Here is a 288,358-nt window from a genome sequence, read left to right on the forward strand (position 1 = left end):
GCAGAAGAAACACTTATTCATGCTCCTCACGGTCTGAAAAGCACAAAAACGCCTTCAAGTTTCAAGAACGAGCTTTCTCTGAGGAGTTAGACCAAAGTGCATCACAGAATTGGCAGTAGGGCTCATTTCAGCCAGAACACGTAACTTTTGACACAGAACTCAGATTTGCAGAAGAAACACATATTCATGCTCCTCACAGTCTGAAAAGAACAAAAACGCCTTCAATTTTCAAGTACGAACTATCCCTTAGAAGTTAGAGCAAAGTGCATCTCAGAATTGGCAGTAGGGCTCATTTCAGCCAGAACACGTAACTTTTGAGACAGAGCTCAGATTTGCAGAAGAAACACATATTCATGCTCGTCACAGTCTGAAAAGAACAAAAACACCTTCAAGTTTCAAGTACGAGCTTTCTCTGAGGAGTTAGACCAAAGTGCATCACAGAATTGGCAGTAGGGCTCATTTCAGCCAGAACACGTAACTTTTGACACAGAACTCAGATTTGCAGAAGAAACACATATTCATGCTCCTCAAAGTCTGAAAAGAACAAAAACGCCTTCAATTTTCAAGTACGAACTATCCCTTAGAAGTTAGAGCAAAGTGCATCTCAGAATTGGCAGTAGGGCTCATTTCAGCCAGAAAACGTAACTTTTGTCACAGAGGTCAGATTTGCAGAAGAAACACATATTCATGCTCCTCACGGTCTGAAAAGGACAAAAACGACTTCAATTTTCAAGTACGAACTATCCCTTAGAAGTTAGAGCAAAGTGCATCTCAGAATTGGCAGTAGGGCTCATTTCAGCCAGAACACGTAACTTTTGAGACAGAGCTCAGATTTGCAGAAGAAACACATATTCATGCTCGTCACAGTCTGAAAAGCACAAAAACACCTTCAAGTTTCAAGAATTAGCTTTCCCTCAGGAGTTAGACCAAAGTGCATCTCAGAATTGGCAGTAGGGCTCATTTCAGCCAGAACACGTAACTTTTTACAGAGAGATCTTATTTGCAGAAGAAACACATATTCATGCTCCTCACAGTCTAAAAAGCACAAAAACGCCTTCAATTTTCAAGTACGAGTTTTCCCTGACGAATTAGACCAAAGTGCATCTCAGAATTGGCAGTAGGGCTCATTTCAGCCAGAACACGTAACTTTTGACACAGAACTCAGATTTGCAGAAGAAACAAATATTCATGCTCCTCACAGTCTGAAAAGAACAAAAACGCCTTCAATTTTCAAGTACTAGCTTTCCCTGGGGAGTTAGATCAAAGTGCATCTCAGAATTGGCAGTAGAGCTCATTTCAGCCAGAACATGTAACTTTTTACAGAGAGATCATATTTGCAGAAGAAACACATATTCATGCTCCTCACGGTCTAAAAAGCACAAAAACGCCTTCAATTTTCAAGTACGAGCTTTCCCTGACGAATTAGACCAAAGTGCATCTCAGAATTGGCAGTAGGGCTCATTTCAGCCAGAACACGTAACTTTTGACACAGAACTCAGATTTGCAGAAGAAACACATATTCATGCTCCTCACAGTCTGAAAAGAACAAAAACGCCTTCAATTTTCAAGTACTAGCTTTCCCTGGGGAGTTAGACCAAAGTGCATCACAGAATTGGCAGTAGGGCTCATTTCAGCCAGAAAACGTAACTTTTGTCACAGAGGTCAGATTTGCAGAAGAAACACATATTCATGCTCCTCACGGTCTGAAAAGGACAAAAACGACTTCAATTTTCAAGTACGAACTATCCCTTAGAAGTTAGAGCAAAGTGCATCTCAGAATTGGCAGTAGGGCTCATTTCAGCCAGAACACGTAACTTTTGAGACAGAGCTCAGATTTGCAGAAGAAACACATATTCATGCTCGTCACAGTCTGAAAAGCACAAAAACACCTTCAAGTTTCAAGAACGAGCTTTCCCTCAGGAGTTAGACCAAAGTGCACCTCAGAATTGGCAGTAGGGCTCATTTCAGCCAGAACACGTAACTTTTTACAGAGAGATCATATTTGCAGAAGAAACACATATTCATGCTCCTCACAGTCTAAAAAGCACAAAAACGCCTTCAATTTTCAAGTACGAGTTTTCCCTGACGAATTAGACCAAAGTGCATCTCAGAATTGGCAGTAGGGCTCATTTCAGCCAGAACACGTAACTTTTGACACAGAACTCAGATTTGCAGAAGAAACACATATTCATGCTCGTCACAGTCTGAAAAGAACAAAAACGCCTTCAATTTTCAAGTACTAGCTTTCCCTGGGGAGTTAGATCAAAGTGCATCTCAGAATTGGCAGTAGGGCTCATTTCAGTCAGAACACGTAACTTTTGACAAAGAGCTCAGATTTGCAGAAGAAACACATATTCATGCTCGTCACAGTCTGAAAAGCACAAAAACGCCTTCAATTTTCAAGTACGAGCTTTCCCTGGGGAGTTAGACCAAAGTGCATCACAGAATTGGCAGTAGGGCTCATTTCAGCCAGAAAACGTAACTTTTGTCACAGAGGTCAGATTTGCAGAAGAAACACATATTCATGCTCGTCACAGTCTGAAAAGCACAAAAACGCCTTCAATTTTCAAGTACGAGCTTTCCCTGGGGAGTTAGACCAAAGTGCATCTCAGAATTGGCAGTAGGGCTCATTTCAGCCAGAACACGTAACTTTTGAGACAGAGCTCAGATTTGCAGAAGAAACAAATATTCATGCTCGTCACAGTCTGAAAAGCACAAAAACGCCTTCAAGTTTCAAGTACGAGCTTTCCCTCAGGAGTTAGACCAAAGTCCATCTCAGAATTGGCAGTAGAGCTCATTTCAGCCAGAACATGTAACTTTTTACAGAGAGATCATATTTGCAGAAGAAACACATATTCATGCTCGTCACAGTCTAAAAAGCACAAAAACGCCTTCAATTTTCAAGTACGAGTTTTCCCTGAGGAATTAGACCAAAGTGCATCTCAGAATTGGCAGTAGGGCTCATTTCAGCCAGAACACGTAACTTTTGACACAGAACTCAGATTTGCAGAAAAAACACATATTCATGCTCCTCACAGTCTGAAAAGAACAAAAACGCCTTCAATTTTCAAGTACTAGCTTTCCCTGGGGAGTTAGATCAAAGTGCATCTTAGAATTGGCAGTAGGGCTCATTTCAGCCAGAAAACGTAACTTTTGTCACAGAGGTCAGATTTGCAGAAGAAACACATATTCATGCTCCTCACGGTCTGAAAAGCACAAAAACGCCTTCAAGGTTCAAGAGCGAGCTTTCTCTGAGGAGTTAGACCAAAGTGCATCTCAGAATTGGCAGTAGGGCTCATTTCAGCCAGAACACGTAACTTTTGACAAAGAGCTCAGATTTGCAGAAGAAACACATATTCATGCTCGTCACAGTCTGAAAAGCACAAAAACGCCTTCAATTTTCAAGTACGAGCTTTCCCTGGGGAGTTAGACCAAAGTGCATCACAGAATTGGCAGTAGGGCTCATTTCAGCCAGAAAACGTAACTTTTGTCACAGAGGTCAGATTTGCAGAAGAAACACATATTCATGCTCCTCACGGTCTGAAAAGGACAAAAACGCCTTCAATTTTCAAGTACGAACTATCCCTTAGAAGTTAGAGCAAAGTGCATCTCAGAATTGGCAGTAGGGCTCATTTCAGCCAGAACACGTAACTTTTGAGACAGAGCTCAGATTTGCAGAAGAAACACATATTCATGCTCGTCACAGTCTGAAAAGCACAAAAACGCCTTCAAGTTTCAAGTACGAGCTTTCCCTCAGGAGTTAGACCAAAGTGCATCTCAGAATTGGCAGTAGAGCTCATTTCAGCCAGAACATGTAACTTTTTACAGAGAGATCATATTTGCAGAAGAAACACATATTCATGCTCCTCACGGTCTAAAAAGCACAAAAACGCCTTCAATTTTCAAGTACGAGTTTTCCCTGACGAATTAGACCAAAGTGCATCTCAGAATTGGCAGTAGGGCTCATTTCAGCCAGAACACGTAACTTTTGACACAGAACTCAGATTTGCAGAAGAAACACATATTCATGCTCCTCACAGTCTGAAAAGAACAAAAACGCCTTCAATTTTCAAGTACTAGCTTTCCCTGGGGAGTTAGATCAAAGTGCATCTTAGAATTGGCAGTAGGGCTCATTTCAGCCAGAAAACGTAACTTTTGTCACAGAGGTCAGATTTGCAGAAGAAACACATATTCATGCTCCTCACGGTCTGAAAAGCACAAAAACGCCTTCAAGTTTCAAGAACGAGCTTTCTCTGAGGAGTTAGACCAAAGTGCATCTCAGAATTGGCAGTAGGGCTCATTTCAGCCAGAACACGTAACTTTTGACACAGAGCTCAGATTTGCAGAAGAAACACATATTCATGCTCGTCACTGTCTGAAAAGCACAAAAACGCCTTCAAGTTTCAAGTACGAGCTTTCCCTGAGGAGTTAGATCAAAGTGCATCTCAGAATTGGCAGTAGGGCTCATTTCAGCCAGAACACGTAACTTTTGACACAGAACTCAGATTTGCAGAAGAAACACATATTCATGCTCCTCACAGTCTGAAAAGAACAAAAACGCCTTCAATTTTCAAGGACTAGCTTTCCCTGGGGAGTTAGATCAAAGTGCATCTTAGAATTGGCAGTAGGGCTCATTTCAACCAGAAAACGTAACTTTTGTCACAGAGGTCAGATTTGCAGAAGAAACACATATTCATGCTCCTCACGGTCTGAAAAGCACAAAAACGCCTTCAAGTTTCAAGTACGAGCTTTCCCTCAGGAGTTAGACCAAAGTGCATCTCAGAATTGGCAGTAGGGCTCATTTCAGCCAGAACATGTACCTTTTTACAGAGAGATCATATTTGCAGAAGAAACACATATTCATCCTCCTCACAGTCTAAAAAGCACAAAAACGCCTTCAATTTTCAAGTACGAGTTTTCCCTGAGGAATTAGACCAAAGTGCATCTCAGAATTGGCAGTAGGGCTCATTTCAGCCAGAACACGTAACTTTTGACACAGAACTCAGATTTGCAGAAGAAACACATATTCATGCTCCTCACAGTCTGAAAAGAACAAAAACGCCTTCAATTTTCAAGTACTAGCTTTCCCTGGGGAGTTAGATCAAAGTGCATCTTAGAATTGGCAGTAGGGCTCAATTCATCCAGAGAACGTAACTTTTGACACAGAACTCAGATTTGCAGAAGAAACACTTATTCATGCTCCTCACGGTCTGAAAAGCACAAAAACGCCTTCAAGTTTCAAGAACGAGCTTTCTCTGAGGAGTTAGACCAAAGTGCATCACAGAATTGGCAGTAGGGCTCATTTCAGCCAGAAAACGTAACTTTTGTCACAGAGGTCAGATTTGCAGAAGAAACACATATTCATGCTCCTCACGGTCTGAAAAGGACAAAAACGACTTCAATTTTCAAGTACGAACTATCCCTTAGAAGTTAGAGCAAAGTGCATCTCAGAAATGGCAGTAGGGCTCATTTCAGCCAGAACACGTAACTTTTGAGACAGAGCTCAGATTTGCAGAAGAAACACATATTCATGCTCGTCACAGTCTGAAAAGCACAAAAACACCTTCAAGTTTCAAGAACGAGCTTTCCCTCAGGAGTTAGACCAAAGTGCATCTCAGAATTGGCAGTAGGGCTCATTTCAGCCAGAACACGTAACTTTTTACAGAGAGATCATATTTGCAGAAGAAACACATATTCATCCTCCTCACAGTCTAAAAAGCACAAAAACGCCTTCAATTTTCAAGTACGAGTTTTCCCTGACGAATTAGACCAAAGTGCATCTCAGAATTGGCAGTAGGGCTCATTTCAGTCAGAACACGTAACTTTTGACAAAGAGCTCAGATTTGCAGAAGAAACACATATTCATGCTCGTCACAGTCTGAAAAGCACAAAAACGCCTTCAATTTTCAAGTACGAGCTTTCCCTGGGGAGTTAGACCAAAGTGCATCACAGAATTGGCAGTAGGGCTCATTTCAGCCAGAAAACGTAACTTTTGTCACAGAGGTCAGATTTGCAGAGGAAACACATATTCATGCTCCTCACGGTCTGAAAAGGACAAAAACGACTTCAATTTTCAAGTACGAACTATCCCTTAGAAGTTAGAGCAAAGTGCATCTCAGAATTGGCAGTAGGGCTCATTTCAGCCAGAACACGTAACTTTTGAGACAGAGCTCAGATTTGCAGAAGAAACACATATTCATGCTCGTCACAGTCTGAAAAGCACAAAAACGCCTTCAAGTTTCAAGTACGAGCTTTCCCTCAGGAGTTAGACCAAAGTGCATCTCAGAATTGGCAGTAGAGCTCATTTCAGCCAGAACATGTAACTTTTTACAGAGAGATCATATTTGCAGAAGAAGACTTCCGGTTGGCGAGCTGCAGCGACATGGTGCTGAGTGAGTGACTGTCACCCCTCAACACCTTTTGTCACCGCGTTTTGGGGATCCCTTCGGGGGCGCGGGTCCTGGAGAGCCCCGCGGACAATAGAGAGAGTCGGGTGAGCGAGAAAGTGAAGCGCACACACTTCTCGCTAAACCGGGCGGCTCTGTCAAGCCAACGCGTGTGAAGTCAGCCTCTCAACGGCTGACCCGAAGCTGTGGTAGCTGACAACCAGACGGGAAGCAAGGAAGATCGGAGGCTGCAGTGTCGAGATCGAACCGTGTCCTCCCTGCCTACGCGTGAGTGAACATCAGGAAGGGGCCGGCGGAGTCGGGCGAGAAGGGCTTAAACAGAAAAAGAGCGGCGACGGAGAGTGGAGAATAGACGGAAAGATCACGGAGCTCGACAAGCCGGCGCAGAGAATAAGAAATCGAGGTTGCTAAATTACCTGCGCGAGAAGGGGATCGGTGGGTAAAAGGAGTAAGGAAGCTAAAAGAATCCAGAAGAACTTCTCTTTTCTTTATTTGCTGGTTAAAGCAGAAAGATGAACTAAGTTGGAGATTGGACCCTATCTAATTGTGCCAGAGAACAGGAAGTGCAGCCATTGAAGAAGTCTGACAGAGCAAACTGAAAAGGACAGGCACGGAGACGATCTAGCTTCGAGGCTTACCATAGAGTTTTGACAGTTTTGACAGTGACAAAGTAAACGTGAGAAGAAGTTAGGACTGGATGAGACTGGCGGCTGAGTGAGAAAGAAAGAATATTGTCCCTTTGCTTTTGGGAAAATATTGCTTGCCCCCAACTAAAAACTTGGAGATTTTCCCCCCCTTTTTCCTCTTTCTTCTGAAAAATCTTTTTTTCAATATTTTGATCCTCTGCATATTAACATTGTTATCAACAAGAAACGTAGATCTCTATATTAATTAATTGCTTATATACAAGATATATTCCTATAGAGCTTATTAGATTTATATCTATTTATTCAACCATTTAATTATATTTAATTATATTTATTTACATTTATATATATATCTGTATAAATAATATTTTCATATATTGCTACATTGTTATATTAGAATTATAATTCCTAAACATACTAACTTATTGATAATTAGAAGTATAGAAATTTGAATTAAAAATTTTTTTTTCTTTTAAGCAGTAATTTAAACATAAGAATTGCAGTTATAGAGCATAGATTTATCTAGGAGTATTGATAATGGGTTATTGATTAGAATTACCAGGTCTTGAATTAATTACGAATAAGTAGAAATAAGCCCCTATTAATCAATTACTATTTAATACACCAATTAATTATTATTTATTTAAGACATTGATGGAAAGTAATGTAGATTGAGGAATAGATATTGATGGTTAAGTTTATTTAAGATACATGTGACATAAGTGATAAATAGATATCGATCGAGAAAAAAAAAAAAAAAAATCTCCCCCCTACACCTTGAAGAAGTATATATATATATATATATATATATATATATATATATATATATATATATAAAAGGTGACAGCTAGTGTATGAAAATTTGGAGAAATATCGAGAAAATAATTAGAGAACAAAAAATAATTTTGAAAGAAATGACGAGCATATCATCAACGATCCTGAAAACAGGGAAGAAGACCCCCTCAAATCCAACCATATCCATGACCTCCCCGGCTACCCAAAAATCAACGGAAGGACTACAAAAAACAGACAAGGCCATAGCAACACCAACATTATTAACAGTTCAGTCAACATTGACATTAATCCAAGAAACGATGATGGCCATGCAGGAAAAAATGTCCAATAACCACACTGAACTAAAAACAGATATCCACCAACTGGACCAGAAGATGAATGAGATTCAAGTCTCAATCTCGAACAACGAACAAAGGATCCAGAAGGCGGAGCAAAAAATAGAACAAAATGAGAAGAAACTGGACATGGTAGATCAGACGTTGACGATGCAAAATAAGGAATTAGAAGATTCATTAACACAATTAGAGATGGACAGGGCGTCGTTCTACTTGCGCTTTCAAAATGTGGAAGAAGAAAAAGACGAGGATTTGGGAGAGAAGATGGCGGAACTAATTGCAGAAGTACTCCAACAAGACAAACGCGAGATCATTAGAGAACTGGACGACGTCTATAGAGTCCAAACAAATTATGCGAGGAGGAACAGGCTCCCCAGAGAAGTCCACATTAGATTCGCAAGAAAAAAAGTAAAAGATACTTTATACAGTATGGCGAGGGATGGACAAATAACATACAGAGGAAAAGAAGTGATAATACTAAAACAGATCCCGAGAAGAGTGAGGGAGGTGAGAAAAGGATACAGATTTTTGGCTGTGCAATTGAATAAAAGAAATATATTATTCAGATGGCTCCTGCCAGAGGGGATGCTAATCACCTGGCAGGGGAAAAAAATAAAAATAGACAGCTTGAGCACAGCACAAGACTTTCTCGACCAGTTAAGAGGCGCAGAAGAAGAACAAAGTAGTAAGGAGGAAATAGAGGCGACAAATCTAGAAGAGGAAGAAACCGCGGAGGAGAAGAAGACCGAAGAAGAAGCTAAGGAGAAAAAAATAAGACCAGTAAGAGCCGTAAGACTAAATAAGAACTAAAGCCGAGCAAGGAAAACAGGAATGAAGGATTTGAAATTAATTTCAGTAAATGTCAATGGTTTAAACGACAGTAAAAAAAGGAAATTAACACTTACAAAGCTAGCAAAACAAAATATGGACATAATTTGCTTACAGGAGGTCCATATAAAAAAGGATGAGGGCAAATGTCTGGAGTATAAAAAATATGGTAAACTATTTACCTCATTAGCAGAAAAAAGAAAGAGAGGGGTAGCAATTTATGTTAAAAAAGGAATTGAAGCAGAATTGAAATATAATGATACAAAGGGCAGAATACTTATGGTTGAAGTTACGATAGAAAACTCTAAAATGTTACTAGTGGGCATTTATGCTCCAAACAAAAAACAAGGAGAATTTTTTCAAAAGTTACGTGAACAATTAGGGAATATGGAACATAATGAAATCTGCATGATAGGTGATTTCAATGGAATTGTAGACCCAGATAACGACCATAAAAGCAATAAAATGAATAAAAACAAAAGAGTGACTTTACCAAAAACCTTTTTCGATCTGGTGGAGGAAATGAATTTAATCGACATATGGCGAACTTTGCATCCAAGCGAAAGACAATTTACATTCTATTCCAACTCGCAACAGTCATGGTCGAGATTAGATATGGCTTGGGTTACCAGGACGCTGGGGTTAGAAATAGAGATGGCAGAAATTAGCCCAAACATTTGGGCAGACCACAATCCCCTGGAAATAAAATGGAGAAATGTAAAGAGAAAGAAACAACAGAGATGGAGGTTCAATACAAAACTATTATGTGACAAAGAGTGCGTAGAAAAACTGAGAGGAGAAATAAAGACTTTTTTTGGAGAAAACGAGAATCAAGGGACACCCCGTGAAATAGTTTGGGACACAATGAAGGCCTACTTGAGGGGGGTAATAATATCCTATACCGCATATAAAAACAAACTAAAAAGAAAATCTAGGGAAGATCTCATTAAACAGCTAGACGAAGCAGAAAAGAAACTCCAGAAAATGCCTGGAGATACTGTAGTAAAAGAAAATTGGATGGTATGGAGACATAAATTAAATATTCTAGATCAAGAAGAGCTAGCCCAAAAAATAAAAAGAACAAAACAGCACTATTTTGAGAATGCAAATAAATCGGGCAGGTGGCTGGCCTATAAATTAAAAAAGGAAAATGAAAAAGGGACAATTCAGATATTAGAAGATGCTGAGGGAAATCTCTTAAATAAAGAAGAAGATAAACTAGAAAGAGCGAGAGAGTACTATGAATCCTTATACAAAGAAGAGGAGACCTCGGAGGAAAAAATAGACCAATACTTGGCAAAGGCGGAGCTCCCGCAAATAACGGAGGAAGAGAAGGAGATGCTAAACGCTAAGATAACAACTGAAGAATTTAAAAAAGCCCTTTCCAAACTCAAAAATAACAAATCACCTGGCCCAGACGGATTTCCAGGAGAAATATATAAAAAATTGGAAGAAATCTTACAACCCAAATTAATGGAAATTTTTAATGAGGTTTTGACGGGCTCAAAAATTCCTGATTCGTGGAGGGAAGCTCATGTCACACTACTGCCGAAAGAAGGTGCTGACCCCAAAAAAATTCAAAATTATAGACCGATCTCACTTCTAAACACTGATTACAAACTATTCATGTGTATAATGGCAGAAAGAACCAAAAAAATATTAAATAATTGGATTCATAAAGACCAAAATGGATTTCTCCCGGGACGACAAATTAGGGACAACTTGAGAACTGTATTAGATACTCTAGAGTACTACGAAGAACATCCAGAAAAGCAGCTGGCCTTAGTTTTTTTGGATGCCCAAAAGGCATTCGATAATCTAAACTGGAATTTTATGACTAAGCAAATTAAAACATATTTGCAGAAGAAACACATATTCATGCTCCTCACAGTCTAAAAAGCACAAAAACGGCTTCAATTTTCAAGTACGAGTTTTCCCTGACGAATTAGACCAAAGTGCATCTCAGAATTGGCAGTAGGGCTCATTTCAGCCAGAACACGTAACTTTTGACACAGAACTCAGATTTGCAGAAGAAACACATATTCATGCTCCTCACGGTCTGAAAAGCACAAAAACGCCTTCAAGTTTCAAGTACGAGCTTTCCCTCAGGAGTTAGACCAAAGTGCATCTCAGAATTGGCAGTAGGGCTCATTTCAGCCAGAACACGTAACTTTTTACAGAGAGATCATATTTGCAGAAGAAACACATATTCATCCTCCTCACAGTCTAAAAAGCACAAAAACGCCTACAATTTTCAAGTACGAGTTTTCCCTGAAGAATTAGACCAAAGTGCATCTCAGAATTGGCAGTAGGGCTCATTTCAGCCAGAACACGTAACTTTTGACACAGAACTCCGATTTGCAGAAGAAACACATATTCATGCTCCTCACAGTCTGAAAAGAACAAAAACGCCTTCAATTTTCAAGTACTAGCTTTCCCTGGGGAGTTAGATCAAAGTGCATCTTAGAATTGGCAGTAGGGCTCAATTCATCCAGAGAACGTAACTTTTGACACAGAACTCAGATTTGCAGAAGAAACACTTATTCATGCTCCTCACGGTCTGAAAAGCACAAAAACGCCTTCAAGTTTCAAGAACGAGCTTTCTCTGAGGAGTTAGACCAAAGTGCATCTCAGAATTGGCAGTAGGGCTCATTTCAGCCAGAACACGTAACTTTTGACACAGAGCTCAGATTTGCAGAAGAAACACATATTCATGCTCGTCACTGTCTGAAAAGCACAAAAACGCCTTCAATTTTCAAGTACGAGCTTTCCCTGAGGAGTTAGATCAAAGTGCATCTTAGAATTGGCAGTAGGGCTCAATTCATTCAGAGAACGTAACTTTTGACAAAGAGCTCAGATTTGCAGAAGAAACACTTATTCATGCTCCTCACGGTCTGAAAAGCACAAAAACGCCTTCAAGTTTCAAGAACGAGCTTTCTCTGAGGAGTTAGACCAAAGTGCATCACAGAATTGGCAGTAGGGCTCAATTCATCCAGAACACGTAACTTTTTACAGAGAGATCATATTTGCAGAAGAAACACATATTCATGCTCCTCACAGTCTAAAAAGCACAAAAACGCCTTCAACTTTCAAGCACGAGCTTTCCCTGAGGAGTTAGACAAAAGTGCATCACAGAATTGGCAGTAGGGCTCATTTCAGCCAGAAAACGTAACTTTTGTCACAGAGGTCAGATTTGCAGAAGAAACACATATTCATGCTCCTCACGGTCTGAAAAGCACAAAAACGACTTCAATTTTCAAGTACGAACTTTCCCTTAGAAGTTAGAGCAAAGTGCATCTCAGAATTGGCAGTAGGGCTCATTTCAGCCAGAACACGTAACTTTTGACACAGAGCTCAGATTTGCAGAAGAAACACATATTCATGCTCTTCACAGTCTGAAAAGCACAAAAACGCCTTCAATTTTCAAGTACTAGCTTTCCCTGGGGAGTTAGATCAAAGTGCATCTTAGAATTGGCAGTAGGGCTCAATTCATCCAGAGAACGTAACTTTTGACACAGAACTCAGATTTGCAGAAGAAACACTTATCCATGCTCCTCAGGGTCTGAAAAGCACAAAAACGCCTTCAAGTTTCAAGAACGAGCTTTCTCTGAGGAGTTAGACCAAAGTGCATCACAGAATTGGCAGTAGGGCTCATTTCAGCCAGAACACGTAACTTTTGACACAGAACTCAGATTTGCAGAAGAAACACATATTCATGCTCCTCAAAGTCTGAAAAGAAAAAAAACGCCTTCAATTTTCAAGTACGAACTATCCCTTAGAAGTTAGAGCAAAGTGCATCTCAGAATTGGCAGTAGGCCTCATTTCAGCCAGAACACGTAACTTTTGACACAGAACTCAGATTTGCAGAAGAAACACATATTCATGCTCCTCACAGTCTGAAAAGAACAAAAACGCCTTCAATTTTCAAGTACTAGCTTTCCCTGGGGAGTTACATCAAAGTGCATCTCAGAATTGGCAGTAGGGCTCATTACAGCCAGAAAACGTAACTTTTGACAAAGAGCTCAGATTTGCAGAAGAAACACATATTCATGCTCGTCACAGTCTGAAAAGCACAAAAACGCCTTCAATTTTCAAGTACGAGCTTTCCCTGGGGAGTTAGACCAAAGTGCATCACAGAATTGGCAGTAGGGCTCATTTCAGCCAGAAAACGTAACTTTTGAGACAGAGCTCAGATTTGCAGAAGAAACACATATTCATGCTCGTCACAGTCTGAAAAGCACAAAAACGCCTTCAAGTTTCAAGTACGAGCTTTCCCTCAGGAGTTAGACCAAAGTGCATCTCAGAATTGGCAGTAGAGCTCATTTCAGCCAGAACATGTAACTTTTTACAGAGAGATCATATTTGAAGAAGAAACACATATTCATGCTCCTCACAGTCTAAAAAGCACAAAAACGGCTTCAATTTTCAAGTACGAGTTTTCCGTGACGAATTAGACCAAAGTGCATCTCAGAATTGGCAGTAGGGCTCATTTCAGCCAGAACACGTAACTTTTGACACAGAACTCAGATTTGCAGAAGAAACACATATATATGCTCCTCACGGTCTGAAAAGCACAAAAACGCCTTCAAGTTTCAAGTACGAGCTTTCCCTCAGGAGTTAGACCAAAGTGCATCTCAGAATTGGCAGTAGGGCTCATTTCAGCCAGAACACGTAACTTTTTACAGAGAGATCATATTTGCAGAAGAAACACATATTCATCCTCCTCACAGTCTAAAAAGCACAAAAACGCCTTCAATTTTCAAGTACGAGTTTTCCCTGAGGAATTAGACCAAAGTGCATCTCAGAATTGGCAGTAGGGCTCATTTCAGCCAGAACACGTAACTTTTGACACAGAACTCAGATTTGCAGAAGAAACACTTATTCATGCTCCTCACGGTCTGAAAAGCACAAAAACGCCTTCAAGTTTCAAGAACGAGCTTTCTCTGAGGAGTTAGACCAAAGTGCATCACAGAATTGGCAGTAGGGCTCATTTCAGCCAGAAAACGTAACTTTTGTCACAGAGGTCAGATTTGCAGAAGAAACACATATTCATGCTCCTCACGGTCTGAAAAGCACAAAAACGACTTCAATTTTCAAGTACGAACTTTCCCTTAGAAGTTAGAGCAAAGTGCATCTCAGAATTGGCAGTAGGGCTCATTTCAGCCAGAACACGTAACTTTTGACACAGAGCTCAGATTTGCAGAAGAAACACATATTCATGCTCTTCACAGTCTGAAAAGCACAAAAACGCCTTCAATTTTCAAGTACTAGCTTTCCCTGGGGAGTTAGATCAAAGTGCATCTTAGAATTGGCAGTAGGGCTCAATTCATCCAGAGAACGTAACTTTTGACACAGAACTCAGATTTGCAGAAGAAACACTTATTCATGCTCCTCACGGTCTGAAAAGCACAAAAACGCCTTCAAGTTTCAAGAACGAGCTTTCTCTGAGGAGTTAGACCAAAGTGCATCACAGAATTGGCAGTAGGGCTCATTTCAGCCAGAACACGTAACTTTTGACACAGAACTCAGATTTGCAGAAGAAACACATATTCATGCTCCTCACAGTCTGAAAAGAACAAAAACGCCTTCAATTTTCAAGTACGAACTATCCCTTAGAAGTTAGAGCAAAGTGCATCTCAGAATTGGCAGTAGGGCTCATTTCAGCCAGAACACGTAACTTTTGAGACAGAGCTCAGATTTGCAGAAGAAACACATATTCATGCTCGTCACAGTCTGAAAAGAACAAAAACACCTTCAAGTTTCAAGTACGAGCTTTCTCTGAGGAGTTAGACCAAAGTGCATCACAGAATTGGCAGTAGGGCTCATTTCAGCCAGAACACGTAACTTTTGACACAGAACTCAGATTTGCAGAAGAAACACATATTCATGCTCCTCAAAGTCTGAAAAGAAGAAAAACGCCTTCAATTTTCAAGTACGAACTATCCCTTAGAAGTTAGAGCAAAGTGCATCTCAGAATTGGCAGTAGGGCTCATTTCAGCCAGAACACGTAACTTTTGACACAGAACTCAGATTTGCAGAAGAAACACATATTCATGCTCCTCACAGTCTGAAAAGAACAAAAACGCCTTCAATTTTCAAGTACTAGCTTTCCCTGGGGAGTTACATCAAAGTGCATCTCAGAATTGGCAGTAGGGCTCATTTCAGCCACAAAACGTAACTTTTGACAAAGAGCTCAGATTTGCAGAAGAAACACATATTCATGCTCGTCACAGTCTGAAAAGCACAAAAACGCCATCAATTTTCAAGTACGAGCTTTCCCTGGGGAGTTAGACCAAAGTGCATCACAGAATTGGCAGTAGGGCTCATTTCAGCCAGAAAACGTAACTTTTGAGACAGAGCTCAGATTTGCAGAAGAAACACATATTCATGCTCGTCACAGTCTGAAAAGCACAAAAACACCTTCAAGTTTCAAGAACGAGCTTTCCCTCAGGAGTTAGACCAAAGTGCATCTCAGAATTGGCAGTAGGGCTCATTTCAGCCAGAACACGTAACTTTTTACAGAGAGATCATATTTGCAGAAGAAACACATATTCATCCTCCTCACAGTCTAAAAAGCACAAAAACGCCTTCAATTTTCAAGTACGAGTTTTCCCTGACGAATTAGACCAAAGTGCATCTCAGAATTGGCAGTAGGGCTCATTTCAGTCAGAACACGTAACTTTTGACAAAGAGCTCAGATTTGCAGAAGAAACACATATTCATGCTCGTCACAGTCTGAAAAGCACAAAAACGCCTTCAATTTTCAAGTACGAGCTTTCCCTGGGGAGTTAGACCAAAGTGCATCACAGAATTGGCAGTAGGGCTCATTTCAGCCAGAAAACGTAACTTTTGTCACAGAGGTCAGATTTGCAGAAGAAACACATATTCATGCTCCTCACGGTCTGAAAAGGACAAAAACGACTTCAATTTTCAAGTACGAACTATCCCTTAGAAGTTAGAGCAAAGTGCATCTCAGAATTGGCAGTAGGGCTCATTTCAGCCAGAACACGTAACTTTTGAGACAGAGCTCAGATTTGCAGAAGAAACACATATTCATGCTCGTCACAGTCTGAAAAGAACAAAAACACCTTCAAGTTTCAAGTACGAGCTTTCCCTGAGGAGTTAGATCAAAGTGCATCTTAGAATTGGCAGTAGGGCTCAATTCATCCAGAGAACGTAACTTTTGACACAGAACTCAGATTTGCAGAAGAAACACTTATTCATGCTCCTCACGGTCTGAAAAGCACAAAAACGCCTTCAAGTTTCAAGAACGAGCTTTCTCTGAGGAGTTAGACCAAAGTGCATCACAGAATTGGCAGTAGGGCTCATTTCAGCCAGAAAACGTAACTTTTGTCACAGAGGTCAGATTTGCAGAAGAAACACATATTCATGCTCCTCACGGTCTGAAAAGGACAAAAACGACTTCAATTTTCAAGTACGAACTATCCCTTAGAAGTTAGAGCAAAGTGCATCTCAGAATTGGCAGTAGGGCTCATTTCAGCCAGAACACGTAACTTTTGAGAGAGAGCTCAGATTTGCAGAAGAAACACATATTCATGCTCGTCACAGTCTGAAAAGCACAAAAACGCCTTCAAGTTTCAAGTACGAGCTTTCCCTCAGGAGTTAGACCAAAGTGCATCTCAGAATTGGCAGTAGAGCTCATTTCAGCCAGAACATGTAACTTTTTACAGAGAGATCATATTTGCAGAAGAAACACATATTCATGCTCCTCACAGTCTAAAAAGCACAAAAACGGCTTCAATTTTCAAGTACGAGTTTTCCCTGACGAATTAGACCAAAGTGCATCTCAGAATTGGCAGTAGGGCTCATTTCAGCCAGAACACGTAACTTTTGACACAGAACTCAGATTTGCAGAAGAAACACATATTCATGCTCCTCACGGTCTGAAAAGCACAAAAACGCCTTCAAGTTTCAAGTACGAGCTTTCCCTCAGGAGTTAGACCAAAGTGCATCTCAGAATTGGCAGTAGGGCTCATTTCAGCCAGAACACGTAACTTTTTACAGAGAGATCATATTTGTAGAAGAAACACTTATTCATGCTCCTCACGGTCTGAAAAGCACAAAAACGCCTTCAAGTTTCAAGAACGAGCTTTCTCTGAGGAGTTAGACCAAAGTGCATCTCAGAATTGGCAGTAGGGCTCATTTCAGCCAGAACACGTAACTTTTGACACAGAGCTCAGATTTGCAGAAGAAACACATATTCATGCTCGTCACTGTCTGAAAAGCACAAAAACGCCTTCAATTTTCAAGTACGAGCTTTCCCTGAGGAGTTAGATCAAAGTGCATCTTAGAATTGGCAGTAGGGCTCAATTCATTCAGAGAACGTAACTTTTGACAAAGAGCTCAGATTTGCAGAAGAAACACATATTCATGCTCCTCACAGTCTGAAAAGAACAAAAACGCCTTCAATTTTCAAGTACGAACTATCCCTTAGAAGTTAGAGCAAAGTGCATCTCAGAATTGGCAGTAGGGCTCATTTCAGCCAGAACACGTAACTTTTGAGACAGAGCTCAGATTTGCAGAAGAAACACATATTCATGCTCGTCACAGTCTGAAAAGAACAAAAACACCTTCAAGTTTCAAGTACGAGCTTTCTCTGAGGAGTTAGACCAAAGTGCATCACAGAATTGGCAGTAGGGCTCATTTCAGCCAGAACACGTAACTTTTGACACAGAACTCAGATTTGCAGAAGAAACACATATTCATGCTCCTCAAAGTCTGAAAAGAAAAAAAACGCCTTCAATTTTCAAGTACGAACTATCCCTTAGAAGTTAGAGCAAAGTGCATCTCAGAATTGGCAGTAGGGCTCATTTCAGCCAGAACACGTAACTTTTGACACAGAACTCAGATTTGCAGAAGAAACACATATTCATGCTCCTCACAGTCTGAAAAGAACAAAAACGCCTTCAATTTTCAAGTACTAGCTTTCCCTGGGGAGTTACATCAAAGTGCATCTCAGAATTGGCAGTAGGGCTCATTTCAGCCAGAAAACGTAACTTTTGACAAAGAGCTCAGATTTGCAGAAGAAACACATATTCATGCTCGTCACAGTCTGAAAAGCACAAAAACGCCTTCAATTTTCAAGTACGAGCTTTCCCTGGGGAGTTAGACCAAAGTGCATCACAGAATTGGCAGTAGGGCTCATTTCAGCCAGAAAACGTAACTTTTGAGACAGAGCTCAGATTTGCAGAAGAAACACATATTCATGCTCGTCACAGTCTGAAAAGCACAAAAACGCCTTCAAGTTTCAAGTACGAGCTTTCCCTCAGGAGTTAGACCAAAGTGCATCTCAGAATTGGCAGTAGAGCTCATTTCAGCCAGAACATGTAACTTTTTACAGAGAGATCATATTTGCAGAAGAAACACATATTCATGCTCCTCACAGTCTAAAAAGCACAAAAACGGCTTCAATTTTCAAGTACGAGTTTTCCGTGACGAATTAGACCAAAGTGCATCTCAGAATTGGCAGTAGGACTCATTTCAGCCAGAACACGTAACTTTTGACACAGAACTCAGATTTGCAGAAGAAACACATATTCATGCTCCTCACGGTCTGAAAAGCACAAAAACGCCTTCAAGTTTCAAGTACGAGCTTTCCCTCAGGAGTTAGACCAAAGTGCATCTCAGAATTGGCAGTAGGGCTCATTTCAGCCAGAAAACGTAACTTTTGTCACAGAGGTCAGATTTGCAGAAGAAACACATATTCATGCTCCTCACGGTCTGAAAAGGACAAAAACGACTTCAATTTTCAAGTACGAACTATCCCTTAGAAGTTAGAGCAAAGTGCATCTCAGAATTGGCAGTAGGGCTCATTTCAGCCAGAACACGTAACTTTTGAGACAGAGCTCAGATTTGCAGAAGAAAGACATATTCATGCTCGTCACAGTCTGAAAAGCACAAAAACGCCTTCAACTTTCAAGCACGAGCTTTCCCTGAGGAGTTAGATCAAAGTGCATCTTAGAATTGGCAGTAGGGCTCAATTCATCCAGAGAACGTAACTTTTGACACAGAACTCAGATTTGCAGAAGAAACACTTATTCATGCTCCTCACGGTCTGAAAAGCACAAAAACGCCTTCAAGTTTCAAGAACGAGCTTTCTCTGAGGAGTTAGACCAAAGTGCATCACAGAATTGGCAGTAGGGCTCATTTCAGCCAGAAAACGTAACTTTTGTCACAGAGGTCAGATTTGCAGAAGAAACACATATTCATACTCCTCACGGTCTGAAAAGGACAAAAACGACTTCAATTTTCAAGTACGAACTATCCCTTAGAAGTTAGAGCAAAGTGCATCTCAGAATTGGCAGTAGGGCTCATTTCAGCCAGAACACGTAACTTTTGAGAGAGAGCTCAGATTTGCAGAAGAAACACATATTCATGCTCGTCACAGTCTGAAAAGCACAAAAACGCCTTCAAGTTTCAAGTACGAGCTTTCCCTCAGGAGTTAGACCAAAGTGCATCTCAGAATTGGCAGTAGAGCTCATTTCAGCCAGAACATGTAACTTTTTACAGAGAGATCATATTTGCAGAAGAAACACATATTCATGCTCCTCACAGTCTAAAAAGCACAAAAACGGCTTCAATTTTCAAGTACGAGTTTTCCCTGACGAATTAGACCAAAGTGCATCTCAGAATTGGCAGTAGGGCTCATTTCAGCCAGAACACGTAACTTTTGACACAGAACTCAGATTTGCAGAAGAAACACATATTCATGCTCCTCACGGTCTGAAAAGCACAAAAACGCCTTCAAGTTTCAAGTACGAGCTTTCCCTCAGGAGTTAGACCAAAGTGCATCTCAGAATTGGCAGTAGGGCTCATTTCAGCCAGAACACGTAACTTTTTACAGAGAGATCATATTTGCAGAAGAAACACATATTCATCCTCCTCACAGTCTAAAAAGCACAAAAACGCCTACAATTTTCAAGTACGAGTTTTCCCTGAAGAATTAGACCAAAGTGCATCTCAGAATTGGCAGTAGGGCTCATTTCAGCCAGAACACGTAACTTTTGACACAGAACTCAGATTTGCAGAAGAAACACATATTCATGCTCCTCACAGTCTGAAAAGAACAAAAACGCCTTCAATTTTCAAGTACTAGCTTTCCCTGGGGAGTTAGATCAAAGTGCATCTTAGAATTGGCAGTAGGGCTCAATTCATCCAGAGAACGTAACTTTTGACACAGAACTCAGATTTGCAGAAGAAACACTTATTCATGCTCCTCACGGTCTGAAAAGCACAAAAACGCCTTCAAGTTTCAAGAACGAGCTTTCTCTGAGGAGTTAGACCAAAGTGCATCTCAGAATTGGCAGTAGGGCTCATTTCAGCCAGAACACGTAACTTTTGACACAGAGCTCAGATTTGCAGAAGAAACACATATTCATGCTCGTCACTGTCTGAAAAGCACAAAAACGCCTTCAATTTTCAAGAACGAGCTTTCCCTGAGGAGTTAGATCAAAGTGCATCTTAGAATTGGCAGTAGGGCTCAATTCATTCAGAGAACGTAACTTTTGACAAAGAGCTCAGATTTGCAGAAGAAACACTTATTCATGCTCCTCACGGTCTGAAAAGCACAAAAACGCCTTCAAGTTTCAAGAACGAGCTTTCTCTGAGGAGTTAGACCAAAGGGCATCACAGAATTGGCAGTAGGGCTCAATTCATCCAGAACACGTAACTTTTTACAGAGAGATCATATTTGCAGAAGAAACACATATTCATGCTCCTCACAGTCTAAAAAGCACAAAAACGCCTTCAACTTTCCAGCACGAGCTTTCCCTGAGGAGTTAGACAAAAGTGCATCACAGAATTGGCAGTAGGGCTCATTTCAGCCAGAAAACGTAACTTTTGTCACAGAGGTCAGATTTGCAGAAGAAACACATATTCATGCTCCTCACGGTCTGAAAAGCACAAAAACGACTTCAATTTTCAAGTACGAACTTTCCCTTAGAAGTTAGAGCAAAGTGCATCTCAGAATTGGCAGTAGGGCTCATTTCAGCCAGAACACGTAACTTTTGACACAGAGCTCAGATTTGCAGAAGAAACACATATTCATGCTCTTCACAGTCTGAAAAGCACAAAAACGCCTTCAATTTTCAAGTACTAGCTTTCCCTGGGGAGTTAGATCAAAGTGCATCTTAGAATTGGCAGTAGGGCTCAATTCATCCAGAGAACGTAACTTTTGACACAGAACTCAGATTTGCAGAAGAAACACTTATTCATGCTCCTCAGGGTCTGAAAAGCACAAAAACGCCTTCAAGTTTCAAGAACGAGCTTTCTCTGAGGAGTTAGACCAAAGTGCATCACAGAATTGGCAGTAGGGCTCATTTCAGCCAGAACACGTAACTTTTGACACAGAACTCAGATTTGCAGAAGAAACACATATTCATGCTCCTCACAGTCTGAAAAGAACAAAAACGCCTTCAATTTTCAAGTACGAACTATCCCTTAGAAGTTAGAGCAAAGTGCATCTCAGAATTGGCAGTAGGGCTCATTTCAGCCAGAACACGTAACTTTTGAGACAGAGCTCAGATTTGCAGAAGAAACACATATTCATGCTCCTCACGGTCTGAAAAGCACAAAAACGCCTTCAAGTTTCAAGTACGAGCTTTCCCTCAGGAGTTACACCAAAGTGCATCTCAGAATTGGCAGTAGGGCTCATTTCAGCCAGAACACGTAACTTTTGACACAGAACTCAGATTTGCAGAAGAAACACATATTCATGCTCCTCAAAGTCTGAAAAGAAAAAAAACGCCTTCAATTTTCAAGTACGAACTATCCCTTAGAAGTTAGAGCAAAGTGCATCTCAGAATTGGCAGTAGGGCTCATTTCAGCCAGAACACGTAACTTTTGACACAGAACTCAGATTTGCAGAAGAAACACATATTCATGCTCCTCACAGTCTGAAAAGAACAAAAACGCCTTCAATTTTCAAGTACTAGCTTTCCCTGGGGAGTTACATCAAAGTGCATCTCAGAATTGGCAGTAGGGCTCATTTCAGCCAGAAAACGTAACTTTTGACAAAGAGCTCAGATTTGCAGAAGAAACACATATTCATGCTCGTCACAGTCTGAAAAGCACAAAAACGCCTTCAATTTTCAAGTACGAGCTTTCCCTGGGGAGTTAGACCAAAGTGCATCACAGAATTGGCAGTAGGGCTCATTTCAGCCAGAAAACGTAACTTTTGAGACAGAGCTCAGATTTGCAGAAGAAACACATATTCATGCTCGTCACAGTCTGAAAAGCACAAAAACGCCTTCAAGTTTCAAGTACGAGCTTTCCCTCAGGAGTTAGACCAAAGTGCATCTCAGAATTGGCAGTAGAGCTCATTTCAGCCAGAACACGTAACTTTTGACACAGAGCTCAGATTTGCAGAAGAAACACATATTCATGCTCGTCACTGTCTGAAAAGCACAAAAACGCCTTCAATTTTCAAGTACGAGCTTTCCCTGAGGAGTTAGATCAAAGTGCATCTTAGAATTGGCAGTAGGGCTCAATTCATTCAGAGAACGTAACTTTTGACAAAGAGCTCAGATTTGCAGAAGAAACACTTATTCATGCTCCTCACGGTCTGAAAAGCACAAAAACGCCTTCAAGTTTCAAGAACGAGCTTTCTCTGAGGAGTTAGACCAAAGGGCATCACAGAATTGGCAGTAGGGCTCAATTCATCCAGAACACGTAACTTTTTACAGAGAGATCATATTTGCAGAAGAAACACATATTCATGCTCCTCACAGTCTAAAAAGCACAAAAACGCCTTCAACTTTCCAGCACGAGCTTTCCCTGAGGAGTTAGACAAAAGTGCATCACAGAATTGGCAGTAGGGCTCATTTCAGCCAGAAAACGTAACTTTTGTCACAGAGGTCAGATTTGCAGAAGAAACACATATTCATGCTCCTCACGGTCTGAAAAGCACAAAAACGACTTCAATTTTCAAGTACGAACTTTCCCTTAGAAGTTAGAGCAAAGTGCATCTCAGAATTGGCAGTAGGGCTCATTTCAGCCAGAACACGTAACTTTTGACACAGAGCTCAGATTTGCAGAAGAAACACATATTCATGCTCTTCACAGTCTGAAAAGCACAAAAACGCCTTCAATTTTCAAGTACTAGCTTTCCCTGGGGAGTTAGATCAAAGTGCATCTTAGAATTGGCAGTAGGGCTCAATTCATCCAGAGAACGTAACTTTTGACACAGAACTCAGATTTGCAGAAGAAACACTTATTCATGCTCCTCAGGGTCTGAAAAGCACAAAAACGCCTTCAAGTTTCAAGAACGAGCTTTCTCTGAGGAGTTAGACCAAAGTGCATCACAGAATTGGCAGTAGGGCTCATTTCAGCCAGAACACGTAACTTTTGACACAGAACTCAGATTTGCAGAAGAAACACATATTCATGCTCCTCACAGTCTGAAAAGAACAAAAACGCCTTCAATTTTCAAGTACGAACTATCCCTTAGAAGTTAGAGCAAAGTGCATCTCAGAATTGGCAGTAGGGCTCATTTCAGCCAGAACACGTAACTTTTGAGACAGAGCTCAGATTTGCAGAAGAAACACATATTCATGCTCCTCACGGTCTGAAAAGCACAAAAACGCCTTCAAGTTTCAAGTACGAGCTTTCCCTCAGGAGTTACACCAAAGTGCATCTCAGAATTGGCAGTAGGGCTCATTTCAGCCAGAACACGTAACTTTTGACACAGAACTCAGATTTGCAGAAGAAACACATATTCATGCTCCTCAAAGTCTGAAAAGCACAAAAACGCCTTCAATTTTCAAGTACGAGCTTTCCCTGGGGAGTTAGACCAAAGTGCATCACAGAATTGGCAGTAGGGCTCATTTCAGCCAGAAAACGTAACTTTTGAGAAAGAGCTCAGATTTGCAGAAGAAACACATATTCATGCTCGTCACAGTCTGAAAAGCACAAAAACGCCTTCAAGTTTCAAGTACGAGCTTTCCCTCAGGAGTTAGACCAAAGTGCATCTCAGAATTGGCAGTAGAGCTCATTTCAGCCAGAACATGTAACTTTTTACAGAGAGATCATATTTGAAGAAGAAACACATATTCATGCTCCTCACAGTCTAAAAAGCACAAAAACGGCTTCAATTTTCAAGTACGAGTTTTCCGTGACGAATTAGACCAAAGTGCATCTCAGAATTGGCAGTAGGGCTCATTTCAGCCAGAACACGTAACTTTTGACACAGAACTCAGATTTGCAGAAGAAACACTTATTCATGCTCCTCACGGTCTGAAAAGCACAAAAACGCCTTCAAGTTTCAAGAACGAGCTTTCTCTGAGGAGTTAGACCAAAGTGCATCACAGAATTGGCAGTAGGGCTCATTTCAGCCAGAAAACGTAACTTTTGTCACAGAGGTCAGATTTGCAGAAGAAACACATATTCATGCTCCTCACGGTCTGAAAAGCACAAAAACGACTTCAATTTTCAAGTACGAACTTTCCCTTAGAAGTTAGAGCAAAGTGCATCTCAGAATTGGCAGTAGGGCTCATTTCAGCCAGAACACGTAACTTTTGACACAGAGCTCAGATTTGCAGAAGAAACACATATTCATGCTCTTCACAGTCTGAAAAGCACAAAAACGCCTTCAATTTTCAAGTACTAGCTTTCCCTGGGGAGTTAGATCAAAGTGCATCTTAGAATTGGCAGTAGGGCTCAATTCATCCAGAGAACGTAACTTTTGACACAGAACTCAGATTTGCAGAAGAAACACTTATTCATGCTCCTCACGGTCTGAAAAGCACAAAAACGCCTTCAAGTTTCAAGAACGAGCTTTCTCTGAGGAGTTAGACCAAAGTGCATCACAGAATTGGCAGTAGGGCTCATTTCAGCCAGAACACGTAACTTTTGACACAGAACTCAGATTTGCAGAAGAAACACATATTCATGCTCCTCACAGTCTGAAAAGAACAAAAACGCCTTCAATTTTCAAGTACGAACTATCCCTTAGAAGTTAGAGCAAAGTGCATCTCAGAATTGGCAGTAGGGCTCATTTCAGCCAGAACACGTAACTTTTGAGACAGAGCTCAGATTTGCAGAAGAAACACATATTCATGCTCGTCACAGTCTGAAAAGAACAAAAACACCTTCAAGTTTCAAGTACGAGCTTTCTCTGAGGAGTTAGACCAAAGTGCATCACAGAATTGGCAGTAGGGCTCATTTCAGCCAGAACACGTAACTTTTGACACAGAACTCAGATTTGCAGAAGAAACACATATTCATGCTCCTCAAAGTCTGAAAAGAAGAAAAACGCCTTCAATTTTCAAGTACGAACTATCCCTTAGAAGTTAGAGCAAAGTGCATCTCAGAATTGGCAGTAGGGCTCATTTCAGCCAGAACACGTAACTTTTGACACAGAACTCAGATTTGCAGAAGAAACACATATTCATGCTCCTCACAGTCTGAAAAGAACAAAAACGCCTTCAATTTTCAAGTACTAGCTTTCCCTGGGGAGTTACATCAAAGTGCATCTCAGAATTGGCAGTAGGGCTCATTTCAGCCACAAAACGTAACTTTTGACAAAGAGCTCAGATTTGCAGAAGAAACACATATTCATGCTCGTCACAGTCTGAAAAGCACAAAAACGCCATCAATTTTCAAGTACGAGCTTTCCCTGGGGAGTTAGACCAAAGTGCATCACAGAATTGGCAGTAGGGCTCATTTCAGCCAGAAAACGTAACTTTTGAGACAGAGCTCAGATTTGCAGAAGAAACACATATTCATGCTCGTCACAGTCTGAAAAGCACAAAAACACCTTCAAGTTTCAAGAACGAGCTTTCCCTCAGGAGTTAGACCAAAGTGCATCTCAGAATTGGCAGTAGGGCTCATTTCAGCCAGAACACGTAACTTTTTACAGAGAGATCATATTTGCAGAAGAAACACATATTCATCCTCCTCACAGTCTAAAAAGCACAAAAACGCCTTCAATTTTCAAGTACGAGTTTTCCCTGACGAATTAGACCAAAGTGCATCTCAGAATTGGCAGTAGGGCTCATTTCAGTCAGAACACGTAACTTTTGACAAAGAGCTCAGATTTGCAGAAGAAACACATATTCATGCTCGTCACAGTCTGAAAAGCACAAAAACGCCTTCAATTTTCAAGTACGAGCTTTCCCTGGGGAGTTAGACCAAAGTGCATCACAGAATTGGCAGTAGGGCTCATTTCAGCCAGAAAACGTAACTTTTGTCACAGAGGTCAGATTTGCAGAAGAAACACATATTCATGCTCCTCACGGTCTGAAAAGGACAAAAACGACTTCAATTTTCAAGTACGAACTATCCCTTAGAAGTTAGAGCAAAGTGCATCTCAGAATTGGCAGTAGGGCTCATTTCAGCCAGAACACGTAACTTTTGAGACAGAGCTCAGATTTGCAGAAGAAACACATATTCATGCTCGTCACAGTCTGAAAAGCACAAAAACGCCTTCAACTTTCAAGCACGAGCTTTCCCTGAGGAGTTAGATCAAAGTGCATCTTAGAATTGGCAGTAGGGCTCAATTCATCCAGAGAACGTAACTTTTGACACAGAACTCAGATTTGCAGAAGAAACACTTATTCATGCTCCTCACGGTCTGAAAAGCACAAAAACGCCTTCAAGTTTCAAGAACGAGCTTTCTCTGAGGAGTTAGACCAAAGTGCATCACAGAATTGGCAGTAGGGCTCATTTCAGCCAGAAAACGTAACTTTTGTCACAGAGGTCAGATTTGCAGAAGAAACACATATTCATGCTCCTCACGGTCTGAAAAGGACAAAAACGACTTCAATTTTCAAGTACGAACTATCCCTTAGAAGTTAGAGCAAAGTGCATCTCAGAATTGGCAGTAGGGCTCATTTCAGCCAGAACACGTAACTTTTGAGAGAGAGCTCAGATTTGCAGAAGAAACACATATTCATGCTCGTCACAGTCTGAAAAGCACAAAAACGCCTTCAAGTTTCAAGTACGAGCTTTCCCTCAGGAGTTAGACCAAAGTGCATCTCAGAATTGGCAGTAGAGCTCATTTCAGCCAGAACATGTAACTTTTTACAGAGAGATCATATTTGCAGAAGAAACACATATTCATGCTCCTCACAGTCTAAAAAGCACAAAAACGGCTTCAATTTTCAAGTACGAGTTTTCCCTGACGAATTAGACCAAAGTGCATCTCAGAATTGGCAGTAGGGCTCATTTCAGCCAGAACACGTAACTTTTGACACAGAACTCAGATTTGCAGAAGAAACACATATTCATGCTCCTCACGGTCTGAAAAGCACAAAAACGCCTTCAAGTTTCAAGTACGAGCTTTCCCTCAGGAGTTAGACCAAAGTGCATCTCAGAATTGGCAGTAGGGCTCATTTCAGCCAGAACACGTAACTTTTTACAGAGAGATCATATTTGTAGAAGAAACACTTATTCATGCTCCTCACGGTCTGAAAAGCACAAAAACGCCTTCAAGTTTCAAGAACGAGCTTTCTCTGAGGAGTTAGACCAAAGTGCATCTCAGAATTGGCAGTAGGGCTCATTTCAGCCAGAACACGTAACTTTTGACACAGAGCTCAGATTTGCAGAAGAAACACATATTCATGCTCGTCACTGTCTGAAAAGCACAAAAACGCCTTCAATTTTCAAGTACGAGCTTTCCCTGAGGAGTTAGATCAAAGTGCATCTTAGAATTGGCAGTAGGGCTCAATTCATTCAGAGAACGTAACTTTTGACAAAGAGCTCAGATTTGCAGAAGAAACACATATTCATGCTCCTCACAGTCTGAAAAGAACAAAAACGCCTTCAATTTTCAAGTACGAACTATCCCTTAGAAGTTAGAGCAAAGTGCATCTCAGAATTGGCAGTAGGGCTCATTTCAGCCAGAACACGTAACTTTTGAGACAGAGCTCAGATTTGCAGAAGAAACACATATTCATGCTCGTCACAGTCTGAAAAGAACAAAAACACCTTCAAGTTTCAAGTACGAGCTTTCTCTGAGGAGTTAGACCAAAGTGCATCACAGAATTGGCAGTAGGGCTCATTTCAGCCAGAACACGTAACTTTTGACACAGAACTCAGATTTGCAGAAGAAACACATATTCATGCTCCTCAAAGTCTGAAAAGAAAAAAAACGCCTTCAATTTTCAAGTACGAACTATCCCTTAGAAGTTAGAGCAAAGTGCATCTCAGAATTGGCAGTAGGGCTCATTTCAGCCAGAACACGTAACTTTTGACACAGAACTCAGATTTGCAGAAGAAACACATATTCATGCTCCTCACAGTCTGAAAAGAACAAAAACGCCTTCAATTTTCAAGTACTAGCTTTCCCTGGGGAGTTACATCAAAGTGCATCTCAGAATTGGCAGTAGGGCTCATTTCAGCCAGAAAACGTAACTTTTGACAAAGAGCTCAGATTTGCAGAAGAAACACATATTCATGCTCGTCACAGTCTGAAAAGCACAAAAACGCCTTCAATTTTCAAGTACGAGCTTTCCCTGGGGAGTTAGACCAAAGTGCATCACAGAATTGGCAGTAGGGCTCATTTCAGCCAGAAAACGTAACTTTTGAGACAGAGCTCAGATTTGCAGAAGAAACACATATTCATGCTCGTCACAGTCTGAAAAGCACAAAAACGCCTTCAAGTTTCAAGTACGAGCTTTCCCTCAGGAGTTAGACCAAAGTGCATCTCAGAATTGGCAGTAGAGCTCATTTCAGCCAGAACATGTAACTTTTTACAGAGAGATCATATTTGCAGAAGAAACACATATTCATGCTCCTCACAGTCTAAAAAGCACAAAAACGGCTTCAATTTTCAAGTACGAGTTTTCCGTGACGAATTAGACCAAAGTGCATCTCAGAATTGGCAGTAGGACTCATTTCAGCCAGAACACGTAACTTTTGACACAGAACTCAGATTTGCAGAAGAAACACATATTCATGCTCCTCACGGTCTGAAAAGCACAAAAACGCCTTCAAGTTTCAAGTACGAGCTTTCCCTCAGGAGTTAGACCAAAGTGCATCTCAGAATTGGCAGTAGGGCTCATTTCAGCCAGAAAACGTAACTTTTGTCACAGAGGTCAGATTTGCAGAAGAAACACATATTCATGCTCCTCACGGTCTGAAAAGGACAAAAACGACTTCAATTTTCAAGTACGAACTATCCCTTAGAAGTTAGAGCAAAGTGCATCTCAGAATTGGCAGTAGGGCTCATTTCAGCCAGAACACGTAACTTTTGAGACAGAGCTCAGATTTGCAGAAGAAAGACATATTCATGCTCGTCACAGTCTGAAAAGCACAAAAACGCCTTCAACTTTCAAGCACGAGCTTTCCCTGAGGAGTTAGATCAAAGTGCATCTTAGAATTGGCAGTAGGGCTCAATTCATCCAGAGAACGTAACTTTTGACACAGAACTCAGATTTGCAGAAGAAACACTTATTCATGCTCCTCACGGTCTGAAAAGCACAAAAACGCCTTCAAGTTTCAAGAACGAGCTTTCTCTGAGGAGTTAGACCAAAGTGCATCACAGAATTGGCAGTAGGGCTCATTTCAGCCAGAAAACGTAACTTTTGTCACAGAGGTCAGATTTGCAGAAGAAACACATATTCATACTCCTCACGGTCTGAAAAGGACAAAAACGACTTCAATTTTCAAGTACGAACTATCCCTTAGAAGTTAGAGCAAAGTGCATCTCAGAATTGGCAGTAGGGCTCATTTCAGCCAGAACACGTAACTTTTGAGAGAGAGCTCAGATTTGCAGAAGAAACACATATTCATGCTCGTCACAGTCTGAAAAGCACAAAAACGCCTTCAAGTTTCAAGTACGAGCTTTCCCTCAGGAGTTAGACCAAAGTGCATCTCAGAATTGGCAGTAGAGCTCATTTCAGCCAGAACATGTAACTTTTTACAGAGAGATCATATTTGCAGAAGAAACACATATTCATGCTCCTCACAGTCTAAAAAGCACAAAAACGGCTTCAATTTTCAAGTACGAGTTTTCCCTGACGAATTAGACCAAAGTGCATCTCAGAATTGGCAGTAGGGCTCATTTCAGCCAGAACACGTAACTTTTGACACAGAACTCAGATTTGCAGAAGAAACACATATTCATGCTCCTCACGGTCTGAAAAGCACAAAAACGCCTTCAAGTTTCAAGTACGAGCTTTCCCTCAGGAGTTAGACCAAAGTGCATCTCAGAATTGGCAGTAGGGCTCATTTCAGCCAGAACACGTAACTTTTTACAGAGAGATCATATTTGCAGAAGAAACACATATTCATCCTCCTCACAGTCTAAAAAGCACAAAAACGCCTACAATTTTCAAGTACGAGTTTTCCCTGAAGAATTAGACCAAAGTGCATCTCAGAATTGGCAGTAGGGCTCATTTCAGCCAGAACACGTAACTTTTGACACAGAACTCAGATTTGCAGAAGAAACACATATTCATGCTCCTCACAGTCTGAAAAGAACAAAAACGCCTTCAATTTTCAAGTACTAGCTTTCCCTGGGGAGTTAGATCAAAGTGCATCTTAGAATTGGCAGTAGGGCTCAATTCATCCAGAGAACGTAACTTTTGACACAGAACTCAGATTTGCAGAAGAAACACTTATTCATGCTCCTCACGGTCTGAAAAGCACAAAAACGCCTTCAAGTTTCAAGAACGAGCTTTCTCTGAGGAGTTAGACCAAAGTGCATCTCAGAATTGGCAGTAGGGCTCATTTCAGCCAGAACACGTAACTTTTGACACAGAGCTCAGATTTGCAGAAGAAACACATATTCATGCTCGTCACTGTCTGAAAAGCACAAAAACGCCTTCAATTTTCAAGAACGAGCTTTCCCTGAGGAGTTAGATCAAAGTGCATCTTAGAATTGGCAGTAGGGCTCAATTCATTCAGAGAACGTAACTTTTGACAAAGAGCTCAGATTTGCAGAAGAAACACTTATTCATGCTCCTCACGGTCTGAAAAGCACAAAAACGCCTTCAAGTTTCAAGAACGAGCTTTCTCTGAGGAGTTAGACCAAAGGGCATCACAGAATTGGCAGTAGGGCTCAATTCATCCAGAACACGTAACTTTTTACAGAGAGATCATATTTGCAGAAGAAACACATATTCATGCTCCTCACAGTCTAAAAAGCACAAAAACGCCTTCAACTTTCCAGCACGAGCTTTCCCTGAGGAGTTAGACAAAAGTGCATCACAGAATTGGCAGTAGGGCTCATTTCAGCCAGAAAACGTAACTTTTGTCACAGAGGTCAGATTTGCAGAAGAAACACATATTCATACTCCTCACGGTCTGAAAAGGACAAAAACGACTTCAATTTTCAAGTACGAACTATCCCTTAGAAGTTAGAGCAAAGTGCATCTCAGAATTGGCAGTAGGGCTCATTTCAGCCAGAACACGTAACTTTTGAGAGAGAGCTCAGATTTGCAGAAGAAACACATATTCATGCTCGTCACAGTCTGAAAAGCACAAAAACGCCTTCAAGTTTCAAGTACGAGCTTTCCCTCAGGAGTTAGACCAAAGTGCATCTCAGAATTGGCAGTAGAGCTCATTTCAGCCAGAACATGTAACTTTTTACAGAGAGATCATATTTGCAGAAGAAACACATATTCATGCTCCTCACAGTCTAAAAAGCACAAAAACGGCTTCAATTTTCAAGTACGAGTTTTCCCTGACGAATTAGACCAAAGTGCATCTCAGAATTGGCAGTAGGGCTCATTTCAGCCAGAACACGTAACTTTTGACACAGAACTCAGATTTGCAGAAGAAACACATATTCATGCTCCTCACGGTCTGAAAAGCACAAAAACGCCTTCAAGTTTCAAGTACGAGCTTTCCCTCAGGAGTTAGACCAAAGTGCATCTCAGAATTGGCAGTAGGGCTCATTTCAGCCAGAACACGTAACTTTTTACAGAGAGATCATATTTGCAGAAGAAACACATATTCATCCTCCTCACAGTCTAAAAAGCACAAAAACGCCTACAATTTTCAAGTACGAGTTTTCCCTGAAGAATTAGACCAAAGTGCATCTCAGAATTGGCAGTAGGGCTCATTTCAGCCAGAACACGTAACTTTTGACACAGAACTCAGATTTGCAGAAGAAACACATATTCATGCTCCTCACAGTCTGAAAAGAACAAAAACGCCTTCAATTTTCAAGTACTAGCTTTCCCTGGGGAGTTAGATCAAAGTGCATCTTAGAATTGGCAGTAGGGCTCAATTCATCCAGAGAACGTAACTTTTGACACAGAACTCAGATTTGCAGAAGAAACACTTATTCATGCTCCTCACGGTCTGAAAAGCACAAAAACGCCTTCAAGTTTCAAGAACGAGCTTTCTCTGAGGAGTTAGACCAAAGTGCATCTCAGAATTGGCAGTAGGGCTCATTTCAGCCAGAACACGTAACTTTTGACACAGAGCTCAGATTTGCAGAAGAAACACATATTCATGCTCGTCACTGTCTGAAAAGCACAAAAACGCCTTCAATTTTCAAGAACGAGCTTTCCCTGAGGAGTTAGATCAAAGTGCATCTTAGAATTGGCAGTAGGGCTCAATTCATTCAGAGAACGTAACTTTTGACAAAGAGCTCAGATTTGCAGAAGAAACACTTATTCATGCTCCTCACGGTCTGAAAAGCACAAAAACGCCTTCAAGTTTCAAGAACGAGCTTTCTCTGAGGAGTTAGACCAAAGGGCATCACAGAATTGGCAGTAGGGCTCAATTCATCCAGAACACGTAACTTTTTACAGAGAGATCATATTTGCAGAAGAAACACATATTCATGCTCCTCACAGTCTAAAAAGCACAAAAACGCCTTCAACTTTCCAGCACGAGCTTTCCCTGAGGAGTTAGACAAAAGTGCATCACAGAATTGGCAGTAGGGCTCATTTCAGCCAGAAAACGTAACTTTTGTCACAGAGGTCAGATTTGCAGAAGAAACACATATTCATGCTCCTCACGGTCTGAAAAGCACAAAAACGACTTCAATTTTCAAGTACGAACTTTCCCTTAGAAGTTAGAGCAAAGTGCATCTCAGAATTGGCAGTAGGGCTCATTTCAGCCAGAACACGTAACTTTTGACACAGAGCTCAGATTTGCAGAAGAAACACATATTCATGCTCTTCACAGTCTGAAAAGCACAAAAACGCCTTCAATTTTCAAGTACTAGCTTTCCCTGGGGAGTTAGATCAAAGTGCATCTTAGAATTGGCAGTAGGGCTCAATTCATCCAGAGAACGTAACTTTTGACACAGAACTCAGATTTGCAGAAGAAACACTTATTCATGCTCCTCAGGGTCTGAAAAGCACAAAAACGCCTTCAAGTTTCAAGAACGAGCTTTCTCTGAGGAGTTAGACCAAAGTGCATCACAGAATTGGCAGTAGGGCTCATTTCAGCCAGAACACGTAACTTTTGACACAGAACTCAGATTTGCAGAAGAAACACATATTCATGCTCCTCACAGTCTGAAAAGAACAAAAACGCCTTCAATTTTCAAGTACGAACTATCCCTTAGAAGTTAGAGCAAAGTGCATCTCAGAATTGGCAGTAGGGCTCATTTCAGCCAGAACACGTAACTTTTGAGACAGAGCTCAGATTTGCAGAAGAAACACATATTCATGCTCCTCACGGTCTGAAAAGCACAAAAACGCCTTCAAGTTTCAAGTACGAGCTTTCCCTCAGGAGTTACACCAAAGTGCATCTCAGAATTGGCAGTAGGGCTCATTTCAGCCAGAACACGTAACTTTTGACACAGAACTCAGATTTGCAGAAGAAACACATATTCATGCTCCTCAAAGTCTGAAAAGAAAAAAAACGCCTTCAATTTTCAAGTACGAACTATCCCTTAGAAGTTAGAGCAAAGTGCATCTCAGAATTGGCAGTAGGGCTCATTTCAGCCAGAACACGTAACTTTTGACACAGAACTCAGATTTGCAGAAGAAACACATATTCATGCTCCTCACAGTCTGAAAAGAACAAAAACGCCTTCAATTTTCAAGTACTAGCTTTCCCTGGGGAGTTACATCAAAGTGCATCTCAGAATTGGCAGTAGGGCTCATTTCAGCCAGAAAACGTAACTTTTGACAAAGAGCTCAGATTTGCAGAAGAAACACATATTCATGCTCGTCACAGTCTGAAAAGCACAAAAACGCCTTCAATTTTCAAGTACGAGCTTTCCCTGGGGAGTTAGACCAAAGTGCATCACAGAATTGGCAGTAGGGCTCATTTCAGCCAGAAAACGTAACTTTTGAGACAGAGCTCAGATTTGCAGAAGAAACACATATTCATGCTCGTCACAGTCTGAAAAGCACAAAAACGCCTTCAAGTTTCAAGTACGAGCTTTCCCTCAGGAGTTAGACCAAAGTGCATCTCAGAATTGGCAGTAGAGCTCATTTCAGCCAGAACACGTAACTTTTGACACAGAGCTCAGATTTGCAGAAGAAACACATATTCATGCTCGTCACTGTCTGAAAAGCACAAAAACGCCTTCAATTTTCAAGTACGAGCTTTCCCTGAGGAGTTAGATCAAAGTGCATCTTAGAATTGGCAGTAGGGCTCAATTCATTCAGAGAACGTAACTTTTGACAAAGAGCTCAGATTTGCAGAAGAAACACTTATTCATGCTCCTCACGGTCTGAAAAGCACAAAAACGCCTTCAAGTTTCAAGAACGAGCTTTCTCTGAGGAGTTAGACCAAAGGGCATCACAGAATTGGCAGTAGGGCTCAATTCATCCAGAACACGTAACTTTTTACAGAGAGATCATATTTGCAGAAGAAACACATATTCATGCTCCTCACAGTCTAAAAAGCACAAAAACGCCTTCAACTTTCCAGCACGAGCTTTCCCTGAGGAGTTAGACAAAAGTGCATCACAGAATTGGCAGTAGGGCTCATTTCAGCCAGAAAACGTAACTTTTGTCACAGAGGTCAGATTTGCAGAAGAAACACATATTCATGCTCCTCACGGTCTGAAAAGCACAAAAACGACTTCAATTTTCAAGTACGAACTTTCCCTTAGAAGTTAGAGCAAAGTGCATCTCAGAATTGGCAGTAGGGCTCATTTCAGCCAGAACACGTAACTTTTGACACAGAGCTCAGATTTGCAGAAGAAACACATATTCATGCTCTTCACAGTCTGAAAAGCACAAAAACGCCTTCAATTTTCAAGTACTAGCTTTCCCTGGGGAGTTAGATCAAAGTGCATCTTAGAATTGGCAGTAGGGCTCAATTCATCCAGAGAACGTAACTTTTGACACAGAACTCAGATTTGCAGAAGAAACACTTATTCATGCTCCTCAGGGTCTGAAAAGCACAAAAACGCCTTCAAGTTTCAAGAACGAGCTTTCTCTGAGGAGTTAGACCAAAGTGCATCACAGAATTGGCAGTAGGGCTCATTTCAGCCAGAACACGTAACTTTTGACACAGAACTCAGATTTGCAGAAGAAACACATATTCATGCTCCTCACAGTCTGAAAAGAACAAAAACGCCTTCAATTTTCAAGTACGAACTATCCCTTAGAAGTTAGAGCAAAGTGCATCTCAGAATTGGCAGTAGGGCTCATTTCAGCCAGAACACGTAACTTTTGAGACAGAGCTCAGATTTGCAGAAGAAACACATATTCATGCTCCTCACGGTCTGAAAAGCACAAAAACGCCTTCAAGTTTCAAGTACGAGCTTTCCCTCAGGAGTTACACCAAAGTGCATCTCAGAATTGGCAGTAGGGCTCATTTCAGCCAGAACACGTAACTTTTGACACAGAACTCAGATTTGCAGAAGAAACACATATTCATGCTCCTCAAAGTCTGAAAAGAAAAAAAACGCCTTCAATTTTCAAGTACGAACTATCCCTTAGAAGTTAGAGCAAAGTGCATCTCAGAATTGGCAGTAGGGCTCATTTCAGCCAGAACACGTAACTTTTGACACAGAACTCAGATTTGCAGAAGAAACACATATTCATGCTCCTCACAGTCTGAAAAGAACAAAAACGCCTTCAATTTTCAAGTACTAGCTTTCCCTGGGGAGTTACATCAAAGTGCATCTCAGAATTGGCAGTAGGGCTCATTTCAGCCAGAAAACGTAACTTTTGACAAAGAGCTCAGATTTGCAGAAGAAACACATATTCATGCTCGTCACAGTCTGAAAAGCACAAAAACGCCTTCAATTTTCAAGTACGAGCTTTCCCTGGGGAGTTAGACCAAAGTGCATCACAGAATTGGCAGTAGGGCTCATTTCAGCCAGAAAACGTAACTTTTGAGACAGAGCTCAGATTTGCAGAAGAAACACATATTCATGCTCGTCACAGTCTGAAAAGCACAAAAACGCCTTCAAGTTTCAAGTACGAGCTTTCCCTCAGGAGTTAGACCAAAGTGCATCTCAGAATTGGCAGTAGAGCTCATTTCAGCCAGAACATGTAACTTTTTACAGAGAGATCATATTTGCAGAAGAAACACATATTCATCCTCCTCACAGTCTAAAAAGCACAAAAACGCCTTCAATTTTCAAGTACGAGTTTTCCCTGAGGAATTAGACCAAAGTGCATCTCAGAATTGGCAGTAGGGCTCATTTCAGCCAGAACACGTAACTTTTGACACAGAACTCAGATTTGCAGAAGAAACACATATTCATGCTCCTCACAGTCTGAAAAGAACAAAAACGCCTTCAATTTTCAAGTACTAGCTTTCCCTGGGGAGTTAGATCAAAGTGCATCTTAGAATTGGCAGTAGGGCTCAATTCATCCAGAGAACGTAACTTTTGACACAGAACTCAGATTTGCAGAAGAAACACTTATTCATGCTCCTCACGGTCTGAAAAGCACAAAAACGCCTTCAAGTTTCAAGAACGAGCTTTCTCTGAGGAGTTAGACCAAAGTGCATCACAGAATTGGCAGTAGGGCTCATTTCAGCCAGAAAACGTAACTTTTGTCACAGAGGTCAGATTTGCAGAAGAAACACATATTCATGCTCCTCACGGTCTGAAAAGCACAAAAACGACTTCAATTTTCAAGTACGAACTTTCCCTTAGAAGTTAGAGCAAAGTGCATCTCAGAATTGGCAGTAGGGCTCATTTCAGCCAGAACACGTAACTTTTGACACAGAGCTCAGATTTGCAGAAGAAACACATATTCATGCTCTTCACAGTCTGAAAAGCACAAAAACGCCTTCAATTTTCAAGTACTAGCTTTCCCTGGGGAGTTAGATCAAAGTGCATCTTAGAATTGGCAGTAGGGCTCAATTCATCCAGAGAACGTAACTTTTGACACAGAACTCAGATTTGCAGAAGAAACACTTATTCATGCTCCTCACGGTCTGAAAAGCACAAAAACGCCTTCAATTTTCAAGTACGAACTATCCCTTAGAAGTTAGAGCAAAGTGCATCTCAGAATTGGCAGTAGGGCTCATTTCAGCCAGAACACGTAACTTTTGACACAGAACTCAGATTTGCAGAAGAAACACATATTCATGCTCCTCACAGTCTGAAAAGAACAAAAACGCCTTCAATTTTCAAGTACTAGCTTTCCCTGGGGAGTTACATCAAAGTGCATCTCAGAATTGGCAGTAGGGCTCATTTCAGCCACAAAACGTAACTTTTGACAAAGAGCTCAGATTTGCAGAAGAAACACATATTCATGCTCGTCACAGTCTGAAAAGCACAAAAACGCCATCAATTTTCAAGTACGAGCTTTCCCTCAGGAGTTAGACCAAAGTGCATCTCAGAATTGGCAGTAGGGCTCATTTCAGCCAGAACATGTAACTTTTTACAGAGAGATCATATTTGCAGAAGAAACACATATTCATGCTCCTCACAGTCTAAAAAGCACAAAAACGGCTTCAATTTTCAAGTACGAGTTTTCCGTGACGAATTAGACCAAAGTGCATCTCAGAATTGGCAGTAGGGCTCATTTCAGCCAGAACACGTAACTTTTGACACAGAACTCAGATTTGCAGAAGAAACACATATTCATGCTCCTCACGGTCTGAAAAGCACAAAAACGCCTTCAAGTTTCAAGTACGAGCTTTCCCTCAGGAGTTAGACCAAAGTGCATCTCAGAATTGGCAGTAGGGCTCATTTCAGCCAGAACACGTAACTTTTTACAGAGAGATCATATTTGCAGAAGAAACACATATTCATCCTCCTCACAGTCTAAAAAGCACAAAAACGCCTTCAATTTTCAAGTACGAGTTTTCCCTGAGGAATTAGACCAAAGTGCATCTCAGAATTGGCAGTAGGGCTCATTTCAGCCAGAACACGTAACTTTTGACACAGAACTCAGATTTGCAGAAGAAACACATATTCATGCTCCTCACAGTCTGAAAAGAACAAAAACGCCTTCAATTTTCAAGTACTAGCTTTCCCTGGGGAGTTAGATCAAAGTGCATCTTAGAATTGGCAGTAGGGCTCAATTCATCCAGAGAACGTAACTTTTGACACAGAACTCAGATTTGCAGAAGAAACACTTATTCATGCTCCTCACGGTCTGAAAAGCACAAAAACGCCTTCAAGTTTCAAGAACGAGCTTTCTCTGAGGAGTTAGACCAAAGTGCATCACAGAATTGGCAGTAGGGCTCATTTCAGCCAGAAAACGTAACTTTTGTCACAGAGGTCAGATTTGCAGAAGAAACACATATTCATGCTCCTCACGGTCTGAAAAGCACAAAAACGACTTCAATTTTCAAGTACGAACTTTCCCTTAGAAGTTAGAGCAAAGTGCATCTCAGAATTGGCAGTAGGGCTCATTTCAGCCAGAACACGTAACTTTTGACACAGAGCTCAGATTTGCAGAAGAAACACATATTCATGCTCTTCACAGTCTGAAAAGCACAAAAACGCCTTCAATTTTCAAGTACTAGCTTTCCCTGGGGAGTTAGATCAAAGTGCATCTTAGAATTGGCAGTAGGGCTCAATTCATCCAGAGAACGTAACTTTTGACACAGAACTCAGATTTGCAGAAGAAACACTTATTCATGCTCCTCACGGTCTGAAAAGCACAAAAACGCCTTCAATTTTCAAGTACGAACTATCCCTTAGAAGTTAGAGCAAAGTGCATCTCAGAATTGGCAGTAGGGCTCATTTCAGCCAGAACACGTAACTTTTGACACAGAACTCAGATTTGCAGAAGAAACACATATTCATGCTCCTCACAGTCTGAAAAGAACAAAAACGCCTTCAATTTTCAAGTACTAGCTTTCCCTGGGGAGTTACATCAAAGTGCATCTCAGAATTGGCAGTAGGGCTCATTTCAGCCACAAAACGTAACTTTTGACAAAGAGCTCAGATTTGCAGAAGAAACACATATTCATGCTCGTCACAGTCTGAAAAGCACAAAAACGCCATCAATTTTCAAGTACGAGCTTTCCCTCAGGAGTTAGACCAAAGTGCATCTCAGAATTGGCAGTAGGGCTCATTTCAGCCAGAACATGTAACTTTTTACGGAGAGATCATATTTGCAGAAGAAACACATATTCATGCTCCTCACAGTCTAAAAAGCACAAAAACGGCTTCAATTTTCAAGTACGAGTTTTCCGTGACGAATTAGACCAAAGTGCATCTCAGAATTGGCAGTAGGGCTCATTTCAGCCAGAACACGTAACTTTTGACACAGAACTCAGATTTGCAGAAGAAACACATATTCATGCTCCTCACGGTCTGAAAAGCACAAAAACGCCTTCAAGTTTCAAGTACGAGCTTTCCCTCAGGAGTTAGACCAAAGTGCATCTCAGAATTGGCAGTAGGGCTCATTTCAGCCAGAACACGTAACTTTTTACAGAGAGATCATATTTGCAGAAGAAACACATATTCATCCTCCTCACAGTCTAAAAAGCACAAAAACGCCTTCAATTTTCAAGTACGAGTTTTCCCTGAGGAATTAGACCAAAGTGCATCTCAGAATTGGCAGTAGGGCTCATTTCAGCCAGAACACGTAACTTTTGACACAGAACTCAGATTTGCAGAAGAAACACATATTCATGCTCCTCACAGTCTGAAAAGAACAAAAAAGCCTTCAATTTTCAAGTACTAGCTTTCCCTGGGGAGTTAGATCAAAGTGCATCTTAGAATTGGCAGTAGGGCTCAATTCATCCAGAGAACGTAACTTTTGACACAGAACTCAGATTTGCAGAAGAAACACTTATTCATGCTCCTCACGGTCTGAAAAGCAAAAAAACGCCTTCAAGTTTCAAGAACGAGCTTTCTCTGAGGAGTTAGACCAAAGTGCATCACAGAATTGGCAGTAGGGCTCATTTCAGCCAGAAAACGTAACTTTTGTCACAGAGGTCAGATTTGCAGAAGAAACACATATTCATGCTCCTCACGGTCTGAAAAGGACAAAAACGACTTCAATTTTCAAGTACGAACTATCCCTTAGAAGTTAGAGCAAAGTGCATCTCAGAATTGGCAGTAGGGCTCATTTCAGCCAGAACACGTAACTTTTGAGACAGAGCTCAGATTTGCAGAAGAAACACATATTCATGCTCGTCACAGTCTGAAAAGCACAAAAACACCTTCAAGTTTCAAGAACGAGCTTTCCCTCAGGAGTTAGACCAAAGTGCATCTCAGAATTGGCAGTAGGGCTCATTTCAGCCAGAACACGTAACTTTTTACAGAGAGATCATATTTGCAGAAGAAACACATTTTCATGCTCCTCACAGTCTAAAAAGCACAAAAACGCCTTCAATTTTCAAGTACGAGTTTTCCCTGACGAATTAGACCAAAGTGCATCTCAGAATTGGCAGTAGGGCTCATTTCAGCCAGAACACGTAACTTTTGACACAGAACTCAGATTTGCAGAAGAAACACATATTCATGCTCCTCACAGTCTGAAAAGAACAAAAACGCCTTCAATTTTCAAGTACTAGCTTTCCCTGGGGAGTTAGATCAAAGTGCATCTCAGAATTGGCAGTAGAGCTCATTTCAGCCAGAACATGTAACTTTTTACAGAGAGATCATATTTGCAGAAGAAACACATATTCATGCTCCTCACGGTCTAAAAAGCACAAAAACGCCTTCAATTTTCAAGTACGAGTTTTCCCTGACGCATTAGACCAAAGTGCATCTCAGAATTGGCAGTAGGGCTCATTTCAGCCAGAACACGTAACTTTTGACACAGAACTCAGATTTGCAGAAGAAACACATATTCATGCTCCTCACAGTCTGAAAAGAACAAAAACGCCTTCAATTTTCAAGTACTAGCTTTCCCTGGGGAGTTAGACCAAAGTGCATCACAGAATTGGCAGTAGGGCTCATTTCAGCCAGAACACGTAACTTTTGAGACAGAGCTCAGATTTGCAGAAGAAACACATATTCATGCTCGTCACAGTCTGAAAAGCACAAAAACACCTTCAAGTTTCAAGAACGAGCTTTCCCTCAGGAGTTAGACCAAAGTGCATCTCAGAATTGGCAGTAGGGCTCATTTCAGCCAGAACACGTAACTTTTTACAGAGAGATCATATTTGCAGAAGAAACACATATTCATGCTCCTCACAGTCTAAAAAGCACAAAAACGCCTTCAATTTTCAAGTACGAGTTTTCCCTGACGAATTAGACCAAAGTGCATCTCAGAATTGGCAGTAGGGCTCATTTCAGCCAGAACACGTAACTTTTGACACAGAACTCAGATTTGCAGAAGAAACACATATTCATGCTCGTCACAGTCTGAAAAGAACAAAAACGCCTTCAATTTTCAAGTACTAGCTTTCCCTGGGGAGTTAGATCAAAGTGCATCTCAGAATTGGCAGTAGGGCTCATTTCAGTCAGAACACGTAACTTTTGACAAAGAGCTCAGATTTGCAGAAGAAACACATATTCATGCTCGTCACAGTCTGAAACGCACAAAAACGCCTTCAATTTTCAAGTACGAGCTTTCCCTGGGGAGTTAGACCAAAGTGCATCACAGAATTGGCAGTAGGGCTCATTTCAGCCAGAAAACGTAACTTTTGTCACAGAGGTCAGATTTGCAGAAGAAACACATATTCATGCTCCTCACAGTCTGAAAAGGACAAAAACGACTTCAATTTTCAAGTACGAACTATCCCTTAGAAGTTAGAGCAAAGTGCATCTCAGAATTGGCAGTAGGGCTCATTTCAGCCAGAACACCTAACTTTTGAGACAGAGCTCAGATTTGCAGAAGAAACACATATTCATGCTCGTCACAGTCTGAAAAGCACAAAAACGCCTTCAAGTTTCAAGTACGAGCTTTCCCTCAGGAGTTAGACCAAAGTGCATCTCAGAATTGGCAGTAGAGCTCATTTCAGTCAGAACATGTAACTTTTTACAGAGAGATCATATTTGCAGAAGAAACACATATTCATGCTCCTCACGGTCTAAAAAGCACAAAAACGCCTTCAATTTTCAAGTACGAGTTTTCCCTGACGAATTAGACCAAAGTGCATCTCAGAATTGGCAGTAGGGCTCATTTCAGCCAGAACACGTAACTTTTGACACAGAACTCAGATTTGCAGAAGAAACACATATTCATGCTCCTCACAGTCTGAAAAGAACAAAAACGCCTTCAATTTTCAAGTACTAGCTTTCCCTGGGGAGTTAGACCAAAGTGCATCACAGAATTGGCAGTAGGGCTCATTTCAGCCAGAACACGTAACTTTTGACACAGAACTCAGATTTGCAGAAGAAACACATATTCATGCTCCTCACAGTCTGAAAAGAACAAAAACGCCTTCAATTTTCAAGTACTAGCTTTCCCTGGGGAGTTAGACCAAAGTGCATCACAGAATTGACAGTAGGGCTCATTTCAGCCAGAAAACGTAACTTTTGTCACAGAGGTCAGATTTGCAGAAGAAACACATATTCATGCTCCTCACGGTCTGAAAAGGACAAAAACGACTTCAATTTTCAAGTACGAACTATCCCTTAGAAGTTAGAGCAAAGTGCATCTCAGAATTGGCAGTAGGGCTCATTTCAGCCAGAACACGTAACTTTTGAGACAGAGCTCAGATTTGCAGAAGAAACACATATTCATGCTCGTCACAGTCTGAAAAGCACAAAAACGCCTTCAAGTTTCAAGTACGAGCTTTCCCTCAGGAGTTAGACCAAAGTGCATCTCAGAAATGGCAGTAGAGCTCATTTCAGCCAGAACATGTAACTTTTTACAGAGAGATCATATTTGCAGAAGAAACACATATTCATGCTCGTCACAGTCTAAAAAGCACAAAAACGCCTTCAATTTTCAAGTACGAGTTTTCCCTGAGGAATTAGACCAAAGTGCATCTCAGAATTGGCAGTAGGGCTCATTTCAGCCAGAACACGTAACTTTTGACACAGAACTCAGATTTGCAGAAGAAACACATATTCATGCTCCTCACAGTCTGAAAAGAACAAAAACGCCTTCAATTTTCAAGTACTAGCTTTCCCTGGGGAGTTAGATCAAAGTGCATCTTAGAATTGGCAGTAGGGCTCATTTCAGCCAGAAAACGTAACTTTTGTCACAGAGGTCAGATTTGCAGAAGAAACACATATTCATGCTCCTCACGGTCTGAAAAGCACAAAAACGCCTTCAAGTTTCAAGAGCGAGCTTTCTCTGAGGAGTTAGACCAAAGTGCATCTCAGAATTGGCAGTAGGGCTCATTTCAACCAGAACACGTAACTTTTGACACAGAGCTCAGATTTGCAGAAGAAACACATATTCATGCTCGTCACTGTCTGAAAAGCACAAAAACGCCTTCAAGTTTCAAGTACGAGCTTTCCCTCAGGAGTTAGACCAAAGTGCATCTCAGAATTGGCAGTAGGGCTCATTTCAGCCAGAACACGTAACTTTTTACAGAGAGATCATATTTGCAGAAGAAACACATATTCATCCTCCTCACAGTCTAAAAAGCACAAAAACGCCTTCAATTTTCAAGTACGAGTTTTCCCTGAGGAATTAGACCAAAGTGCATCTCAGAATTGGCAGTAGGGCTCATTTCAGCCAGAACACGTAACTTTTGACACAGAACTCAGATTTGAAGAAGAAACACATATTCATGCTCCTCACAGTCTGAAAAGAACAAAAACGCCTTCAATTTTCAAGTACTAGCTTTCCCTGGGGAGTTAGATCAAAGTGCATCTTAGAATTGGCAGTAGGGCTCATTTCAGCCAGAAAACGTAACTTTTGTCACAGAGGTCAGATTTGCAGAAGAAACACATATTCATGCTCCTCACGGTCTGAAAAGCACAAAAACGCCTTCAAGTTTCAAGTACGAGCTTTCCCTCAGGAGTTAGACCAAAGTGCATCTCAGAATTGGCAGTAGGGCTCATTTCAGCCAGAACACGTAACTTTTGTCACAGAGGTCAGATTTGCAGAAGAAACACATATTCATGCTCCTCACGGTCTGAAAAGGACAAAAACGACTTCAATTTTCAAGTACGAACTATCCCTTAGAAGTTAGAGCAAAGTGCATCTCAGAATTGGCAGTAGGGCTCATTTCAGCCAGAACACGTAACTTTTGAGACAGAGCTCAGATTTGCAGAAGAAACACATATTCATGCTCGTCACAGTCTGAAAAGCACAAAAACACCTTCAAGTTTCAAGAACGAGCTTTCCCTCAGGAGTTAGACCAAAGTGCATCTCAGAATTGGCAGTAGGGCTCATTTCAGCCAGAACACGTAACTTTTTACAGAGAGATCATATTTGCAGAAGAAACACATATTCATGCTCCTCACAGTCTAAAAAGCACAAAAACGCCTTCAATTTTCAAGTACGAGTTTTCCCTGACGAATTAGACCAAAGTGCATCTCAGAATTGGCAGTAGGGCTCATTTCAGCCAGAACACGTAACTTTTGACACAGAACTCAGATTTGAAGAAGAAACACATATTCATGCTCCTCACAGTCTGAAAAGAACAAAAACGCCTTCAATTTTCAAGTACTAGCTTTCCCTGGGGAGTTAGATCAAAGTGCATCTCAGAATTGGCAGTAGGGCTCATTTCAGTCAGAACACGTAACTTTTGACAAAGAGCTCAGATTTGCAGAAGAAACACATATTCATGCTCGTCACAGTCTGAAAAGCACAAAAACGCCTTCAATTTTCAAGTACGAGCTTTCCCTGGGGAGTTAGACCAAAGTGCATCACAGAATTGGCAGTAGGGCTCATTTCAGCCAGAAAACGTAACTTTTGTCACAGAGGTCAGATTTGCAGAAGAAACACATATTCATGCTCCTCACGGTCTGAAAAGGACAAAAACGACTTCAATTTTCAAGTACGAACTATCCCTTAGAAGTTAGAGCAAAGTGCATCTCAGAATTGGCAGTAGGGCTCATTTCAGCCAGAACACCTAACTTTTGAGACAGAGCTCAGATTTGCAGAAGAAACACATATTCATGCTCGTCACAGTCTGAAAAGCACAAAAACACCTTCAAGTTTCAAGAACGAGCTTTCCCTCAGGAGTTAGACCAAAGTGCATCTCAGAATTGGCAGTAGGGCTCATTTCAGCCAGAACACGTAACTTTTTACAGAGAGATCATATTTGCAGAAGAAACACATATTCATGCTCCTCACAGTCTAAAAAGCACAAAAACGGCTTCAATTTTCAAGTACGAGTTTTCCCTGATGAATTAGACCAAAGTGCATCTCAGAATTGGCATTAGGGCTCATTTCAGCCAGAAAACGTAACTTTTGTCACAGAGGTCAGATTTGCAGAAGAAAAACATATTCATGTTCCTCACGGTCTGAAAAGCACAAAAACGACTTCAATTTTCAAGTACGAACTTTCCCTTAGAAGTTAGAGCAAAGTGCATCTCAGAATTGGCAGTAGGGCTCATTTCAGCCAGAACACGTAACTTTTGTCACAGAGGTCAGATTTGCAGAAGAAACACATATTCATGCTCGTCACAGTCTGAAAAGCACAAAAACGCCTTCAATTTTCAAGTACGAGCTTTCCCTGGGGAGTTAGACCAAAGTGCATCACAGAATTGGCAGTAGGGCTCATTTCAGCCAGAAAACGTAACTTTTGTCACAGAGGTCAGATTTGCAGAAGAAACACATATTCATGCTCCTCACGGTCTGAAAAGCACAAAAACGACTTCAATTTTCAAGTACGAACTATCCCTTAGAAGTTAGAGCAAAGTGCATCTCAGAATTGGCAGTAGGGCTCATTTCAGCCAGAACACGTAACTTTTGAGAGAGAGCTCAGATTTGCAGAAGAAACACATATTCATGTTCGTCACAGTCTGAAAAGCAGAAAAACGCCTTCAAGTTTCAAGTACGAGTTTTCCCTGAGGAATTAGACCAAAGTGCATCTCAGAATTGGCAGTAGGGCTCATTTCAGCCAGAACACGTAACTTTTGACACAGAACTCAGATTTGCAGAAGAAACACTTATTCATGCTCCTCACGGTCTGAAAAGCACAAAAACGCCTTCAATTTTCAACTACGAGCTTTCCCTGGGGAGTTAGACCAAAGTGCATCTCAGAATTGGCAGTAGGGCTCATTTCAGCCAGAACACGTAACTTTTGACACAGAACTCAGATTTGCAGAAGAAACACATATTCATGCTCCTCACAGTCTGAAAAGAACAAAAACGCCTTCAATTTTCAAGTACTAGCTTTCCCTGGGGAGTTAGATCAAAGTGCATCTTAGAATTGGCAGTAGGGCTCATTTCAGCCAGAAAACGTAACTTTTGTCACAGAGGTCAGATTTGCAGAAGAAACACATATTCATGCTCCTCACGGTCTGAAAAGCACAAAAACGCCTTCAAGTTTCAAGAACGAGCTTTCTCTGAGGAGTTAGACCAAAGTGCATCTCAGAATTGGCAGTAGGGCTCATTTCAGCCAGAACACGTAACTTTTGACACAGAGCTCAGATTTGCAGAAGAAACACATATTCATGCTCACTGTCTGAAAAGCACAAAAACGCCTTCAATTTTCAAGTACGAGCTTTCCCTGAGGAGTTAGATCAAAGTGCATCTCAGAATTGGCAATAGGGCTCATTTCAGCCAGAACACGTAACTTTTGACACAGAACTCAGATTTGCAGAAGAAACACATATTCATGCTACTCACGGTCTGAAAAGCACAAAAACGCCTTCAATTTTCAAGTACGAACTTTCCCTGGGGAGTTAGATCAAAGTGCATCTCAGAATTGGCAGTAGGGCTCATTTCAGCCAGAACACGTAACTTTTGACACAGAGCTCAGATTTGCAGAAGAAACACATATTCATGCTCCTCACGGTCTAAAAAGCACAAAAACGCCTTCAATTTTCAAGTACGAACTATCCCTTAGAAGTTAGAGCAAAGTGCATCTCAGAATTGGCAGTAGGGCTCATTTCAGCCAGAACACCTAACTTTTGAGACAGAGCTCAGATTTGCAGAAGAAACACATATTCATGCTCGTCACGGTCTGAAAAGCACAAAAACACCTTCAAGTTTCAAGAACGAGCTTTCCCTCAGGAGTTAGACCAAAGTGCATCTCAGAATTGGCAGTAGGGCTCATTTCAGCCAGAACACGTAACTTTTTACAGAGAGATCAGATTTGCAGAAGAAACACATATTCATGCTCGTCACAGTCTGAAAAGCACAAAAACGCCTTCAATTTTCAAGTACGAGCTTTCCCTGGGGAGTTAGACCAAAGTGCATCACAGAATTGGCAGTAGGGCTCATTTCAGCCAGAAAACGTAACTTTTGTCACAGAGGTCAGATTTGCAGAAGAAACACATATTCATGCTCCTCACAGTCTGAAAAGGACAAAAACGACTTCAATTTTCAAGTACGAACTATCCCTTAGAAGTTAGAGCAAAGTGCATCTCAGAATTGGCAGTAGGGCTCATTTCAGCCAGAACACCTAACTTTTGAGACAGAGCTCAGATTTGCAGAAGAAACACATATTCATGCTCGTCACAGTCTGAAAAGCACAAAAACGCCTTCAAGTTTCAAGTACGAGCTTTCCCTCAGGAGTTAGACCAAAGTGCATCTCAGAATTGGCAGTAGAGCTCATTTCAGCCAGAACATGTAACTTTTTACAGAGAGATCATATTTGCAGAAGAAACACATATTCATGCTCCTCACGGTCTAAAAAGCACAAAAACGCCTTCAATTTTCAAGTACGAGTTTTCCCTGACGAATTAGACCAAAGTGCATCTCAGAATTGGCAGTAGGGCTCATTTCAGCCAGAACACGTAACTTTTGTCACAGAGGTCAGATTTGCAGAAGAAACACATATTCATGCTCCTCACGGTCTGAAAAGGACAAAAACGACTTCAATTTTCAAGTACGAACTATCCCTTAGAAGTTAGAGCAAAGTGCATCTCAGAATTGGCAGTAGGGCTCATTTCAGCCAGAACACGTAACTTTTGAGACAGAGCTGAGATTTGCAGAAGAAACACATATTCATGCTCGTCACAGTCTGAAAAGCACAAAAACGCCTTCAAGTTTCAAGTACGAGCTTTCCCTCAGGAGTTAGACCAAAGTGCATCTCAGAATTGGCAGTAGAGCTCATTTCAGCCAGAACATGTAACTTTTTACAGAGAGATCATATTTGCAGAAGAAACACATATTCATGCTCGTCACAGTCTAAAAAGCACAAAAACGCCTTCAATTTTCAAGTACGAGTTTTCCCTGAGGAATTAGACCAAAGTGCATCTCAGAATTGGCAGTAGGGCTCATTTCAGCCAGAACACGTAACTTTTGACACAGAACTCAGATTTGCAGAAGAAACACATATTCATGCTCCTCACGGTCTGAAAAGAACAAAAACGCCTTCAATTTTCAAGTACTAGCTTTCCCTGGGGAGTTAGATCAAAGTGCATCTTAGAATTGGCAGTAGGGCTCATTTCAGCCAGAACACGTAACTTTTGACACAGAACTCAGATTTGCAGAAGAAACACATATTCATGCTCCTCACGGTCTGAAAAGCACAAAAACGCCTTCAAGTTTCAAGTACGAGCTTTCCCTCAGGAGTTAGACCAAAGTGCATCTCAGAATTGGCAGTAGGGCTCATTTCAGCCAGAACACGTAACTTTTGACACAGAACTCAGATTTGCAGAAGAAACACTTATTCATGCTCCTCACGGTCTGAAAAGCACAAAAACGCCTTCAATTTTCAACTACGAGCTTTCCCTGGGGAGTTAGACCAAAGTGCATCTCAGAATTGGCAGTAGGGCTCATTTCAGCCAGAACACGTAACTTTTGACACAGAACTCAGATTTGCAGAAGAAACACATATTCATGCTCCTCACAGTCTGAAAAGAACAAAAACGCCTTCAATTTTCAAGTACTAGCTTTCCCTGGGGAGTTAGATCAAAGTGCATCTTAGAATTGGCAGTAGGGCTCATTTCAGCCAGAAAACGTAACTTTTGTCACAGAGGTCAGATTTGCAGAAGAAACACATATTCATGCTCCTCACGGTCTGAAAAGCACAAAAACGCCTTCAAGTTTCAAGAACGAGCTTTCTCTGAGGAGTTAGACCAAAGTGCATCTCAGAATTGGCAGTAGGGCTCATTTCAGCCAGAACACGTAACTTTTGACACAGAGCTCAGATTTGCAGAAGAAACACATATTCATGGTCGTCACTGTCTGAAAAGCACAAAAACGCCTTCAATTTTCAAGTACGAGCTTTCCCTGAGGAGTTAGATCAAAGTGCATCTCAGAATTGGCAGTAGGGCTCATTTCAGCCAGAACACGTAACTTTTGATACAGAACTCAGATTTGCAGATGAAACACATATTCATGCTACTCACAGTCTGAAAAGCACAAAAACGCCTTCAATTTTCAAGTACGAACTTTCCCTGAGGAATTAGACCAAAGTGCATCTCAGAATTGGCAGTAGGGCTCATTTCAGCCAGAACACGTAACTTTTGACACAGAACTCAGATTTGCAGAAGAAACACATATTCATGCTCCTCACAGTCTGAAAAGAACAAAAACGCCTTCAATTTTCAAGTACTAGCTTTCCCTGGGGAGTTAGATCAAAGTGCATCTTAGAATTGGCAGTAGGGCTCATTTCAGCCAGAAAACGTAACTTTTGTCACAGAGGTCAGATTTGCAGAAGAAACACATATTCATGCTCCTCACGGTCTGAAAAGCACAAAAACGCCTTCAAGTTTCAAGAACGAGCTTTCTCTGAGGAGTTAGACCAAAGTGCATCTCAGAATTGGCAGTAGGGCTCATTTCAGCCAGAACACGTAACTTTTGACACAGAGCTCAGATTTGCAGAAGAAACACATATTCATGCTCGTCACTGTCTGAAAAGCACAAAAACGCCTTCAATTTTCAAGTACGAGCTTTCCCTGAGGAGTTAGATCAAAGTGCATCTCAGAATTGGCAGTAGGGCTCATTTCAGCCAGAACACGTAACTTTTGACACAGAACTCAGATTTGCAGAAGAAACACATATTCATGCTACTCACAGTCTGAAAAGCACAAAAACGCCTTCAATTTTCAAGTACGAACTTTCCCTGGGGAGTTAGACCAAAGTGCATCTCAGAATTGGCAGTAGGGCTCATTTCAGCCAGAACACGTAACTTTTGACACAGAGATCAGATTTGCAGAAGAAACACTTATTCATGCTCCTCACGGTCTGAAAAGCACAAAAACGCCTTCAATTTTCAAGTACGAGTTTTCCCTGACGAATTAGACCAAAGTGCATCTCAGAATTGGCAGTAGGGCTCATTTCAGCCAGAACACGTAACTTTTGACACAGAACTCAGATTTGCAGAAGAAACACATATTCATGCTCCTCACGGTCTGAAAAGGACAAAAACGACTTCAATTTTCAAGTACGAACTATCCCTTAGAAGTTAGAGCAAAGTGCATCTCAGAATTGGCAGTAGGGCTCATTTCAGCCAGAACACGTAACTTTTGAGACAGAGCTCAGATTTGCAGAAGAAACACATATTCATGCTCGTCACAGTCTGAAAAGCACAAAAACACCTTCAAGTTTCAAGAACGAGCTTTCCCTCAGGAGTTAGACCAAAGTGCATCTCAGAATTGGCAGTAGGGCTCATTTCAGCCAGAACACGTAACTTTTTACAGAGAGATCATATTTGCAGAAGAAACACATATTCATGCTCCTCACAGTCTAAAAAGCACAAAAACGCCTTCAATTTTCAAGTACGAGTTTTCCCTGATGAATTAGACCAAAGTGCATCTCAGAATTGGCAGTAGGGCTCATTTCAGCCAGAACACGTAACTTTTGACACAGAACTCAGATTTGCAGAAGAAACACATATTCATGCTCCTCACAGTCTGAAAAGAACAAAAACGCCTTCAATTTTCAAGTACTAGCTTTCCCTGGGGAGTTAGATCAAAGTGCATCTCAGAATTGGCAGTAGGGCTCATTTCAGTCAGAACACGTAACTTTTGACAAAGAGCTCAGATTTGCAGAAGAAACACATATTCATGCTCGTCACAGTCTGAAAAGCACAAAAACGCCTTCAATTTTCAAGTACGAGCTTTCCCTGGGGAGTTAGACCAAAGTGCATCACAGAATTGGCAGTAGGGCTCATTTCAGCCAGAAAACGTAACTTTTGTCACAGAGGTCAGATTTGCAGAAGAAACACATATTCATGCTCCTCACAGTCTGAAAAGGACAAAAACGACTTCAATTTTCAAGTACGAACTATCCCTTAGAAGTTAGAGCAAAGTGCATCTCAGAATTGGCAGTAGGGCTCATTTCAGCCAGAACACCTAACTTTTGAGACAGAGCTCAGATTTGCAGAAGAAACACATATTCATGCTCGTCACAGTCTGAAAAGCACAAAAACGCCTTCAAGTTTCAAGTACGAGCTTTCCCTCAGGAGTTAGACCAAAGTGCATCTCAGAATTGGCAGTAGAGCTCATTTCAGCCAGAACATGTAACTTTTTACAGAGAGATCATATTTGCAGAAGAAACACATATTCATGCTCGTCACAGTCTAAAAAGCACAAAAACGCCTTCAATTTTCAAGTACGAGTTTTCCCTGAGGAATTAGACCAAAGTGCATCTCAGAATTGGCAGTAGGGCTCATTTCAGCCAGAACACGTAACTTTTGACACAGAACTCAGATTTGCAGAAGAAACACATATTCATGCTCCTCACAGTCTGAAAAGAACAAAAACGCCTTCAATTTTCAAGTACTAGCTTTCCCTGGGGAGTTAGATCAAAGTGCATCTTAGAATTGGCAGTAGGGCTCATTTCAGCCAGAAAACGTAACTTTTGACACAGAGCTCAGATTTGCAGAAGAAACACTTATTCATGCTCCTCACGGTCTGAAAAGCACAAAACGCCTTCAAGTTTCAAGTACGAGCTTTCCCTCAGGAGTTAGACCAAAGTGCATCTCAGAATTGGCAGTAGAGCTCATTTCAGCCAGAACATGTAACTTTTTACAGAGAGATCATATTTGCAGAAGAAACACATATTCATGCTCCTCACAGTCTAAAAAGCACAAAAACGGCTTCAATTTCAAAGTACGAGTTTTCCCTGACGAATTACACCAAAGTGTATCTCAGAATTGGCAGTAGGGCTCATTTCAGCCAGAACACGTAACTTTTGACACAGAACTCAGATTTGCAGAAGAAACACATATTCATGCTCCTCACAGTCTGAAAAGCACAAAAACGCCTTCAAGTTTCAAGTACGAGCTTTCCGTCAGGAGTTAGACCAAAGTGCATCTCAGAATTGGCAGTAGGGCTCATTTCAGCCAGAACACGTAACTTTTTACAGAGAGATCATATTTGCAGAAGAAACACATATTCATCCTCCTCACAGTCTAAAAAGCACAAAAACGCCTTCAATTTTCAAGTACGAGTTTTCCCTGAGGAATTAGACCAAAGTGCATCTCAGAATTGGCAGTAGGGCTCATTTCAGCCAGAACACGTAACTTTTGACACAGAACTCAGATTTGCAGAAGAAACACATATTCATGCTCCTCACAGTCTGAAAAGAACAAAAACGCCTTCAATTTTCAAGTACTAGCTTTCCCTGGGGAGTTAGATCAAAGTGCATCTTAGAATTGGCAGTAGGGCTCAATTCATCCAGAGAACGTAACTTTTGACACAGAACTCAGATTTGCAGAAGAAACACTTATTCATGCTCCTCACGGTCTGAAAAGCACAAAAACGCCTTCAAGTTTCAAGAACGAGCTTTCTCTGAGGAGTTAGACCAAAGTGCATCTCAGAATTGGCAGTAGGGCTCATTTCAGCCAGAACACGTAACTTTTGACACAGAGCTCAGATTTGCAGAAGAAACACATATTCATGCTCGTCACTGTCTGAAAAGCACAAAAACGCCTTCAACTTTCAAGCACGAGCTTTCCCTGAGGAGTTAGACAAAAGTGCATCACAGAATTGGCAGTAGGGCTCATTTCAGCCAGAAAACGTAACTTTTGTCACAGAGGTCAGATTTGCAGAAGAAACACATATTCATGCTCCTCACGGTCTGAAAAGCACAAAAACGACTTCAATTTTCAAGTACGAACTTTCCCTTAGAAGTTAGAGCAAAGTGCATCTCAGAATTGGCAGTAGGGCTCATTTCAGCCAGAACACGTAACTTTTGACACAGAGCTCAGATTTGCAGAAGAAACACATATTCATGCTCGTCACAGTCTGAAAAGCACAAAAACACCTTCAAGTTTCAAGTACGAGCTTTCTCTGAGGAGTTAGACCAAAGTGCATCACAGAATTGGCAGTAGGGCTCATTTCAGTCAGAACACGTAACTTTTGACACAGAACTCAGATTTGCAGAAGAAACACATATTCATGCTCCTCAAAGTCTGAAAAGAACAAAAACGCCTTCAATTTTCAAGTACGAACTATCCCTTAGAAGTTAGAGCAAAGTGCATCTCAGAATTGGCAGTAGGGCTCATTTCAGCCAGAACACGTAACTTTTGACACAGAACTCAGATTTGCAGAAGAAACACATATTCATGCTCCTCACAGTCTGAAAAGAACAAAAACGCCTTCAATTTTCAAGTACTAGCTTTCCCTGGGGAGTTAGATCAAAGTGCATCTCAGAATTGGCAGTAGGGCTCATTTCAGTCAGAACACGTAACTTTTGACAAAGAGCTCAGATTTGCAGAAGAAACACATATTCATGCTCCTCACGGTCTGAAAAGCACAAAAACGCCTTCAATTTTCAAGTACGATCTTTCCCTGAGGAGTTAGACCAAAGTGCATCTCAGAATTGGCAGTAGGGCTCATTTCAGCCAGAACACGTAACTTTTGACACAGAGCTCAGATTTGCAGAAGAAACACATATTCATGCTCGTCACTGTCTGAAAAGCACAAAAACGCCTTCAATTTTCAAGTACGAGCTTTCCCTGAGGAGTTAGATCAAAGTGCATCTTAGAATTGGCAGTAGGGCTCAATTCATTCAGAGAACGTAACTTTTGACAAAGAGCTCAGATTTGCAGAAGAAACACTTATTCATGCTCCTCACGGTCTGAAAAGCAAAAAACGCCTTCAAGTTTCAAGAACGAGCTTTCTCTGAGGAGTTAGACCAAAGTGCATCACAGAATTGGCAGTAGGGCTCAATTCATCCAGAACACGTAACTTTTGTCACAGAGGTCATATTTGCAGAAGAAACACATATTCATGCTCCTCACAGTCTAAAAAGCACAAAAACGCCTTCAACTTTCAAGCACGAGCTTTCCCTGAGGAGTTAGACCAAAGTGCATCTCAGAATTGGCAGTAGGGCTCATTTCAGCCAGAACACGTAACTTTTGACACAGAACTCAGATTTGCAGAAGAAACACATATTCATGCTCCTCACAGTCTGAAAAGAACAAAAACGCCTTCAATTTTCAAGTACTAGCTTTCCCTGGGGAGTTAGATCAAAGTGCATCTTAGAATTGGCAGTAGGGCTCAATTCATCCAGAGAACGTAACTTTTGACACAGAACTCAGATTTGCAGAAGAAACACTTATTCATGCTCCTCACGGTCTGAAAAGCACAAAAACGCCTTCAAGTTTCAAGAACGAGCTTTCTCTGAGGAGTTAGACCAAAGTGCATCTCAGAATTGGCAGTAGGGCTCATTTCAGCCAGAACACGTAACTTTTGACACAGAGCTCAGATTTGCAGAAGAAACACATATTCATGCTCGTCACTGTCTGAAAAGCACAAAAACGCCTTCAATTTTCAAGTACGAGCTTTCCCTGAGGAGTTAGATCAAAGTGCATCTTAGAATTGGCAGTAGGGCTCAATTCATTCAGAGAACGTAACTTTTGACAAAGAGCTCAGATTTGCAGAAGAAACACTTATTCATGCTCCTCACGGTCTGAAAAGCAAAAAACGCCTTCAAGTTTCAAGAACGAGCTTTCTCTGAGGAGTTAGACCAAAGTGCATCACAGAATTGGCAGTAGGGCTCATTTCAGCCAGAAAACGTAACTTTTGTCAGAGAGGTCAGATTTGCAGAAGAAACACATATTCATGCTCCTCACGGTCTGAAAAGCACAAAAACGACTTCAATTTTCAAGTACGAACTTTCCCTTAGAAGTTAGAGCAAAGTGCATCTCAGAATTGGCAGTAGGGCTCATTTCAGCCAGAACACGTAACTTTTGACACAGAACTCAGATTTGCAGAAGAAACACATATTCATGCTCCTCACAGTCTGAAAAGAACAAAAACGCCTTCAATTTTCAAGTACTAGCTTTCCCTGGGGAGTTAGATCAAAGTGCATCTTAGAATTGGCAGTAGGGCTCATTTCAGCCAGAAAACGTAACTTTTGTCACAGAGGTCAGATTTGCAGAAGAAACACATATTCATGCTCCTCACGGTCTGAAAAGCACAAAAACGCCTTCAAGTTTCAAGAGCGAGCTTTCTCTGAGGAGTTAGACCAAAGTGCATCTCAGAATTGGCAGTAGGGCTCATTTCAACCAGAACACGTAACTTTTGACACAGAGCTCAGATTTGCAGAAGAAACACATATTCATGCTCGTCACTGTCTGAAAAGCACAAAAACGCCTTCAATTTTCAAGTACGAGCTTTCCCTGAGGAGTTAGATCAAAGTGCATCTCAGAATTGGCAGTAGGGCTCATTTCAGCCAGAACACGTAACTTTTGACACAGAACTCAGATTTGCAGAAGAAACACATATTCATGCTACTCACAGTCTGAAAAGAACAAAAACGCCTTCAATTTTCAAGTACTAGCTTTCCCTGGGGAGTTAGATCAAAGTGCATCTTAGAATTGGCAGTAGGGCTCATTTCAGCCAGAAAACGTAACTTTTGTCACAGAGGTCAGATTTGCAGAAGAAACACATATTCATGCTCCTCACGGTCTGAAAAGCACAAAAACGCCTTCAAGTTTCAAGTACGAGCTTTCCCTCAGGAGTTAGACCAAAGTGCATCTCAGAATTGGCAGTAGGGCTCATTTCAGCCAGAACACGTAACTTTTTACAGAGAGATCATATTTGCAGAAGAAACACATATTCATCCTCCTCACAGTCTAAAAAGCACAAAAACGCCTTCAATTTTCAAGTACGAGTTTTCCCTGAGGAATTAGACCAAAGTGCATCTCAGAATTGGCAGTAGGGCTCATTTCAGCCAGAACACGTAACTTTTGACACAGAACTCAGATTTGAAGAAGAAACACATATTCATGCTCCTCACAGTCTGAAAAGAACAAAAACGCCTTCAATTTTCAAGTACTAGCTTTCCCTGGGGAGTTAGATCAAAGTGCATCTTAGAATTGGCAGTAGGGCTCATTTCAGCCAGAAAACGTAACTTTTGTCACAGAGGTCAGATTTGCAGAAGAAACACATATTCATGCTCCTCACGGTCTGAAAAGCACAAAAACGCCTTCAAGTTTCAAGTACGAGCTTTCCCTCAGGAGTTAGACCAAAGTGCATCTCAGAATTGGCAGTAGGGCTCATTTCAGCCAGAACACGTAACTTTTGTCACAGAGGTCAGATTTGCAGAAGAAACACATATTCATGCTCCTCACGGTCTGAAAAGGACAAAAACGATTTCAATTTTCAAGTACGAACTATCCCTTAGAAGTTAGAGCAAAGTGCATCTCAGAATTGGCAGTAGGGCTCATTTCAGCCAGAACACGTAACTTTTGAGACAGAGCTCAGATTTGCAGAAGAAACACATATTCATGCTCGTCACAGTCTGAAAAGCACAAAAACACCTTCAAGTTTCAAGAACGAGCTTTCCCTCAGGAGTTAGACCAAAGTGCATCTCAGAATTGGCAGTAGGGCTCATTTCAGCCAGAACACGTAACTTTTTACAGAGAGATCATATTTGCAGAAGAAACACATATTCATGCTCCTCACAGTCTAAAAAGCACAAAAACGCCTTCAATTTTCAAGTACGAGTTTTCCCTGACGAATTAGACCAAAGTGCATCTCAGAATTGGCAGTAGGGCTCATTTCAGCCAGAACACGTAACTTTTGACACAGAACTCAGATTTGAAGAAGAAACACATATTCATGCTCCTCACGGTCTGAAAAGAACAAAAACGCCTTCAATTTTCAAGTACTAGCTTTCCCTGGGGAGTTAGATCAAAGTGCATCTCAGAATTGGGAGTAGGGCTCATTTCAGTCAGAACACGTAACTTTTGACAAAGAGCTCAGATTTGCAGAAGAAACACATATTCATGCTCGTCACAGTCTGAAAAGCACAAAAACGCCTTCAATTTTCAAGTACGAGCTTTCCCTGGGGAGTTAGACCAAAGTGCATCACAGAATTGGCAGTAGGGCTCATTTCAGCCAGAAAACGTAACTTTTGTCACAGAGGTCAGATTTGCAGAAGAAACACATATTCATGCTCCTCACGGTCAGAAAAGGACAAAAACGACTTCAATTTTCAAGTACGAACTATCCCTTAGAAGTTAGAGCAAAGTGCATCTCAGAATTGGCAGTAGGGCTCATTTCAGCCAGAACACCTAACTTTTGAGACAGAGCTCAGATTTGCAGAAGAAACACATATTCATGCTCGTCACAGTCTGAAAAGCACAAAAACACCTTCAAGTTTCAAGAACGAGCTTTCCCTCAGGAGTTAGACCAAAGTGCATCTCAGAATTGGCAGTAGGGCTCATTTCAGCCAGAACACGTAACTTTTTACAGAGAGATCATATTTGCAGAAGAAACACATATTCATGCTCCTCACAGTCTAAAAAGCACAAAAACGGCTTCAATTTTCAAGTACGAGTTTTCCCTGATGAATTAGACCAAAGTGCATCTCAGAATTGGCATTAGGGCTCATTTCAGCCAGAAAACGTAACTTTTGTCACAGAGGTCAGATTTGCAGAAGAAACACATATTCATGCTCCTCACGGTCTGAAAAGCACAAAAACGCCTTCAACCTTCAAGAGCGAGCTTTCCCTGAGGAGTTAGACCAAAGTGCATCACAGAATTGGCAGTAGGGCTCATTTCAGCCAGAAAACATAACTTTTGTCACAGAGGTCAGATTTGCAGAAGAAACACATATTCATGTTCCTCACGGTCTGAAAAGCACAAAAACGACTTCAATTTTCAAGTACGAACTTTCCCTTAGAAGTTAGAGCAAAGTGCATCTCAGAATTGGCAGTAGGGCTCATTTCAGCCAGAACACGTAACTTTTGTCACAGAGGTCAGATTTGCAGAAGAAACACATATTCATGCTCGTCACAGTCTGAAAAGCACAAAAACGCCTTCAATTTTCAAGTACGAGCTTTCCCTGGGGAGTTAGACCAAAGTGCATCACAGAATTGGCAGTAGGGCTCATTTCAGCCAGAAAACGTAACTTTTGTCACAGAGGTCAGATTTGCAGAAGAAACACATATTCATGCTCCTCACGGTCTGAAAAGCACAAAAACGACTTCAATTTTCAAGTACGAACTATCCCTTAGAAGTTAGAGCAAAGTGCATCTCAGAATTGGCAGTAGGGCTCATTTCAGCCAGAACACGTAACTTTTGAGAGAGAGCTCAGATTTGCAGAAGAAACACATATTCATGTTCGTCACAGTCTGAAAAGCAGAAAAACGCCTTCAAGTTTCAAGTACGAGTTTTCCCTGAGGAATTAGACCAAAGTGCATCTCAGAATTGGCAGTAGGGCTCATTTCAGCCAGAACACGTAACTTTTGACACAGAACTCAGATTTGCAGAAGAAACACTTATTCATGCTCCTCACGGTCTGAAAAGCACAAAAACGCCTTCAATTTTCAACTACGAGCTTTCCCTGGGGAGTTAGACCAAAGTGCATCTCAGAATTGGCAGTAGGGCTCATTTCAGCCAGAACACGTAACTTTTGACACAGAACTCAGATTTGCAGAAGAAACACATATTCATGCTCCTCACAGTCTGAAAAGAACAAAAACGCCTTCAATTTTCAAGTACGAGCTTTCCCTGGGGAGTTAGACCAAAGTGCATCACAGAATTGGCAGTAGGGCTCATTTCAGCCAGAAAACGTAACTTTTGTCACAGAGGTCAGATTTGCAGAAGAAACACATATTCATGCTCCTCACGGTCAGAAAAGGACAAAAACGACTTCAATTTTCAAGTACGAACTATCCCTTAGAAGTTAGAGCAAAGTGCATCTCAGAATTGGCAGTAGGGCTCATTTCAGCCAGAACACCTAACTTTTGAGACAGAGCTCAGATTTGCAGAAGAAACACATATTCATGCTCGTCACAGTCTGAAAAGCACAAAAACACCTTCAAGTTTCAAGAACGAGCTTTCCCTCAGGAGTTAGACCAAAGTGCATCTCAGAATTGGCAGTAGGGCTCATTTCAGCCAGAACACGTAACTTTTTACAGAGAGATCATATTTGCAGAAGAAACACATATTCATGCTCCTCACAGTCTAAAAAGCACAAAAACGGCTTCAATTTTCAAGTACGAGTTTTCCCTGATGAATTAGACCAAAGTGCATCTCAGAATTGGCATTAGGGCTCATTTCAGCCAGAAAACGTAACTTTTGTCACAGAGGTCAGATTTGCAGAAGAAACACATATTCATGCTCCTCACGGTCTGAAAAGCACAAAAACGCCTTCAACCTTCAAGAGCGAGCTTTCCCTGAGGAGTTAGACCAAAGTGCATCACAGAATTGGCAGTAGGGCTCATTTCAGCCAGAAAACATAACTTTTGTCACAGAGGTCAGATTTGCAGAAGAAACACATATTCATGTTCCTCACGGTCTGAAAAGCACAAAAACGACTTCAATTTTCAAGTACGAACTTTCCCTTAGAAGTTAGAGCAAAGTGCATCTCAGAATTGGCAGTAGGGCTCATTTCAGCCAGAACACGTAACTTTTGTCACAGAGGTCAGATTTGCAGAAGAAACACATATTCATGCTCGTCACAGTCTGAAAAGCACAAAAACGCCTTCAATTTTCAAGTACGAGCTTTCCCTGGGGAGTTAGACCAAAGTGCATCACAGAATTGGCAGTAGGGCTCATTTCAGCCAGAAAACGTAACTTTTGTCACAGAGGTCAGATTTGCAGAAGAAACACATATTCATGCTCCTCACGGTCTGAAAAGCACAAAAACGACTTCAATTTTCAAGTACGAACTATCCCTTAGAAGTTAGAGCAAAGTGCATCTCAGAATTGGCAGTAGGGCTCATTTCAGCCAGAACACGTAACTTTTGAGAGAGAGCTCAGATTTGCAGAAGAAACACATATTCATGTTCGTCACAGTCTGAAAAGCAGAAAAACGCCTTCAAGTTTCAAGTACGAGTTTTCCCTGAGGAATTAGACCAAAGTGCATCTCAGAATTGGCAGTAGGGCTCATTTCAGCCAGAACACGTAACTTTTGACACAGAACTCAGATTTGCAGAAGAAACACTTATTCATGCTCCTCACGGTCTGAAAAGCACAAAAACGCCTTCAATTTTCAACTACGAGCTTTCCCTGGGGAGTTAGACCAAAGTGCATCTCAGAATTGGCAGTAGGGCTCATTTCAGCCAGAACACGTAACTTTTGACACAGAACTCAGATTTGCAGAAGAAACACATATTCATGCTCCTCACAGTCTGAAAAGAACAAAAACGCCTTCAATTTTCAAGTACTAGCTTTCCCTGGGGAGTTAGATCAAAGTGCATCTTAGAATTGGCAGTAGGGCTCATTTCAGCCAGAAAACGTAACTTTTGTCACAGAGGTCAGATTTGCAGAAGAAACACATATTCATGCTCCTCACGGTCTGAAAAGCACAAAAACGCCTTCAAGTTTCAAGAACGAGCTTTCTCTGAGGAGTTAGACCAAAGTGCATCTCAGAATTGGCAGTAGGGCTCATTTCAGCCAGAACACGTAACTTTTGACACAGAGCTCAGATTTGCAGAAGAAACACATATTCATGCTCGTCACTGTCTGAAAAGCACAAAAACGCCTTCAATTTTCAAGTACGAGCTTTCCCTGAGGAGTTAGATCAAAGTGCATCTCAGAATTGGCAGTAGGGCTCATTTCAGCCAGAACACGTAACTTTTGACACAGAACTCAGATTTGCAGAAGAAACACATATTCATGCTCCTCACGGTCTAAAAAGCACAAAAACGCCTTCAATTTTCAAGTACGAACTATCCCTTAGAAGTTAGAGCAAAGTGCATCTCAGAATTGGCAGTAGGGCTCATTTCAGCCAGAACACCTAACTTTTGAGACAGAGCTCAGATTTGCAGAAGAAACACATATTCATGCTCGTCACGGTCTGAAAAGCACAAAAACACCTTCAAGTTTCAAGAACGAGCTTTCCCTCAGGAGTTAGACCAAAGTGCATCTCAGAATTGGCAGTAGGGCTCATTTCAGCCAGAACACGTAACTTTTTACAGAGAGATCAGATTTGCAGAAGAAACACATATTCATGCTCGTCACAGTCTGAAAAGCACAAAAACGCCTTCAATTTTCAAGTACGAGCTTTCCCTGGGGAGTTAGACCAAAGTGCATCACAGAATTGGCAGTAGGGCTCATTTCAGCCAGAAAACGTAACTTTTGTCACAGAGGTCAGATTTGCAGAAGAAACACATATTCATGCTCCTCACAGTCTGAAAAGGACAAAAACGACTTCAATTTTCAAGTACGAACTATCCCTTAGAAGTTAGAGCAAAGTGCATCTCAGAATTGGCAGTAGGGCTCATTTCAGCCAGAACACCTAACTTTTGAGACAGAGCTCAGATTTGCAGAAGAAACACATATTCATGCTCGTCACAGTCTGAAAAGCACAAAAACGCCTTCAAGTTTCAAGTACGAGCTTTCCCTCAGGAGTTAGACCAAAGTGCATCTCAGAATTGGCAGTAGAGCTCATTTCAGCCAGAACATGTAACTTTTTACAGAGAGATCATATTTGCAGAAGAAACACATATTCATGCTCCTCACGGTCTAAAAAGCACAAAAACGCCTTCAATTTTCAAGTACGAGTTTTCCCTGACGAATTAGACCAAAGTGCATCTCAGAATTGGCAGTAGGGCTCATTTCAGCCAGAACACGTAACTTTTGACACAGAACTCAGATTTGCAGAAGAAACACATATTCATGCTCCTCACAGTCTGAAAAGAACAAAAACGCCTTCAATTTTCAAGTACTAGCTTTCCCTGGGGAGTTAGACCAAAGTGCATCACAGAATTGGCAGTAGGGCTCATTTCAGCCAGAAAACGTAACTTTTGTCACAGAGGTCAGATTTGCAGAAGAAACACATATTCATGCTCCTCACGGTCTGAAAAGGACAAAAACGACTTCAATTTTCAAGTACGAACTATCCCTTAGAAGTTAGAGCAAAGTGCATCTCAGAATTGGCAGTAGGGCTCATTTCAGCCAGAACACGTAACTTTTGAGACAGAGCTGAGATTTGCAGAAGAAACACATATTCATGCTCGTCACAGTCTGAAAAGCACAAAAACGCCTTCAAGTTTCAAGTACGAGCTTTCCCTCAGGAGTTAGACCAAAGTGCATCTCAGAATTGGCAGTAGAGCTCATTTCAGCCAGAACATGTAACTTTTTACAGAGAGATCATATTTGCAGAAGAAACACATATTCATGCTCGTCACAGTCTAAAAAGCACAAAAACGCCTTCAATTTTCAAGTACGAGTTTTCCCTGAGGAATTAGACCAAAGTGCATCTCAGAATTGGCAGTAGGGCTCATTTCAGCCAGAACACGTAACTTTTGACACAGAACTCAGATTTGCAGAAGAAACACATATTCATGCTCCTCACGGTCTGAAAAGAACAAAAACGCCTTCAATTTTCAAGTACTAGCTTTCCCTGGGGAGTTAGATCAAAGTGCATCTTAGAATTGGCAGTAGGGCTCATTTCAGCCAGAACACGTAACTTTTGACACAGAACTCAGATTTGCAGAAGAAACACATATTCATGCTCCTCACGGTCTGAAAAGCACAAAAACGCCTTCAAGTTTCAAGTACGAGCTTTCCCTCAGGAGTTAGACCAAAGTGCATCTCAGAATTGGCAGTAGGGCTCATTTCAGCCAGAACACGTAACTTTTTACAGAGAGATCATATTTGCAGAAGAAACACATATTCATCCTCCTCACAGTCTAAAAAGCACAAAAACGCCTTCAATTTTCAAGTACGAGTTTTCCCTGAGGAATTAGACCAAAGTGCATCTCAGAATTGGCAGTAGGGCTCATTTCAGCCAGAACACGTAACTTTTGACACAGAACTCAGATTTGCAGAAGAAACACTTATTCATGCTCCTCACGGTCTGAAAAGCACAAAAACGCCTTCAATTTTCAACTACGAGCTTTCCCTGGGGAGTTAGACCAAAGTGCATCTCAGAATTGGCAGTAGGGCTCATTTCAGCCAGAACACGTAACTTTTGACACAGAACTCAGATTTGCAGAAGAAACACATATTCATGCTCCTCACAGTCTGAAAAGAACAAAAACGCCTTCAATTTTCAAGTACTAGCTTTCCCTGGGGAGTTAGATCAAAGTGCATCTTAGAATTGGCAGTAGGGCTCATTTCAGCCAGAAAACGTAACTTTTGTCACAGAGGTCAGATTTGCAGAAGAAACACATATTCATGCTCCTCACGGTCTGAAAAGCACAAAAACGCCTTCAAGTTTCAAGAACGAGCTTTCTCTGAGGAGTTAGACCAAAGTGCATCTCAGAATTGGCAGTAGGGCTCATTTCAGCCAGAACACGTAACTTTTGACACAGAGCTCAGATTTGCAGAAGAAACACATATTCATGCTCGTCACTGTCTGAAAAGCACAAAAACGCCTTCAATTTTCAAGTACGAGCTTTCCCTGAGGAGTTAGATCAAAGTGCATCTCAGAATTGGCAGTAGGGCTCATTTCAGCCGGAACACGTAACTTTTGACACAGAACTCAGATTTGCAGATGAAACACATATTCATGCTACTCACAGTCTAAAAAGCACAAAAACGCCTTCAATTTTCAAGTACGAGTTTTCCCTGAGGAATTAGACCAAAGTGCATCTCAGAATTGGCAGTAGGGCTCATTTCAGCCAGAACACGTAACTTTTGACACAGAACTCAGATTTGCAGAAGAAACACATATTCATGCTCCTCACGGTCTGAAAAGAACAAAAACGCCTTCAATTTTCAAGTACTAGCTTTCCCTGGGGAGTTAGATCAAAGTGCATCTTAGAATTGGCAGTAGGGCTCATTTCAGCCAGAACACGTAACTTTTGACACAGAACTCAGATTTGCAGAAGAAACACATATTCATGCTCCTCACGGTCTGAAAAGCACAAAAACGCCTTCAAGTTTCAAGTACGAGCTTTCCCTCAGGAGTTAGACCAAAGTGCATCTCAGAATTGGCAGTAGGGCTCATTTCAGCCAGAACACGTAACTTTTTACAGAGAGATCATATTTGCAGAAGAAACACATATTCATCCTCCTCACAGTCTAAAAAGCACAAAAACGCCTTCAATTTTCAAGTACGAGTTTTCCCTGAGGAATTAGACCAAAGTGCATCTCAGAATTGGCAGTAGGGCTCATTTCAGCCAGAACACGTAACTTTTGACACAGAACTCAGATTTGCAGAAGAAACACTTATTCATGCTCCTCACGGTCTGAAAAGCACAAAAACGCCTTCAATTTTCAACTACGAGCTTTCCCTGGGGAGTTAGACCAAAGTGCATCTCAGAATTGGCAGTAGGGCTCATTTCAGCCAGAACACGTAACTTTTGACACAGAACTCAGATTTGCAGAAGAAACACATATTCATGCTCCTCACAGTCTGAAAAGAACAAAAACGCCTTCAATTTTCAAGTACTAGCTTTCCCTGGGGAGTTAGATCAAAGTGCATCTTAGAATTGGCAGTAGGGCTCATTTCAGCCAGAAAACGTAACTTTTGTCACAGAGGTCAGATTTGCAGAAGAAACACATATTCATGCTCCTCACGGTCTGAAAAGCACAAAAACGCCTTCAAGTTTCAAGAACGAGCTTTCTCTGAGGAGTTAGACCAAAGTGCATCTCAGAATTGGCAGTAGGGCTCATTTCAGCCAGAACACGTAACTTTTGACACAGAGCTCAGATTTGCAGAAGAAACACATATTCATGCTCGTCACTGTCTGAAAAGCACAAAAACGCCTTCAATTTTCAAGTACGAGCTTTCCCTGAGGAGTTAGATCAAAGTGCATCTCAGAATTGGCAGTAGGGCTCATTTCAGCCGGAACACGTAACTTTTGACACAGAACTCAGATTTGCAGATGAAACACATATTCATGCTACTCACAGTCTGAAAAGCACAAAAACGCCTTCAATTTTCAAGTACGAACTTTCCCTGGGGAGTTAGATCAAAGTGCATCTCAGAATTGGCAGTAGGGCTCATTTCAGCCAGAACACGTAACTTTTGACACAGAGCTCAGATTTGCAGAAGAAACACATATTCATGCTCCTCACGGTCTGAAAAGCACAAAAACGCCTTCAAGTTTCAAGTACGAGCTTTCCCTCAGGAGTTACACCAAAGTGCATCTCAGAATTGGCAGTAGGGCTCATTTCAGCCAGAACACGTAACTTTTTACAGAGAGATCATATTTGCAGAAGAAACACATATTCATCCTCCTCACAGTCTAAAAAGCACAAAAACGCCTTAAATTTTCAAGTACGAGTTTTCCCTGAGGAATTAGACCAAAGTGCATCTCAGAATTGGCAGTAGGGCTCATTTCAGCCAGAACACGTAACTTTTGACACAGAACTCAGATTTGCAGAAGAAACACATATTCATGCTCCTCACAGTCTGAAAAGAACAAAAACGCCTTCAATTTTCAAGTACTAGCTTTCCCTGGGGAGTTAGATCAAAGTGCATCTTAGAATTGGCAGTAGGGCTCATTTCAGCCAGAAAACGTAACTTTTGACACAGAACTCAGATTTGCAGAAGAAACACATATTCATGCTCCTCACGGTCTGAAAAGCACAAAAACGCCTTCAAGTTTCAAGTACGAGCTTTCCCTCAGGAGTTAGACCAAAGTGCATCTCAGAATTGGCAGTAGGGCTCATTTCAGCCAGAACACGTAACTTTTTACAGAGAGATCATATTTGCAGAAGAAACACATATTCATCCTCCTCACAGTCTAAAAAGCACAAAAACGCCTTCAATTTTCAAGTACGAGTTTTCCCTGAGGAATTAGACCAAAGTGCATCTCAGAATTGGCAGTAGGGCTCATTTCAGCCAGAACACGTAACTTTTGACACAGAACTCAGATTTGCAGAAGAAACACTTATTCATGCTCCTCACGGTCTGAAAAGCACAAAAACGCCTTCAATTTTCAACTACGAGCTTTCCCTGGGGAGTTAGACCAAAGTGCATCTCAGAATTGGCAGTAGGGCTCATTTCAGCCAGAACACGTAACTTTTGACACAGAACTCAGATTTGCAGAAGAAACACATATTCATGCTCCTCACAGTCTGAAAAGAACAAAAACGCCTTCAATTTTCAAGTACTAGCTTTCCCTGGGGAGTTAGATCAAAGTGCATCTTAGAATTGGCAGTAGGGCTCATTTCAGCCAGAAAACGTAACTTTTGTCACAGAGGTCAGATTTGCAGAAGAAACACATATTCATGCTCCTCACGGTCTGAAAAGCACAAAAACGCCTTCAAGTTTCAAGAACGAGCTTTCTCTGAGGAGTTAGACCAAAGTGCATCTCAGAATTGGCAGTAGGGCTCATTTCAGCCAGAACACGTAACTTTTGACACAGAGCTCAGATTTGCAGAAGAAACACATATTCATGCTCGTCACTGTCTGAAAAGCACAAAAACGCCTTCAATTTTCAAGTACGAGCTTTCCCTGAGGAGTTAGATCAAAGTGCATCTCAGAATTGGCAGTAGGGCTCATTTCAGCCGGAACACGTAACTTTTGACACAGAACTCAGATTTGCAGATGAAACACATATTCATGCTACTCACAGTCTGAAAAGCACAAAAACGCCTTCAATTTTCAAGTACGAACTTTCCCTGGGGAGTTAGATCAAAGTGCATCTCAGAATTGGCAGTAGGGCTCATTTCAGCCAGAACACGTAACTTTTGACACAGAGCTCAGATTTGCAGAAGAAACACATATTCATGCTCCTCACGGTCTGAAAAGCACAAAAACGCCTTCAAGTTTCAAGTACGAGCTTTCCCTCAGGAGTTACACCAAAGTGCATCTCAGAATTGGCAGTAGGGCTCATTTCAGCCAGAACACGTAACTTTTTACAGAGAGATCATATTTGCAGAAGAAACACATATTCATCCTCCTCACAGTCTAAAAAGCACAAAAACGCCTTAAATTTTCAAGTACGAGTTTTCCCTGAGGAATTAGACCAAAGTGCATCTCAGAATTGGCAGTAGGGCTCATTTCAGCCAGAACACGTAACTTTTGACACAGAACTCAGATTTGCAGAAGAAACACATATTCATGCTCCTCACAGTCTGAAAAGAACAAAAACGCCTTCAATTTTCAAGTACTAGCTTTCCCTGGGGAGTTAGATCAAAGTGCATCTTAGAATTGGCAGTAGGGCTCATTTCAGCCAGAAAACGTAACTTTTGTCACAGAGGTCAGATTTGCAGAAGAAACACATATTCATGCTCCTCACAGTCTGAAAAGAACAAAAACGCCTTCAATTTTCAAGTACGAACTATCCCTTAGAAGTTAGAGCAAAGTGCATCTCAGAATTGGCAGTAGGGCTCATTTCAGCCAGAACACGTAACTTTTGACACAGAACTCAGATTTGCAGAAGAAACACATATTCATGCTACTCACGGTCTGAAAAGCACAAAAACGCCTTCAATTTTCAAGTACGAGCTTTCCCTGAGGAGTTAGATCAAAGTGCATCTCAGAATTGGCAGTAGGGCTCATTTCAGCCAGAACACGTAACTTTTGACACAGAACTCAGATTTGCAGAAGAAACACATATTCATGCTCCTCACGGTCTAAAAAGCACAAAAACGCCTTCAATTTTCAAGTACGAACTATCCCTTAGAAGTTAGAGCAAAGTGCATCTCAGAATTGGCAGTAGGGCTCATTTCAGCCAGAACACCTAACTTTTGAGACAGAGCTCAGATTTGCAGAAGAAACACATATTCATGCTCGTCACGGTCTGAAAAGCACAAAAACACCTTCAAGTTTCAAGAACGAGCTTTCCCTCAGGAGTTAGACCAAAGTGCATCTCAGAATTGGCAGTAGGGCTCATTTCAGCCAGAACACGTAACTTTTTACAGAGAGATCAGATTTGCAGAAGAAACACATATTCATGCTCGTCACAGTCTGAAAAGCACAAAAACGCCTTCAATTTTCAAGTACGAGCTTTCCCTGGGGAGTTAGACCAAAGTGCATCACAGAATTGGCAGTAGGGCTCATTTCAGCCAGAAAACGTAACTTTTGTCACAGAGGTCAGATTTGCAGAAGAAACACATATTCATGCTCCTCACAGTCTGAAAAGGACAAAAACGACTTCAATTTTCAAGTACGAACTATCCCTTAGAAGTTAGAGCAAAGTGCATCTCAGAATTGGCAGTAGGGCTCATTTCAGCCAGAACACCTAACTTTTGAGACAGAGCTCAGATTTGCAGAAGAAACACATATTCATGCTCCTCACGGTCTAAAAAGCACAAAAACGCCTTCAATTTTCAAGTACGAGTTTTCCCTGACGAATTAGACCAAAGTGCATCTCAGAATTGGCAGTAGGGCTCATTTCAGCCAGAACACGTAACTTTTGACACAGAACTCAGATTTGCAGAAGAAACACATATTCATGCTCCTCACAGTCTGAAAAGAACAAAAACGCCTTCAATTTTCAAGTACTAGCTTTCCCTGGGGAGTTAGACCAAAGTGCATCACAGAATTGGCAGTAGGGCTCATTTCAGCCAGAAAACGTAACTTTTGTCACAGAGGTCAGATTTGCAGAAGAAACACATATTCATGCTCCTCACGGTCTGAAAAGGACAAAAACGACTTCAATTTTCAAGTACGAACTATCCCTTAGAAGTTAGAGCAAAGTGCATCTCAGAATTGGCAGTAGGGCTCATTTCAGCCAGAACACCTAACTTTTGAGACAGAGCTCAGATTTGCAGAAGAAACACATATTCATGCTCGTCACGGTCTGAAAAGCACAAAAACACCTTCAAGTTTCAAGAACGAGCTTTCCCTCAGGAGTTAGACCAAAGTGCATCTCAGAATTGGCAGTAGGGCTCATTTCAGCCAGAACACGTAACTTTTTACAGAGAGATCAGATTTGCAGAAGAAACACATATTCATGCTCGTCACAGTCTGAAAAGCACAAAAACGCCTTCAATTTTCAAGTACGAGCTTTCCCTGGGGAGTTAGACCAAAGTGCATCACAGAATTGGCAGTAGGGCTCATTTCAGCCAGAAAACGTAACTTTTGTCACAGAGGTCAGATTTGCAGAAGAAACACATATTCATGCTCCTCACATTCTGAAAAGGACAAAAACGACTTCAATTTTCAAGTACGAACTATCCCTTAGAAGTTAGAGCAAAGTGCATCTCAGAATTGGCAGTAGGGCTCATTTCAGCCAGAACACCTAACTTTTGAGACAGAGCTCAGATTTGCAGAAGAAACACATATTCATGCTCGTCACAGTCTGAAAAGCACAAAAACGCCTTCAAGTTTCAAGTACGAGCTTTCCCTCAGGAGTTAGACCAAAGTGCATCTCAGAATTGGCAGTAGAGCTCATTTCAGCCAGAACATGTAACTTTTTACAGAGAGATCATATTTGCAGAAGAAACACATATTCATGCTCCTCACGGTCTAAAAAGCACAAAAACGCCTTCAATTTTCAAGTACGAGTTTTCCCTGACGAATTAGACCAAAGTGCATCTCAGAATTGGCAGTAGGGCTCATTTCAGCCAGAACACGTAACTTTTGACACAGAACTCAGATTTGCAGAAGAAACACATATTCATGCTCCTCACAGTCTGAAAAGAACAAAAACGCCTTCAATTTTCAAGTACTAGCTTTCCCTGGGGAGTTAGACCAAAGTGCATCACAGAATTGGCAGTAGGGCTCATTTCAGCCAGAAAACGTAACTTTTGTCACAGAGGTCAGATTTGCAGAAGAAACACATATTCATGCTCCTCACGGTCTGAAAAGGACAAAAACGACTTCAATTTTCAAGTACGAGCTTTCCCTCAGGAGTTAGACCAAAGTGCATCTCAGAATTGGCAGTAGAGCTCATTTCAGCCAGAACATGTAACTTTTTACAGAGAGATCATATTTGCAGAAGAAACACATATTCATGCTCGTCACAGTCTAAAAAGCACAAAAACGCCTTCAATTTTCAAGTACGAGTTTTCCCTGAGGAATTAGACCAAAGTGCATCTCAGAATTGGCAGTAGGGCTCATTTCAGCCAGAACACGTAACTTTTGACACAGAACTCAGATTTGCAGAAGAAACACATATTCATGCTCCTCACGGTCTGAAAAGAACAAAAACGCCTTCAATTTTCAAGTACTAGCTTTCCCTGGGGAGTTAGATCAAAGTGCATCTTAGAATTGGCAGTAGGGCTCATTTCAGCCAGAACACGTAACTTTTGACACAGAACTCAGATTTGCAGAAGAAACACATATTCATGCTCCTCACGGTCTGAAAAGCACAAAAACGCCTTCAAGTTTCAAGTACGAGCTTTCCCTCAGGAGTTAGACCAAAGTGCATCTCAGAATTGGCAGTAGGGCTCATTTCAGCCAGAACACGTAACTTTTTACAGAGAGATCATATTTGCAGAAGAAACACATATTCATCCTCCTCACAGTCTAAAAAGCACAAAAACGCCTTCAATTTTCAAGTACGAGTTTTCCCTGAGGAATTAGACCAAAGTGCATCTCAGAATTGGCAGTAGGGCTCATTTCAGCCAGAACACGTAACTTTTGACACAGAACTCAGATTTGCAGAAGAAACACTTATTCATGCTCCTCACGGTCTGAAAAGCACAAAAACGCCTTCAATTTTCAACTACGAGCTTTCCCTGGGGAGTTAGATCAAAGTGCATCTCAGAATTGGCAGTAGGGCTCATTTCAGCCAGAACACGTAACTTTTGACACAGAACTCAGATTTGCAGAAGAAACACATATTCATGCTCCTCACAGTCTGAAAAGAACAAAAACGCCTTCAATTTTCAAGTACTAGCTTTCCCTGGGGAGTTAGATCAAAGTGCATCTTAGAATTGGCAGTAGGGCTCATTTCAGCCAGAAAACGTAACTTTTGTCACAGAGGTCAGATTTGCAGAAGAAACACATATTCATGCTCCTCACGGTCTGAAAAGCACAAAAACGCCTTCAAGTTTCAAGAACGAGCTTTCTCTGAGGAGTTAGACCAAAGTGCATCTCAGAATTGGCAGTAGGGCTCATTTCAGCCAGAACACGTAACTTTTGACACAGAGCTCAGATTTGCAGAAGAAACACATATTCATGCTCGTCACTGTCTGAAAAGCACAAAAACGCCTTAAATTTTCAAGTACGAGTTTTCCCTGAGGAATTAGACCAAAGTGCATCTCAGAATTGGCAGTAGGGCTCATTTCAGCCAGAACACGTAACTTTTGACACAGAACTCAGATTTGCAGAAGAAACACATATTCATGCTCCTCACAGTCTGAAAAGAACAAAAACGCCTTCAATTTTCAAGTACTAGCTTTCCCTGGGGAGTTAGATCAAAGTGCATCTTAGAATTGGCAGTAGGGCTCATTTCAGCCAGAAAACGTAACTTTTGTCACAGAGGTCAGATTTGCAGAAGAAACACATATTCATGCTCCTCACGGTCTGAAAAGCACAAAAACGCCTTCAAGTTTCAAGAACGAGCTTTCTCTGAGGAGTTAGACCAAAGTGCATCTCAGAATTGGCAGTAGGGCTCATTTCAGCCAGAACACGTAACTTTTGACACAGAGCTCAGATTTGCAGAAGAAACACATATTCATGCTCGTCACTGTCTGAAAAGCACAAAAACGCCTTCAATTTTCAAGTACGAGCTTTCCCTGAGGAGTTAGATCAAAGTGCATCTCAGAATTGGCAGTAGGGCTCATTTCAGCCAGAACACGTAACTTTTGACACAGAACTCAGATTTGCAGAAGAAACACATATTCATGCTACTCACAGTCTGAAAAGCACAAAAACGCCTTCAATTTTCAAGTACGAACTTTCCCTGGGGAGTTAGATCAAAGTGCATCTCAGAATTGGCAGTAGGGCTCATTTCAGCCAGAACACGTAACTTTTGACACAGAGCTCAGATTTGCAGAAGAAACACTTATTCATGCTCCTCACGGTCTGAAAAGCACAAAAACGCCTTCAATTTTCAAGTACGAGTTTTCCCTGACGAATTAGACCAAAGTGCATCTCAGAATTGGCAGTAGGGCTCATTTCAGCCAGAACACGTAACTTTTGACACAGAACTCAGATTTGCAGAAGAAACACATATTCATGCTCCTCACGGTCTGAAAAGGACAAAAACGACTTCAATTTTCAAGTACGAACTATCCCTTAGAAGTTAGAGCAAAGTGCATCTCAGAATTGGCAGTAGGGCTCATTTCAGCCAGAACACGTAACTTTTGAGACAGAGCTCAGATTTGCAGAAGAAACACATATTCATGCTCGTCACAGTCTGAAAAGCACAAAAACACCTTCAAGTTTCAAGAACGAGCTTTCCCTCAGGAGTTAGACCAAAGTGCATCTCAGAATTGGCAGTAGGGCTCATTTCAGCCAGAACACGTAACTTTTTACAGAGAGATCATATTTGCAGAAGAAACACATATTCATGCTCCTCACAGTCTAAAAAGCACAAAAACGCCTTCAATTTTCAAGTACGAGTTTTCCCTGATGAATTAGACCAAAGTGCATCTCAGAATTGGCAGTAGGGCTCATTTCAGCCAGAACACGTAACTTTTGACACAGAACTCAGATTTGCAGAAGAAACACATATTCATGCTCCTCACAGTCTGAAAAGAACAAAAACGCCTTCAATTTTCAAGTACTAGCTTTCCCTGGGGAGTTAGATCAAAGTGCATCTCAGAATTGGCAGTAGGGCTCATTTCAGTCAGAACACGTAACTTTTGACAAAGAGCTCAGATTTGCAGAAGAAACACATATTCATGCTCGTCACAGTCTGAAAAGCACAAAAACGCCTTCAATTTTCAAGTACGAGCTTTCCCTGGGGAGTTAGACCAAAGTGCATCACAGAATTGGCAGTAGGGCTCATTTCAGCCAGAAAACGTAACTTTTGTCACAGAGGTCAGATTTGCAGAAGAAACACATATTCATGCTCCTCACAGTCTGAAAAGGACAAAAACGACTTCAATTTTCAAGTACGAACTATCCCTTAGAAGTTAGAGCAAAGTGCATCTCAGAATTGGCAGTAGGGCTCATTTCAGCCAGAACACCTAACTTTTGAGACAGAGCTCAGATTTGCAGAAGAAACACATATTCATGCTCGTCACAGTCTGAAAAGCACAAAAACGCCTTCAAGTTTCAAGTACGAGCTTTCCCTCAGGAGTTAGACCAAAGTGCATCTCAGAATTGGCAGTAGAGCTCATTTCAGCCAGAACATGTAACTTTTTACAGAGAGATCATATTTGCAGAAGAAACACATATTCATGCTCGTCACAGTCTAAAAAGCACAAAAACGCCTTCAATTTTCAAGTACGAGTTTTCCCTGAGGAATTAGACCAAAGTGCATCTCAGAATTGGCAGTAGGGCTCATTTCAGCCAGAACACGTAACTTTTGACACAGAACTCAGATTTGCAGAAGAAACACATATTCATGCTCCTCACAGTCTGAAAAGAACAAAAACGCCTTCAATTTTCAAGTACTAGCTTTCCCTGGGGAGTTAGATCAAAGTGCATCTTAGAATTGGCAGTAGGGCTCATTTCAGCCAGAAAACGTAACTTTTGACACAGAGCTCAGATTTGCAGAAGAAACACTTATTCATGCTCCTCACGGTCTGAAAAGCACAAAACGCCTTCAAGTTTCAAGTACGAGCTTTCCCTCAGGAGTTAGACCAAAGTGCATCTCAGAATTGGCAGTAGAGCTCATTTCAGCCAGAACATGTAACTTTTTACAGAGAGATCATATTTGCAGAAGAAACACATATTCATGCTCCTCACAGTCTGAAAAGCACAAAAACGCCTTCAATTTTCAAGTACGAGCTTTCCCTGGGGAGTTAGACCAAAGTGCATCACAGAATTGGCAGTAGGGCTCATTTCAGCCAGAAAACGTAACTTTTGTCACAGAGGTCAGATTTGCAGAAGAAACACATATTCATGCTCCTCACAGTCTGAAAAGGACAAAAACGACTTCAATTTTCAAGTACGAACTATCCCTTAGAAGTTAGAGCAAAGTGCATCTCAGAATTGGCAGTAGGGCTCATTTCAGCCAGAACACGTAACTTTTGAGACAGAGCTCAGATTTGCAGAAGAAACACATATTCATGCTCGTCACAGTCTGAAAAGCACAAAAACACCTTCAAGTTTCAAGAACGAGCTTTCCCTCAGGAGTTAGACCAAAGTGCATCTCAGAATTGGCAGTAGGGCTCATTTCAGCCAGAACACGTAACTTTTTACAGAGAGATCATATTTGCAGAAGAAACACATATTCATGCTCCTCACAGTCTAAAAAGCACAAAAACGCCTTCAATTTTCAAGTACGAGTTTTCCCTGATGAATTAGACCAAAGTGCATCTCAGAATTGGCAGTAGGGCTCATTTCAGCCAGAACACGTAACTTTTGACACAGAACTCAGATTTGCAGAAGAAACACATATTCATGCTCCTCACAGTCTGAAAAGAACAAAAACGCCTTCAATTTTCAAGTACTAGCTTTCCCTGGGGAGTTAGATCAAAGTGCATCTCAGAATTGGCAGTAGGGCTCATTTCAGTCAGAACACGTAACTTTTGACAAAGAGCTCAGATTTGCAGAAGAAACACATATTCATGCTCGTCACAGTCTGAAAAGCACAAAAACGCCTTCAATTTTCAAGTACGAGCTTTCCCTGGGGAGTTAGACCAAAGTGCATCACAGAATTGGCAGTAGGGCTCATTTCAGCCAGAAAACGTAACTTTTGTCACAGAGGTCAGATTTGCAGAAGAAACACATATTCATGCTCCTCACAGTCTGAAAAGGACAAAAACGACTTCAATTTTCAAGTACGAACTATCCCTTAGAAGTTAGAGCAAAGTGCATCTCAGAATTGGCAGTAGGGCTCATTTCAGCCAGAACACCTAACTTTTGAGACAGAGCTCAGATTTGCAGAAGAAACACATATTCATGCTCGTCACAGTCTGAAAAGCACAAAAACGCCTTCAAGTTTCAAGTACGAGCTTTCCCTCAGGAGTTAGACCAAAGTGCATCTCAGAATTGGCAGTAGAGCTCATTTCAGCCAGAACATGTAACTTTTTACAGAGAGATCATATTTGCAGAAGAAACACATATTCATGCTCGTCACAGTCTAAAAAGCACAAAAACGCCTTCAATTTTCAAGTACGAGTTTTCCCTGAGGAATTAGACCAAAGTGCATCTCAGAATTGGCAGTAGGGCTCATTTCAGCCAGAACACGTAACTTTTGACACAGAACTCAGATTTGCAGAAGAAACACATATTCATGCTCCTCACAGTCTGAAAAGAACAAAAACGCCTTCAATTTTCAAGTACTAGCTTTCCCTGGGGAGTTAGATCAAAGTGCATCTTAGAATTGGCAGTAGGGCTCATTTCAGCCAGAAAACGTAACTTTTGACACAGAGCTCAGATTTGCAGAAGAAACACTTATTCATGCTCCTCACGGTCTGAAAAGCACAAAACGCCTTCAAGTTTCAAGTACGAGCTTTCCCTCAGGAGTTAGACCAAAGTGCATCTCAGAATTGGCAGTAGAGCTCATTTCAGCCAGAACATGTAACTTTTTACAGAGAGATCATATTTGCAGAAGAAACACATATTCATGCTCCTCACAGTCTGAAAAGCACAAAAACGCCTTCAATTTTCAAGTACGAGCTTTCCCTGGGGAGTTAGACCAAAGTGCATCACAGAATTGGCAGTAGGGCTCATTTCAGCCAGAAAACGTAACTTTTGTCACAGAGGTCAGATTTGCAGAAGAAACACATATTCATGCTCCTCACAGTCTGAAAAGGACAAAAACGACTTCAATTTTCAAGTACGAACTATCCCTTAGAAGTTAGAGCAAAGTGCATCTCAGAATTGGCAGTAGGGCTCATTTCAGCCAGAACACCTAACTTTTGAGACAGAGCTCAGATTTGCAGAAGAAACACATATTCATGCTCGTCACAGTCTGAAAAGCACAAAAACGCCTTCAAGTTTCAAGTACGAGCTTTCCCTCAGGAGTTAGACCAAAGTGCATCTCAGAATTGGCAGTAGAGCTCATTTCAGCCAGAACATGTAACTTTTTACAGAGAGATCATATTTGCAGAAGAAACACATATTCATGCTCGTCACAGTCTAAAAAGCACAAAAACGCCTTCAATTTTCAAGTACGAGTTTTCCCTGAGGAATTAGACCAAAGTGCATCTCAGAATTGGCAGTAGGGCTCATTTCAGCCAGAACACGTAACTTTTGACACAGAACTCAGATTTGCAGAAGAAACACATATTCATGCTCCTCACAGTCTGAAAAGAACAAAAACGCCTTCAATTTTCAAGTACTAGCTTTCCCTGGGGAGTTAGATCAAAGTGCATCTTAGAATTGGCAGTAGGGCTCATTTCAGCCAGAAAACGTAACTTTTGACACAGAGCTCAGATTTGCAGAAGAAACACTTATTCATGCTCCTCACGGTCTGAAAAGCACAAAACGCCTTCAAGTTTCAAGTACGAGCTTTCCCTCAGGAGTTAGACCAAAGTGCATCTCAGAATTGGCAGTAGAGCTCATTTCAGCCAGAACATGTAACTTTTTACAGAGAGATCATATTTGCAGAAGAAACACATATTCATGCTCCTCACAGTCTAAAAAGCACAAAAACGGCTTCAATTTCAAAGTACGAGTTTTCCCTGACGAATTACACCAAAGTGTATCTCAGAATTGGCAGTAGGGCTCATTTCAGCCAGAACACGTAACTTTTGACACAGAACTCAGATTTGCAGAAGAAACACATATTCATGCTCCTCACAGTCTGAAAAGCACAAAAACGCCTTCAAGTTTCAAGTACGAGCTTTCCCTCAGGAGTTAGACCAAAGTGCATCTCAGAATTGGCAGTAGGGCTCATTTCAGCCAGAACACGTAACTTTTTACAGAGAGATCATATTTGCAGAAGAAACACATATTCATCCTCCTCACAGTCTAAAAAGCACAAAAACGCCTTCAATTTTCAAGTACGAGTTTTCCCTGAGGAATTAGACCAAAGTGCATCTCAGAATTGGCAGTAGGGCTCATTTCAGCCAGAACACGTAACTTTTGACACAGAACTCAGATTTGCAGAAGAAACACATATTCATGCTCCTCACAGTCTGAAAAGAACAAAAACGCCTTCAATTTTCAAGTACTAGCTTTCCCTGGGGAGTTAGATCAAAGTGCATCTTAGAATTGGCAGTAGGGCTCAATTCATCCAGAGAACGTAACTTTTGACACAGAACTCAGATTTGCAGAAGAAACACTTATTCATGCTCCTCACGGTCTGAAAAGCACAAAAACGCCTTCAAGTTTCAAGAACGAGCTTTCTCTGAGGAGTTAGACCAAAGTGCATCTCAGAATTGGCAGTAGGGCTCATTTCAGCCAGAACACGTAACTTTTGACACAGAGCTCAGATTTGCAGAAGAAACACATATTCATGCTCGTCACTGTCTGAAAAGCACAAAAACGCCTTCAATTTTCAAGTACGAGCTTTCCCTGAGGAGTTAGATCAAAGTGCATCTTAGAATTGGCAGTAGGGCTCAATTCATTCAGAGAACGTAACTTTTGACAAAGAGCTCAGATTTGCAGAAGAAACACTTATTCATGCTCCTCACGGTCTGAAAAGCAAAAAACGCCTTCAAGTTTCAAGAACGAGCTTTCTCTGAGGAGTTAGACCAAAGTGCATCACAGAATTGGCAGTAGGGCTCAATTCATCCAGAACACGTAACTTTTTACAGAGAGATCATATTTGCAGAAGAAACACATATTCATGCTCCTCACAGTCTAAAAAGCACAAAAACGCCTTCAACTTTCAAGCACGAGCTTTCCCTGAGGAGTTAGACAAAAGTGCATCACAGAATTGGCAGTAGGGCTCATTTCAGCCAGAAAACGTAACTTTTGTCACAGAGGTCAGATTTGCAGAAGAAACACATATTCATGCTCCTCACGGTCTGAAAAGAACAAAAACGCCTTCAATTTTCAAGTACGAACTATCCCTTAGAAGTTAGAGCAAAGTGCATCTCAGAATTGGCAGTAGGGCTCATTTCAGCCAGAACACGTAACTTTTGACACAGAACTCAGATTTGCAGAAGAAACACATATTCATGCTCCTCACAGTCTGAAAAGAACAAAAACGCCTTCAATTTTCAAGTACTAGCTTTCCCTGGGGAGTTAGATCAAAGTGCATCTCAGAATTGGCAGTAGGGCTCATTTCAGTCAGAACACGTAACTTTTGACAAAGAGCTCAGATTTGCAGAAGAAACACATATTCATGCTCCTCACGGTCTGAAAAGCACAAAAACGCCTTCAATTTTCAAGTACGATCTTTCCCTGAGGAGTTAGACCAAAGTGCATCTCAGAATTGGCAGTAGGGCTCATTTCAGCCAGAACACGTAACTTTTGACACAGAGCTCAGATTTGCAGAAGAAACACATATTCATGCTCGTCACTGTCTGAAAAGCACAAAAACGCCTTCAATTTTCAAGTACGAGCTTTCCCTGAGGAGTTAGATCAAAGTGCATCTTAGAATTGGCAGTAGGGCTCAATTCATTCAGAGAACGTAACTTTTGACAAAGAGCTCAGATTTGCAGAAGAAACACTTATTCATGCTCCTCACGGTCTGAAAAGCAAAAAACGCCTTCAAGTTTCAAGAACGAGCTTTCTCTGAGGAGTTAGACCAAAGTGCATCACAGAATTGGCAGTAGGGCTCAATTCATCCAGAACACGTAACTTTTTACAGAGAGATCATATTGCAGAAGAAACACATATTCATGCTCCTCACAGTCTAAAAAGCACAAAAACGCCTTCAACTTTCAAGCACGAGCTTTCCCTGAGGAGTTAGACAAAAGTGCATCACAGAATTGGCAGTAGGGCTCATTTCAGCCAGAAAACGTAACTTTTGTCACAGAGGTCAGATTTGCAGAAGAAACACATATTCATCCTCCTCACAGTCTAAAAAGCACAAAAACGCCTTCAATTTTCAAGTACGAGTTTTCCCTGAGGAATTAGACCAAAGTGCATCTCAGAATTGGCAGTAGGGCTCATTTCAGCCAGAACACGTAACTTTTGACACAGAACTCAGATTTGCAGAAGAAACACATATTCATGCTCCTCACAGTCTGAAAAGAACAAAAACGCCTTCAATTTTCAAGTACTAGCTTTCCCTGGGGAGTTAGATCAAAGTGCATCTTAGAATTGGCAGTAGGGCTCAATTCATCCAGAGAACGTAACTTTTGACACAGAACTCAGATTTGCAGAAGAAACACTTATTCATGCTCCTCACGGTCTGAAAAGCACAAAAACGCCTTCAAGTTTCAAGAACGAGCTTTCTCTGAGGAGTTAGACCAAAGTGCATCTCAGAATTGGCAGTAGGGCTCATTTCAGCCAGAACACGTAACTTTTGACACAGAGCTCAGATTTGCAGAAGAAACACATATTCATGCTCGTCACTGTCTGAAAAGCACAAAAACGCCTTCAATTTTCAAGTACGAGCTTTCCCTGAGGAGTTAGATCAAAGTGCATCTTAGAATTGGCAGTAGGGCTCAATTCATTCAGAGAACGTAACTTTTGACAAAGAGCTCAGATTTGCAGAAGAAACACTTATTCATGCTCCTCACGGTCTGAAAAGCAAAAAACGCCTTCAAGTTTCAAGAACGAGCTTTCTCTGAGGAGTTAGACCAAAGTGCATCACAGAATTGGCAGTAGGGCTCATTTCAGCCAGAAAACGTAACTTTTGTCAGAGAGGTCAGATTTGCAGAAGAAACACATATTCATGCTCCTCACGGTCTGAAAAGCACAAAAACGACTTCAATTTTCAAGTACGAACTTTCCCTTAGAAGTTAGAGCAAAGTGCATCTCAGAATTGGCAGTAGGGCTCATTTCAGCCAGAACACGTAACTTTTGACACAGAGCTCAGATTTGCAGAAGAAACACTTATTCATGCTCCTCACGGTCTGAAAAGCACAAAAACGCCTTCAAGTTTCAAGAACGAGCTTTCTCTGAGGAGTTAGACCAAAGTGCATCTCAGAATTGGCAGTAGGGCTCATTTCAGCCAGAACACGTAACTTTTGACACAGAGCTCAGATTTGCAGAAGAAACACATATTCATGCTCGTCACTGTCTGAAAAGCACAAAAACGCCTTCAATTTTCAAGTACGAGCTTTCCCTGAGGAGTTAGATCAAAGTGCATCTTAGAATTGGCAGTAGGGCTCAATTCATTCAGAGAACGTAACTTTTGACAAAGAGCTCAGATTTGCAGAAGAAACACTTATTCATGCTCCTCACGGTCTGAAAAGCAAAAAACGCCTTCAAGTTTCAAGAACGAGCTTTCTCTGAGGAGTTAGACCAAAGTGCATCACAGAATTGGCAGTAGGGCTCATTTCAGCCAGAACACGTAACTTTTTACAGAGAGATCATATTTGCAGAAGAAACACATATTCATGCTCGTCACAGTCTAAAAAGCACAAAAACGCCTTCAATTTTCAAGTACGAGTTTTCCCTGAGGAATTAGACCAAAGTGCATCTCAGAATTGGCAGTAGGGCTCATTTCAGCCAGAACACGTAACTTTTGACACAGAACTCAGATTTGCAGAAGAAACACATATTCATGCTCCTCACAGTCTGAAAAGAACAAAAACGCCTTCAATTTTCAAGTACTAGCTTTCCCTGGGGAGTTAGATCAAAGTGCATCTTAGAATTGGCAGTAGGGCTCATTTCAGCCAGAAAACGTAACTTTTGACACAGAGCTCAGATTTGCAGAAGAAACACTTATTCATGCTCCTCACGGTCTGAAAAGCACAAAACGCCTTCAAGTTTCAAGTACGAGCTTTCCCTCAGGAGTTAGACCAAAGTGCATCTCAGAATTGGCAGTAGAGCTCATTTCAGCCAGAACATGTAACTTTTTACAGAGAGATCATATTTGCAGAAGAAACACATATTCATGCTCCTCACAGTCTAAAAAGCACAAAAACGGCTTCAATTTCAAAGTACGAGTTTTCCCTGACGAATTACACCAAAGTGTATCTCAGAATTGGCAGTAGGGCTCATTTCAGCCAGAACACGTAACTTTTGACACAGAACTCAGATTTGCAGAAGAAACACATATTCATGCTCCTCACAGTCTGAAAAGCACAAAAACGCCTTCAAGTTTCAAGTACGAGCTTTCCCTCAGGAGTTAGACCAAAGTGCATCTCAGAATTGGCAGTAGGGCTCATTTCAGCCAGAACACGTAACTTTTTACAGAGAGATCATATTTGCAGAAGAAACACATATTCATCCTCCTCACAGTCTAAAAAGCACAAAAACGCCTTCAATTTTCAAGTACGAGTTTTCCCTGAGGAATTAGACCAAAGTGCATCTCAGAATTGGCAGTAGGGCTCATTTCAGCCAGAACACGTAACTTTTGACACAGAACTCAGATTTGCAGAAGAAACACATATTCATGCTCCTCACAGTCTGAAAAGAACAAAAACGCCTTCAATTTTCAAGTACTAGCTTTCCCTGGGGAGTTAGATCAAAGTGCATCTTAGAATTGGCAGTAGGGCTCAATTCATCCAGAGAACGTAACTTTTGACACAGAACTCAGATTTGCAGAAGAAACACTTATTCATGCTCCTCACGGTCTGAAAAGCACAAAAACGCCTTCAAGTTTCAAGAACGAGCTTTCTCTGAGGAGTTAGACCAAAGTGCATCTCAGAATTGGCAGTAGGGCTCATTTCAGCCAGAACACGTAACTTTTGACACAGAGCTCAGATTTGCAGAAGAAACACATATTCATGCTCGTCACTGTCTGAAAAGCACAAAAACGCCTTCAATTTTCAAGTACGAGCTTTCCCTGAGGAGTTAGATCAAAGTGCATCTTAGAATTGGCAGTAGGGCTCAATTCATTCAGAGAACGTAACTTTTGACAAAGAGCTCAGATTTGCAGAAGAAACACTTATTCATGCTCCTCACGGTCTGAAAAGCAAAAAACGCCTTCAAGTTTCAGGAACGAGCTTTCTCTGAGGAGTTAGACCAAAGTGCATCACAGAATTGGCAGTAGGGCTCAATTCATCCAGAACACGTAACTTTTTACAGAGAGATCATATTTGCAGAAGAAACACATATTCATGCTCCTCACAGTCTAAAAAGCACAAAAACGCCTTCAACTTTCAAGCACGAGCTTTCCCTGAGGAGTTAGACAAAAGTGCATCACAGAATTGGCAGTAGGGCTCATTTCAGCCAGAAAACGTAACTTTTGTCACAGAGGTCAGATTTGCAGAAGAAACACATATTCATGCTCCTCACGGTCTGAAAAGCACAAAAACGACTTCAATTTTCAAGTACGAACTTTCCCTTAGAAGTTAGAGCAAAGTGCATCTCAGAATTGGCAGTAGGGCTCATTTCAGCCAGAACACGTAACTTTTGACACAGAGCTCAGATTTGCAGAAGAAACACATATTCATGCTCGTCACAGTCTGAAAAGCACAAAAACACCTTCAAGTTTCAAGTACGAGCTTTCTCTGAGGAGTTAGACCAAAGTGCATCACAGAATTGGCAGTAGGGCTCATTTCAGTCAGAACACGTAACTTTTGACACAGAACTCAGATTTGCAGAAGAAACACATATTCATGCTCCTCAAAGTCTGAAAAGAACAAAAACGCCTTCAATTTTCAAGTACGAACTATCCCTTAGAAGTTAGAGCAAAGTGCATCTCAGAATTGGCAGTAGGGCTCATTTCAGCCAGAACACGTAACTTTTGACACAGAACTCAGATTTGCAGAAGAAACACATATTCATGCTCCTCACAGTCTGAAAAGAACAAAAACGCCTTCAATTTTCAAGTACTAGCTTTCCCTGGGGAGTTAGATCAAAGTGCATCTCAGAATTGGCAGTAGGGCTCATTTCAGTCAGAACACGTAACTTTTGACAAAGAGCTCAGATTTGCAGAAGAAACACATATTCATGCTCCTCACGGTCTGAAAAGCACAAAAACGCCTTCAATTTTCAAGTACGATCTTTCCCTGAGGAGTTAGACCAAAGTGCATCTCAGAATTGGCAGTAGGGCTCATTTCAGCCAGAACACGTAACTTTTGACACAGAGCTCAGATTTGCAGAAGAAACACATATTCATGCTCGTCACTGTCTGAAAAGCACAAAAACGCCTTCAATTTTCAAGTACGAGCTTTCCCTGAGGAGTTAGATCAAAGTGCATCTTAGAATTGGCAGTAGGGCTCAATTCATTCAGAGAACGTAACTTTTGACAAAGAGCTCAGATTTGCAGAAGAAACACTTATTCATGCTCCTCACGGTCTGAAAAGCAAAAAACGCCTTCAAGTTTCAAGAACGAGCTTTCTCTGAGGAGTTAGACCAAAGTGCATCACAGAATTGGCAGTAGGGCTCAATTCATCCAGAACACGTAACTTTTTACAGAGAGATCATATTGCAGAAGAAACACATATTCATGCTCCTCACAGTCTAAAAAGCACAAAAACGCCTTCAACTTTCAAGCACGAGCTTTCCCTGAGGAGTTAGACAAAAGTGCATCACAGAATTGGCAGTAGGGCTCATTTCAGCCAGAAAACGTAACTTTTGTCACAGAGGTCAGATTTGCAGAAGAAACACATATTCATCCTCCTCACAGTCTAAAAAGCACAAAAACGCCTTCAATTTTCAAGTACGAGTTTTCCCTGAGGAATTAGACCAAAGTGCATCTCAGAATTGGCAGTAGGGCTCATTTCAGCCAGAACACGTAACTTTTGACACAGAACTCAGATTTGCAGAAGAAACACATATTCATGCTCCTCACAGTCTGAAAAGAACAAAAACGCCTTCAATTTTCAAGTACTAGCTTTCCCTGGGGAGTTAGATCAAAGTGCATCTTAGAATTGGCAGTAGGGCTCAATTCATCCAGAGAACGTAACTTTTGACACAGAACTCAGATTTGCAGAAGAAACACTTATTCATGCTCCTCACGGTCTGAAAAGCACAAAAACGCCTTCAAGTTTCAAGAACGAGCTTTCTCTGAGGAGTTAGACCAAAGTGCATCTCAGAATTGGCAGTAGGGCTCATTTCAGCCAGAACACGTAACTTTTGACACAGAGCTCAGATTTGCAGAAGAAACACATATTCATGCTCGTCACTGTCTGAAAAGCACAAAAACGCCTTCAATTTTCAAGTACGAGCTTTCCCTGAGGAGTTAGATCAAAGTGCATCTTAGAATTGGCAGTAGGGCTCAATTCATTCAGAGAACGTAACTTTTGACAAAGAGCTCAGATTTGCAGAAGAAACACTTATTCATGCTCCTCACGGTCTGAAAAGCAAAAAACGCCTTCAAGTTTCAAGAACGAGCTTTCTCTGAGGAGTTAGACCAAAGTGCATCACAGAATTGGCAGTAGGGCTCATTTCAGCCAGAAAACGTAACTTTTGTCAGAGAGGTCAGATTTGCAGAAGAAACACATATTCATGCTCCTCACGGTCTGAAAAGCACAAAAACGACTTCAATTTTCAAGTACGAACTTTCCCTTAGAAGTTAGAGCAAAGTGCATCTCAGAATTGGCAGTAGGGCTCATTTCAGCCAGAACACGTAACTTTTGACACAGAGCTCAGATTTGCAGAAGAAACACTTATTCATGCTCCTCACGGTCTGAAAAGCACAAAAACGCCTTCAAGTTTCAAGAACGAGCTTTCTCTGAGGAGTTAGACCAAAGTGCATCTCAGAATTGGCAGTAGGGCTCATTTCAGCCAGAACACGTAACTTTTGACACAGAACTCAGATTTGCAGAAGAAACACATATTCATGCTCCTCAAAGTCTGAAAAGAACAAAAACGCCTTCAATTTTCAAGTACGAACTATCCCTTAGAAGTTAGAGCAAAGTGCATCTCAGAATTGGCAGTAGGGCTCATTTCAGCCAGAACACGTAACTTTTGACACAGAACTCAGATTTGCAGAAGAAACACATATTCATGCTCCTCACAGTCTGAAAAGAACAAAAACGCCTTCAATTTTCAAGTACTAGCTTTCCCTGGGGAGTTAGATCAAAGTGCATCTCAGAATTGGCAGTAGGGCTCATTTCAGTCAGAACACGTAACTTTTGTCACAGAGGTCAGATTTGCAGAAGAAACACATATTCATCCTCCTCACAGTCTAAAAAGCACAAAAACGCCTTCAATTTTCAAGTACGAGTTTTCCCTGAGGAATTAGACCAAAGTGCATCTCAGAATTGGCAGTAGGGCTCATTTCAGCCAGAACACGTAACTTTTGACACAGAACTCAGATTTGCAGAAGAAACACATATTCATGCTCCTCACAGTCTGAAAAGAACAAAAACGCCTTCAATTTTCAAGTACTAGCTTTCCCTGGGGAGTTAGATCAAAGTGCATCTTAGAATTGGCAGTAGGGCTCAATTCATCCAGAGAACGTAACTTTTGACACAGAACTCAGATTTGCAGAAGAAACACTTATTCATGCTCCTCACGGTCTGAAAAGCACAAAAACGCCTTCAAGTTTCAAGAACGAGCTTTCTCTGAGGAGTTAGACCAAAGTGCATCTCAGAATTGGCAGTAGGGCTCATTTCAGCCAGAACAAGTAACTTTTGACACAGAGCTCAGATTTGCAGAAGAAACACATATTCATGCTCGTCACTGTCTGAAAAGCACAAAAACGCCTTCAATTTTCAAGTACGAGCTTTCCCTGAGGAGTTAGATCAAAGTGCATCTTAGAATTGGCAGTAGGGCTCAATTCATTCAGAGAACGTAACTTTTGACAAAGAGCTCAGATTTGCAGAAGAAACACTTATTCATGCTCCTCACGGTCTGAAAAGCAAAAAACGCCTTCAAGTTTCAAGAACGAGCTTTCTCTGAGGAGTTAGACCAAAGTGCATCACAGAATTGGCAGTAGGGCTCATTTCAGCCAGAAAACGTAACTTTTGTCAGAGAGGTCAGATTTGCAGAAGAAACACATATTCATGCTCCTCACGGTCTGAAAAGCACAAAAACGACTTCAATTTTCAAGTACGAACTTTCCCTTAGAAGTTAGAGCAAAGTGCATCTCAGAATTGGCAGTAGGGCTCATTTCAGCCAGAACACGTAACTTTTGACACAGAGCTCAGATTTGCAGAAGAAACACTTATTCATGCTCCTCACGGTCTGAAAAGCACAAAAACGCCTTCAAGTTTCAAGAACGAGCTTTCTCTGAGGAGTTAGACCAAAGTGCATCTCAGAATTGGCAGTAGGGCTCATTTCAGCCAGAACACGTAACTTTTGACACAGAACTCAGATTTGCAGAAGAAACACATATTCATGCTCCTCAAAGTCTGAAAAGAACAAAAACGCCTTCAATTTTCAAGTACGAACTATCCCTTAGAAGTTAGAGCAAAGTGCATCTCAGAATTGGCAGTAGGGCTCATTTCAGCCAGAACACGTAACTTTTGACACAGAACTCAGATTTGCAGAAGAAACACATATTCATGCTCCTCACAGTCTGAAAAGAACAAAAACGCCTTCAATTTTCAAGTACTAGCTTTCCCTGGGGAGTTAGATCAAAGTGCATCTCAGAATTGGCAGTAGGGCTCATTTCAGTCAGAACACGTAACTTTTGACAAAGAGCTCAGATTTGCAGAAGAAACACATATTCATGCTCCTCACGGTCTGAAAAGCACAAAAACGCCTTCAATTTTCAAGTACGATCTTTCCCTGAGGAGTTAGACCAAAGTGCATCTCAGAATTGGCAGTAGGGCTCATTTCAGCCAGAACACGTAACTTTTGACACAGAGCTCAGATTTGCAGAAGAAACACATATTCATGCTCGTCACTGTCTGAAAAGCACAAAAACGCCTTCAATTTTCAAGTACGAGCTTTCCCTGAGGAGTTAGATCAAAGTGCATCTTAGAATTGGCAGTAGGGCTCAATTCATTCAGAGAACGTAACTTTTGACAAAGAGCTCAGATTTGCAGAAGAAACACTTATTCATGCTCCTCACGGTCTGAAAAGCAAAAAACGCCTTCAAGTTTCAAGAACGAGCTTTCTCTGAGGAGTTAGACCAAAGTGCATCACAGAATTGGCAGTAGGGCTCAATTCATCCAGAACACGTAACTTTTTACAGAGAGATCATATTGCAGAAGAAACACATATTCATGCTCCTCACAGTCTAAAAAGCACAAAAACGCCTTCAACTTTCAAGCACGAGCTTTCCCTGAGGAGTTAGACAAAAGTGCATCACAGAATTGGCAGTAGGGCTCATTTCAGCCAGAAAACGTAACTTTTGTCACAGAGGTCAGATTTGCAGAAGAAACACATATTCATCCTCCTCACAGTCTAAAAAGCACAAAAACGCCTTCAATTTTCAAGTACGAGTTTTCCCTGAGGAATTAGACCAAAGTGCATCTCAGAATTGGCAGTAGGGCTCATTTCAGCCAGAACACGTAACTTTTGACACAGAACTCAGATTTGCAGAAGAAACACATATTCATGCTCGTCACTGTCTGAAAAGCACAAAAACGCCTTCAATTTTCAAGTACGAGCTTTCCCTGAGGAGTTAGATCAAAGTGCATCTTAGAATTGGCAGTAGGGCTCAATTCATCCAGAGAACGTAACTTTTGACACAGAACTCAGATTTGCAGAAGAAACACTTATTCATGCTCCTCACGGTCTGAAAAGCACAAAAACGCCTTCAAGTTTCAAGAACGAGCTTTCTCTGAGGAGTTAGACCAAAGTGCATCTCAGAATTGGCAGTAGGGCTCATTTCAGCCAGAACACGTAACTTTTGACACAGAGCTCAGATTTGCAGAAGAAACACATATTCATGCTCGTCACTGTCTGAAAAGCACAAAAACGCCTTCAATTTTCAAGTACGAGCTTTCCCTGAGGAGTTAGATCAAAGTGCATCTTAGAATTGGCAGTAGGGCTCAATTCATTCAGAGAACGTAACTTTTGACAAAGAGCTCAGATTTGCAGAAGAAACACTTATTCATGCTCCTCACGGTCTGAAAAGCAAAAAACGCCTTCAAGTTTCAAGAACGAGCTTTCTCTGAGGAGTTAGACCAAAGTGCATCACAGAATTGGCAGTAGGGCTCATTTCAGCCAGAAAACGTAACTTTTGTCAGAGAGGTCAGATTTGCAGAAGAAACACATATTCATGCTCCTCACGGTCTGAAAAGCACAAAAACGACTTCAATTTTCAAGTACGAACTTTCCCTTAGAAGTTAGAGCAAAGTGCATCTCAGAATTGGCAGTAGGGCTCATTTCAGCCAGAACACGTAACTTTTGACACAGAGCTCAGATTTGCAGAAGAAACACTTATTCATGCTCCTCACGGTCTGAAAAGCACAAAAACGCCTTCAAGTTTCAAGAACGAGCTTTCTCTGAGGAGTTAGACCAAAGTGCATCTCAGAATTGGCAGTAGGGCTCATTTCAGCCAGAACACGTAACTTTTGACACAGAGCTCAGATTTGCAGAAGAAACACATATTCATGCTCGTCACTGTCTGAAAAGCACAAAAACGCCTTCAATTTTCAAGTACGAGCTTTCCCTGAGGAGTTAGATCAAAGTGCATCTTAGAATTGGCAGTAGGGCTCAATTCATTCAGAGAACGTAACTTTTGACAAAGAGCTCAGATTTGCAGAAGAAACACTTATTCATGCTCCTCACGGTCTGAAAAGCAAAAAACGCCTTCAAGTTTCAAGAACGAGCTTTCTCTGAGGAGTTAGACCAAAGTGCATCACAGAATTGGCAGTAGGGCTCATTTCAGCCAGAAAACGTAACTTTTGTCAGAGAGGTCAGATTTGCAGAAGAAACACATATTCATGCTCCTCACAGTCTGAAAAGAACAAAAACGCCTTCAATTTTCAAGTACTAGCTTTCCCTGGGGAGTTAGATCAAAGTGCATCTTAGAATTGGCAGTAGGGCTCAATTCATCCAGAGAACGTAACTTTTGACACAGAACTCAGATTTGCAGAAGAAACACTTATTCATGCTCCTCACGGTCTGAAAAGCACAAAAACGCCTTCAAGTTTCAAGAACGAGCTTTCTCTGAGGAGTTAGACCAAAGTGCATCTCAGAATTGGCAGTAGGGCTCATTTCAGCCAGAACACGTAACTTTTGACACAGAGCTCAGATTTGCAGAAGAAACACATATTCATGCTCGTCACTGTCTGAAAAGCACAAAAACGCCTTCAATTTTCAAGTACGAGCTTTCCCTGAGGAGTTAGATCAAAGTGCATCTTAGAATTGGCAGTAGGGCTCAATTCATTCAGAGAACGTAACTTTTGACAAAGAGCTCAGATTTGCAGAAGAAACACTTATTCATGCTCCTCACGGTCTGAAAAGCAAAAAACGCCTTCAAGTTTCAAGAACGAGCTTTCTCTGAGGAGTTAGACCAAAGTGCATCACAGAATTGGCAGTAGGGCTCATTTCAGCCAGAAAACGTAACTTTTGTCAGAGAGGTCAGATTTGCAGAAGAAACACATATTCATGCTCCTCACGGTCTGAAAAGCACAAAAACGACTTCAATTTTCAAGTACGAACTTTCCCTTAGAAGTTAGAGCAAAGTGCATCTCAGAATTGGCAGTAGGGCTCATTTCAGCCAGAACACGTAACTTTTGACACAGAGCTCAGATTTGCAGAAGAAACACATATTCATGCTCGTCACAGTCTGAAAAGCACAAAAACACCTTCAAGTTTCAAGTACGAGCTTTCTCTGAGGAGTTAGACCAAAGTGCATCACAGAATTGGCAGTAGGGCTCATTTCAGTCAGAACACGTAACTTTTGACACAGAACTCAGATTTGCAGAAGAAACACATATTCATGCTCCTCAAAGTCTGAAAAGAACAAAAACGCCTTCAATTTTCAAGTACTAGCTTTCCCTGGGGAGTTAGATCAAAGTGCATCTCAGAATTGGCAGTAGGGCTCATTTCAGTCAGAACACGTAACTTTTGACAAAGAGCTCAGATTTGCAGAAGAAACACATATTCATGCTCCTCACGGTCTGAAAAGCACAAAAACGCCTTCAATTTTCAAGTACGATCTTTCCCTGAGGAGTTAGACCAAAGTGCATCTCAGAATTGGCAGTAGGGCTCATTTCAGTCAGAACACGTAACTTTTGACAAAGAGCTCAGATTTGCAGAAGAAACACATATTCATGCTCCTCACGGTCTGAAAAGCACAAAAACGCCTTCAATTTTCAAGTACGATCTTTCCCTGAGGAGTTAGACCAAAGTGCATCTCAGAATTGGCAGTAGGGCTCATTTCAGCCAGAACACGTAACTTTTGACACAGAGCTCAGATTTGCAGAAGAAACACATATTCATGCTCGTCACAGTCTGAAAAGCACAAAAACGCCTTCAATTTTCAAGTACGAGCTTTCCCTGGGGAATTAGACCAAAGTGCATCACAGAATTGGCAGTAGGGCTCATTTCAGCCAGAAAACGTAACTTTTGTCACAGAGGTCAGATTTGCAGAAGAAACACATATTCATGCTCCTCACGGTCTGAAAAGGACAAAAACGACTTCAATTTTCAAGTACGAACTATCCCTTAGAAGTTAGAGCAAAGTGCATCTCAGAATTGGCAGTAGGGCTCATTTCAGCCAGAACACGTAACTTTTGAGACAGAGCTCAGATTTGCAGAAGAAACACATATTCATGCTCGTCACAGTCTGAAAAGCACAAAAACGCCTTCAAGTTTCAAGTACGAGCTTTCCCTCAGGAGTTAGACCAAAGTGCATCTCAGAATTGGCAGTAGAGCTCATTTCAGCCAGAACATGTAACTTTTTACAGAGAGATCATATTTGCAGAAGAAACACATATTCATGCTCCTCACAGTCTAAAAAGCACAAAAACGGCTTCAATTTTCAAGTACGAGTTTTCCCTGACGAATTAGACCAAAGTGCATCTCAGAATTGGCAGTAAGGCTCATTTCAGCCAGAACACGTAACTTTTGACACAGAACTCAGATTTGCAGAAGAAACACATATTCATGCTCCTCACGGTCTGAAAAGCACAAAAACGCCTTCAAGTTTCAAGTACGAGCTTTCCCTCAGGAGTTACACCAAAGTGCATCTCAGAATTGGCAGTAGGGCTCATTTCAGCCAGAACACGTAACTTTTTACAGAGAGATCATATTTGCAGAAGAAACACATATTCATCCTCCTCACAGTCTAAAAAGCACAAAAACGCCTTCAATTTTCAAGTACGAGTTTTCCCTGAGGAATTAGACCAAAGTGCATCTCAGAATTGGCAGTAGGGCTCATTTCAGCCAGAACACGTAACTTTTGACACAGAACTCAGATTTGCAGAAGAAACACATATTCATGCTCCTCACAGTCTGAAAAGAACAAAAACGCCTTCAATTTTCAAGTACTAGCTTTCCCTGGGGAGTTAGATCAAAGTGCATCTTAGAATTGGCAGTAGGGCTCATTTCAGCCAGAAAACGTAACTTTTGTCACAGAGGTCAGATTTGCAGAAGAAACACATATTCATGCTCCTCACGGTCTGAAAAGCACAAAAACGCCTTCAAGTTTCAAGAACGAGCTTTCTCTGAGGAGTTAGACCAAAGTGCATCTCAGAATTGGCAGTAGGGCTCATTTCAGCCAGAACACGTAACTTTTGACACAGAGCTCAGATTTGCAGAAGAAACACATATTCATGCTCGTCACTGTCTGAAAAGCACAAAAACGCCTTCAATTTTCAAGTACGAGCTTTCCCTGAGGAGTTAGATCAAAGTGCATCTCAGAATTGGCAGTAGGGCTCATTTCAGCCAGAACACGTAACTTTTGACACAGAACTCAGATTTGCAGAAGAAACACATATTCATGCTACTCACAGTCTGAAAAGCACAAAAACGCCTTCAATTTTCAAGTACGAACTTTCCCTGGGGAGTTAGATCAAAGTGCATCTCAGAATTGGCAGTAGGGCTCATTTCAGCCAGAACACGTAACTTTTGACACAGAGCTCAGATTTGCAGAAGAAACACATATTCATGCTCCTCACGGTCTGAAAAGCACAAAAACGCCTTCAAGTTTCAAGTACGAGCTTTCCCTCAGGAGTTACACCAAAGTGCATCTCAGAATTGGCAGTAGGGCTCATTTCAGCCAGAACACGTAACTTTTTACAGAGAGATCATATTTGCAGAAGAAACACATATTCATCCTCCTCACAGTCTAAAAAGCACAAAAACGCCTTCAATTTTCAAGTACGAGTTTTCCCTGAGGAATTAGACCAAAGTGCATCTCAGAATTGGCAGTAGGGCTCATTTCAGCCAGAACACGTAACTTTTGACACAGAACTCAGATTTGCAGAAGAAACACATATTCATGCTCCTCACAGTCTGAAAAGAACAAAAACGCCTTCAATTTTCAAGTACTAGCTTTCCCTGGGGAGTTAGATCAAAGTGCATCTTAGAATTGGCAGTAGGGCTCATTTCAGCCAGAAAACGTAACTTTTGTCACAGAGGTCAGATTTGCAGAAGAAACACATATTCATGCTCCTCACGGTCTGAAAAGCACAAAAACGCCTTCAAGTTTCAAGAACGAGCTTTCTCTGAGGAGTTAGACCAAAGTGCATCTCAGAATTGGCAGTAGGGCTCATTTCAGCCAGAACACGTAACTTTTGACACAGAGCTCAGATTTGCAGAAGAAACACATATTCATGCTCGTCACTGTCTGAAAAGCACAAAAACGCCTTCAATTTTCAAGTACGAGCTTTCCCTGAGGAGTTAGATCAAAGTGCATCTCAGAATTGGCAGTAGGGCTCATTTCAGCCAGAACACGTAACTTTTGACACAGAACTCAGATTTGCAGAAGAAACACATATTCATGCTACTCACAGTCTGAAAAGCACAAAAACGCCTTCAATTTTCAAGTACGAACTTTCCCTGGGGAGTTAGATCAAAGTGCATCTCAGAATTGGCAGTAGGGCTCATTTCAGCCAGAACACGTAACTTTTGACACAGAGCTCAGATTTGCAGAAGAAACACTTATTCATGCTCCTCACGGTCTGAAAAGCACAAAAACGCCTTCAAGTTTCAAGAACGAGCTTTCCCTGAGGAGTTAGACCAAAGTGCATCTCAGAATTGGCAGTAGGGCTCATTTCAGCCAGAACACGTAACTTTTGACACAGAGCTCAGATTTGCAGAAGAAACACTTATTCATGCTCCTCACGGTCTAAAAAGCACAAAAACGCCTTCAATTTTCAAGTACGAGTTTTCCCTGACGAATTAGACCAAAGTGCATCTCAGAATTGGCAGTAGGGCTCATTTCAGCCAGAACACGTAACTTTTGACACAGAACTCAGATTTGCAGAAGAAACACATATTCATGCTCCTCACAGTCTGAAAAGAACAAAAACGCCTTCAATTTTCAAGTACTAGCTTTCCCTGGGGAGTTAGACCAAAGTGCATCACAGAATTGGCAGTAGGGCTCATTTCAGCCAGAAAACGTAACTTTTGTCACAGAGGTCAGATTTGCAGAAGAAACACATATTCATGCTCCTCACGGTCTGAAAAGGACAAAAACGACTTCAATTTTCAAGTACGAACTATCCCTTAGAAGTTAGAGCAAAGTGCATCTCAGAATTGGCAGTAGGGCTCATTTCAGCCAGAACACGTAACTTTTGAGACAGAGCTCAGATTTGCAGAAGAAACACATATTCATGCTCGTCACAGTCTGAAAAGCACAAAAACACCTTCAAGTTTCAAGAACGAGCTTTCCCTCAGGAGTTAGACCAAAGTGCATCTCAGAATTGGCAGTAGGGCTCATTTCAGCCAGAACACGTAACTTTTTACAGAGAGATCATATTTGCAGAAGAAACACATATTCATGCTCGTCACAGTCTAAAAAGCACAAAAACGCCTTCAATTTTCAAGTACGAGTTTTCCCTGATGAATTAGACCAAAGTGCATCTCAGAATTGGCAGTAGGGCTCATTTCAGCCAGAACACGTAACTTTTGACACAGAACTCAGATTTGCAGAAGAAACACATATTCATGCTCCTCACAGACTGAAAAGCACAAAAACGCCTTCAATTTTCAAGTACGAGCTTTCCCTGGGGAGTTAGACCAAAGTGCATCACAGAATTGGCAGTAGGGCTCATTTCAGCCAGAAAACGTAACTTTTGTCACAGAGGTCAGATTTGCAGAAGAAACACATATTCATGCTCCTCACAGTCTGAAAAGGACAAAAACGACTTCAATTTTCAAGTACGAGCTTTCCCTGAGGAGTTAGATCAAAGTGCATCTCAGAATTGGCAGTAGGGCTCATTTCAGCCAGAACACGTAACTTTTGACACAGAACTCAGATTTGCAGAAGAAACACATATTCATGCTACTCACAGTCTGAAAAGCACAAAAACGCCTTCAATTTTCAAGTACGAGCTTTCCCTGAGGAGTTAGATCAAAGTGCATCTCAGAATTGGCAGTAGGGGTCATTTCAGCCAGAACACGTAACTTTTGACACAGAACTCAGATTTGCAGAAGAAACACATATTCATGCTACTCACAGTCTGAAAAGCACAAAAACGCCTTCAATTTTCAAGTACGAACTTTCCCTGGGGAGTTAGATCAAAGTGCATCTCAGAATTGGCAGTAGGGCTCATTTCAGCCAGAACACGTAACTTTTGACACAGAGCTCAGATTTGCAGAAGAAACACATATTCATGCTCCTCACGGTCTGAAAAGCACAAAAACGCCTTCAAGTTTCAAGTACGAGCTTTCCCTCAGGAGTTACACCAAAGTGCATCTCAGAATAGGCAGTAGGGCTCATTTCAGCCAGAACACGTAACTTTTTACAGAGAGATCATATTTGCAGAAGAAACACATATTCATCCTCCTCACAGTCTAAAAAGCACAAAAACGCCTTCAATTTTCAAGTACGAGTTTTCCCTGAGGAATTAGACCAAAGTGCATCTCAGAATTGGCAGTAGGGCTCATTTCAGCCAGAACACGTAACTTTTGACACAGAACTCAGATTTGCAGAAGAAACACATATTCATGCTCCTCACAGTCTGAAAAGAACAAAAACGCCTTCAATTTTCAAGTACTAGCTTTCCCTGGGGAGTTAGATCAAAGTGCATCTTAGAATTGGCAGTAGGGCTCATTTCAGCCAGAAAACGTAACTTTTGTCACAGAGGTCAGATTTGCAGAAGAAACACATATTCATGCTCCTCACGGTCTGAAAAGCACAAAAACGCCTTCAAGTTTCAAGAACGAGCTTTCTCTGAGGAGTTAGACCAAAGTGCATCTCAGAATTGGCAGTAGGGCTCATTTCAGCCAGAACACGTAACTTTTGACACAGAGCTCAGATTTGCAGAAGAAACACATATTCATGCTCGTCACTGTCTGAAAAGCACAAAAACGCCTTCAATTTTCAAGTACGAGCTTTCCCTGAGGAGTTAGATCAAAGTGCATCTCAGAATTGGCAGTAGGGCTCATTTCAGCCAGAACACGTAACTTTTGACACAGAACTCAGATTTGCAGAAGAAACACATATTCATGCTACTCACAGTCTGAAAAGCACAAAAACGCCTTCAATTTTCAAGTACGAACTTTCCCTGGGGAGTTAGATCAAAGTGCATCTCAGAATTGGCAGTAGGGCTCATTTCAGCCAGAACACGTAACTTTTGACACAGAGCTCAGATTTGCAGAAGAAACACTTATTCATGCTCCTCACGGTCTGAAAAGAACAAAAACGCCTTCAATTTTCAAGTACTAGCTTTCCCTGGGGAGTTAGACCAAAGTGCATCACAGAATTGGCAGTAGGGCTCATTTCAGCCAGAAAACGTAACTTTTGTCACAGAGGTCAGATTTGCAGAAGAAACACATATTCATGCTCCTCACGGTCTGAAAAGGACAAAAACGACTTCAATTTTCAAGTACGAACTATCCCTTAGAAGTTAGAGCAAAGTGCATCTCAGAATTGGCAGTAGGGCTCATTTCAGCCAGAACACGTAACTTTTGAGACAGAGCTCAGATTTGCAGAAGAAACACATATTCATGCTCGTCACAGTCTGAAAAGCACAAAAACACCTTCAAGTTTCAAGAACGAGCTTTCCCTCAGGAGTTAGACCAAAGTGCATCTCAGAATTGGCAGTAGGGCTCATTTCAGCCAGAACACGTAACTTTTTACAGAGAGATCATATTTGCAGAAGAAACACATATTCATGCTCGTCACAGTCTAAAAAGCACAAAAACGCCTTCAATTTTCAAGTACGAGTTTTCCCTGATGAATTAGACCAAAGTGCATCTCAGAATTGGCAGTAGGGCTCATTTCAGCCAGAACACGTAACTTTTGACACAGAACTCAGATTTGCAGAAGAAACACATATTCATGCTCCTCACAGTCTGAAAAGAACAAAAACGCCTTCAATTTTCAAGTACTAGCTTTCCCTGGGGAGTTAGATCAAAGTGCATCTCAGAATTGGCAGTAGGCCTCATTTCAGTCAGAACACGTAACTTTTGACAAAGAGCTCAGATTTGCAGAAGAAACACATATTCATGCTCGTCACAGTCTGAAAAGCACAAAAACGCCTTCAATTTTCAAGTACGAGCTTTCCCTGGGGAGTTAGACCAAAGTGCATCACAGAATTGGCAGTAGGGCTCATTTCAGCCAGAAAACGTAACTTTTGTCACAGAGGTCAGATTTGCAGAAGAAACACATATTCATGCTCCTCACAGTCTGAAAAGGACAAAAACGACTTCAATTTTCAAGTACGAACTATCCCTTAGAAGTTAGAGCAAAGTGCATCTCAGAATTGGCAGTAGGGCTCATTTCAGCCAGAACACCTAACTTTTGAGACAGAGCTCAGATTTGCAGAAGAAACACATATTCATGCTCGTCACAGTCTGAAAAGCACAAAAACGCCTTCAAGTTTCAAGTACGAGCTTTCCCTCAGGAGTTAGACCAAAGTGCATCTCAGAATTGGCAGTAGAGCTCATTTCAGCCAGAACATGTAACTTTTTACAGAGAGATCATATTTGCAGAAGAAACACATATTCATGCTCCTCACGGTCTAAAAAGCACAAAAACGCCTTCAATTTTCAAGTACGAGTTTTCCCTGACGAATTAGACCAAAGTGCATCTCAGAATTGGCAGTAGGGCTCATTTCAGCCAGAACACGTAACTTTTGACACAGAACTCAGATTTGCAGAAGAAACACATATTCATGCTCCTCACAGTCTGAAAAGAACAAAAACGCCTTCAATTTTCAAGTACTAGCTTTCCCTGGGGAGTTAGACCAAAGTGCATCACAGAATTGGCAGTAGGGCTCATTTCAGCCAGAAAACGTAACTTTTGTCACAGAGGTCAGATTTGCAGAAGAAACACATATTCATGCTCCTCACGGTCTGAAAAGGACAAAAACGACTTCAATTTTCAAGTACGAACTATCCCTTAGAAGTTAGAGCAAAGTGCATCTCAGAATTGGCAGTAGGGCTCATTTCAGCCAGAACACGTAACTTTTGAGACAGAGCTCAGATTTGCAGAAGAAACACATATTCATGCTCGTCACAGTCTGAAAAGCACAAAAACGCCTTCAAGTTTCAAGTACGAGCTTTCCCTCAGGAGTTAGACCAAAGTGCATCTCAGAATTGGCAGTAGAGCTCATTTCAGCCAGAACATGTAACTTTTTACAGAGAGATAATATTTGCAGAAGAAACACATATTCATGCTCGTCACAGTCTAAAAAGCACAAAAACGCCTTCAATTTTCAAGTACGAGTTTTCCCTGAGGAATTAGACCAAAGTGCATCTCAGAATTGGCAGTAGGGCTCATTTCAGCCAGAACACGTAACTTTTGACACAGAACTCAGATTTGCAGAAGAAACACATATTCATGCTCCTCACAGTCTGAAAAGAACAAAAACGCCTTCAATTTTCAAGTACTAGCTTTCCCTGGGGAGTTAGATCAAAGTGCATCTTAGAATTGGCAGTAGGGCTCATTTCAGCCAGAAAACGTAACTTTTTACAGAGAGATCATATTTGCAGAAGAAACACATATTCATGCTCCTCACAGTCTAAAAAGCACAAAAACGGCTTCAATTTCAAAGTCCGAGTTTTCCCTGACGAATTACACCAAAGTGCATCTCAGAATTGGCAGTAGGGCTCATTTCAGCCAGAACACGTAACTTTTGACACAGAACTCAGATTTACAGAAGAAACACATATTCATGCTCCTCACAGTCTGAAAAGCACAAAAACGCCTTCAAGTTTCAAGTACGAGCTTTCCCTCAGGAGTTAGACCAAAGTGCATCTCAGAATTGGCAGTAGGGCTCATTTCAGCCAGAACACGTAACTTTTTACAGAGAGATCATATTTGCAGAAGAAACACATATTCATCCTCCTCACAGTCTAAAAAGCACAAAAACGCCTTCAATTTTCAAGTACGAGTTTTCCCTGAGGAATTAGACCAAAGTGCATCTCAGAATTGGCAGTAGGGCTCATTTCAGCCAGAACACGTAACTTTTGACACAGAACTCAGATTTGCAGAAGAAACACATATTCATGCTCCTCACAGTCTGAAAAGAACAAAAACGCCTTCAATTTTCAAGTACTAGCTTTCCCTGGGGAGTTAGATCAAAGTGCATCTTAGAATTGGCAGTAGGGCTCAATTCATCCAGAGAACGTAACTTTTGACACAGAACTCAGATTTGCAGAAGAAACACTTATTCATGCTCCTCACGGTCTGAAAAGCACAAAAACGCCTTCAAGTTTCAAGAACGAGCTTTCTCTGAGGAGTTAGACCAAAGTGCATCTCAGAATTGGCAGTAGGGCTCATTTCAGCCAGAACACGTAACTTTTGACACAGAGCTCAGATTTGCAGAAGAAACACATATTCATGCTCGTCACTGTCTGAAAAGCACAAAAACGCCTTCAATTTTCAAGTACGAGCTTTCCCTGAGGAGTTAGATCAAAGTGCATCTTAGAATTGGCAGTAGGGCTCAATTCATTCAGAGAACGTAACTTTTGACAAAGAGCTCAGATTTGCAGAAGAAACACTTATTCATGCTCCTCACGGTCTGAAAAGCAAAAAACGCCTTCAAGTTTCAAGAACGAGCTTTCTCTGAGGAGTTAGACCAAAGTGCATCACAGAATTGGCAGTAGGGCTCAATTCATCCAGAACACGTAACTTTTTACAGAGAGATCATATTTGCAGAAGAAACACATATTCATGCTCCTCACAGTCTAAAAAGCACAAAAACGCCTTCAACTTTCAAGCACGAGCTTTCCCTGAGGAGTTAGACCAAAGTGCATCTCAGAATTGGCAGTAGGGCTCATTTCAGCCAGAACACGTAACTTTTGACACAGAGCTCAGATTTGCAGAAGAAACACATATTCATGCTCGTCACTGTCTGAAAAGCACAAAAACGCCTTCAATTTTCAAGTACGAGCTTTCCCTGAGGAGTTAGATCAAAGTGCATCTCAGAATTGGCAGTAGGGCTCATTTCAGCCAGAACACGTAACTTTTGACACAGAACTCAGATTTGCAGAAGAAACACATATTCATGCTACTCACAGTCTGAAAAGCACAAAAACGCCTTCAATTTTCAAGTACGAACTTTCCCTGGGGAGTTAGATCAAAGTGCATCTCAGAATTGGCAGTAGGGCTCATTTCAGCCAGAACACGTAACTTTTGACACAGAGCTCAGATTTGCAGAAGAAACACTTATTCATGCTCCTCACGGTCTGAAAAGAACAAAAACGCCTTCAATTTTCAAGTACTAGCTTTCCCTGGGGAGTTAGACCAAAGTGCATCACAGAATTGGCAGTAGGGCTCATTTCAGCCAGAAAACGTAACTTTTGTCACAGAGGTCAGATTTGCAGAAGAAACACATATTCATGCTCCTCACGGTCTGAAAAGGACAAAAACGACTTCAATTTTCAAGTACGAACTATCCCTTAGAAGTTAGAGCAAAGTGCATCTCAGAATTGGCAGTAGGGCTCATTTCAGCCAGAACACGTAACTTTTGAGACAGAGCTCAGATTTGCAGAAGAAACACATATTCATGCTCGTCACAGTCTGAAAAGCACAAAAACACCTTCAAGTTTCAAGAACGAGCTTTCCCTCAGGAGTTAGACCAAAGTGCATCTCAGAATTGGCAGTAGGGCTCATTTCAGCCAGAACACGTAACTTTTTACAGAGAGATCATATTTGCAGAAGAAACACATATTCATGCTCGTCACAGTCTAAAAAGCACAAAAACGCCTTCAATTTTCAAGTACGAGTTTTCCCTGATGAATTAGACCAAAGTGCATCTCAGAATTGGCAGTAGGGCTCATTTCAGCCAGAACACGTAACTTTTGACACAGAACTCAGATTTGCAGAAGAAACACATATTCATGCTCCTCACAGTCTGAAAAGAACAAAAACGCCTTCAATTTTCAAGTACTAGCTTTCCCTGGGGAGTTAGATCAAAGTGCATCTCAGAATTGGCAGTAGGGCTCATTTCAGTCAGAACACGTAACTTTTGACAAAGAGCTCAGATTTGCAGAAGAAACACATATTCATGCTCGTCACAGTCTGAAAAGCACAAAAACGCCTTCAATTTTCAAGTACGAGCTTTCCCTGGGGAGTTAGACCAAAGTGCATCACAGAATTGGCAGTAGGGCTCATTTCAGCCAGAAAACGTAACTTTTGTCACAGAGGTCAGATTTGCAGAAGAAACACATATTCATGCTCCTCACAGTCTGAAAAGCACAAAAACGCCTTCAATTTTCAAGTACGAGCTTTCCCTGAGGAGTTAGATCAAAGTGCATCTTAGAATTGGCAGTAGGGCTCAATTCATTCAGAGAACGTAACTTTTGACAAAGAGCTCAGATTTGCAGAAGAAACACTTATTCATGCTCCTCACGGTCTGAAAAGCAAAAAACGCCTTCAAGTTTCAAGAACGAGCTTTCTCTGAGGAGTTAGACCAAAGTGCATCACAGAATTGGCAGTAGGGCTCAATTCATCCAGAACACGTAACTTTTTACAGAGAGATCATATTTGCAGAAGAAACACATATTCATGCTCCTCACAGTCTAAAAAGCACAAAAACGCCTTCAACTTTCAAGCACGAGCTTTCCCTGAGGAGTTAGACCAAAGTGCATCTCAGAATTGGCAGTAGGGCTCATTTCAGCCAGAACACGTAACTTTTGACACAGAGCTCAGATTTGCAGAAGAAACACATATTCATGCTCGTCACTGTCTGAAAAGCACAAAAACGCCTTCAATTTTCAAGTACGAGCTTTCCCTGAGGAGTTAGATCAAAGTGCATCTCAGAATTGGCAGTAGGGCTCATTTCAGCCAGAACACGTAACTTTTGACACAGAACTCAGATTTGCAGAAGAAACACATATTCATGCTACTCACAGTCTGAAAAGCACAAAAACGCCTTCAATTTTCAAGTACGAACTTTCCCTGGGGAGTTAGATCAAAGTGCATCTCAGAATTGGCAGTAGGGCTCATTTCAGCCAGAACACGTAACTTTTGACACAGAGCTCAGATTTGCAGAAGAAACACATATTCATGCTCGTCACTGTCTGAAAAGCACAAAAACGCCTTCAATTTTCAAGTACGAGCTTTCCCTGAGGAGTTAGATCAAAGTGCATCTCAGAATTGGCAGTAGGGCTCATTTCAGCCAGAACACGTAACTTTTGACACAGAACTCAGATTTGCAGAAGAAACACATATTCATGCTACTCACAGTCTGAAAAGCACAAAAACGCCTTCAATTTTCAAGTACGAACTTTCCCTGGGGAGTTAGATCAAAGTGCATCTCAGAATTGGCAGTAGGGCTCATTTCAGCCAGAACACGTAACTTTTGACACAGAGCTCAGATTTGCAGAAGAAACACTTATTCATGCTCCTCACGGTCTGAAAAGAACAAAAACGCCTTCAATTTTCAAGTACTAGCTTTCCCTGGGGAGTTAGACCAAAGTGCATCACAGAATTGGCAGTAGGGCTCATTTCAGCCAGAAAACGTAACTTTTGTCACAGAGGTCAGATTTGCAGAAGAAACACATATTCATGCTCCTCACGGTCTGAAAAGGACAAAAACGACTTCAATTTTCAAGTACGAACTATCCCTTAGAAGTTAGAGCAAAGTGCATCTCAGAATTGGCAGTAGGGCTCATTTCAGCCAGAACACGTAACTTTTGAGACAGAGCTCAGATTTGCAGAAGAAACACATATTCATGCTCGTCACAGTCTGAAAAGCACAAAAACACCTTCAAGTTTCAAGAACGAGCTTTCCCTCAGGAGTTAGACCAAAGTGCATCTCAGAATTGGCAGTAGGGCTCATTTCAGCCAGAACACGTAACTTTTTACAGAGAGATCATATTTGCAGAAGAAACACATATTCATGCTCGTCACAGTCTAAAAAGCACAAAAACGCCTTCAATTTTCAAGTACGAGTTTTCCCTGATGAATTAGACCAAAGTGCATCTCAGAATTGGCAGTAGGGCTCATTTCAGCCAGAACACGTAACTTTTGACACAGAACTCAGATTTGCAGAAGAAACACATATTCATGCTCCTCACAGTCTGAAAAGAACAAAAACGCCTTCAATTTTCAAGTACTAGCTTTCCCTGGGGAGTTAGATCAAAGTGCATCTCAGAATTGGCAGTAGGGCTCATTTCAGTCAGAACACGTAACTTTTGACAAAGAGCTCAGATTTGCAGAAGAAACACATATTCATGCTCGTCACAGTCTGAAAAGCACAAAAACGCCTTCAATTTTCAAGTACGAGCTTTCCCTGGGGAGTTAGACCAAAGTGCATCACAGAATTGGCAGTAGGGCTCATTTCAGCCAGAAAACGTAACTTTTGTCACAGAGGTCAGATTTGCAGAAGAAACACATATTCATGCTCCTCACAGTCTGAAAAGCACAAAAACGCCTTCAATTTTCAAGTACGAGCTTTCCCTGAGGAGTTAGATCAAAGTGCATCTTAGAATTGGCAGTAGGGCTCAATTCATTCAGAGAACGTAACTTTTGACAAAGAGCTCAGATTTGCAGAAGAAACACTTATTCATGCTCCTCACGGTCTGAAAAGCAAAAAACGCCTTCAAGTTTCAAGAACGAGCTTTCTCTGAGGAGTTAGACCAAAGTGCATCACAGAATTGGCAGTAGGGCTCAATTCATCCAGAACACGTAACTTTTGACACAGAGCTCAGATTTGCAGAAGAAACACATATTCATGCTCGTCACTGTCTGAAAAGCACAAAAACGCCTTCAATTTTCAAGTACGAGCTTTCCCTGAGGAGTTAGATCAAAGTGCATCTCAGAATTGGCAGTAGGGCTCATTTCAGCCAGAACACGTAACTTTTGACACAGAACTCAGATTTGCAGAAGAAACACATATTCATGCTACTCACAGTCTGAAAAGCACAAAAACGCCTTCAATTTTCAAGTACGAACTTTCCCTGGGGAGTTAGATCAAAGTGCATCTCAGAATTGGCAGTAGGGCTCATTTCAGCCAGAACACGTAACTTTTGACACAGAGCTCAGATTTGCAGAAGAAACACTTATTCATGCTCCTCACGGTCTGAAAAGAACAAAAACGCCTTCAATTTTCAAGTACTAGCTTTCCCTGGGGAGTTAGACCAAAGTGCATCACAGAATTGGCAGTAGGGCTCATTTCAGCCAGAAAACGTAACTTTTGTCACAGAGGTCAGATTTGCAGAAGAAACACATATTCATGCTCCTCACGGTCTGAAAAGGACAAAAACGACTTCAATTTTCAAGTACGAACTATCCCTTAGAAGTTAGAGCAAAGTGCATCTCAGAATTGGCAGTAGGGCTCATTTCAGCCAGAACACGTAACTTTTGAGACAGAGCTCAGATTTGCAGAAGAAACACATATTCATGCTCGTCACAGTCTGAAAAGCACAAAAACACCTTCAAGTTTCAAGAACGAGCTTTCCCTCAGGAGTTAGACCAAAGTGCATCTCAGAATTGGCAGTAGGGCTCATTTCAGCCAGAACACGTAACTTTTTACAGAGAGATCATATTTGCAGAAGAAACACATATTCATGCTCGTCACAGTCTAAAAAGCACAAAAACGCCTTCAATTTTCAAGTACGAGTTTTCCCTGATGAATTAGACCAAAGTGCATCTCAGAATTGGCAGTAGGGCTCATTTCAGCCAGAACACGTAACTTTTGACACAGAACTCAGATTTGCAGAAGAAACACATATTCATGCTCCTCACAGTCTGAAAAGAACAAAAACGCCTTCAATTTTCAAGTACTAGCTTTCCCTGGGGAGTTAGATCAAAGTGCATCTCAGAATTGGCAGTAGGGCTCATTTCAGTCAGAACACGTAACTTTTGACAAAGAGCTCAGATTTGCAGAAGAAACACATATTCATGCTCGTCACAGTCTGAAAAGCACAAAAACGCCTTCAATTTTCAAGTACGAGCTTTCCCTGGGGAGTTAGACCAAAGTGCATCACAGAATTGGCAGTAGGGCTCATTTCAGCCAGAAAACGTAACTTTTGTCACAGAGGTCAGATTTGCAGAAGAAACACATATTCATGCTCCTCACAGTCTGAAAAGGACAAAAACGACTTCAATTTTCAAGTACGAACTATCCCTTAGAAGTTAGAGCAAAGTGCATCTCAGAATTGGCAGTAGGGCTCATTTCAGCCAGAACACCTAACTTTTGAGACAGAGCTCAGATTTGCAGAAGAAACACATATTCATGCTCGTCACAGTCTGAAAAGCACAAAAACGCCTTCAAGTTTCAAGTACGAGCTTTCCCTCAGGAGTTAGACCAAAGTGCATCTCAGAATTGGCAGTAGAGCTCATTTCAGCCAGAACATGTAACTTTTTACAGAGAGATCATATTTGCAGAAGAAACACATATTCATGCTCCTCACGGTCTAAAAAGCACAAAAACGCCTTCAATTTTCAAGTACGAGTTTTCCCTGACGAATTAGACCAAAGTGCATCTCAGAATTGGCAGTAGGGCTCATTTCAGCCAGAAAACGTAACTTTTGTCACAGAGGTCAGATTTGCAGAAGAAACACATATTCATGCTCCTCACGGTCTGAAAAGGACAAAAACGACTTCAATTTTCAAGTACGAACTATCCCTTAGAAGTTAGAGCAAAGTGCATCTCAGAATTGGCAGTAGGGCTCATTTCAGCCAGAACACGTAACTTTTGAGACAGAGCTCAGATTTGCAGAAGAAACACATATTCATGCTCGTCACAGTCTGAAAAGCACAAAAACGCCTTCAAGTTTCAAGTACGAGCTTTCCCTCAGGAGTTAGACCAAAGTGCATCTCAGAATTGGCAGTAGAGCTCATTTCAGCCAGAACATGTAACTTTTTACAGAGAGATCATATTTGCAGAAGAAACACATATTCATGCTCGTCACAGTCTAAAAAGCACAAAAACGCCTTCAATTTTCAAGTACGAGTTTTCCCTGAGGAATTAGACCAAAGTGCATCTCAGAATTGGCAGTAGGGCTCATTTCAGCCAGAACACGTAACTTTTGACACAGAACTCAGATTTGCAGAAGAAACACATATTCATGCTCCTCACAGTCTGAAAAGAACAAAAACGCCTTCAATTTTCAAGTACTAGCTTTCCCTGGGGAGTTAGATCAAAGTGCATCTTAGAATTGGCAGTAGGGCTCATTTCAGCCAGAAAACGTAACTTTTGACACAGAGCTCAGATTTGCAGAAGAAACACTTATTCATGCTCCTCACGGTCTGAAAAGCACAAAACGCCTTCAAGTTTCAAGTACGAGCTTTCCCTCAGGAGTTAGACCAAAGTGCATCTCAGAATTGGCAGTAGGGCTCATTTCAGCCAGAAAACGTAACTTTTGACACAGAGCTCAGATTTGCAGAAGAAACACTTATTCATGCTCCTCACGGTCTGAAAAGCACAAAAACGCCTTCAAGTTTCAAGTACGAGCTTTCCCTCAGGAGTTAGACCAAAGTGCATCTCAGAATTGGCAGTAGGGCTCATTTCAGCCAGAACACGTAACTTTTTACAGAGAGATCATATTTGCAGAAGAAACACATATTCATCCTCCTCACAGTCTAAAAAGCACAAAAACGCCTTCAATTTTCAAGTACGAGTTTTCCCTGAGGAATTAGACCAAAGTGCATCTCAGAATTGGCAGTAGGGCTCATTTCAGCCAGAACACGTAACTTTTGACACAGAACTCAGATTTGAAGAAGAAACACATATTCATGCTCCTCACAGTCTGAAAAGAACAAAAACGCCTTCAATTTTCAAGTACTAGCTTTCCCTGGGGAGTTAGATCAAAGTGCATCTTAGAATTGGCAGTAGGGCTCATTTCAGCCAGAAAACGTAACTTTTGTCACAGAGGTCAGATTTGCAGAAGAAACACATATTCATGCTCCTCACGGTCTGAAAAGCACAAAAACGCCTTCAAGTTTCAAGTACGAGCTTTCCCTCAGGAGTTAGACCAAAGTGCATCTCAGAATTGGCAGTAGGGCTCATTTCAGCCAGAACACGTAACTTTTGTCACAGAGGTCAGATTTGCAGAAGAAACACATATTCATGCTCCTCACGGTCTGAAAAGGACAAAAACGACTTCAATTTTCAAGTACGAACTATCCCTTAGAAGTTAGAGCAAAGTGCATCTCAGAATTGGCAGTAGGGCTCATTTCAGCCAGAACACGTAACTTTTGAGACAGAGCTCAGATTTGCAGAAGAAACACATATTCATGCTCGTCACAGTCTGAAAAGCACAAAAACACCTTCAAGTTTCAAGAACGAGCTTTCCCTCAGGAGTTAGACCAAAGTGCATCTCAGAATTGGCAGTAGGGCTCATTTCAGCCAGAACACGTAACTTTTTACAGAGAGATCATATTTGCAGAAGAAACACATATTCATGCTCGTCACAGTCTAAAAAGCACAAAAACGCCTTCAATTTTCAAGTACGAGTTTTCCCTGAGGAATTAGACCAAAGTGCATCTCAGAATTGGCAGTAGGGCTCATTTCAGCCAGAACACGTAACTTTTGACACAGAACTCAGATTTGAAGAAGAAACACATATTCATGCTCCTCACAGTCTGAAAAGAACAAAAACGCCTTCAATTTTCAAGTACTAGCTTTCCCTGGGGAGTTAGATCAAAGTGCATCTCAGAATTGGCAGTAGGGCTCATTTCAGTCAGAACACGTAACTTTTGACAAAGAGCTCAGATTTGCAGAAGAAACACATATTCATGCTCGTCACAGTCTGAAAAGCACAAAAACGCCTTCAATTTTCAAGTACGAGCTTTCCCTGGGGAGTTAGACCAAAGTGCATCACAGAATTGGCAGTAGGGCTCATTTCAGCCAGAAAACGTAACTTTTGTCACAGAGGTCAGATTTGCAGAAGAAACACATATTCATGCTCCTCACGGTCTGAAAAGGACAAAAACGACTTCAATTTTCAAGTACGAACTATCCCTTAGAAGTTAGAGCAAAGTGCATCTCAGAATTGGCAGTAGGGCTCATTTCAGCCAGAACACGTAACTTTTGACACAGAACTCAGATTTGAAGAAGAAACACATATTCATGCTCCTCACAGTCTGAAAAGAAAAAAAACGCCTTCAATTTTCAAGTACTAGCTTTCCCTGGGGAGTTAGATCAAAGTGCATCTTAGAATTGGCAGTAGGGCTCATTTCAGCCAGAAAACGTAACTTTTGTCACAGAGGTCAGATTTGCAGAAGAAACACATATTCATGCTCGTCACAGTCTGAAAAGCACAAAAACGCCTTCAATTTTCAAGTACGAGCTTTCCCTGGGGAGTTAGACCAAAGTGCATCACAGAATTGGCAGTAGGGCTCATTTCAGCCAGAAAACGTAACTTTTGTCACAGAGGTCAGATTTGCAGAAGAAACACATATTCATGCTCCTCACGGTCTGAAAAGGACAAAAACGACTTCAATTTTCAAGTACGAACTATCCCTTAGAAGTTAGAGCAAAGTGCATCTCAGAATTGGCAGTAGGGCTCATTTCAGCCAGAACACGTAACTTTTGACACAGAACTCAGATTTGAAGAAGAAACACATATTCATGCTCCTCACAGTCTGAAAAGAAAAAAAACGCCTTCAATTTTCAAGTACTAGCTTTCCCTGGGGAGTTAGATCAAAGTGCATCTTAGAATTGGCAGTAGGGCTCATTTCAGCCAGAAAACGTAACTTTTGTCACAGAGGTCAGATTTGCAGAAGAAACACATATTCATGCTCCTCACGGTCTGAAAAGCACAAAAACGCCTTCAAGTTTCAAGTACGAGCTTTCCCTCAGGAGTTAGACCAAAGTGCATCTCAGAATTGGCAGTAGGGCTCATTTCAGCCAGAACACGTAACTTTTGTCACAGAGGTCAGATTTGCAGAAGAAACACATATTCATGCTCCTCACGGTCTGAAAAGGACAAAAACGACTTCAATTTTCAAGTACGAACTATCCCTTAGAAGTTAGAGCAAAGTGCATCTCAGAATTGGCAGTAGGGCTCATTTCAGCCAGAACACGTAACTTTTGAGACAGAGCTCAGATTTGCAGAAGAAACACATATTCATGCTCGTCACAGTCTGAAAAGCACAAAAACACCTTCAAGTTTCAAGAACGAGCTTTCCCTCAGGAGTTAGACCAAAGTGCATCTCAGAATTGGCAGTAGGGCTCATTTCAGCCAGAACACGTAACTTTTTACAGAGAGATCATATTTGCAGAAGAAACACATATTCATGCTCGTCACAGTCTAAAAAGCACAAAAACGCCTTCAATTTTCAAGTACGAGTTTTCCCTGAGGAATTAGACCAAAGTGCATCTCAGAATTGGCAGTAGGGCTCATTTCAGCCAGAACACGTAACTTTTGACACAGAACTCAGATTTGAAGAAGAAACACATATTCATGCTCCTCACAGTCTGAAAAGAACAAAAACGCCTTCAATTTTCAAGTACTAGCTTTCCCTGGGGAGTTAGATCAAAGTGCATCTCAGAATTGGCAGTAGGGCTCATTTCAGTCAGAACACGTAACTTTTGACAAAGAGCTCAGATTTGCAGAAGAAACACATATTCATGCTCGTCACAGTCTGAAAAGCACAAAAACGCCTTCAATTTTCAAGTACGAGCTTTCCCTGGGGAGTTAGACCAAAGTGCATCACAGAATTGGCAGTAGGGCTCATTTCAGCCAGAAAACGTAACTTTTGTCACAGAGGTCAGATTTGCAGAAGAAACACATATTCATGCTCCTCACGGTCTGAAAAGGACAAAAACGACTTCAATTTTCAAGTACGAACTATCCCTTAGAAGTTAGAGCAAAGTGCATCTCAGAATTGGCAGTAGGGCTCATTTCAGCCAGAACACCTAACTTTTGAGACAGAGCTCAGATTTGCAGAAGAAACACATATTCATGCTCGCCACAGTCTGAAAAGCACAAAAACACCTTCAAGTTTCAAGAACGAGCTTTCCCTCAGGAGTTAGACCAAAGTGCATCTCAGAATTGGCAGTAGGGCTCATTTCAGCCAGAACACGTAACTTTTTACAGAGAGATCATATTTGCAGAAGAAACACATATTCATGCTCCTCACAGTCTAAAAAGCACAAAAACGGCTTCAATTTTCAAGTACGAGTTTTCCCTGATGAATTAGACCAAAGTGCATCTCAGAATTGGCATTAGGGCTCATTTCAGCCAGAAAACGTAACTTTTGTCACAGAGGTCAGATTTGCAGAAGAAACACATATTCATGCTCCTCACGGTCTGAAAAGCACAAAAACGCCTTCAACCTTCAAGAGCGAGCTTTCCCTGAGGAGTTAGACCAAAGTGCATCACAGAATTGGCAGTAGGGCTCATTTCAGCCAGAAAACATAACTTTTGTCACAGAGGTCAGATTTGCAGAAGAAACACATATTCATGTTCCTCACGGTCTGAAAAGCACAAAAACGACTTCAATTTTCAAGTACGAACTTTCCCTTAGAAGTTAGAGCAAAGTGCATCTCAGAATTGGCAGTAGGGCTCATTTCAGCCAGAACACGTAACTTTTGTCACAGAGGTCAGATTTGCAGAAGAAACACATATTCATGCTCGTCACAGTCTGAAAAGCACAAAAACGCCTTCAATTTTCAAGTACGAGCTTTCCCTGGGGAGTTAGACCAAAGTGCATCACAGAATTGGCAGTAGGGCTCATTTCAGCCAGAAAACGTAACTTTTGTCACAGAGGTCAGATTTGCAGAAGAAACACATATTCATGCTCCTCACGGTCTGAAAAGCACAAAAACGACTTCAATTTTCAAGTACGAACTATCCCTTAGAAGTTAGAGCAAAGTGCATCTCAGAATTGGCAGTAGGGCTCATTTCAGCCAGAACACGTAACTTTTGAGAGAGAGCTCAGATTTGCAGAAGAAACACATATTCATGTTCGTCACAGTCTGAAAAGCAGAAAAACGCCTTCAAGTTTCAAGTACGAGTTTTCCCTGAGGAATTAGACCAAAGTGCATCTCAGAATTGGCAGTAGGGCTCATTTCAGCCAGAACACGTAACTTTTGACACAGAACTCAGATTTGCAGAAGAAACACTTATTCATGCTCCTCACGGTCTGAAAAGCACAAAAACGCCTTCAATTTTCAAGTACGAGTTTTCCCTGACGAATTAGACCAAAGTGCATCTCAGAATTGGCAGTAGGGCTCATTTCAGCCAGAACACGTAACTTTTGACACAGAACTCAGATTTGCAGAAGAAACACATATTCATGCTCCTCACAGTCTGAAAAGAACAAAAACGCCTTCAATTTTCAAGTACTAGCTTTCCCTGGGGAGTTAGACCAAAGTGCATCACAGAATTGGCAGTAGGGCTCATTTCAGCCAGAAAACGTAACTTTTGTCACAGAGGTCAGATTTGCAGAAGAAACACATATTCATGCTCCTCACGGTCTGAAAAGGACAAAAACGACTTCAATTTTCAAGTACGAACTATCCCTTAGAAGTTAGAGCAAAGTGCATCTCAGAATTGGCAGTAGGGCTCATTTCAGCCAGAACACGTAACTTTTGACACAGAGCTCAGATTTGCAGAAGAAACACATATTCATGCTCGTCACTGTCTGAAAAGCACAAAAACGCCTTCAATTTTCAAGTACGAGCTTTCCCTGAGGAGTTAGATCAAAGTGCATCTCAGAATTGGCAGTAGGGCTCATTTCAGCCAGAACACGTAACTTTTGACACAGAACTCAGATTTGCAGAAGAAACACATATTCATGCTACTCACGGTCTGAAAAGCACAAAAACGCCTTCAATTTTCAAGTACGAGCTTTCCCTGAGGAGTTAGATCAAAGTGCATCTCAGAATTGGCAGTAGGGCTCATTTCAGCCAGAACACGTAACTTTTGACACAGAACTCAGATTTGCAGAAGAAACACATATTCATGCTCCTCACGGTCTAAAAAGGACAAAAACGCCTTCAATTTTCAAGTACGAACTATCCCTTAGAAGTTAGAGCAAAGTGCATCTCAGAATTGGCAGTAGGGCTCATTTCAGCCAGAACACCTAACTTTTGAGACAGAGCTCAGATTTGCAGAAGAAACACATATTCATGCTCCTCACGGTCTGAAAAGCACAAAAACACCTTCAAGTTTCAAGAACGAGCTTTCCCTCAGGAGTTAGACCAAAGTGCATCTCAGAATTGGCAGTAGGGCTCATTTCAGCCAGAACACGTAACTTTTTACAGAGAGATCAGATTTGCAGAAGAAACACATATTCATGCTCGTCACAGTCTGAAAAGCACAAAAACGCCTTCAATTTTCAAGTACGAGCTTTCCCTGGGGAGTTAGACCAAAGTGCATCACAGAATTGGCAGTAGGGCTCATTTCAGCCAGAACACGTAACTTTTGACACAGAACTCAGATTTGCAGAAGAAACACATATTCATGCTCCTCACAGTCTGAAAAGAACAAAAACGCCTTCAATTTTCAAGTACTAGCTTTCCCTGGGGAGTTAGATCAAAGTGCATCTTAGAATTGGCAGTAGGGCTCAATTCATCCAGAGAACGTAACTTTTGACACAGAACTCAGATTTGCAGAAGAAACACTTATTCATGCTCCTCACGGTCTGAAAAGCACAAAAACGCCTTCAAGTTTCAAGAACGAGCTTTCTCTGAGGAGTTAGACCAAAGTGCATCTCAGAATTGGCAGTAGGGCTCATTTCAGCCAGAACACGTAACTTTTGACACAGAGCTCAGATTTGCAGAAGAAACACATATTCATGCTCGTCACTGTCTGAAAAGCACAAAAACGCCTTCAATTTTCAAGTACGAGCTTTCCCTGAGGAGTTAGATCAAAGTGCATCTTAGAATTGGCAGTAGGGCTCAATTCATTCAGAGAACGTAACTTTTGACAAAGAGCTCAGATTTGCAGAAGAAACACTTATTCATGCTCCTCACGGTCTGAAAAGCAAAAAACGCCTTCAAGTTTCAAGAACGAGCTTTCTCTGAGGAGTTAGACCAAAGTGCATCACAGAATTGGCAGTAGGGCTCAATTCATCCAGAACACGTAACTTTTTACAGAGAGATCATATTTGCAGAAGAAACACATATTCATGCTCCTCACAGTCTAAAAAGCACAAAAACGCCTTCAACTTTCAAGCACGAGCTTTCCCTGAGGAGTTAGACAAAAGTGCATCACAGAATTGGCAGTAGGGCTCATTTCAGCCAGAAAACGTAACTTTTGTCACAGAGGTCAGATTTGCAGAAGAAACACATATTCATGCTCCTCACGGTCTGAAAAGCACAAAAACGACTTCAATTTTCAAGTACGAACTTTCCCTTAGAAGTTAGAGCAAAGTGCATCTCAGAATTGGCAGTAGGGCTCATTTCAGCCAGAACACGTAACTTTTGACACAGAGCTCAGATTTGCAGAAGAAACACATATTCATGCTCGTCACAGTCTGAAAAGCACAAAAACACCTTCAAGTTTCAAGTACGAGCTTTCTCTGAGGAGTTAGACCAAAGTGCATCACAGAATTGGCAGTAGGGCTCATTTCAGTCAGAACACGTAACTTTTGACACAGAACTCAGATTTGCAGAAGAAACACATATTCATGCTCCTCAAAGTCTGAAAAGAACAAAAACGCCTTCAATTTTCAAGTACGAACTATCCCTTAGAAGTTAGAGCAAAGTGCATCTCAGAATTGGCAGTAGGGCTCATTTCAGCCAGAACACGTAACTTTTGACACAGAACTCAGATTTGCAGAAGAAACACATATTCATGCTCCTCACAGTCTGAAAAGAACAAAAACGCCTTCAATTTTCAAGTACTAGCTTTCCCTGGGGAGTTAGATCAAAGTGCATCTCAGAATTGGCAGTAGGGCTCATTTCAGTCAGAACACGTAACTTTTGACAAAGAGCTCAGATTTGCAGAAGAAACACATATTCATGCTCCTCACGGTCTGAAAAGCACAAAAACGCCTTCAATTTTCAAGTACGATCTTTCCCTGAGGAGTTAGACCAAAGTGCATCTCAGAATTGGCAGTAGGGCTCATTTCAGCCAGAACACGTAACTTTTGACACAGAGCTCAGATTTGCAGAAGAAACACATATTCATGCTCGTCACTGTCTGAAAAGCACAAAAACGCCTTCAATTTTCAAGTACGAGCTTTCCCTGAGGAGTTAGATCAAAGTGCATCTTAGAATTGGCAGTAGGGCTCAATTCATTCAGAGAACGTAACTTTTGACAAAGAGCTCAGATTTGCAGAAGAAACACTTATTCATGCTCCTCACGGTCTGAAAAGCAAAAAACGCCTTCAAGTTTCAAGAACGAGCTTTCTCTGAGGAGTTAGACCAAAGTGCATCACAGAATTGGCAGTAGGGCTCATTTCAGCCAGAAAACGTAACTTTTGTCAGAGAGGTCAGATTTGCAGAAGAAACACATATTCATGCTCCTCACGGTCTGAAAAGCACAAAAACGACTTCAATTTTCAAGTACGAACTTTCCCTTAGAAGTTAGAGCAAAGTGCATCTCAGAATTGGCAGTAGGGCTCATTTCAGCCAGAACACGTAACTTTTGACACAGAGCTCAGATTTGCAGAAGAAACACATATTCATGCTCGTCACAGTCTGAAAAGCACAAAAACACCTTCAAGTTTCAAGTACGAGCTTTCTCTGAGGAGTTAGACCAAAGTGCATCACAGAATTGGCAGTAGGGCTCATTTCAGTCAGAACACGTAACTTTTGACACAGAACTCAGATTTGCAGAAGAAACACATATTCATGCTCCTCAAAGTCTGAAAAGAACAAAAACGCCTTCAATTTTCAAGTACGAACTATCCCTTAGAAGTTAGAGCAAAGTGCATCTCAGAATTGGCAGTAGGGCTCATTTCAGCCAGAACACGTAACTTTTGACACAGAACTCAGATTTGCAGAAGAAACACATATTCATGCTCCTCACAGTCTGAAAAGAACAAAAACGCCTTCAATTTTCAAGTACTAGCTTTCCCTGGGGAGTTAGATCAAAGTGCATCTCAGAATTGGCAGTAGGGCTCATTTCAGTCAGAACACGTAACTTTTGACAAAGAGCTCAGATTTGCAGAAGAAACACATATTCATGCTCCTTACGGTCTGAAAAGCACAAAAACGCCTTCAATTTTCAAGTACGATCTTTCCCTGAGGAGTTAGACCAAAGTGCATCTCAGAATTGGCAGTAGGGCTCATTTCAGTCAGAACACGTAACTTTTGACAAAGAGCTCAGATTTGCAGAAGAAACACATATTCATGCTCCTCACGGTCTGAAAAGCACAAAAACGCCTTCAATTTTCAAGTACGATCTTTCCCTGAGGAGTTAGACCAAAGTGCATCTCAGAATTGGCAGTAGGGCTCATTTCAGCCAGAACACGTAACTTTTGACACAGAGCTCAGATTTGCAGAAGAAACACATATTCATGCTCGTCACAGTCTGAAAAGCACAAAAACGCCTTCAATTTTCAAGTACGAGCTTTCCCTGGGGAATTAGACCAAAGTGCATCACAGAATTGGCAGTAGGGCTCATTTCAGCCAGAAAACGTAACTTTTGTCACAGAGGTCAGATTTGCAGAAGAAACACATATTCATGCTCCTCACGGTCTGAAAAGGACAAAAACGACTTCAATTTTCAAGTACGAACTATCCCTTAGAAGTTAGAGCAAAGTGCATCTCAGAATTGGCAGTAGGGCTCATTTCAGCCAGAACACGTAACTTTTGAGACAGAGCTCAGATTTGCAGAAGAAACACATATTCATGCTCGTCACAGTCTGAAAAGCACAAAAACGCCTTCAAGTTTCAAGTACGAGCTTTCCCTCAGGAGTTAGACCAAAGTGCATCTCAGAATTGGCAGTAGAGCTCATTTCAGCCAGAACATGTAACTTTTTACAGAGAGATCATATTTGCAGAAGAAACACATATTCATGCTCCTCACAGTCTAAAAAGCACAAAAACGGCTTCAATTTTCAAGTACGAGTTTTCCCTGACGAATTAGACCAAAGTGCATCTCAGAATTGGCAGTAAGGCTCATTTCAGCCAGAACACGTAACTTTTGACACAGAACTCAGATTTGCAGAAGAAACACATATTCATGCTCCTCACGGTCTGAAAAGCACAAAAACGCCTTCAAGTTTCAAGTACGAGCTTTCCCTCAGGAGTTACACCAAAGTGCATCTCAGAATTGGCAGTAGGGCTCATTTCAGCCAGAACACGTAACTTTTTACAGAGAGATCATATTTGCAGAAGAAACACATATTCATCCTCCTCACAGTCTAAAAAGCACAAAAACGCCTTCAATTTTCAAGTACGAGTTTTCCCTGAGGAATTAGACCAAAGTGCATCTCAGAATTGGCAGTAGGGCTCATTTCAGCCAGAACACGTAACTTTTGACACAGAACTCAGATTTGCAGAAGAAACACATATTCATGCTCCTCACAGTCTGAAAAGAACAAAAACGCCTTCAATTTTCAAGTACTAGCTTTCCCTGGGGAGTTAGATCAAAGTGCATCTTAGAATTGGCAGTAGGGCTCATTTCAGCCAGAAAACGTAACTTTTGTCACAGAGGTCAGATTTGCAGAAGAAACACATATTCATGCTCCTCACGGTCTGAAAAGCACAAAAACGCCTTCAAGTTTCAAGAACGAGCTTTCTCTGAGGAGTTAGACCAAAGTGCATCTCAGAATTGGCAGTAGGGCTCATTTCAGCCAGAACACGTAACTTTTGACACAGAGCTCAGATTTGCAGAAGAAACACATATTCATGCTCGTCACTGTCTGAAAAGCACAAAAACGCCTTCAATTTTCAAGTACGAGCTTTCCCTGAGGAGTTAGATCAAAGTGCATCTCAGAATTGGCAGTAGGGCTCATTTCAGCCAGAACACGTAACTTTTGTCAGAGAGGTCAGATTTGCAGAAGAAACACATATTCATGCTCCTCACAGTCTGAAAAGAACAAAAACGCCTTCAATTTTCAAGTACTAGCTTTCCCTGGGGAGTTAGATCAAAGTGCATCTTAGAATTGGCAGTAGGGCTCAATTCATCCAGAGAACGTAACTTTTGACACAGAACTCAGATTTGCAGAAGAAACACTTATTCATGCTCCTCACGGTCTGAAAAGCACAAAAACGCCTTCAAGTTTCAAGAACGAGGTTTCTCTGAGGAGTTAGACCAAAGTGCATCTCAGAATTGGCAGTAGGGCTCATTTCAGCCAGAACACGTAACTTTTGACACAGAGCTCAGATTTGCAGAAGAAACACATATTCATGCTCGTCACTGTCTGAAAAGCACAAAAACGCCTTCAATTTTCAAGTACGAGCTTTCCCTGAGGAGTTAGATCAAAGTGCATCTTAGAATTGGCAGTAGGGCTCAATTCATTCAGAGAACGTAACTTTTGACAAAGAGCTCAGATTTGCAGAAGAAACACTTATTCATGCTCCTCACGGTCTGAAAAGCAAAAAACGCCTTCAAGTTTCAAGAACGAGCTTTCTCTGAGGAGTTAGACCAAAGTGCATCACAGAATTGGCAGTAGGGCTCATTTCAGCCAGAAAACGTAACTTTTGTCAGAGAGGTCAGATTTGCAGAAGAAACACATATTCATGCTCCTCACGGTCTGAAAAGCACAAAAACGACTTCAATTTTCAAGTACGAACTTTCCCTTAGAAGTTAGAGCAAAGTGCATCTCAGAATTGGCAGTAGGGCTCATTTCAGCCAGAACACGTAACTTTTGACACAGAGCTCAGATTTGCAGAAGAAACACATATTCATGCTCGTCACAGTCTGAAAAGCACAAAAACACCTTCAAGTTTCAAGTACGAGCTTTCTCTGAGGAGTTAGACCAAAGTGCATCACAGAATTGGCAGTAGGGCTCATTTCAGTCAGAACACGTAACTTTTGACACAGAACTCAGATTTGCAGAAGAAACACATATTCATGCTCCTCAAAGTCTGAAAAGAACAAAAACGCCTTCAATTTTCAAGTACGAACTATCCCTTAGAAGTTAGAGCAAAGTGCATCTCAGAATTGGCAGTAGGGCTCATTTCAGCCAGAACACGTAACTTTTGACACAGAACTCAGATTTGCAGAAGAAACACATATTCATGCTCCTCACAGTCTGAAAAGAACAAAAACGCCTTCAATTTTCAAGTACTAGCTTTCCCTGGGGAGTTAGATCAAAGTGCATCTCAGAATTGGCAGTAGGGCTCATTTCAGTCAGAACACGTAACTTTTGACAAAGAGCTCAGATTTGCAGAAGAAACACATATTCATGCTCCTCACGGTCTGAAAAGCACAAAAACGCCTTCAATTTTCAAGTACGATCTTTCCCTGAGGAGTTAGACCAAAGTGCATCTCAGAATTGGCAGTAGGGCTCATTTCAGTCAGAACACGTAACTTTTGACAAAGAGGTCAGATTTGCAGAAGAAACACATATTCATGCTCCTCACGGTCTGAAAAGCACAAAAACGCCTTCAAGTTTCAAGAACGAGCTTTCTCTGAGGAGTTAGACCAAAGTGCATCTCAGAATTGGCAGTAGGGCTCATTTCAGCCAGAACACGTAACTTTTGACACAGAGCTCAGATTTGCAGAAGAAACACATATTCATGCTCGTCACTGTCTGAAAAGCACAAAAACGCCTTCAATTTTCAAGTACGAGCTTTCCCTGAGGAGTTAGATCAAAGTGCATCTCAGAATTGGCAGTAGGGCTCATTTCAGCCAGAACACGTAACTTTTGACACAGAGCTCAGATTTGCAGAAGAAACACATATTCATGCTCGTCACTGTCTGAAAAGCACAAAAACGCCTTCAATTTTCAAGTACGAGCTTTCCCTGAGGAGTTAGATCAAAGTGCATCTCAGAATTGGCAGTAGGGCTCATTTCAGCCAGAACACGTAACTTTTGACACAGAGCTCAGATTTGCAGAAGAAACACTTATTCATGCTCCTCACGGTCTGAAAAGCACAAAAACGCCTTCAAGTTTCAAGAACGAGCTTTCCCTGAGGAGTTAGACCAAAGTGCATCTCAGAATTGGCAGTAGGGCTCATTTCAGCCAGAACACGTAACTTTTGACACAGAGCTCAGATTTGCAGAAGAAACACTTATTCATGCTCCTCACGGTCTAAAAAGCACAAAAACGCCTTCAATTTTCAAGTACGAGTTTTCCCTGACGAATTAGACCAAAGTGCATCTCAGAATTGGCAGTAGGGCTCATTTCAGCCAGAACACGTAACTTTTGACACAGAACTCAGATTTGCAGAAGAAACACATATTCATGCTCCTCACAGTCTGAAAAGAACAAAAACGCCTTCAATTTTCAAGTACTAGCTTTCCCTGGGGAGTTAGACCAAAGTGCATCACAGAATTGGCATTAGGGCTCATTTCAGCCAGAAAACGTAACTTTTGTCACAGAGGTCAGATTTGCAGAAGAAACACATATTCATGCTCCTCACGGTCTGAAAAGGACAAAAACGACTTCAATTTTCAAGTACGAACTATCCCTTAGAAGTTAGAGCAAAGTGCATCTCAGAATTGGCAGTAGGGCTCATTTCAGCCAGAACACGTAACTTTTGAGACAGAGCTCAGATTTGCAGAAGAAACACATATTCATGCTCGTCACAGTCTGAAAAGCACAAAAACACCTTCAAGTTTCAAGAACGAGCTTTCCCTCAGGAGTTAGACCAAAGTGCATCTCAGAATTGGCAGTAGGGCTCATTTCAGCCAGAACACGTAACTTTTTACAGAGAGATCATATTTGCAGAAGAAACACATATTCATGCTCGTCACAGTCTAAAAAGCACAAAAACGCCTTCAATTTTCAAGTACGAGTTTTCCCTGATGAATTAGACCAAAGTGCATCTCAGAATTGGCAGTAGGGCTCATTTCAGCCAGAACACGTAACTTTTGACACAGAACTCAGATTTGCAGAAGAAACACATATTCATCCTCCTCACAGTCTAAAAAGCACAAAAACGCCTTCAATTTTCAAGTACGAGTTTTCCCTGAGGAATTAGACCAAAGTGCATCTCAGAATTGGCAGTAGGGCTCATTTCAGCCAGAACACGTAACTTTTGACACAGAACTCAGATTTGCAGAAGAAACACATATTCATGCTCCTCACAGTCTGAAAAGAACAAAAACGCCTTCAATTTTCAAGTACGAGCTTTCCCTGAGGAGTTAGATCAAAGTGCATCTCAGAATTGGCAGTAGGGCTCATTTCAGCCAGAACACGTAACTTTTGACACAGAACTCAGATTTGCAGAAGAAACACATATTCATGCTACTCACAGTCTGAAAAGCACAAAAACGCCTTCAATTTTCAAGTACGAACTTTCCCTGGGGAGTTAGATCAAAGTGCATCTCAGAATTGGCAGTAGGGCTCATTTCAGCCAGAACACGTAACTTTTGACACAGAGGTCAGATTTGCAGAAGAAACACATATTCATGCTCCTCACGGTCTGAAAAGCACAAAAACGCCTTCAAGTTTCAAGAACGAGCTTTCTCTGAGGAGTTAGACCAAAGTGCATCTCAGAATTGGCAGTAGGGCTCATTTCAGCCAGAACACGTAACTTTTGACACAGAGCTCAGATTTGCAGAAGAAACACATATTCATGCTCGTCACTGTCTGAAAAGCACAAAAACGCCTTCAATTTTCAAGTACGAGCTTTCCCTGAGGAGTTAGATCAAAGTGCATCTCAGAATTGGCAGTAGGGCTCATTTCAGCCAGAACACGTAACTTTTGACACAGAACTCAGATTTGCAGAAGAAACACATATTCATGCTACTCACAGTCTGAAAAGCACAAAAACGCCTTCAATTTTCAAGTACGAACTTTCCCTGGGGAGTTAGATCAAAGTGCATCTCAGAATTGGCAGTAGGGCTCATTTCAGCCAGAACACGTAACTTTTGACACAGAGCTCAGATTTGCAGAAGAAACACATATTCATGCTCCTCACGGTCTGAAAAGCACAAAAACGCCTTCAAGTTTCAAGTACGAGCTTTCCCTCAGGAGTTACACCAAAGTGCATCTCAGAATTGGCAGTAGGGCTCATTTCAGCCAGAACACGTAACTTTTTACAGAGAGATCATATTTGCAGAAGAAACACATATTCATCCTCCTCACAGTCTAAAAAGCACAAAAACGCCTTCAATTTTCAAGTACGAGTTTTCCCTGAGGAATTAGACCAAAGTGCATCTCAGAATTGGCAGTAGGGCTCATTTCAGCCAGAACACGTAACTTTTGACACAGAACTCAGATTTGCAGAAGAAACACATATTCATGCTCCTCACAGTCTGAAAAGAACAAAAACGCCTTCAATTTTCAAGTACTAGCTTTCCCTGGGGAGTTAGATCAAAGTGCATCTTAGAATTGGCAGTAGGGCTCATTTCAGCCAGAAAACGTAACTTTTGTCACAGAGGTCAGATTTGCAGAAGAAACACATATTCATGCTCCTCACGGTCTGAAAAGCACAAAAACGCCTTCAAGTTTCAAGAACGAGCTTTCTCTGAGGAGTTAGACCAAAGTGCATCTCAGAATTGGCAGTAGGGCTCATTTCAGCCAGAACACGTAACTTTTGACACAGAGCTCAGATTTTCAGAAGAAACACATATTCATGCTCGTCACTGTCTGAAAAGCACAAAAACGCCTTCAATTTTCAAGTACGAGCTTTCCCTGAGGAGTTAGATCAAAGTGCATCTCAGAATTGGCAGTAGGGCTCATTTCAGCCAGAACACGTAACTTTTGACACAGAACTCAGATTTGCAGAAGAAACACATATTCATGCTACTCACAGTCTGAAAAGCACAAAAACGCCTTCAATTTTCAAGTACGAACTTTCCCTGGGGAGTTAGATCAAAGTGCATCTCAGAATTGGCAGTAGGGCTCATTTCAGCCAGAACACGTAACTTTTGACACAGAGCTCAGATTTGCAGAAGAAACACTTATTCATGCTCCTCACGGTCTGAAAAGCACAAAAACGCCTTCAAGTTTCAAGAACGAGCTTTCCCTGAGGAGTTAGACCAAAGTGCATCTCAGAATTGGCAGTAGGGCTCATTTCAGCCAGAACACGTAACTTTTGACACAGAGCTCAGATTTGCAGAAGAAACACTTATTCATGCTCCTCACGGTCTAAAAAGCACAAAAACGCCTTCAATTTTCAAGTACGAGTTTTCCCTGACGAATTAGACCAAAGTGCATCTCAGAATTGGCAGTAGGGCTCATTTCAGCCAGAACACGTAACTTTTGACACAGAACTCAGATTTGCAGAAGAAACACATATTCATGCTCCTCACAGTCTGAAAAGAACAAAAACGCCTTCAATTTTCAAGTACTAGCTTTCCCTGGGGAGTTAGACCAAAGTGCATCACAGAATTGGCAGTAGGGCTCATTTCAGCCAGAAAACGTAACTTTTGTCACAGAGGTCAGATTTGCAGAAGAAACACATATTCATGCTCCTCACGGTCTGAAAAGGACAAAAACGACTTCAATTTTCAAGTACGAACTATCCCTTAGAAGTTAGAGCAAAGTGCATCTCAGAATTGGCAGTAGGGCTCATTTCAGCCAGAACACGTAACTTTTGAGACAGAGCTCAGATTTGCAGAAGAAACACATATTCATGCTCGTCACAGTCTGAAAAGCACAAAAACACCTTCAAGTTTCAAGAACGAGCTTTCCCTCAGGAGTTAGACCAAAGTGCATCTCAGAATTGGCAGTAGGGCTCATTTCAGCCAGAACACGTAACTTTTTACAGAGAGATCATATTTGCAGAAGAAACACATATTCATGCTCGTCACAGTCTAAAAAGCACAAAAACGCCTTCAATTTTCAAGTACGAGTTTTCCCTGATGAATTAGACCAAAGTGCATCTCAGAATTGGCAGTAGGGCTCATTTCAGCCAGAACACGTAACTTTTGACACAGAACTCAGATTTGCAGAAGAAACACATATTCATGCTCCTCACAGTCTGAAAAGAACAAAAACGCCTTCAATTTTCAAGTACTAGCTTTCCCTGGGGAGTTAGATCAAAGTGCATCTCAGAATTGGCAGTAGGGCTCATTTCAGTCAGAACACGTAACTTTTGACAAAGAGCTCAGATTTGCAGAAGAAACACATATTCATGCTCGTCACAGACTGAAAAGCACAAAAACGCCTTCAATTTTCAAGTACGAGCTTTCCCTGGGGAGTTAGACCAAAGTGCATCACAGAATTGGCAGTAGGGCTCATTTCAGCCAGAAAACGTAACTTTTGTCACAGAGGTCAGATTTGCAGAAGAAACACATATTCATGCTCCTCACAGTCTGAAAAGGACAAAAAAGACTTCAATTTTCAAGTACGAGCTTTCCCTGAGGAGTTAGATCAAAGTGCATCTCAGAATTGGCAGTAGGGCTCATTTCAGCCAGAACACGTAACTTTTGACACAGAACTCAGATTTGCAGAAGAAACACATATTCATGCTACTCACAGTCTGAAAAGCACAAAAACGCCTTCAATTTTCAAGTACGAGCTTTCCCTGAGGAGTTAGATCAAAGTGCATCTCAGAATTGGCAGTAGGGCTCATTTCAGCCAGAACACGTAACTTTTGACACAGAACTCAGATTTGCAGAAGAAACACATATTCATGCTACTCACAGTCTGAAAAGCACAAAAACGCCTTCAATTTTCAAGTACGAACTTTCCCTGGGGAGTTAGATCAAAGTGCATCTCAGAATTGGCAGTAGGGCTCATTTCAGCCAGAACACGTAACTTTTGACACAGAGCTCAGATTTGCAGAAGAAACACATATTCATGCTCCTCACGGTCTGAAAAGCACAAAAACGCCTTCAAGTTTCAAGTACGAGCTTTCCCTCAGGAGTTACACCAAAGTGCATCTCAGAATTGGCAGTAGGGCTCATTTCAGCCAGAACACGTAACTTTTTACAGAGAGATCATATTTGCAGAAGAAACACATATTCATCCTCCTCACAGTCTAAAAAGCACAAAAACGCCTTCAATTTTCAAGTACGAGTTTTCCCTGAGGAATTAGACCAAAGTGCATCTCAGAATTGGCAGTAGGGCTCATTTCAGCCAGAACACGTAACTTTTGACACAGAACTCAGATTTGCAGAAGAAACACATATTCATGCTCCTCACAGTCTGAAAAGAACAAAAACGCCTTCAATTTTCAAGTACTAGCTTTCCCTGGGGAGTTAGATCAAAGTGCATCTTAGAATTGGCAGTAGGGCTCATTTCAGCCAGAAAACGTAACTTTTGTCACAGAGGTCAGATTTGCAGAAGAAACACATATTCATGCTCCTCACGGTCTGAAAAGCACAAAAACGCCTTCAAGTTTCAAGAACGAGCTTTCTCTGAGGAGTTAGACCAAAGTGCATCTCAGAATTGGCAGTAGGGCTCATTTCAGCCAGAACACGTAACTTTTGACACAGAGCTCAGATTTGCAGAAGAAACACATATTCATGCTCGTCACTGTCTGAAAAGCACAAAAACGCCTTCAATTTTCAAGTACGAGCTTTCCCTGAGGAGTTAGATCAAAGTGCATCTCAGAATTGGCAGTAGGGCTCATTTCAGCCAGAACACGTAACTTTTGACACAGAACTCAGATTTGCAGAAGAAACACATATTCATGCTACTCACAGTCTGAAAAGCACAAAAACGCCTTCAATTTTCAAGTACGAACTTTCCCTGGGGAGTTAGATCAAAGTGCATCTCAGAATTGGCAGTAGGGCTCATTTCAGCCAGAACACGTAACTTTTGACACAGAGCTCAGATTTGCAGAAGAAACACTTATTCATGCTCCTCACGGTCTGAAAAGAACAAAAACGCCTTCAATTTTCAAGTACTAGCTTTCCCTGGGGAGTTAGACCAAAGTGCATCACAGAATTGGCAGTAGGGCTCATTTCAGCCAGAAAACGTAACTTTTGTCACAGAGGTCAGATTTGCAGAAGAAACACATATTCATGCTCCTCACGGTCTGAAAAGGACAAAAACGACTTCAATTTTCAAGTACGAACTATCCCTTAGAAGTTAGAGCAAAGTGCATCTCAGAATTGGCAGTAGGGCTCATTTCAGCCAGAACACGTAACTTTTGAGACAGAGCTCAGATTTGCAGAAGAAACACATATTCATGCTCGTCACAGTCTGAAAAGCACAAAAACACCTTCAAGTTTCAAGAACGAGCTTTCCCTCAGGAGTTAGACCAAAGTGCATCTCAGAATTGGCAGTAGGGCTCATTTCAGCCAGAACACGTAACTTTTTACAGAGAGATCATATTTGCAGAAGAAACACATATTCATGCTCGTCACAGTCTAAAAAGCACAAAAACGCCTTCAATTTTCAAGTACGAGTTTTCCCTGATGAATTAGACCAAAGTGCATCTCAGAATTGGCAGTAGGGCTCATTTCAGCCAGAACACGTAACTTTTGACACAGAACTCAGATTTGCAGAAGAAACACATATTCATGCTCCTCACAGTCTGAAAAGAACAAAAACGCCTTCAATTTTCAAGTACTAGCTTTCCCTGGGGAGTTAGATCAAAGTGCATCTCAGAATTGGCAGTAGGGCTCATTTCAGTCAGAACACGTAACTTTTGACAAAGAGCTCAGATTTGCAGAAGAAACACATATTCATGCTCGTCACAGTCTGAAAAGCACAAAAACGCCTTCAATTTTCAAGTACGAGCTTTCCCTGGGGAGTTAGACCAAAGTGCATCACAGAATTGGCAGTAGGGCTCATTTCAGCCAGAAAACGTAACTTTTGTCACAGAGGTCAGATTTGCAGAAGAAACACATATTCATGCTCCTCACAGTCTGAAAAGGACAAAAACGACTTCAATTTTCAAGTACGAACTATCCCTTAGAAGTTAGAGCAAAGTGCATCTCAGAATTGGCAGTAGGGCTCATTTCAGCCAGAACACCTAACTTTTGAGACAGAGCTCAGATTTGCAGAAGAAACACATATTCATGCTCGTCACAGTCTGAAAAGCACAAAAACGCCTTCAAGTTTCAAGTACGAGCTTTCCCTCAGGAGTTAGACCAAAGTGCATCTCAGAATTGGCAGTAGAGCTCATTTCAGCCAGAACATGTAACTTTTTACAGAGAGATCATATTTGCAGAAGAAACACATATTCATGCTCCTCACGGTCTAAAAAGCACAAAAACGCCTTCAATTTTCAAGTACGAGTTTTCCCTGACGAATTAGACCAAAGTGCATCTCAGAATTGGCAGTAGGGCTCATTTCAGCCAGAACACGTAACTTTTGACACAGAACTCAGATTTGCAGAAGAAACACATATTCATGCTCCTCACAGTCTGAAAAGAACAAAAACGCCTTCAATTTTCAAGTACTAGCTTTCCCTGGGGAGTTAGACCAAAGTGCATCACAGAATTGGCAGTAGGGCTCATTTCAGCCAGAAAACGTAACTTTTGTCACAGAGGTCAGATTTGCAGAAGAAACACATATTCATGCTCCTCACGGTCTGAAAAGGACAAAAACGACTTCAATTTTCAAGTACGAACTATCCCTTAGAAGTTAGAGCAAAGTGCATCTCAGAATTGGCAGTAGGGCTCATTTCAGCCAGAACACGTAACTTTTGAGACAGAGCTCAGATTTGCAGAAGAAACACATATTCATGCTCGTCACAGTCTGAAAAGCACAAAAACGCCTTCAAGTTTCAAGTACGAGCTTACCCTCAGGAGTTAGACCAAAGTGCATCTCAGAATTGGCAGTAGAGCTCATTTCAGCCAGAACATGTAACTTTTTACAGAGAGATAATATTTGCAGAAGAAACACATATTCATGCTCGTCACAGTCTAAAAAGCACAAAAACGCCTTCAATTTTCAAGTACGAATTTTCCCTGAGGAATTAGACCAAAGTGCATCTCAGAATTGGCAGTAGGGCTCATTTCAGCCAGAACACGTAACTTTTGACACAGAACTCAGATTTGCAGAAGAAACACATATTCATGCTCCTCACAGTCTGAAAAGAACAAAAACGCCTTCAATTTTCAAGTACTAGCTTTCCCTGGGGAGTTAGATCAAAGTGCATCTTAGAATTGGCAGTAGGGCTCATTTCAGCCAGAAAACGTAACTTTTGACACAGAGCTCAGATTTGCAGAAGAAACACTTATTCATGCTCCTCACGGTCTGAAAAGCACAAAAACGCCTTCAAGTTTCAAGTACGAGCTTTCCCTCAGGAGTTAGACCAAAGTGCATCTCAGAATTGGCAGTAGAGCTCATTTCAGCCAGAAAATGTAACTTTTTACAGAGAGATCATATTTGCAGAAGAAACACATATTCATGCTCCTCACAGTCTAAAAAGCACAAAAACGGCTTCAATTTCAAAGTCCGAGTTTTCCCTGACGAATTACACCAAAGTGCATCTCAGAATTGGCAGTAGGGCTCATTTCAGCCAGAACACGTAACTTTTGACACAGAACTCAGATTTACAGAAGAAACACATATTCATGCTCCTCACAGTCTGAAAAGCACAAAAACACCTTCAAGTTTCAAGTACGAGCTTTCTCTGAGGAGTTAGAGCAAAGTGCATCACAGAATTGGCAGTAGGGCTCATTTCAGTCAGAACACGTAACTTTTGACACAGAACTCAGATTTGCAGAAGAAACACATATTCATGCTCCTCACAGTCTGAAAAGCACAAAAACGCCTTCAATTTTCAAGTACTAGCTTTCCCTGGGGAGTTAGATCAAAGTGCATCTCAGAATTGGCAGTAGGGCTCATTTCAGTCAGAACACGTAACTTTTGACAAAGAGCTCAGATTTGCAGAAGAAACACATATTCATGCTCCTCACGGTCTGAAAAGCACAAAAACGCCTTCAATTTTCAAGTACGATCTTTCCCTGAGGAGTTAGACCAAAGTGCATCTCAGAATTGGCAGTAGGGCTCATTTCAGCCAGAACACGTAACTTTTGACACAGAGCTTAGATTTGCAGAAGAAACACATATTCATGCTCGTCACTGTCTGAAAAGCACAAAAACGCCTTCAATTTTCAAGTACGAGCTTTCCCTGAGGAGTTAGATCAAAGTGCATCTTAGAATTGGCAGTAGGGCTCAATTCATTCAGAGAACGTAACTTTTGACAAAGAGCTCAGATTTGCAGAAGAAACACTTATTCATGCTCCTCACGGTCTGAAAAGCAAAAAACGCCTTCAAGTTTCAAGAACGAGCTTTCTCTGAGGAGTTAGACCAAAGTGCATCACAGAATTGGCAGTAGGGCTCAATTCATCCAGAACACGTAACTTTTTACAGAGAGATCATATTTGCAGAAGAAACACATATTCATGCTCCTCACAGTCTAAAAAGCACAAAAACGCCTTCAACTTTCAAGCACGAGCTTTCCCTGAGGAGTTAGACAAAAGTGCATCACAGAATTGGCAGTAGGGCTCATTTCAGCCAGAAAACGTAACTTTTGTCACAGAGGTCAGATTTGCAGAAGAAACACATATTCATGCTCCTCACGGTCTGAAAAGCACAAAAACGACTTCAATTTTCAAGTACGAACTTTCCCTTAGAAGTTAGAGCAAAGTGCATCTCAGAATTGGCAGTAGGGCTCATTTCAGCCAGAACACGTAACTTTTGACACAGAGCTCAGATTTGCAGAAGAAACACATATTCATGCTCCTCACAGTCTGAAAAGCACAAAAACGCCTTCAAGTTTCAAGTACGAGCTTTCCCTCAGGAGTTAGACCAAAGTGCATCTCAGAATTGGCAGTAGGGCTCATTTCAGCCAGAACACGTAACTTTTTACAGAGAGATCATATTTGCAGAAGAAACACATATTCATCCTCCTCACAGTCTAAAAAGCACAAAAACGCCTTCAATTTTCAAGTACGAGTTTTCCCTGAGGAATTAGACCAAAGTGCATCTCAGAATTGGCAGTAGGGCTCATTTCAGCCAGAACACGTAACTTTTGACACAGAACTCAGATTTGCAGAAGAAACACATATTCATGCTCCTCACAGTCTGAAAAGAACAAAAACGCCTTCAATTTTCAAGTACTAGCTTTCCCTGGGGAGTTAGATCAAAGTGCATCTTAGAATTGGCAGTAGGGCTCAATTCATCCAGAGAACGTAACTTTTGACACAGAACTCAGATTTGCAGAAGAAACACTTATTCATGCTCCTCACGGTCTGAAAAGCACAAAAACGCCTTCAAGTTTCAAGAACGAGCTTTCTCTGAGGAGTTAGACCAAAGTGCATCTCAGAATTGGCAGTAGGGCTCATTTCAGCCAGAACACGTAACTTTTGACACAGAGCTCAGATTTGCAGAAGAAACACATATTCATGCTCGTCACTGTCTGAAAAGCACAAAAACGCCTTCAATTTTCAAGTACGAGCTTTCCCTGAGGAGTTAGATCAAAGTGCATCTTAGAATTGGCAGTAGGGCTCAATTCATTCAGAGAACGTAACTTTTGACAAAGAGCTCAGATTTGCAGAAGAAACACTTATTCATGCTCCTCACGGTCTGAAAAGCAAAAAACGCCTTCAAGTTTCAAGAACGAGCTTTCTCTGAGGAGTTAGACCAAAGTGCATCACAGAATTGGCAGTAGGGCTCAATTCATCCAGAACACGTAACTTTTTACAGAGAGATCATATTTGCAGAAGAAACACATATTCATGCTCCTCACAGTCTAAAAAGCACAAAAACGCCTTCAACTTTCAAGCACGAGCTTTCCCTGAGGAGTTAGACAAAAGTGCATCACAGAATTGGCAGTAGGGCTCATTTCAGCCAGAAAACGTAACTTTTGTCACAGAGGTCAGATTTGCAGAAGAAACACATATTCATGCTCCTCACGGTCTGAAAAGCACAAAAACGACTTCAATTTTCAAGTACGAACTTTCCCTTAGAAGTTAGAGCAAAGTGCATCTCAGAATTGGCAGTAGGGCTCATTTCAGCCAGAACACGTAACTTTTGACACAGAGCTCAGATTTGCAGAAGAAACACATATTCATGCTCGTCACAGTCTGAAAAGCACAAAAACACCTTCAAGTTTCAAGTACGAGCTTTCTCTGAGGAGTTAGAGCAAAGTGCATCACAGAATTGGCAGTAGGGCTCATTTCAGTCAGAACACGTAACTTTTGACACAGAACTCAGATTTGCAGAAGAAACACATATTCATGCTCCTCACAGTCTGAAAAGCACAAAAACGCCTTCCATTTTCAAGTACTAGCTTTCCCTGGGGAGTTAGATCAAAGTGCATCTCAGAATTGGCAGTAGGGCTCATTTCAGTCAGAACACGTAACTTTTGACAAAGAGCTCAGATTTGCAGAAGAAACACATATTCATGCTCCTCACGGTCTGAAAAGCACAAAAACGCCTTCAATTTTCAAGTACGATCTTTCCCTGAGGAGTTAGACCAAAGTGCATCTCAGAATTGGCAGTAGGGCTCATTTCAGCCAGAACACGTAACTTTTGACACAGAGCTCAGATTTGCAGAAGAAACACATATTCATGCTCGTCACTGTCTGAAAAGCACAAAAACGCCTTCAATTTTCAAGTACGAGCTTTCCCTGAGGAGTTAGATCAAAGTGCATCTTAGAATTGGCAGTAGGGCTCAATTCATTCAGAGAACGTAACTTTTGACAAAGAGCTCAGATTTGCAGAAGAAACACTTATTCATGCTCCTCACGGTCTGAAAAGCAAAAAACGCCTTCAAGTTTCAAGAACGAGCTTTCTCTGAGGAGTTAGACCAAAGTGCATCACAGAATTGGCAGTAGGGCTCAATTCATCCAGAACACGTAACTTTTTACAGAGAGATCATATTTGCAGAAGAAACACATATTCATGCTCCTCACAGTCTAAAAAGCACAAAAACGCCTTCAACTTTCAAGCACGAGCTTTCCCTGAGGAGTTAGACAAAAGTGCATCACAGAATTGGCAGTAGGGCTCATTTCAGCCAGAAAACGTAACTTTTGTCACAGAGGTCAGATTTGCAGAAGAAACACATATTCATGCTCCTCACGGTCTGAAAAGCACAAAAACGACTTCAATTTTCAAGTACGAACTTTCCCTTAGAAGTTAGAGCAAAGTGCATCTCAGAATTGGCAGTAGGGCTCATTTCAGCCAGAACACGTAACTTTTGACACAGAGCTCAGATTTGCAGAAGAAACACATATTCCTGCTCGTCACAGTCTGAAAAGCACAAAAACACCTTCAAGTTTCAAGTACGAGCTTTCTCTGAGGAGTTAGACCAAAGTGCATCACAGAATTGGCAGTAGGGCTCATTTCAGTCAGAACACGTAACTTTTGACACAGAACTCAGATTTGCAGAAGAAACACATATTCATGCTCCTCAAAGTCTGAAAAGAACAAAAACGCCTTCAATTTTCAAGTACGAACTATCCCTTAGAAGTTAGAGCAAAGTGCATCTCAGAATTGGCAGTAGGGCTCATTTCAGCCAGAACACGTAACTTTTGACACAGAACTCAGATTTGCAGAAGAAACACATATTCATGCTCCTCACAGTCTGAAAAGAACAAAAACGCCTTCAATTTTCAAGTACTAGCTTTCCCTGGGGAGTTAGATCAAAGTGCATCTCAGAATTGGCAGTAGGGCTCATTTCAGTCAGAACACGTAACTTTTGACAAAGAGCTCAGATTTGCAGAAGAAACACATATTCATGCTCCTCACGGTCTGAAAAGCACAAAAACGCCTTCAAGTTTCAAGAGCGAGCTTTCTCTGAGGAGTTAGACCAAAGTGCATCTCAGAATTGGCAGTAGGGCTCATTTCAGCCAGAAAACGTAACTTTTGACAAAGAGCTCAGATTTGCAGAAGAAACACATATTCATGCTCGTCACAGTCTGAAAAGCACAAAAACGCCTTCAAGTTTCAATTACGAGCTTTCCCTCAGGAGTTAGACCAAAGTGCATCTCAGAATTGGCAGTAGAGCTCATTTCAGCCAGAACATGTAACTTTTTACAGAGAGATCATATTTGCAGAAGAAACACATATTCACGCTCCTCACAGTCTGAAAAGAACAAAAACGCCTTCAATTTTCAAGTACTTGCTTTCCCTGGGGAGTTAGATCAAAGTGCATCTCAGAATTGGCAGTAGGGCTCAATTCATTCAGAGAACGTAACTTTTGACAAAGAGCTCAGATTTGCAGAAGAAACACTTATTCATGCTCCTCACGGTCTGAAAAGCAAAAAACGCCTTCAAGTTTCAAGAACGAGCTTTGTCTGAGGAGTTAGACCAAAGTGCATCACAGAATTGGCAGTAGGGCTCAATTCATCCAGAACACGTAACTTTTTACAGAGAGATCATATTTGCAGAAGAAACACATATTCATGCTCCTCACAGTCTAAAAAGCACAAAAACGCCTTCAACTTTCAAGCACGAGCTTTCCCTGAGGAGTTAGACAAAAGTGCATCACAGAATTGGCAGTAGGGCTCATTTCAGCCAGAAAACGTAACTTTTGTCACAGAGGTCAGATTTGCAGAAGAAACACATATTCATGCTCCTCACGGTCTGAAAAGCACAAAAACGACTTCAATTTTCAAGTACGAACTTTCCCTTAGAAGTTAGAGCAAAGTGCATCTCAGAATTGGCAGTAGGGCTCATTTCAGCCAGAACACGTAACTTTTGACACAGAGCTCAGATTTGCAGAAGAAACACATATTCATGCTCGTCACAGTCTGAAAAGCACAAAAACACCTTCAATTTTCAAGTACGAGCTTTCTCTGAGGAGTTAGACCAAAGTGCATCACAGAATTGGCAGTAGGGCTCATTTCAGTCAGAACACGTAACTTTTGACAAAGAGCTCAGATTTGCAGAAGAAACACATATTCATGCTCCTCACGGTCTGAAAAGCACAAAAACGCCTTCAAGTTTCAAGAGCGAGCTTTCTCTGAGGAGTTAGACCAAAGTGCATCTCAGAATTGGCAGTAGGGCTCATTTCAGCCAGAAAACGTAACTTTTGTCACAGAGGTCAGATTTGCAGAAGAAACACATATTCATGCTCGTCACAGTCTGAAAAGCACAAAAACGCCTTCAAGTTTCAAGTACGAGCTTTCCCTCAGGAGTTAGACCAAAGTGCATCTCAGAATTGGCAGTAGAGCTCATTTCAGCCAGAACATGTAACTTTTTACAGAGAGATCATATTTGCAGAAGAAACACATATTCACGCTCCTCACAGTCTGAAAAGAACAAAAACGCCTTCAATTTTCAAGTACTAGCTTTCCCTGGGGAGTTAGATCAAAGTGCATCTCAGAATTGGCAGTAGGGCTCATTTCAGCCAGAACACGTAACTTTTGACACAGAACTCAGATTTGCAGAAGAAACACATATTCATGCTCCTCACAGTCTGAAAAGAACAAAAACGCCTTCAATTTTCAAGTCCTAGCTTTCCATGGGGAGTTAGATCAAAGTGCATCTCAGAATTGGCAGTAGGGCTCATTTCAGTCAGAACACGTAACTTTTGACAAAGAGCTCAGATTTGCAGAAGAAACACATATTCATGCTCGTCACAGTCTGAAAAGCACAAAAACGCCTTCAATTTTCAAGTACGAGCTTTCCCTGGGGAATTAGACCAAAGTGCATCACAGAATTGGCAGTAGGGCTCATTTCAGCCAGAAAACGTAACTTTTGTCACAGAGGTCAGATTTGCAGAAGAAACACATATTCATGCTCCTCACGGTCTGAAAAGGACAAAAACGACTTCAATTTTCAAGTACGAACTATCCCTTAGAAGTTAGAGCAAAGTGCATCTCAGAATTGGCAGTAGGGCTCATTTCAGCCAGAACACGTAACTTTTGAGACAGAGCTCAGATTTGCAGAAGAAACACATATTCATGCTCGTCACAGTCTGAAAAGCACAAAAACGCCTTCAAGTTTCAAGTACGAGCTTTCCCTCAGGAGTTAGACCAAAGTGCATCTCAGAATTGGCAGTAGAGCTCATTTCAGCCAGAACATGTAACTTTTTACAGAGAGATCATATTTGCAGAAGAAACACATATTCATGCTCCTCACAGTCTAAAAAGCACAAAAACGGCTTCAATTTTCAAGTACGAGTTTTCCCTGACGAATTAGACCAAAGTGCATCTCAGAATTGGCAGTAAGGCTCATTTCAGCCAGAACACGTAACTTTTGACACAGAACTCAGATTTGCAGAAGAAACACATATTCATGCTCCTCACGGTCTGAAAAGCACAAAAACGCCTTCAAGTTTCAAGTACGAGCTTTCCCTCAGGAGTTACACCAAAGTGCATCTCAGAATTGGCAGTAGGGCTCATTTCAGTCAGAACACGTAACTTTTTACAGAGAGATCATATTTGCAGAAGAAACACATATTCATCCTCCTCACAGTCTAAAAAGCACAAAAACGCCTTCAATTTTCAAGTACGAGTTTTCCCTGAGGAATTAGACCAAAGTGCATCTCAGAATTGGCAGTAGGGCTCATTTCAGCCAGAACACGTAACTTTTGACACAGAACTCAGATTTGCAGAAGAAACACATATTCATGCTCCTCACAGTCTGAAAAGAACAAAAACGCCTTCAATTTTCAAGTACTAGCTTTCCCTGGGGAGTTAGATCAAAGTGCATCTTAGAATTGGCAGTAGGGCTCATTTCAGCCAGAAAACGTAACTTTTGTCACAGAGGTCAGATTTGCAGAAGAAACACATATTCATGCTCCTCACGGTCTGAAAAGCACAAAAACGCCTTCAAGTTTCAAGAACGAGCTTTCTCTGAGGAGTTAGACCAAAGTCCATCTCAGAATTGGCAGTAGGGCTCATTTCAGCCAGAACACGTAACTTTTGACACAGAGCTCAGATTTGCAGAAGAAACACATATTCATGCTCGTCACTGTCTGAAAAGCACAAAAACGCCTTCAATTTTCAAGTACGAGCTTTCCCTGAGGAGTTAGATCAAAGTGCATCTCAGAATTGGCAGTAGGGCTCATTTCAGCCAGAACACGTAACTTTTGACACAGAACTCAGATTTGCAGAAGAAACACATATTCATGCTACTCACAGTCTGAAAAGCACAAAAACGCCTTCAATTTTCAAGTACGAACTTTCCCTGGGGAGTTAGATCAAAGTGCATCTCAGAATTGGCAGTAGGGCTCATTTCAGCCAGAACACGTAACTTTTGACACAGAACTCAGATTTGCAGAAGAAACACATATTCATGCTCCTCACAGTCTGAAAAGAACAAAAACGCCTTCAATTTTCAAGTACTAGCTTTCCCTGGGGAGTTAGATCAAAGTGCATCTTAGAATTGGCAGTAGGGCTCATTTCAGCCAGAAAACGTAACTTTTGTCACAGAGGTCAGATTTGCAGAAGAAACACATATTCATGCTCCTCACGGTCTGAAAAGCACAAAAACGCCTTCAAGTTTCAAGAACGAGCTTTCTCTGAGGAGTTAGACCAAAGTCCATCTCAGAATTGGCAGTAGGGCTCATTTCAGCCAGAACACGTAACTTTTGACACAGAGCTCAGATTTGCAGAAGAAACACATATTCATGCTCGTCACTGTCTGAAAAGCACAAAAACGCCTTCAATTTTCAAGTACGAGCTTTCCCTGAGGAGTTAGATCAAAGTGCATCTCAGAATTGGCAGTAGGGCTCATTTCAGCCAGAACACGTAACTTTTGACACAGAACTCAGATTTGCAGAAGAAACACATATTCATGCTACTCACAGTCTGAAAAGCACAAAAACGCCTTCAATTTTCAAGTACGAACTTTCCCTGGGGAGTTAGATCAAAGTGCATCTCAGAATTGGCAGTAGGGCTCATTTCAGCCAGAACACGTAACTTTTGACACAGAGCTCAGATTTGCAGAAGAAACACTTATTCATGCTCCTCACGGTCTGAAAAGCACAAAAACGCCTTCAAGTTTCAAGAACGAGCTTTCCCTGAGGAGTTAGACCAAAGTGCATCACAGAATTGGCAGTAGGGCTCATTTCAGCCAGAAAACGTAACTTTTGTCACAGAGGTCAGATTTGCAGAAGAAACACATATTCATGCTCCTCACAGTCTGAAAAGGACAAAAACGACTTCAATTTTCAAGTACGAACTATCCCTTAGAAGTTAGAGCAAAGTGCATCTCAGAATTGGCAGTAGGGCTCATTTCAGCCAGAACACCTAACTTTTGAGACAGAGCTCAGATTTGCAGAAGAAACACATATTCATGCTCGTCACAGTCTGAAAAGCACAAAAACGCCTTCAAGTTTCAAGTACGAGCTTTCCCTCAGGAGTTAGACCAAAGTGCATCTCAGAATTGGCAGTAGAGCTCATTTCAGCCAGAACATGTAACTTTTTACAGAGAGATCATATTTGCAGAAGAAACACTTATTCATGCTCCTCACGGTCTAAAAAGCACAAAAACGCCTTCAATTTTCAAGTACGAGTTTTCCCTGACGAATTAGACCAAAGTGCATCTCAGAATTGGCAGTAGGGCTCATTTCAGCCAGAACACGTAACTTTTGACACAGAACTCAGATTTGCAGAAGAAACACATATTCATGCTCCTCACAGTCTGAAAAGAACAAAAACGCCTTCAATTTTCAAGTACTAGCTTTCCCTGGGGAGTTAGACCAAAGTGCATCACAGAATTGGCAGTAGGGCTCATTTCAGCCAGAAAACGTAACTTTTGTCACAGAGGTCAGATTTGCAGAAGAAACATATATTCATGCTCCTCACGGTCTGAAAAGGACAAAAACGACTTCAATTTTCAAGTACGAACTATCCCTTAGAAGTTAGAGCAAAGTGCATCTCAGAATTGGCAGTAGGGCTCATTTCAGCCAGAACACGTAACTTTTGAGACAGAGCTCAGATTTGCAGAAGAAACACATATTCATGCTCGTCACAGTCTGAAAAGCACAAAAACACCTTCAAGTTTCAAGAACGAGCTTTCCCTCAGGAGTTAGACCAAAGTGCATCTCAGAATTGGCAGTAGGGCTCATTTCAGCCAGAACACGTAACTTTTTACAGAGAGATCATATTTGCAGAAGAAACACATATTCATGCTCCTCACAGTCTAAAAAGCACAAAAACGCCTTCAATTTTCAAGTACGAGTTTTCCCTGACGAATTAGACCAAAGTGCATCTCAGAATTGGCAGTAGGGCTCATTTCAGCCAGAACACGTAACTTTTGACACAGAACTCAGATTTGCAGAAGAAACACATATTCATGCTCCTCACAGTCTGAAAAGAACAAAAACGCCTTCAATTTTCAAGTACTAGCTTTCCCTGGGGAGTTAGATCAAAGTGCATCTCAGAATTGGCAGTAGGGCTCATTTCAGTCAGAACACGTAACTTTTGACAAAGAGCTCAGATTTGCAGAAGAAACACATATTCATGCTCGTCACAGTCTGAAAAGCACAAAAACGCCTTCAATTTTCAAGTACGAGCTTTCCCTGGGGAGTTAGACCAAAGTGCATCACAGAATTGGCAGTAGGGCTCATTTCAGCCAGAAAACGTAACTTTTGTCACAGAGGTCAGATTTGCAGAAGAAACACATATTCATGCTCCTCACAGTCTGAAAAGGACAAAAACGACTTCAATTTTCAAGTACGAACTATCCCTTAGAAGTTAGAGCAAAGTGCATCTCAGAATTGGCAGTAGGGCTCATTTCAGCCAGAACACCTAACTTTTGAGACAGAGCTCAGATTTGCAGAAGAAACACATATTCATGCTCGTCACAGTCTGAAAAGCACAAAAACGCCTTCAAGTTTCAAGTACGAGCTTTCCCTCAGGAGTTAGACCAAAGTGCATCTCAGAATTGGCAGTAGAGCTCATTTCAGCCAGAACATGTAACTTTTTACAGAGAGATCATATTTGCAGAAGAAACACATATTCATGCTCGTCACAGTCTAAAAAGCACAAAAACGCCTTCAATTTTCAAGTACGAGTTTTCCCTGAGGAATTAGACCAAAGTGCATCTCAGAATTGGCAGTAGGGCTCATTTCAGCCAGAACACGTAACTTTTGACACAGAACTCAGATTTGCAGAAGAAACACATATTCATGCTCCTCACAGTCTGAAAAGAACAAAAACGCCTTCAATTTTCAAGTACTAGCTTTCCCTGGGGAGTTAGATCAAAGTGCATCTTAGAATTGGCAGTAGGGCTCATTTCAGCCAGAAAACGTAACTTTTGTCACAGAGGTCAGATTTGCAGAAGAAACACATATTCATGCTCCTCACGGTCTGAAAAGCACAAAAACGCCTTCAAGTTTCAAGAGCGAGCTTTCTCTGAGGAGTTAGACCAAAGTGCATCTCAGAATTGGCAGTAGGGCTCATTTCAGCCAGAACACGTAACTTTTGAGACAGAGCTCAGATTTGCAGAAGAAACACATATTCATGCTCGTCACTGTCTGAAAAGCACAAAAACGCCTTCAATTTTCAAGTACGAGCTTTCCCTGAGGAGTTAGATCAAAGTGCATCTTAGAATTGGCAGTAGGGCTCAATTCATTCAGAGAACGTAACTTTTGACAAAGAGCTCAGATTTGCAGAAGAAACACTTATTCATGCTCCTCACGGTCTGAAAAGCAAAAAACGCCTTCAAGTTTCAAGAACGAGCTTTCTCTGAGGAGTTAGACCAAAGTGCATCACAGAATTGGCAGTAGGGCTCAATTCATCCAGAACACGTAACTTTTTACAGAGAGATCATATTTGCAGAAGAAACACATATTCATGCTCCTCACAGTCTAAAAAGCACAAAAACGCCTTCAACTTTCAAGCACGAGCTTTCCCTGAGGAGTTAGACAAAAGTGCATCACAGAATTGGCAGTAGGGCTCATTTCAGTCAGAACACGTAACTTTTTACAGAGAGATCATATTTGCAGAAGAAACACATATTCATCCTCCTCACAGTCTAAAAAGCACAAAAACGCCTTCAATTTTCAAGTACGAGTTTTCCCTGAGGAATTAGACCAAAGTGCATCTCAGAATTGGCAGTAGGGCTCATTTCAGCCAGAACACGTAACTTTTGACACAGAACTCAGATTTGCAGAAGAAACACATATTCATGCTCCTCACAGTCTGAAAAGAACAAAAACGCCTTCAATTTTCAAGTACTAGCTTTCCCTGGGGAGTTAGATCAAAGTGCATCTTAGAATTGGCAGTAGGGCTCATTTCAGCCAGAAAACGTAACTTTTGTCACAGAGGTCAGATTTGCAGAAGAAACACATGTTCATGCTCCTCACGGTCTGAAAAGCACAAAAACGCCTTCAAGTTTCAAGAACGAGCTTTCTCTGAGGAGTTAGACCAAAGTCCATCTCAGAATTGGCAGTAGGGCTCATTTCAGCCAGAACACGTAACTTTTGACACAGAGCTCAGATTTGCAGAAGAAACACATATTCATGCTCGTCACTATCTGAAAAGCACAAAAACGCCTTCAATTTTCAAGTACGAGCTTTCCCTGAGGAGTTAGATCAAAGTGCATCTCAGAATTGGCAGTAGGGCTCATTTCAGCCAGAACACGTAACTTTTGACACAGAACTCAGATTTGCAGAAGAAACACATATTCATGCTACTCACAGTCTGAAAAGCACAAAAACGCCTTCAATTTTCAAGTACGAACTTTCCCTGGGGAGTTAGATCAAAGTGCATCTCAGAATTGGCAGTAGGGCTCATTTCAGCCAGAACACGTAACTTTTGACACAGAGCTCAGATTTGCAGAAGAAACACTTATTCATGCTCCTCACGGTCTGAAAAGCACAAAAACGCCTTCAAGTTTCAAGAACGAGCTTTCCCTGAGGAGTTAGACCAAAGTGCATCACAGAATTGGCAGTAGGGCTCATTTCAGCCAGAAAACGTAACTTTTGTCACAGAGGTCAGATTTGCAGAAGAAACACATATTCATGCTCCTCACAGTCTGAAAAGGACAAAAACGACTTCAATTTTCAAGTACGAACTATCCCTTAGAAGTTAGAGCAAAGTGCATCTCAGAATTGGCAGTAGGGCTCATTTCAGCCAGAACACGTAACTTTTGAGACAGAGCTCAGATTTGCAGAAGAAACACATATTCATGCTCGTCACAGTCTGAAAAGCACAAAAACGCCTTCAAGTTTCAAGTACGAGCTTTCCCTCAGGAGTTAGACCAAAGTGCATCTCAGAATTGGCAGTAGAGCTCATTTCAGCCAGAACATGTAACTTTTTACAGAGAGATCATATTTGCAGAAGAAACACATATTCATGCTCGTCACAGTCTAAAAAGCACAAAAACGCCTTCAATTTTCAAGTACGAGTTTTCCCTGAGGAATTAGACCAAAGTGCATCTCAGAATTGGCAGTAGGGCTCATTTCAGCCAGAACACGTAACTTTTGACACAGAACTCAGATTTGCAGAAGAAACACATATTCATGCTCCTCACAGTCTGAAAAGAACAAAAACGCCTTCAATTTTCAAGTACTAGCTTTCCCTGGGGAGTTAGATCAAAGTGCATCTTAGAATTGGCAGTAGGGCTCATTTCAGCCAGAAAACGTAACTTTTGTCACAGAGGTCAGATTTGCAGAAGAAACACATATTCATGCTCCTCACGGTCTGAAAAGCACAAAAACGCCTTCAAGTTTCAAGAGCGAGCTTTCTCTGAGGAGTTAGACCAAAGTGCATCTCAGAATTGGCAGTAGGGCTCATTTCAGCCAGAACACGTAACTTTTGAGACAGAGCTCAGATTTGCAGAAGAAACACATATTCATGCTCGTCACTGTCTGAAAAGCACAAAAACGCCTTCAATTTTCAAGTACGAGCTTTCCCTGAGGAGTTAGATCAAAGTGCATCTTAGAATTGGCAGTAGGGCTCAATTCATTCAGAGAACGTAACTTTTGACAAAGAGCTCAGATTTGCAGAAGAAACACTTATTCATGCTCCTCACGGTCTGAAAAGCAAAAAACGCCTTCAAGTTTCAAGAACGAGCTTTCTCTGAGGAGTTAGACCAAAGTGCATCACAGAATTGGCAGTAGGGCTCAATTCATCCAGAACACGTAACTTTTTACAGAGAGATCATATTTGCAGAAGAAACACATATTCATGCTCCTCACAGTCTAAAAAGCACAAAAACGCCTTCAACTTTCAAGCACGAGCTTTCCCTGAGGAGTTAGACAAAAGTGCATCACAGAATTGGCAGTAGGGCTCATTTCAGTCAGAACACGTAACTTTTTACAGAGAGATCATATTTGCAGAAGAAACACATATTCATCCTCCTCACAGTCTAAAAAGCACAAAAACGCCTTCAATTTTCAAGTACGAGTTTTCCCTGAGGAATTAGACCAAAGTGCATCTCAGAATTGGCAGTAGGGCTCATTTCAGCCAGAACACGTAACTTTTGACACAGAACTCAGATTTGCAGAAGAAACACATATTCATGCTCCTCACAGTCTGAAAAGAACAAAAACGCCTTCAATTTTCAAGTACTAGCTTTCCCTGGGGAGTTAGATCAAAGTGCATCTTAGAATTGGCAGTAGGGCTCATTTCAGCCAGAAAACGTAACTTTTGTCACAGAGGTCAGATTTGCAGAAGAAACACATGTTCATGCTCCTCACGGTCTGAAAAGCACAAAAACGCCTTCAAGTTTCAAGAACGAGCTTTCTCTGAGGAGTTAGACCAAAGTCCATCTCAGAATTGGCAGTAGGGCTCATTTCAGCCAGAACACGTAACTTTTGACACAGAGCTCAGATTTGCAGAAGAAACACATATTCATGCTCGTCACTGTCTGAAAAGCACAAAAACGCCTTCAATTTTCAAGTACGAACTTTCCCTGAGGAGTTAGATCAAAGTGCATCTCAGAATTGGCAGTAGGGCTCATTTCAGCCAGAACACGTAACTTTTGACACAGAACTCAGATTTGCAGAAGAAACACATATTCATGCTACTCACAGTCTGAAAAGCACAAAAACGCCTTCAATTTTCAAGTACGAACTTTCCCTGGGGAGTTAGATCAAAGTGCATCTCAGAATTGGCAGTAGGGCTCATTTCAGCCAGAACACGTAACTTTTGACACAGAGCTCAGATTTGCAGAAGAAACACTTATTCATGCTCCTCACGGTCTGAAAAGCACAAAAACGCCTTCAAGTTTCAAGAACGAGCTTTCCCTGAGGAGTTAGACCAAAGTGCATCACAGAATTGGCAGTAGGGCTCATTTCAGCCAGAAAACGTAACTTTTGTCACAGAGGTCAGATTTGCAGAAGAAACACATATTCATGCTCGTCACAGTCTGAAAAGCACAAAAACGCCTTCAAGTTTCAAGTACGAGCTTTCCCTCAGGAGTTAGACCAAAGTGCATCTCAGAATTGGCAGTAGAGCTCATTTCAGCCAGAACATGTAACTTTTTACAGAGAGATCATATTTGCAGAAGAAACACTTATTCATGCTCCTCACGGTCTAAAAAGCACAAAAACGCCTTCAATTTTCAAGTACGAGTTTTCCCTGACGAATTAGACCAAAGTGCATCTCAGAATTGGCAGTAGGGCTCATTTCAGCCAGAACACGTAACTTTTGACACAGAACTCAGATTTGCAGAAGAAACACATATTCATGCTCCTCACAGTCTGAAAAGAACAAAAACGCCTTCAAGTTTCAAGAACGAGCTTTCCCTGAGGAGTTAGACCAAAGTGCATCACAGAATTGGCAGTAGGGCTCATTTCAGCCAGAAAACGTAACTTTTGTCACAGAGGTCAGATTTGCAGAAGAAACACATATTCATGCTCCTCACAGTCTGAAAAGGACAAAAACGACTTCAATTTTCAAGTACGAACTATCCCTTAGAAGTTAGAGCAAAGTGCATCTCAGAATTGGCAGTAGGGCTCATTTCAGCCAGAACACCTAACTTTTGAGACAGAGCTCAGATTTGCAGAAGAAACACATATTCATGCTCGTCACAGTCTGAAAAGCACAAAAACGCCTTCAAGTTTCAAGTACGAGCTTTCCCTCAGGAGTTAGACCAAAGTGCATCTCAGAATTGGCAGTAGAGCTCATTTCAGCCAGAACATGTAACTTTTTACAGAGAGATCATATTTGCAGAAGAAACACTTATTCATGCTCCTCACGGTCTAAAAAGCACAAAAACGCCTTCAATTTTCAAGTACGAGTTTTCCCTGACGAATTAGACCAAAGTGCATCTCAGAATTGGCAGTAGGGCTCATTTCAGCCAGAACACGTAACTTTTGACACAGAACTCAGATTTGCAGAAGAAACACATATTCATGCTCCTCACAGTCTGAAAAGAACAAAAACGCCTTCAATTTTCAAGTACTAGCTTTCCCTGGGGAGTTAGACCAAAGTGCATCACAGAATTGGCAGTAGGGCTCATTTCAGCCAGAAAACGTAACTTTTGTCACAGAGGTCAGATTTGCAGAAGAAACACATATTCATGCTCCTCACGGTCTGAAAAGGACAAAAACGACTTCAATTTTCAAGTACGAACTATCCCTTAGAAGTTAGAGCAAAGTGCATCTCAGAATTGGCAGTAGGGCTCATTTCAGCCAGAACACGTAACTTTTGAGACAGAGCTCAGATTTGCAGAAGAAACACATATTCATGCTCGTCACAGTCTGAAAAGCACAAAAACACCTTCAAGTTTCAAGAACGAGCTTTCCCTCAGGAGTTAGACCAAAGTGCATCTCAGAATTGGCAGTAGGGCTCATTTCAGCCAGAACACGTAACTTTTGACACAGAACTCAGATTTGCAGAAGAAACACATATTCATGCTCCTCACAGTCTAAAAAGCACAAAAACGCCTTCAATTTTCAAGTACGAGTTTTCCCTGACGAATTAGACCAAAGTGCATCTCAGAATTGGCAGTAGGGCTCATTTCAGCCAGAACACGTAACTTTTGACACAGAACTCAGATTTGCAGAAGAAACACATATTCATGCTCCTCACAGTCTGAAAAGAACAAAAACGCCTTCAATTTTCAAGTACTAGCTTTCCCTGGGGAGTTAGATCAAAGTGCATCTCAGAATTGGCAGTAGGGCTCATTTCAGTCAGAACACGTAACTTTTGACAAAGAGCTCAGATTTGCAGAAGAAACACATATTCATGCTCGTCACAGTCTGAAAAGCACAAAAACGCCTTCAATTTTCAAGTACGAGCTTTCCCTGGGGAGTTAGACCAAAGTGCATCACAGAATTGGCAGTAGGGCTCATTTCAGCCAGAAAACGTAACTTTTGTCACAGAGGTCAGATTTGCAGAAGAAACACATATTCATGCTCCTCACAGTCTGAAAAGGACAAAAACGACTTCAATTTTCAAGTACGAACTATCCCTTAGAAGTTAGAGCAAAGTGCATCTCAGAATTGGCAGTAGGGCTCATTTCAGCCAGAACACCTAACTTTTGAGACAGAGCTCAGATTTGCAGAAGAAACACATATTCATGCTCGTCACAGTCTGAAAAGCACAAAAACGCCTTCAAGTTTCAAGTACGAGCTTTCCCTCAGGAGTTAGACCAAAGTGCATCTCAGAATTGGCAGTAGAGCTCATTTCAGCCAGAACATGTAACTTTTTACAGAGAGATCATATTTGCAGAAGAAACACATATTCATGCTCCTCACGGTCTAAAAAGCACAAAAACGCCTTCAATTTTCAAGTACGAGTTTTCCCTGACGAATTAGACCAAAGTGCATCTCAGAATTGGCAGTAGGGCTCATTTCAGCCAGAACACGTAACTTTTGACACAGAACTCAGATTTGCAGAAGAAACACATATTCATGCTCCTCACAGTCTGAAAAGAACAAAAACGCCTTCAATTTTCAAGTACTAGCTTTCCCTGGGGAGTTAGACCAAAGTGCATCACAGAATTGGCAGTAGGGCTCATTTCAGCCAGAAAACGTAACTTTTGTCACAGAGGTCAGATTTGCAGAAGAAACACATATTCATGCTCCTCACGGTCTGAAAAGGACAAAAACGACTTCAATTTTCAAGTACGAACTATCCCTTAGAAGTTAGAGCAAAGTGCATCTCAGAATTGGCAGTAGGGCTCATTTCAGCCAGAACACGTAACTTTTGAGACAGACCTTAGATTTGCAGAAGAAACACATATTCATGCTCGTCACAGTCTGAAAAGCACAAAAACGCCTTCAAGTTTCAAGTACGAGCTTTCCCTCAGGAGTTAGACCAAAGTGCATCTCAGAATTGGCAGTAGAGCTCATTTCAGCCAGAACATGTAACTTTTTACAGAGAGATCATATTTGCAGAAGAAACACATATTCATGCTCGTCACAGTCTAAAAAGCACAAAAACGCCTTCAATTTTCAAGTACGAGTTTTCCCTGAGGAATTAGACCAAAGTGCATCTCAGAATTGGCAGTAGGGCTCATTTCAGCCAGAACACGTAACTTTTGACACAGAACTCAGATTTGCAGAAGAAACACATATTCATGCTCCTCACAGTCTGAAAAGAACAAAAACGCCTTCAATTTTCAAGTACTAGCTTTCCCTGGGGAGTTAGATCAAAGTGCATCTTAGAATTGGCAGTAGGGCTCATTTCAGCCAGAAAACGTAACTTTTGTCACAGAGGTCAGATTTGCAGAAGAAACACATATTCATGCTCCTCACGGTCTGAAAAGCACAAAAACGCCTTCAAGTTTCAAGAGCGAGCTTTCTCTGAGGAGTTAGACCAAAGTGCATCTCAGAATTGGCAGTAGGGCTCATTTCAGCCAGAACACGTAACTTTTGAGACAGAGCTCAGATTTGCAGAAGAAACACATATTCATGCTCGTCACTGTCTGAAAAGCACAAAAACGCCTTCAATTTTCAAGTACGAGCTTTCCCTGAGGAGTTAGATCAAAGTGCATCTTAGAATTGGCAGTAGGGCTCAATTCATTCAGAGAACGTAACTTTTGACAAAGAGCTCAGATTTGCAGAAGAAACACTTATTCATGCTCCTCACGGTCTGAAAAGCAAAAAACGCCTTCAAGTTTCAAGAACGAGCTTTCTCTGAGGAGTTAGACCAAAGTGCATCACAGAATTGGCAGTAGGGCTCAATTCATCCAGAACACGTAACTTTTTACAGAGAGATCATATTTGCAGAAGAAACACATATTCATGCTCCTCACAGTCTAAAAAGCACAAAAACGCCTTCAACTTTCAAGCACGAGCTTTCCCTGAGGAGTTAGACAAAAGTGCATCACAGAATTGGCAGTAGGGCTCATTTCAGCCAGAAAACGTAACTTTTGTCACAGAGGTCAGATTTGCAGAAGAAACACATATTCATGCTCCTCACGGTCTGAAAAGCACAAAAACGACTTCAATTTTCAAGTACGAACTTTCCCTTAGAAGTTAGAGCAAAGTGCATCTCAGAATTGGCAGTAGGGCTCATTTCAGCCAGAACACGTAACTTTTGACACAGAGCTCAGATTTGCAGAAGAAACACATATTCATGCTCGTCACAGTCTGAAAAGCACAAAAACACCTTCAAGTTTCAAGTACGAGCTTTCTCTGAGGAGTTAGACCAAAGTGCATCACAGAATTGGCAGTAGGGCTCATTTCAGTCAGAACACGTAACTTTTGACACAGAACTCAGATTTGCAGAAGAAACACATATTCATGCTCCTCAAAGTCTGAAAAGAACAAAAACGCCTTCAATTTTCAAGTACGAACTATCCCTTAGAAGTTAGAGCAAAGTGCATCTCAGAATTGGCAGTAGGGCTCATTTCAGCCAGAACACGTAACTTTTGACACAGAACTCAGATTTGCAGAAGAAACACATATTCATGCTCCTCACAGTCTGAAAAGAACAAAAACGCCTTCAATTTTCAAGTACTAGCTTTCCCTGGGGAGTTAGATCAAAGTGCATCTCAGAATTGGCAGTAGGGCTCATTTCAGTCAGAACACGTAACTTTTGACAAAGAGCTCAGATTTGCAGAAGAAACACATATTCATGCTCCTCACGGTCTGAAAAGCACAAAAACGGCTTCAATTTCAAAGTACGAGTTTTCCCTGACGAATTACACCAAACTGCATCTCAGAATTGGCAGTAGGGCTCATTTCAGCCAGAACACGTAACTTTTGACACAGAACTCAGATTTACAGAAGAAACACATATTCATGCTCCTCACAGTCTGAAAAGCACAAAAACGCCTTCAAGTTTCAAGTACGAGCTTTCCCTCAGGAGTTAGACCAAAGTGCATCTCAGAATTGGCAGTAGGGCTCATTTCAGCCAGAACACGTAACTTTTTACAGAGAGATCATATTTGCAGAAGAAACACATATTCATCCTCCTCACAGTCTCAAAAGCAGAAAAACGCCTTCAATTTTCAAGTACGAGTTTTCCCTGAGGAATTAGACCAAAGTGCATCTCAGAATTGGCAGTAGGGCTCATTTCAGCCAGAACACGTAACTTTTGACACAGAACTCAGATTTGCAGAAGAAACACATATTCATGCTCCTCACAGTCTGAAAAGAACAAAAACGCCTTCAATTTTCAAGTACTAGCTTTCCCTGGGGAGTTAGATCAAAGTGCATCTTAGAATTGGCAGTAGGGCTCAATTCATCCAGAGAACGTAACTTTTGACACAGAACTCAGATTTGCAGAAGAAACACTTATTCATGCTCCTCACGGTCTGAAAAGCACAAAAACGCCTTCAAGTTTCAAGAACGAGCTTTCTCTGAGGAGTTAGACCAAAGTGCATCTCAGAATTGGCAGTAGGGCTCATTTCAGCCAGAACACGTAACTTTTGACACAGAGCTCAGATTTGCAGAAGAAACACATATTCATGCTCGTCACTGTCTGAAAAGCACAAAAACGCCTTCAATTTTCAAGTACGAGCTTTCCCTGAGGAGTTAGATCAAAGTGCATCTTAGAATTGGCAGTAGGGCTCAATTCATTCAGAGAACGTAACTTTTGACAAAGAGCTCAGATTTGCAGAAGAAACACTTATTCATGCTCCTCACGGTCTAAAAAGCAAAAAACGCCTTCAAGTTTCAAGAACGAGCTTTCTCTGAGGAGTTAGACCAAAGTGCATCACAGAATTGGCAGTAGGGCTCAATTCATCCAGAACACGTAACTTTTTACAGAGAGATCATATTTGCAGAAGAAACACATATTCATGCTCCTCACAGTCTAAAAAGCACAAAAACGCCTTCAACTTTCAAGCACGAGCTTTCCCTGAGGAGTTAGACAAAAGTGCATCACAGAATTGGCAGTAGGGCTCATTTCAGCCAGAAAACGTAACTTTTGTCACAGAGGTCAGATTTGCAGAAGAAACACATATTCATGCTCCTCACGGTCTGAAAAGCACAAAAACGACTTCAATTTTCAAGTACGAACTTTCCCTTAGAAGTTAGAGCAAAGTGCATCTCAGAATTGGCAGTAGGGCTCATTTCAGCCAGAACACGTAACTTTTGACACAGAGCTCAGATTTGCAGAAGAAACACATATTCATGCTCGTCACAGTCTGAAAAGCACAAAAACACCTTCAAGTTTCAAGTACGAGCTTTCTCTGAGGAGTTAGACCAAAGTGCATCACAGAATTGGCAGTAGGGCTCATTTCAGTCAGAACACGTAACTTTTGACACAGAACTCAGATTTGCAGAAGAAACACATATTCATGCTCCTCAAAGTCTGAAAAGAACAAAAACGCCTTCAATTTTCAAGTACGAACTATCCCTTAGAAGTTAGAGCAAAGTGCATCTCAGAATTGGCAGTAGGGCTCATTTCAGCCAGAACACGTAACTTTTGACACAGAACTCAGATTTGCAGAAGAAACACATATTCATGCTCCTCACAGTCTGAAAAGAACAAAAACGCCTTCAATTTTCAAGTACTAGCTTTCCCTGGGGAGTTAGATCAAAGTGCATCTCAGAATTGGCAGTAGGGCTCATTTCAGTCAGAACACGTAACTTTTGACAAAGAGCTCAGATTTGCAGAAGAAACACATATTCATGCTCCTCACGGTCTGAAAAGCACAAAAACGCCTTCAATTTTCAAGTACGATCTTTCCCTGAGGAGTTAGACCAAAGTGCATCTCAGAATTGGCAGTAGGGCTCATTTCAGCCAGAACACGTAACTTTTGACACAGAGCTCAGATTTGCAGAAGAAACACATATTCATGCTCCTCACAGTCTGAAAAGAACAAAAACGCCTTCAATTTTCAAGTACGATCTTTCCCTGAGGAGTTAGACCAAAGTGCATCTCAGAATTGGCAGTAGGGCTCATTTCAGCCAGAACACGTAACTTTTGACACAGAGCTCAGATTTGCAGAAGAAACACATATTCATGCTCCTCACAGTCTGAAAAGAACAAAAACGCCTTCAATTTTCAAGTACTAGCTTTCCCTGGGGAGTTAGATCAAAGTGCATCTCAGAATTGGCAGTAGGGCTCATTTCAGCCAGAACACGTAACTTTTGACACAGAGCTCAGATTTGCAGAAGAAACACATATTCATGCTCGTCACAGTCTGAAAAGCACAAAAACACCTTCAAGTTTCAAGTACGAGCTTTCTCTGAGGAGTTAGACCAAAGTGCATCACAGAATTGGCAGTAGGGCTCATTTCAGTCAGAACACGTAACTTTTGACACAGAACTCAGATTTGCAGAAGAAACACATATTCATGCTCCTCAAAGTCTGAAAAGAACAAAAACGCCTTCAATTTTCAAGTACGAACTATCCCTTAGAAGTGAGAGCAAAGTGCATCTCAGAATTGGCAGTAGGGCTCATTTCAGCCAGAACACGTAACTTTTGACACAGAACTCAGATTTGCAGAAGAAACACATATTCATGCTCCTCACAGTCTGAAAAGAACAAAAACGCCTTCAATTTTCAAGTACTAGCTTTCCCTGGGGAGTTAGATCAAAGTGCATCTCAGAATTGGCAGTAGGGCTCATTTCAGTCAGAACACGTAACTTTTGACAAAGAGCTCAGATTTGCAGAAGAAACACATATTCATGCTCCTCACGGTCTGAGAAGCACAAAAACGCCTTCAATTTTCAAGTACGATCTTTCCCTGAGGAGTTAGACCAAAGTGCATCTCAGAATTGGCAGTAGGGCTCATTTCAGCCAGAACACGTAACTTTTGACACAGAGCTCAGATTTGCAGAAGAAACACATATTCATGCTCGTCACTGTCTGAAAAGCACAAAAACGCCTTCAATTTTCAAGTACGAGCTTTCCCTGAGGAGTTAGATCAAAGTGCATCTTAGAATTGGCAGTAGGGCTCAATTCATTCAGAGAACGTAACTTTTGACAAATAGCTCAGATTTGCAGAAGAAACACTTATTCATGCTCCTCACGGTCTGAAAAGCAAAAAACGCCTTCAAGTTTCAAGAACGAGCTTTCTCTGAGGAGTTAGACCAAAGTGCATCACAGAATTGGCAGTAGGGCTCAATTCATCCAGAACACGTAACTTTTTACAGAGAGATCATATTTGCAGAAGAAACACATATTCATGCTCCTCACAGTCTAAAAAGCACAAAAACGCCTTCAACTTTCAAGCACGAGCTTTCCCTGAGGAGTTAGACAAAAGTGCATCACAGAATTGGCAGTAGGGCTCATTTCAGCCAGAAAACGTAACTTTTGTCACAGAGGTCAGATTTGCAGAAGAAACACATATTCATGCTCCTCACGGTCTGAAAAGCACAAAAACGACTTCAATTTTCAAGTACGAACTTTCCCTTAGAAGTTAGAGCAAAGTGCATCTCAGAATTGGCAGTAGGGCTCATTTCAGCCAGAACACGTAACTTTTGACACAGAGCTCAGATTTGCAGAAGAAACACATATTCATGCTCGTCACAGTCTGAAAAGCACAAAAACACCTTCAAGTTTCAAGTACGAGCTTTCTCTGAGGAGTTAGACCAAAGTGCATCACAGAATTGGCAGTAGGGCTCATTTCAGTCAGAACACGTAACTTTTGACACAGAACTCAGATTTGCAGAAGAAACACATATTCATGCTCCTCAAAGTCTGAAAAGAACAAAAACGCCTTCAATTTTCAAGTACGAACTATCCCTTAGAAGTTAGAGCAAAGTGCATCTCAGAATTGGCAGTAGGGCTCATTTCAGCCAGAACACGTAACTTTTGACACAGAACTCAGATTTGCAGAAGAAACACATATTCATGCTCCTCACAGTCTGAAAAGAACAAAAACGCCTTCAATTTTCAAGTACTAGCTTTCCCTGGGGAGTTAGATCAAAGTGCATCTCAGAATTGGCAGTAGGGCTCATTTCAGTCAGAATACGTAACTTTTGACAAAGAGCTCAGATTTGCAGAAGAAACACATATTCATGCTCCTCACGGTCTGAAAAGCACAAAAACGCCTTCAAGTTTCAAGAGCGAGCTTTCTCTGAGGAGTTAGACCAAAGTGCATCTCAGAATTGGCAGTAGGGCTCATTTCAGCCAGAAAACGTAACTTTTGTCACAGAGGTCAGATTTGCAGAAGAAACACATATTCATGCTCGTCACAGTCTGAAAAGCAAAAAAACGCCTTCAAGTTTCAAGAGCGAGCTTTCTCTGAGGAGTTAGACCAAAGTGCATCTCAGAATTGGCAGTAGGGCTCATTTCAGCCAGAAAACGTAACGTTTGTCACAGAGGTCAGATTTGCAGAAGAAACACATATTCATGCTCGTCACAGTCTGAAAAGCACAAAAACGCCTTCAAGTTTCAAGTACGAGCTTTCCCTCAGGAGTTAGACCAAAGTGCATCTCAGAATTGGCAGTAGAGCTCATTTCAGCCAGAACATGTAACTTTTTACAGAGAGATCATATTTGCAGAAGAAACACATATTCACGCTCCTCACAGTCTGAAAAGAACAAAAACGCCTTCAATTTTCAAGTACTAGCTTTCCCTGGGGAGTTAGATCAAAGTGCATCTCAGAATTGGCAGTAGGGCTCATTTCAGCCAGAACACGTAACTTTTTACAGAGAGATCATATTTGCAGAAGAAACACATATTCATCCTCCTCACAGTCTAAAAAGCACAAAAACGCCTTCAATTTTCAAGTACGAGTTTTCCCTGAGGAATTAGACCAAAGTGCATCTCAGAATTGGCAGTAGGGCTCATTTCAGCCAGAACACGTAACTTTTGACACAGAACTCAGATTTGCAGAAGAAACACATATTCATGCTCCTCACAGTCTGAAAAGAACAAAAACGCCTTCAATTTTCAAGTACTAGCTTTCCCTGGGGAGTTAGATCAAAGTGCATCTTAGAATTGGCAGTAGGGCTCATTTCAGCCAGAAAACGTAACTTTTGTCACAGAGGTCAGATTTGCAGAAGAAACACATATTCATGCTCCTCACGGTCTGAAAAGCACAAAAACGCCTTCAAGTTTCAAGAGCGAGCTTTCTCTGAGGAGTTAGACCAAAGTGCATCTCAGAATTGGCAGTAGGGCTCATTTCAGCCAGAAAACGTAACGTTTGTCACAGAGGTCAGATTTGCAGAAGAAACACATATTCATGCTCGTCACAGTCTGAAAAGCACAAAAACGCCTTCAAGTTTCAAGTACGAGCTTTCCCTCAGGAGTTAGACCAAAGTGCATCTCAGAATTGGCAGTAGAGCTCATTTCAGCCAGAACATGTAACTTTTTACAGAGAGATCATATTTGCAGAAGAAACACATATTCACGCTCCTCACAGTCTGAAAAGAACAAAAACGCCTTCAATTTTCAAGTACTAGCTTTCCCTGGGGAGTTAGATCAAAGTGCATCTCAGAATTGGCAGTAGGGCTCATTTCAGCCAGAACACGTAACTTTTTACAGAGAGATCATATTTGCAGAAGAAACACATATTCATCCTCCTCACAGTCTAAAAAGCACAAAAACGCCTTCAATTTTCAAGTACGAGTTTTCCCTGAGGAATTAGACCAAAGTGCATCTCAGAATTGGCAGTAGGGCTCATTTCAGCCAGAACACGTAACTTTTGACACAGAACTCAGATTTGCAGAAGAAACACATATTCATGCTCCTCACAGTCTGAAAAGAACAAAAACGCCTTCAATTTTCAAGTACTAGCTTTCCCTGGGGAGTTAGATCAAAGTGCATCTTAGAATTGGCAGTAGGGCTCATTTCAGCCAGAAAACGTAACTTTTGTCACAGAGGTCAGATTTGCAGAAGAAACACATATTCATGCTCCTCACGGTCTGAAAAGCACAAAAACGCCTTCAAGTTTCAAGAACGAGCTTTCTCTGAGGAGTTAGACCAAAGTGCATCTCAGAATTGGCAGTAGGGCTCATTTCAGCCAGAACACGTAACTTTTGACACAGAGCTCAGATTTGCAGAAGAAACACATATTCATGCTCGTCACAGTCTGAAAAGCACAAAAACGCCTTCAAGTTTCAAGTACGAGCTTTCCCTCAGGAGTTAGACCAAAGTGCATCTCAGAATTGGCAGTAGGGCTCATTTCAGCCAGAACACGTAACTTTTTACAGAGAGCTCAGATTTGCAGAAGAAACACATATTCATGCTCCTCACGGTCTAAAAAGCACAAAAACGCCTTCAATTTTCAAGTACGAGTTTTCCCTGACGAATTAGACCAAAGTGCATCTCAGAATTGGCAGTAGGGCTCATTTCAGCCAGAACACGTAACTTTTGACACAGAACTCAGATTTGCAGAAGAAACACATATTCATGCTCCTCACAGTCTGAAAAGCACAAAAACGCCTTCAAGTTTCAAGAGCGAGCTTTCCCTGAGGAGTTAGACCAAAGTGCATCACAGAATTGGCAGTAGGGCTCATTCAGCCAGAAAACATAACTTTTGTCACAGAGGTCATATTTGCAGAAGAAACACATATTCATGCTCCTCACGGTCTGAAAAGCACAAAAACGACTTCAATTTTCAAGTACGAGCTTTCCCTCAGAAGTTAGAGCAAAGTGCATCTCAGAATTGGCAGTAGGGCTCATTTCAGCCAGAACACGTAACTTTTGAGACAGAGCTCAGATTTGCAGAAGAAACACATATTCATGCTCGTCACAGTCTGAAAAGCACAAAAACGCCTTCAAGTTTCAAGTACGAGCTTTCCCTCAGGAGTTAGACCAAAGTGCATCTCAGAATTGGCAGTAGGGCTCATTCAGCCAGAAAACATAACTTTTGTCACAGAGGTCATATTTGCAGAAGAAACACATATTCATGCTCCTCACGGTCTGAAAAGCACAAAAACGACTTCAATTTTCAAGTACGAGCTTTCCCTCAGAAGTTAGAGCAAAGTGCATCTCAGAATTGGCAGTAGGGCTCATTTCAGCCAGAACACGTAACTTTTGAGACAGAGCTCAGATTTGCAGAAGAAACACATATTCATGCTCGTCACAGTCTGAAAAGCACAAAAACGCCTTCAAGTTTCAAGTACGAGCTTTCCCTCAGGAGTTAGACCAAAGTGCATCTCAGAATTGGCAGTAGGGCTCATTTCAGCCAGAACACGTAACTTTTTACAGAGAGATCATATTTGCAGAAGAAACACATATTCATGCTCCTCACGGTCTGAAAAGCACAAAAACGCCTTCAAGTTTCAAGAACGAGCTTTCTCTGAGGAGTTAGACCAAAGTGCATCTCAGAATTGGCAGTAGGGCTCATTTCAGCCAGAACACGTAACTTTTGACACAGAGCTCAGATTTGCAGAAGAAACACATATTCATGCTCGTCACTGTCTGAAAAGCACAAAAACGCCTTCAATTTTCAAGTACGAGCTTTCCCTGAGGAGTTAGATCAAAGTGCATCTTAGAATTGGCAGTAGGGCTCAATTCATTCAGAGAACGTAACTTTTGACAAAGAGCTCAGATTTGCAGAAGAAACACTTATTCATGCTCCTCACGGTCTAAAAAGCAAAAAACGCCTTCAAGTTTCAAGAACGAGCTTTCTCTGAGGAGTTAGACCAAAGTGCATCACAGAATTGGCAGTAGGGCTCAATTCATCCAGAACACGTAACTTTTTACAGAGAGATCATATTTGCAGAAGAAACACATATTCATGCTCCTCACAGTCTAAAAAGCACAAAAACGCCTTCAACTTTCAAGCACGAGCTTTCCCTGAGGAGTTAGACAAAAGTGCATCACAGAATTGGCAGTAGGGCTCATTTCAGCCAGAAAACGTAACTTTTGTCACAGAGGTCAGATTTGCAGAAGAAACACATATTCATGCTCCTCACGGTCTGAAAAGCACAAAAACGACTTCAATTTTCAAGTACGAACTTTCCCTTAGAAGTTAGAGCAAAGTGCATCTCAGAATTGGCAGTAGGGCTCATTTCAGCCAGAACACGTAACTTTTGACACAGAGCTCAGATTTGCAGAAGAAACACATATTCATGCTCGTCACAGTCTGAAAAGCACAAAAACACCTTCAAGTTTCAAGTACGAGCTTTCTCTGAGGAGTTAGACCAAAGTGCATCACAGAATTGGCAGTAGGGCTCATTTCAGTCAGAACACGTAACTTTTGACACAGAACTCAGATTTGCAGAAGAAACACATATTCATGCTCCTCAAAGTCTGAAAAGAACAAAAACGCCTTCAATTTTCAAGTACGAACTATCCCTTAGAAGTTAGAGCAAAGTGCATCTCAGAATTGGCAGTAGGGCTCATTTCAGCCAGAACACGTAACTTTTGACACAGAACTCAGATTTGCAGAAGAAACACATATTCATGCTCCTCACAGTCTGAAAAGAACAAAAACGCCTTCAATTTTCAAGTACTAGCTTTCCCTGGGGAGTTAGATCAAAGTGCATCTCAGAATTGGCAGTAGGGCTCATTTCAGTCAGAACACGTAACTTTTGACAAAGAGCTCAGATTTGCAGAAGAAACACATATTCATGCTCCTCACGGTCTGAAAAGCACAAAAACGCCTTCAATTTTCAAGTACGATCTTTCCCTGAGGAGTTAGACCAAAGTGCATCTCAGAATTGGCAGTAGGGCTCATTTCAGCCAGAACACGTAACTTTTGACACAGAGCTCAGATTTGCAGAAGAAACACATATTCATGCTCCTCACAGTCTGAAAAGAACAAAAACGCCTTCAATTTTCAAGTACGATCTTTCCCTGAGGAGTTAGACCAAAGTGCATCTCAGAATTGGCAGTAGGGCTCATTTCAGCCAGAACACGTAACTTTTGACACAGAGCTCAGATTTGCAGAAGAAACACATATTCATGCTCCTCACAGTCTGAAAAGAACAAAAACGCCTTCAATTTTCAAGTACTAGCTTTCCCTGGGGAGTTAGATCAAAGTGCATCTCAGAATTGGCAGTAGGGCTCATTTCAGCCAGAACACGTAACTTTTGACACAGAGCTCAGATTTGCAGAAGAAACACATATTCATGCTCGTCACAGTCTGAAAAGCACAAAAACACCTTCAAGTTTCAAGTACGAGCTTTCTCTGAGGAGTTAGACCAAAGTGCATCACAGAATTGGCAGTAGGGCTCATTTCAGTCAGAACACGTAACTTTTGACACAGAACTCAGATTTGCAGAAGAAACACATATTCATGCTCCTCAAAGTCTGAAAAGAACAAAAACGCCTTCAATTTTCAAGTACGAACTATCCCTTAGAAGTTAGAGCAAAGTGCATCTCAGAATTGGCAGTAGGGCTCATTTCAGCCAGAACACGTAACTTTTGACACAGAACTCAGATTTGCAGAAGAAACACATATTCATGCTCCTCACAGTCTGAAAAGAACAAAAACGCCTTCAATTTTCAAGTACTAGCTTTCCCTGGGGAGTTAGATCAAAGTGCATCTCAGAATTGGCAGTAGGGCTCATTTCAGTCAGAACACGTAACTTTTGACAAAGAGCTCAGATTTGCAGAAGAAACACATATTCATGCTCCTCACGGTCTGAGAAGCACAAAAACGCCTTCAATTTTCAAGTACGATCTTTCCCTGAGGAGTTAGACCAAAGTGCATCTCAGAATTGGCAGTAGGGCTCATTTCAGCCAGAACACGTAACTTTTGACACAGAGCTCAGATTTGCAGAAGAAACACATATTCATGCTCGTCACTGTCTGAAAAGCACAAAAACGCCTTCAATTTTCAAGTACGAGCTTTCCCTGAGGAGTTAGATCAAAGTGCATCTTAGAATTGGCAGTAGGGCTCAATTCATTCAGAGAACGTAACTTTTGACAAATAGCTCAGATTTGCAGAAGAAACACTTATTCATGCTCCTCACGGTCTGAAAAGCAAAAAACGCCTTCAAGTTTCAAGAACGAGCTTTCTCTGAGGAGTTAGACCAAAGTGCATCACAGAATTGGCAGTAGGGCTCAATTCATCCAGAACACGTAACTTTTTACAGAGAGATCATATTTGCAGAAGAAACACATATTCATGCTCCTCACAGTCTAAAAAGCACAAAAACGCCTTCAACTTTCAAGCACGAGCTTTCCCTGAGGAGTTAGACAAAAGTGCATCACAGAATTGGCAGTAGGGCTCATTTCAGCCAGAAAACGTAACTTTTGTCACAGAGGTCAGATTTGCAGAAGAAACACATATTCATGCTCCTCACGGTCTGAAAAGCACAAAAACGACTTCAATTTTCAAGTACGAACTTTCCCTTAGAAGTTAGAGCAAAGTGCATCTCAGAATTGGCAGTAGGGCTCATTTCAGCCAGAACACGTAACTTTTGACACAGAGCTCAGATTTGCAGAAGAAACACATATTCATGCTCGTCACAGTCTGAAAAGCACAAAAACACCTTCAAGTTTCAAGTACGAGCTTTCTCTGAGGAGTTAGACCAAAGTGCATCACAGAATTGGCAGTAGGGCTCATTTCAGTCAGAACACGTAACTTTTGACACAGAACTCAGATTTGCAGAAGAAACACATATTCATGCTCCTCAAAGTCTGAAAAGAACAAAAACGCCTTCAATTTTCAAGTACGAACTATCCCTTAGAAGTTAGAGCAAAGTGCATCTCAGAATTGGCAGTAGGGCTCATTTCAGCCAGAACACGTAACTTTTGACACAGAACTCAGATTTGCAGAAGAAACACATATTCATGCTCCTCACAGTCTGAAAAGAACAAAAACGCCTTCAATTTTCAAGTACTAGCTTTCCCTGGGGAGTTAGATCAAAGTGCATCTCAGAATTGGCAGTAGGGCTCATTTCAGTCAGAATACGTAACTTTTGACAAAGAGCTCAGATTTGCAGAAGAAACACATATTCATGCTCCTCACGGTCTGAAAAGCACAAAAACGCCTTCAAGTTTCAAGAGCGAGCTTTCTCTGAGGAGTTAGACCAAAGTGCATCTCAGAATTGGCAGTAGGGCTCATTTCAGCCAGAAAACGTAACTTTTGTCACAGAGGTCAGATTTGCAGAAGAAACACATATTCATGCTCGTCACAGTCTGAAAAGCACAAAAACGCCTTCAAGTTTCAAGAGCGAGCTTTCTCTGAGGAGTTAGACCAAAGTGCATCTCAGAATTGGCAGTAGGGCTCATTTCAGCCAGAAAACGTAACGTTTGTCACAGAGGTCAGATTTGCAGAAGAAACACATATTCATGCTCGTCACAGTCTGAAAAGCACAAAAACGCCTTCAAGTTTCAAGTACGAGCTTTCCCTCAGGAGTTAGACCAAAGTGCATCTCAGAATTGGCAGTAGAGCTCATTTCAGCCAGAACATGTAACTTTTTACAGAGAGATCATATTTGCAGAAGAAACACATATTCACGCTCCTCACAGTCTGAAAAGAACAAAAACGCCTTCAATTTTCAAGTACTAGCTTTCCCTGGGGAGTTAGATCAAAGTGCATCTCAGAATTGGCAGTAGGGCTCATTTCAGCCAGAACACGTAACTTTTTACAGAGAGATCATATTTGCAGAAGAAACACATATTCATCCTCCTCACAGTCTAAAAAGCACAAAAACGCCTTCAATTTTCAAGTACGAGTTTTCCCTGAGGAATTAGACCAAAGTGCATCTCAGAATTGGCAGTAGGGCTCATTTCAGCCAGAACACGTAACTTTTGACACAGAACTCAGATTTGCAGAAGAAACACATATTCATGCTCCTCACAGTCTGAAAAGAACAAAAACGCCTTCAATTTTCAAGTACTAGCTTTCCCTGGGGAGTTAGATCAAAGTGCATCTTAGAATTGGCAGTAGGGCTCATTTCAGCCAGAAAACGTAACTTTTGTCACAGAGGTCAGATTTGCAGAAGAAACACATATTCATGCTCCTCACGGTCTGAAAAGCACAAAAACGCCTTCAAGTTTCAAGAACGAGCTTTCTCTGAGGAGTTAGACCAAAGTGCATCTCAGAATTGGCAGTAGGGCTCATTTCAGCCAGAACACGTAACTTTTGACACAGAGCTCAGATTTGCAGAAGAAACACATATTCATGCTCGTCACAGTCTGAAAAGCACAAAAACGCCTTCAAGTTTCAAGTACGAGCTTTCCCTCAGGAGTTAGACCAAAGTGCATCTCAGAATTGGCAGTAGGGCTCATTTCAGCCAGAACACGTAACTTTTTACAGAGAGCTCAGATTTGCAGAAGAAACACATATTCATGCTCCTCACGGTCTAAAAAGCACAAAAACGCCTTCAATTTTCAAGTACGAGTTTTCCCTGACGAATTAGACCAAAGTGCATCTCAGAATTGGCAGTAGGGCTCATTTCAGCCAGAACACGTAACTTTTGACACAGAACTCAGATTTGCAGAAGAAACACATATTCATGCTCCTCACAGTCTGAAAAGCACAAAAACGCCTTCAAGTTTCAAGAGCGAGCTTTCCCTGAGGAGTTAGACCAAAGTGCATCACAGAATTGGCAGTAGGGCTCATTCAGCCAGAAAACATAACTTTTGTCACAGAGGTCATATTTGCAGAAGAAACACATATTCATGCTCCTCACGGTCTGAAAAGCACAAAAACGACTTCAATTTTCAAGTACGAGCTTTCCCTCAGAAGTTAGAGCAAAGTGCATCTCAGAATTGGCAGTAGGGCTCATTTCAGCCAGAACACGTAACTTTTGAGACAGAGCTCAGATTTGCAGAAGAAACACATATTCATGCTCGTCACAGTCTGAAAAGCACAAAAACGCCTTCAAGTTTCAAGTACGAGCTTTCCCTCAGGAGTTAGACCAAAGTGCATCTCAGAATTGGCAGTAGGGCTCATTTCAGCCAGAACACGTAACTTTTTACAGAGAGATCATATTTGCAGAAGAAACACATATTCATGCTCCTCACGGTCTAAAAAGCACAAAAACGTCTTCAATTTTCAAGTACGAGTTTTCCCTGACGAATTAGACCAAAGTGCATCTCAGAATTGGCAGTAGGGCTCTTTCAGCCAGAACACGTAACTTTTGACACAGAACTCAGATTTGCAGAAGAAACACATATTCATGCTCCTCACAGTCTGAAAAGCACAAAAACGCCTTCAAGTTTCAAGAGCGAGCTTTCCCTGAGGAGTTAGACCAAAGTGCATCTTAGAATTGGCAGTAGGGCTCAATTCATCCAGAAAACGTAACTTTTGACACAGAACTCAGATTTGCAGAAGAAACACTTATTCATGCTCCTCACGGTCTGAAAAGCACAAAAACGCCTTCAAGTTTCAAGTACGAGCTTTCCCTCAGGAGTTAGACCAAAGTGCATCTCAGAATTGGCAGTAGGGCTCATTTCAGCCAGAAAACGTAAGGTTTGTCACAGAGGTCAGATTTGCAGAAGAAACACATATTCATGCTCCTCACGGTTTGAAAAGCACAAAAACGACTTCAATTTTCAAGTACGAGCTTTCCCTGAGAAGTTAGAGCAAAGTGCATCTCAGAATTGGCAGTAGGGCTCATTTCAGCCAGAACACGTAACTTTTTACAGAGAGCTCAGATTTGCAGAAGAAACACATATTCATGCTCCTCACGGTCTGAAAAGCACAAAAACGACTTCAATTTTCAAGTAGGAGCTTTCCCTGAGAAGTTAGAGCAAAGTGCATCTCAGAATTGGCAGTAGGGCTCATTTCAGCCAGAAAACGTAAGGTTTGTCACAGAGGTCAGATTTGCAGAAGAAACACATATTCATGCTCCTCACGGTTTGAAAAGCACAAAAACGACTTCAATTTTCAAGTACGAGCTTTCCCTGAGAAGTTAGAGCAAAGTGCATCTCAGAATTGGCAGTAGGGCTCATTTCAGCCAGAACACGTAACTTTTTACAGAGAGCTCAGATTTGCAGAAGAAACACATATTCATGCTCCTCACGGTCTAAAAAGCACAAAAACGCCTTCAATTTTCAAGTACGAGTTTTCCCTGACGAATTAGACCAAAGTGCATCTCAGAATTGGCAGTAGGGCTCATTTCAGCCAGAACACGTAACTTTTGACACAGAACTCAGATTTGCAGAAGAAACACATATTCATGCTCCTCACAGTCTGAAAAGCACAAAAACGCCTTCAAGTTTCAAGAGCGAGCTTTCCCTGAGGAGTTAGACCAAAGTGCATCACAGAATTGGCAGTAGGGCTCATTCAGCCAGAAAACATAACTTTTGTCACAGAGGTCATATTTGCAGAAGAAACACATATTCATGCTCCTCACGGTCTGAAAAGCACAAAAACGACTTCAATTTTCAAGTACGAGCTTTCCCTCAGAAGTTAGAGCAAAGTGCATCTCAGAATTGGCAGTAGGGCTCATTTCAGCCAGAACACGTAACTTTTGAGACAGAGCTCAGATTTGCAGAAGAAACACATATTCATGCTCGTCACAGTCTGAAAAGCACAAAAACGCCTTCAAGTTTCAAGTACGAGCTTTCCCTCAGGAGTTAGACCAAAGTGCATCTCAGAATTGGCAGTAGGGCTCATTTCAGCCAGAACACGTAACTTTTTACAGAGAGATCATATTTGCAGAAGAAACACATATTCATGCTCCTCACGGTCTAAAAAGCACAAAAACGCCTTCAATTTTCAAGTACGAGTTTTCCCTGACGAATTAGACCAAAGTGCATCTCAGAATTGGCAGTAGGGCTCATTTCAGCCAGAACACGTAACTTTTGACACAGAACTCAGATTTGCAGAAGAAACACATATTCATGCTCCTCACAGTCTGAAAAGCACAAAAACGCCTTCAAGTTTCAAGAGCGAGCTTTCCCTGAGGAGTTAGACCAAAGTGCATCTTAGAATTGGCAGTAGGGCTCAATTCATCCAGAAAACGTAACTTTTGACACAGAACTCAGATTTGCAGAAGAAACACTTATTCATGCTCCTCACGGTCTGAAAAGCACAAAAACGCCTTCAAGTTTCAAGTACGAGCTTTCCCTGGGGAGTTAGACCAAAGTGCATCTCAGAATTGGCAGTAGGGCTCATTTCAGCCAGAAAACGTAACTTTTGACACAGAACTCAGATTTGCAGAAGAAACACATATTCATGCTCCTCACGGTCTGAAAAGCACAAAAACGCCTTCAAGTTTCAAGTACGAGCTTTCCCTCAGGAGTTACACCAAAGTGCATCTCAGAATTGGCAGTAGGGCTCATTTCAGCCAGAACACGTAACTTTTTACAGAGAGATCATATTTGCAGAAGAAACACATATTCATCCTCCTCACAGTCTAAAAAGCACAAAAACGCCTTCAATTTTCAAGTACGAGTTTTCCCTGAGGAATTAGACCAAAGTGCATCTCAGAATTGGCAGTAGGGCTCATTTCAGCCAGAAAACGTAAGGTTTGTCACAGAGGTCAGATTTGCAGAAGAAACACATATTCATGCTCCTCACGGTTTGAAAAGCACAAAAACGACTTCAATTTTCAAGTACGAGCTTTCCCTGAGAAGTTAGAGCAAAGTGCATCTCAGAATTGGCAGTAGGGCTCATTTCAGCCAGAACACGTAACTTTTTACAGAGAGCTCAGATTTGCAGAAGAAACACATATTCATGCTCCTCACGGTCTGAAAAGCACAAAAACGACTTCAATTTTCAAGTAGGAGCTTTCCCTGAGAAGTTAGAGCAAAGTGCATCTCAGAATTGGCAGTAGGGCTCATTTCAGCCAGAAAACGTAAGGTTTGTCACAGAGGTCAGATTTGCAGAAGAAACACATATTCATGCTCCTCACGGTTTGAAAAGCACAAAAACGACTTCAATTTTCAAGTACGAGCTTTCCCTGAGAAGTTAGAGCAAAGTGCATCTCAGAATTGGCAGTAGGGCTCATTTCAGCCAGAACACGTAACTTTTTACAGAGAGCTCAGATTTGCAGAAGAAACACATATTCATGCTCCTCACGGTCTAAAAAGCACAAAAACGCCTTCAATTTTCAAGTACGAGTTTTCCCTGACGAATTAGACCAAAGTGCATCTCAGAATTGGCAGTAGGGCTCATTTCAGCCAGAACACGTAACTTTTGACACAGAACTCAGATTTGCAGAAGAAACACATATTCATGCTCCTCACAGTCTGAAAAGCACAAAAACGCCTTCAAGTTTCAAGAGCGAGCTTTCCCTGAGGAGTTAGACCAAAGTGCATCACAGAATTGGCAGTAGGGCTCATTCAGCCAGAAAACATAACTTTTGTCACAGAGGTCATATTTGCAGAAGAAACACATATTCATGCTCCTCACGGTCTGAAAAGCACAAAAACGACTTCAATTTTCAAGTACGAGCTTTCCCTCAGAAGTTAGAGCAAAGTGCATCTCAGAATTGGCAGTAGGGCTCATTTCAGCCAGAACACGTAACTTTTGAGACAGAGCTCAGATTTGCAGAAGAAACACATATTCATGCTCGTCACAGTCTGAAAAGCACAAAAACGCCTTCAAGTTTCAAGTACGAGCTTTCCCTCAGGAGTTAGACCAAAGTGCATCTCAGAATTGGCAGTAGGGCTCATTTCAGCCAGAACACGTAACTTTTTACAGAGAGATCATATTTGCAGAAGAAACACATATTCATGCTCCTCACGGTCTAAAAAGCACAAAAACGCCTTCAATTTTCAAGTACGAGTTTTCCCTGACGAATTAGACCAAAGTGCATCTCAGAATTGGCAGTAGGGCTCATTTCAGCCAGAACACGTAACTTTTGACACAGAACTCAGATTTGCAGAAGAAACACATATTCATGCTCCTCACAGTCTGAAAAGCACAAAAACGCCTTCAAGTTTCAAGAGCGAGCTTTCCCTGAGGAGTTAGACCAAAGTGCATCTTAGAATTGGCAGTAGGGCTCAATTCATCCAGAAAACGTAACTTTTGACACAGAACTCAGATTTGCAGAAGAAACACTTATTCATGCTCCTCACGGTCTGAAAAGCACAAAAACGCCTTCAAGTTTCAAGTACGAGCTTTCCCTGGGGAGTTAGACCAAAGTGCATCTCAGAATTGGCAGTAGGGCTCATTTCAGCCAGAAAACGTAACTTTTGACACAGAACTCAGATTTGCAGAAGAAACACATATTCATGCTCCTCACGGTCTGAAAAGCACAAAAACGCCTTCAAGTTTCAAGTACGAGCTTTCCCTCAGGAGTTACACCAAAGTGCATCTCAGAATTGGCAGTAGGGCTCATTTCAGCCAGAACACGTAACTTTTGACACAGAACTCAGATTTGCAGAAGAAACACATATTCATGCTCCTCACAGTCTGAAAAGCACAAAAACGCCTTCAAGTTTCAAGAGCGAGCTTTCCCTGAGGAGTTAGACCAAAGTGCATCACAGAATTGGCAGTAGGGCTCATTCAGCCAGAAAACATAACTTTTGTCACAGAGGTCATATTTGCAGAAGAAACACATATTCATGCTCCTCACGGTCTGAAAAGCACAAAAACGACTTCAATTTTCAAGTACGAGCTTTCCCTCAGAAGTTAGAGCAAAGTGCATCTCAGAATTGGCAGTAGGGCTCATTTCAGCCAGAACACGTAACTTTTGAGACAGAGCTCAGATTTGCAGAAGAAACACATATTCATGCTCGTCACAGTCTGAAAAGCACAAAAACGCCTTCAAGTTTCAAGTACGAGCTTTCCCTCAGGAGTTAGACCAAAGTGCATCTCAGAATTGGCAGTAGGGCTCATTTCAGCCAGAACACGTAACTTTTTACAGAGAGATCATATTTGCAGAAGAAACACATATTCATGCTCCTCACGGTCTAAAAAGCACAAAAACGCCTTCAATTTTCAAGTACGAGTTTTCCCTGACGAATTAGACCAAAGTGCATCTCAGAATTGGCAGTAGGGCTCATTTCAGCCAGAACACGTAACTTTTGACACAGAACTCAGATTTGCAGAAGAAACACATATTCATGCTCCTCACAGTCTGAAAAGCACAAAAACGCCTTCAAGTTTCAAGAGCGAGCTTTCCCTGAGGAGTTAGACCAAAGTGCATCTTAGAATTGGCAGTAGGGCTCAATTCATCCAGAAAACGTAACTTTTGACACAGAACTCAGATTTGCAGAAGAAACACTTATTCATGCTCCTCACAGTCTAAAAAGCACAAAAACGCCTTCAATTTTCAAGTACGAGTTTTCCCTGAGGAATTAGACCAAAGTGCATCTCAGAATTGGCAGTAGGGCTCATTTCAGCCAGAACACGTAACTTTTGACACAGAACTCAGATTTGCAGAAGAAACACATATTCATGCTCCTCACAGTCTGAAAAGAACAAAAACGCCTTCAATTTTCAAGTACTAGCTTTCCCTGGGGAGTTAGATCAAAGTGCATCTTAGAATTGGCAGTAGGGCTCATTTCAGCCAGAAAACGTAACTTTTGTCACAGAGGTCAGATTTGCAGAAGAAACACATATTCATGCTCCTCACGGTCTGAAAAGCACAAAAACGCCTTCAAGTTTCAAGAACGAGCTTTCTCTGAGGAGTTAGACCAAAGTGCATCTCAGAATTGGCAGTAGGGCTCATTTCAGCCAGAACACGTAACTTTTGACACAGAGCTCAGATTTGCAGAAGAAACACATATTCATGCTCGTCACAGTCTGAAAAGCACAAAAACGCCTTCAAGTTTCAAGTACGAGCTTTCCCTCAGGAGTTAGACCAAAGTGCATCTCAGAATTGGCAGTAGGGCTCATTTCAGCCAGAACACGTAACTTTTTACAGAGAGCTCAGATTTGCAGAAGAAACACATATTCATGCTCCTCACGGTCTAAAAAGCACAAAAACGCCTTCAATTTTCAAGTACGAGTTTTCCCTGACGAATTAGACCAAAGTGCATCTCAGAATTGGCAGTAGGGCTCATTTCAGCCAGAACACGTAACTTTTGACACAGAACTCAGATTTGCAGAAGAAACACATATTCATGCTCCTCACAGTCTGAAAAGCACAAAAACGCCTTCAAGTTTCAAGAGCGAGCTTTCCCTGAGGAGTTAGACCAAAGTGCATCACAGAATTGGCAGTAGGGCTCATTCAGCCAGAAAACATAACTTTTGTCACAGAGGTCATATTTGCAGAAGAAACACATATTCATGCTCCTCACGGTCTGAAAAGCACAAAAACGACTTCAATTTTCAAGTACGAGCTTTCCCTCAGAAGTTAGAGCAAAGTGCATCTCAGAATTGGCAGTAGGGCTCATTTCAGCCAGAACACGTAACTTTTGAGACAGAGCTCAGATTTGCAGAAGAAACACATATTCATGCTCGTCACAGTCTGAAAAGCACAAAAACGCCTTCAAGTTTCAAGTACGAGCTTTCCCTCAGGAGTTAGACCAAAGTGCATCTCAGAATTGGCAGTAGGGCTCATTCAGCCAGAAAACATAACTTTTGTCACAGAGGTCATATTTGCAGAAGAAACACATATTCATGCTCCTCACGGTCTGAAAAGCACAAAAACGACTTCAATTTTCAAGTACGAGCTTTCCCTCAGAAGTTAGAGCAAAGTGCATCTCAGAATTGGCAGTAGGGCTCATTTCAGCCAGAACACGTAACTTTTGAGACAGAGCTCAGATTTGCAGAAGAAACACATATTCATGCTCGTCACAGTCTGAAAAGCACAAAAACGCCTTCAAGTTTCAAGTACGAGCTTTCCCTCAGGAGTTAGACCAAAGTGCATCTCAGAATTGGCAGTAGGGCTCATTTCAGCCAGAACACGTAACTTTTTACAGAGAGCTCAGATTTGCAGAAGAAACACATATTCATGCTCCTCACGGTCTAAAAAGCACAAAAACGCCTTCAATTTTCAAGTACGAGTTTTCCCTGACGAATTAGACCAAAGTGCATCTCAGAATTGGCAGTAGGGCTCATTTCAGCCAGAACACGTAACTTTTGACACAGAACTCAGATTTGCAGAAGAAACACATATTCATGCTCCTCACAGTCTGAAAAGCACAAAAACGCCTTCAAGTTTCAAGAGCGAGCTTTCCCTGAGGAGTTAGACCAAAGTGCATCACAGAATTGGCAGTAGGGCTCATTCAGCCAGAAAACATAACTTTTGTCACAGAGGTCATATTTGCAGAAGAAACACATATTCATGCTCCTCACGGTCTGAAAAGCACAAAAACGACTTCAATTTTCAAGTACGAGCTTTCCCTCAGAAGTTAGAGCAAAGTGCATCTCAGAATTGGCAGTAGGGCTCATTTCAGCCAGAACACGTAACTTTTGAGACAGAGCTCAGATTTGCAGAAGAAACACATATTCATGCTCGTCACAGTCTGAAAAGCACAAAAACGCCTTCAAGTTTCAAGTACGAGCTTTCCCTCAGGAGTTAGACCAAAGTGCATCTCAGAATTGGCAGTAGGGCTCATTTCAGCCAGAACACGTAACTTTTTACAGAGAGATCATATTTGCAGAAGAAACACATATTCATGCTCCTCACGGTCTAAAAAGCACAAAAACGTCTTCAATTTTCAAGTACGAGTTTTCCCTGACGAATTAGACCAAAGTGCATCTCAGAATTGGCAGTAGGGCTCATTTCAGCCAGAACACGTAACTTTTGACACAGAACTCAGATTTGCAGAAGAAACACATATTCATGCTCCTCACAGTCTGAAAAGCACAAAAACGCCTTCAAGTTTCAAGAGCGAGCTTTCCCTGAGGAGTTAGACCAAAGTGCATCTTAGAATTGGCAGTAGGGCTCAATTCATCCAGAAAACGTAACTTTTGACACAGAACTCAGATTTGCAGAAGAAACACTTATTCATGCTCCTCACGGTCTGAAAAGCACAAAAACGCCTTCAAGTTTCAAGTACGAGCTTTCCCTCAGGAGTTAGACCAAAGTGCATCTCAGAATTGGCAGTAGGGCTCATTTCAGCCAGAAAACGTAAGGTTTGTCACAGAGGTCAGATTTGCAGAAGAAACACATATTCATGCTCCTCACGGTTTGAAAAGCACAAAAACGACTTCAATTTTCAAGTACGAGCTTTCCCTGAGAAGTTAGAGCAAAGTGCATCTCAGAATTGGCAGTAGGGCTCATTTCAGCCAGAACACGTAACTTTTTACAGAGAGCTCAGATTTGCAGAAGAAACACATATTCATGCTCCTCACGGTCTGAAAAGCACAAAAACGACTTCAATTTTCAAGTAGGAGCTTTCCCTGAGAAGTTAGAGCAAAGTGCATCTCAGAATTGGCAGTAGGGCTCATTTCAGCCAGAAAACGTAAGGTTTGTCACAGAGGTCAGATTTGCAGAAGAAACACATATTCATGCTCCTCACGGTTTGAAAAGCACAAAAACGACTTCAATTTTCAAGTACGAGCTTTCCCTGAGAAGTTAGAGCAAAGTGCATCTCAGAATTGGCAGTAGGGCTCATTTCAGCCAGAACACGTAACTTTTTACAGAGAGCTCAGATTTGCAGAAGAAACACATATTCATGCTCCTCACGGTCTAAAAAGCACAAAAACGCCTTCAATTTTCAAGTACGAGTTTTCCCTGACGAATTAGACCAAAGTGCATCTCAGAATTGGCAGTAGGGCTGATTTCAGCCAGAACACGTAACTTTTGACACAGAACTCAGATTTGCAGAAGAAACACATATTCATGCTCCTCACAGTCTGAAAAGCACAAAAACGCCTTCAAGTTTCAAGAGCGAGCTTTCCCTGAGGAGTTAGACCAAAGTGCATCACAGAATTGGCAGTAGGGCTCATTCAGCCAGAAAACATAACTTTTGTCACAGAGGTCATATTTGCAGAAGAAACACATATTCATGCTCCTCACGGTCTGAAAAGCACAAAAACGACTTCAATTTTCAAGTACGAGCTTTCCCTCAGAAGTTAGAGCAAAGTGCATCTCAGAATTGGCAGTAGGGCTCATTTCAGCCAGAACACGTAACTTTTGAGACAGAGCTCAGATTTGCAGAAGAAACACATATTCATGCTCGTCACAGTCTGAAAAGCACAAAAACGCCTTCAAGTTTCAAGTACGAGCTTTCCCTCAGGAGTTAGACCAAAGTGCATCTCAGAATTGGCAGTAGGGCTCATTTCAGCCAGAACACGTAACTTTTTACAGAGAGATCATATTTGCAGAAGAAACACATATTCATGCTCCTCACGGTCTAAAAAGCACAAAAACGCCTTCAATTTTCAAGTACGAGTTTTCCCTGACGAATTAGACCAAAGTGCATCTCAGAATTGGCAGTAGGGCTCATTTCAGCCAGAACACGTAACTTTTGACACAGAACTCAGATTTGCAGAAGAAACACATATTCATGCTCCTCACAGTCTGAAAAGCACAAAAACGCCTTCAAGTTTCAAGAGCGAGCTTTCCCTGAGGAGTTAGACCAAAGTGCATCTTAGAATTGGCAGTAGGGCTCAATTCATCCAGAAAACGTAACTTTTGACACAGAACTCAGATTTGCAGAAGAAACACTTATTCATGCTCCTCACGGTCTGAAAAGCACAAAAACGCCTTCAAGTTTCAAGTACGAGCTTTCCCTGGGGAGTTAGACCAAAGTGCATCTCAGAATTGGCAGTAGGGCTCATTTCAGCCAGAAAACGTAACTTTTGTCACAGAGGTCAGATTTGCAGAAGAAACACATATTCATGCTCCTCACGGTCTGAAAAGCACAAAAACGACTTCAATTTTCAAGTAGGAGCTTTCCCTGAGAAGTTAGAGCAAAGTGCATCTCAGAATTGGCAGTAGGGCTCATTTCAGCCAGAAAACGTAAGGTTTGTCACAGAGGTCAGATTTGCAGAAGAAACACATATTCATGCTCCTCACGGTTTGAAAAGCACAAAAACGACTTCAATTTTCAAGTAGGAGCTTTCCCTGAGAAGTTAGAGCAAAGTGCATCTCAGAATTGGCAGTAGGGCTCATTTCAGCCAGAAAACGTAAGGTTTGTCACAGAGGTCAGATTTGCAGAAGAAACACATATTCATGCTCCTCACGGTTTGAAAAGCACAAAAACGACTTCAATTTTCAAGTACGAGCTTTCCCTGAGAAGTTAGAGCAAAGTGCCTCTCAGAATTGGCAGTAGGGCTCATTTCAGCCAGAACACGTAACTTTTTACAGGGAGCTCATATTTGCAGAAGAAACACATATTCATGCTCCTCACGGTCTGAAAAGCACAAAAACGCCTTCAAGTTTCAAGTACGAGTTTTCCCTGAGGAATTAGACCAAAGTGCCTCTCAGAATTGGCAGTAGGGCACAATTCATCCAGAGAACGTAACTTTTGACACAGAACTCAGATTTGCAGAAGAAACACTTATTCATGCTCCTCACGGTCTGAAAAGCACAAAAACGCCTTCAAGTTTCAAGTACGAGCTTTCCCTCAGGAGTTAGACCAAAGTGCATCTCAGAATTGGCAGTAGGGCTCATTTCAGCCAGAACACGTAACTTTTTACAGAGAGCTCAGATTTGCAGAAGAAACACATATTCATGCTCCTCACGGTCTAAAAAGCACAAAAACGCCTTCAATTTTCAAGTACGAGTTTTCCCTGACGAATTAGACCAAAGTGCATCTCAGAATTGGCAGTAGGGCTCATTTCAGCCAGAACACGTAACTTTTGACACAGAACTCAGATTTGCAGAAGAAACACATATTCATGCTCCTCACAGTCTGAAAAGCACAAAAACGCCTTCAAGTTTCAAGAGCGAGCTTTCCCTGAGGAGTTAGACCAAAGTGCATCACAGAATTGGCAGTAGGGCTCATTCAGCCAGAAAACATAACTTTTGTCACAGAGGTCATATTTGCAGAAGAAACACATATTCATGCTCCTCACGGTCTGAAAAGCACAAAAACGACTTCAATTTTCAAGTACGAGCTTTCCCTCAGAAGTTAGAGCAAAGTGCATCTCAGAATTGGCAGTAGGGCTCATTTCAGCCAGAACACGTAACTTTTGAGACAGAGCTCAGATTTGCAGAAGAAACACATATTCATGCTCGTCACAGTCTGAAAAGCACAAAAACGCCTTCAAGTTTCAAGTACGAGCTTTCCCTCAGGAGTTAGACCAAAGTGCATCTCAGAATTGGCAGTAGGGCTCATTCAGCCAGAAAACATAACTTTTGTCACAGAGGTCATATTTGCAGAAGAAACACATATTCATGCTCCTCACGGTCTGAAAAGCACAAAAACGACTTCAATTTTCAAGTACGAGCTTTCCCTCAGAAGTTAGAGCAAAGTGCATCTCAGAATTGGCAGTAGGGCTCATTTCAGCCAGAACACGTAACTTTTGAGACAGAGCTCAGATTTGCAGAAGAAACACATATTCATGCTCGTCACAGTCTGAAAAGCACAAAAACGCCTTCAAGTTTCAAGTACGAGCTTTCCCTCAGGAGTTAGACCAAAGTGCATCTCAGAATTGGCAGTAGGGCTCATTTCAGCCAGAACACGTAACTTTTTACAGAGAGCTCAGATTTGCAGAAGAAACACATATTCATGCTCCTCACGGTCTAAAAAGCACAAAAACGCCTTCAATTTTCAAGTACGAGTTTTCCCTGACGAATTAGACCAAAGTGCATCTCAGAATTGGCAGTAGGGCTCATTTCAGCCAGAACACGTAACTTTTGACACAGAACTCAGATTTGCAGAAGAAACACATATTCATGCTCCTCACAGTCTGAAAAGCACAAAAACGCCTTCAAGTTTCAAGAGCGAGCTTTCCCTGAGGAGTTAGACCAAAGTGCATCACAGAATTGGCAGTAGGGCTCATTCAGCCAGAAAACATAACTTTTGTCACAGAGGTCATATTTGCAGAAGAAACACATATTCATGCTCCTCACGGTCTGAAAAGCACAAAAACGACTTCAATTTTCAAGTACGAGCTTTCCCTCAGAAGTTAGAGCAAAGTGCATCTCAGAATTGGCAGTAGGGCTCATTTCAGCCAGAACACGTAACTTTTGAGACAGAGCTCAGATTTGCAGAAGAAACACATATTCATGCTCGTCACAGTCTGAAAAGCACAAAAACGCCTTCAAGTTTCAAGTACGAGCTTTCCCTCAGGAGTTAGACCAAAGTGCATCTCAGAATTGGCAGTAGGGCTCATTTCAGCCAGAACACGTAACTTTTTACAGAGAGATCATATTTGCAGAAGAAACACATATTCATGCTCCTCACGGTCTAAAAAGCACAAAAACGTCTTCAATTTTCAAGTACGAGTTTTCCCTGACGAATTAGACCAAAGTGCATCTCAGAATTGGCAGTAGGGCTCATTTCAGCCAGAACACGTAACTTTTGACACAGAACTCAGATTTGCAGAAGAAACACATATTCATGCTCCTCACAGTCTGAAAAGCACAAAAACGCCTTCAAGTTTCAAGAGCGAGCTTTCCCTGAGGAGTTAGACCAAAGTGCATCTTAGAATTGGCAGTAGGGCTCAATTCATCCAGAAAACGTAACTTTTGACACAGAACTCAGATTTGCAGAAGAAACACTTATTCATGCTCCTCACGGTCTGAAAAGCACAAAAACGCCTTCAAGTTTCAAGTACGAGCTTTCCCTCAGGAGTTAGACCAAAGTGCATCTCAGAATTGGCAGTAGGGCTCATTTCAGCCAGAAAACGTAAGGTTTGTCACAGAGGTCAGATTTGCAGAAGAAACACATATTCATGCTCCTCACGGTTTGAAAAGCACAAAAACGACTTCAATTTTCAAGTACGAGCTTTCCCTGAGAAGTTAGAGCAAAGTGCATCTCAGAATTGGCAGTAGGGCTCATTTCAGCCAGAACACGTAACTTTTTACAGAGAGCTCAGATTTGCAGAAGAAACACATATTCATGCTCCTCACGGTCTGAAAAGCACAAAAACGACTTCAATTTTCAAGTAGGAGCTTTCCCTGAGAAGTTAGAGCAAAGTGCATCTCAGAATTGGCAGTAGGGCTCATTTCAGCCAGAAAACGTAAGGTTTGTCACAGAGGTCAGATTTGCAGAAGAAACACATATTCATGCTCCTCACGGTTTGAAAAGCACAAAAACGACTTCAATTTTCAAGTACGAGCTTTCCCTGAGAAGTTAGAGCAAAGTGCATCTCAGAATTGGCAGTAGGGCTCATTTCAGCCAGAACACGTAACTTTTTACAGAGAGCTCAGATTTGCAGAAGAAACACATATTCATGCTCCTCACGGTCTAAAAAGCACAAAAACGCCTTCAATTTTCAAGTACGAGTTTTCCCTGACGAATTAGACCAAAGTGCATCTCAGAATTGGCAGTAGGGCTCATTTCAGCCAGAACACGTAACTTTTGACACAGAACTCAGATTTGCAGAAGAAACACATATTCATGCTCCTCACAGTCTGAAAAGCACAAAAACGCCTTCAAGTTTCAAGAGCGAGCTTTCCCTGAGGAGTTAGACCAAAGTGCATCACAGAATTGGCAGTAGGGCTCATTCAGCCAGAAAACATAACTTTTGTCACAGAGGTCATATTTGCAGAAGAAACACATATTCATGCTCCTCACGGTCTGAAAAGCACAAAAACGACTTCAATTTTCAAGTACGAGCTTTCCCTCAGAAGTTAGAGCAAAGTGCATCTCAGAATTGGCAGTAGGGCTCATTTCAGCCAGAACACGTAACTTTTGAGACAGAGCTCAGATTTGCAGAAGAAACACATATTCATGCTCGTCACAGTCTGAAAAGCACAAAAACGCCTTCAAGTTTCAAGTACGAGCTTTCCCTCAGGAGTTAGACCAAAGTGCATCTCAGAATTGGCAGTAGGGCTCATTTCAGCCAGAACACGTAACTTTTTACAGAGAGATCATATTTGCAGAAGAAACACATATTCATGCTCCTCACGGTCTAAAAAGCACAAAAACGCCTTCAATTTTCAAGTACGAGTTTTCCCTGACGAATTAGACCAAAGTGCATCTCAGAATTGGCAGTAGGGCTCATTTCAGCCAGAACACGTAACTTTTGACACAGAACTCAGATTTGCAGAAGAAACACATATTCATGCTCCTCACAGTCTGAAAAGCACAAAAACGCCTTCAAGTTTCAAAAGCGAGCTTTCCCTGAGGAGTTAGACCAAAGTGCATCTTAGAATTGGCAGTAGGGCTCAATTCATCCAGAAAACGTAACTTTTGACACAGAACTCAGATTTGCAGAAGAAACACTTATTCATGCTCCTCACGGTCTGAAAAGCACAAAAACGCCTTCAAGTTTCAAGTACGAGCTTTCCCTGGGGAGTTAGACCAAAGTGCATCTCAGAATTGGCAGTAGGGCTCATTTCAGCCAGAAAACGTAACTTTTGTCACAGAGGTCAGATTTGCAGAAGAAACACATATTCATGCTCCTCACGGTCTGAAAAGCACAAAAACGACTTCAATTTTCAAGTAGGAGCTTTCCCTGAGAAGTTAGAGCAAAGTGCATCTCAGAATTGGCAGTAGGGCTCATTTCAGCCAGAAAACGTAAGGTTTGTCACAGAGGTCAGATTTGCAGAAGAAACACATATTCATGCTCCTCACGGTTTGAAAAGCACAAAAACGACTTCAATTTTCAAGTAGGAGCTTTCCCTGAGAAGTTAGAGCAAAGTGCATCTCAGAATTGGCAGTAGGGCTCATTTCAGCCAGAAAACGTAAGGTTTGTCACAGAGGTCAGATTTGCAGAAGAAACACATATTCATGCTCCTCACGGTTTGAAAAGCACAAAAACGACTTCAATTTTCAAGTACGAGCTTTCCCTGAGAAGTTAGAGCAAAGTGCCTCTCAGAATTGGCAGTAGGGCTCATTTCAGCCAGAACACGTAACTTTTTACAGGGAGCTCATATTTGCAGAAGAAACACATATTCATGCTCCTCACGGTCTGAAAAGCACAAAAACGCCTTCAAGTTTCAAGTACGAGTTTTCCCTGAGGAATTAGACCAAAGTGCCTCTCAGAATTGGCAGTAGGGCACAATTCATCCAGAGAACGTAACTTTTGACACAGAACTCAGATTTGCAGAAGAAACACTTATTCATGCTCCTCACGGTCTGAAAAGCACAAAAACGCCTTCAAGTTTCAAGTACGAGCTTTCCCTCAGGAGTTAGACCAAAGTGCATCTCAGAATTGGCAGTAGGGCTCATTTCAGCAGGAACACGTAACTTTTTACAGGGAGCTCATATTTGCAGAAGAAACACATATTCATGCTCCTCACGGTCTGAAAAGAACAAAAATGCCTTCAATTTTCAAGTACTAGCTTTCCCTGGGGAGTTAGATCAAAGTGCATCTTAGAATTGGCAGTAGGGCTCAATTCATCCAGAGAACGTAACTTTTGACACAGAACTCAGATTTGCAGAAGAAACACTTATTCATGCTCCTCACGGTCTGAAAAGCACAAAAGCGCCTTCAAGTTTCAAGAACGAACTTTCCCTGAGGAGTTAGACCAAAGTGCATCACAGAATTGGCAGTAGGGCTCATTTCAGCCAGAAAACGTAACTTTTGTCACAGAGATCATATTTGCAGAAGAAACACATATTCATGCTCCTCACAGTCTAAAAAGCACAAAAACGCCTTCAATTTTCAAGTACGAGTTTTCCCTGATGAATTAGACCAAAGTGTATCTCAGAATTGGCAGTAGGGCTCATTTCAGCCAGAACACGTAACTTTTGACACAGAACTCAGATTTGCAGAAGAAACACATATTCATGCTCCTCACGGTCTGAAAAGAACAAAAACGCCTTCAATTTTCAAGTACTATCTTTCCCTGGGGAGTTAGATCAAAGTGCATCTCAGAATTGGCAGTAGGGCTCATTTCAGCCAGAACACGTAACTTTTGACAAAGAGCTCAGATTTGCAGAAGAAACACATATTCATGCTCGTCACAGTCTGAAAAGCACAAAAACGCCTTCAATTTTCAAGTACGAGCTTTCCCTGAGAAGTTAGAGCAAAGTGCATCTCAGAATTGACAGTAGGGCTCATTTCAGCCAGAACACGTAACTTTTTACAGAGAGCTCAGATTTGCAGAAGAAACACATATTCATGCTCCTCACGGTCTGAAAAGCACAAAAACGCCTTCAGGTTTCAAGTACGAGTTTTCCCTGAGGAATTAGACCAAAGTGCCTCTCAGAATTGGCAGTTAGGGCTCATTTCAGCCAGAACACGTAACTTTTTACAGAGAGCTCAGATTTGCAGAAGAAACACATATTCATGCTCCTCACGGTCTTAAAACCACAAAAAGAGCCTTCAATTTTCAAGTACGAGCTTTCCCTGGGGAGTTAGACCAAAGGGCATCTCAGAATTGTAAGTAGGGCTCAATTCAAGCAGGAAAAGTAACTTTTGACACAGAGGTCAGATTTGCAGAAGAAACACATATTCATGCTCCTCACGGTCTGAAAAGCACAAAAACGACTTCAAGTTTCAAGTACGAGCTTTCCCTGAGAAGTTAGAGCAAAGTGCATCTCAGAATTGGCAGTAGGGCTCAATTCAGCCAGAAAACGTAACTTTTGACACAGAGCTCAGATTTGCAGAAGAAACACATATTCATGCTCCTCACAGTCTGAAAAGCACAAAAACTCCTTCACGTTTCAAGTACGAGTTTTCCCTGAGGAATTAGACCAAAAATGCCTCTCAGAATTGGCAGTAGGGCTCAATTCATCCAGAAAACGTAACTTTTGACACAGAACTCAGATTTGCAGAAGAAACACTTATTCATGCTCCTCACGGTCTGAAAAGCACAAAAACGCCTTCAAGTTTCAAGTACGAGCTTTCCCTGGGGAGTTAGACCAAAGGGCATCTCAGAATTGGCAGTAGGGGTCATTTCAGCCAGAACACGTAACTTTTTACAGGGAGCTCATATTTGCAGAAGAAACACATATTCATGCTCCTCACAGTCTGAAAAGCACAAAAACGCCTTCAAGTTTCAAGTACGAGTTTTCCCTGAGGAATTAGACGAAAGTGCCTCTCAGAATTGGCAGTAGGGCTCTTTTCAGCCAGAACACGTAACTTTTTACAGAGAGCTCTGATTTGCAGAAGAAACACATATTCATGCTCCTCACGGTCTGAAAACCACAAAAACGACTTCAATTTTCAAGTACGAGCTTTCCCTGAGAAGTTAGAGCAAAGTGCCTCTCAGAATTGGCAGTAGGGCTCATTTCAGCCAGAACACGTAACTTTTTACAGGGAGCTCATATTTGCAGAAGAAACACATATTCATGCTCCTCACGGTCTGAAAAGCACAAAAACGCCTTCAAGTTTCAAGTACGAGTTTTCCCTGAGGAATTAGACCAAAGTGCCTCTCAGAATTGGCAGTAGGGCACAATTCATCCAGAGAACGTAACTTTTGACACAGAACTCAGATTTGCAGAAGAAACACTTATTCATGCTCCTCACGGTCTGAAAAGCACAAAAACGCCTTCAAGTTTCAAGTACGAGCTTTCCCTCAGGAGTTAGACCAAAGTGCATCTCAGAATTGGCAGTAGGGCTCATTTCAGCAGGAACACGTAACTTTTTACAGGGAGCTCATATTTGCAGAAGAAACACATATTCATGCTCCTCACGGTCTGAAAAGAACAAAAATGCCTTCAATTTTCAAGTACTAGCTTTCCCTGGGGAGTTAGATCAAAGTGCATCTTAGAATTGGCAGTAGGGCTCAATTCATCCAGAGAACGTAACTTTTGACACAGAACTCAGATTTGCAGAAGAAACACTTATTCATGCTCCTCACGGTCTGAAAAGCACAAAAGCGCCTTCAAGTTTCAAGAACGAACTTTCCCTGAGGAGTTAGACCAAAGTGCATCACAGAATTGGCAGTAGGGCTCATTTCAGCCAGAAAACGTAACTTTTGTCACAGAGATCATATTTGCAGAAGAAACACATATTCATGCTCCTCACAGTCTAAAAAGCACAAAAACGCCTTCAATTTTCAAGTACGAGTTTTCCCTGATGAATTAGACCAAAGTGTATCTCAGAATTGGCAGTAGGGCTCATTTCAGCCAGAACACGTAACTTTTGACACAGAACTCAGATTTGCAGAAGAAACACATATTCATGCTCCTCACGGTCTGAAAAGAACAAAAACGCCTTCAATTTTCAAGTACTAGCTTTCCCTGGGGAGTTAGATCAAAGTGCATCTCAGAATTGGCAGTAGGGCTCATTTCAGCCAGAACACGTAACTTTTGACAAAGAGCTCAGATTTGCAGAAGAAACACATATTCATGCTCGTCACAGTCTGAAAAGCACAAAAACGCCTTCAATTTTCAAGTACGAGCTTTCCCTGAGAAGTTAGAGCAAAGTGCATCTCAGAATTGACAGTAGGGCTCATTTCAGCCAGAACACGTAACTTTTTACAGAGAGCTCAGATTTGCAGAAGAAACACATATTCATGCTCCTCACGGTCTGAAAAGCACAAAAACGCCTTCAGGTTTCAAGTACGAGTTTTCCCTGAGGAATTAGACCAAAGTGCCTCTCAGAATTGGCAGTTAGGGCTCATTTCAGCCAGAACACGTAACTTTTTACAGAGAGCTCAGATTTGCAGAAGAAACACATATTCATGCTCCTCACGGTCTTAAAACCACAAAAAGAGCCTTCAATTTTCAAGTACGAGCTTTCCCTGGGGAGTTAGACCAAAGGGCATCTCAGAATTGTAAGTAGGGCTCAATTCAAGCAGGAAAAGTAACTTTTGACACAGAGGTCAGATTTGCAGAAGAAACACATATTCATGCTCCTCACGGTCTGAAAAGCACAAAAACGACTTCAAGTTTCAAGTACGAGCTTTCCCTGAGAAGTTAGAGCAAAGTGCATCTCAGAATTGGCAGTAGGGCTCAATTCAGCCAGAAAACGTAACTTTTGACACAGAGCTCAGATTTGCAGAAGAAACACATATTCATGCTCCTCACAGTCTGAAAAGCACAAAAACTCCTTCACGTTTCAAGTACGAGTTTTCCCTGAGGAATTAGACCAAAAATGCCTCTCAGAATTGGCAGTAGGGCTCAATTCATCCAGAAAACGTAACTTTTGACACAGAACTCAGATTTGCAGAAGAAACACTTATTCATGCTCCTCACGGTCTGAAAAGCACAAAAACGCCTTCAAGTTTCAAGTACGAGCTTTCCCTGGGGAGTTAGACCAAAGGGCATCTCAGAATTGGCAGTAGGGGTCATTTCAGCCAGAACACGTAACTTTTTACAGGGAGCTCATATTTGCAGAAGAAACACATATTCATGCTCCTCACAGTCTGAAAAGCACAAAAACGCCTTCAAGTTTCAAGTACGAGTTTTCCCTGAGGAATTAGACGAAAGTGCCTCTCAGAATTGGCAGTAGGGCTCTTTTCAGCCAGAACACGTAACTTTTTACAGAGAGCTCTGATTTGCAGAAGAAACACATATTCATGCTCCTCACGGTCTGAAAACCACAAAAACGACTTCAATTTTCAAGTACGAGCTTTCCCTGAGAAGTTAGAGCAAAGTGCCTCTCAGAATTGGCAGTAGGGCTCATTTCAGCCAGAACACGTAACTTTTTACAGGGAACTCAGATTTGCAGAAGAAACACTTATTCATGCTCCTCACAGTCTGAAAAGCACAAAAACGCCTTCAAGTTTCAAGTACGAGTTTTCCCTGAGGAAATAGACCAAAGTGCCTCTCAGAATTGGCAGTAGGGCTCATTTCAGCCAGAACACGTAACTTTTTACAGAGAGCTCAGATTTGCAGAAGAAACACATATTCATGCTCCTCACAGTCTGAAAAGCACAAAAACGCCTTCAATTTTCAAGTACAAGCTTTCCTTTAGAAGTTAGACCAAAGTGCATCTCAGAATTGGCAGTAGGGCTCATTTCAGCAGGAACACGTAACTTTTGACACAGAACTCAGATTTGCAGAAGAAACACATATTCATGCTCCTCACGGTCTGAAAAGAACAAAAACGCCTTCAATTTTCAAGTACTAGCTTTCCCTGGGGAGTTAGATCAAAGTGCATCTTAGAATTGGCAGTAGGGCTCAATTCATCCAGAGAACGTAACTTTTGACACAGAACTCAGATTTGCAGAAGAAACACTTATTCATGCTCCTCACGGTCTGAAAAGCACAAAAGCGCCTTCAAGTTTCAAGAACGAGCTTTCCCTGAGGAGTTAGACCAAAGTGCATCACAGAATTGGCAGTAGGGCTCATTTCAGCCAGAAAACGTAACTTTTGTCACAGAGATCATATTTGCAGAAGAAACACATATTCATGCTCCTCACAGTCTAAAAAGCACAAAAACGCCTTCAATTTTCAAGTACGAGTTTTCCCTGAGGAATTAGACCAAAGTGCATCTCAGAATTGGCAGTAGGGCTCATTTCAGCCAGAACACGTAACTTTTGACACAGAACTCAGATTTGCAGAAGAAACACATATTCATGCTCCTCACAGTCTGAAAAGAACAAAAACGCCTTCAATTTTCAAGTACTAGCTTTCCCTGGGGAGTTAGATCAAAGTGCATCTCAGAATTGGCAGTAGGGCTCATTTCAGCCAGAACACGTAACTTTTGACAAAGAGCTCAGATTTGCAGAAGAAACACATATTCATGCTCGTCACAGTCTGAAAAGCACAAAAACGCCTTCAATTTTCAAGTAAAAGCTTTCCCTGGGGAGTTAGACCAAAGTGCATCTTAGAATTGGCAGTAGGGCTCAATTCAACCAGAAAACGTAACTTTTGACACAGAACTCAGATTTGCAGAAGAAACACTTATTCATGCTCCTCACGGTCTGAAAAGCACAAAAACGCCTTCAAGTTTCAAGTACGAGCTTTCCCTCAGGAGTTAGACCAAAGTGCATCTCAGAATTGGCAGTAGGGCTCATTTCAGCCAGAAAACGTAACTTTTGTCACAGAGGTCAGATTTGCAGAAGAAACACATATTCATGCTCCTCACGGTCTGAAAAGCACAAAAACGACTTCAATTTTCAAGTAGGCGCTTTCCCTGAGAAGTTAGAGCAGAGTGCATCCCAGAATTGGCAGTAGGGCTCATTTCAGCCAGAAAACGTAAGGTTTGTCACAGAGGTCAGATTTGCAGAAGAAACACATATTCATGCTCCTCACGGTCTGAAAAGAACAAAAACGCCTTCAATTTTCAAGTACTAGCTTTCCCTGGGGAGTTAGATCAAAGTGCATCTCAGAATTGGCAGTAGGGCTCATTTCAGCCAGAACACGTAACTTTTGACAAAGAGCTCAGATTTGCAGAAGAAACACATATTCATGCTCGTCACAGTCTGAAAAGCACAAAAACGCCTTCAATTTTCAAGTACGACCTTTCCCTGGGGAGTTAGACCAAAGTGCATCTTAGAATTGGCAGTAGGGCTCAATTCAACCAGAAAACGTAACTTTTGACACAGAACTCAGATTTGCAGAAGAAACACTTATTCATGCTCCTCACGGTCTGAAAAGCACAAAAACGCCTTCAAGTTTCAAGTACGAGCTTTCCCTCAGGAGTTAGACCAAAGTGCATCTCAGAATTGGCAGTAGGGCTCATTTCAGCCAGAAAACGTAACTTTTGTCACAGAGGTCAGATTTGCAGAAGAAACACATATTCATGCTCCTCACGGTCTGAAAACCGCAAAAAGAGCCTTCAATTTTCAAGTACGAGCTTTCCCTGGGGAGTTAGACCAAAGGGCATCTCAGAATTGGCAGTAGGGGTCATTTCAGCCAGAACACGTAACTTTTTACAGGGAGCTCATATTTGCAGAAGAAACACATATTCATGCTCCTCACGGTCTGAAAAGCACAAAAACGCCTTCAAGTTTCAAGTACGAGTTTTCCCTGAGGAATTAGACCAAAGTGCCTCTCAGAATTGGCAGTAGGGCTCATTTCAGCCAGAACACGTAACTTTTTACAGAGAGCTCTGATTTGCAGAAGAAACACATATTCATGCTCCTCACGGTCTGAAAACCACAAAAACGACTTCAATTTTCAAGTACGAGCTTTCCCTGAGAAGTTAGAGCAAAGTGCCTCTCAGAATTGGCAGTAGGGCTCATTTCAGCCAGATAACGCAACTTTTTACAGGGAACTCAGATTTGCAGAAGAAACACTTATTCATGCTCCTCACGGTCTGAAAAGCACAAAAACGCCTTCAAGTTTCAAGTACGAGTTTTCCCTGAGGAATTAGACCAAAGTGCCTCTCAGAATTGGCAGTAGGGCTCATTTCAGCCAGAACACGTAAGTTTTTACAGAGAGCTCAGATTTGCAGAAGAAACACATATTCATGCTCCTCACGGTCTGAAAAGGACAAAAACTCCTTCAAGTTTCAAGTACGAGTTTTCCCTGAGGAATTAGACCAAAGTGCCTCTCAGAATTGGCAGTAGGGCTCAATTCATCCAGAGAACGTAACTTTTGACACAGAACTCAGATTTGCAGAAGAAACACTTATTCATGCTCCTCACGGTCTGAAAAGCACAAAAACGCCTTCAAGTTTCAAGTACGAGTTTTCCCTGAGGAATTAGACCAAAGTGCATCTCAGAATTGGCAGTAGGGGTCATTTCAGCCAGAACACGTAACTTTTTACAGAGAGCTCAGATTTGCAGAAGAAACACATATTCATGCTCCTCACGGTCTGAAAAGCACAAAAACGACTTCAAGTTTCAAGTACGAGTTTTCCCTGAGGAATTAGACCAAAGTGCCTCTCAGAATTGGCAGTAGGGCTCAATTCATCCAGAGAACGTAACTTTTGACACAGAACTCAGATTTGCAGAAGAAACACTTATTCATGCTCCTCACGGTCTGAAAAGCACAAAAACGCCTTCAAGTTTCAAGTACGAGCTTTCCCTGAGGAGTTAGACCAAAGTGCATCTCAGAATTGGCAGTAGGGCTCATTTCAGCCAGAACACGTAACTTTTTACAGAGAGCTCAGATTTGCAGAAGAAACACATATTCATGCTCCTCACAGTCTGAAAAGCAGAAAAACGCCTTCAAGTTTCAAGTACGAGCTTTCCCTGGGGAGTTAGACCAAAGGGCATCTCAGAATTGTCAGTAGGGCTCAATTCATCCAGAAAACGTAACTTTTGACACAGAACTCAGATCTGCAGAAGAAACACTTATTCATGCTCCTCACGGTCTGAAAAGCACAAAAACGCCTTCAAGTTTCAAGTACGAGCTTTCCCTGGGGAGTTAGACCAAAGGGCATCTCAGAATTGGCAGTAGGGCTCATTTCAGCCAGAACACGTAACTTTTTACAGGGAGCTCATATTTGCAGAAGAAACACATATTCATGCTCCTCACGGTCTGAAAAGCACAAAAACGCCTTCAAGTTTCAAGTACGAGTTTTCCCTGAGGAATTAGACCAAAGTGTCTCTCAGAATTGGCAGTAGGGCTCATTTCAGCCAGAACACGTAAGTTTTTACAGAGAGCTCAGATTTGCAGAAGAAACACATATTCATGCTCCTCACGGTCTGAAAACCACAAAAACGACTTCAATTTTCAAGTACGAGCTTTCCCTGAGAAGTTAGAGCAAAGTGCCTCTCAGAATTGGCAGTAGGGCTCATTTCAGCCAGAACACGTAACTTTTTACAGGGAACTCAGATTTGCAGAAGAAACACTTATTCATGCTCCTCACAGTCTGAAAAGCACAAAAACGCCTTCAAGTTTCAAGTACGAGTTTTCCCTGAGGAATTAGACCAAAGTGCCTCTCAGAATTGGCAGTAGGGCTCATTTCAGCCAGAACACGTAAGTTTTTACAGAGAGCTCAGATTTGCAGAAGAAACACATATTCATGCTCCTCACAGTCTGAAAAGCACAAAAACGCCTTCAATTTTCAAGTACGACCTTTCCCTGGGGAGTTAGACCAAAGTGCATCTTAGAATTGGCAGTAGGGCTGAATTCAACCAGAAAACGTAACTTTTGACACAGAACTCAGATTTGCAGAAGAAACACTTATTCATGCTCCTCACGGTCTGAAAAGCACAAAAACGCCTTCAAGTTTCAAGTACGAGCTTTCCCTCAGGAGTTAGACCAAAGTGCATCTCAGAATTGGCAGTAGGGCTCATTTCAGCCAGAAAACGTAACTTTTGTCACAGAGGTCAGATTTGCAGAAGAAACACATATTCATGCTCCTCACGGTCTGAAAACCACAAAAAGAGCCTTCAATTTTCAAGTACGAGCTTTCCCTGGGGAGTTAGACCAAAGGGCATCTCAGAATTGTAAGTAGGGCTCAATTCAAGCAGGAAAAGTAACTTTTGACACAGAGGTCAGATTTGCAGAAGAAACACATATTCATGCTCCTCACGGTCTGAAAAGCACAAAAACGACTTCAAGTTTCAAGTACGAGCTTTCCCTGAGAAGTTAGAGCAAAGTGCATCTCAGAATTGGCAGTAGGGCTCAATTCAGCCAGAAAACGTAACTTTTGACACAGAACTCAGATTTGCAGAAGAAACACTTATTCATGCTCCTCACGGTCTGAAAAGCACAAAAACGCCTTCAAGTTTCAAGTACGAGCTTTCCCTGGGGAGTTAGACCAAAGGGCTTCTCAGAATTGGCAGTAGGGGTCATTTCAGCCAGAACACGTAACTTTTTACAGGGAGCTCATATTTGCAGAAGAAACACATATTCATGCTCCTCACGGTCTGAAAAGCACAAAAACGCCTTCAAGTTTCAAGTACGAGTTTTCCCTGAGGAATTAGACCAAAGTGCCTCTCAGAATTGGCAGTAGGGCTCATTTCAGCCAGAACACGTAACTTTTTACAGAGAGCTCTGATTTGCAGAAGAAACACATATTCATGCTCCTCACGGTCTGAAAACCACAAAAACGACTTCAATTTTCAAGTACGAGCTTTCCCTGAGAAGTTAGAGCAAAGTGCCTCTCAGAATTGGCAGTAGGGCTCATTTCAGCCAGAACACGTAACTTTTTACAGGGAACTCAGATTTGCAGAAGAAACACTTATTCATGCTCCTCATGGTCTGAAAAGCACAAAAACGCCTTCAAGTTTCAAGTACGAGTTTTCCCTGAGGAATTAGACCAAAGTGCCTCTCAGAATTGGCAGTAGGGCTCATTTCAGCCAGAACACGTAAGTTTTTACAGAGAGCTCAGATTTGCAGAAGAAACACATATTCATGCTCCTCACAGTCTGAAAAGCACAAAAACGCCTTCAATTTTCAAGTACAAGCTTTCCTTTAGAAGTTAGACCAAAGTGCATCTCAGAATTGGCAGTAGGGCTCATTTCAGCAGGAACACGTAACTTTTGACACAGAACTCAGATTTGCAGAAGAAACACATATTCATGCTCCTCACGGTCTGAAAAGAACAAAAACGCCTTCAATTTTCAAGTACTAGCTTTCCCTGGGGAGTTAGATCAAAGTGCATCTTAGAATTGGCAGTAGGGCTCAATTCATCCAGAGAACGTAACTTTTGACACAGAACTCAGATTTGCAGAAGAAACACTTATTCATGCTCCTCACGGTCTGAAAAGCACAAAAGCGCCTTCAAGTTTCAAGAACGAGCTTTCCCTGAGGAGTTAGACCAAAGTGCATCTCAGAATTGGCAGTAGGGCTCATTTCAGCCAGAAAACGTAACTTTTGTCACAGAGATCATATTTGCAGAAGAAACACATATTCATGCTCCTCACAGTCTAAAAAGCACAAAAACGCCTTCAAGTTTCAAGTACGAGTTTTCCCTGAGGAATTAGACCAAAGTGCATCTCAGAATTGGCAGTAGGGCTCATTTCAGCCAGAACACGTAACTTTTGACACAGAACTCAGATTTGCAGAAGAAACACATATTCATGCTCCTCACAGTCTGAAAAGAACAAAAACGCCTTCAATTTTCAAGTACTAGCTTTTCCTGGGGAGTTAGATCAAAGTGCATCTCAGAATTGGCAGTAGGGCTCATTTCAGCCAGAACACGTAACTTTTGACAAAGAGCTCAGATTTGCAGAAGAAACACATATTCATGCTCGTCACAGTCTGAAAAGCACAAAAACGCCTTCAATTTTCAAGTAAAAGCTTTCCCTGGGGAGTTAGACCAAAGTGCATCTTAGAATTGGCAGTAGGGCTCAATTCAACCAGAAAACGTAACTTTTGACACAGAACTCAGATTTGCAGAAGAAACACTTATTCATGCTCCTCACGGTCTGAAAAGCACAAAAACGCCTTCAAGTTTCAAGTACAAGCTTTAACTCAGGAGTTAGACCAAAGTGCATCTCAGAATTGGCAGTAGGGCTCATTTCAGCCAGAAAACGTAACTTTTGTCACAGAGGTCAGATTTGCAGAAGAAACACATATTCATGCTCCTCACGGTCTGAAAAGCACAAAAACGACTTCAATTTTCAAGTAGGAGCTTTCCCTGAGAAGTTAGAGCATAGTGCATCTCAGAATTGGCAGTAGGGCTCATTTCAGCCAGAAAACGTAAGGTTTGTCACAGAGGTCAGATTTGCAGAAGAAACACATATTCATGCTCCTCACGGTCTGAAAAGAACAAAAACGCCTTCAATTTTCAAGTACTAGCTTTCCCTGGGGAGTTAGATCAAAGTGCATCTCAGAATTGGCAGTAGGGCTCATTTCAGCCAGAACACGTAACTTTTGACAAAGAGCTCAGATTTGCAGAAGAAACACATATTCATGCTCGTCACAGTCTGAAAAGCACAAAAACGCCTTCAATTTTCAAGTACGACCTTTCCCTGGGGAGTTAGACCAAAGTGCATCTTAGAATTGGCAGTAGGGCTCAATTCAACCAGAAAACGTAACTTTTGACACAGAACTCAGATTTGCAGAAGAAACACTTATTCATGCTCCTCACGGTCTGAAAAGCACAAAAACGCCTTCAAGTTTCAAGTACGAGCTTTCCCTCAGGAGTTAGACCAAAGTGCATCTCAGAATTGGCAGTAGGGCTCATTTCAGCCAGAAAACGTAACTTTTGTCACAGAGGTCAGATTTGCAGAAGAAACACATATTCATGCTCCTCACGGTCTGAAAACCACAAAAAGAGCCTTCAATTTTCAAGTACGAGCTTTCCCTGGGGAGTTAGACCAAAGGGCATCTCAGAATTGTAAGTAGGGCTCAATTCAAGCAGGAAAAGTAACTTTTGACACAGAGGTCAGATTTGCAGAAGAAACACATATTCATGCTCCTCACGGTCTGAAAAGCACAAAAACGACTTCAAATTTCAAGTACGAGCTTTCCCTGAGAAGTTAGAGCAAAGTGCATCTCAGAATTGGCAGTAGGGCTCAATTCAGCCAGAAAACGTAACTTTTGACACAGAACTCAGATTTGCAGAAGAAACACTTATTCATGCTCCTCACGGTCTGAAAAGCACAAAAACGCCTTCAAGTTTCAAGTACGAGCTTTCCCTGGGGAGTTAGACCAAAGGGCATCTCAGAATTGGCAGTAGGGGTCATTTCAGCCAGAACACGTAACTTTTTACAGGGAGCTCATATTTGCAGAAGAAACACATATTCATGCTCCTCACGGTCTGAAAAGCACAAAAACGCCTTCAAGTTTCAAGTACGAGTTTTCCCTGAGGAATTAGACCAAAGTGCCTCTCAGAATTGGCAGTAGGGCTCATTTCAGCCAGAACACGTAACTTTTTACAGAGAGCTCTGATTTGCAGAAGAAACACATATTCATGCTCCTCACGGTCTGAAAACCACAAAAACGACTTCAATTTTCAAGTACGAGCTTTCCCTGAGAAGTTAGAGCAAAGTGCCTCTCAGAATTGGCAGTAGGGCTCATTTCAGCCAGAACACGTAACTTTTTACAGGGAACTCAGATTTGCAGAAGAAACACTTATTCATGCTCCTCACGGTCTGAAAAGCACAAAAACGCCTTCAAGTTTCAAGTACGAGTTTTCCCTGAGGAATTAGACCAAAGTGCCTCTCAGAATTGGCAGTAGGGCTCATTTCAGCCAGAACACGTAAGTTTTTACAGAGAGCTCAGATTTGCAGAAGAAACACATATTCATGCTCCTCACGGTCTGAAAAGCACAAAAACTCCTTCAAGTTTCAAGTACGAGTTTTCCCTGAGGAATTAGACCAAAGTGCCTCTCAGAATTGGCAGTAGGGCTCAATTCATCCAGAGAACGTAACTTTTGACACAGAACTCAGATTTGCAGAAGAAACACTTATTCATGCTCCTCACGGTCTGAAAAGCACAAAAACGCCTTCAAGTTTCAAGTACGAGTTTTCCCTGAGGAATTAGACCAAAGTGCATCTCAGAATTGGCAGTAGGGGTCATTTCAGCCAGAACACGTAACTTTTTACAGAGAGCTCAGATTTGCAGAAGAAACACATATTCATGCTCCTCACGGTCTGAAAAGCACAAAAACGACTTCAAGTTTCAAGTACGAGTTTTCCCTGAGGAATTAGACCAAAGTGCCTCTCAGAATTGGCAGTAGGGCTCAATTCATCCAGAGAACGTAACTTTTGACACAGAACTCAGATTTGCAGAAGAAACACTTATTCATGCTCCTCACGGTCTGAAAAGCACAAAAACGCCTTCAAGTTTCAAGTACGAGCTTTCCCTGAGGAGTTAGACCAAAGTGCATCTCAGAATTGGCAGTAGGGCTCATTTCAGCCAGAACACGTAACTTTTTACAGAGAGCTCAGATTTGCAGAAGAAACACATATTCATGCTCCTCACAGTCTGAAAAGCAGAAAAACGCCTTCAAGTTTCAAGTACGAGCTTTCCCTGGGGAGTTAGACCAAAGGGCATCTCAGAATTGTCAGTAGGGCTCAATTCATCCAGAAAACGTAACTTTTGACACAGAACTCAGATCTGCAGAAGAAACACTTATTCATGCTCCTCACGGTCTGAAAAGCACAAAAACGCCTTCAAGTTTCAAGTACGAGCTTTCCCTGGGGAGTTAGACCAAAGGGCATCTCAGAATTGGCAGTAGGGCTCATTTCAGCCAGAACACGTAACTTTTTACAGGGAGCTCATATTTGCAGAAGAAACACATATTCATGCTCCTCACGGTCTGAAAAGCACAAAAACGCCTTCAAGTTTCACGTACGAGTTTTCCCTGAGGAATTAGACCAAAGTGCCTCTCAGAATTGGCAGTAGGGCTCTTTTCAGCCAGAACACGTAACTTTTTACAGAGAGCTCTGATTTGCAGAAGAAACACATATTCATGCTCCTCACGGTCTGAAAACCACAAAAACGACTTCAATTTTCAAGTACGAGCTTTCCCTGAGAAGTTAGAGCAAAGTGCCTCTCAGAATTGGCAGTAGGGCTCATTTCAGCCAGAACACGTAACTTTTTACAGGGAACTCAGATTTGCAGAAGAAACACTTATTCATGCTCCTCACAGTCTGAAAAGCACAAAAACGCCTTCAAGTTTCAAGTACGAGTTTTCCCTGAGGAATTAGACCAAAGTGCCTCTCAGAATTGGCAGTAGGGCTCATTTCAGCCAGAACACGTAACTTTTTACAGGGAACTCAGATTTGCAGAAGAAACACTTATTCATGCTCCTCACAGTCTGAAAAGCACAAAAACGCCTTCAATTTTCAAGTACAAGCTTTCCTTTAGAAGTTAGACCAAAGTGCATCTCAGAATTGGCAGTAGGGCTCATTTCAGCAGGAACACGTAACTTTTGACACAGAACTCAGATTTGCAGAAGAAACACATATTCATGCTCCTCACGGTCTGAAAAGAACAAAAACGCCTTCAATTTTCAAGTACTAGCTTTCCCTGGGGAGTTAGACCAAAGTGCATCACAGAATTGGCAGTAGGGCTCATTTCAGCCAGAAAACGTAACTTTTGTCACAGAGATCATATTTGCAGAAGAAACACATATTCATGCTCCTCACAGTCTAAAAAGCACAAAAACGCCTTCAATTTTCAAGTACGAGTTTTCCCTGAGGAATTAGACCAAAGTGCATCTCAGAATTGGCAGTAGGGCTCATTTCAGCCAGAACACGTAACTTTTGACACAGAACTCAGATTTACAGAAGAAACACATATTCATGCTCCTCACAGTCTGAAAAGAACAAAAACGCCTTCAATTTTCAAGTACTAGCTTTCCCTGGGGAGTTAGATCAAAGTGCATCTCAGAATTGGCAGTAGGGCTCATTTCAGCCAGAACACGTAACTTTTGACAAAGAGCTCAGATTTGCAGAAGAAACACATATTCATGCTCGTCACAGTCTGAAAAGCACAAAAACGCCTTCAATTTTCAAGTAAAAGCTTTCCCTGGGGAGTTAGACCAAAGTGCATCTTAGAATTGGCAGTAGGGCTCAATTCAACCAGAAAACGTAACTTTTGACACAGAACTCAGATTTGCAGAAGAAACACTTATTCATGCTCCTCACGGTCTGAAAAGCACAAAAACGCCTTCAAGTTTCAAGTACGAGCTTTCCCTCAGGAGTTAGACCAAAGTGCATCTCAGAATTGGCAGTAGGGCTCATTTCAGCCAGAAAACGTAACTTTTGTCACAGAGGTCAGATTTGCAGAAGAAACACATATTCATGCTCCTCACGGTCTGAAAAGCACAAAAACGACTTCAATTTTCAAGTAGGAGCTTTCCCTGAGAAGTTAGAGCAGAGTGCATCTCAGAATTGGCAGTAGGGCTCATTTCAGCCAGAAAACGTAAGGTTTGTCACAGAGGTCAGATTTGCAGAAGAAACACATATTCATGCTCCTCACGGTCTGAAAAGAACAAAAACGCCTTCAATTTTCAAGTACTAGCTTTCCCTGGGGAGTTAGATCAAAGTGCATCTCAGAATTGGCAGTAGGGCTCATTTCAGCCAGAACACGTAACTTTTGACAAAGAGCTCAGATTTGCAGAAGAAACACATATTCATGCTCGACACAGTCTGAAAAGCACAAAAACGCCTTCAATTTTCAAGTACGACCTTTCCCTGGGGAGTTAGACCAAAGTGCATCTTAGAATTGGCAGTAGGGCTCAATTCAACCAGAAAACGTAACTTTTGACACAGAACTCAGATTTGCAGAAGAAACACTTATTCATGCTCCTCACGGTCTGAAAAGCACAAAAACGCCTTCAAGTTTCAAGTACGAGCTTTCCCTCAGGAGTTAGACCAAAGTGCATCTCAGAATTGGCAGTAGGGCTCATTTCAGCCAGAACACGTAACTTTTTACAGGGAGCTCATATTTGCAGAAGAAACACATATTCATGCTCCTCACGGTCTGAAAAGCACAAAAACGCCTTCAAGTTTCAAGTACGAGTTTTCCCTGAGGAATTAGACCAAAGTGCCTCTCAGAATTGGCAGTAGGGCTCATTTCAGCCAGAACACGTAACTTTTTACAGAGAGCTCTGATTTGCAGAAGAAACACATATTCATGCTCCTCACGGTCTGAAAACCACAAAAACGACTTCAATTTTCAAGTACGAGCTTTCCCTGAGAAGTTAGAGCAAAGTGCCTCTCAGAATTGGCAGTAGGGCTCATTTCAGCCAGAACACGTAACTTTTTACAGGGAACTCAGATTTGCAGAAGAAACACTTATTCATGCTCCTCACGGTCTGAAAAGCACAAAAACGCCTTCAAGTTTCAAGTACGAGTTTTCCCTGAGGAATTAGACCAAAGTGCCTCTCAGAATTGGCAGTAGGGCTCATTTCAGCCAGAACACGTAAGTTTTTACAGAGAGCTCAGATTTGCAGAAGAAACACATATTCATGCTCCTCACGGTCTGAAAAGCACAAAAACTCCTTCAAGTTTCAAGTACGAGTTTTCCCTGAGGAATTAGACCAAAGTGCCTCTCAGAATTGGAAGTAGGGCTCAATTCATCCAGAGAACGTAACTTTTGACACAGAACTCAGATTTGCAGAAGAAACACTTATTCATGCTCCTCACGGTCTGAAAAGCACAAAAACGCCTTCAAGTTTCAAGTACGAGTTTTCCCTGAGAAGTTAGAGCAAAGTGCATCTCAGAATTGGCAGTAGGGGTCATTTCAGCCAGAACACGTAACTTTTTACAGAGAGCTCAGATTTGCAGAAGAAACACATATTCATGCTCCTCACGGTCTGAAAAGCACAAAAACGACTTCAAGTTTCAAGTACGAGTTTTCCCTGAGGAATTAGACCAAAGTGCCTCTCAGAATTGGCAGTAGGGCTCAATTCATCCAGAGAACGTAACTTTTGACACAGAACTCAGATTTGCAGAAGAAACACTTATTCATGCTCCTCACGGTCTGAAAAGCACAAAAACGCCTTCAAGTTTCAAGTACGAGCTTTCCCTGAGGAGTTAGACCAAAGTGCATCTCAGAATTGGCAGTAGGGCTCATTTCAGCCAGAAAACGTAACTTTTGTCACAGAGGTCAGATTTGCAGAGGAAACACATATTCATGCTCCTCACGGTCTGAAAGGCACAAAAACGACTTCAATTTTCAAGTACGAGCTTTCCCTGAGAAGTTAGAGCAAAGTGCATCTCAGAATTGGCAGTAGGGCTCATTTCAGCCAGAAAACGTAAGGTTTGTCACAGAGGTCAGATTTACAGAAGAAACACATATTCATGCTCCTCACGGTTTGAAAAGCACAAAAACGACTTCAATTTTCAAGTACGAGCTTTCCCTGAGAAGTTAGAGCAAAGTGCATCTCAGAATTGGCAGTAGGGCTCATTTCAGCCAGAACACGTAACTTTTTACAGAGAGCTCAGATTTGCAGAAGAAACACATATTCATGCTCCTCACGGTCTGAAAAGCACAAAAACGACTTCAATTTTCAAGTACGAGCTTTCCCTGAAAAGTTAGAGCAAAGTGCATCTCAGAATTGGCAGTAGGGCTCATTTCAGCCAGAACACGTAACTTTTTACAGAGAGCTCATATTTGCAGAAGAAACACATATTCATGCTCCTCACAGTCTGAAAAGCACAAAAACGCCATCAATTTTCAAGTACGAGCTTTCCCTGGCGAGTTAGACCAAAGTGCCTCTTATAATTGGCAGTAGGGCTCAATTCATCCAGAGAACGTAACTTTTGACACAGAACTCAGATTTGCAGAAGAAACACTTATTCATGCTCCTCACGGTCTGAAAAGCACAAAAACGCCTTCAAGTTTCAAGTACGAGCTTTCCCTGAGGAGTTAGACCAAAGTGCATCTCAGAATTGGCAGTAGGGCTCATTTCAGCCAGAACACGTAACTTTTTACAGAGAGCTCAGATTTGCAGAAGAAACACATATTCATGCTCCTCACAGTCTGAAAAGCAGAAAAACGCCTTCAAGTTTCAAGTACGAGCTTTCCCTGGGGAGTTAGACCAAAGGGCATCTCAGAATTGTCAGTAGGGCTCAATTCATCCAGAAAACGTAACTTTTGACACAGAACTCAGATCTGCAGAAGAAACACTTATTCATGCTCCTCAGTGTCTGAAAAGCACAAAAATGCATTCAAGTTTCAAGTACGAGCTTTCCCTGAGGAGTTAGACCAAAGAGTATCTGGGCAGTAGGGCTCAATTCTGAGAAAAAACTGTACTTTTTACACATATTTAGGTTCCCCACGGTCTGAGAAGCGCAAAAACACATTCAATTTTCAAGTACGGGATTTCCCTGAGGAGTTAGACCAAAGAGTATCTGGGCAGTAGGGCTCAATTCTGAGAAAAAACTGAACTTTTTACACATATTTAGGTTCCCCACGGTCTGAGAAGCGCAAAAACACATTCAATTTTCAAGTACGGGATTTCCCTGAGGAGTTTGACCAAAGTGTATCTCAGAACTGGCAGTAGGGCTCAATTTAGCCAGAAAATGGAACTTTTTACACAGAGGTCACAATCGCAGAAGAAAGACATATTCATGTTCCCTACGGTCTGAAAAGTGCAAAAACACATTCAATTTTCAAGTATGGGATTTCCCTGAAGAGTTAGACCAAAGTATCTCAGAATTGGCAGTAGGGCTCAATTCAGCCAGAAAATGGAACTTTTTACACAGAGGTCACAATCGCAGAAGAAACACATATTCATGTTCCCCGCAATCTGTAAAGCGCAAAAACAGATTCAATTTTCAAGTCCAACGTTTCCCTGAGGAGTTAGACCAAAGTGCATCTCAGAAGAGGCAGTAGGGCTCAATTCAGCTAGAAAACGGAAGTTTTGACTCAAATTTGCACGAAACACATAATCATGTTCCCCGCGGTCTGAAAAGTGCAAAAACACATTCAATTTTCAAGTACCACCTTTCCCTGAGGACCAAAATGTAACTCAGAAATCGCAGTAGGGCTCAATTCCGCTAGAAAATGGAAGTTTTGACACAGAGCTTCCCCGCAATCTGAAAAGCGCAAAAACACATTCAATTTTCAAGTACGAGCTTTCCCTGAGGAGTTAGACCAAAGGGTATCTCAGAACTTGCAGTAGGGCTCAATTCAGCTAGAAAACGGAAGTTTTGACTCAAATTTGCACGAAACACATATTCATGTTACCCGCGGTCTGAAAAGCGGAAAACCACATTCAATTATCAAGTACGGGATTTCCCTGAGGAGTTTGACCAAAGTGGATCTCAGAACTGGCAGCAGGGCTCAATTCTGAGAGAAAACTGAACTTTTGACACAGAGCTCACAATTGCAGAAGAAAGCAATATTCATGTTCCCCACGGTCTGAGAAGCGCAAAAACACATTGAATTTTCAACTACGAGCTTTCCCTGAGGAGTTTGACCAAAGAACTGATGGGCTCAATTCTGGGAGAAAACTGAACTTTTTACACAGAGCTCGGATTTGCAGAAGAAACAAATATTCATGTTCCCCACGGTCTGAAAAGCAGAAAAACGCATTCAATATTGAAGTACGAGCTTTCCCTGAGGAGTTAGTCCAAAGTGTATCTCAGAACTGGCAGTAGGGCTCAATTCAGCCAGAAAACGGAACTTTTTACACAGAGGTCACAATCGCAGAAGAAAGACATATTCATGTTCCCCACGGTCTGAAAAGCGCAAAAACACATTCAATTTTCAAGTACGGGATTTCCCTGAAGAGTTAGACCAAAATATCCCAGAATTGGCAGTAGGGCTCAATTCAGCCAGAAAATGGAACTTTTTACACAGAGGTCACTATCACAGAAGAAACACATATTCATTTTCCCGCAATCTGAAATGTGCAAAAACACATTCAATTTTCAAGTACAACGTTTCCCTGAGGTGTTAGACCAAAGTGCATCTCAGAACTGGCAGTAGGGCTCAATTCAGCCAGAAAACAAAACTTTTGACAGAGCTCATTTTTGCAGAAGAAACCCATATTCATGTTCCTCGTGGTCTGAAAAGCGCAAAAACACATTCAATTTTCAAGTACAAGCTTTCCCTGAGGAGTTAGACCAAAGAGTATCTGGGCAGTAGGGCTCAATTCTGAGAAAAAACTGAACTTTTACACATATTTAGGTTCCCCACGGTCTGAGAAGCGCAAAAACACATTCAATTTTCAAGTACGGGATTTCCCTGAGGAGTTAGACCAAAGAGTATCTGGGCAGTAGGGCTCAATTCTGAGAAAAAACTGAACTTTTTACACATATTTAGGTTCCCCACGGTCTGAGAAGCGCAAAAACACATTCAATTTTCAAGTACGGGATTTCCCTGAGGAGTTAGACCAAAGTGTATCTCAGAACTGGCAGTAGGGCTCAATTCAGCCAGAAAACGGAACTTTTTACACAGAGGTCACAATCGCAGAAGAAAGACATATTCATGTTCCCCACGGTCTGAAAAGCGCAAAAACACATTCAATTTTCAAGTACGGGATTTCCCTGAAGAGTTAGACCAAAGTATCCCAGAATTGGCAGTAGGGCTCAATTCAGCCAGAAAATGGAACTTTTTACACAGAGGTCACAATCGCAGAAGAAAGACATATTCATGTTCCCCGCAATCTGAAAAGCGCAAAAACAGATTCAATTTTCAAGTCCAACGTTTCCCTGAGGAGTTAGACCAAAGTGCATCTCAGAACAGGCAGTAGGGCTCAATTCAGCCAGAAAATGGAACTTTTTACACAGAGGTCACAATCGCAGAAGAAACACATATTCATGTTCCCCGCAATCTGAAAAGTGCAAAAACAGATTCAATTTTCAAGTCCAACGTTTCCCTGAGGAGTTAGACCAAAGTGCATCTCAGAACAGGCAGTAGGGCTCAATTCAGCCAGAAAACGGAACTTTTGACTCAAATTTGCACGAAACACATAATCATGTTCCCCGCGGTCTGAAAAGTGCAAAAACACATTCAATTTTCAAGTACCACCTTTCCCTGAGGACCAAAATGTAACTCAGAAATCGCAGTAGGGCTCAATTCCGCTAGAAAACGTAACTTTTGAAACAGAGCTTCCCCGCAATATAAAAAGCGCAAAAACACATTCAATTTTCAAGTACGAGCTTTCCCTGAGGAGTTAGACCAAAGGGTATCTCAGAACTGGCAGTAGGGCTCAATTCAGCTAGAAAACGGAAGTTTTGACTCAAATTTGCACGAAACACATATTCATGTTCCCCGCGGTCTGAAAAGCGGAAAACCACATTCAATTATCAAGTACGGGATTTCCCTGAGGAGTTTGACCAAAGTGGATCTCAGAACTGGCAGCAGGGCTCAATTCTGAGAGAAAACTGAACTTTTGACACAGAGCTCACAATTGCAGAAGAAAGCAATATTCATGTTCCCCACGGTCTGAGAAGCGCAAAAACACATTCAATTTTCAACTACGAGCTTTCCCTGAGGAGTTTGACCAAAGAACTGATGGGCTCAATTCTGGGAGAAAACTGAACTTTTTACACAGAGCTCGGATTTGCAGAAGAAACAAATATTCATGTTCCCCACGGTCTGAAAAGTGCAAAAACACATTCAATTTTCAAGTATGGGATTTCCCTGAAGAGTTAGACCAAAGTATCTCATAATTGGCAGTAGGGCTCAATTCAGCCAGAAAACGAAACTTTTGACAGAGCTCATTTTTGCAGAAGAAACACATATTCATGTTCCCCACGGTCTGAAAAGCGCAAAAAGACATTCAATTTTCAAGTACACGGTTTCCCTGAGGAGTTAGACCAAAAAGTATCTGAGAACTGGCAGTAGGGCTGAATTCTGAGAGAAAACTGAACTTTTTACACAGAGCTGGGATTTGCAGAAGAAACACATATTCATGTTTCCCCTGGTCTGAAAAGCGGAAAAACGCATTCAATTTTGAAGTACGAGCTTTCCCTGAGGAGTTAGACCAAAGTGTATCTCAGAACTGGCAGTAGGGCTCAATTCAGCCAGAAAACGGAACTTTTTACACAGAGGTCACAATCGCAGAAGAAAGACATATTCATGTTCCCCACGGTCTGAAAAGCGCAAAAACGCATTCAATTTTCAAGTACGGGATTTCCCTGAAGAGTTAGACCAAAGTATCCCAGAATTGGCAGTAGGGCTCAATTAAGCCAGAAAATGCAACTTTTTACACAGAGGTCACAATCGCAGAAGAAACACATATTCATTTTCCCGCAATCTGAAATGTGCAAAAACACATTCAATTTTCAAGTACAACGTTTCCCTGAGGAGTTAGACCAAAGTGCATCTCAGAACTGGCAGTAGGGCTCAATTCAGACAGAAATCGAAACTTTTGACACAGCTCATTTTTGCAGAAGAAAGACATATTCATGTTCCCCACAGTCTGAAAAGCGCAAAAACACATTCAATTTTCAAGTACGAGCTTTCCCTGAGGAGTTAGACCAAAGTGTATCTCAGAACTGGCAGTAGGGCTCAATTCAGCCAGAAAACGGAACTTTTTACACAGAGGTCACAATCGCAGAAGAAAGACATATTCAGGTTCCCCACGGTCTGAAAAGCGCAAAAACACATTCAATTTTCAAGTACGGGATTTCCCTGAAGAGTTAGACCAAAGTATCCCAGAACTGGCAGTAGGGCTCAATTCAGCCAGAAAACGGAACTTTTTACACAGAGGTCACAATCGCAGAAGAAAGACATATTCATGTTCCCCACGGTCTGAAAAGCGCAAAAACACATTCAATTTTCAAGTACGGGATTTCCCTGAAGAGTTAGACCAAAGTATCCCAGAATTGGCAGTAGGGCTCAATTCAGCCAGAAAATGGAACTTTTTACACATAGGTCACAATCACAGAAGAAACACATATTCATTTTCCCGCAATCTGAAATGTGCAAAAACACATTCAATTTTCAAGTACAACGTTTCCCTGAGGAGTTAGACCAAAGTGCATCTCAGAACTGGCAGTAGGGCTCAATTCAGCCAGAAAACGAAACTTTTGACAGAGCTCATTTTTGCAGAAGAAACACATATTCATGTTCCCCACAGTCTGAAAAGTGCAAAAACACATTCAATTTTCAAGTACGGGATTTCCCTGAGGAGTTTGACCAAAGTGTATCTCAGAACTGGCAGTAGGGCTCAATTTAGCCAGAAAACGGAAGTTTTTACACAGAGCTCTGATTTGCAGAAGAAACACATATTCATGCTCCTCACGGTCTGAAAAGCACAAAAACGACTTCAATTTTCAAGTACGAGCTTTCCCTGAGAAGTTAGAGCAAAGTGCATCTCAGAATTGGCAGTAGGGCTCATTTCAGCCAGAACACGTAACTTTTTACAGAGAGCTCAGATTTGCAGAAGAAACACATATTCATGCTCCTCACGGTCTGAAAAGCACAAAAACTCCTTCAAGTTTCAAGTACGAGTTTTCCCTGAGGAATTAGACCAAAGTGCCTCTCAGAATTGGCAGTAGGGCTCAATTCATCCAGAGAACGTAACTTTTGACACAGAACTCAGATTTGCAGAAGAAACACTTATTCATGCTCCTCACGGTCTGAAAAGCACAAAAACGCCTTCAAGTTTCAAGTACGAGCTTTCCCTGAGGAGTTAGACCAAAGTGCATCTCAGAATTGGCAGTAGGGCTCATTTCAGCCAGAACACGTAACTTTTTACAGAGAGCTCAGATTTGCAGAAGAAACACATATTCATGCTCCTCACAGTCTGAAAAGCAGAAAAACGCCTTCAAGTTTCAAGTACGAGCTTTCCCAGGGGAGTTAGACCAAAGGGCATCTCAGAATTGGCAGTAGGGGTCATTTCAGCCAGAACACGTAACTTTTTACAGAGAGCTCAGATTTGCAGAAGAAACACATATTCATGCTCCTCACGGTCTGAAAAGCACAAAAACGACTTCAATTTTCAAGTACGAGCTTTCCCTGAGAAGTTAGAGCAAAGTGCCTCTCAGAATTGGCAGTAGGGCTCATTTCAGCCAGAACACGTAACTTTTTACAGAGAGCTCATATTTGCAGAAGAAACACATATTTATGCTCCTCACAGTCTGAAAAGCACAAAAACGCCTTCAAGTTTCAAGTACGAGTTTTCCCTGAGGAATTAGACCAAAGTGCCTCTCAGAATTGGCAGTAGGGCTCATTTCAGCCAGAACACGTAACTTTTTACAGAGAGCTCAGATTTGCAGAAGAAACACTTATTCATGCTCCTCACGGTCTGAAAAGCACAAAAACGCCTTCAAGTTTCAAGTACGAGCTTTCCCTGAGGAGTTAGACCAAAGTGCATCTCAGAATTGGCAGTAGGGCTCATTTCAGCCAGAAAACGTAACTTTTGTCACAGAGGTCAGATTTGCAGAGGAAACACATATTCATGCTCCTCACGGTCTGAAAAGCACAAAAACGACTTCAATTTTCAAGTACGAGCTTTCCCTGAGAAGTTAGAGCAAAGTGCATCTCAGAATTGGCAGTAGGGCTCATTTCAGCCAGAAAACGTAAGGTTTGTCACAGAGGTCAGATTTACAGAAGAAACACATATTCATGCTCCTCACGGTTTGAAAAGCACAAAAACGACTTCAATTTTCAAGTACGAGCTTTCCCTGAGAAGTTAGAGCAAAGTGCATCTCAGAATTGGCAGTAGGGCTCATTTCAGCCAGAACACGTAACTTTTTACAGAGAGCTCAGATTTGCAGAAGAAACACATATTCATGCTCCTCACGGTCTGAAAAGCACAAAAACTCCTTCAAGTTTCAAGTACGAGTTTTCCCTGAGGAATTAGACCAAAGTGCCTCTCAGAATTGGCAGTAGGGCTCAATTCATCCAGAGAACGTAACTTTTGACACAGAACTCAGATTTGCAGAAGAAACACTTATTCATGCTCCTCACGGTCTGAAAAGCACAAAAACGCCTTCAAGTTTCAAGTACGAGCTTTCCCTGAGGAGTTAGACCAAAGTGCATCTCAGAATTGGCAGTAGGGCTCATTTCAGCCAGAACACGTAACTTTTTACAGAGAGCTCAGATTTGCAGAAGAAACACATATTCATGCTCCTCACAGTCTGAAAAGCAGAAAAACGCCTTCAAGTTTCAAGTACGAGCTTTCCCAGGGGAGTTAGACCAAAGGGCATCTCAGAATTGTCAGTAGGGCTCAATTCATCCAGAAAACGTAACTTTTGACACAGAACTCAGATCTGCAGAAGAAACACTTATTCATGCTCCTCAGTGTCTGAAAAGCACAAAAATGCATTCAAGTTTCAAGTACGAGCTTTCCCTGAGGAGTTAGACCAAAGTGCATCTCAGAATTGGCAGTAGGGGTCATTTCAGCCAGAACACGTAACTTTTTACAGAGAGCTCAGATTTGCAGAAGAAACACATATTCATGCTCCTCACGGTCTGAAAAGCACAAAAACGACTTCAATTTTCAAGTACGAGCTTTCCCTGAGAAGTTAGAGCAAAGTGCCTCTCAGAATTGGCAGTAGGGCTCATTTCAGCCAGAACACGTAACTTTTTACAGAGAGCTCATATTTGCAGAAGAAACACATATTTATGCTCCTCACAGTCTGAAAAGCACAAAAACGCCTTCAAGTTTCAAGTACGAGTTTTCCCTGAGGAATTAGACCAAAGTGCCTCTCAGAATTGGCAGTAGGGCTCATTTCAGCCAGAACACGTAACTTTTTACAGAGAGCTCAGATTTGCAGAAGAAACACTTATTCATGCTCCTCACGGTCTGAAAAGCACAAAAACGCCTTCAAGTTTCAAGTACGAGCTTTCCCTGAGGAGTTAGACCAAAGTGCATCTCAGAATTGGCAGTAGGGCTCATTTCAGCCAGAAAACGTAACTTTTGTCACAGAGGTCAGATTTGCAGAGGAAACACATATTCATGCTCCTCACGGTCTGAAAAGCACAAAAACGACTTCAATTTTCAAGTACGAGCTTTCCCTGAGAAGTTAGAGCAAAGTGCATCTCAGAATTGGCAGTAGGGCTCATTTCAGCCAGAAAACGTAAGGTTTGTCACAGAGGTCAGATTTACAGAAGAAACACATATTCATGCTCCTCACGGTTTGAAAAGCACAAAAACGACTTCAATTTTCAAGTACGAGCTTTCCCTGAGAAGTTAGAGCAAAGTGCATCTCAGAATTGGCAGTAGGGCTCATTTCAGCCAGAACACGTAACTTTTTACAGAGAGCTCAGATTTGCAGAAGAAACACATATTCATGCTCCTCACGGTCTGAAAAGCACAAAAACGACTTCAATTTTCAAGTACGAGCTTTCCCTGAAAAGTTAGAGCAAAGTGCATCTCAGAATTGGCAGTAGGGCTCATTTCAGCCAGAACACGTAACTTTTTACAGAGAGCTCATATTTGCAGAAGAAACACATATTCATGCTCCTCACGGTCTGAAAAGCACAAAAACACCTTCAATTTTCAACTACGAGCTTTCCCTGAGGAGTTAGACCAAAGTGCATCTTAGAATTGGCAGTAGGGATCAATTCATCCAGAAAACGTAACTTTTGACACAGAACTCAGATCTGCAGAAGAAACACATATTCATGCTCCTCACGGTCTGAAAAGCACAAAAATGCATTCAAGTTTCAAGTACGAGCTTTCCCTGAGGAGTTAGACCAAAGTGCATCTTAGAATTGGCAGTAGGGATCAATTCATCCAGAAAACGTAACTTTTGACACAGAACTCAGATCTGCAGAAGAAACACATATTCATGCTCCTCACGGTCTGAAAAGCACAAAAATGCATTCAAGTTTCAAGTACGAGCTTTCCCTGAGGAGTTAGACCAAAGTGCATCTCAGAATTGGCAGTAGGGGTCATTTCAGCCAGAACACGTAACTTTTGACACAGAGCTCAGATTTGCAGAAGAAACACATATTCATGCTCCTTACATTCTGAAAAACACAAAAACGGCTTCAATTTTCAAGTACGAGGTTTCCCTGAGGAGTTAGACCAAAGTGCATCTCAGAATTGGCAGTAGCGCTCAATTTAGCCTGAAAACGGTACTTTTTACACAGAGGTCACAATCGCAGAAGAAAGGTATATTCATGTTCCCCACGGTCTGAAAAGTGCAAAAACACATTCAATTTTCAAGTATGGGATTTCCCTGAAGAGTTAGACCAAAGTATCTCATAATTGGCAGTAGGGCTCAATTCAGCCAGAAAACGAAACTTTTGACAGAGCTCATTTTTGCAGAAGAAACACATATTCATGTTCCCCACGGTCTGAAAAGCGCAAAAAGACATTCAATTTTCAAGTACACGGTTTCCCTGAGGAGTTAGACCAAAAAGTATCTGAGAACTGGCAGTAGGGCTGAATTCTGAGAGAAAACTGAACTTTTTACACAGAGCTGGGATTTGCAGAAGAAACACATATTCATGTTTCCCCTGGTCTGAAAAGCAGAAAAACGCATTCAATTTTGAAGTACGAGCTTTCCCTGAGGAGTTAGACCAAAGTGTATCTCAGAACTGGCAGTAGGGCTCAATTCAGCCAGAAAACGGAACTTTTTACACAGAGGTCACAATCGCAGAAGAAACACATATTCATTTTCCCGCAATCTGAAATGTGCAAAAACACATTCAATTTTCAAGTACAACGTTTCCCTGAGGAGTTAGACCAAAGTGCATCTCAGAACTGGCAGTAGGGCTCAATTCAGACAGAAATTGAAACTTTTGACACAGCTCATTTTTGCAGAAGAAAGACATATTCATGTTCCCCACAGTCTGAAAAGCGCAAAAACACATTCAATTTTCAAGTACGAGCTTTCCCTGAGGAGTTAGACCAAAGTGTATCTCAGAACTGGCAGTAGGGCTCAATTCAGCCAGAAAACGGAACTTTTTACACAGAGGTCACAATCGCAGAAGAAAGACATATTCATGTTCCCCACGGTCTGAAAAGCGCAAAAACACATTCAATTTTCAAGTACGGGATTTCCCTGAAGAGTTAGACCAAAGTATCCCAGAATTGGCAGTAGGGCTCAATTCAGCCAGAAAATGGAACTTTTTACACATAGGTCACAATCACAGAAGAAACACATATTCATTTTCCCGCAATCTGAAATGTGCAAAAACACATTCAATTTTCAAGTACAACGTTTCCCTGAGGAGTTAGACCAAAGTGCATCTCAGAACTGGCAGTAGGGCTCAATTCAGCCAGAAAACGAAACTTTTGACAGAGCTCATTTTTGCAGAAGAAACACATATTCATGTTCGTCACGGTCTGAAAAGTGCAAAAACACATTCAATTTTCAAGTACGGGATTTCCCTGAGGAGTTTGACCAAAGTGTATCTCAGAACTGGCAGTAGGGCTCAATTTAGCCAGAAAACGGAAGTTTTTACACAGAGGTCAAAATAGCAGAAGAAACACATATTCATTTTCCCGCAATTTGAAATGCGCAAAAACACATTCAATTTTCAAGTACAAGCTTTCCCTGAGGAGTTAGACCAAAGAGTATCTGGGCAGTAGGGCTCAATTCTGAGAAAAAACTGAACTTTTTACACATATTTAGGTTCCCCACGGTCTGAGAAGCGCAAAAACACATTCAATTTTCAAGTACGGGATTTCCCTGAGGAGTTTGACCAAAGTGTATCTCAGAACTGGCAGGAGGGCTCAATTTAGCCAGAAAATGGAACTTTTTACACAGAGGTCACAATCGCAGAAGAAAGACATATTCATGTTCCCCACGGTCTGAAAAGTGCAAAAACACATTCAATTTTCAAGTATGGGATTTCCCTGAAGAGTTAGACCAAAGTATCTCAGAATTGGCAGTAGGGCTCAATTCAGCCAGAAAATGGAACTTTTTACACAGAGGTCACAATCGCAGAAGAAACACATATTCATGTTCCCCGCAATCTGAAAAGCGCAAAAACAGATTCAATTTTCAAGTCCAACGTTTCCCTGAGGAGTTAGACCAAAGTGCATCTCAGAAGAGGCAGTAGGGCTCAATTCAGCCAGAAAACGGAACTTTTGACTCAAATTTGCACGAAACACATAATCATGTTCCCCGCGGTCTGAAAAGTGCAAAAACACATTCAATTTTCAAGTACCACCTTTCCCTGAGGACCAAAATGTAACTCAGAAATCGCAGTAGGGCTCAATTCCGCTAGAAAATGGAAGTTTTGACACAGAGCTTCCCCGCAATCTGAAAAGCGCAAAAACACATTCAATTTTCAAGTACGAGCTTTCCCTGAGGAGTTAGACCAAAGGGTATCTCAGAACTTGCAGTAGGGCTCAATTCAGCTAGAAAACGGAAGTTTTGACTCAAATTTGCACGAAACACATATTCATGTTCCCCGCGGTCTGAAAAGCGGAAAACCACATTCAATTATCAAGTACGGGATTTCCCTGAGGAGTTTGACCAAAGTGGATCTCAGAACTGGCAGCAGGGCTCAATTCTGAGAGAAAACTGAACTTTTGACACAGAGCTCACAATTGCAGAAGAAAGCAATATTCATGTTCCCCACGGTCTGAGAAGCGCAAAAACACATTGAATTTTCAACTACGAGCTTTCCCTGAGGAGTTTGACCAAAGAACTGATGGGCTCAATTCTGGGAGAAAACTGAACTTTTTACACAGAGCTCGGATTTGCAGAAGAAACAAATATTCATGTTCCCCACGGTCTGAAAAGCAGAAAAACGCATTCAATATTGAAGTACGAGCTTTCCCTGAGGAGTTAGTCCAAAGTGTATCTCAGAACTGGCAGTAGGGCTCAATTCAGCCAGAAAACGGAACTTTTTACACAGAGGTCACAATCGCAGAAGAAAGACATATTCATGTTCCCCACGGTCTGAAAAGCGCAAAAACACATTCAATTTTCAAGTACGGGATTTCCCTGAAGAGTTAGACCAAAATATCCCAGAATTGGCAGTAGGGCTCAATTCAGCCAGAAAATGGAACTTTTTACACAGAGGTCACTATCACAGAAGAAACACATATTCATTTTCCCGCAATCTGAAATGTGCAAAAACACATTCAATTTTCAAGTACAACGTTTCCCTGAGGTGTTAGACCAAAGTGCATCTCAGAACTGACAGTAGGGCTCAATTCAGCCAGAAAACAAAACTTTTGACAGAGCTCATTTTTGCAGAAGAAACCCATATTCATGTTCCTCGTGGTCTGAAAAGCGCAAAAACACATTCAATTTTCAAGTACAAGCTTTCCCTGAGGAGTTAGACCAAAGAGTATCTGGGCAGTAGGGCTCAATTCTGAGAAAAAACTGAACTTTTTACACATATTTAGGTTCCCCACGGTCTGAGAAGCGCAAAAACACATTCAATTTTCAAGTACGGGATTTCCCTGAGGAGTTAGACCAAAGAGTATCTGGGCAGTAGGGCTCAATTCTGAGAAAAAACTGAACTTTTTACACATATTTAGGTTCCCCACGGTCTGAGAAGCGCAAAAACACATTCAATTTTCAAGTACGGGATTTCCCTGAGGAGTTTGACCAAAGTGTATCTCAGAACTGGCAGTAGGGCTCAATTTAGCCAGAAAATGGAACTTTTTACACAGAGGTCACAATCGCAGAAGAAAGACATATTCATGTTCCACGCAATCTGAAAAGCGCAAAAACAGATTCAATTTTCAAGTCCAACGTTTCCCTGAGGAGTTAGACCAAAGTGCATCTCAGAACAGGCAGTAGGGCTCAATTCAGCCAGAAAATGGAACTTTTTACACAGAGGTCACAATCGCAGAAGAAACACATATTCATGTTCCCCGCAATCTGAAAAGTGCAAAAACAGATTCAATTTTCAAGTCCAACGTTTCCCTGAGGAGTTAGACCAAAGTGCATCTCAGAACAGGCAGTAGGGCTCAATTCAGCCAGAAAACGGAACTTTTGACTCAAATTTGCACGAAACACATAATCATGTTCCCCGCGGTCTGAAAAGTGCAAAAACACATTCAATTTTCAAGTACCACCTTTCCCTGAGGACCAAAATGTAACTCAGAAATCGCAGTAGGGCTCAATTCCGCTAGAAAACGTAACTTTTGACACAGAGCTTCCCCGCAATCTGAAAAGCGCAAAAACACATTCAATTTTCAAGTACGAGCTTTCCCTGAGGAGTTAGACCAAAGGGTATCTCAGAACTTGCAGTAGGGCTCAATTCAGCTAGAAAACGGAAGTTTTGACTCAAATTTGCACGAAACACATATTCATGTTCCCCGCGGTCTGAAAAGCGGAAAACCACATTCAATTATCAAGTACGGGATTTCCCTGAGGAGTTTGACCAAAGTGGATCTCAGAACTGGCAGCAGGGCTCAATTCTGAGAGAAAACTGAACTTTTGACACAGAGCTCACAATTGCAGAAGAAAGCAATATTCATGTTCCCCACGGTCTGAGAAGCGCAAAAACACATTCAATTTTCAACTACGAGCTTTCCCTGAGGAGTTTGACCAAAGAACTGATGGGCTCAATTCTGGGAGAAAACTGAACTTTTTACACAGAGCTCGGATTTGCAGAAGAAACACATATTCATGTTCCCCACGGTCTGAAAAGCAGAAAAACACATTCAATTTTCAAGTACGGGATTTCCCTGAAGAGTTAGACCAAAGTATCCCAGAATTGGCAGTAGGGCTCAATTCAGCCAGAAAATGGAACTTTTTACAAAGAGGTCACAATCACAGAAGAAACACATATTCATTTTCCCGCAATCTGAAATGTGCAAAAACACATTCCATTTTCAAGTACAACGTTTCCCTGAGGAGTTAGACCAAAGTGCATCTCAGAACTGGCAGTAGGGCTCAATTCAGCCAGAAAACGAAACTTTTGACAGAGCTCATTTTTGCAGAAGAAACCCATATTCATGTTCCTCGTGGTCTGAAAAGCGGAAAAACGCATTCAATTTTGAAGTACGAGCTTTCCCTGAGGAGTTTGACCAAAGTGGATCTCAGAACTGGCAGCAGGGCTCAATTCTGAGAGAAAACTGAACTTTTGACACAGAGCTCACAATTGCAGAAGAAAGCAATATTCATGTTTCCCACGGTCTGAGAAGCGCAAAAACACATTCAATTTTCAAGTACAAGCTTTCCCTGAGGAGTTAGACCAAAGAGTATCTGGGCAGTAGGGCTCAATTCTGAGAAAAAACTGAACTTTTTACACAGAGCTCGGATTTGCAGAAGAAACACATATTCATGTTCCCCGCGGTCTGAAAAGCGCAAAAACACATTCCATTTTGAAGTACGAGCTTTCCCTGAGGAGTTAGACCAAAGTGTATCTCAGAACTGGCAGTAGGGCTCAATTCTGAGAGAAACCTGAACTTTTGACACAGAGCTCACAATTGCAGAAGAAAGCAATATTCATGTTCCCCACGGTCTGAGAAGCGCAAAAACACATTCAATTTTCAAGTACGAGCTTTCCCTGAGGAGTTTGACCAAAGAACTGATGGGCTCAATTCTGGGAGAAAACTGAACTTTTTACACAGAGCTCGGATTTGCAGAAGAAACACATATTCATGTTCCCCGCAGTCTGAAAAGCGGAAAATCGTATTGAATTTTCAAGTATGAGCTTTCCCTGAAGAGTTAGACCAAAGTGTATTTCAGAACTGGCAGTAGGGCTCAATTCCACCAGAAAACGGAACTTTTGACATAGAGCTCACAATCGCAGAAGAAAGACATATTCATGTTCCCCACGGTCTGAAAAGCGCAAAAACACATTCAATTTTCAAGTACAAGCTTTCCCTGAGGAGTTAGACCAAAGTGCATCTCAGAACAGGCAGTAGGGCTCAATTCAGCCAGAAAACGAAACTTTTGACAGAGCTCATTTTTGCAGAAGAAACACATATTCATGTTCCCCATGGTGTGAAAAGCGCAAAAAGACATTCAATTTTCAAGTCCACGCTTTCCCTGAGGAGTTAGACCAAAGAGTATCTGGGCCGTAGGGCTCAATTCTGAGAAAAAACTGAACTTTTTACACATATTCAGGTTCCCCACGGTCTGAAAAGCGCAAAAAGACATTCAATTTTCAAGTCCACGCTTTCCCTGAGGAGTTAGACCAAAAAGTATCTGAGAACTGGCAGTAGGGCTCAATTCTGAGAGAAAACTGAACTTTTTACACAGAGCTTATATTTGAAGAAGAAACACATCTTCATTTTCCCCGTAATCTGGAAAACGCAAAAACACATTCAATGTTCAAGTACGACCTTTCCCTGAGGAGTTAGACCAAAGTGCATCTCAGAACTGGCAGTAGGGCTCCATTCAGCCAGAAAACGTCACTTTTGACTCAAATTTGCAGGAAACACATATTCATGTTCCCCGCGGGCTGAAAAGTGCAAAAACACATTCAATTTTCAAGTACCAGCTTTCCCTGAGGACCAAAGTGTATCTCAGAAATCGCAGTAGGGCTCAATTCCGCTAGAAAATGGAAGTTTTGACACAGAGCTTCCCCGCAATCTGAAAAGCGCAAAAACACATTCAATTTTCAAGTACGAGCTTTCCCTGAGGAGTTAGACCAAAGGGTATCTCAGAACTTGCAGTAGGGCTCAATTCAGCTAGAAAACGGAAGTTTTGACTCAAATTTGCACGAAACACATATTCATGTTTCCCGCGGTCTGAAAAGAGGAAAACCACATTCAATTATCAAGTACGGGATTTCCCTGAGGAGTTTGACCAAAGTGGATCTCAGAACTGGCAGCAGGGCTCAATTCTGAGAGAAAACTGAACTTTTGACACAGAGCTCACAATTGCAGAAGAAAGCAATATTCATGTTCCCCACGGTCTGAGAAGCGCAAAAACACATTCAATTTTCAACTACGAGCTTTCCCTGAGGAGTTTGACCAAAGAACTGATGGGCTCAATTCTAGGAGAAAACTGAACTTTTTACACAGAGCTCGGATTTGCGGAAGAAAAACATATTCATGTTCCTCGCAGTCTGAAAAGCGGAAAATCGTATTGAATTTTCAAGTATGAGCTTTCCCTGAAGAGTTAGACCAAAGTGTATTTCAGAACTGGCAGTAGGGCTCAATTCAGCCAGTAAATGGAACTTTTTACACAGAGGTCACAATCGCAGAAGAAACCCATATTCATGTTCCCCGCAATCTGAAAAGCGCAAAAACAGATTCAATTTTCAAGTACAACGTTTCCCTGAGGAGTTAGACCAAAGTGCATCTCAGAACAGGCAGTAGGGCTCAATTCAGCCAGAAAACGAAACTTTTGACAGAGCTCATTTTTGCAGAAGAAACACATATTCATGTTCCCCACGGTGTGAAAAGCGCAAAAAGACATTCAATTTTCAAGTCCACGCTTTCCCTGAGGAGTTAGACCAAAGAGTATCTGGGCCGTAGGGCTCAATTGTGAGAAAAAACTGAACTTTTTACACATATTCAGGTTCCCCACGGTCTGAAAAGCGCAAAAAGACATTCAATTTTCAAGTCCACGCTTTCCCTGAGGAGTTAGACCAAAAAGTATCTGAGAACTGGCAGTAGGGCTCAATTCTGAGAGAAAACTGAACTTTTTACACAGAGCTTATATTTGAAGAAGAAACACATCTTCATTTTCCCCGTAATCTGGAAAACGCAAAAACACATTCAATGTTCAAGTACGACCTTTCCCTGAGGAGTTAGACCAAAGTGCATCTCAGAACTGGCAGTAGGGCTCCATTCAGCCAGAAAACGTCACTTTTGACTCAAATTTGCAGGAAACACATATTCATGTTCCCCGCGGGCTGAAAAGTGCAAAAACACATTCAATTTTCAAGTACCAGCTTTCCCTGAGGACCAAAGTGTATCTCAGAAATCGCAGTAGGGCTCAATTCCGCTAGAAAATGGAAGTTTTGACACAGAGCTTCCCCGCAATCTGAAAAGCGCAAAAACACATTCAATTTTCAAGTACGAGCTTTCCCTGAGGAGTTAGACCAAAGGGTATCTCAGAACTTGCAGTAGGGCTCAATTCAGCTAGAAAACGGACGTTTTGACTCAAATTTGCACAAAACACATATTCATGTTTCCCGCGGTCTGAAAAGCGGAAAACCACATTCAATTATCAAGTACGGGATTTCCCTGAGGAGTTTGACCAAAGTGGATCTCAGAACTGGCAGCAGGGCTCAATTCTGAGAGAAAACTGAACTTTTGACACAGAGCTCACAATTGCAGAAGAAAGCAATATTCATGTTCCCCACGGTCTGAGAAGCGCAAAAACACATTCAATTTTCAACTACGAGCTTTCCCTGAGGAGTTTGACCAAAGAACTGATGGGCTCAATTCTGGGAGAAAACTGAACTTTTTACACAGAGCTCGGATTTGCAGAAGAAACAAATATTCATGTTCCCTACGGTCTGAAAAGCAGAAAAACACATTCAATTTTCAAGTACGGGATTTCCCTTAAGAGTTAGACCAAAGTATCCCAGAATTGGCAGTAGGGCTCAATTCAGCCAGAAAATGGAACTTTTTACACAGAGGTCACAATCACAGAAGAAACACATATTCATTTTCCCGCAATCTGAAATGTGCAAAAACACATTCCATTTTCAAGTACAACGTTTCCCTGAGGAGTTAGACCAAAGTGTATCTCAGAACTGGCAGTAGGGCTCAATTCTGGGAGAAAACTGAACTTTTTACACAGAGCTCGGATTTGCAGAAGAAACACATATTCATGTTCCTCGCAGTCTGAAAAGCGGAAAATCGTATTGAATTTTCAAGTATGAGCTTTCCCTGAAGAGTTAGACCAAAGTGTATTTCAGAACTGGCAGTAGGGCTCAATTCAGCCAGTAAATGGAACTTTTTACACAGAGGTCACAATCGCAAAAGAAACCCATATTCATGTTCCCCGCAATCTGAAAAGCGCAAAAACAGATTCAATTTTCAAGTACAACGTTTCCCTGAGGAGTTAGACCAAAGTGCATCTCAGAACAGGCAGTAGGGCTCAATTCAGCCAGAAAACGAAACTTTTGACAGAGCTCATTTTTGCAGAAGAAACACATATTCATGTTCCCCACGGTCTGAAAAGCGCAAAAAGACATTCAATTTTCAAGTCCACGCTTTCCCTAAGGAGTTAGACCAAAGAGTATCTGGGCCGTAGGGCTCAATTGTGAGAAAAAACTGAACTTTTTACACATATTCAGGTTCCCCACGGTCTGAAAAGCGCAAAAAGACATTCAATTTTCAAGTCCACGCTTTCCCTGAGGAGTTAGACCAAAAAGTATCTGAGAACTGGCAGTAGGGCTCAATTCTGAGAGAAAACTGAACTTTTTACACAGAGCTTATATTTGAAGAAGAAACACATCTTCATTTTCCCCGTAATCTGGAAAACGCAAAAACACATTCAATGTTCAAGTACGAGCTTTCCCTGAGGAGTTAGACCAAAGTGCATCTCAGAACTGGCAGTAGGGCTCCATTCAGCCAGAAAACGTCACTTTTGACTCAAATTTGCAGGAAACACATATTCATGTTCCCCGCGGGCTGAAAAGTGCAAAAACACATTCAATTTTCAAGTACCAGCTTTCCCTGAGGACCAAAGTGTATCTCAGAAATCGCAGTAGGGCTCAATTCCGCTAGAAAATGGAAGTTTTGACACAGAGCTTCCCCGCAATCTGAAAAGCGCAAAAACACATTCAATTTTCAAGTACGAGCTTTCCCTGAGGAGTTAGACCAAAGGGTATCTCAGAACTTGCAGTAGGGCTCAATTCAGCTAGAAAACGGAAGTTTTGACTCAAATTTGCACGAAATACATATTCATGTTTCCCGCGGTCTGAAAAGCGGAAAACCACATTCAATTATCAAGTACGGGATTTCCCTGAGGAGTTTGACCAAAGTGGATCTCAGAACTGGCAGCAGGGCTCAATTCTGAGAGAAAACTGAACTTTTGACACAGAGCTCACAATTGCAGAAGAAAGCAATATTCATGTTCCCCACGGTCTGAGAAGCGCAAAAACACATTCAAATTTCAACTACGAGCTTTCCCTGAGGAGTTTGACCAAAGAACTGATGGGCTCAATTCTGGGAGAAAACTGAACTTTTTACACAGAGCTCGGATTTGCAGAAGAAACAAATATTCATGTTCCCCATGGTCTGAAAAGCAGAAAAACACATTCAATTTTCAAGTACGGGATTTCCCTGAAGAGTTAGACCAAAGTATCCCAGAATTGGCAGTAGGGCTCAATTCAGCCAGAAAATGGAACTTTTTACACAGAGGTCACAATCACAGAAGAAACACATATTCATTTTCCCGCAATCTGAAATGTGCAAAAACACATTCCATTTTCAAGTACAACGTTTCCCTGAGGAGTTAGACCAAAGTGCATCTCAGAACTGGCAGTAGGGCTCAATTCAGCCAGAAAACGAAACTTTTGACAGAGCTCATTTTTGCAGAAGAAACCCATATTCATGTTCCTCGTGGTCTGAAAAGCGGAAAAACGCATTCAATTTTGAAGTACGAGCTTTCCCTGAGGAGTTTGACCAAAGTGGATCTCAGAACTGGCAGCAGGGCTCAATTCTGAGAGAAAACTGAACTTTTGACACAGAGCTCACAATTGCAGAAGAAAGCAATATTCATGTTCCCCACGGTCTGAGAAGCGCAAAAACACATTCAATTTTCAAGTACAAGCTTTCCCTGAGGAGTTAGACCAAAGAGTATCTGGGCAGTAGGGCTCAAGTCTGAGAGAAACCTGAACTTTTGACACAGAGCTCACAATTGCAGAAGAAAGCAATATTCATGTTCCCCACGGTCTGAGAAGCGCAAAAACACATTCAATTTTCAAGTACGAGCTTTCCCTGAGGAGTTTGACCAAAGAACTGATGGGCTCAATTCTGGGAGAAAACTGAACTTTTTACACAGAGCTTGGATTTGCAGAAGAAACACATATTCATGTTCCCCGCAGTCTGAAAAGCGGAAAATCGTATTGAATTTTCAAGTATGAGCTTTCCCTGAAGAGTTAGACCAAAGTGTATTTCAGAACTGGCAGTAGGGCTCAATTCCACCAGAAAACGGAACTTTTGACATAGAGCTCACAATCGCAGAAGAAAGACATATTCATGTTCCCCACGGTCTGAAAAGCGCAAAAACACATTCAATTTTCAAGTACAAGCTTTCCCTGAGGAGTTAGACCAAAGAGTATCTGAGAACTGGCAGTAGGGCTCAATTCTGAGAGAAAACTGAACTTTTTACACAGAGCTTATATTTGAAGAAGAAACACATCTTCATTTTCCCCGTAATCTGGAAAACGCAAAAACACATTCAATGTTCAAGTACGAGCTTTCCCTGAGGAGTTAGACCAAAGTGCATCTCAGAACTGGTAGTAGGGCTCCATTCAGCCAGAAAACGTCACTTTTGACTCAAATTTGCAGGAAACACATATTCATGTTCCCCGCGGGCTGAAAAGTGCAAAAACACATTCAATTTTCAAGTACCAGCTTTCCCTGAGGACCAAAGTGTATCTCAGAAATCGCAGTAGGGCTCAATTCCGCTAGAAAATGGAAGTTTTGACACAGAGCTTCCCCGCAATCTGAAAAGCGCAAAAACACATTCAATTTTCAAGTACGAGCTTTCCCTGAGGAGTTAGACCAAAGGGTATCTCAGAACTTGCAGTAGGGCTCAATTCAGCTAGAAAACGGAAGTTTTGACTCAAATTTGCACGAAACACATATTCATGTTTCCCGCGGTCTGAAAAGCGGAAAACCACATTCAATTATCAAGTACGGGATTTCCCTGAGGAGTTTGACCAAAGTGGATCTCAGAACTGGCAGCAGGGCTCAATTCTGAGAGAAAACTGAACTTTTGACACAGAGCTCACAATTGCAGAAGAAAGCAATATTCATGTTCCCCACGGTCTGAGAAGCGCAAAAACGCATTCAATATTAAAGTACGAGCTTTCCCTGAGGTGTTTGACCAAAGAACTGATGGGCTCAATTCTGGGAGAAAACTGAACTTTTTACACAGAGCTCGGATTTGCAGAAGAAACAAATATTCATGTTCCCCACGGTCTGAAAAGCAGAAAAACACATTCAATTTTCAAGTACGGGATTTCCCTGAAGAGTTAGACCAAAGTATCCCAGAATTGGCAGTAGGGCTCAATTCAGTCAGAAAATGGAACTTTTTACACAGAGGTCACAATCACAGAAGAAACACATATTCATTTTCCCGCAATCTGAAATGTGCAAAAACACATTCCATTTTCAAGTACAACGTTTCCCTGAGGAGTTAGACCAAAGTGCATCTCAGAACTGGCAGTAGGGCTCAATTCAGCCAGAAAACGAAACTTTTGACAGAGCTCATTTTTGCAGAAGAAACCCATATTCATGTTCCTCGTGGTCTGAAAAGCGGAAAAACGCATTCAATTTTGAAGTACGAGCTTTCCCTGAGGAGTTTGACCAAAGTGGATCTCAGAACTGGCAGCAGGGCTCAATTCTGAGAGAAAACTGAACTTTTGACACAGAGCTCACAATTGCAGAAGAAAGCAATATTCATGTTCCCCACGGTCTGAGAAGCGCAAAAACACATTCAATTTTCAAGTACAAGCTTTCCCTGAGGAGTTAGACCAAAGAGTATCTGGGCAGTAGGGCTCAAGTCTGAGAGAAACCTGAACTTTTGACACAGAGCTCACAATTGCAGAAGAAAGCAATATTCATGTTCCCCACGGTCTGAGAAGCGCAAAAACACATTCAATTTTCAAGTACGAGCTTTCCCTGAGGAGTTTGACCAAAGAACTGATGGGCTCAATTCTGGGAGAAAACTGAACTTTTTACACAGAGCTCGGATTTGCAGAAGAAACACATATTCATGTTCCCCGCAGTCTGAAAAGCGGAAAATCGTATTGAATTTTCAAGTATGAGCTTTCCCTGAAGAGTTAGACCAAAGTGTATTTCAGAACTGGCAGTAGGGCTCAATTCCACCAGAAAACGGAACTTTTGACATAGAGCTCACAATCGCAGAAGAAAGACATATTCATGTTCCCCACGGTCTGAAAAGCGCAAAAACACATTCAATTTTCAAGTACAAGCTTTCCCTGAGGAGTTAGACCAAAGAGTATCTGGGCAGTAGGGCTAAATTCTGAGAGAAAACTGAACTTTTTACACATATTCATGTTCCCCACGGTCTGAAAAGCGCAAAAACACATTCAATTTTCAAGTACGGGATTTCCTTGAGGAGTTTGACCAAAGTGTATCTCAGAACTGGCAGTAGCGCTGAATTTAGCCAGAAAACGGAAGTTTTTACACAGAGGTCAAAATCGCAGAAGAAACACATATTCATTTTCCCCCAATCTGAAATGCGCAAAAACACATTCAATTTTCAAGTACAAGCTTTCCCTGAGGAGTTAGACCAAAGAGTATCTGGGCAGTAGGGCTCAATTCTGAGAAAAAACTGAACTTTTTACACATATTCAGGTTCCCCACGGTCTGAGAAGCGGAAAAACACATTCAATTTTCAAGTACGGGATTTCCCTGAGGAGTTTGACAAAAGTGTATCTCAGAACTGGCAGTAGGGCTCAATTTAGCCAGAAAATGGAACTTTTTACACAGAGGTCACAATCGCAGAAGAAAGACATATTCATGTTCCCCACGGTCTGAAAAGTGCAAAAACACATTCAATTTTCAAGTATGGGATTTCCCTGAGGAGTTAGACCAAAGTGTATCTCAGAACTGGCAGTAGGGCTCAATTCTGGGAGAAAACTGAACTTTTTACACAGAGCTCGGATTTGCAGAAGAAACACATATTCATGTTCCTCGCAGTCTGAAAAGCGGAAAATCGTATTGAATTTTCAAGTATGAGCTTTCCCTGAAGAGTTAGACCAAAGTGTATTTCAGAACTGGCAGTAGGGCTCAATTCAGCCAGTAAATGGAACTTTTTACACAGAGGTCACAATCGCAGAAGAAACCCATATTCATGTTCCCCGCAATCTGAAAAGCGCAAAAACAGATTCAATTTTCAAGTACAACGTTTCCCTGAGGAGTTAGACCAAAGTGCATCTCAGAACAGGCAGTAGGGCTCAATTCAGCCAGAAAACGAAACTTTTGACAGAGCTCATTTTTGCAGAAGAAACACATATTCATGTTCCCCACGGTCTGAAAAGCGCAAAAAGACATTCAATTTTCAAGTCCACGCTTTCCCTGAGGAGTTAGACCAAAGAGTATCTGGGCCGTAGGGCTCAATTGTGAGAAAAAACTGAACTTTTTACAGAGAGCTTATATTTGAAGAAGAAACACATCTTCATTTTCCCCGTAATCTGGAAAACGCAAAAACACATTCAATGTTCAAGTACGAGCTTTCCCTGAGGAGTTAGACCAAAGTGCATCTCAGAACTGGCAGTAGGGCTCCATTCAGCCAGAAAACGTCACTTTTGACTCAAATTTGCAGGAAACACATATTCATGTTCCCCGCGGGCTGAAAAGTGCAAAAACACATTCAATTTTCAAGTACCAGCTTTCCCTGAGGACCAAAGTGTATCTCAGAAATCGCAGTAGGGCTCAATTCCGCTAGAAAATGGAAGTTTTGACACAGAGCTTCCCCGCAATCTGAAAAGCACAAAAACACATTCAATGTTCAAGTACAAGCTTTCCCTGAGGAGTTAGACCAAAGTGGATCTCAGAACTGGCAGCAGGGCTCAATTCTGAGAGAAAACTGAACGTTTTACACAGAGCTCGGATTTGCAGAAGAAACCCATATTCATGTTCCCCGTGGTCTGAAAAGCGGAAAAACGCATTCAATTTTGAAGTACGAGCTTTCCCTGAGGAGTTTGACCAAAGTGGATCTCAGAACTGGCAGCAGGGCTCAATTCTGAGAGAAAACTGAACTTTTGACACAGAGCTCACAATTGCAGAAGAAAGCAATATTCATGTTCCCCACGGTCTGAGAAGCGCAAAAACGCATTCAATATTAAAGTACGAGCTTTCCCTGAGGAGTTAGACCAAAGTGCATCTCAGAACTGGCAGTAGGGCTCCATTCAGCCAGAAAACGTCACTTTTGACTCAAATTTGCAGGAAACACATATTCATGTTCCCCGCGGGCTGAAAAGTGCAAAAACACATTCAATTTTCAAGTACCAGCTTTCCCTGAGGACCAAAGTGTATCTCAGAAATCGCAGTAGGGCTCAATTCCGCTAGAAAATGGAAGTTTTGACACAGAGCTTCCCCGCAATCTGAAAAGCGCAAAAACACATTCAATGTTCAAGTACAAGCTTTCCCTGAGGAGTTAGACCAAAGTGCATCTCAGAACTGGCAGTAGGGCTCAATTCTGAGAGAAAACTGAACGTTTTACACAGAGCTCGGATTTGCAGAAGAAACCCATATTCATGTTCCCCGTGGTCTGAAAAGCGGAAAAACGCATTCAATTTTGAAGTACGAGCTTTCCCTGAGGAGTTTGACCAAAGTGGATCTCAGAACTGGCAGCAGGGCTCAATTCTGAGAGAAAACTGAACTTTTGACACAGAGCTCACAATTGCAGAAGAAAGCAATATTCATGTTCCCCACGGTCTGAGAAGCGCAAAAACGCATTCAATATTGAAGTACGAGCTTTCCCTGAGGAGTTAGACCAAAGTGCATCTCAGAACTGGCAGTAGGGCTCCATTCAGCCAGAAAACGTCACTTTTGACTCAAATTTGCAGGAAACACATATTCATGTTCCCCGCGGGCTGAAAAGTGCAAAAACACATTCAATTTTCAAGTACCAGCTTTCCCTGAGGACCAAAGTGTATCTCAGAAATCGCAGTAGGGCTCAATTCCGCTAGAAAATGGAAGTTTTGACACAGAGCTTCCCCGCAATCTGAAAAGCGCAAAAACACATTCAATGTTCAAGTACAAGCTTTCCCTGAGGAGTTAGACCAAAGTGGATCTCAGAACTGGCAGCAGGGCTCAATTCTGAGAGAAAACTGAACGTTTTACACAGAGCTCGGATTTGCAGAAGAAACCCATATTCATGTTCCCCGTGGTCTGAAAAGCGGAAAAACGCATTCAATTTTGAAGTACGAGCTTTCCCTGAGGAGTTTGACCAAAGTGGATCTCAGAACTGGCAGCAGGGCTCAATTCTGAGAGAAAACTGAACTTTTGACACAGAGCTCACAATTGCAGAAGAAAGCAATATTCATGTTCCCCACGGTCTGAGAAGCGCAAAAACGCATTCAATATTAAAGTACGAGCTTTCCCTGAGGAGTTAGACCAAAGTGCATCTCAGAACTGGCAGTAGGGCTCCATTCAGCCAGAAAACGTCACTTTTGACTCAAATTTGCAGGAAACACATATTCATGTTCCCCGCGGGCTGAAAAGTGCAAAAACACATTCAATTTTCAAGTACCAGCTTTCCCTGAGGACCAAAGTGTATCTCAGAAATCGCAGTAGGGCTCAATTCCGCTAGAAAATGGAAGTTTTGACACAGAGCTTCCCCGCAATCTGAAAAGCGCAAAAACACATTCAATGTTCAAGTACAAGCTTTCCCTGAGGAGTTAGACCAAAGTGCATCTCAGAACTGGCAGTAGGGCTCAATTCTGAGAGAAAACTGAACGTTTTACACAGAGCTCGGATTTGCAGAAGAAACCCATATTCATGTTCCCCGTGGTCTGAAAAGCGGAAAAACGCATTCAATTTTGAAGTACGAGCTTTCCCTGAGGAGTTTGACCAAAGTGGATCTCAGAACTGGCAGCAGGGCTCAATTCTGAGAGAAAACTGAACTTTTGACACAGAGCTCACAATTGCAGAAGAAAGCAATATTCATGTTCCCCACGGTCTGAGAAGCGCAAAAACGCATTCAATATTGAAGTACGAGCTTTCCCTGAGGAGTTAGACCAAAGTGCATCTCAGAACTGGCAGTAGGGCTCCATTCAGCCAGAAAACGTCACTTTTGACTCAAATTTGCAGGAAACACATATTCATGTTCCCCGCAGGCTGAAAAGTGCAAAAACACATTCAATTTTCAAGTACCAGCTTTCCCTGAGGACCAAAGTGTATCTCAGAAATCGCAGTAGGGCTCAATTCCACTAGAAAATGGAAGTTTTGACACAGAGCTTCCCCGCAATCTGAAAAGCGCAAAAACACATTCAATGTTCAAGTACAAGCTTTCCCTGAGGAGTTAGACCAAAGTGGATCTCAGAACTGGCAGCAGGGCTCAATTCTGAGAGAAAACTGAACTTTTGACACAGAGCTCACAATTGCAGAAGAAAGCAATATTCATGTTCCCCACGGTCTGAGAAGCGCAAAAACACATTCAATTTTCAAGTACAAGCTTTCCCTGAGGAGTTAGACCAAAGAGTATCTGGGCAGTAGGGCTCAAGTCTGAGAGAAACCTGAACTTTTGACACAGAGCTCACAATTGCAGAAGAAAGCAATATTCATGTTCCCCACGGTCTGAGAAGCGCAAAAACACATTCAATTTTCAAGTACGAGCTTTCCCTGAGGAGTTTGACCAAAGAACTGATGGGCTCAATTCTGGGAGAAAACTGAACTTTTTACACAGAGCTCGGATTTGCAGAAGAAACACATATTCATGTTCCCCGCAGTCTGAAAAGCGGAAAATCGTATTGAATTTTCAAGTATGAGCTTTCCCTGAAGAGTTAGACCAAAGTGTATTTCAGAACTGGCAGTAGGGCTCAATTCCACAGAAAACGGAACTTTTGACATAGAGCTCACAATCGCAGAAGAAAGACATATTCATGTTCCCCACGGTCTGAAAAGCGCAAAAACACATTCAATTTTCAAGTACAAGCTTTCCCTGAGGAGTTAGACCAAAGAGTATCTGGGCAGTAGGGCTAAATTCTGAGAGAAAACTGAACTTTTTACACATATTCATGTTCCCCACGGTCTGAAAAGCGCAAAAACACATTCAATTTTCAAGTACGGGATTTCCTTGAGGAGTTTGACCAAAGTGTATCTCAGAACTGGCAGTAGGGCTGAATTTAGCCAGAAAACGGAAGTTTTTACACAGAGGTCAAAATCGCAGAAGAAACACATATTCATTTTCCCCCAATCTGAAATGCGCAAAAACACATTCAATTTTCAAGTACAAGCTTTCCCTGAGGAGTTAGACCAAAGAGTATCTGGGCAGTAGGGCTCAATTCTGAGAAAAAACTGAACTTTTTACACATATTCAGGTTCCCCACGGTCTGAGAAGCGCAAAAACACATTCAATTTTCAAGTACGGGATTTCCCTGAGGAGTTTGACAAAAGTGTATCTCAGAACTGGCAGTAGGGCTCAATTTAGCCAGAAAATGGAACTTTTTACACAGAGGTCACAATCGCAGAAGAAAGACATATTCATGTTCCCCACGGTCTGAAAAGTGCAAAAACACATTCAATTTTCAAGTATGGGATTTCCCTGAGGAGTTAGACCAAAGTGTATCTCAGAACTGGCAGTAGGGCTCAATTCTGGGAGAAAACTGAACTTTTTACACAGAGCTCGGATTTGCAGAAGAAACACATATTCATGTTCCTCGCAGTCTGAAAAGCGGAAAATCGTATTGAATTTTCAAGTATGAGCTTTCCCTGAAGAGTTAGACCAAAGTGTATTTCTGAACTGGCAGTAGGGCTCAATTCAGCCAGTAAATGGAACTTTTTACACAGAGGTCACAATCGCAGAAGAAACCCATATTCATGTTCCCCGCAATCTGAAAAGCGCAAAAACAGATTCAATTTTCAAGTACAACGTTTCCCTGAGGAGTTAGACCAAAGTGCATCTCAGAACAGGCAGTAGGGCTCAATTCAGCCAGAAAACGAAACTTTTGACAGAGCTCATTTTTGCAGAAGAAACACATATTCATGTTCCCCACGGTCTGAAAAGCGCAAAAAGACATTCAATTTTCAAGTCCACGCTTTCCCTGAGGAGTTAGACCAAAGAGTATCTGGGCCGTAGGGCTCAATTGTGAGAAAAAACTGAACTTTTTACACATATTCAGGTTCCCCACGGTCTGAAAAGCGCAAAAAGACATTCAATTTTCAAGTCCACGCTTTCCCTGAGGAGTTAGACCAAAAAGTATCTGAGAACTGGCAGTAGGGCTCAATTCTGAGAGAAAACTGAACTTTTTACACAGAGCTTATATTTGAAGAAGAAACACATCTTCATTTTCCCCGTAATCTGGAAAACGCAAAAACACATTCAATGTTCAAGTACGAGCTTTCCCTGAGGAGTTAGACCAAAGTGCATCTCAGAACTGGCAGTAGGGCTCCATTCAGCCAGAAAACGTCACTTTTGACTCAAATTTGCAGGAAACACATATTCATGTTCCCCGCGGGCTGAAAAGTGCAAAAACACATTCAATTTTCAAGTACCAGCTTTCCCTGAGGACCAAAGTGTATCTCAGAAATCGCAGTAGGGCTCAATTCCGCTAGAAAATGGAAGTTTTGACACAGAGCTTCCCCGCAATCTGAAAAGCGCAAAAACACATTCAATGTTCAAGTACAAGCTTTCCCTGAGGAGTTAGACCAAAGTGGATCTCAGAACTGGCAGCAGGGCTCAATTCTGAGAGAAAACTGAACGTTTTACACAGAGCTCGGATTTGCAGAAGAAACCCATATTCATGTTCCCCGTGGTCTGAAAAGCGGAAAAACGCATTCAATTTTGAAGTACGAGCTTTCCCTGAGGAGTTTGACCAAAGTGGATCTCAGAACTGGCAGCAGGGCTCAATTCTGAGAGAAAACTGAACTTTTGACACAGAGCTCACAATTGCAGAAGAAAGCAATATTCATGTTCCCCACGGTCTGAGAAGCGCAAAAACGCATTCAATATTGAAGTACGAGCTTTCCCTGAGGAGTTAGACCAAAGTGCATCTCAGAACTGGCAGTAGGGCTCCATTCAGCCAGAAAACGTCACTTTTGACTCAAATTTGCAGGAAACACATATTCATGTTCCCCGCGGGCTGAAAAGTGCAAAAACACATTCAATTTTTAAGTACCAGCTTTCCCTGAGGACCAAAGTGTATCTCAGAAATCGCAGTAGGGCTCAATTCCGCTAGAAAATGGAAGTTTTGACACAGAGCTTCCCCGCAATCTGAAAAGCGCAAAAACACATTCAATGTTCAAGTACAAGCTTTCCCTGAGGAGTTAGACCAAAGTGCATCTCAGAACTGGCAGTAGGGCTCCATTCAGCCAGAAAACGTCACTTTTGACTCAAATTTGCAGGAAACACATATTCATGTTCCCCGCGGGCTGAAAAGTGCAAAAACACATTCAATTTTCAAGTACCAGCTTTCCCTGAGGACCAAAGTGTATCTCAGAAATCGCAGTAGGGCTCAATTCCGCTAGAAAATGGAAGTTTTGACACAGAGCTTCCCCGCAATCTGAAAAGCGCAAAAACACATTCAATGTTCAAGTACAAGCTTTCCCTGAGGAGTTAGACCAAAGTGCATCTCAGAACTGGCAGTAGGGCTCAATTCTGAGAGAAAACTGAACGTTTTACACAGAGCTCGGATTTGCAGAAGAAACCCATATTCATGTTCCCCGTGGTCTGAAAAGCGGAAAAACACATTCAATTTTGAAGTACGAGCTTTCCCTGAGGAGTTTGACCAAAGTGGATCTCAGAACTGGCAGCAGGGCTAAATTCTGAGAGAAAACTGAACTTTTGACACAGAGCTCACAATTGCAGAAGAAAGCAATATTCATGTTCCCCACGGTCTGAGAAGCGCAAAAACACATTCAATTTTCAAGTACGAGCTTTCCCTGAGGAGTTTGACCAAAGAACTGATGGGCTCAATTCTGGGAGAAAACTGAACTTTTTACACAGAGCTCGGATTTGCAGAAGAAACACATATTCATGTTCCCCGCAGTCTGAAAAGCGGAAAATCGTATTGAATTTTCAAGTATGAGCTTTCCCTGAAGAGTTAGACCAAAGTGTATCTCAGAACTGGCAGTAGGGCTCAATTCCACCAGAAAATGGAACTTTTGACACAGAGCTCACAATCGCAGAAGAAAGACATATTCATGTTCCCCACAGTCTGAAAAGCGCGAAAACATATTCAATTTTCAAGTACAAGCTTTCCTGAGGAGTTAGACAAAAGAGTATCTGGGCAGTAGGGCTAAATTCTGAGAGAAAACTGAACTTTTTACACATATTCATGTTCCCCACTGTCTGAAAAGCGCAAAAACAAATTCAATTTTCAAGTACGGGATTTCCCTGAGGAGTTTGACCAAAGTGTATCTCAGAACTGGCAATAGGGCTCAATTCAGCCAGAAAACGGAACTTTTTACACAGAGGTCACAATCGCAGAAGAAAGACATATTCATGTTCCCCAAGGTCTGAAAAGCGGAAAAACACATTCAATTTTCAAGTACGGGATTTCCCTGAAGAGTTAGACCAAAGTATCTCAGAATTGGCGGTAGGGCTCAATTCAGCCAGAAAATGGAACTTTTTACACAGAGGTCACAATCGCAGAAGAAACACATATTCATTTTCCCGCAATCTGAAATGCGCAAAAACACATTCAATTTTCAAGTAAAACGTTTCCCTGAGGAGTTAGACCAAAGTGCATCTCAGAACTGGCAGTAGGGCTCAATTCAGTCAGAAAACGAAACTTTTGACAGAGCTCATTTTTGCAGAAGAAACACATATTCATGTTCCCCACGGTCTGAGAAGCGCAAAAACACATTCAATTTTCAAGTACGGGATTTCCCTGAAGAGTTAGACCAAAGTATCCCAGAATTGGCAGTAGGGCTCAATTCTGAGAGAAAACTGAACTTTTTACACAGAGCTTATATTTGAAGAAGAAACACATCTTCATTTTCCCCGTAATCTGGAAAACGCAAAAACACATTCAATGTTCAAGTACGAGCTTTCCCTGAGGAGTTAGACCAAAGTGCATCTCAGAACTGGCAGTAGGGCTCCATTCAGTCAGAAAACGGAACTTTTGACTCAAATTTGCACGAAACACATAATCATGTTCCCCGCGGTCTGAAAAGTGCAAAAACACATTCAATTTTCAAGTACCACCTTTCCCTGAGGACCAAAATGTAACTCAGAAATCGCAGTAGGGCTCAATTCCGCAAAAAACGTAACTTTCACACAGAGCTTATATTTCCAGAAGAAACACATATTCATTTTCCCCGCAATCTGAAAAGTGCAAAAACACATTCAATTTTCAAGTACCAGCTTTCCCTGAGGACCAAAGTGTATCTCAGAAATCGCAGTAGGGCTCAATTCCGCTAGAAAATGTAACTTTTGACACAGAGCTTCCCCGCAATCTGACAACCGCAAAAACACATTCAATTTTCAAGTACGAGCTTTCCCTGAGGAGTTAGACCAAAGGGTATCTCAGAACTGGCAGTAGGGCTCAATTCTGGGAGAAAACTGAACTTTTTACACAGAGCTCGGATTTGCAGAAGAAACACATATTCATGTTCCTCGCAGTCTGAAAAGCGGAAAATCGTATTGAATTTTCAAGTATGAGCTTTCCCTGAAGAGTTAGACCAAAGTGTATTTCAGAACTGGCAGTAGGGCTCAATTCAGCCAGTAAATGGAACTTTTTACACAGAGGTCACAATCGCAGAAGAAACCCATATTCATGTTCCCCGCAATCTGAAAAGCGCAAAAACAGATTCAATTTTCAATTACAACGTTTCCCTGAGGAGTTAGACCAAAGTGCATCTCAGAACAGGCAGTAGGGCTCAATTCAGCCAGAAAACGAAACTTTTGACAGAGCTCATTTTTGCAGAAGAAACACATATTCATGTTCCCCACAGTCTGAAAAGCGCAAAAAGACATTCAATTTTCAAGTCCACGCTTTCCCTGAGGAGTTAGACCAAAGAGTATCTGGGCCGTAGGGCTCAATTGTGAGAAAAAACTGAACTTTTTACACATATTCAGGTTCCCCACGGTCTGAAAAGCGCAAAAAGACATTCAATTTTCAAGTCCACGCTTTCCCTGAGGAGTTAGACCAAAAAGTATCTGAGAACTGGCAGTAGGGCTCAATTCTGAGAGAAAACTGAACTTTTTACACAGAGCTTATATTTGAAGAAGAAACACATCTTCATTTTCCCCGTAATCTGGAAAACGCAAAAACACATTCAATGTTCAAGTACGAGCTTTCCCTGAGGAGTTAGACCAAAGTGCATCTCAGAACTGGCAGTAGGGCTCCATTCAGCCAGAAAACGTCACTTTTGACTCAAATTTGCAGGAAACACATATTCATGTTCCCCGCGGGCTGAAAAGTGCAAAAACACATTCAATTTTCAAGTACCAGCTTTCCCTGAGGACCAAAGTGTATCTCAGAAATCGCAGTAGGGCTCAATTCCGCTAGAAAATGGAAGTTTTGACACAGAGCTTCCCCGCAATCTGAAAAGCGCAAAAACACATTCAATGTTCAAGTACAAGCTTTCCCTGAGGAGTTAGACCAAAGTGGATCTCAGAACTGGCAGCAGGGCTCAATTCTGAGAGAAAACTGAACGTTTTACACAGAGCTCGGATTTGCAGAAGAAACCCATATTCATGTTCCCCGTGGTCTGAAAAGCGGAAAAACGCATTCAATTTTGAAGTACGAGCTTTCCCTGAGGAGTTTGACCAAAGTGGATCTCAGAACTGGCAGCAGGGCTCAATTCTGAGAGAAAACTGAACTTTTGACACAGAGCTCACAATTGCAGAAGAAAGCAATATTCATGTTCCCCACGGTCTGAGAAGCGCAAAAACGCATTCAATATTAAAGTACGAGCTTTCCCTGAGGAGTTAGACCAAAGTGCATCTCAGAACTGGCAGTAGGGCTCCATTCAGCCAGAAAACGTCACTTTTGACTCAAATTTGCAGGAAACACATATTCATGTTCCCCGCGGGCTGAAAAGTGCAAAAACACATTCAATTTTCAAGTACCAGCTTTCCCTGAGGACCAAAGTGTATCTCAGAAATCGCAGTAGGGCTCAATTCCGCTAGAAAATGGAAGTTTTGACACAGAGCTTCCCCGCAATCTGAAAAGCGCAAAAACACATTCAATGTTCAAGTACAAGCTTTCCCTGAGGAGTTAGACCAAAGTGCATCTCAGAACTGGCAGTAGGGCTCAATTCTGAGAGAAAACTGAACGTTTTACACAGAGCTCGGATTTGCAGAAGAAACCCATATTCATGTTCCCCGTGGTCTGAAAAGCGGAAAAACGCATTCAATTTTGAAGTACGAGCTTTCCCTGAGGAGTTTGACCAAAGTGGATCTCAGAACTGGCAGCAGGGCTCAATTCTGAGAGAAAACTGAACTTTTGACACAGAGCTCACAATTGCAGAAGAAAGCAATATTCATGTTCCCCACGGTCTGAGAAGCGCAAAAACGCATTCAATATTGAAGTACGAGCTTTCCCTGAGGAGTTAGACCAAAGTGCATCTCAGAACTGGCAGTAGGGCTCCATTCAGCCAGAAAACGTCACTTTTGACTCAAATTTGCAGGAAACACATATTCATGTTCCCCGCGGGCTGAAAAGTGCAAAAACACATTCAATTTTCAAGTACCAGCTTTCCCTGAGGACCAAAGTGTATCTCAGAAATCGCAGTAGGGCTCAATTCCGCTAGAAAATGGAAGTTTTGACACAGAGCTTCCCCGCAATCTGAAAAGCGCAAAAACACATTCAATGTTCAAGTACAAGCTTTCCCTGAGGCGTTAGACCAAAGTGGATCTCAGAACTGGCAGCAGGGCTCAATTCTGAGAGAAAACTGAACTTTTGACACAGAGCTCACAATTGCAGAAGAAAGCAATATTCATGTTCCCCACGGTCTGAGAAGCGCAAAAACACATTCAATTTTCAAGTACAAGCTTTCCCTGAGGAGTTAGACCAAAGAGTATCTGGGCAGTAGGGCTCAAGTCTGAGAGAAACCTGATCTTTTGACACAGAGCTCACAATTGCAGAAGAAAGCAATATTCATGTTCCCCACGGTCTGAGAAGCGCAAAAACACATTCAATTTTCAAGTACGAGCTTTCCCTGAGGAGTTTGACCAAAGAACTGATGGGCTCAATTCTGGGAGAAAACTGAACTTTTTACACAGAGCTCGGATTTGCAGAAGAAACACATATTCATGTTCCCCGCAGTCTGAAAAGCGGAAAATCGTATTGAATTTTCAAGTATGAGCTTTCCCTGAAGAGTTAGACCAAAGTGTATTTCAGAACTGGCAGTAGGGCTCAATTCCACAGAAAACGGAACTTTTGACATAGAGCTCACAATCGCAGAAGAAAGACATATTCATGTTCCCCACGGTCTGAAAAGCGCAAAAACACATTCAATTTTCAAGTACAAGCTTTCCCTGAGGAGTTAGACCAAAGAGTATCTGGGCAGGAGGGCTAAATTCTGAGAGAAAACTGAACTTTTTACACATATTCATGTTCCCCACGGTCTGAAAAGCGCAAAAACACATTCAATTTTCAAGTACGGGATTTCCTTGAGGAGTTTGACCAAAGTGTATCTCAGAACTGGCAGTAGGGCTGAATTTAGCCAGAAAACGGAAGTTTTTACACAGAGGTCAAAATCGCAGAAGAAACACATATTCATTTTCCCCCAATCTGAAATGCGCAAAAACACATTCAATTTTCAAGTACAAGCTTTCCCTGAGGAGTTAGACCAAAGAGTATCTGGGCAGTAGGGCTCAATTCTGAGAAAAAACTGAACTTTTTACACATATTCAGGTTCCCCACGGTCTGAGAAGCGCAAAAACACATTCAATTTTCAAGTACGGGATTTCCCTGAGGAGTTTGACAAAAGTGTATCTCAGAACTGGCAGTAGGGCTCAATTTAGCCAGAAAATGGAACTTTTTACACAGAGGTCACAATCGCAGAAGAAAGACATATTCATGTTCCCCACGGTCTGAAAAGTGCAAAAACACATTCAATTTTCAAGTATGGGATTTCCCTGAGGAGTTAGACCAAAGTGTATCTCAGAACTGGCAGTAGGGCTCAATTCAGCCAGAAAACGGAACTTTTTACAGAGAGCTCGGATTTGCAGAAGAAACACATATTCATGTTCCTCGCAGTCTGAAAAGCGGAAAATCGTATTGAATTTTCAAGTATGAGCTTTCCCTGAAGAGTTAGACCAAAGTGTATTTCAGAACTGGCAGTAGGGCTCAATTCAGCCAGTAAATGGAACTTTTTACACAGAGGTCACAATCGCAGAAGAAACCCATATTCATGTTCCCCGCAATCTGAAAAGCGCAAAAACAGATTCAATTTTCAAGTACAACGTTTCCCTGAGGAGTTAGACCAAAGTGCATCTCAGAACAGGCAGTAGGGCTCAATTCAGCCAGAAAACGAAACTTTTGACAGAGCTCATTTTTGCAGAAGAAACACATATTCATGTTCCCCACGGTCTGAAAAGCGCAAAAAGACATTCAATTTTCAAGTCCACGCTTTCCCTGAGGAGTTAGACCAAAGAGTATCTGGGCCGTAGGGCTCAATTGTGAGAAAAAACTGAACTTTTTACACATATTCAGGTTCCCCACAGTCTGAAAAGCGCAAAAAGACATTCAATTTTCAAGTCCACGCTTTCCCTGAGGAGTTAGACCAAAAAGTATCTGAGAACTGGCAGTAGGGCTCAATTCTGAGAGAAAACTGAACTTTTTACACAGAGCTTATATTTGAAGAAGAAACACATCTTCATTTTCCCCGTAATCTGGAAAACGCAAAAACACATTCAATGTTCAAGTACGAGCTTTCCCTGAGGAGTTAGACCAAAGTGCATCTCAGAACTGGCAGTAGGGCTCCATTCAGCCAGAAAACGTCACTTTTGACTCAAATTTGCAGGAAACACATATTCATGTTCCCCGCGGGCTGAAAAGTGCAAAAACACATTCAATTTTCAAGTACCAGCTTTCCCTGAGGACCAAAGTGTATCTCAGAAATCGCAGTAGGGCTCAATTCCGCTAGAAAATGGAAGTTTTGACACAGAGCTTCCCCGCAATCTGAAAAGCGCAAAAACACATTCAATGTTCAAGTACAAGCTTTCCCTGAGGAGTTAGACCAAAGTGTATCTCAGAACTGGCAGTAGGGCTCAATTCAGCCAGAAAACGGAACTTTTTACACAGAGCTCGGATTTGCAGAAGAAACACATATTCATGTTCCTCGCAGTCTGAAAAGCGGAAAATCGTATTGAATTTTCAAGTATGAGCTTTCCCTGAAGAGTTAGACCAAAGTGTATTTCAGAACTGGCAGTAGGGCTCAATTCAGCCAGTAAATGGAACTTTTTACACAGAGGTCACAATCGCAGAAGAAACCCATATTCATGTTCCCCGCAATCTGAAAAGCGCAAAAACAGATTCAATTTTCAAGTACAACGTTTCCCTGAGGAGTTAGACCAAAGTGCATCTCAGAACAGGCAGTAGGGCTCAATTCAGCCAGAAAACGAAACTTTTGACAGAGCTCATTTTTGCAGAAGAAACACATATTCATGTTCCCCACGGTCTGAAAAGCGCAAAAAGACATTCAATTTTCAAGTCCACGCTTTCCCTGAGGAGTTAGACCAAAGAGTATCTGGGCCGTAGGGCTCAATTGTGAGAAAAAACTGAACTTTTTACACATATTCAGGTTCCCCACAGTCTGAAAAGCGCAAAAAGACATTCAATTTTCAAGTCCACGCTTTCCCTGAGGAGTTAGACCAAAAAGTATCTGAGAACTGGCAGTAGGGCTCAATTCTGAGAGAAAACTGAACTTTTTACACAGAGCTTATATTTGAAGAAGAAACACATCTTCATTTTCCCCGTAATCTGGAAAACGCAAAAACACATTCAATGTTCAAGTACGAGCTTTCCCTGAGGAGTTAGACCAAAGTGCATCTCAGAACTGGCAGTAGGGCTCCATTCAGCCAGAAAACCGTCACTTTTGACTCAAATTTGCAGGAAACACATATTCATGTTCCCCGCGGGCTGAAAAGTGCAAAAACACATTCAATTTTCAAGTACCAGCTTTCCCTGAGGACCAAAGTGTATCTCAGAAATCGCAGTAGGGCTCAATTCCGCTAGAAAATGGAAGTTTTGACACAGAGCTTCCCCGCAATCTGAAAAGCGCAAAAACACATTCAATGTTCAAGTACAAGCTTTCCCTGAGGAGTTAGACCAAAGTGCATCTCAGAACTGGCAGTAGGGCTCCATTCAGCCAGAAAACGTCACTTTTGACTCAAATTTGCAGGAAACACATATTCATGTTCCCCGCGGGCTGAAAAGTGCAAAAACACATTCAATTTTCAAGTACCAGCTTTCCCTGAGGACCAAAGTGTATCTCAGAAATCGCAGTAGGGCTCAATTCCGCTAGAAAATGGAAGTTTTGACACAGAGCTTCCCCGCAATCTGAAAAGCGCAAAAACACATTCAATGTTCAAGTACAAGCTTTCCCTGAGGAGTTAGACCAAAGTGCATCTCAGAACTGGCAGTAGGGCTCAATTCTGAGAGAAAACTGAACGTTTTACACAGAGCTCGGATTTGCAGAAGAAACCCATATTCATGTTCCCCGTGGTCTGAAAAGCGGAAAAACACATTCAATTTTGAAGTACGAGCTTTCCCTGAGGAGTTTGACCAAAGTGGATCTCAGAACTGGCAGCAGGGCTAAATTCTGAGAGAAAACTGAACTTTTGACACAGAGCTCACAATTGCAGAAGAAAGCAATATTCATGTTCCCCACGGTCTGAGAAGCGCAAAAACACATTCAATTTTCAAGTACGAGCTTTCCCTGAGGAGTTTGACCAAAGAACTGATGGGCTCAATTCTGGGAGAAAACTGAACTTTTTACACAGAGCTCGGATTTGCAGAAGAAACACATATTCATGTTCCCCGCAGTCTGAAAAGCGGAAAATCGTATTGAATTTTCAAGTATGAGCTTTCCCTGAAGAGTTAGACCAAAGTGTATCTCAGAACTGGCAGTAGGGCTCAATTCCACCAGAAAATGGAACTTTTGACACAGAGCTCACAATCGCAGAAGAAAGACATATTCATGTTCCCCACAGTCTGAAAAGCGCGAAAACATATTCAATTTTCAAGTACAAGCTTTCCTGAGGAGTTAGACAAAAGAGTATCTGGGCAGTAGGGCTAAATTCTGAGAGAAAACTGAACTTTTTACACATATTCATGTTCCCCACTGTCTGAAAAGCGCAAAAACAAATTCAATTTTCAAGTATGGGATTTCCCTGAGGAGTTAGACCAAAGTGTATCTCAGAACTGGCAGTAGGGCTCAATTCAGCCAGAAAACGGAACTTTTTACACAGAGCTCGGATTTGCAGAAGAAACACATATTCATGTTCCTCGCAGTCTGAAAAGCGGAAAATCGTATTGAATTTTCAAGTATGAGCTTTCCCTGAAGATTTAGACCAAAGTGTATTTCAGAACTGGCAGTAGGGCTCAATTCAGCCAGTAAATGGAACTTTTTACACAGAGGTCACAATCGCAGAAGAAACCCATATTCATGTTCCCCGCAATCTGAAAAGCGCAAAAACAGATTCAATTTTCAAGTACAACGTTTCCCTGAGGAGTTAGACCAATGTGCATCTCAGAACAGGCAGTAGGGCTCAATTCAGCCAGAAAACGAAACTTTTGACAGAGCTCATTTTTGCAGAAGAAACACATATTCATGTTCCCCACGGTCTGAAAAGCGCAAAAAGACATTCAATTTTCAAGTCCACGCTTTCCCTGAGGAGTTAGACCAAAGAGTATCTGGGCCGTAGGGCTCAATTGTGAGAAAAAACTGAACTTTTTACACATATTCAGGTTCCCCACAGTCTGAAAAGCGCAAAAAGACATTCAATTTTCAAGTCCACGCTTTCCCTGAGGAGTTAGACCAAAAAGTATCTGAGAACTGGCAGTAGGGCTCAATTCTGAGAGAAAACTGAACTTTTTACACAGAGCTTATATTTGAAGAAGAAACACATCTTCATTTTCCCCGTAATCTGGAAAACGCAAAAACACATTCAATGTTCAAGTACGAGCTTTCCCTGAGGAGTTAGACCAAAGTGCATCTCAGAACTGGCAGTAGGGCTCCATTCAGCCAGAAAACGTCACTTTTGACTCAAATTTGCAGGAAACACATATTCATGTTCCCCGCGGGCTGAAAAGTGCAAAAACACATTCAATTTTCAAGTACCAGCTTTCCCTGAGGACCAAAGTGTATCTCAGAAATCGCAGTAGGGCTCAATTCCGCTAGAAAATGGAAGTTTTGACACAGAGCTTCCCCGCAATCTGAAAAGCGCAAAAACACATTCAATGTTCAAGTACAAGCTTTCCCTGAGGAGTTAGACCAAAGTGGATCTCAGAACTGGCAGCAGGGCTCAATTCTGAGAGAAAACTGAACGTTTTACACAGAGCTCGGATTTGCAGAAGAAACCCATATTCATGTTCCCCGTGGTCTGAAAAGCGGAAAAACGCATTCAATTTTGAAGTACGAGCTTTCCCTGAGGAGTTTGACCAAAGTGGATCTCAGAACTGGCAGCAGGGCTCAATTCTGAGAGAAAACTGAACTTTTGACACAGAGCTCACAATTGCAGAAGAAAGCAATATTCATGTTCCCCACGGTCTGAGAAGCGCAAAAACGCATTCAATATTGAAGTACGAGCTTTCCCTGAGGAGTTAGACCAAAGTGCATCTCAGAACTGGCAGTAGGGCTCCATTCAGCCAGAAAACGTCACTTTTGACTCAAATTTGCAGGAAACACATATTCATGTTCCCCACGGGCTGAAAAGTGCAAAAACACATTCAATTTTTAAGTACCAACTTTCCCTGAGGACCAAAGTGTATCTCAGAAATCGCAGTAGGGCTCAATTCCGCTAGAAAATGGAAGTTTTGACACAGAGCTTCCCCGCAATCTGAAAAGCGCAAAAACACATTCAATGTTCAAGTACAAGCTTTCCCTGAGGAGTTAGACCAAAGTGCATCTCAGAACTGGCAGTAGGGCTCCATTCAGCCAGAAAACGTCACTTTTGACTCAAATTTGCAGGAAACACATATTCATGTTCCCCGCGGGCTGAAAAGTGCAAAAACACATTCAATTTTCAAGTACCAGCTTTCCCTGAGGACCAAAGTGTATCTCAGAAATCGCAGTAGGGCTCAATTCCGCTAGAAAATGGAAGTTTTGACACAGAGCTTCCCCGCAATCTGAAAAGCGCAAAAACACATTCAATGTTCAAGTACAAGCTTTCCCTGAGGAGTTAGACCAAAGTGCATCTCAGAACTGGCAGTAGGGCTCAATTCTGAGAGAAAACTGAACGTTTTACACAGAGCTCGGATTTGCAGAAGAAACCCATATTCATGTTCCCCGTGGTCTGAAAAGCGGAAAAACACATTCAATTTTGAAGTACGAGCTTTCCCTGAGGAGTTTGACCAAAGTGGATCTCAGAACTGGCAGCAGGGCTAAATTCTGAGAGAAAACTGAACTTTTGACACAGAGCTCACAATTGCAGAAGAAAGCAATATTCATGTTCCCCACGGTCTGAGAAGCGCAAAAACACATTCAATTTTCAAGTACGAGCTTTCCCTGAGGAGTTTGACCAAAGAACTGATGGGCTCAATTCTGGGAGAAAACTGAACTTTTTACACAGAGCTCGGATTTGCAGAAGAAACACATATTCATGTTCCCCGCAGTCTGAAAAGCGGAAAATCGTATTGAATTTTCAAGTATGAGCTTTCCCTGAAGAGTTAGACCAAAGTGTATCTCAGAACTGGCAGTAGGGCTCAATTCCACCAGAAAATGGAACTTTTGACACAGAGCTCACAATCGCAGAAGAAAGACATATTCATGTTCCCCACAGTCTGAAAAGCGCGAAAACATATTCAATTTTCAAGTACAAGCTTTCCTGAGGAGTTAGACAAAAGAGTATCTGGGCAGTAGGGCTAAATTCTGAGAGAAAACTGAACTTTTTACACATATTCATGTTCCCCACTGTCTGAAAAGCGCAAAAACAAATTCAATTTTCAAGTACGGGATTTCCCTGAGGAGTTTGACCAAAGTGTATCTCAGAACTGGCAATAGGGCTCAATTCAGCCAGAAAACGGAACTTTTTACACAGAGGTCACAATCGCAGAAGAAAGACATATTCATGTTCCCCAAGGTCTGAAAAGCGGAAAAACACATTCAATTTTCAAGTACGGGATTTCCCTGAAGAGTTAGACCAAAGTATCTCAGAATTGGCGGTAGGGCTCAATTCAGCCAGAAAATGGAACTTTTTACACAGAGGTCACAATCGCAGAAGAAACACATATTCATTTTCCCGCAATCTGAAATGCGCAAAAACACATTCAATTTTCAAGTAAAACGTTTCCCTGAGGAGTTAGACCAAAGTGCATCTCAGAACTGGCAGTAGGGCTCAATTCAGTCAGAAAACGAAACTTTTGACAGAGCTCATTTTTGCAGAAGAAACACATATTCATGTTCCCCACAGTCGGAAAAGCGCAAAAAGACATTCAATTTTCAAGTCCAACCTTTCCCTGATGAGTTAGACCAAAAAGTATCTGAGAACTGGCACTAGGGCTCAATTCTGAGAGAAAACTGAACTTTTTACACAGAGCTTATATTTGCAGAAGAAACACATCTTCATTTTCCCCGTAATGTGAAAAGTGCAAAAACACATTCAATGTTCAAGTACGAGCTTTCCCTGAGGAGTGAGACCAAAGTGCATCTCAGAACTGGCAGTAGGGCTCCATTCAGCCAGAAAACGGAACTTTTGACTCAAATTTGCACGAAACACATAATCATGTTCCCCGCGGTCTGAAAAGTGCAAAAACACATTCAATTTTCAAGTACCACCTTTCCCTGAGGACCAAAATGTAACTCAGAAATCGCAGTAGGGCTCAATTCCGCAAAAAACGTAACTTTCACACAGAGCTTATATTTCCAGAAGAAACACATATTCATTTTCCCCGCAATCTGAAAAGTGCAAAAACACATTCAATTTTCAAGTACCAGCTTTCCCTGAGGACCAAAGTGTATCTCAGAAATCGCAGTAGGGCTCAATTCCGCTAGAAAATGTAACTTTTGACACAGAGCTTCCCCGCAATCTGACAAGCGCAAAAACACATTCAATTTTCAAGTACGAGCTTTCCCTGAGGAGTTAGACCAAAGGGTATCTCAGAACTGGCAGTAGGGCTCAATTCAGCCAGAAAACTACTGCCAGTTCTGAGATGCACTTTGGTCTAACTCCTCAGGGAAAGCTCGTATTCGAAAATTGAATGTGTTTTTGTGCTTTTTAGACCACGGGGAACATGAATATGGCTTTCTTCTGCAATTGTGAGGTCTGTGTCAAAGGTTCCGTTTTCTGGCTGAATTGAGCCCTACTGCCAGTTCTGAGATACACTTTGGTCAAACTCCTCAGGGAAATCCCGTACTTGAAAATTGAACGTGTTTTTGCGCTTTTCAGACCGCGCGGAACATGAACATGTGTTTCTTCTGCAAGTTTGAGTCAAAAGTGACGTTTTCTGGCTGAATTGAGCCGTACTGCCAGTTCTGAGATACACTTTGGTCTAACTCCTGAGAGAAAGTTCGTACTTGAAAATTGAATGCGTTTTTGAGCTTTTCAGACTGCGGGGAATATGAATATGTGTTTCCTGCAAATCGGAGTCAAAAGTTACGTTTTCTGGCTGAATTGAGCCCTACTGCCAGAACGAGATACACTATGGTCTAACTCCTCAGGGAAAGCTCGTACATCACAATTGAATGCGTTTTTGAGCTTCTCAGATCGCGGGGAACATGAATATGTGTTTCTTCTGCAAATCCGAACTCTGTGTAAAAAGTTCAGTTTTCTCTCAGAATTGAACCCTATTGCCAGTTCTCAGATACTCTTTGGTCTAACACCTCAGGGAAAGATCGTACTTGAAAATTGAATGTTTTTTTTGTGCTTTACAGACTGTGGGGAACATGAATATGTCTTTCTCCTGCAATTGTGAGCTCTGTGTCAAAAGTTCCGTTTTCTGGCTGAATGGAGCCCTACTGCCAGTTCTGAGATAGACTTTGGTCAAACTCCTCAGGGAAATCCCGTACTTGAAAATTGAATGTGTTTTTGCGCTTTTCAGACTGCAGGGAACATGAACATGTGTTTCTTCTGCAAATGTGAATCAAACGTTATGTTTTCTGGCTGAATTGAGCCCTACTGCCAATTGTGAGATACACTATATCTCGTTCTGGCAGTAGGGCTCAATTCTGAGAGAAAACTGAACTTTTTACACAGAGCTCGGATTTGCAGGAAACTAATATCCATTTTTCCCGCGGTCTGAAAAGTGCAAAAACACATTCAATTTTCAAGTACCACCTTTCCCTGAGGACCAAAATGTAACTCAGAAATCGCAGTAGGGCTCAATTCCGCTAGAAAACGTAACTTTCACACAGAGCTTATATTTACAGAAGAAACACATATTCATTTTCCCCGCAATCTGAAAAGCGCAAAAACACATTCAATTTTCAAGTACAAGATTTCCCTGAGGAGTTAGACCAAAGTGTATCTCAGAACTGGCAGTAGGGCTCAATTCAGCCAGAAAACGAAACTTTTGACAGAGCTCATTTTTGCAGAAGAAACACATATTCATGTTCCCCACAGTCGGAAAAGCGCAAAAAGACTTTCAATTTTCAAGTCCAAGCTTTCCCTGAGGAGTTAGACCAAAAAGTATCTGAGAACTGGCAGTAGGGCTCAATTCTGAGAGAAAACTGAACTTTTTATACAGAGTTTATATTTGCAGAAGAAACACATCTTCATTTTCCCCATAATCTGAAAAGCGCAAAAATACATTCAATGTTCAAGTACGAGCTTTTCCTGAGGAGTTAGACCAAAGTGTATCTCAGAACTGGCAGTAGGGCTCCATTCAGCCAGAAAACGTCACTTTTGACTCAAATTTGCAGGAAACATATATTCATGTTCCCCGCGGGCTGAAAAGTGCAAAAACACATTCAATTTTCAAGTACCAGCTTTCCGTGAGGACCAAAGTGTATCTCAGAAATCGCAGTAGGGCTCAATTCCGCTAGAAAATGTAACTTTTGACACAGAGCTTCCCCGCAATCTGAAAAGCGCAAAAACACATTCAATTTTCAAGTACGAGCTTTCCCTGAGGAGTTAGACCAAAGGGTATCTCAGAACTGGCAGTAGGGCTCTATTCTGAGAGAAAACTGAACTTTTTACACAGAGCTCAGATTTGCAGAAGAAACACATATTCATGTTCCCCGCGGTCAGAAAAGCGGAAAAACGCATTCAATTTTGAAGCCCTACTGCCAGAACGAGATACACTATGGTCTAACTCCTCAGGGAAAGCTCGTATTCGAAAATTGAATGTGTTTTTGTGCTTTTTAGACCACAGGGAACATGAATGTGTCTTTCTTCTACAATTGTGAGGTCTGTGTCAAAGGTTCCGTTTTCTGGCTGAATTGAGCCCTACTGCCAGTTCTGAGATACACTTTGGTCAAACTCCTCAGGGAAATCCCGTACTTGAAAATTGAACGTGTTTTTGCGCTTTTCAAACCGCGCGGAACATGAACATGTGTTTCTTCTGCAAATTTGAGTCAAAAGTGACGTTTTCTGGCTGAATTGAGCCCTACTGCCAGTTCTGCGATACACTTTGGTCTAACTCCTGAGAGAAAGCTCGTACTTGAAAATTGAATGCGTTTTTAAGCTTTTCAGACCGCGGGGAATATGAATATGTGTTTCCTGCAAATCGGAGTCAAAAGTTACGTTTTCTGGCTGAATTGAGCCCTACTGCCAGAACGAGATACACTATGGTCTAACTCCTCAGGGAAAGCTCGTACATCACAATTGAATGCGTTTTTGAGCTTCTCAGACCGCGGGGAACATGGATATGTTTTTCTTCTGCAAATCCGAACTCTGTGTAAAAAGTTCAGTTTTCTCTCAGAATTGAACCCTATTGCCAGTTCTCAGATACTCTTTGGTCTAACACCTCAGGGAAAGCTCGTACTTGAAAATTGAATGTTTTTTTTGTGCTTTACAGACCGTGGGGAACATGAATATGTCTTTCTCATGCAATTGTGAGTCAAAAGTTATGTTTTCTGGCTGAATTGAGCCCTACTGCCAATTGTGAGATACACTATATCTCGTTCTGGCAGTAGGGCTCAATTCTGATAGAAAACTGAACTTTTTACACAGAGCTCGGATTTGCAGGAAACTAATATCCATTTTTCCCTCGGTCTGAAAAAGGCAAAAACGCATTCAATTTTGAAGTACGAGCTTTCCCTGAGGAGTTAGACCAAAGTGTATCTCAAAACTGGCAGTAGGGCTCAATTCAGCCAGAAAACGTAAGTTTTATCCCAAATTTGCTGGAAACACATATTCATGTTCCCCGCGTTCTGAAAAGCACAAAAACGCATTCAATTTTCAAGTACGAGCTTTCCCTGAGGAGGTAGAAGAAAGTATATCTCAGAATTGGCATGCCTTTTTATGGTCCGGGAAACAAAGGATACATGGATATTTCCAAAGACATTATATAAGAAATGGTTTGCTATCAGTGTGGGAGAGAGTGAAAGAAAAACATTATTTGAATATTCCAATGTGGCTTTCTACAATAGAAGCGGTGACATACCCAAATATTGTGAACATGGAGAATATTGTTAGATATAAAGACATTTTGACAGATCGTGGGAAGAACTGAAACAAAAACAAGAACTAGAGAGTCAAGGGATTGAGATAGATTGGTATAACAAGACGGCAAATACAATCAAGATATGAAGCAGATCGTAGACAATATGGCTTTAACCTGGGGAAATCAGAACTGGATGAAATATTGACAGGAACAGATGAGAAAATGATTAAGAAATTATATAATTATTTATTGAATATTAGACTAGGAGATGAAGAAGTAAAAGAAACAATGAATGCATGGGCAAAGAATTTTGGATACACCATAGAATTGGAGAAATGGCAACAACTTTGGGAAAGAAATTATAAATTAACAATGGCAACAGCCTATAAAGAAAACCTGTATAAGATGTTTTATAGATGGCATATGCCACCAGTAAGATTAGCTAAGATGTTTAAAGATAATTCAGGTAAGTGTTGGAAATGTCATCAGTTGCCGGGATCATACTATCATATGTGGTGGTTGTATAAAGAAGCAAAACAATATTGGGCGAAAATACAAACATGGTTCGAGGGAATGTTGCAGCAACATATAGAATTAAAACCAGAGATATTCTTATTGGGAATTTTACCAGATAATTTATAGTAAAGAAGATACATATTTAATTATTCATATAATAACAGTGGCTAGAATTGTATTTGCACAAAACTGGAAAGCAGATAAAATCCCGTTGGAAGGAGAAGGAGAATAAAGAAAATTTTAGAATGTGCAGAAATGAACATTGAGAATAAAATATAAAGAGGAGTCGATATGTATTTCAAAACATGGGATAAATGTTATGATTGGTTAGACAGGAAATATGAATAAGGATATAGAGATAAAATACATAGAGAATAGATGGGAGAAAACAATTAGAAAAATAGATACCCAGATGATGTCAAGTAAAAGGAGAAAGGGGAGGGGGGGTAAAAGTGAGATATTATAAAAATGTACTCAAAGGATGAAATAAAAATAATAATTAAATAAGAAATTGAAATGAGAATAAAGATAATTAGAAAATCGGGGCCACTTTTGATTGAACTGAAAAGGGAAACAACAGGAGAGAGGGAAAGGAGTAGAGAGAGAGGAAGGGAGAAGAGAGGAGAGGAGAAAGAAGAAAGGGAAAAGAAGAGGAAGAAAAGGGAGGGGAAAGAGGAGCAGAGGAGAAGTTTAGAAGGGGGAAGAAGAGAGGACTGGGGGAAGAGAAGGGGAAGTAGGAAAGAGAAGGAGAGGAAGAATGAAGGAAGTAGGAGGAGAAAGAGGAAGGAAGAGAAGGGGAGGAGAAGAAGAAAGGTTGGAGTAAAGGTAAAGGATAAAAGAGCTGCCCCAAAAAAGTAAAAATTAAAAATGAAAGTTAAAAGAAAAGATGAATGAAAAATGAAAATGACTGTACATATAAATGTGTTTATGAGAAATAAAAATAAAAAACTTTTTTGAAAAAAAAAATACACAGAGCTCAGATTTGGTAAAGAAACATATATTCATGTTCCCCAGGGTCTGGAAAATCCAAAACACACTCAATTTTTAGATCCGAGCTTTCCCTGAGGTGTTAGAACAAGGCAGTAGGACTCAATTCAGCCAGAAAATGTCACTTTTGACACAGAGCTCAAATTTGGAAACGAAACACATATTCATGTTCCTGAGGGTCTGAAAAGCCCAAAAACCACTCCATTTTGAGATCTGAGCTTCCCTGAGGAGGCATTTCTCAGAATTAGTGGTAGGACTCAATTCAGCCAAAAATTTCAATTTTGATACAGATTTGGAGAAGCAACACATATTCATGTTGACTTGCCTCTTGAAAGCCAAAAAGCCACACCGTTTTGATATATGAGCTTTCCCTGTAGAGTTAACCCTGACTAAGATGTATCTCAGAATTAGTGGTAGTTCTCAATTCAGCCAAAAAACTTCACTTTTGATACAGAGCTCAGATTTGGAAAAGAAACACATATTCACATTGACCTGGGCACCATTTTCACATATGAGCTTTCCCTGATGAGTTATGTCAGGGGATATCTCAGAATTGGCAATAGCCCAATTACTATTGTGGAATGGTTCCTTAATTAACTGATTAGCAGAAAGTTGAAATTATTCTCTCTGTTTTGAGTGGCCTGTGGAATACATCTATGGAATGTTGCTCTTTTCTCCTTTTATATTGACCTAAATGCATTGAAATGTATTTGATGCAAATAAAATGAGGCATTCATCTGTGTGCCAAGTTGCTTTATTTTCTTATAAATGTTCTGATCTTGTATACAAAGAAAGACTACAGAAATTATTTTGCATACACAGGTGCTCTTCTCTAAATTGGGTTTTCCTGCAAAACATTACCGTTTAGACTTATAAGGAAATTTTTCCAACTTTTTGATCCCTTCACCAAACTAATTATTCTTAACAGTTATTTGAAAACAGCATATCATATTTATTTATTTATTTATTGTATTTATATTGCCTCCTATTCGCCCATGGCAACTCAAGGTGGCTTACAGAATATAAAACCACATTTACAACAATAAAAACTAACAAAAAGAATCAAATTAATATAGTACAATATAATATAAATGAAGCATCATCTAGTGTCAAATAGTATTAAATTGATTTACGTTTTCACTATTTCCATCAGTGAGTTGTGAAATTTATACTTATACAATTTGTACAATTGCATTTAAATGCAAAAGTTTTGCTACTTATTTTACAAGAGATAAACATTTTTTAATAGTGTGACCCTCTTTATTATTATATAATTGAAAAACAACATATAAAAGATGTTTACATTTTAAAAAATCAAATAAGTTTATTTCATTAGATAACCAGTTAGTCTGATTATTGATTTGATATCTGATTTATACGCCAAGCATGTTCCCATTATTACTCAGGATTAATACACAGGATCTGTCTGCTGTATGCTATGCTGACCACAGGGGGGGAAAAGAGCATACTGTAATGATCAACTAAACAGTATTAAACACGTCTGCAGTATAAAGTTAGCCTTATGGCCAAAAGTCTTGCTTATTGAAAATATCTACAACTGAACAAAAGTCCCTTTCTCTGTAAAGAATGAACAGCAGCTGTAGTTGCCCTTTAAATAATGGTGGTATAACAAGCCCAGAAGTAGAATTCCAGCAGCAAATCTCCAAGAAGTTATGAAAAGGAAAGGAACACCAGAGCCTTTGTATCTGATCTGCTCAACTTGGGTCAATAACCTCACTAGTGGTTGAAATCATCACTAGTGGAAGGACATAAAATGACTTCACATGGAAATAATTCAAGACCCTTTTATTTTTATTAATAAATATTCATTCATACTGGTTGTTCAGGAAATGTTTCACTCCTTAATTTTGTCCTTTGATGTAATGATGCATCTGTTCTCTATCGGTAAGACACGGGGTGTTTTATGCAGTAAAATGTGTGGAAACTCAAGTGAAAGAATAGTAAAAACAAAGAGGATAAATACAAATACATGTGTTTAATTTCAGATAAAAAGCAAATCTGTATTTTAGATGTGGAGTTATAAGGTTCACTACTTGTATTTGATTATCCTACCCACTCCATAGAATTTCTGAGTTACATTTTTGCTGTTGTTTTATTGGGGTGGGGGTGGGGGTGGAGACTTCTTTGGAACTGAAAGTACATTCCTAGAAACTAATCGTGTCACGGGACACATTGCAAAATATCAATCAAGACTGAGCAGAATCAAAACAGGCAAATTCTGAACCTATCAATACTAACAGTATTTTAGGAAGGCTAAATGTTAAGGGTCATTGCTGCAGCTGAGATGGATTAGTATTGCTAGGTTTAATTATTACTACTACTATAGGTAAATAGTGGGTTACAAATAAAGGACTTGGCTTATTATCAACTACCTGTATTAGTGGGTTCTTATGCTTATTATTAGTATTTTATTTATTATGATTATTGTGTTTTATTAAAGTTATAAACAAATGCAAACTTCAAATGCTATAGCTGTGCTGAAAGAGAAGCAAGCACTTAAAGTTAAGAACAGCAATTTTGCAGAATGGAATGGCTTTATGTTGTTCAAAATGGCCCATGGCTACGAGGAATTGTCAGGTATGTGTTACTTTAATCTTACTGACAGTTCCTTATGAGTAAATGTCACTAGACAGCATTTGAGAGACATCTGGTGAATCACAGAGTAAGCCCCCAGTACTCTAGTTAATCCAGAAGATTTTAAAGTTCAAAGTAAACTGAAACCAGAAGTTTTCTTTTGGGAAGAATGAACAGGCAGCTTGTTTTTATATATGATAACTGAAGCAAGTTTATGCTCAAAAGTGGAAAAGTTTGATGCTACCTGCAATAGAGGTAGATGATGAAACTTGCAAGATGACTAAATTGATCTCTTTGATTAGAGAAAAAATAATATCAAGTTTTATGGCTGATGCCTTGTTATTGTAACACTCTGTTGGCTGTTGCTTTTATTTTTTGATATAGAACAGTGTTTATTTGTTTGTTAAATTTACTTGCTTCCCATATTGCCTTGGCAACTCTGGGTGTCTTACAACAATACAATGGGAAAAATGATAAAAAATATAAACATAACAATAGCAAAGGAATAAAAGCAACCGAAGTACAACAATATGAAATTTTTAAAAATGGGTGGCAGTAGAGCAGGAAGCACAGAGGGAAGCGGGATCAACTAATTAGTCCAGTAGCCACTTCCAATTAAGTACTCCCCTACTGAAATTGTTATTCTTTTAATAGTTTGTATTGGTTGTGTTGTAGTGGGTTGAGTAATCAAATGCTTTCTCTCTCTTTTTTAATTATAGTATGAAATACAAAAATACGAAAGCAAATAGGAGGACACAAAGGGCAGGAGAAGGGAAAGAAAAAAGTGTGGAAGAGGTGCGGAGAGAAAAAAAAGGTGTTGACCTCTGACTCCCTCTGTTCTGATTCCTCTGTTGCAGTAGAATGAGGCATTAACATCAAACTTCAACTTTTTACTTATACTACTATGGAGTAGTATAAACTAGTCATTTGTGTAACGACAAATCAGTCTAATCCAGGGGTAACTGGTGCGCTGTGGGCGTCACGCACAGGCCACACCCACCCCAGCTCTGAAAGGCAAAAAAACATCATGATACATCACTTGATGCAATCGAGTTTGACACCTGTGGTCTAATTAGTAAAACTCAAAATTAGTTTCACATTTTTCTACCTCAAGCACAAAATCCAGAAGCAGTTTCCAAGTAGTAACAAAAGTACTTAGATTCTTTTCTTTGATCAAAATTGCCAATTTAGCTATCTCTGCTAACTCCATCAATATTTGTAGCCATTCATCCATGGTGGGAATCAAAATGTCCATGTTTCTGCATATAGTAGTCTTGCTGCTGTCAACATAAGTCCACCTGCAGGCGCTGCCGACTGGCTACCACCCCAGCCGTGGTGGCCCGGTGCCTAGCTGTAGCCCTACCCTCCTGGTCCTGGCTAGTTTATTGGACATTGGGGGCCTCCACCTCCATCTGCAGGCCCTTCACTGATAAAGGCCACATTTGACGGGAGCCTAGAGAAAGTGTCATTCTTCCTGAACCAGATGTAGCCCACCTGGGCTGGTACACCCCAGCCTACCCTGACAAGGTGGCAATGGTGAACGCCATGACTGCTAACCTCTAAGGGGAAGTGGTAGAGTGGGTGACGGGCCTCTTTGATGAAGAGACACCAGAGCTGGGGAACATCAATGACTTCCTAATAGAGTTTAGAGCCAGGTTCGAAGATGAGACCCAAATCCAGAAAACTGAGTCAGAGATATGGGCTCTTAGACAAGGGAACTGACCAGTGGTGGAATACATCTGGGAGTTCCAGAGAGTGGCAGGCAAGTTAAGGTACTGGCCAGAGTAGTTACTGGTCTACCATTTCAGAGATGGCTTGAATCAAGAACACACCTGGATGTTCTGGGGAATACCGAACTGAATCTGCAACAGGTATCAGATGGTGACAGTGGTGGATCTTGACATAAGAGAATACAAGAAGCATGGTGCCCCTGAAGCCAAACCAAATAGGATCTCAGAATGATGCCTACTGGGACAGAGGCCAACATCTACCACAGCGGCCATCTTCCTGGCTGCCCCAGGCCACGAGGCTGTCTTGTGCTTCTGGTGTGGCTAGCTGGCCATAAGGTGGCTGAGTGCTTGGCACCTGCTCCCTGTGAGGTTCCCCACTCTTCCAAGCCAAATAAGCCACAGAGGAAGGGGCAAGAGAAGTTGAATGTGGAGTGCCAGGTCATAGAAGTCTCCTCCCCTAGCAGTGAGGGGGAGGGAAATCCAACCAAAGAGGACCAGCAGCCGACCCTCTACAAGAGTCGAATGGGATAATGACCCAATAGTGTGGAGTGTGGGAAGCCCCCCCTCCTAGATGAATGAAATATTTTGGGAAATATTAAAGAGGCAGAATATTATATTTCCCCTATTTCAACTATCTAGATGGATGGATGTACTAAACTAAGAGCTAAGGCAGGTTCAGGAAGCAACCCTTGGAAATGGGCAACCTTTGATTATCTACTAAGGCACAATCATGGCTGCAAGTAATTTTGGGGCATGTGCTTGCTTCAAACCTGACAGAAAGCTCACAGAAAGTGACATCAAACATCTGAAAAGAATTGGCACAGGAAAATTGGATACTGTAAAAAAATTTTCAGAACTTCTGCCCTAGCTCCTAGACCTTCATGGGCTGAAAGCTCTCCTTTTGGGAGCTACTGAAGGGATACTTTTCTGCTGCCTCTATCAATGCCTTTCCCTTTCCATTAACAGTTTGATCAATTCTTAATCTTTTGCCAGTAAAAGTGTGTGTGTCACCCACACTTATTAAGGCAAAAAGTGGAGAATTGTGGGGAGCTCCCCCTCCTAGAAGAATGAAATATATTGGGAAATATTAAAGAGGCAGAATATTATATTTTCCCAAAGGAGAAATGTTCTTAGAGGCAGAAAACAGCTTCCAGTCTTTCTTAATAGCCCACAGCAGATGCCAGCACTTAAGAGATAGTATCAACTCACAAAGCTTTCCTGATCTGCTCCTGAGTTGCCATAGGCAGAGGGATGGGAAATTGTCCCTTGCAGCTGCAAGGAGGAATTCACACCTCAGTCAAAACAAAACACAGCCTAGCCACCCGAAGTCAAGGCCATCTCCACGGAGACCCGCAACGGCCAGAGGGAGTGACTTCTACAATCTGCAAAATTGCTTCCTTGGAGTATGTCACTAGTGACACACCTTGGGGGGGAAGGGGGTAACAGGGTCAGAGGCAAGACACAAACTGGGTGAAACCAGAGTTGGCTCCACTTAGTTCATGCCGACATGGCACTCTTAATAAACAACTGGATTTTTCTTGCTAAATGGCTTGGGGCTCCTGCTTTTATTAGGGCATCATTTGGAACCTTGACATCAAGCCAAAAACTAACCCAAAATGAGCAGGATTCCTGACTCCCCATTTGCTCTCTGAAACCTGGGGTGCATGGAGAGAAACTCAGGCCACCATGGCAGAGGGTGGAATCTCTGAAGAAAGCCTGCTCCTGGCAACCCAGAAGGAAGCAGGTCTTGCTCCCTGCCTGGGAACTCCAGAAACCAGCAGTCCAATCATAACGCAAGTACAGCCATATATTCCTCCAAACCACAACTTAACCATTTCTGCTTTCAACACAATATACAATTAATAGTATCTCAATTATTACAATTCCCTAGTTAAATAGAGCTTTTTTTCTTTTGTGTTTTAAAATCTTGAACTCTCCTCTTTTGCCCTAAATTTCCCATTGTTTGCACTTACCTTTTTTGGTGAGGAAAAAGAAAAGAAATCTGCCTGCCTAATTTTCCAACTTTGCAGCAACAGCAAACTGCTTTGCAGCAACACAAACTGCTTTACTTTCAGATTCGTTTTTCAGCATAGCTAGGGGGAAAAAAATCAGCACTCTTTGCAAGCAAGCACCAGAGCCCTGAGCAAAACAGCTGAGAGCAAATCAGCTGAGGGTCGGGAGCCGATCTAATCCAGGGCTAATTAACCTATGCTGAAGCTCTGTGGGCCAATAAAATTACAAAAAAACACCAAACCATTTGTTAAATTGCTGGCTCACCCACCCCTCGCCCACCACTATTTATTGGCAATAAATAGTGGTGCGGAGGGGCGGGGCAAGCCAGCAATTTAACAAACGGCTGCACCACTGGCTATAGGGCGGCCCTTTGAAGTCCCGCGGCAAGAATTTAAACAGTTTTTTTTCCTCTAGCCATCAGCTGGGACTCCGAAGGCAGCAATAGATTGGGAGTGGGCGGGGTAAACGAACGGCCGGCGATCCAACAGAGCAGAGAGTGAGGGTGAGTGAAGGCATGGGGGGGGCAGAGAGGGCTTTGGCAACCCCTGTGAAATGGCCATTCGACCCCTAAAGGGGTCGCAACCCCCAGGTTGAGAACCGCTGCTCTAGGGCATTCGTGACACATCTCACTCGTGCTGCATCCAACAAGTAATTCTTCCCCCAGTCCTGCATGTGGTTCCACACTTGGGTCAGGAAAAGCCCCAAGGTCTTCGAATTTCGTCCATACCTGTCAGTTGGGGGGGGGATTTTTGGCTTTTTACATCTCCGGAGTGGAGCCTGCAATGCTGGGGGCCCCTGGGCTGCTGCATCCCTCGCTTGGGTACCAGAGGCCTGAGATGCCCCTTCTCCAGCTTCTTCTTCCTCTCCCCCACAAATAGCCTCCTCTGGATCCACCCTGGGGTAGTCTCCTCCCTTCCCCCCAGGGAATACATACGATTCACGGCTTTTACGGCTTTCTTCGGCATCGCTGAGGAGTTGCATAGCCTGAGCAATCATGAGGCACTCCTTTTGTTCTTGCATCCACACAGCCTCTCCCTTACGGGGTCTGGAGCTGGTTACTCCTTGGGGGGGTCCTCTCCAGGTCCGGCAACCTCCCTACTCCCCTCGACCATCTGGCTTCCTCTGGCTCCTCTCTCAGCTGTAATTTTTCCATCCACTCTGTGGCTTCTTCTCCCGGTTGAAGTGAAGTCATCGTAGAGCCAGAAGCCCCCATCTGATCTGGTCACTCTCTTGATCAGACATCCTTTGGTTTCAGCCCCCTCGGTAGTTATCCGGGATAACTGGAGAACTGAGATTCTGCTTAATGTCAGGTGTGCTTCCTTCAAAGTTCAAGAAAGAATGACCCCCCACTCCATTGTTTATAGAGAAAGGTACTTTTACTGAAAATTGAAGTGATCGCAACCAAGGAAAGCAGAATCTGAGGCAAAAGCGCGAAAATTACAGATAGAAAGCATCCCCTCCCACTGTTCATCGTAAATCATCCAATCCAAAGGTCCTCCAGGGGTCAGGTGGAACCATATATCTGGTAGTGTCATCCATCAGGAATGCTGCGACCGTTGACCCGATAGCAACTTCAAAGATGCAGGGCTGTAGTTTAAGATTCACTTTCATTTTCCCACTCCAGCACTCTTCCCCGAGTACTCATCCCTCCGTTACCATGGCAGCCAACTAAGCAAGCATTGAAAGATGGAGGCTGACAGTTCCTTTATACCATAAGAAAGCATGCCAACCCATCAACAAATCATGTCCCTCCAAATTTAATAGTCTAGTATTCCTCAGAGTTATCCATTCTTTCATCCACGTTAAACTTGCAGCTTGATAGTACCATTCAAAATTGGGCAGACCGAAGCCCCACCTTGATTTAGCATCTTGTAATAGCTTTAACATTATTCTCGCCTTTTTCCTTTGCCATATATAATCTTGTTATCATTTTATCTAAGTCTATAAAAATTCTTTATCCAACTTGATTGGAATTGTCTGAAATAAATACAGGATTCTAGGCAAGACATTCATCTTAATGGTTGAAATCCTACCAATCAAAGACAATTGCAAGTTGCCCCATTTTAACAAATCTTGCCCTATCTTTTGTTTAAACTTGTTGTAATTGTTTTCTTTCAAAGTACTACATCTTGGTGTTAAATGTATCCCCAAGTATTTCACTTTGTTTGTAATCTGCATTTTCGAAATCTCCATCAACTCTTCTTTCTGTTTTTTCAACATATTTTTAGTCATTACTTTCGTTTTATCCTTATTAATTTTCAAACCAGCTACTTTTCCATAAATTCAGTTGAAATAGGGACGAATATATGGGCAAACCACCACCCGCTTGGTAATAAAATGAAAGGGGTCCACTAGAAGAGTGAGATGGTCTATGAGGGCTGAGATCATGAAAGACGAGGGATTTATAAATATGATTAAAAAAGAATCAGATCATTTTTTTACCGAAAACAAGAGAGAAGATACTTCCCTTCAAAATATTTGGGATACTGTTAAAGCAGTAGTTAGGGGATTGGTAATAAAATATACAGCTACCAAATGGAGAAAGGAGAAGGCCAAACGGATTGAGTTAATGGCTGAATTGGAGAAAGCTGAAGGAGAGCTGCGTTTAGATCCGCATAATAATTTGGTTAAGGAGAAAATTGACTTGATTAGGCATGAGTTATCTATCCTAGATCAAAACGATTTGGCGAATAAAATTCAGAAATGTTGACAAAATCAATTTGAGCATGCTAACAAGCCGGGCCGGTGGTTGTCATATAGATTAAGAAAAGAGGCAGAATCTAGAAAGATTGAATTTTTACAGGACTCTATGGGAAATTTGGTAGGTTCTACAGAGCAAAAAGCAAAGGTGGCCCAAGATTTTTATACCTCCTTATATAGCCAAGAAATCTATCAGGAAGATAAACTCAAGAGTTATCTCCAGAATCTACAATTGGAGATGATTCCGGATCACTGTAAAGAAATTTTAAATGCAGAAATTACAGTTGGGGAAATAGCAGTAGCTATCAAGAAACAAGCCAATGGCAAAACTCCGGGACCGGATGGGATTCCTAGTGAATTTTATAAAGGAGACTTTGACTCACTTAGTTTGTATATTAAAGATCTATTTAATGAGGTTTTACATACTGTTGTCTCCCCCTCTCTCATAAAAGAACAGCTCCAAGCATCTGTCTGGACAATAAAACTCTTTGATGTGTCTGGGTGCTGAAGCAGGCACCAGCAAGCAAAAAGCTGCTCTAACTCTTCCAATGCTGATTGGCGTGTAGAAGTCCAAGCCAATTTAACTTCTTTCTTAGTCATTTGGGTCAATAGTATGGCTTTATGAGCAAAACCTGGTAGAAATTTCAGGTAGAAATTAACGAAGTTTAGGAAGTGTTGGAGGTTTTGGCTGTGTGAGGGGCTTGCCAATCTAGGACAGCTTGAACCTTCTGGTGGTCTATCTGGATGCCTCTTGTGGGCATTAAGGGGCTCATGACTGATGACACATTTGACTCCTCCCTTGGGCTCAGCCTGGTCATCTCCTATAGGGGCTGTGGCTATTTTTAAGAACAAAAATATAATACTTTTTCCTGTGTTCCATTAGTACCGAGCACCTCCTGATCATTTTTCTATGATACACATCTACTTTTCTTTCTCTTCATGTTCTCAGGCATCATGATTCAGAACAAGTGCTTTGAACACTGTGAAAACACAATGCATTTCTTCAAAATCATTTTCAAAGTGACATTACATAGCAGTGCAACTCTTCCCTCCCCATATTGCTTCTATTCTTTTGAACAATTTCATTTGCTTATATTCCAGTCATGTGAATCATCACACCACATCTCTGTTGTACTTTTAAAATTATATTTGCTTGCTATAGTATCAGCTCAAGTCTGTCTTGTACATTTCTTATTTGATTGGATATATCATCCTTGTCCACCAAATTGTTCCCTTCGTGATGTATGATAGAAGGATTGCCTTCTTACTTCTATCTCTATTCTGCTGTTGTTATAAAATAATTACAGTTGGAATTTGGGGCTGCCCATGCCAATTATCTGTATTCTTTTGATATTTACTTAGTTTGGAACTGGCAGCCTTATCACTCCAAAAGGACTTGTGTATTTTCCATTCTAACAAAGTGGTCTTAAGAATGGAGCCTCATCTCGATGCACGGGCATGCAGAGCTGCCAAAAGGCAGGAGTGGATCCTCAGGAGGAGGTCTCCTCGAGAGTAAGACTTGGGGCTAATTGGCCACTCCCTTAGCCTATTTAAGGAGGAACGTCGACTGATGCAATTTGAAGGGAACAACTTCGTTCACATACCTTCGTGTCTTATCTTGCTTATCTTATCAGCTTCCTGCAAATTGCTTCTGGGCATTCTGCCAACCATAGTAAGCTTTCAGTTATTATTCTTTGAATTCTTGGCGGCTGTTAATGCAGTTAATTAACAGCTGTTGTTGTAAAAGACTCGTTTATTTAATAAAATAAGGTTTGAATGGATTTTGTGTGTGCTGCGTTCTTTGGGGTCCGTAGCTGGGGCAGAACAGGACCCGGCTTTTCTGCCTAAGGTGAATTCTTGGTTTCATCATGTGCAGGAGCTTATTCTTCCTGATTTCTGTCCAGATCTGCGTCATCCGATGGAAGTACGATGGCACACACTAGACATTTGCAGGGCCCTCCGTAGGTACATTAGACGGACAGCTTCTTTTCATCGGACTGAAGCCTTTCATCCTTTGTCTATGGGTCGGAAAGTTTCTTCTTTTACAGTGGGCAGGTGGCTGAAGGCCTGCATCGCTAAAGCATATGAGCTCAAGGCCTAGCTGGACGCATTGTGGCCCATTCTACTCACAGCGCGGGCACCATGGCTGCTTGGGCCACTCAAGCATTGGTTTCAGACATTTGTAGAGTGGCCACATGGTTGTCATTGTCATCTTTCATCAGAAATTACAAATTGGACACCTTTGCCTCTGCAGAAGCATCTTTTGGAAGGAGAGTTTTGCAAAGTGTCATTTCCACCCAGGAGCAGAGGATCAGTCAGACTCAGAGTCTGTAAGCTTGAGTATGTCCCATACGTGGAATGTTGGAACAGCGCACTGGAAAACAGACATTGACTTACCTGAATGTCCATTTTCAGGGTGCTGCGTAGACATTCCAACCCACCCTGTAAGCTGCCTCATCCTGGCAGTGGTGGGTGTTCTTTCTTTTGTCTCCTTATACTGCAGATTCTTGGATGACTATGCCTTCGTGAAAAAGACTGAAGACCACAGGAAGCAGGAGGTGTGGTCATGGAAAAGAAAAAAATTACACTCAGTCTTGAGCAAATAGATGAGAGACTAACCCATATGTGGAATGTCTACGCAGCGCCCTGAAAATGGACATTCAGATAAGTCAATGTCCATTTTGGAAGACAGTTTTCCTTTTTGCTTCCTAACTGCCACATATTTTAGCCTGGGAAATTGGGAGGGGGGTTTTGTTGGAGCAGTAGAAAGTTAGCTACGATTAAACCGGATAGCTTCACCTTTGTGTGTGTGCATGTGGTGTTTGTACAGTGCAGCACAGGTGGTTCCAGAGGAGGCTGACAATAACAACATTCCATATTCAAGGACACTTTTGCCTGCACCTGCTGGAGACTGCCTGGAGATTGTATCCAGTTGAATGTGAAGAGTTGATTGGACTATGTGATGAACTTGTGGGTGTGGGGCAGGACTGTGAACTTTTAGCTGGGTGTGGAAAACCTGGAAGCATTCAGATTTGGATTTTCCCAGATGTGCCAACATGACATCTTTAATAAATTGGAACTTTGAGGAACCTCAGGCCTCAGAGTTTTATTTCATTGTGGGTGTTCCTTGGAACCCTGACATTAACCCGAATCACCAAAATAACTAAGTAGCACCCTAAAAGGGGGCTGAATGGGGTACTGAGCCCCAGCACCAACCTAAAGCTCAGGTGGTGCGAAGACTCAGTGAAGATGGAAGAGAGAGAGGAGATCGCAGAGGGAGCCATGGGAGCAGATACTGGAAGATTTATCGAGACCTGGTATTCTCCCTCTGAAGACGTGTTACGAGCCCTTGAAGCTGCAGAGATGATGCAAAGTCTAGGCGCTTGGCCCAGGGAGATGGATTCCTGGAAAAGTTGCCAGTCTGATCCAACTCCAGAGATGGGACTGAAAGAATGATTGCCTGGATGTCATTCCTTATCCAGCCCAATGAAATTGCCCCAAGATCCAGAATGGAGAGATGTGGGGACTTGGGGGCTGAAACTCCCCGAGACTGGAACCTGCTGCCTCCATCTCAAAGCCAATCATTATCTGGGCTCCTGGAGTATATCCCTCCAGGCTGGGGATTCTATCTTGGCCAGGGGTGGATCCAGTGCCAGTGGACACCAGCACCATCTGCTCCACCTCTTACGGGATCACCATGGGCCCAATTTGCCCCGAAGATCCCAGCACAGCCATGGGGTCTGTGGGCACCACTGCAGGTTCCATTTCAGCCACTGGCATTTGCCCCACCATCCACCACAGCACCCCAACAGGTCCCTGCCCCACCTCCAGTCACCATGGCAATTCTGCCAGCAAGGGCCCTGCCACCACGATTTAGAGTGATGTTTGACGTCACTCTAAATAGGTCTACCAAACTGGCCTAATTCCTCAGCCAAGTATGGGTTCATGTAGATCAGTATGGATAGCAATATGAAACAGATCGTGACTTAGTATCTGCAATCTCAGAGGGGATGAATGAGGGAGATGCTACTGACTGGATAGCCCAGCTGCATAATGAGGGGGCTGCTGAATTAAATGATGCTGAAGGTTTTGTTGAGCTGCTCCAAGCCAGATTCGAAGACTGAGACTGAATCAATGAGAATGAAGCCACAATAAAGGTGATGAAGCAAGGAAATTTACCCATAAAGGACTTCATATGGGACTTTAGATGGGTCGCAGGGAACCTTGGGCATTGGCCGGACAGAATATTTCTGCATTATTTTAAAGAAGCCATTGATCAAGAAGTCAGAATCGCCTGTGGAATCTGGGGGGTGCCAGAGCGACTGCAAGTCTGGTATACCATGTCAATAGCTCTGGATAGAGAAGTTCACACACACCACAACCCCTCAGCTGAGAGGGCCCCAAGGAGAACTTTGGCTAGACGTCCTCCAACAAACCCTACTGAGACCCCTCCTGCTCGATTTACAGGGGTGATCAAATGCTACCATTGCACACAAGCAGGTCATCAAACTTATGAGTGTCTGCCACAGTGGCCTGAGGCAGCGGTGAAGATGACCCAATGGTAAGTGGGACCCCTTTGTGGTCAAAGTCAAGCTGACAATGCCAGAGACAGGGGTGCATGGAGAGGTAGTTTCAATAATGGACACCGGCTGCACTCGGTGCTTAATTAGCTTCCCCGTTGTTGAGCAGCTAGGCATAAAGACACACCACTTAAGTTGCTCATATGCTTTCAGCAAGTAGATGGGACCTTAATAGGTGGCACCCCTGCTACATGGGTCACTGAACTTGTCAGATTGGAAATGGGGATCCATACAGAACTCATTCAATTCATAGTAGCCCCAAAAATTGCAGTCAATCATCCTGGGACTCACCTGGCTAGACAAATGGGCCCCTACAATTAAATGGGAGGATGGCTACTGAAAAGTTGTGATGGGGTGGGCCCCTTGCTGTCCATCCCACCTGAAGCAGGATCCACTGAGACCCAGGAACCACAGGGCCCCCACCAATGAGAGGCGGCCATGATGGCCATCAAGGTCCTACCTGGGACTCCCCAGGTCCCTAAGGAATACAGGGACCTGGCTGAAGCATTCAGTGAGGAAGAATGCAACATCCTTCCCCCCCCCCCATTGCCACACTGACTGTGCGATTGAGATTGAGCCTAGGGCTAAACTCCCTAAACTAAAGATGTACTTAAGAGATGGCTGAGTTGAGGAAGTACATTGATACAAACCTAGCCTGAGGGTTCATCCAAACTGCAAAATCCAGAGTAACTGCCCCCGTGCTGTTTAAGGAAAAGAAAGATGGGGGGATGAGGCTCTGCATTTTAATGGAATAATAATAATGGATTTTAATGGAATAAATGCGGTATGCATAGAAAACATCTACCCCCTCCCCCTCATGAAAGACCTACTGAACTACCTTTCAAAAGGCAAAGTGTTTACTAAACTTGACTTGAAAGAAGCCTACTACAGGGTGCGCATAAAGGAAGGTGATGAATGGAAGACTGCTTTCAACTGCCCATTAGGTAGCTTCCAATTCAAAGTCATTCCCTTTGGTCTCCAAGGAGCCACTGCTGTATTCATGCAATTGATTAACAAGGTGCTGCATGAACATTTATACAAGGAGGTTCTAGTCTACTTGGACGACATTCTCATATTCAGTAAGATGTTAGAAGAACATGTGAAACTAGTCTGACAAGTACTAAAGAAACTGTTAGCCGCAAAACCAGGGGTGAATTGCTTCCAGTTCAGACGGGATCGCCCGATCCAGTAGCGATGGTGGTGGGTGGTTCAGAGAACCAGTAGCAAAAATCCCTGTGTCCTCCTCCATGCCCAGCTGAGCCGCTCGATCATCAGAAGCTTTTTTTTAAACTTTTAAAAGCATTTTTTCTACAACCTCTTTCGCCAAAAAAATTCTTAAAAAAAAAAGCCTCTGATGATCGCGCGGCTCAGCTGGGATCATCAGAGGCTTTTAAAAGCATTATTTCCTGCAACCTCTTCAGTCGAAGAGGATGTAGAAAAAAAATGCCTTTAAAAGCCTCTGGTGATTCCAGCTGAGTTGCCTGATCGTCAGAGGCTTTTAAAAGCATTTTTTTTCTGCAACCTCTTAAGGTTGTAGAAAAATGCTTTTAAACGTTAAAAAAAAAAGTTGGCCATGCCCACCCAGTCACATTAAACCCCCCCCCAAGCCACACCCACAGAACCAGTAGGAACAAATTTTACATTTCACCACTGTGCAAAATTTTATGCGAAGCTGTCAAAATGTGAGTTTCCTTTTTGCTTCCTAACTGCCACATATTTTAGCCTGGGAAATTGGGAGGGGGGGTTGTTGGAGTGGTAGAAAGTTAGTCATAACAACATTCTGTATTCATGGACACTTTTGCCTGCACCTGCTGGAGATTGCCTGGAGATAGTATCCAGTTGAATGTGAAGAGTTGATTGAACTATGTGATGAACTTGTGGGTGTGGGGCAGGGCTGTGAACTTTTAGCTGGGTGTGGAAAACCTGGAAGCTTTCAGATTTGGGTTTTCCTGGACGTGCCAATATGACATCTCTAATAAATTGGAACTTTTGAGGAACTTCAGGCCTCGGAGTTTTATTTTGTTCGGGGTGTTCCTTGGAACCCTGACAGAATCTGGATTTCCCATTGATTTTATTTTATTTTATTTTATTTTATTTATTTATTTATTTATTTTATTTTATTAAATTTCTATACCGCCCTTCTCCCAAAGGACTCAGGGCGGTGAACAGCCACAAGATAAAAACCCATAAATACAAAAATTTAAAATCAAATAAAAATGAATTAAATAATTTGGCTGAATTTAAAATACCCCATAATTTAAAACAAATTAAAATTTACATTTAAAAAGGGGAGAGGATTTAGGCCATGATGAAATGAAATAAAAAAGTCAGATCCGGGATCCTCCATATCTCCGGGGGGAGCTCGTTCCAGATCGTAGGTGCCCCCACAGAGAAGGCTCTCCCCCTAGGGGCCGTCAGTCGACATTGTGCTTGACAGAAGGTCATAAAAGGAGATCACATGACCCTGGGTCACTGCAGTTGTCATAAATATGAACCAGTTGTCAAGCATTAAAATGTAAATCACATGACCATGGGAATGCTGCAATAGTCATAAGTCTGAAAAATAGTCATGTCACTTTTTTCAGTGCTGTTATAACTTCAAACCATCACTAAATAATTGTTGTAAGTCGAGGACTATCTATATATGAGGGATCATACTTCTAAGTAAAACTTATTTTTTTCTGAATAATTTCTAGTAGTAGGGTACTACTGTACTAGAGCTGCATTAGGAAAAAGAGTGTCATTTGACAAAAAAGTCCAGTGAACCTTATTTCATCATCTGTAAATTAGGATTAAAAATAAATAATACAAATTTTACTTCTGTAATATACCTAATAAATCTGTGATGCCAGTGAATACCAGTGCTCCTGTGGATTTGTCTTGCCATTGGAAAAGTGTTGTTGAAGAGCTTGAGTTTCAGAAAGAATTTTAGCAATGTGGATCAATGTAGGAGTTTTAAATGATCCCAAGATTATCCAAGGAGAACAAGTAAAGGAGCCATGGCTCCTGGAGTAGCAATTATTGAAAAGGCAATTCTCTGACCAGGAAACATCAGGAATTCAAAGCCAAATCCTTTGTATTATTCTTCAGTTAATATTTTAAACTGGGGATTGGCTGTCAATTTCAGTGCTTCAGACTTTTTGGTGTCTAATGACTGGCTGTCATGCCCTCTCCCCCAGCATATAATTCATGTATATACTGTTGTTGTTCTCTGGCCCCATCTAGTGGCCGGGGCCAAATGCCAATTTGCATTGTTTGGAAACCGACCCGGCCCTTTAAGAGTCATCTACCCATCTACCCTCAGTACAAAACCAAGTGCATCCTGGGAAGCCAGACTCCATTCACCATCCTGCTCTTTAATAAAACATCTAGATCTATGCACATGGACTGTTTTATTGGAGGATAGGTGGGTTTAGCTGCATGTCAAGCTGCACACAGGACAACATGTAGTGAGGACAGAATACTGGTTGACCAATCCTTTTAAAGCAGAAAACAAAGTGGGAGGGGAGGCTAAATTCAAGTCTGCCTTTCAATCAAAAGATGGGCAGGAAAACAGGTCAGGGATCAGACAAAACGGAGTGACCCCATATAAAATTGGTAGAACCATTTTGGAACTATAGATTTACCAACATGGAATGTTCATTTCAGACCACTTGCTCCATGTGCATCAATGTGCCATGCAATGCCCATATACAGATAGTTCTCAACTTACAATCACAATTGTACCCCAAATTTTTGTTGTTAAGGAAAATATTAAGTGAATTTCCCCCATTTTATGACATTTTTGTCACAGTTGTTAAATGAATCACCACATTTAAGTTAGTAACATGGTTATTAAGTGAATTTGGCTTCCCCATTGACTTTGTTTGTCATAAGGTTGCAAATGATGATCATATGACTCTGGGACACTGCAAATGTCATAAATATGAGTCAGTTGCTAGGCATCTGAATTTTGATTACATGACCATGGGGATGCTGCAATGGTTGTTAGTGTGACAAGCAGTAATAACTCACTTTTTCAGTGCCATTGTAATTTTGAACAGTCACTAAAAGAACTATTGTAAATTGAGAACTACCTGTTCAGCATCTGCAGGCAGGATAGAAAGGAAAACACAATTTCTACTCTTGGACTGCCACAATAAGATGAACAAACTGTTGTGTGAACATGCATTCTGGAAGTGGTTAGTGGGTGCTCTTCTGTCATGGCAAGGACACTGTGGATTTTCTCTTTATCCATCTTTCCTTTCCTTTTTTTTTTTTTTTTGAAGAATACAATGCTTGCCCTTCCTAGTCATATGGTATTTCATCTTTTCTTCAAGATTTCTTTTAAAAAAAGTATGGCAGTCTGGACAGATCAAAGCAACTTCTTTACTATTCTAGAATGCTTCAAGATGCAATTAACATTGTTCTTAATTTGTTTGAAATAAATAGACAGAGCTCATGCTTTAACTCAAGCTTCGATCCTACCATTTCAATCTGCTGTTTATTCCACTGTTACTCTGATCATCCAAATAAATTGTATTTATTAAAACTTTCAGATGGTATTCAAATTGTTTTTATATTTCCAATTCAATACATGTTACTGAAATACTACAAGATGAATACTTTATTGCAGAATACAGAATATTTGTAGAAAAGGATACAAATTTCTTATGATTAAGTGAAAAAATGACATTTTTTCATTTCTTTTGATGAACACAGTTTACAAATTCAAAGTAGCTTTGTATATTATGAGAAAAGAAAAATGAAATAAACTGGAAAACTGAAAAGGCTCTTTGTATCAGAATGTTATAAACCACTAATTCAGAAAAGCATATGGATAACAATATCTATCAATATGGTGCTCTCAACTTGCTATAAGCAGAATTGTATTAAACCCTGTAATATCATATGGGTATAATTAGGAAATCCCTCCTCTTCCTTGTTTATTTTTTTTAAAACTGAATATTTTAAAAAAACTAGAAATCTGGCGGGGGGGGGACTCTGAGAGTCATCAAGCCATGTCTTTTTTTTTGGTGGTTAGGCAATATGAATGATAAAAGATCCAAAAGAAAGAACCGTCAGGAAGTGCCTGTAAGGATTGCCTCTCCTTCCAACTTAAGAAAGTAAAAACTCTTGACGTGGTCTTTCAAAAGGACCCTTTTATTAAGCAGAAGTGACAGCAATGGATTCAAAGCAACATCTGAATACCCTTAGGCAAGACAAGTAGGATTAAAGCAGTAGAGACCCCTCCCTTAAGCCAGAATGCAGATTTTAACCAATATACAAGTGTGAAGATGTTTTCTTTACCAGCTGCCTTGAGAACCGAATAAGTATGTATTCACATCATTTCTCCTAAAGTGAAACAACCCAAATGGTTGTCATAAACATTCCTCAACGTTAAGGGGATCTCAGGGCTCTTTGGCGCCAGGATATAGGCTGTAAAATATCTGTGGACACAGGCAATGCTAGTAAATCGAATCCAAGTCTCCCCCTTCTCCCAATTGAATGGCAGTATCACTTTTAGGGATCTGACATGCTACCTTCCTTAGAAAATTAAAGGGTCCACCTGTGAAAAATATAAACAAAACATTCATGATAGTATATTAACAAGGTTTGTTAGGGTATTGGGAGTGAAATTTTCTCAGTAAGGTTGAAGCCCTAACATGGTGTTTAACGACCCATTTGTTGTGGGCTGAGGGTAAATGTTTCCAAGAGACTGTATTCGATTTTCCCTCTGTGGATCCTAGAGTCAAGGATTTCCTTAATTTCAAAGTGTTGTTCACCTTCAATCATGATGGGAACAGGTAGTGTAGATGCAGGTGGTCTGAGGGATGAGATTACTTCTCGCTTGAGTAAACTAATGTGGAATACTGGGTGGACTTGCCTGAGTGTCTTTGGAAGGAATAGTTCAACTGCTACTAGATTGATGACCCTAGTGATAGGGAAAGGTCCAATGAAATTTGGCCCTAGTTTCTTTGATGGCTGTAATGATTTCAGGAATTTTGTAGATAAGTATCTTGCACATGGAAAGGTTTTGGTTCCATCTTTTTCTTATCAGCTTGAATTTTAAAAGCCTCTCTAGCTTCCTTTAAGGCTAATCTAACCACTGGCCATGTGTTTTGCAAATTATTCATCCACTCCTTAAGTGAGGGGATGGTGGGTTCTTCTGTGGGTAGTTCATCTACTTCTGTGCCATCCATTTGGCAGCAGCACTCTCTAGGGCTAGGGTCACAATTCGCACTTGGGATCCTTGGGTTTGGAAATCACACCCATACTCTTACATGTAGGTGAGCACGTGTGCCACAAAGAATCCTAATTGCTGTGGATCCCCATCAAACTTCACCCCAAGGGAGGAAGTTTCTCTTCACCCCAAGGGAGGGAGTTTCTCTTGTGGGACTCTGGGTTGGTTGGAAATGAGTACCAGTGTGCATGCTGCCTGGAGGGGAGGGTTTGCTGGGCCTTCTCCTGTTGCTGCTGCACCATCTGCTTGATGGGTGGGCTCCAGAGGGGGTGCCCCCACAGCATCATCCATGACTGCTGCCCTTTCAGCACTCTTTGGTTGTCGTCCTGGCTCCCCTTGGATGTTAAGATTTTCCTAAATTTCCATCACCAATTGGGTTATATGCCTCTTCAGACAATCCTCCCTCAATGGTGCTTCGGTTAGTTCCCCCTGGTCAGCGAGGGATTCTAGTTCCAGTTTCCACCCCGGTTTTTGGTTGCCGTGGCTGAGGGTGACTCCTCTGGTTCTCTCATCCCAGCTATCTTTCTTCCCGATGCCAATTGACCAGCAGGGCTTTTCAGGATTCTCTAGGGTTACCTCATTCTCTCCACACACAAAAAAAGTTTTTTATTTTTATTTCTCATAAACACATTTACATGTACAGTCATTTCCATCATTTTTCATTCATCTTTTCTTTTTCTTTTAATTTTTCTTTTTTGGGGCTGCTCTTTTACCCTTTACCTTTACTGCAACCTTTCTTCTCCTCCTCCCCTTCTCTTCCTTTCTCTTTCTCCTCCTACTTCCTTCGTTCTTCCTCTCCTTCTCTTTCCTATTTCCCCTTCTCTTCCCCCACTCCTTTCTTCTTCTCCCCTTCTAACCTTCTCCTCTGCTCCTCTTTCCCCTCCCTTTTCTTCCTCTTCTTTTCCCTTTCTTCTTTCTCCTCTCCTCTCTTCTCCCTTCCTCTCTCTCTACTCATTCACCTCTCTCCTGTTGTTTCCCTTTTCAGTTCAATCAAAAGTGGTATTCGAGCAGCCCCGATTTTCTAATTATCTTTATTCTCATTTCAATTTTTTATTTAATTATTATTTATTTTTACTTCATGATTTGCGTACATTTTTATAATATCTCACTTTTTTCCCTTTTACCCCCCCCTCCCCTTTCTCCTTTTACTTGACATCATCTGGGTATCTATTTTTCTAATTGTTTTCTCCCATCTATTCTCTATCTATTTTATCTCTATATCCTTATATAGATAAGTTGTATGAATATGTAACATTCCCTCTAACCATGTTTGTATTTTTACCCAATATTGTTTTGCTTCTTTACACAACCACCACATATAATAGTATGATTCCGGCAACTGGTGACATTTCCAACACTTAGTTGATTTATCTTTAAACATCTTAGCTAATCTTTCTGGTGGCATATGCCATCTATAAAACATCTTATACAAATTTTCTTTATAGGCTGTTGTCATTGTTAATTTACAGTTTCTTTCCCAAAGTTGTTGCCATTTCTCCAATTCTATGGTGTATCCAAAATTCTTTGCCCATGCTATCATTGTTTTTTTTACTTCTTCATCCTCTAGTCTAATACGCAATAAATAATTATATAACTTCTTAATCATTTTCCCATCTGTTCCTGTCAATATTTCATCCAGTTCTGATTTCCCCAAGTTAAAGCCATATTGTCTATGATCTGCTTCATATCTTGATTGTATTTGCAGTCTTGTATACCAATCTATCTCAATCCCTTGACTCTCTAGTTCTTGTTTTTGTTTCAGTTCTCCCTGATCTGTCAAAATTTATTTATTTATTTATTTATTTGATAATATTTATATGCCACCCTTCTCCCGAAGGACTCGGGGTGGCTCACAGCAATAAAACAAGACAATAAATAATGTTAAAAATCCAATTTAAAACCCCCAAATTAAAACTATAGCTCCCAAACAGATCAGAAGATTTGCTGAAAAAGCCATGTCTTCAGGTCACTGCAGAAAGAGCTGAGGTCAGGGGCCGTCCAGAGCCCAGTGGGTAACTCGTTCCAGAGGGTCGGTGCAGCCACAGAGAATGCCCTCATCCTGGGCACCACCAGCCGACATTGTCTGGCTGATGGCAACCGGAGGAGGGCAGTCCTATGTGAGCACACTAGGCGGTGGGAGGCTGGTAGAAGGTGTTCCTGCAAGTACCCTGGGCCCATGCCATGAAAGTCTTTATAGGTAAGCACCAGCACCTTGAAGCAGATCCAAAGGACCACCGCCAGCCAGTACAGCTCGTGCAGGAGAGATGTAACTCGGGAGTAACGGGAAGCTCCCATAACAACCTGTGCAGCCACATTCTGGACCAGTTGGAGCCTCCGGGTGCACCCCAAGGGCAGCCCCATGTAGAGGGCATGGCAGTAGTCCAGACGAGAGATAACGAGAGCATGAGTGACTGTATGGAGGGCATCCCTATCTAGGAAAGGCCGCAACTGGTGCACCAGGCGAACCTGTGCAAAAGCCCCCCTGGTCACGGCCGTCAGGTGGTCAACTAAGGACAGCCGCGAATCCAGGAGGACGCCAAGATTGCGAACCCTTTCAGAGGGAGTAAGTAACTCCCCTCCCATCAAAAGCGATGGGGCCGCTAGATCATGGGATGCTGGCATCCACAGCCACTCCGTCTTGGAGGAGTTGAGTTTGAGCCTGTTCCGACCCATCCAGACCCGCACTGCCTCCAGGCACTTAGACATCAAGGAAAGGGCATCCCTGGGTTGGTCCGCGGTGGAGATGTAAAGCTGAGTATCATCAGCATACTGATGACAACTCATCCCGAAACTGTGAATGATCTCACCCAATGGCTTCATATAGATGTTGAAGAGCAAGGGGGAGAGAACCGAACCCTGAGGCACCCCACAAATGAGGGGCCTCGAGGAGGAACTCTAACCCCCTGCCCAGACAAACTGCATACGACCTGAGAGGTAGGAGGAGAACCACTGTAAAACAGTGCCCCCCACCCCCAGCCCCCCGAGTCATCGCAGTAGGATACCATGGTCAATGGTATCAAAAGCCGCTGAGAGGTCAAGTAGGACCAGGACAGAGAATAACCCCTGTCCCAGGCCCACCAGAGATCATTCACCAGGGCGACCAATGCCGTTTCCATGCTGTGTCTACGCCTGAAGCCTGATTGGTATGGGTCTAGATAGTCCGTTTCCTCCAGGAATTGTGGGAGTTGGTATGCCACCACGGACTCAACAACCTTCACTATAAAGCGAAGGTTGGAGATGGGACGAAAGTTGTTTAGGGAGGCCGGATCCAGGGCAGGCTTCTTGAGGAGGGGTCGAACCACCGCCTCCTTGAGGGTGGCGGGGAAGACCCCATCCCTCAACGAAGCATTAACAATTGCCTGGATCCAGTCTCCAGTCACCTCTCTGGTTGCCACAACAAGCCAGGAAGGACACGGGTCCAGTAAATATGTTGAGGTCCCCAATCTTCCAACAATCCTGTCCACTTCATCTAAGGAAACAGAGTCAAAGTCAACCCAGATGTTACCTTCAAGACTTGCTCCCATCTCCTCGTCAGACCCTGCCCAGTCAGAGTCTAAACCCGTCCGGATCTGAGCAATTTTGTCATGCAGGAATTGAACAAAATCCTCAGCACTGCCTTGCAAGGGGTCCTCCCTCGCTCCCTGATTAAGGAGAAAGCGGGTCACCCGGAACAAGGCTGCTGGGTGATTCTCTGCAGACACAATGAGAGCGGCAAAATAATCACATTTCGCCGCTTCCATCGCCACAAGATAAGACCTAATATAGGTTCTTAACTGCGTTCGATCAGATTCGGAATGGGAAGATCTCCAACAGCTCTCTAGGCGTCTCTTCCGATGCTTCATTTCCCTGAGCTCCTCAGTAAACCATGGAGCTACCCGGGATCCCTGTCGGAGGAGAGGCAGCAAAGGGGCGATTCGATCCAGTGCCCCGGCCGCAGCCCGTTCCCAGGTGTCAACCAGGGCCTCTGGCGAATCGTGGGATAGGGACGTGGGAAATGTCCCAAGCTCCATCAGGAACCTATCAGGGTCCATCAGATGCCTGGGGCGGAACCAATGAGTCAGTTCCGCCTCCCAGCAGTGAGTGTTGGCAGATGGAAAGTCTAGTTTAAGAAGGGAATGGTCGGTCCATGACAGGGGTTGAATAAATAGTACACCCTTACCCTGAGCATTAATCCACTGCCCAGAGATAAAAATCAGGTCAAGTGTGTGTCCACCATTGTGACTTGGGCCTGTACAACTTGAGTCAGGTCCATGGTCATCATGGAGGCCATGAACTCCCGAACCAGCTCAGATGTCTCGCCGTCTGACGGGAGATTAAAATCTCCCACAACTATCAGGTTGGGGAGCTCAACCGTCAGTTTGGCAATGACTTTGAGCAGTGCGGGCAGGGCCAAAGATACGCAGCTGGGAGACATGCTGCGTAAAATGTCTTTATATCTAACAATATTCCCCATGTTCACAATATTTGGGTATGTCACTGCTTCTATTGTAGAAAGCCACATTGGAATATTCAAATAATGTTTTTCTTTCACTCTCTCCCACACTGATAACAAACCATTTCTTACATAATGTCTTTGGAAATATCCATGTATTATGTTTCCCATACCATAAAAAGGCATGCCAATCCAGTTGTAAATCATGATCCTCCAATCTCAATAGTCCTTAATCCATGTTAACGCTGTCGCTTGATAATACAATTCCCAATTCGGAAGGCCAAACCCACCTCTAATTCTTGCATCTTGTAGCATTTTTATGTTGGTCCTTGCTCTCTTTCCTTGCCACACATATTTCCATGTTATTTTCTTCAACCCTTCAAAATATTTTTTTCTCCAGTTTTATTGGTATAGTTTGAAATAAAAATAATATTTTTGGTAATACATTCATTTTTATTAATGCTATTCTTCCCATTAGTTATAATTGCAAGTTTCTCAATTTCTCCAGGTCTGTTTCAATTTGTTTTTGCAGTTTATGATAATTGTCTTCCTTGAGCGTTGCACATCTCTATGTCAGATAGATGCCCAAATATTTCATTTTCTTCACAATTTGGATGTCCAGTTTCTTCATCATCTCCTTCTTTTGCTTTTCTCTCATATTTTTAACTAGTATTTTTTGTCTTATCTTTATTGATTTTCAGACCTGCTACTTTCCCATATTCTGTCTCTATTGGCTCTTCCATGAAAAACACCATTTTATTCTCATTCCTTTTATTTCCTTTTCCTGTCTCACTTTTCTATGTAAAATCTCTAATGTCAATATAAATAATAATGGAGATAAAGGGCATCCTTGTCTTGTTCCTATTCTAATATCTATTTTCTCTGTCATTTCACCATTTACCATCACCTTTGCCACTTGGTCTATATATAGAGAGAGATGCTGCATAAGCATTTGTACAAGAGGGCCCTGGCCTCCAGGGCTGACATAGATAAGAATGTCATCTAGAGAAACCAGGGCCCCCTTGTACAAATGCTCATGCAGCACCTCATTGATCAATTTCATGAACACAGCAGGTGCCCCTTGTAATCCAAACGGGAGCACCCTGAACTGGAAGCAACCCAAAGGGCAATTGAAAGTGCTTTTCCACTTGTCTCCCTCCTTAATGCAGACTCTGTAATAAGCCTTTCTCAAGTCCAGTTTAGTAAAGATTTTTCCTTTGGCCAGGTAAGACAACATATCCTTCATTAGGGGTAGGGGGTAAACATTCTCCACACACACCATGTTGAGACCCTTATAGTCCATGCATAAATGAAGAAAGCCATCCTTTTTCTCATGAAACAACACTGGGGTGGCTACCCGCAGCCTAGCTGGTTGGATGAAACCCTGCTTTAGATTTTTGTCAATAAAGGCTCGCAGTTCCTCCAGTTCTTGCGGGGTCATTGAGTAGATCTTTGGCTTAGAGAGTCTCACCCCTGGGAGGATTTCTATGCTGCAGTCTGTGGGGTGATGGGGTGGGAACACATCCGAGCCCCTCTTGCTCAATGCCTCCCTGAGGTCCCAGTATTCTTTTGGGATTTTCTCCTCACTGTCTAGGCACTCACTCACTGAAGCTCCATGATTATAGAAAGAGAAAAATAAACAGAAAAGACAACAATTACCGAGTGTATTTTCTGAAATGGTGCAAGAACTAAAACTAAGAAATGCATGGAGACAATAAACCCAGGGAAAAAACAATATACCTTCTTCTCCCACCCTCATAGTTCATGGTCACGCATAGAAATGGCATGGATGAATCCATAATTGATTAATATTATAGAAGATATAAATACTGGCAAATACCTGGGCTGACCACAGCCCTTTAATAATAAAATCGAAAGGTCAGGAGAAAAAAAAGGAGGTGGACTTGTAAAAGAATTGTAAAAGAAAAACTCTACTTACAAACAATGGAAAAGGAATTGAATAATTTCTTTAAGGAGAATAGAAAAGAACAAACAACATTACAGAATTTATGGGATGCCACTAAGGCATATATGAGGGGAATAACAATAGCTTATGTGGCGAGGGGAAATAAAGAGAAAAGGGAATAACAAATGCCACTATTGGAGAAACTAAAAAAATTGGAAATTGCTCTGCAGAAAGAGCCTCAGAATGATAGAATCAAGGAGGAAAGAGACTTAACAAAACATAAAATTAATCTGATACAACAGGAAGCAATGATATGGAATGTAAAATTGGCAAAACAAAATTATTTTGAAATAGCGTAACAAACCTGGCAGATGGTTGGCCCATAAATTGAAGAAGGAAAAAACTAAAAAAATTGATACAACACCTACAGGATGAACAAGGGAATCTGCATCATAAGACTGATGAAATAAAAAAATTATTCACAATTATTTTCAAGTGTTATATAGTCAAGAAAACATTGCAGAAGAAAATATAATGAAGTACTTACAAGAGAGAAACCTGCCAAATATATCAGAGGAAGCAATAGAAATGCTAAATGATAAAATTACCTTAATAGAGATGAAGGAGGCAATTAAGAAACCAAAAACACTTCAATTTTTAACCCTGGACACTGGTAAGATCTCATATTAAGAATTACCTAGTGGCGATAAAAGCAGCAAAATGTACCCATTTCGCTGCTCTTATTGCATCATCAGATAATCGCCCGGCCGCCCTGTTTAGGGTGACCCACTCCCTGCTCCACCAGGAAGTGCGGGAGGACCCCTTGGAGGGAAGAGCCGAGGATTTTGTTCAGTATCTGTATGACAAAATCACTCAGATTCAGGAAGATCTGGACTCCGACTAGGTAGATCCAGCGGGGATGACGGAGGCAGGTCCTGAGAATGTTATCTGGGATGAGTTTGATCCTGTGACCCCTGAGGACGTGGACAGGATTCTGGGTAGACTGAATGCGACCACATGTTTGTTGGACCCGTGCCCCTCCTGGTTAGTGCTGGCTTCCCGGGAGGTGATGCGAGGCTGGCTCCAGGGGATTATAAATGCTTCATTGGGCGAGGGTGTCTTTCCCGCCACCTTGAAAGAGGCGGTGGTGAGAACTCTCCTCAAGAAGCCTTCCCTGGACCCGGCAGTATTGGCTAATTATTGTCCAGTCTCCAAGCTTCGCTTTGTGGCAAAGGTTGTTGAGAGTGGTTGCATGACAGCTCCCCCAGTACCTGGATGAAACGACATATCTAGATCCGTTCCAGTCGGGCTTCAGGCCTGGGTACAGCACAGAAACGGCATTGGGCGCATTGGTGGATGATCTCTGGAGGGCTCAGGACAGGGGGTGCTACTCTGTCCTGGTCCTGTTAGATCTCTCAGCGGCTTTTGATACCATCGACCATGGTATCATGCTGCACCGGTTGGAAGAGTTGGGGGTGGGAGGCACCGTACTATGGTGGTTCTCCTCCTTTCTCTCTGACCAGTCGCAGTCTGTGTTGACAGGGGGGCAGAGGTCGACCTCGAGGTGCCTTGCTTGCAGGGTGCTGCAAGGGTCGGTCCTCTCGCCTCTCCTGTTCACCATTTATGTGAAGCCGTTGGGTGAGATCATCCATGGTTGTGGGGTGCGATGCTATCTGTACGCTGATGACACTCAGCTGTACATCTCAACTCCAGACCACCCCAATGATGCCCTTGAAGTGATGTCCAAGTGCCTGGAGGCCGTACGGATCTGGATGGGGAGAAACAGGCTCAGGCTCAACCCATCCAGACCGAGTGGCTGTGGTTTCCGACATCCCGATATAGTTAGCTGGTGCCATCGCTGACTATTGGGGGCGAATCATTGGCCCCCACGGAAAGGGCTTGCAACTTGGGTGTCCTCCTGGATTTACGGCTGTCTTTAGAAGAGCACTTGATGGCCGTGACCGGGAGGATTTTTCATTAGGTTCGCCTGATCCGCCAGTTGCATCCCTTTCTAGATCGGGACTCCTTACGCACAGTCACTCATGCCCTCGTCACCTCCCGTCTGGTCTATTGTAACGCTCTCTACATGGGGCTCCCCTTGAGGAGCACTCGGAGACTCCAACTGGCGCAGGGTGCGGCCGCGCGGGTGGTGACGGGAACGACATGGTGCTCCCATGTAACACCTCTCCTGTGCGAGCTACACTGGCTCCCGGTGGTCTTCCGAGTGCACTTCAAGGTTTTGGTTATCACCTTTAGAGCGCTCCATGGCTTAGGACCTGTTATTTACAGGACCGCCTGCTACCACCAATAGCCTCCCACTGATCAGTATGCTCCCATAGAGAGGGGCTCCTCTGGGTGCTGTCGTCCAAACAATGTCGACTGGCGGCCCCCAGGGGGAGAGCCTTCTCTGTGGGGGCACCTACTATCTGGAACGAGCTCCAGATATGGAGGATCCCAGATCTGCGTACCTTCCGTTTCGCGCTCAAGACTTTCTTATTTCATCAAGCTGGCCTGACCTAAGTCTTTCCCCTTTTTAAATGGAAATTTTAAATTTGGTTTTAAATTATTGGGGTTTTAAATTTGTTCAGCCAAATTATTTAATTTGTTTTATTTTATTTTAAATTTTGTATTTATATGTTTTATTCTATGGCTATTCACCGCCCTGAGTCCTTCAGGAGTAGGGCGGTATATAAATTCAATAAAATAAAAAAAAATAAAAAAAATAAAAAAAAATAAAAAAATATCTGGCCCAGATGGGATCCCTGCGGAAATATATAAAAAATTCCAAGAACCATTAGAGGAGATTATGTTAGAAATGTATAATGATGTATTAGAGTGAGCTAAAATTTCATGGAGGGAGGCATAAATAACATTCCGAAAGAAAATACAGACAATCAAATGATCCAAAATTACAGGTCAATCTTGCTTCTAAATGCTGACTATAAAATTCTGGCAACGATTATAGTGGAAAGACTTAAAAAGATATTAAATAATATTATACATTCGGACCAAAATGAGTTTTTACCCAAACGACAAATAAGAAACAATACAAGAATTATAATGAACATATTAGAGTATTATGAGGCTCACCCCGAAAAACAATTAGCGTTAGTATTGGTGGATGCACAAAAGGCTTTCGATAACTTAAATTGGCAGTTCTTAATCACACAACTAATCACTATGAAATTTGGAGAAAAATTTATCAGAATGATTTTATTTATTTATTTATTTATTTATTTAATTTGTATACCGCCCTTCTCCCAGAAGGGACTCAGGGCGGTGAACAGCCAAAATTAAAAAACATACAAATACAAAAGTTAAAATAATTAAAAAGAATTAAATCACTAGCTTCCCAATTTAAAACCCCCAAATCCATAAAATTTAAAATCCCAATTAAAAACCATTTAGGCTAGGCCGGCTTGATGGAATAAAAACATCTTCAGGGCTTTACGGAAAGTCCGGAGGTCCAGGATCAATCGTATTCCAGGAGGCAGCTCATTCCACAGGGCGGGTGCCACCACAGAGAAGCCTCTCCCCCTGGGGGCTGCCAGCCGACATTGCCTGACCGACGGTACCCTGAGGAGGCCCTCTCTATGGGAGCGTATTGGCTGGTGGGAGGTTATCAGTAGCAGCAGGCTGTCTCGCAAATACCCTGGCCCTAAGCCATGGAGCGCTTTAAAGATGAGAACCAAAACCTTGAAGCGCAAATCAAATAGCGAAAATAATGGTAAAAGGAGATCTAACAGTCACCATAAAGAAGGGGATTAGGAAAGGCCCACTATCCCCCCCTCCTATTTATTCTTTCACTAGAAGTTTTATAAATTCAAAGATAATCAGGAAATAAAAGGGTTAAAAATTTAAAAAGAAGAGTATAAAATAGACATTTGCAGATGATATGGCTTTTATAATAGAGGATTCCCTCGAAACGGGAGAATTACTGATACAGGAAATAGAGAAATTTGGTATGGTTGCGGGTTTAAAAATAAATAAAAATAAAATGAAGATAATAACCAAAAATCTCACACAAGGCCAAAATAAGAAATCAGAGAGGATATTGGAAATCCAAGTAGTGAAAAAAGTAAAGTATCTTGGCATTTGGTTAACAGCCAAAATTTCCTCTATAAAAGAAGATAACTATTTAAACTTACTACAACAAATTCTAAAAAATTTAGAAAATTGGGTGAAGCTACAATTATCTTTGATTGGAAGAGTGGCGACCATAAAAATGAACTTCCTACAAAAAATTTTATACTTATTTCAAACGGTGCCCATAAAACTAGGGAAACCTTTTTTTGAAGAATTGAACAAAATAACAAAATAACAAAATTTATCTGGCTGGGGAAAAAACCAAGAATTAAATTAAAACTCCTACAAGATTCTAGAATTAAAGGAGACTTCCAGATTGGGAACTCTACTACCAGGCGGCAGCAGTAACATGGCTCAAGGAGTGGATAAATTTAAAAAACAGAAGAATACTAACGATAGAGGGACCCAACCTTCAGCGGGGCTGGCACACCTTCATTTGGGAGGGAAAGAACAGAGCTCACAAATATTTCCAGAGACATCAGGTGAGAGATGCCCTACTAGAGATTTGGATGAAAATTAAAAGAAATTTCTACACAAAAATCCCCAGATGGATATCGACAATGGAAGCAATGATCTACCCCAATTTAATTGATTTGAAAAGAATAGTAACTTATAAAGAGCTTCTAGATGGGCAAGGGAAACTTAAATCCAATCAGGAATTAATATCACAGGGAATTAAAATAGATTGGTGGCCTTATCTACAGATTCAAACAAAATGATAATTTGGGTGAAAAATTTTGGGTATAACATAGAATTGGAACATTGGGAAAAACTATGGGGGGAAATTATAAAATGACAATGTTGGCCGCATACAAAGAAAATATTTACAAAATGTTCTATAGATGACATTTACTCCCGGTGAGATTGGCCAAGATGTCTCCAAAAAACCCACCAAATAGTTGGAAATGTAATTATCAACAAGGGATATATTACCACCTGTGGTGGACATGTCCTAAAGCATGATTATTGGTTAAAAATTAAAAAGTAGTTGGAGGAAATTATTGAACTAAAAATTGACATGAAACCAGAGTTATTTCTTCTGGGTATTACAAAAGGAAAGATGAGTAAAGAAATTTGATATCTTATGCTACATATAATTATGGCAACCAGAATATCATTTGCCTAAAATTGGAAACAACAACACGGTCCATCAAACACAATGATTATAAAAAAGATGCTAGAATATGCAGAAATGAAAAAAAATAACGATGGAATTAAGGGACAGAAAGGAAACAGTGTATTATGAGACATGGAATAAGTGGTATAACTGGCTGGAAAAGAAGTCTAAAATCAATATATAATGAAAGTTAAAAGAAGATAATAGAAGGAAAAATATATGTTTAGAGTGTATTAATTATGTATATATTGTATATATTAGATAAATAAATACTTAAGAAATAAGAATGTATATGTACACAATAAGCCGAAGGATATGATGATTTTAAGAAAAAATTCCGATAACGGAAAGCTGTAAAAGTGTAACTGTGATTTTAAATGTGAAAAATGTTGAATAAAAATTATTTTTTTAAAAAAGTTAGCAAAATCTAGGAAACTTTGCAGCTGCTTATGGGTTTGCATCAGTCTTGCTTTCTGTTTTTCACACATAGTTCATTGATCAAATCCACAAGATGGTGCCTCTTCTTTCTTTCTTTGCCTCTGTATATCCAATATTCCAATAATCTCAATTATAATAGTTCACAGATATATATCCATAATAGTTGTCTTAATGTTCACTCTCCCAAAAGAAGTTTCAATAACAGGTATTAGCTTTCTCCGTTTTTCTAGAGTTCGTTTTTAGTCCTATACAGTCAATTTTTCAAAGACTCTTAATCACCACTTATCGCCTCCAATTGTCTATCTTCGTGCTCTCCACTCTCCACTTCTTATAGTCTTTATAATCCTTTATAATCCTGTCACAATTAACTTTAATCCTTCACGTTTTGTACAATCCACTGTTTGGGCTCTTCACTTCTTCATGCTAATCTCATTCCACTCTGTCACTCCGCTCTCCGGTCTACTCCATTTAACCACCACTGTCTCCAGACACACTCTGTCCGTCTCCTTAGAACTTAACTCTTTCCGCGCCTTCAATCCACAAAACAGTCCTTACCTCCTTTCTGGGGTTTTCTCATCCACCGAATGAAGCTGTCATTTTTCACTTTTTGCTTCCTGGTCAAGTAGCAGTCAACATGCAGCTCAGGCAGATCTGCCTTGAAGGCTGATTCTTTCTCTGCCAGTTTTAAGAGGGTTGCCCCTATCTGCACGGGTGATTCCTTTTCACCCAGTGTCTTCAGAGTTTCCTCTTTATTTTACCGATCTCTCCGGGATCAGTATTGCCCTTAAAAGGCTCCTGGCAAAGAAATTTTGGGTTTTGGGTACGGAGATACATTGCCTTGCCCACTCCATGATGACATCACCTCCGGAAGCCCTCTTCTCTGTACCTGTACCATTGTCTTCAATGGGGCTTATTTCTGGGAAAATGTCGTAGAATTGCAGCTTTAGTCTACTTAAGTTAGTGAGTTCCTAGTGCTTGATGCCTGCTGCAGAGAGATTTTATATTAGGCTCCAATTTCATCGTGGATAGTGGGTATGAAGCCAAGTTTTAAATATTCTTGTGAATACTGATAAACTTTTTTCTTACTCAGATTACCTTCAGCTCTGGAAATGGAACCCTCATGTGAACTGGAGGAAGGGACTATTATGCATTCATTCCTCCCAGCTGGGGAGGAGGGGGAACCCCCCCCCTGCATAGCCAAAGTCGCGACAGACCTGGTAGCAGTAGCGAGCGAACACATAGTTGGGGAGGAGAAAATCCCAAAGGAATATTGGGAGCGTCCAGCAAGAGGGCTTCAGATGTGCTCCCACCCCACCACCCCATGGACTGCAGTATAAAAATCCTCCCTGGGGTGAAACTCCCTAAGCCATAAATCTACTTGATGACACTGTGTGAGCTGGAGGAACTACAAACCTTTATTGATAAAACTTTAAAACAGGGTTTAATCCAACCAGCTAGGTCACTCGTGGCAGCTCCAGTGTTGTTCCATGAAAATAAAATGGCTCTTTTCGTCTTTGCATGAACTATATATACATTGTGGTTAGAGCTATAGTATTTTATATTAAATATACTAAGTGTATTATTAACTATATAATATAATATTAGGATAAGAAAAGATAATTTTATATACTGATGTTATAGATGTATACATTGTTGAATAATTAGATATATATATATAGCATATTTATAAAATAAGTGTACAGTGCATTGATTGAAAATTAACTCGAACTATAAAAATAATTTGCTATTAATCATTATATGTTACTGTGGAGAAATATCAGCCAAGTGATACAAATGATGAGCACAACGACCATATCTAAGATAGGGAAAAAAATAACTACAAACCCCATACCTATAACAGCATCGCCTTCAAATCAAAGAACAATAGAGACCATGCTGGGAAAAGAAAAACCAGAGTCGGCGTGAGTGTTCAGAGTATGCAGATCACCCTGCAAATGATTTAAGAAACAATGAGGAGGACGCAAGAGGCAATAGCAGACAATCATGAAGAAACGAAAACACATCATAAAGAAATCAAGAATGAAATCGGAGAAATGAAAGGTGATATTAAAAACATGAATGACAAAATAGGGATTATCCAGCAAGCTATGATAGAAAAAGAGCAGAGAATAAAAAAAGTGGAAACAAAAATGGACCAGGTTGACTGTAAAATGGAAATGATGGAACAGAAGTCAATCAAGTGAACAGAGAATTGTCCGAGTCAATAGCCTTCCTTGAGATGGAAAAAGCGTCTTATTATTTATGATTTCAAAATATTACGGAAGAAAAAGAAGAGGATTCGGGTGAGAAAGTGGCGGAGATACTTGCTGAGATGTTGCAAAAGGATAAACAAGAAGCTCATTTGTGAGCTAGTACAGGAGGGGGGTGCGGACCTGGCAGGTATTACAGAGACCTGGTTGGGCCAAGATGGGGGGGGGTCCCCCTCATAGAGATGTGCCCACCAGGTTTCCGCGCATTCCATCAGCCAAGGGCCCAGGACAGGGGTGGGGGGGTGGCAGTCGTTATAAAGGAAGGTCTTGATATGAGGGAGGCCACTGTACCTCAGATAGCCGGATGTGAGTCTCTCCTGGTGAAGTGGGGCCATGGGATGCAGGTGGGCCTGCTGATCGTGTACCTGGCTCCCTGCCACGTGACAGCGGCCCTGCCCGAGCTTCTCAACGTTATTGCCAGGTGGCGGTGGCGGTTGATACCCCCAGACTTTTGGTCATGGGGGATTTCAACCTGCCGTCTGCCGGTGAGGCATCTGGGATGGCTCGGGAGTTTATGGCTTCCATGACAGCCATGGACCTGACACAATTAATTCATGGCCCCACTCATGCGGGAGGACACACTCTGGACTTGGGGTTTTTTTTTTTTTTTGGAAAAACTTTATTGAGTTTTTTTAAAAAAACATAAATATACTAACATTTTCAATTAACATCAGATGTGCAGTGTTTTTACTATATACAAAAAATAATATTCTGGTGATATTTCAAATTACTTTTTGCCGTTATTTAACACACCTTTTGGTCTTTCTTTCATTTTATCATGCATCCACTTATACCACCTTTCCCACTCAATATAATAATCTGACTTCTCATCATCGTTTAATTCATGGGTTAATTTAGTCATCTCTGCGCACTCCAGTATTTTCCTAATTATAAGCTCATCTGGTGGTTGGGTTTTCTCTTTCCAATACTGTGCGTATGCCAATCTGGAGGCTGTAATTATATGAATCATTAAATGAATCTTTTCCTTTCCATATGGCTTCTTTACTATTCCCAGGAGAAATATCTCTGGTGTTAATTCAATATCTTCGCCAATTATTTCATATAACCATCTCCTGATCTTATTCCAATATCCTTTCGCTTCCGGGCATGTCCACCACATGTGAAAGAAGGTGCCTTGACTGTGGCCACATTTCCAACAATTGGGATGTATATTAGGGTATATCTTTGCTAGTCTGGCCGGGGCTAAATACCATCAATGTAGCATTTTATAATGGTTTTCCTTGTATGTCGCCGCTCTAGTCAATTTAAGGTTCCTATTCCATGCCTCCTCCCATTCCCCAAAATTTACATCTCGTCCAATATTTTTCTCCCATGCATTTATTCATTCTTTATTATATCTTCGGACTTATCATCATCTAATAAATAATTGTATAATTTGGCCAAAATCTTTTTATCTGTTCCCATCAGGAGTTTATCCAATCCATTTGGTCCAAATTCTATGTCGTATTGTTCTTTGTCTTTCTGGTATCTAGATTTTATTTGTGTATAGGTCCACCAATCTAGGGTTATTCCTTGCTCTCTTAAAGTATCATTTGATTTAAGAATCCCTCCTTCGTCTAAGATATCTTTGTACCTGCCCATTTTCTCCATTCCCCATCTATTGGGATAGATCAGGGCCTCCATCGTTGAGAGCCAACTTGGGATTTTTTTGTAATATCTTTGCCTAATCGGGGTCCATGTTTGTATCAATGAGTCTCTGATTTTATGTCTATGAAAATATGTCTTCCTTTTCTTCTCTACATCCCAAATGTGGGCATGCCACCCTTTTTGCAAATTGTGGCCTTCTAGGGTTAAAATCCTCTTGTTTCCCAGGATGATCCAATCTCTTATCCAGACTAATTTAGCTGCCCTGTAATATATTTCCCAATCGGGGAGTCCAAATCCACCTATATCTCTTTTGCCCCTTAAAATTTTAATAGAGAACCTCGGTTTCTTCCCCTCCCATATAAATTCTCTAATAATTTTATCTAATTCTAGAAAAAACTTTTTATCTAAATTCACCAGTATGTTTTGGAATAAGAATAATATTCTGGGAAGTATATTCATCTTAATTGCGGCTATCTTGCCCAAAAGTGATAATCTTATTTTCTTCCATTTGTCAAGGTCTTGTTTCATTTTTCTAATTAAGGGGGTATAGTTGTCTTCTTTTAAGGTCGAACATCTTGATGTAATCCAAATTCCTAGGATTTAATTTTTTTGGCAACCTGCAGTCCTAATACTTCTTCTATCTCATTTTTCTGGCTCTCAGTTGTATTCTTAATCAGTACTTTAGTTTTAGTTTTGTTCAATATAAAGCCTGCCACCTCTCCGTATTTGCCTAATTCCGCTAACACTTTTGGTCCTGATTCTATGGGGTCCTCAAGAATCAAGGCTACATCGTCTGCAAATGCTTGCGTCTTGTAGATCTCCTTCCTAATCTTCAGACCTTTTATTTCCTCATTGATTCTAATTTTCCGTAAAAGAACTTCTAAGGCCAGAATAAACAATAATGGAGATAGGGGGCAACCTTGCCTAACCCCCTTACTAATTTGAAATGTTTTGGTCCTATCTCCATTCACCAAGATACTCGCCTTTTGATTGTCATAGATAGATTTGATCATCATTTCAAAATTTGTTCCGAATTTCATTATCTCAATTTGTTTGGTCATAAATTTCCAATTTAAATTGTCAAATGCCTTTTGGGCATCAACAAAGATTAAGGCCATCTGTTTTCCGGGGTGTTCTTCATAATACTCTAGGGTGTCTAGCACAATTCTCAAATTGTCTTTAATTTGCCTCCCCGGGAGGAATCCGTTCTGATCCTTATATATCCAATTATTTAGAATCTTTTTCATTCTTTCTGCCATTATGCCCATGAATAGCTTATAATCAGTGTTTAGGAGCGAAATTGGTCTGTAATTCTGAATTTGTTTTAGGTCAGCACCTTCTTTCAGCACAAGTGTAACATGTGCTTCCTTCCACGACTCTGGGATTTTATAGCCTATCAATGCATCATTAAAAATTTCTACCAATTTTGGTTGTAGTATTTCTTCTAATTTTTTATATATTTCCCCTGGGAATCCATCGGGTCTTTTTATCTCTGGTTTTTATCTCTGGTCAGTGGCTGAGTGGTCTGGATATCGGGGATATAGTTACTGAACCCCTGTCATGGTCGGACCATTCTCTCCTGAGGCTGGACTTTTTGACCACTGCACCCCACTGCAGGGAGGTGGACCCAACCAGGTGGTTCCGCCCCAGGCACCTGATGGATCCTGATAGGTTCCAGAGGGAGCTTGGGCCAGTTCCTGAAACTCTGGCTCACGACTCGGCTGAAGACCTGGTGGCTGCCTGGGATAGGACGGCCGCCGGTGCTCTGGACCGAGTCATGCCTTTGCGGCCTCTGACCCGACGCCGAACCTGCCTGGCCCCTTGTTTCTCCGAGGAGCTGCGGGAGATGAAGCGCCGGAAAAGACGCCTAGAGAGTGGTTGGAGGGCTAGTCGCTCCAAATCCGACCGAACACTAGTTAGGTCTCATATTAAGACCTATCTAGTGGCGATAAAAGCGGCAAAGCATAACCACTTTTCCGCTCTCATTGCATCGGCAGATAACCGCCCAGCCGCCTTGTTTAGGGTGACTCGCTCCCTCCTACATCAGGGAGCGCGGGAAGACCCCTTGCAAGGGCAGGCTGAGGATTTTGCACAGTATCTGCACGATAAAATCGCTCAGATTCGGGAAGGCTTGGACTCTGACTGGGTAGATCCTGGCGGGGTGACTGAGGCTGGTCTTGAGACTGTTATCTGGGACGAGTTCGACCCTGTGACTCCTGAGGACGTGGACAGGATCCTGGGGAGGTTAAACGCAACCACATGTTTATTGGACCCGTGCCCCTCCTGGCTGGTACTGGCCACCCGGGAGGTAACACGAGGCTGGCTCCAGAGGATTATAAATGCTTCTTTGAGAGAGGGTTTCTTGCCTCCTGCCTTGAAAGAGGCGGTGGTGAGGCCCCTCCTCAAGAAGCCTTCTCTGGACCCGGCCGTTTTGGCAAACTACTGTCCAGTCTCCAACCTTCGCTTTGTTGTGAAGGTTGTGGAGAGTGTGGTTGCACGACAGCTCCCACAGTACCTGGATGAAACCGTCTATCTAGATCCGTGCCAGTCCGGCTTCAGGCCTGGGTACAGCACAGAGATGGCATTGGTCGCATTGGTGGATGATCTCTGGAGGGCTCAGGACAGGGGTTGTTCCTCTGTTCTGGTCCTGTTAGACCTCTCAGCGGCTTTTGATACCATCGGCCATGGTATCATGCTGCGCCGGCTGGAGGGATTGGGGGTGGGAGGCACCGTATTGCGGTGGTTCTCCTCCTATCTCTCTGACCGGTCACAGTCTGTGTTGGCAGGGGGGCAGAGGTCGACCTCGAGGTGCCTTGCTTGCAGGGTGCTGCAAGGGTCGGTCCTCTCGCCGCTCCTGTTCACCATTTATGTGAAGCCGTTGGGTGAGATCATCCATGGTTGTGGGGTGCGATGCCATCTGTACGCTGATGACACTCAGCTGTACATCTCAACCCCAGACCACCCCAATGATGCCCTCGAAGTGATGTCCCAGTGTCTGGAGGCCATGCGGGTCTGGATGGGGAGGAACAGGCTTTGACTCAACCCTTCCAAGACTGAGTGGCTGTGGATACCGGCGTCCCGATATAGCCAGCTGGTGCCATCGCTGGCTATTGGGGGTGAGTCACTGACCTCCACAGAGGGGGCTCGCAACTTGGGTGTCCTCATGGATGCACGGCTGTCTTTAGAAGAGCATATGACGGCCGTGGCCAGGGGGGCTTTTTATCAGGTCCGCCTGATACGCCAGTTGCGCCCCTTTCTGGATCGGGACTCCTTGTGCACGGTCACTCATGCCCTGGTCACGTCACACCTGGACTACTGCAACGCTCTCTACATGGGGCTCCCCTTGAGCTGGTGCAGAATGTGGCCACGCGGGTGATTTTGGGAGCGATGTGGCACTCCCATGTAACACCTCTCCTGCGTGAGCTGCATTGGCTCCTGGTGGTCTTCCGGGTGCGCTTTAAGGTGTTGGTTCTCATCTTTAAAGCGCTCCATGGCTTAGGGCCAGGATATTTGCGAGACTGCCTGCTGCTACCGATAACCTCCCACCGGCCAATACGCTCTCACAGAGAGGGCCTCCTCAGGGTGCCGTCGGTCAGGCAATGTCGGCTGGCGGCCCCCAGGGGGAGAGCCTTCTCTGTGGGGGCACCCGCCCTGTGGAACGAGCTGCCTCCTGGAATACGATTGATCCCGGACCTCCGGACCTTCCGTAAAGCCCTGAAGACGTTTTTATTCCACCAAGCCGGCCTAGCCTAAATGGTTTTTTAATTGGGATTTTAAATTTTAAGGATTTGGGGGTTTTAAATTGGGAAGCTAATGATTTAATTCTTTTTTAATTATCTTAACTTTTGTATTTGTATGTTTTTTAATTTTGGCTGTTTACCGCCCTGAGTCCCCTCTGGGAGAAGGGCGGTATACAAATTAAATTAATAAATAAATAAAATAAAATAAATAAGAAGAGATACAGACAAAATTTACCGAGTGTATACGAATTATACACAAATTGGCGAGAGAAGTTCATGTAAGGTTTACTAAATGAACAATAAGGGATGAAATATATAAAAAAACAAGAGAAGAACTGATAATATACAAGGATGAAGAAATCATAACATTGAAACAAATACCACGTAGGATACGAAACCAGAGGACATAGTACCAATTTTTAACAACCCAATTACTAAGATATAAGGTTATGTTCAGATGGCTAGTGCCGGGAGGCATACTTATAACTTGGCAAGAAAAAAAATTTAAGGTAGATACACTGGAAAAAGCGCAGGAGTTTTATGAACATCATTTCGCATAAGAAGAAGACCAAGAAAGCAGGGAAGAATTGGAGAGTAGAAATCAGGAAGAAGATCAAATAGAGGAAGGAGAGCGAGAAAGAGAAGCAAAAAAGACACAAGAAAGAGAACTAGTAGAAAGAGAAGGCGCAAAAGGAAGGGTATTAAGAGAGACAAGAAACACAAAAAAGCAGCTAAAGTAAGAAATGGGAGAGGCAATTAAACTCTTTTCTGTAAATATAAATGAATTAAATATACCAAGAAAAAGAACACAACTGTTTGCTAAATTACAGAAGTTGGAGGCAGATATGCATACAGGAAGTGCATATTAAAAAAGAATACCATAAATTGTTAGACAATGCAAAAATAGGGACACTGTATACAACACTTGCACAAAAAAAGAAAAGAGGAATTGCAATATATGTTAAAGAAAGAATAAAATCCAAATTAATATATTCGGATGAAGAGGGCAGAATTTTGATGTTAGAATTGGAACTGGAGCAAAAACAAATTTTATATACGGCAATATATGCACCAAATAAAAACCAATATGAATTCTTCAAAAAGATACATTATAAAATAACAGACTTGGAATATGAAAATATTTGCATAATTGGGGACTTTAATGCAATAGTCGATGTTAAAAAAGATTATAAAAGTAATAATAATAAGGAAAAAAAGAAAAATATATTACCAAAATCATTTTTTGACATGGCATCAGAACTTAATCTTCAGGATGTATTGAGAAAGACACACAGGACAAATAATCAGTACACATTTTACTCAGACCCGCATCAATTTTGGTCCAGGATTGACATGGCCTGGATGACATCAGAATTATGAAATGGGATAGATGAAATAGAAATAGGAATTAATGAGTGGGCAGATCATAACCCAATAAAAATAAAATGAAAAGGCCAGAAACAGAAAAAGAGATGGACAATGAATCAAAGCCTGTGTAAAGATAAAGAATACAGGCAGATGTTAGAAAAGGAATTGACATTACTTTTTATGATAAATAAAAAGGAAGACACTTCAACACAAAACTTATGGGACACTACAAAAGCTTATATACGTGGATTGACAATAGCGTATAAAGCCAGGAAAAATAAGGAAAAGAAATTTCAACAAGAAAGATCATAAGAGGAACTTTAAAAAGCAGAATATGAATTACAGAAGAACCCCCAAAATAGTAAGATAAAAGAAAAACGGGACATTATAAAACATAAAATCAATTTAACAACACAAGAAGAAATAGCACAGAAAATTAAGATGGTGAAACAAAATTATTTCGAGCATGCGAATAAAATTGGCCGATGGTTAGCATTTAAACTAAAAAAGGAAAAAGGAAAAAGAATAATACACCAACTACAAGATGACAGTGGGATAGTACAATATAGAAGGGAAGAAAAAAAGAAAATAACACAAAAATTCTTTTTAAAGCTATATTTCCAAGAGGAGATAGCAAATGATAAAATTAAACAATATATAGAGACAATAAATATGAGTAAAATTACCGAAGAGCAAAGGGAGATGCTAAACAGACCAATAACTGCAACAGAATTAGGAGTTGCACTGAAAAAACAAAACAAACAAAAAATTACCAGGCCCAGATGGTCTCCCCATTGAGCTATATAAAAACGTGCAAGAGATATTAGAATGGATAATGTTGGAGATATTTAACGAGGCTCTCAAGGAGGCTAAGGTACCGGTAACATGGACAGAATCAATCATTACTCTTATTCCAAAGGAGGATACTGATCAGCAACAAATTCAAAACTACAGACTGATTTCATTATTAAATACAGATTGTAAAATCTTTGCATCGATAATAGCTGAGAGAATCAAAAAAGTGCTGAATAATTATATACATCCAGACCAAAACGGATTTTTAACAGGATAACAAATAAAAAACAATATGAGGATTATAATGAACACTCTGGAATTCTATGAAGCACATCCCGAAAAGCAAGCCACACTGGTTTTCCTTGATGCCCAAAAGACATTTGACAATTTAAATTGGAAATATATTATAATGCAATTAAAATTTATGAAATTTGGGACAAAATTTGAAAGGATGGTTGAAAAAATTTATACCAAACAAACAGCTAGGGTAATTATGAATGATGATATTACAGAAAAATTTGACATAATCAAAGGAGTAAGACAAGGATGCCCACTTTCTCCTCTTCTATTTATTTTAACACTAGAAACACTTTTGATAAAAATTAGAGAAGATAAAAGAAATAAAGGATTTAAAAATTAAAAAAGAAGAATATAAAGTCCAAGCATTCGCTGACTAAAACTTTCAGCGAGCCGCTCAGGTGAAACTAGCCGATGCCACTGTCTTCAGCCACCACTGCTGCCATCTTTAGCCTCTGAGTCCATCCACCCTCCCTCCAGCAACCCTACTGCTACCTGGACACACGGAGATCTTTTCATCCCAAGAAGTTGCTTAGGATCTGAGGTAAAAAGATACAAACAAGCCTCTACCCCACGGGGATTTTTCCTTCTCACCCGCTCCACTCATGCACAAATACATATGGATCTTTCCTTCCACCAAGATCCTTATGATCCAAACATTAAACATTAAAATTAAGGTGAAATAAATAAAGGTGAAAGTACCTTAAATGTAAGAAACTAGAATTTGAAAAGCTTTGGGGAAGTATAAAAGGGTTTTTTTTTTTGGAAATCCCGATCTATACAAAACAAAGCAGACTAGTGAACTATTCAAAACAAAGCAGGCTAGCAAACTATACAAAACAAAGCAGACTAGTGAACTAGTGAGCCTTGTAAATAAAATACCTGTCAGGTGTGCTTCCTTCAAAGTCCAGGAAAGAATGACCCAAACTCCATTGTTAATAGAGAAAGGTACTTTTACTAGAGATGAAGTGAACACAACCATAGGAAAGCAGAATCTAAGGCAATACGCGCAAAAAGTGCATATAGAAAGCATCCCCTCCCACTGTCCACTGTAAATCATCCAATCCAAGGTCTCCCAGGGGTCAGGTGGAAGCACACATCTGGCAGCGTCATCAATCAGGAATGCCACGACCGTTGGCCCGACAGCAGCTTCAAAGATACAGTCCGGTGGCTTAACTATCGGTTTCGTTTCTTTCCTCCAGCACGCTTCCCCGCCCATGCTAGCTGCTCTCCCTCCTCCCGTTACTATAGCAGCCAAAGCAGAAAAGGCGGAGGCTGACATTTCTTTCCTCCAGCACGCTTCCCCCCGCATGGTACCTGCTCTCCCCCCTCCCGTTACTATGGCAGCCAAAGCAGAAAAGGCGGAGGCTGACATTCTCCTCTGCAGAAGAGATGTTAGTCCTAAATAGGGAAAGAGAAAACAACACAACACAGAAATTAGGGTTTATCAGGATATTTGGTGTGAAACAACTGAGCTTTCTTTGGCGCCCGGACATCATGTTTATTCACCCATTCAGCTTGAGATAATGGGAAATGCTTCCAAGCCACCAAATACTGCACTTTACCGTGATGCTTCCTAGAATCTAGGATTTCCTTAACTTCAAAATGTTGTTCCCCTTCTATCAGTATGGGGACCGGAGGAGAGTCCTGGTTCGGACGCAAAGGGGACGAATGTTCCGGTTTCAGTAAGCTAACATGAAACACAGGGTGGATTTGTCTCAAATTTTTTGGCAATTCCAATTCAACTGTGACTGGGTTGATGAGTCTAGTGATTGGGAAAGGCCCCACATACTTTGGTGCGAGCTTTTTTGATTTCTGGGAGGTCTGTAAATATTTGGTGGAAGTGAAATTAAAACGGTTGAAGTGTTGAGCCCAGCGAGCTTGCTTTGGTGACAGCTTACGCAGTGTTTTCAAAGCCTCCAAGTTTTTATGGTCAGTCCAAACTTCAAAAGGATGCTTAGCTCCTTCAAGAAATTGTCTCCATGTTAACAATGCCCATCGCACTGCAAAAGCTTCCTTCTCCATTCAGCCATTCCCTCAACACATGATCCCAGGGACTGTGACAAGCCAGAGGAACAGAGACATGGTGAAGGGGGGTGTTGTAGCATTTAGCAGGGCACAATGATATCAGGTGGTGGACGGTATAGGGAATCTGGGGACAGGGTCAATAAAACAATGTCAAAGGAAATAAACGCCCTTCAATACGAGGGACAGCGAGATCCGGAAGTAACTGAAGGAGTAAATAGCGCGGTCACTTTAAATGCACAATTGAGCAAGGGCGGGGCGCTTGGGGGCGTTCTATAAAGCCAGGTAAGCGGAGGAATCGGGCGCCTCTGACTTTGTTTTTCATCAGAAAACTTCAGCGCTTACTGTATGACCACCGTGTAAGCTACGATTAAACCGGATAGCTTCACCTTTGAGTGTGTGCGTGTGGTGTTTGTTCGGCGGAGCACAGGTGGTTCCAGAGGAGGCTGACAGAAAGTCGGAGATGCTTTATTCTTCTGTCTGAGGACTGCAAGCAGCGGTGATAGCAGAGGGCGTGACGGATGATGCCACGGTGTTGGATTTGGGGACGGAGCTGGAGGCAGAGGAGGGGGAGAACGTGGAGACGGAGGAGCATTGCGAACAGCCAGTGGTATGCCCCAAACAGAGAGTGGTGTCGCCCCCGCCCCCAGAAGACAAGCAGGAAAGACAGGATTCATTGGGGACTGAAGCTGCTCGAAAACCATCTGGAAATTGGTGGCAAAGTACCGCTATACTGGGGAAGTTGGGGTTTCAGACGTCAGCTAACCCCCCTCTAGCCCCTCAATTCCAAGGGTGGTGGGAAAGGAGATGGACGGAGGAGGAGGAAGAGGGGGACTGGAGTTATTCTTCCGGCCCCGGTGTAACCACCATGGATATGTTGAGGGAGAGGTTTGGGGAAGCTAGCTTCCGGGATGCCCCCTCTTGGCAGCCCTGGGCGCCCGGGGCAGACCAGTCAAATACGTGGCAGAGTGGGGTGGGAGCATCAACGGGCGGAATGTCCAAATCCAGGGTGCGTTTGGCCAGTCCAAAGCTGTGACTAGACTGTAGTCGATACAGGGGCGGAAGGGATGAAGACCCTGCTCCCCGGGGGGGGGGGTTCCTCGTCAAGCGAGGGGATACATGGTACACGACGACAGCCACATAGTCAGGGGCATCGTGAGGACCAGGAAGGTGAGCCTGCTGCTAGACGGTCCCGCTCACGGGAACAAAGAGCCCCTTGGGGTGGAGAGCGGTCCAGGCGTGAACGGGATCCAGCACCTGCATGGATCCCAGGGCCTTGGGTACAGCAAATACCATGGGGTCTCCCTCCCTTACAAGCCACGTTCGATGGGAATCCAGACCGTGTAGCCCTCTTTCTAAGCCAGGTGATCAGCTACATGGATGTTTACGGGCACTATTATTCCTCTCAGTGGGCCAGAGTAGTAGCGGTTATGACGGTGTTGACAGGTGAGGCAGCTGACTGGGTGGCCAGTTTACACACCATGCACGCTCGAGAACTGGCAGATTTGGGACTGTTCCTGGAAGCGTTACGGAGTCGATTTGAGGACGATGATAGCACCCAGGCCATTGTCGAAAGTGATCTAGTTTCACTAAAAAATGGACGAGCGGCTAAAGACTATGTAAAGGAATTTCGTACCTTGGCTAATTGGTTGAGGGGCTGGCCTGAACGTTTATTAGTTCACCATTTCCATAAGGGGCTGGATAGAGACCTACGTCAGGCCTGCGTTTATAGGGGCCTTGGTCCTTACATAACAGCCTGGTATAAAGCGGCTGTCGAATTGGATGTAGGCCTGAAGGAGTTCCGGATGCGAAGCGACACCATGACCCCACCACGGAAGGTGTTGGAGAAGCCGCCAACAGGGCGGGGAGGCATTCGAACATATATGCCTATAGGAGTAAGAGGTGGTATTGCCTCACGAAGACCATTCCGATGTTACCGGTGTGACCAGGAGGGCCACAGAGCACTTGATTGCCCACTCCCGCCTCTCCGGGCCCCAGACATCCAGGCATCAGGTTCCAGTAGGCAGGCGGGTTTCCATTCCAGACTATCGGAGTGCTCTCGTATCGCGGCCCAAACAAGAGGTGGTGAGGCCAATGGTCGTGATGGCAATGGTGGCTCTCCTGACGTCATCCGAACACCGACGGAGGAGGGGAATGTTGAGGAGGAAACGGAACACATGTATCCTATGGTATATGATCCTGTCCACCTTTCGTTATCCAGGTGACACTAAAACACCCTGAGTTGGGTGGACTGGAACAGCAAGGGGCCTTAGTAGATACCGGTTGCACCCGTTGCCTTTTACGAAGGGCGATAGCAGACAGTCTTGGACTCCGTGTAGTGAGATTGCAGAAACCTATTTACTTTGAGCAAATGGATGGTTCAACGCTAGGAGGACAACCGGCTACCCATGTTACAGAGCCTGTGACACTTGAGATCGGGAATCATCGGGAAGTAGTACGATTTGTGGTTGTAGAAAAAATGATTGAACCCATCATTCTAGGCCTATCATGGTTAGATAAGTGGAAACCTACCATTTGGTGGGAAGGGGTTTTTCGCAAATTACGCTTGGCTGTAGGCCCTGATCCACCTGAAGACAGTAGAGATGTAGGAGCGACTGGAAGGGAGATGTCCTGTCTAGAAAAAGTCCCACACGTATACAGAGATCTATGGCATGTGTTTAGCGAGAAGGAATATGAGACCCTTCCACCCCACCGTCCTACAGACTGTGCAATAGAGTTGAAACCAGGTGTTAGTCTACCTAAACCCCACATGTATTCCATGACTCCCCTTGAATTAGAGGAATTGCAGCGTTATATAGATCAGAACCTAGCCAGGGGTTTTATCTCGCCCAGTCGTGCGCATATGGCAGCGCCAGTTCTGTTTAAGGAGAAGAAAGATGGAGGGCTAAGATTGTGTGTTGATTTTCGGGGATTAAACGCTGTCTGTATAGAACCCCTTTATCCCTTACCCCTTATGACAGATTTGCTTTCCACTCTCATGACAGGGAAGATCTTTACTAAGTTGGACCTCCGAGAAGCGTATTACAGGGTCCGGGTAAAAGCAGGTCATGAATGGAAGACCACATTTAACTGACCTTTGGGCAGCTATAAGTTCCGGGTCATGCCATTTGGTCTACAGGGGGCCCCTGCAGTTTTTATGCAGTTTATCAATAGTATACTCTATGACCACCTGTATCGCGGAGTTCTCGTATATCTAGACGATATTCTAATATACTCCAATACCCTAGAAGAACACGTTTGTCTGGTACGGCAAATATTACTGAAGTTGTTGAAGGCTCAGTTGTATGTAAAGCTATCGAAATGCGAATTTCACAAGACAGAGATAGATTACTTGGGGTTTAGGATTTCAGAAAAAGGGATTGAAATGGACCCAAATAAGGTTAAGACAGTGTTGGAATGGCAGGCTCCAAAGACCCGAAAACAGTTACAAAGTTTTCTGGGCTTTGCAAATTTTTATAGAAGATTTATCCCCTCATTTGCTAAGGTGGCTTTACTGTTGACTGATCTCCTAAAGACGAGAAAAATTGCAGTCGGGAAAGGCAACCCACAACAAAAAATCAATTGTACGATATCATGTCAACGTGCATTTGACACGTTGAAAACCCTCTTCGCTAATGAACCCATACTAAGACATCCTAACACATCGAAACCCTTTGTAATCCAGGCGGATGCAAGTGATGTGGCGGTAGGAAGTGTTCTCCTACAAAGAAATGAATATGGGGTTCTTCAACCATGCGCCTACACCTCCCGAAAACTAACCGATACAGAACGAAATTGGATGGTTTGGGAAAAAGAGGCGTATGCCATAAAATGGGCCTTGCAAACATGGAGGCATTTGCTAGAATGGACTAAGGTAGAATCTGAGGTATGGACGGATCACAAAAATCTAGAGGCACTTCAATCGCCTCGTAAACTGTCCCCGAAACAGGCACGTTGGGCGCAATATTTCCGCAGATTTACCATCAAGCTGAAAGCGATACCAGGGGGAAAGAACTATTTAGCTGATGCCCTATCGCGCATGCTGCAATTTGAGAGCCAAAAAGAGGAGATAACACAAGCCTTAATACCTTATAAACAGACAGGAAAGCAAGGAAGGGACGTATTCCCGCTCCCCACAACCTGGGTAGTGGAGTTGAAGAAAAAATTAGCAACAGACAGTTGGTTGAAGACCAATCCCCAGATAGTGACACAGAGAAGAGGACTAATGTGGAAAGGAGATAAATTATATATCCCCAAAGGATTGAGAGATAAGGTGTTACGACAATGCCACGATGTAAAAACAGCAGGGCATTTCAGTTTCATGAAAACGTTGCATCTAGTGAGGAGACAGTTCTGGTGGCCACGTATGCGAAAACAGGTAGAGACATATGTACAAGGCTGTCCCGTCTGTATAAGAGCTAAACCCTTGTCAGGGAAACCGTCTGGTTTATTACAGTCCGTGGCTGAACCACAGAGGCCTTGGGAAGATATAGCCATGGATTTCATAGTTGAATTGCCTCCCAGCAAAGGACACAATGTAA

Source organism: Pantherophis guttatus, chromosome 3, assembly GCF_059756535.1.
Source record: "Pantherophis guttatus breed Tessera chromosome 3, ASM5975653v1, whole genome shotgun sequence".
NCBI lineage: Eukaryota > Metazoa > Chordata > Lepidosauria > Squamata > Colubridae > Pantherophis > Pantherophis guttatus.